General features: G+C 45.1%; 4 protein-coding genes across 5 annotated transcripts; 2 read left to right on the top strand and 2 right to left on the bottom strand.

The window, feature by feature from the left end:
• Positions 1-28917: 28917 nt before the first annotated feature.
• POLE (DNA polymerase epsilon, catalytic subunit) lies at positions 28918-156301 on the bottom strand. The gene is made up of 49 exons (XM_077297213.1): positions 156150-156301; positions 128367-128502; positions 128024-128104; positions 127574-127618; positions 127407-127499; positions 118319-118473; positions 117367-117508; positions 116887-116967; positions 116697-116804; positions 116248-116358; positions 109668-109753; positions 109467-109586; positions 108751-108883; positions 105484-105597; positions 105178-105390; positions 104859-104966; positions 104636-104764; positions 104443-104545; positions 93353-93499; positions 93134-93279; positions 84969-85117; positions 81877-81969; positions 73477-73621; positions 72945-73102; positions 72432-72627; positions 69116-69330; positions 68043-68145; positions 67814-67894; positions 64801-64923; positions 62404-62619; positions 62088-62300; positions 61868-62011; positions 52274-52414; positions 51893-52046; positions 51700-51806; positions 51433-51609; positions 51126-51349; positions 48789-49009; positions 48185-48386; positions 47856-48029; positions 47059-47184; positions 46850-46982; positions 46559-46763; positions 46341-46472; positions 45097-45290; positions 31839-32039; positions 31625-31750; positions 31453-31542; positions 28918-29152 (listed from the first exon to the last, which is right to left on the bottom strand). Exons 1-49 carry the CDS (start codon positions 156212-156214, stop codon positions 29039-29041), a joined length of 6873 nt encoding a protein of 2290 aa, XP_077153328.1. The 5' UTR covers positions 156215-156301; the 3' UTR covers positions 28918-29038.
• A 195-nt stretch (positions 156302-156496) lies between these two features.
• Positions 156497-170403, top strand: PXMP2 (peroxisomal membrane protein 2). Its single transcript, XM_077297224.1, has 5 exons — positions 156497-156821; positions 162803-162919; positions 165731-165893; positions 166101-166220; positions 167112-170403. Exons 1-5 carry the CDS (start codon positions 156703-156705, stop codon positions 167178-167180), a joined length of 588 nt encoding a protein of 195 aa, XP_077153339.1. The 5' UTR covers positions 156497-156702; the 3' UTR covers positions 167181-170403.
• Positions 170404-176747: 6344 nt separating this feature from the next.
• Positions 176748-208158, bottom strand: TWNK (twinkle mtDNA helicase). The gene is made up of 5 exons (XM_077297236.1): positions 206781-208158; positions 202027-202267; positions 199233-199340; positions 181402-181543; positions 176748-178858 (listed from the first exon to the last, which is right to left on the bottom strand). Exons 1-5 carry the CDS (start codon positions 208024-208026, stop codon positions 178616-178618), a joined length of 1980 nt encoding a protein of 659 aa, XP_077153351.1. The 5' UTR covers positions 208027-208158; the 3' UTR covers positions 176748-178615.
• Positions 208159-208160: 2 nt separating this feature from the next.
• Positions 208161-247389, top strand: PES1 (pescadillo ribosomal biogenesis factor 1). 2 transcript variants are annotated; one of them, XM_077297258.1, is made up of 16 exons: positions 208254-208403; positions 209362-209441; positions 210636-210789; positions 211141-211250; positions 212117-212288; positions 217110-217199; positions 221555-221671; positions 222526-222603; positions 222694-222783; positions 223554-223684; positions 230334-230459; positions 233205-233389; positions 241731-241878; positions 241918-241939; positions 242015-242182; positions 246790-247021. In XM_077297258.1, the coding sequence occupies exons 1-16, from the start codon at positions 208380-208382 to the stop codon at positions 246871-246873; spliced, it is 1779 nt and encodes a 592-aa protein (XP_077153373.1). In that variant the 5' UTR covers positions 208254-208379; the 3' UTR covers positions 246874-247021. The 2 variants fall into 2 exon arrangements, with proteins under 2 accessions (XP_077153365.1, XP_077153373.1); XM_077297250.1 differs by having other exon boundaries at positions 208161-208403; positions 241731-241939; positions 246790-247389.
• The last annotated feature ends 13330 nt before the right edge of the window (positions 247390-260719 follow it).

Raw genomic sequence — 260719 nt, 5'->3', positions numbered from 1 at the left:
CTAGGTCAATATGTTTTGTGTTTATTTATAAAAAGTATCAAAAATTTTAGTAAAATGTTAAAAAATTTGCACTTTTCTAAATTTGAATGATTATCTCTTTAATCCAGATGGTCACACCACAGCGAACCATTAATAAATAACATTTCCCACGTGTCGGCTTTATATCAGCACCATTTGTAAAATGTTATTTTGTTTTGTTAGCATTTTATGAGGTTTAAAAATGTAGCATCAATTTTTCATATTTTCAAGGAAATTTACACAATTTCTTTTTTTAAGGACTTATCCATGTTTGAAGTGACTTTAGGGGTCCTATATATTAGAAAAAAAACAGCACCCCTGACAAATTGAAAACTGCAGTCCGTTAGTTTGTTAAACATTCAGTTGCTTTACAGGAATTAATGCAGAGTGGCATGACAGAAATGAAAATGTCTATTTTTACCACCTAAATGCCTCTAACTTCTGAACAGATTACTACAGCAGTCAGACTGTAAGGGTACCGTCTCACATAACGATTTACCAACGATCACGACCAGCGATACGACCTGGCCGTGATCGTTGGTAAGTGGTTGTGTGGTCGCTGGGGAGCTGTCACACAGACCGCTCTCCAGCGACCAACGATGCCGAGGTTCGCTGGTAACCAGGGTAAACATCGGGTTACTAAGCGCAGGGCCGCGCTTAGTAACCCGATGTTTACCGTGGTTACCAGCGTAAAAGTTAAAAAAAAAAAAACGTACATACTCACCATCTGATGTCCGTCAGGTCCCTTGCCGTCCGCTTCCTGCTCTGACTGAGATCTGGCCGTACAGTGAGAGCAGAGCGCAGCAGTGACGTCACCGCTGTGCTGTGCTCTCACTTTCCGGCCGGCAGACAGTCAGAGCGGGAAGCAGACGGCGAGGGACCTGACGGACATCAGATGGTGAGTATGTACGGTTTTTTTTTTTTTACTTTTACGCTGGTAACCACGGTAAACATCGGGTTACTAAGCGCGGCCCTGCGCTTAGTAACCCGATGTTTACCCTGGTTACAAGCGAACACATCGCTGGATCGCTGTCACACACAACGATCCAGCGATGTCAGCGGGTGATCAAGCGACGAAAGAAAGTTCCATACGATCTGCTACGACGTACGATTCTCAGCAGGGTCCCTGATCGCTGCTGCGTGTCAGACACTGCGAGATCGTAACTATATCGCTAGAACGTCACGAATCGTACCGTCGTAGCGATAAAAATGCCACTGTGTGACGGTACCCTAAGGCTGCTATTTGGTCATGAACTGACATGGCAAACATCAGGACCACACAATCATGATCCGAGAGCACCAATTTGGATAAAGAGGAAGCCCTCACACTATGTTAACCATTTATAATGATGTAGTCACTACTGAAAGCAGCATCTAAGGGGTTAAACAGATTTGGATGGAGCAAACACTGACCATGGCTGATAGAGCAAGTTGTCAGCTATAGTGCACAACCGACAGATGCTGGATTGTCACCTGTATGGGGAGGCTATTCTCTTATATCTCAGGTCAGTTAAAAGACGTATTGGCGGTCATTAAGGGGTTAAGGATATCATCCATGCCATTACTGGAAGACGTCTCTACCAAATTGAATAAAGGGGTATTGAATAAAGGAAGAGTTTTCTACCATCTATACGATAGAGGAGAACTTAACGATTGCTGGGACTGGAACTCATTGATCTCCAGAATCACTGTAGACCCCTGGTCCTGGAGTATAAGTGTGTATATTATAGATCTTCACTCCATTAATTGTCTATGGAACTGTAGTAAGTAGGTGTGTTGTACTCTGCTTTCTCCAGCAGTCTCATAGTGAATGAATGTAGCCAAGGTCAAGCTTGTGCACCCCAGCTCCATCCAAGACAGGGCTCTGCAGATCTTGATTTTTGGAACTGGTGGAGATTCAAGAAGTCAGACACCTAGCAATTAAGTAAGTTACCCGTTGCTCTATGGATAGATTTCATAAGGAACGAGCAGTGCAAGAGAGAAAAAGTGACAGATAATCAGGGAAAGAGGCATTACTATATAAACAAAAAACTAGTCATAAATTATGTATAAACTGTATATATGGCTTATGCCAACTTGTCATTCTCCACAAGTGGATACATTCCCCATCAGAGGTCTCTCACCTAGCTAAATCAGACCTCCTTTACTTTGATGAGGTGCAACGCACTGAAACATGTCTGTAAATGGAGAGTCTGTTTTGTTTTTTTATTCATGTCATGTGGCAAGACTCGCTGAAAAGTCGATATTGGCTTTTGGGTGACAATAGAGTTCCAGCCCACTGAAGAGAATATTCAAATACAGTTGTGCTGAAAAGTTTACATACCCTGGCCGAATTTTTGCTTTTTTGGCCTTTTTTCAGAGAATATGAATGATAATACCAAAACTTTTTCTCCACTCATGGTTAGTGGTTGGGTGAAGCCATTTATTGTCAAACTACTGTGTTTTCTCTTTTTAAATTAAAATGACAACCCAAAACATCCAAATGACCCTGATCAAAAGTTCACATACCGCATTTCTTAATACCGTGTATTGCCTCCTCTAACATCAATGACAGCTTGAATTCTTTTGTGGTAGTTGTGGATGAGGTTCTTTACTCTTTCAGATGGTAAAGCTGCCCATTCTTGGCAGAAAGCCTCCAGTTCCTGTAAATTCCTGGGCTGTCTAGCATGAACTATGCGCTCGAGATCTCCCCAGAGTGGCTCAATGATGTTGAGGTCAGGAGACTGAGATGGCCACTCCAGAACCTTCACATTGTTCTGCCGTAGCCAATGACCGGTCGACTTGGTCTTCTGTTTTGGAACGTTGTCATGTTGGAACGTCCAAGTACGTCCCATGCGCAGCTTTCAGGCTGGTGAGTGCAAATTTGCCTCCAGTATTTGCGGATCCCCCAAAACATCAGCGATCCACCTCCATGCTTTACAGTTGAAATGGTGTTCCTTTCATCACATGCCTTGTTGAATGCATCGTTTATGGTTGTGGCCAAAAAGTTAAATTTTGGTCTGATCACTCCAAAATACCTTGTTCCAGAAGTTTTGAGGCTTGTCTCTGTGCTATTTTGCATAATGTAGGCAAGATACTTTGTGGCATTTGTGCAGTAATGGCTTTCTTCTGGTGACTCGACCACGCAGCCCATTTTTCTTCAAGTGCCTCCTTATTGTGCATCTTGAAACAATCACACCGCTAGTTTTCAGAGTCTTATTTCAGCTCATGTTATTTGTGTTTTTTTTTTTGCATCCTGAACAATTTTCCTTGTGGTTGTGGATGACATTTTTACTGGTCTGCCTGACCGTGGTTTTGTTTTTACACAGCACCTAATTTTCAATTTGTTAATCCCAGTTTGAACGCTGCTGACTGGCATTATCAATTCCTTGGATATATTTTTGTATCCCTTTCCTGTTTTATACAGTTCAACTACCTTTTCCCATAGATCCATTGACAACTCTTTTGCTTTCCCCATGACTCACAATCCAGAAACGTCAGTGGCTGGATGAAAGATGCTGTCTGGATCCCAGAAACTCACTCAGCTTTTATGCACACAGCCTAATTACCCTTGATTACAAGCAAACCGGTCACAGGTGAGGATGTTACCTTTAGTAGCCATTCAAATCCATTTGTGTCAACTTCTGTGCAGGCCAAAATCACAAGGATATTTAAACTTTTGATCAGTGTCATTTGGGTGTTTTGGGTTGTCACTATGATTTAAAAAGAGAAAACACAGTAGTTTGACAATAAATGGCTTCATCCAACCACTAATCATGAGTGGAGAAAAAGTTTTGGTGCTATCATTCATATTCTCTGAAAAAAGGCCAAGGAAGAAAAAATTCTGCTGAGGTATGTAAACTTTTGAGTACAACAGTAGCGTGACGTGGATAATGTACCACACAGATTTGAAGCAATTGAAAACTTGGTGTAATAATTATAGGGGATAATTCAGGAGACTCTTTGCGTGGAACAAGACAACAGGACACAGTTTTATAAGTGGTAAAGTTTATATTATCACACGGTGATTTAAACAGGTGCAGAGAGAAACTCAAGTCCACAACACTTGGTGCAAATAATAACTAATAAATAATAACAGCTTAGCAGTCAATAGGAAACTTCATAGGTAGATGCAAACAAACAGAAAGTCTATGAAGCACAATTATTCTTGAGGAAACTTGACACGAATAGATCCTTGACTTAGTCCAGACACAGATAGATATGCTATTAGGCAGTTAAAATCATATCTTAGCTCAACCAGGGAGGCCTGGTTAATAGTCTCAGGTTTTGCAGAGCAGAAACAGCTTACATGTCCAGCGAATGCAGATGGAAGTAACACGAGCAGCAGATGAAGGATTACTGAACACTGGTGTATGCAGCAGGAACTCAGAGCAGAGTGGCAGGATCTCCAACACAGGTTCACAGGAGCAGGTGCAGGTGCAAGGCCAGGGAGTAATCAGGAGCTGGATGCAAAGCAGAATAATCTAGCACAGACTGAAGGCTGGGGTGGAGTTTTATAGCAGGAAGACAAGTGCACATGAGACCAAAGACGCCATGTTGGAAAAGGGCAGTAATGCACAAAAGGTAAAAAAATGTTCAGAGTCCTGACATTACTCCCTCCTTAGAAGTGGCCTCAGGACGATCCTGGACCTGGTTTCTCAGGGAATCTCTGATGAAAACGAGAAATCTTCTGTTGGGCATTGATGTTTTCCACAGGTTCCCAAGAGTCTTCCTCAGGGGGATATCCCTGCCATCTTATCAGATATTGGAGCCGATTCCTGCGAATCCTGGAATCAATAATTTCCTCCACCACGAATTGTTCTTGCCCATCAATCACCACAGGCTGCGGAGGTGGCACAACACGTCCCTGGAAGGTATTAGAAGATACAGGCTTTAGTAAAGATACATGAAAAACTGGGTGTACCTTCATTGTCCTAGGTAGCTTCAGCCGGCAGGCCACAGAGCTCACAATACCGTTGATCTTGAAAGGGCCAATTAATTTCTGTCCAAGTTTTTGTGAAGGAACATTTAACTTCAGATTCTTAGTTGATAACCACACGGAATCTCCTACCTTGAACATGGGTGCAGGTTTACGGAATCTATCAGCCGATCATTTATAACGTTCTTGAGCCGTGGTTAGGGATTCCTTCAGAACTTCCAGATTTTGTCTCATCGCAGTCAGCCTTTCCTCCACTGCTGGAACCGGAGAATTAATTGGAGACCTAGGTAAAATACACAGATGATAACCCAGATTGGCAAAGAAAGGTGTAAATTTAGTGGAGGCGCTCTGAGAATTATTATATGAAAATTCGGCTAACGGCAACAACTCCAACCAATCATCCTGGAGATGGCTGACATAGCATATTAAATATTGTTCCAGCGTCTAGTTGGTACGCTCAGTCTGACCATTTGTCTGGGGATGGTAAGCAGAAGAGAGACAGACATTAATATAGAGTGCAGAGCAAAACCCCTTCCAGAATCTTGAAGTGAACTGCACTCCACGGTCAGAGATGACCTCATCCGGCACTTCATGCAACCGAAAGACATTCTGTATATCCAAGTTCACTGTATCTTTAGCAGAGGGGAGGCCGGTGCATGGAACAAAATGAGCAGCTTTAGTCAGGCGATCAACTACCACCATGATTGTATTCATGCCCCCCGATGTAGGCAGCTCCACAATAAAGTCCATTGATATAGATCCCCAAGGGCGGGATGGAGCAGGTAATGGTTGTAGAAGACCCGTAGGTGCCACATGAGGAGTCTTGTAACGGGCACATACCTCGCAAGAGAGAACATAGTCCTTGGTATCCTTCAGGCGAGTTGGCCACCAGAAGAATCGGCTCAGGAACTCTTGTGTCTTCTGTACCGCCCTGTGACCAGCCAACTTGGAGTCATGTACCAACTTGAGGATCTGCAGACGGATGACCTCCGGGACGTAGATACGTCAATCTCTGAACCACATGCCACCCTTAAAGACAAGATTAATATCCACAGGTGGGTTGGCCAGAAATACATAACCTTCATACGCCTCCCTGCACTCCTTCCACAAGTCCTGATCGTGGATAACTCCGATGAAATTGGCATCAGATAGAATGGTCTTGGACGGGGCTCCAGGTACGGAATCCGCAGCATGGATTCGGGATAAAGCATCAGCCTTCCCATTACGAGAACCTGGATGGTATGAGATAACAAAGTTAAATTGATTTAAGAATAAGTTCCAACGAGCCTGACGAGGAGAAAGACATCTAGCGGATCTAAGGAACTCTAGATTGCGATGGTCAGTTAGCACTATGATCTGTTGTGCAGCTCCTTGCAGATGATGCCTCCATTCTTTGAAAGCCGTAATAATAGCCAGCAATTCCTTGTCTCCCACGTCGTAATTCTTCTCTGCTGAGGTTAGTCTACGGGAAAAGAAAGCACAAGGATGTAGCAGACCCTTCTCTCCAGTTCTCTGGGAGAGAATAGCCCCCAAAGCATTATCAGAAGCGTCTACCTCCACAATGAAAGGATGTGTTGGATCTGGGTGTATCAACAGCGGTGCTGATGTGAAACAGATCTTCAGCCGATCAAAAGCTTCTTGAGCCTGTGATGACCACTTAAAGGGCTTTTCCTTCTTTGTCAAGGAATTAATGGGACGGACAATATCAGAAAAATTTAGAATGAAGCGACCTCCTTAACGTTCTTGGGTGCTGGCCAGTCAAGGATAGCCTGAATCTTACCAGATTCCATGTTCAGCCCCTGGGGAGAGATGATATAACCCAAGAACTGTATCTCAGAACGATAGAACTCACATTTCTCTGGCTTGATATACAGTTGGTTCTCTTTCAGACGTCTTAAAACAGTTTTGACATGTTCTTCATGTTCCTGTAGAGAGTCAGAAAAGATTAGTATATCGTCCAAATAGATCACCACAAACTGGTCCAACAAATCTCTGAAGATGTCATTAACATCTCATCCCCTGGACGAATACGCACCAAATTATAAGCCCCACGAAGATCCAGCTTAGAGAACACCTTAGCATTGCGGACTCTTTCCAGTAATTCGGGAATCAGAGGCAAAGGGTAACAGTTTCGTACGGTTACCTTATTGAGTTCCCGATAGTCAACACAGGGTCTCAGGGTCCCATCCTTCTTCTTTACAAAAAAAATGGGTGCCCCTGCTGGTGAGGAAGAAGGACGTATGAAGCCTTTGGCCAGATTTTCATCAATATACTCCTTTAAGGCTTGAAGCTCAGGTGCCGCCAAAGGGTATAGGTGACCAAAAGGAATATCTGCCCCAGGAAGCAACTCAATGGAAGTCATAATGCCTGTGTGGAGGAAGTTGATCTGCATTCTTCTTGTCACAGAGGTCAGAGAACTCTTTATATGCTGGAGGTAAAGAAGATACCTGTACATGTGGTTCCGTAGCCGTGGACTCAGGGACAGCTTCTGTTAACGCTGAGTTGCTCCTTGTTGGAAAGATAATCTCCTTTGTCTCCCAGTTGATAATTGGGTTCTGAGAACGCAACCAAGGAATGCCTAAAATCACAGGAAAATGAGGAGAAGAAATTAGCAAGAAAGAAAGTTGCTCCTGATGATTAGGCTCCAACAAAATTTCAAGGGGTACGGTCTCCTGATCCACAGGCCCAGAGATTAAAGGTGACCCATCCACTGTTTCCATGGTAATTGGAGAGGCTCTTTGCTGAATTTTAATACCATGTTCCTTGGCAAATGCGATATCCATGAAATTGCCACCTGCACCAGAGTCAATCATAGCTGACCTGGAAATCCACTTTCCTGAACACAGGATCTTAATAGGGAGAGAACAGTGAGTTCTTTTCCTTCAGCTCCTTGGGGGGTGAAGTCATAGAAAGTGAATGGAATACAGCGTTTAAAGGCAGGCTACATTCAGAGATGTCAGATTCATCATCACAGTTGTCATACTCCCCTATTGCTGCTAGCACCTTGTTAGGCCGTCTAGGACACTTAGGACAATTGATCAAGAAGTGGTCAGCCTGGCCGCAGTAGAAACATAGACTTTCACGAAGGCGATGCTCCCGGCGCTCATTGATCTCGCGTCTCTGAACGGAATCAATTTGCATGGGCACCTCCTCCACTTCCCGAGATGTTTTACCTGCAGGCTCTTTGGAAGGAAGGGAAAAGTTAGAAATACGGTTATATGCAGCAAATTTCTCCTGCCTACGCTCAGTAAGGCGAATGTCTATGCGCACACAATGCTGTATACATTTCTCTAGTTCTTGTGGTGACTCTGAGCGAACTAGTTAATCTTTTATAATACTAGACAGACCTCTTTTAAAAATAGGCAATTGTGCATAACTGTCCCAATTGGTATCTACCGCCAATCTCCTGAATTCAGTGGCATACTCAATAACAGAACGTTTAGCCTGGCATAAAGACAACAAAGCAGATTCAGCGGTTGCATGGCGATTAGGGTCATCAAACATTAATGCCATAGCAGCCAAGAAATCATCCAAGTCATTTAACCGTGGGTCACGAGACTCAATCATCGGATTCGCCCAGGCGTGCGCTCGTGAGGTCACTAGCATTATTACACACAATACTTTGGATCTATCAGTAGGAAAACGGACAGCATGCACATCAAAATATAGCATACATTGATTCACAAAGCCACGAAATTTGTCGCGATCACCATTAAATCTGAATGGGGGCAACTTAGGTGGGCTAGCTAGTGGCGGTTGCCCAGACGGTAAAGTCAGTTGGGCATCTATTTGCGTGCTTATGTCCTGAAAAGCCCATCCATACTGGGACTCTATGCCAGCAAGTTTGTTTTCCTGGGCTGCCATGCGATTGCTCAAGTCCTGCAAAGTTTGTCCAAACACTTGTTGATTGTGTTCAAAGCTTCCAAACTTCTTTTGCAGACCTTCCACATCTTTCTACAGTGATCTAATTATGGAAAACACCTGCTCTAATCTGCTCTCTGCAGTCATTGTTCCAGCAGTTTCCTTTTTTTTATGGCTAGATTATCCTGTAATAATTATAGGGGATAATTCAGGAGACTTTTTGCGTGGAACAAGACAACAGGACACAGTTTTATAAGTGGTAAAGTTTATATTATCACACGGTGATTCAAGCAGGTGCAGAGAGAAACTCAAGTCCACAACACTTGGTGCAAATAATAAACGCAGCTTAGCAGTCAATAGGAAACTTCAGAGGTAGATGCAAACAGAAAGTCTATGAAGCACAGTTACTCTTGAGGAAACTTGACACGAATAGATCCTTGACTTAGTCCAGACACAGATAGATATGCTATTAGGCAGTTAAAATCATATCTTAGCTCAACCAGGGAGGCCTGGTTAATAGTCTCAGGTTTTGCAGAGCAGAAACAGCTTACATGTCCAGCAAATGCAGATAGAAGTAACACGAGCAGCAGATGAAGGAGGATTACTGAACACTGGTGTATGCAGCAGGAACTCAGAGCAGAGTGGCAGGATCTCCAACACAGGTTCACAGGAGCAGGTGCAGGTGCAAGGCCAGGGAGTAATCAGGAGCTGGATGCAAAGCAGAATAATCTAGCACAGACTGAAGGCTGGGGTGGAGTTTTATAGCAGGAACACAAGTGCACATGAGACCAAAGACGCCATGTTGGAAAAGGGCAGTAATGCACAAAAGGTAAAAAATGTTCAGAGTCCTGACACTTGGGTTAGAAATAACCAGTGAAGTTTGATGTAGGGGTATGCACAAAATTTCACCACTACACATTGCAAAAGAGACATGAAAGACTATCTATGGGACCTGTACCTATCAGACAATTATGGCATTACTTGTTTATACGACAGACATTGGAATACCACTTGAAGGGTATGTTCGCATGTGGCATTTTTGCAGAGGTTTTGCTGTGTATTTAACACAGCGTATTTGATGTGTAAAATAAACATCTTACACTACTGGCATAATCAAACAATCAATAATGTTTCTGAAATCTCATGTCCACGCTTTTTTTTTTTTTTGCCAAGCATTTCAATTTTTTCAGACTTTTTCACCCATTCAAATGAATGGGTGAAACACACGTGAAGACGCAATAAAAACACCACATGTATAACCTAAAATAAAACCCGTAGGGTAAACATTCTTGAAGTGGATATGTCTTAAAGGGAACCGGTCACCCGAATTTGGCGGGACAGGTTTGCGGTCATATGGGCGGGGTTTTCGGGTGTTTGATTCACCCTTTCCTTACCCGCTGGCTGCATGCTGGCCGCAATATTTGATTTGATTGATGTTCATGCTGTGTCCTCCTGTAGTACACGCCTACGCAAGGCAATCTTGCCTTGCGCAGGCGTGTACTACGGAGGACACAGCATGAACTTCAATCCAATATTGCGGCCAGCATGCAGCCAGCGGGTAAGGAAAGGGTGAATCAAACACCCGAAAACCCCGCCCATATGACCGCAAACCTGTCCCGCCAAATTCAAGTGACAGGTTCCATTTAATAGGGTTTGTTTAACGGCAGATAACAGGGACATATCCATTGTCTTATTACCGGAAAGGGCTCAATAAAAATAAATATGTAGTGCATTTTGGACCTATTAGCTTTCAGACAATACAGTGTAGTCCTCATTATCAGTCCACTGAATGAGGGGCCCATATTTCTCACCGTGGCACGAGTGGTTGATTGGTTGCTTTACATCTGTATGTGCAGTCAGTTACTGCTGACAGGACACACTCTAATCATGATCACAAGACTATCCAAACGTCACAACATTTTTTGCGTAATTTGGTCTAACAAAAGTACAGAATGGACTTGAACTATGAAGGCCTTTAACTGATTTGTTCTCTTCATAAATGCAAAGTTATACAACATTCTTCTACCCATGGCAGCTATTCAAATTAACTGTGGCCTATGTAACATGAGTCTGGCAAATAGAGGTGCATGTTCGCTGTGTCATTGATATGCCTAAACAGGGTTTTCTGAAAAATTAGTACTGATGACCTATCCATATTTGAATAATTGGAGCCGATCTGCAGTACCCGGAAGTGGCCACTAAATGTGGCGGAGCGGTGGTGTTGAGCTCCATATACCTTTTACATCCAGCCTCAGCTGATCAGTGGGGGGAGCGGGAGGTAGATGTGCTTGGGTGTCGGACACCAACCAACTTGAAATTGATGACCTAGATGTAACAGATTCTGATCACATGCCCAATTAAAGGCTTTTCCTTCTTAGGGTATGTTCACACTGCCTCTTTTCACAGGATTTAACCCCTCCACCCCAAAGCCTGTTTTCACCTTCATGACCAGACCAAATTTTACAATTCTGACCATTATCACTTTATGTGGTAATAAGTCTGGAACGCTTCAACGGATCCTAATGATTCTGAGATTGTACTTTATGACAGTGGTAAAATTTCTTCGATATGACTTGCGTTTATTTGTGAAAAAAATAAGCGGAAATTTGGAAAATTTTTTTGCAATTTTCAAACTTAATTTTTATGGCCTTAAATCAGAGAGATATGTCACACAAAATAGTTAATACATAACATTTCCCACATGTCTACTTAACATCAGCACAATTTTTGAAAGTTTTTTTTTTTTTTTGTTAGGGACTTATAAGGGTTAAAAGTTGACCAGCGATTTCTCATTTTTCCAACAAAATTTCCAAAGTCATTTTTATTTTTTAGGGACCACATCACATTTGAAGTGACTTTGAGGACCCTATGACAGAAAATGCTCAAGTGAAACCATTCTAAAAACTGCACCCCCCTCAAGGTGCTCAAAACCAAAATTAAGTTTTTTAACCCTTCAGGCGCTTCACAGGAATTTTGGTAATGTGGAAAGAAAAAAATGAACATTTAACTTTGTGACAACATTTTACTTTAGACCCATTTTTTTTTATTTTTGCAAGGGTAACAGGAAAAAAATGGATGTCAAACTTTGCTGTGCAATTTCTCTTGAGCATGCAGGCACCCCATATGTCGGGGAAGACCACTGTTGGGGCACACAACAGGGCTCGGAAGGGAAGGAGCGCCATTTGACTTTTTGAATGTAAAAATTGCAGGATTAATTAGTAGACGCCATGTTGCATTTGGAGAGCCCCTGATGTGCCTAAACAGTGGAAACAGTTACACCATTTTGGAAACTAGACCCCTCAGGGAACTTATCTAGATGTGTGGTGAGAGCTTTGAACCCTAAAGTGCTTCACAGAAGTTTAGAACATTGAGCCGTGAAAATAAAAGAATTTCCCCACAAAAATAGGAATTAGTCCTACTGGTAATTATATTTCCAGGAGTCTGTCATGACCGCATGACAGGAGGTAGTCCTATTCATCCTCTAGGGACGGATGTGGGGGATTTTTTTATCTACCAAGGGTCATTTGGATATTTATACCATCCTTCGGGGGCCGTACAAACTCCACCCACAAAGTACATCCTGACTCTGGCACTGGTGTCAGTACGCAATCTTTCATTGCATGCCCTTCAATGTTCAGTAGTGAACACTGCATGTGTGTGCTAATAATAAATGAGCTGGTGGCAATCAAAATACAGCTCCCTGACCAAGAATGCGGTCCCTAAGAATCTCCCCGGGGGGCCTGATAAAAGGTTATCGAGGGACATAAATGGCCCGGGGGCCTGAGGCTCCCCACCCCTGCTCTAGGGACAGTTAACACACAAGAGGATAAAAAGCCTCCCCCCTTCCACCTCACCCTCAGTTTCTATACCAATCACACCAGGATGGATGCAACTCTATTTTATTGAATTTTCACATACAAATGTTAACCTCACATCAGCTTTTAGAAATAAGGGGAGGGAATGTAATGGTGCTGTCATGGTGGACTCCTGGAAATATAATTACAGGTAGGACTAATTCCTATTTTCCCCAGGACGTCCCTCATGACAGCACAGCAGGAGAAATACCAAAACAAAGGCATTTTAGGGTGGGACCACTGCCTGCAGGACCTTCTATCCGTAAGCCAACTGCTGACCTGACATTATGTCTAGCTTGTAGCATCTACAGAAAGTCATATTAGACCAAGTTGCGGCCCTGAAGATTTGTGCTATGGAAGCCCCTGCTCTTTCAGCCCAGAATATGGAAATTGATCTTGTGGAGTGAGCTTTAATGTTAAAGCGGGGGTTCTCTCTTTTCGGATTCGTATGCTTGAGATATGTTTGATATGATAAAGCTGACTATTTGGCTTTCTTGCCCTTATTTTTCCCTGGGTACTATATGAAGAAGTTCGAGTCCTGCCTCCAGGGAGCTGTGACCTCAACATAGTGCATCACTGCTCATCTTACGTCCAGTGTGTGGAATAGCCTTTTATTCTCGTTCTTCGGGAGCTGACAGAATGATGGAAGAACAGTCTCCAGGCTCAAATTTGTCTTTGATACTACCTTTGGCAGGGAAGAAAGGTCAAGCCTAAAGGTACCGTCACATTAAGCAACGCTGCAGCGATATAGACAACGGTACCGATCGCTACAGCGTCGCTGTTTCATCGTTGTGTGGTCGCTGGAGAGCTGTCACACAGACAGCTCTCCAGCGACCAACTATGCCGAAGTCCCCGGGTAACCAGGGTAAACATCGGGTTACTAAGCGCAGGGCCGCGCTTAGTAACCCGATGTTTACCCTGGTTACCAGTGTAAATGTAAAAAACACCAAACACTACATACTTACATTCCGGTGTCTGTCGTGTCCCCCGGCGTCCGCTTCCCTGCACTGTGTAAGCGCCGGCCGTAAAGCACAGCAGTAACGTCACCGCTGTGCTCTGCTTTATGGCCGGCCGGCGCTGACAGTGCAGGGAAGTGGACGCCGGGGGACGCGACACATCATTTTTTACATTTACAATGGTAACCAGGGTAAATATCGGGTTACTAAGCGCGGCCCTGCTGCTGTTACCAGTGAAGACATCGCTGGATCGGTGTCACACACACCGATCCAGCGATGTCAGCGGGTGATCCAGCGACGAAATAAGGTGCTGGCCTTCTAGCTCCGACCAACGATATCACAGCAGGATCCTGATCGCTGATGCGTGTCAAACACAATGATATCGCTATCTAGGACGCTGCAACGTCACGGATCGCTATCGTTATCAAGTTGTTCAGTGTGAAGGTACCTTTAATATTAAACAATATTAAACAATCCTCTAGAATCTGTAGATCGGGATCCCTTACTGACAGTGCCTGGATTTCCCCTAACAGTTTTGCAGAGGTGACTGCCAACAGAAATGCAATCTTCATGGAGAGAAAGTTAATATTAGATTCTTTCTGGCATTCAAAGGGAAATCGGCAAAGTGTCCCTAACACTAGGTTTAGGTCCCATGGAGGAACACAGTCTCTCTGATTGTGGGTCAGCTAGAGGGAAGTCAAAAATGGCACCAAGGGCAGAAATCTGTACTTTTAGCATGCTCAGTCCCTTCTTGAATTCTCTCTGGAGGAATCCCAGGATTTTGGGAATGTCTGGATGGGATGACTCTACATAAAAGCAGAAGTTCTTCCATATCTTGGAATAGATTCCCAAAGTCACTGGTTATCTACTTGCCTGCATAGTGGCTATTACCTTATCCAATTATCCCTTGGAGATTAGGATCTGCCTCTCAGGATCCAAGCTGTCAGGCATAAAAAGGGTAAATCTTGATGTCAGAGGGGACCCTGGGACAGCAGGTCGCATCTGTCAGGAAGGGGAACAGGATCCTCCTGGGCCATGTAGTGTAACACTGGAAACCAACTTCTCTCGGGCCAGAAGGGGGCCACCAATTTTACCGTGGCTTGAATTTCCTGGATCTTTCTCCGGACCCTTGGTATAAGGCAAAATGGGGGAAATGCGTACAGAAGATCAGCTTCCCAACTCTGAGATAGGACATCCACCCCTTCTGGGTTGTCTCTTGGATCTATGGAGCAGAACCTTGCCACCTTTGCATTCTTCCGGGTTGCAAACAGATCTATATGTAGATCTCCCCAGCTCAGGGTTAGTTGGTGGAACACTTCGAAATTCAGCTCCCATTTGGAAGACCACAGCTTTTCCCTGCTGAGAAAATTTGCTACTGTTTTTGGAGCCTTTCAAGAGAACTGTCGATATGGACAGAATGTTACTTTCTACCTACCGAAATATTTGTTCTGCTAAGGCCTGTAAGACGTTGTCGGAAAAAAAACCTCAAGAAATGTATCTAAATATATGGTGAGCATCTTTAACTCCCAGCTACTTCACAGAAGTTTTTAACGGAGTAGTGTAAAAAAAATAAATAAATAAATATATATATATATATATGTGTATATACATACATACATATACACATACATTATATATATATATATATATATATATATATATATATATATATATATACACATACATACATATACACACACACAGTACAGACCAAAAGTTTGGACACATCTCATTTAAAGATTTTTCATGACTATGAAAATTGTACATTCACACTGAAGGCATCAAAACTATGAATTAACACATGTGGAATGATATACTTAAGAAAAAAAGTGTGAAACAACTGAAATTATGTCTTATATTCTAGGTTCTTCAAAGTAGCCACCTTTTGCTTTGATGACTGCTTTGCACACTCTTGGTATTCTCTCGATGAGCTTCAAGAGGTAGTCACTGGGAATGGTTTTCACTTCACAGGTGTGCCCTGTCAGGTTTAACAAGTGGGATTTCTTGCCTTATAAATGGGGTTGGGACCATCAGTTGTGTTGTGCAGAAGTCTGGTGGATACACAGCTGATAGTCCTACTGAATAGACTGTTAGAATTTGTATTATGGCAAGAAAAAAGCAGCTAAGTAAAGAAAAACGAGTGGCCATCATTACTTTAAGAAACTAAGGTCAGTCAGTCTGAAAAATTGGGCAAACTTTGAAAAATTGGGCAAACTTTCCCAAGTGCAGTGGCAAAAACCATCAAGCGTTACAAAGAAACTGGCTCACATGAGGACCGCCCCAGGAAAGGAAGACCAAGAATCACCTCTGCTTCTGAGGATAAGTTTATCCGAGTCACCAGCCTCAGAAATCGCAGGTTAACAGCAGCTCAGATTAGAGACCAGGTCAATTCCACACAGAGTTCTAGCAGCAGACACATCTCTACAACTGTTAAGAGAAGACTTTGTGCAGCAGGCCTTCATGGTAAAATTGCTGCTAGGAAACCACTGCTAAGGACAGGCAACAAGCAGAAGAGACTTGTTTGGGCTAAAGAATGCAAGGAATGGACATTAGACAAGTGGAAATCTGTGCTTTGGTCTGATGAGTCCAAATTTGAGATCTTTGGTTCAAACCACCGTGTCTTTGTGTGACGCAGAATAGGTGAACGGATGGACTCTACATGCCTTGTTCCCACGTGAAGCATGGAGGAGGTGTGATGGTGCTTTGCTGGTGACACTGTTGGGGATTTATTCAAAATTGAAGGCATACTAAACCTGCATGGCTACCACAGCATCTTGCAGCGGCATGCTATTCCATCCGGTTTGCGTTTAGTTGGACCATCATTTATTTTTCTACAGCACAATGACCCCAAAACACACCTCCAGGCTGTGTAAGGGCTATTTGACCAAGAAGGAGAGTGATGGGGTGCTACACCAATGACCTGGCCTCCACAGTCACCAGACCAGAACCCAATCGAGAGCGAAGGCAAAAGGGCCAACAAGTGCTAAGCATCTCTGGGAACTCCTTAAAGATTGTTGGAAGACCATTCCCGGTGACTACCTCTTGAAGCTCATCAAGAGAATGCCAAGAGTGTGCAAAGCAGTCATCAAAGCAAAAGGTGGCTACTTTGAAAAACCTAGAATATAAGACATTTTCAGTAGTTTCACACTTTTTTGTTAAGTATATAATTCCACATGTGTTAATTCATAGTTTTGATGCCTTCAGTGTGAATGTACAATTTTCATTGTCATGAAAATACAGAAAAATCTTTAAATGAGGTGTGTCCAAACTTTTGGTCTGTACTGTATATATAATAAAAAAAATCCCGCAAAATGTTATTTTAGCTCCAATTTTTTAAATTTCAAAAAGATAGCAGGAGAAAATGGATCTCAACATTTGTTGTGCAATTTCTCCTGAGTACGCCGATACCCCATAGTTGGTCGACAGCTACTTTTGAGGCACAGTGCAAGCTCAGAAGGAACAAGCACCATATTGGAGTTCACAATTTGCTGGACTGATTTGAGGGTGCCATGTCACATTGGTAGAGCCCCTTAGATGCCAGAACAGCAGAACCCCCCATGAGACCCGATTTTGCAGTGATCATCTTGACAACCGATCGGTGACATAATTTTATACCAATGGGCAATGAAGAAAAAAACATTTTCACCACCAAAATTTTGTTTTAGCCCCATATTTTACATTTTTACACTTGGAAAGTAAAAGTGGCACCAAAATTTATCCCACTTCTGCTTAGCCATATGGCGAGATTCGGTACCTAGTGAGGATGTTACATGGTCTGTGATCCAAGGAGACGCTTTTTTTCATTTCTTTTGGTCATTTCCTGAGCGTATTTTGCCTCCAGCATGTTAACCTTCTCATTGATTTGTATTTTAAGCATGGAGAATCTTTTGACAGCCTGCAGCATTAAAATAAGCTCAAATGCCATACATAGGAACAGCAAGTAGTTGTTGAAAAGAAATGTATATGTTCATTCTTGTGTTTTTTTTCTTGTTTATTTTCTGGCGTTTTCAGCTCAAGAAACGGCAGAAAAAGATGGAGACTGAACATACCTTAAAAATTGATGACCCATCCCTATAGTTGTAGCATGTTCACAACAAAGGTCTAAAGAACCCTTTACTCAGAATAGCTGGTGGCTTTATGCTGTGAGAGAACCTAGTAAAAAGGATTTCCACACTAGGCGTAAAAATCCTCTTTTATTAGAAGTGAAGAGTGGCAATCAAAGTTTAGTACGGTAGCCATGTTTCTGTTTAACCCCTTCAGGACCCAGCCTATTTTGACCTTAATGACCTGGCCGTTTTTGCAATTCTGACCAGTGTCCCTTTATGAGGTAATAACTCAGGAACGCTTCAACGGATCCTAGCGGTTGAGAGATTGTTTTTTCGGGACATATTGGGCTTCATGTTAGTGGTCAATTTAGGTCGATAATTTCTGAGTTTATTTGTGAAAAAAACGGAAATTTGGCGAAAATGTTGCAATTTTCACATTTTGAATTCTTATTCTGTTAAACCAGAGATTTATGTGACACACAATATTTAACAAATAACATTTCCCACATGTCTACGTTACATCAGCACAATTTTGGAAACAAAATTAATTTTTTGCTAGGAAGTTATAAGGGTTAAAATTTGACCAGTGATTTCTAATTTTTACAACAAAATTTACAAAACCATTTTTTTAGGGACCACCTCACATTTGAAGTCAGTTTGAGGGTTCTATATGGCTGAAAATACCCAAAAGTGACACCATTCTAAAAACTGCACCCCTCAAGGTGCTCAAAACCACATTCAAGAAGTTTATTAACCCTTCAGGTGTTTCACAGCAGCAGAAGCAACATGGAAGGAAAAAATGAACATTTAACTTTTTAGTCACAAAAATGATCTTTTAGCAACAATTTTTTTATTTTCCCAAGGGTAAAAGGAGTAACTGGACCACGAACATTGTTGTCCAATTTGTCCTGAGTACGCTGATACCTCATATGTGGGGGTAAACCACTGTTTGGGCGCACGGCAGGGCTCGGAAGGGAAGGAGCGCCATTTGACTTTTTGAATGAAAAATTGGCTCCAATCTTTAGCGGACACCATGTCGCGTTTGGAGAGCCCCCGTGTGCTTAAACATTGGAGCTCCCCCACAAGTGACCCCATTTTGGAAACTAGACCCCCCAAGGAACTTATCTAGATGCATAGTGAGCACTTTAAACCCTCAGGTGCTTCACAAATTGATACGTAAAAATGAAAAAGTACTTTTTTTTTTTCACACAAAATTTCTTTTAGCCTCAATTTTTTCATTTTCACATGGGCAACAGGATAAAATGGATCCTAAAATTTGTTGGGCAATTTCTCCTGAGTACGCTGATACCTTATATGTGGGGGTAAACCACTGTTTGGGTGCACGGCAAGGCTCGGAAGGGAAGGCGCGCCATGTGACTTTTTGAATGGAAAATTAGCTCCAATCGTTAGCGGACACCATGTTGCGTTTGGAGAGCCCCTGTGTGCCTAAACATTGGAGCTCCCCTACAAGTGACCCCATTTTGGAAACTAGACCCCCCAAGGAACTTATCTAGATGCATAGTGAGCACTTTAAACCCCCAGGTGCTTCACAGAAGTTTATAACGCAGAGCCGTGAAAATAAAAAATAAATTTTTCTATCCTCAAAAATAGGGATTTTGTGTGTACTCACCGTAAAATCCTTTTCTCCGAGCCACTCATTGGGGGACACAGGACCATGGGTTATGCTGCTGTCTCTAGGAGGCTGACACTAAGCTGAGACAAAAAAAGGTTAGCTCCTCCCCTGCAGTATACACCCTCATACTGGCTTCCAGACACCCAGTTCAGTGCAAAAGCAGTAGGATAATAACAATAAAATATGAAGAAACATTAGAATATAACATGTCAAACAAACAGTCAAAGACCAAAAAATGTAACGAGCCGCAAGGCTACCAGGGTGGGTGCTGTGTCCCCCAATGAGTGGCTCGGAGAAAAGGATTTTACGGTGAGTACACACAAAAATCCCTATTTCTCCTTCGCCTCATTGGGGGACACAGGACCATGGGACGTCCCAAAGCAGTCCCTGGGAGGGAAACAATACAACCAAATAACTCCGTTCACCATCTGACTACAAATGCGCAACAGCCGCTTGCAGAATACGCCTGCCAAGGGCCGCGTCCGCAGAGGATTGGATGTGGACATTGTAATGCTTTGTGAAGGTATGCAGGCTGGACCACGTTGCGGCCTTGCAAACCTGCTCCGCTGTTGCCTGGTGCCGGATGGCCCAGGAAGCACCCATCGACCGAGAGGAGTGAGCTCTAATCCCCGCCGGGATAGGGCTGCCCCTGACCCGATAGGATTCCTGGATAGCAGATCGAATCCATCTGGCTATCGTGGATTTAGACGCAGCCAAACCCTTTCTGTGACCCTCAGGGAGCACGAAAAGGGCATCCGATTTTCTGAAATGAGCCGTTCTGGAGATGTACCTTCTGAGGGCCCGTACGACGTCTAGAGTATGGAGAGCCTTCTCGACCCTATGCTTGGGCTGCGGGCAAAAAGAAGGGAGGATGATGTCCTCGTTAAGATGAAACGACGAGACCACCTTCGGAAGAAAAGCCGGAGAAGGGCGTAAGACCACTTTGTCCTGATGAAAGGCTAGAAACGGTGCCCGGCAGGACAAGGCGGCGAGCTCTGAAACCCTTCTGATGGACGTCACCGCTACCAGGAAGGCAACCTTCCAAGAGAGGACAGAGAGCGAAACGTCTTGAAGGGGTTCGAACGGGGGTTCCTGAAGAACCCCCAGGACCAAGTTGAGATCCCAGGTTTCTATCGGCATCCTATAAGGGGGAACCACATGGGAGACTCCCTGGATGAAGGTCTTGACTTGGAGGTTGGCGGCGATCCTGCGCTGAAACAGCACGGATAACGCTGAGACCTGGCCTTTGAGGGAACTGAGTGCCAAACCGGAGTCAAGACCGGACTGAAGGAAATTCAAGATGCAAGGGATAGAGAAAACGAGCGGAGGAAGCCCTCGGAGCCTGCACCATGAGAAGGTTTTCCAGACGCGGTGGTAAATGGAGGCGGAAGACGCCTTACGAGCACTTAACATGGTGGGAATGACCTGCTGAGAGAAACCGGCACGAGTTAGAATCCAGGTTTCAACAGCCACGCCGTTAAACGTAGGGCCCCTGAGCTCTGATGGTAGATCGGTCCCTGGCGAAGTAGATCTGGGCGGTCTGGTAGCCGCAAGGGCACGTCGGCTACGAGCTGGACGAGTTCCGCGTACCACGCGCGACGAGGCCAGTCTGGAGCGACCAGGATGACCGGAACTCCCTCCGTCTTGATCTTTCGGATCACCTTCGGCAGTAAGGGAAGAGGAGGAAACACGTATGGGAGCTGAAACTGATGCCACGGGAATATCAGCGCGTCCACTCCGATGGCCTGGGGATCCCGAGAACGAGCAACAAAGTTGTGAACCTTGGCGTTCAATCTGGACGCCATCAGATCCACGTCCGGGGTCCCCCAGCGAAGACAGATCTGTCGAAAGACCTCTGGGTGGAGTTCCCACTCCCCCGAGGCAAGGCCCTGGCGGCTCAGGAAGTCCGCCGCCCAGTTCTCGACTCCCGGAATGTGCACTGCGGAGATGATGGAATGGTTGATTTCGGCCCAACGAAGGATGTGAGAGACTTCCTGCATCGCTGCCCTGCTGCGGGTACCCCCCTGGTGGTTGATGTAAGCCACCGCCGTGACGTTGTCCGATTGGACACGTATAGGGTGACCCGCAAGCAGGGTGTGAAAGTGACTCAGGGCAAGTCTGATAGCCCGAATCTCCAGGATGTTGATGGGGAGACTGGATTCCCGACCTATCCAACGGCCCTGGGCAGAGTGATGAAGAAACACCGCCCCCCAGCCGAGGAGGCTGGCGTCGGTAGTTACCACTAACCAGTGGATCGGGAGGAAGGACTTCCCCTGGAGAAGAGATGGACCCAGGGTCCACCATATGAGGGATTGTCTGACCCGCGGAGACAGCGGGCAAGGACGGTCGAGAGATGGGAGACTCCTGTCCCAGTTGTCCAGTAGAGCCTGTTGTAAGGGGCGGAGATGGAGTTGAGCGAAAGGAACCGCTTCGATTGCTGCAACCATCTTTCCCAGGATCTTCATGGCGAACCGAATGGTTCGCGGGCGAAGATGACGGAGCGTTCGGGCTCCCTGCTGAAGCGCTTGAGCCTTGGACCGAGGAAGCAAAACCAGCCCCCTTGAGGTGTCCAGGATCATTCCCAGAAAGGAGATCCGACGGGCAGGAACGGGAGAGGACTTGTCCAAGTTGATCAGCCAGCCCAGGCGCGAGAGAGAATCCAGGGTAATGTGGACGCTTGACTCGCAGGTTTGGAAAGACGGACCCTTTATGAGGAGATCGTCTAAGTAAGGTAACACGACGACTCCTCGCGAGTGAAGGATGGCCATGACAGCCGCCATGACCTTGGTGAATACCCTGGGCGCTGTGGCAAGACCGAAGGGTAAGGCCGTGAACTGGAAGTGGTCGTTCAGAATGGCAAAGCGGAGGAACCTTTGATGAGGCGGGAAAATAGGGATGTGAAGATAGGCATCCTTGATGTCTATCGAGGCCAAGAATTCCCCTCTTTCTAACGAAGAGATGACCGATCTGAGTGATTCCATCCTGAAGTGCCGGACTCTTACACACTTGTTCAGGAGTTTCAGATCCAAAATGGGGCGCACTGTTCTGTCCTTTTTCGGCACTACGAAGAGGTTTGAGTAGAAACCTTTGAACCTCTCGTGTTCCGGGACCGGAACAATGACCCCGCTCTGGCGGAGGGAGTGGATAGCGCAAAGAAGGGCGCGAGACTGAGCTCCCGAGCTGGGGAGACGAGAGGGGAAAAACCGGGTTGGAGGAGGAGAGGAGAACTCTATTTTGTAGCCCGACGATACCAGGTCCCTGACCCATCCGTCTTGAACGACGGAGAGCCAGGCCTGCTGAAAAAGGAGTAGACGTCCGCCTACTCTGGTGGTATCGACTGGCGCCGTTCCCGAGTCATTGAGACGGGAATCTGGGAGGTCTGGAACCTCTGGTTCTGGGTTGCCTAGGTTTTCCGCGCCAGGAAGGGATCGGCCTGAAGGAGGGGCGAACGTCTCTGTCTGTGCGAGCGGATCGGTCCGATCTGGGGCGACCGGTAGGATTGGACCAGGCTGGGCTGGTACGAAAGGACCGAAAGCGAAAATAAGGTTGACGCTGGAAAGCCGCCTTGGGCCTCTGTTGGGGAAGAAACTTGCTCTTTCCTCCCGTGGCGTCGGAAATAAGCTGGTCAAGCCTTTCGCCAAAAAGACGCCCGCTTTGAAAAGGGAGAGAGATCAGAGATTTTTTAGAGGAGGAGTCTGCGCGCCACTCTCTGAGCCAAAGAGTCCTTCTAATAGCGATGGCGTTAGCGGCCGCCGATGCTGCGCAATTCGCCGCATCAAGAGATGCGTACATCACATAATCACTAGCCATGGCTAACAGCTTAGCCAGGTCCGCCATCTCAGACGGGAGGTCCTGTTCGTGAATAGATTTCGCTAGAGCATCCGCCCAGGAAACCATTGCCTTAGTCACCCAAGCCGCGGCGAATGAGGGGGACAGGGAAGAGCCTGAGGCCTCATACACTGAGCGAGCTAGGGAGTCTAGCTGGCGTTCAGTGGGACTCTTAATTGAAGCGCCGTCCGGGACTGAGAGAAGTGTTTTAGAGGCCAGGCGCGAGACCGGAGGGTCTACTATAGGGGGATCCGTCCAGTCTTTCACGAGATCTGTTGAGAAGGGATACTTCGATACCAGATCCTTCTTACCCGAGAAACGTTTATCTGGACGCTCCCTGTGACGCTTGACTATATCAAGAAAAGCTGGGTGAGAGGCAAAAGTCTTGTGGGAACGCTTGGTTCTGGTAAAAGAAACCGCGTGTTCCGGAGCGGAATTAGGGTCATCATCCACCCTAAGCGCGTGATTGACTGCTACAATGAGGGAGTTAACCGTAGCTCTGAACTCCGGAGCCTCCGGGTCCAATGATACCTCGGACTCATGTTCAGAGTCTTGAACGCTGCGAGCCCCCAAAGAGGGTGAGCGAGAGGTGGAGCTGCCAGAGACTGAGTGGCGAGGTGAACGCCCAGGAGAGGTAGTACGGATCCGTTTTCTGGACGACCGTGCCTCTATAAGTGGAGAGCGGCCCCTGCTGGTAGACGATTCCCCTGCTACGTAGGGATCCCTTAGGACCTGTAACGGATTGCCCCGTTCCCCGGGAGGATTTTGAATGGATTTGATGGCGTTGGCTAAAAAATCCACGGACTGCGAAAGTGAAACAACCCACGGGGGGGGGGGGCTAGGTACACCGGAGTCGGTGGCGGTGGAGGGCTCCTGGGCACCTGGGGCATCGCAGGCAGAGCAGAGGGGAGAGCTTTGAGGGCGGGGAAGTGGAGCCTGGCAGGTGGTACACGCAGAAAAAAAGGTCGAATGCACCTTTGTGGATTTCTTAGTCTTAGACTGAGACATGGTGTAAACTAATGCCAGGGGCTAGCCTGATTCCCTGGGAGGGGAAGCGAGAGCGAGACTGCAGGAGAGAGCTGACGGTCTCCTTACCCTGGTCCTGTGTCCCAACGAGGAAGAGGGAGGCGGCAGGAGAACTAGGCGACAGCCGGCGTGCACAGAGCTGCACGTGGGAGACGCTGCAGCTGGGAGACCTGGTGCTGCGGCGTGCATATGAGATCCAAGATGGCCGCCGAGACCTGGGGGAAGATCTCGCACACAGCGAGAAGCGCCAGGACCGGTGGGCGGAGCCGCGCGATGACGCGAAAAGGGGGCGGAGCCGCGAAAAAGGGGGCGGAGCCTATCGGGAAGCGCCAGATTCCCGGTCGTCTAGGCCGAAGCCGGGGACTAAATTTGTACCATCGGCCTGGCGTGCTGCCGCTGAAGGCCGCGGTATCAAGAGGCCCAAGAATAAGGAGTGCCACTAGAACATGGGGAGCCCTCCGGACCAGTGACCACCCCCCCTACCCCCGAGACACTTACCGTGATGGAGCAGCGCACCGGGACTGAGGTAATTGGGGTGAAAGACAGGGACGGTGCAGGGGATGGGAAGCCTCCATCCACCAGCCCCAGAAACGGGGGGTGGAGAGGAACCGTCCACCCCTGAATCAGCCGCATGCAGTGGTGATGCAGGGAATATCGCACGGACGCCACGGGTACTAGTGCCTCTGTACAGCCGAGGGTGAAACCTGGTGGACAGGGCAGTCCGGCATAAAAAGGCCTGGCTGCAGAAGAGGGTACTGGAGGAAAACACCAGTGCTCGTCTGGACTAAGTGGGGAGAACGGTGCCCTTCTAGGGAAAAAACCGTCGCCCCAAAAAAGATCAGCTCAGGCAGTGGCTCCCACGTCGCAGGAGAGGATACGGTGAGGTGAAACTCCCGTGCTCGCCTGTTGTTGGTTCGGGGGAGATCGGACCATGAAAGAATCCGTCGCCCCCTTCGTCCGGAATAGATTAAAAAGAAAAAATCCATGAGAATAAAAATCAGTGTGCCTCCTACGGACACTAAGCTTGAACTGGGTGTCTGGAAGCCAGTATGAGGGTGTATACTGCAGGGGAGGAGCTAACCTTTTTTTGTCTCAGCTTAGTGTCAGCCTCCTAGAGACAGCAGCATAACCCATGGTCCTGTGTCCCCCAATGAGGCGAAGGAGAAATGAATTTTAGCCCGGAATTGTTTATTTTCCCAAGGGTAACAGGAGAAATTGGACCCCAAATGTTGTTGTCCAGTTTGTCCTGAGTACGATGATACCCCATATGTGGGGGTAAACCACTGTTTGGGCGCACGGCAGGGGTCGGGAGGGAAGGCACGCCACTTGCCTTTTTAAATGGAAAATTAGCTCCAATAGTTAGCGGACACCATGTCGCGTTTGTAGAGCCCCTGTGAGCCTAAACATTGGAGCTCCCCCACAAGTGACCCCATTTTGGAAACTAGACCTCCCAAGGAACTAATCTAGATGTGTGGTGAGCACTTTGAACCCCCAAGTGCTTCACAGAAGTTTATAACGCAGAGCCATGAAAATAAAAAATAATTTTTCTTTTCTCAAAAATGATTTTTTAGCCCACAATTTTTTATTTTCCCAAGGGTAACAGGAGAAATTGGACCACAAAAGTTGTTGTCCATTTTCTCCTGAGTACGCTGATATCCCATATGTGGGGGATAACCACTGTTTGGGCACACGTCGGGGTTCGGAAGGGAAGTAGTGACGTTTTGAAATGCAGACTTTGATGGAATGCTCTGCAGGCGTCACATTCCATTTGCAGATCCCCTGATGTGCCTAAACAGTAGAAACCCCCCACAAGTGACCCCATTTTGGAAACTAGACCCCCCAAGGAACTTATCTAGATGTGTAGTGAGCACTTAAAAACCCCAAGTGCTTCATAGAAGTTTACAACGCAGAGCCGTGAAAATAAAAAATAATTTTTAATTCCTCTAAAATTATGTTTTAGCAAGCAATTTTTTATTTTCGCAAGGGTAACAGGAGAAATTGGACCCCAGTAATTGTTGCCCAGTTTGTTCTGAGTACCCTGATACTCCATATGTGGGGGTAAACCACTGTTTGGGCGCACGTCGGGGCTCGGAAGGGAGGGAGCACCATTTGACTTTTTGAACGCAAGATTGGCTGGAATCAATGGTGGCGCCATGTTGCGTTTGGAGACCCCTGATGTGCCTAAACAGTGGAAACCCCTCAATTCTAACTTCAACACTAACCCCAACACACCCCAAAACCCTAATCCCAACTCTAGATATAACCCTAACCCCAACAAACCCCTAACCACAACCCTAACCCAACACACCCCTAACCCTAATCTCAACCCTAACCCTAATCCCAACCCTAACCACAACCCTAACCCCAACACACCCCTAACCCTAATCTTAACCCTATTTCCAACCCTAGCCCTAATTCCAACCCTAACCCTAAGGCTATGTGCCCACATTGCTGATTCGTGTGAGATTTTTCCGCACCATTTTTGAAAAATCCGCAGGTAAAAGGCACTGCGTTTTACCTGCGCATTTACCGCGGATTTCAAGTGTTTTTTGTGCGGATTTCACCTGCGGATTCCTATTGAGGAGCAGGTGTAAAACGGAATCCGCACAAAGAATTGACATGCTGCGGAAAATACAATGCAGTGTTTCCGTGCGGTATTTTCCGCACCATGGGAACAGCGGATTTGGTTTTCAATAGGTTTACACGGTACTGTAAACCTGATGGAAAACTGCTACGAATCTGCAGCGGCCAATCCGCTGCGGATCCACAGCCAAATCCGCACCATGTGTGCACATAGTCTAATCTAACCCTAGTGGTAGAAGAAAAAAAAAAATTATATATATATATATATATATATATATATATATATATATATATATATATATATATATACACACATACAATATATATATATATATATATATATATATATATATATATACACACACACACATACAATGTATATATATGTATATATTTTTTTGTCCTTACCTATGGGGGTGATAAAGGGTGGGTTCATTTACCATTTTTTTTATTTTGATCACTGTGATAAAACCTATCACACATCACATCGGAGCACGGGGGGGGGGGGGGTGTGGGGGGAGCGGATCGAAGCACGGGGGGAGCGGACCACAGTACGGGGCAGAAAGGAGGACTGGGGAGGCGATCGGTGGCGGGGCAGATTAGGTTTTCCAGCCATGGCCGATGATATTGCAGCATCGGCCATGGCTGGATTGTAATATTTCACCATTTTCATAGGTGAAATATTACAAATCGCTCTGATTGGCTGTTTCACTTTCAACAGCCAATCAGGGTGATCGTAGCCATGGGGGGGTGCCACCCCTGGGCTGAAGTACCACTCCCCCTGTCCCTGCAGATCGGGTGAAATTGGAGTTAACCCTTTCACCCGATCTGCAGGGACGCGATCATTCCATGACGCCACATAGGCGTCACAGGTCGGATTGGCACCGACTTTCATGACGCCTACGTGGCGTCAAAGGCCGGGAAGGGGTTAAGAGGTAGCCCGAAACTAACTGATTTAATATTAAATGTCTATTTAATGTAATAATCTAATTGCTTTTCTAATATACTTTAATTACAAAAATAATGCAGTTAGATTGAAGAGACAGGAAAAGGTAGGGAATTTCTTTTTTTCTTTACAATCTTCCTGTTTGATGAGGTTTTGTTTGAGAATCCCCAGTGCATACTGGGATAAGGGAACTGATGCTGTGGTCACTGCCGCAGCCTCTGTCAAAACCCTGAAACAAAGCTTCATCAGTGACATTTGTTTCAGGGGCTGGATTAGTCCTTGCTGTACCAAGCATAAGTTGGTTGTATGTTCCAATGTATGCTCAGTAGTGATGTGTTTTGAGGGTGGGGCTGGACTCTGCTTTTCCGTCTCAGTGTATTCCCTCCTTACAATGTGCACTGACAGTGCACTCTCATGCCGATTCGTTGATTCTCATCAGAGCCATAGAGGGAGAGAACTGTCACTGTGACTCTATTCGGGGCCCACCCATGCAGCCGGGACACGTCCCGGCAATCCAGCCAGTCACACGGGCTTTCCCCTGCTCTTCACCCACTGCTCTCAACCCAGTGTCTTACTTCCCAGATGCACAGGAACTCCGTGCGCTGAGAGGGTTTTTTCAGTGTGCCCTTTTTCCCCCTCACTTGCTGCCCCCTCCTCAGCAAACTCTAATTTCCCTGGGTTGAAGTGGAGGATAAAACAAGCGTCAAAACGGAAAATGGGCTTTGGGGAAGGGGTGAAAAAAAAATAAAAAAATTGTACAGTGACAAGATCCTACTGAGCTGACATCGTAATTAACATCAGATGCATGCTCAGTAGAGGAGGAACTAGCCCAGCCCACTGAAACGGTCGTCAATGATGATCCTTAGTTTCAGGATGCAGACCGATGCTGTGGTCAGTACCCTCTGGTGACGTCTTGTTTGAGTATACCAGCGTGAACTGGGGATTTTGAAACGAAAAGTCAAACAAAGTTGGTTAAAAAAATAAAGCAGTAATAATTCTAATTAATGAATATAGGCAATTACCTTACAAGGGCTTCATTTTTTTTAATACTTTTCTGATTCAGTACTAAAGTTTCTTAACTATTTGACAACTTTACAAACCCTGCAACCATTTGTCCCTTTCACAACACTCACTAGATCACACAAATTAGCTGTACATGGCCATGTATTTTACTAGGAGGATAAACCAGCTGGGACATTTCAGAGAGTCCAAATATCTGCCTCGTTAGTTTAGTGACAAGAAACAACATTATTTTCTTACATTTATTATAAAGTTACATTTTTATACAGAGCGACCAAGAAGTGAAGTCAGATGCTGACTAGCTCATATCTAAGAGTGGGGCCACACAAAGTCAAACATTTGTATTGAGTCACACATTCAGGTGAGAATTCTGTTGGACAAGCCAGTTGATTGTTTCCAAGAGATGAGACATCTGGTAATGTTGAGCGATATTCCGGAAGGCATCTATCTGATCCAAGAGAGCCTGCAAGTAAGAAACATACAGTAGTTAATGTGTATTTATGAGATTCTAAATTCAACCTTACTGACCAGCACCAGGCAGCTGCTGTCAAGGCAAATAAAATTTGGATACAGATAAGAACGACCAAGGTTATTAAGGGAATGGGTGAATGACAAAACCAAGGTAGGTTATCAAACTTGGGGATATTCAGTCTGGAAAAACAAAGGCTTACAGGCAGTCTCATTACAATATACAAACATATAGAGGGGACAGTACTGGGATCTTTCTAATGATCTTCTTACACCTTGGCCTGTAATAATGACAGAGGCATCCTCCACATCTAGAGGAAAGAAGATCTATTCATATTCATCACAGGCAATTCATAATTGTGCGAACAGTGAAACCATGGCTTTTTTTTTTTTTTTCATATTTATGAAATCCGGGCCGGGGTCACCTTAATACCCCCCAACCGGCCGCTCGCTCGCCTGCCTCAGAGTCCTTGCCCCCCTTGACATCATACAGATACAGTATGAGTCATAGATACTCACCTAGCTGCTCCAGCGATGCCTGGTCTGGTCTCAGCGACGGCAGCTCGTCCTGTGTGAGCGGTCAGGTGGTACCGCTCATTAAGGTCATGAATATGCGGCATATTCATGACCTTAATGAGCGGTACCACCTGACCGCTCACACAGGACGAGGGAGCTGCTTTGGGTGGACGTTCTGCGCGGTGTCGCCGGTGTGGATAAGCCGAAAGGTGAGTATGATGACATCCAGGCCAGGGAGGACGGGAGGGGGGGTTGGGGGGAGGAACCGTGGACGGTGACCCGCTCAGCCGAGCCATACAAGATAGGGGCGTCGGGGTCCAGGGAGCCGATGACCGATGAGCCATGCATGGAGGGGGCGGCTGGCCAGGGGGAGAGATGACGACGAACCATGCAAGATGGGAGCCGGCGATGAGCAATGCATAGGGGGGATGGATGGGAGATGAGCCAGAGCCACCCATGCATACAGGGAGGGAGGGGGACATGAGCCACGCATACAGGGGGGATGGGAGATGAGCCAGAGACAGCCATGCATACAGGGAGGGGGACATGAGCCAGGCACACGGGGGGGGGGGGGGGGATGGGAGATGAGCCAGAGCCAACCATGCATACAGGGTGGAGGGAGTGGAGCCACCCATGCATGCATACAGGGGGGGGGATGAGCCATTCATGATGGGAGCGGGGGGGGATGAGCCATTCATGATGGGAGCGGGGAGCCGATGAGCCATGCATACAGGATGGGAGGGGGGGGGGGCATTATACAGTATGCGCGGAGCATCATGTGTGGCCATTATACAGTATGGAGCATCATGTGTGGCCATTATACAGTATGGAGCATCATGTGTGGCCATTATACAGTATGGAGCATCATGTGTGGCCATTATACAGTATGGAGCATCATGTGTGGCCATTATACAGTATGGAGCATCATGTGTGGCCATTATACAGTATGGAGCATCATGTGTGGCCATTATACAGTATGGAGCATCATGTGTGGCCATTATACAGTATGGAGCATCATGTGTGGCCATTATACAGTATGGAGCATCATGTGTGGCCATTATACAGTATGGAGCATCATGTGTGGCCATTATACAGTATGGAGCATCATGTGTGGCCATTATACAGTATGGAGCATCATGTGTGGCCATTATACAGTATGGAGCATCATGTGTGGCCATTATACAGTATGGAGCATCATGTGTGGCCATTATACAGTATGGAGCATCATGTGTGGCCATTTTTTTTTTGTTATAATTATTGTATATGAAACCGTATGATCAGCAGTGCTAAATGACTGTGGTTGGGACGTGGATATGGGTGTGACTAGTTGTGAAATGGGTTTGGTCAGTGGCTTGGCCTAAAATTTGCTGCAAACTTTATACCTCTTTCCCTACTTCAAAAGTTGGGAGGTATGATACCACATTTGCCAGATCACAGCAAGTGCCACAAATCCCATAGAGAATGAATGAAGCCAAACGCAGTGTTGCCGTAAGTGATCTGTTACGCGGCAGATGCAGAAAAACTGTCGGATCTGCTGCAAAACTCGACTTTCACATCAGTGATTCTTGCCAAAGTCACTGCCGATAGTGTCATACTCACCAAAGTGGGAGGCAGCACTAAAAGTGCCTAGGGCAGGAGAAACTCTAAATACGGCCCTGAGCATGTGACTGATGAGGATTTTTGCCTTCCTCTGGAGCAACAGGTTATAGTTTAAACATTATGGTCTTCTTTCAAACTTTAAAACAATGAATACTTTTAATAGACATTAATAATAAGTACCTTCATTGAAATAGTAAGACTGAAGTCTCCTGCACAGTTGCAGTATACTGGCATGTTTGCTTCTTTTACTCCTTTACACTTCAAACACATCTGGAAACAAGATCATAAAAACCACACTAAATACAAGAACAACCAATACACAAGCCAAAACTAGAAGATCACACAAACTCACCAAATCTTGCAGCATAAAAGCCATCATCTTCTTCTGCAGAGCTTCCACTAGTGACATTTCTATGCTGTCCGTGTCATACTCCGCCTGACAGTTAGAACAAATCCACTGTGGCAGCACAGACCCATCCTGTAATGGTGATCAAAGGTGAGAAACATAAAACCCACCGATACAGCCGAAAAGCAGCTAAGACTACTGCAGACAACACCAGGCTAACCTGACTGAGAGAAGGATCCTTGCACAAGTCAAGGTCTCGGCAGAAATTACAGCTTCTGCAGATGATTTCAGGAAGTATGTAGGAGCGGCATGGATCCCGAAACTGTGCATCTTCTGAGAATTCCCCAACATCAATAAGGCGCAAGAGATCTCTTTTTAATTTGTTAACCTGGTTGGTTATGTTTGAATCCAGAGAAAGAACCTAAAGAACCAAAACAGCAAAATAATTCAGATAAACAACTCAATATAAGCCCTTTTCTCATTCAACCACGCTTATTATGTGGGCAGCACTGTTGCTTTGCTGCAATGGGGTCTTGTGTACAAATCCCACCAAGGACACCATCTGCAAGGAGTTTGTATCTTCTCCCAGTGTTTGTGCGAGTTTCCCCAGGTACTCCCGTTTCCTCTCACATTCCAAAGATATACTGATAGGGAATCTAGATTGTGAGCCCCAATAATGTCTGTAAAGCTGCAGAATATGTTGGCGTAATAGTAAAATAAATAATAATCCATGCCAAGTCAAGTATTCCATGCCAAGATGTTTAGGGAAATTACAACATCTTAGACTACAAGGCCTTGGTAATTTACGGTCCTAGTTTCCTCATACTCAAGCCACCCACCAATCCATTATCGCTTTGGGTGCTTTTCCCCACTCAATAACCACCTTCGTGTCTGGTAAATGTATTGTCCCTCTAAGGCTATACAGTACAGACCTACAGTTCGGACACCTTCTCATTTAAAGATTTTTCTGCATTTTCAAGACCATGAAAATTGTAAATTGTAAATTCACGCTGAAGGCATCAAAACTATGAATTAACACATGTGGAATTATATACTTAACAAAAAAGTCTGAAACAACTGAAATTATGTCTTATATTGTAGGTTCTTCAAAGTAGCCACCTTTTGCTTTGATGACTGCTTTGCACACTCTTGGTCTGTACTGTATGTCCTGGCAGTGCATATTCTATTCTAGTGTACATTCTGATGCGACAATCCACACCTTGCATAGCAAAGAGTGAAGTCTGCGGTGACATTGCCAGCATAAGTTGATTTCATATTCTGCAGTGCATGAATGATCTTTGGTGATGTGCTACACCAGCAATATGCTACATACAGGTCCTTCTCAAAAAATTAGCATATAGTGTTAAATTTCATTATTTACCATAATGTAATGATTACAATTAAACTTTCATATATTATAGATTCATTATCCACCAACTGAAATTTGTCAGGTCTTTTATTGTTTTAATACTGATGATTTTGGCCTACAACTCCTGATAACCCAAAAAACCTGTCTCAATAAATTAGCATATTTCAACCGTCCAATCAAATAAAAGTGTTTTTTAATAACAAACAAAAAAACCATCAAATAATAATGTTCAGTTATGCACTCAATACTTGGTCGGGAATCCTTTGGCAGAAATGACTGCTTCAATGCGGCGTGGCATGGAGGCAATCAGCCTGTGACACTGCTGAGATGTTATGGAGGCCCAGGATGCTTCAATAGTGGCCTTAAGCTCATCCAGAGTGTTGGGTCTTGCGTCTCTCAACTTTCTCTTCACAATATCCCACAGATTCTCTATGGGGTTCAGGTCAGGAGAGTTGGCAGGCCAATTGAGCACAGTAATACCATGGTCAGTAAACCATTTACCAGTGGTTTTGGCACTGTGAGCAGGTGCCAGGAAGCATGAAGTGCTCCAAAATCTCCTGATAGCTAGCTGCATTGACCCTGCCCTTGATGAAACACAGTGGACCAACACCAGCAGCTGACATGGCACCCCACACCATCACTGACTGGGTACTTGACACTGGACTTCAGGCATTTTGGCATTTCCTTCTCCCCAGTCTTCCTCCAGACTCTGGCACCTTGATTTCCGAATGACATGCAAAATTTGCTTTCATCAGAAAAAAGTACTTGGGACCACTTAGCAACAGTCCAGTGCTGCTTCTCTGTAGCCCAGGTCAGGCGCTTCTGCCGCTGTTTATGGTTCAAAAGTGGCTTTACCTGGGGAATGCGGCACCTGTAGCCCATTTCCTGCACACGCCTGTGCACGGTGGCTCTGGATGTTTCCACACCAGACTCAGTCCACTGCTTCCTCAGGTTCCCCAAGGTCTGGAATCGGTCCTTCTCCACAATCTTCCTCAGGGTCCGGTCACCTCTTCTTGTTGTACAGCGTTTTCTGCCACATTGTTTCCTTCCAACAGACTTACCATTGAGGTGCCTTGATACAGCACTCTGGGAACAGCCTATTTGTTGAGAAATTTCTTTCTGGGTCTTACCCTCTTGCTTGAGGGTGTCAATGATGGCCTTCTTGACATCTGTCAGGTCGCTAGTCTTACCCATGATGGGGGTTTTGAGTAATGAACCAGGCAGGGAGTTTTTAAAAGCCTCAGGTATCTTTTGCATGTGTTTAGAGTTAATTAGTTGATTCAGAAGATTAGGGTAATAGGTCGTTTAGAGAACCTTTTCTTGATATGCTAATTTATTGAGACAGGTTTTTTGGGTTATCAGGAGTTGTAGGCCAAAATCATCAGTATTAAAACAATAAAAGACCTGACAAATTTCAGTTGGTGGATAATGAATCTATAATATATGAAAGTTTAATTGTAATCATTACATTATGGTAAATAATGAAATTTAACACTATATGCTAATTTTTTGAGAAGGACCTGTATTAGCCTACCCCAAAACCTCTCAAGTGGATGTCTGGTTAAAAAAAAAAAAAATAATAATAATAATAATAATAATGATGATCAAAGTCAATGAATTCGAACTTTTGAACAGTATGGTTACAACTTTCTCTTCTGTGAAATGTGATGTGATCTGCGGCTGACATTTTGACATGAACTGCCCAATTTGGTAAACCCATTATGGGAAGATGATAAAAAAAAAAATCTACAGAACTTTGCATAATAAAGCTAAAATCGGAACGCACATTGCGGGTAGCGGGCTCTATCCACCAACATGTTGGCATTGGCAGCTTCTTTAGGTTACTTATATGCATCTATCATTCACCTTTTGTGCACTTTGAGCCTTTGTAATAGGAGCATTTGAGGTTTTGCTTTGAGTATTATTTATTTATTTTTTTTACAAAAGTATATAGCAGTTTTCCACTATCTGCACCTTAATGTGGTGCCAGCTGTGTGCACTTTTTGTCGCTATTTGTATTTATTGTGAAATATTGGATATCAACCCCTTTGAGACCTAGCCTGTTTTCACCTTAATGACAGGGCCAATTATTACAATTCTGACCACTGTCACTTCAGGAGGTAATAACTCTTGAACGCTTTAACGGACCTCGGTGATTCTGAGACTGTTTTCTCGTGACATATTGTACTTTATGATAGCGCTAACATTTCTTTGATATGACTTGAGTTTATGAAAAAAATGGAAACTTGGCAAAAATGTTGAAAATTTCACAATTTTCAAACTTTTTTTTATGCCCTTAAATCAGAGCGTCATATCGCACAAAATAGTTAATACAGTCACATGAAAAAGTTTGGGCACCCCTATTAATCTTAAGCTTAATGTTTTATAAAAATTGTTTTTTTTGCAACAGCTATTTCAGTTTCATATATCTAATAACTGTTGGACACAGTAATGTTTCTGCCTTGAAATGAGGTTTATTGTACTAACAGAAAATGTGCAATCTGCATTCAAACAAAATTTGACAGGTGCATAAGTATGGGCACCCTTATCATTTTCTTGTTTTAAATACTCCTACCTACTTTTTACTGACTTACTAAAGCACTTTTTTTGGTTTTGTAACCTCATTGAGCTTTGAACTTCATAGCTAGGTGTATGCAATCATGAGAAAAGCTACTTAAAGTGGCCACTTGCAAGTTGTTCTCCTGTTTGAATCTCCTCCGAAGAGTGGCATCATGGGCTCCCCAAAACAACTGTCAAATGATCTGAAAACAAAGATTATTTAACATAGTTGTTCAGGGGAAGGATACAAATCTGTCTCAGAGGTTTAACCTGTCAATTTCCACTGTGAGGAACATAGTAAGGAAATGGAAGAACACAGGTACAGTTCTTGTTAAGGCCAGAAGTGGCAGGCCAAGAAAAACATCAGAAAGGCAGAGAAGAAGAATGGTGAGATCAGTCAAGGACAATCCTCAGGCCACCTCCAGAGATCTGCAGCATCAACTTGCTGCAGATGGTGTCACTGTGCATCGGTCAACTATACAACACACTTTGCACAAGGAGAAGGTGTATGGGAGAGTGATGCGAAAGCCATTTCTGCAAGCACGCCACAAACAGTCGGCTGAGGTATGCAAAAGCACATTTGGTGAAGCCAATTTCTTTTTGGAAGAATGTCCTGTGGACTCATGAAACAAAGATTGAGTTGTTTGGTAATACAAAAAGGCGTTATGCATGGCAGCAAAAAAACACAGTGCGTTGTATAGTTGACCGATGCACAGTGACACCATCTGCAGCAAGTTGATGCTGCAGCTCTCTGGAGATGGTCTGAGGATTGTCCTTGACTGATCTCACCATTCTTCTTCTCTGCCTTTCTGATGTTTTTCTTGGCCTGCCACTTCTGGCCTTAACAAGAACTGTACCTGTGTTCTTCCATTTCCTTACTATGTTCCTCACAGTGGAAATTGACAGGCTAAATCTCTGAGACAGCTTTTTGTATCCTTCCCCTGAACAACTATGTTGAATAATCTTTGTTTTCAGATCATTTGACAGTTGTTTTGAGGAGCCCCTGATGCCACTCTTCAGAGGAGATTCAAACAGGAGAACAACTTGCAAGTGGCCACTTTAAGTAGCTTTTCTCATGATTGCATACACCTAGCTATGAAGTTCAAAGCTCAATGAGGTTACAAAACCAAAAAAAGAGCTTTAGTAAGTCAGTAAAAAGTAGGTAGGAGTATTTAAAACAAGAAAATGATAAGGGTGCCCATACTTATGCACCTGTCAAATTTTGTTTGAATGCAGATTGCACATTTTCTGTTAGTACAATAAACCTCATTTCAAGGCAGAAACATTACTGTGTCCAACAGTTATTAGATATATGAAACTGAAATAGCTGTTGCAAAAAAACAATTTTTATAAAACATTAAGCTTAAGATTAATAGGGGTGCCCAAACTTTTTCATATGACGAAATAAGATTTCCCACATGGCTACTTTACATCAGCACAATTTTGGAAACAATTTTTTTTTGTTAGGAAGTTATAAGGGTTAAAAGTTGACCAGCAATTTCTAATTTTCACAACAAATTTTGCAAAACCATTTTTTTTTTTTTTTTTTTTAGGGACCACCTCACACTTGTAGTGACTGAGGGGCCTATGTGACAGAAAATATAGCAAAGTGACACCATTCTAAAAACTGCACCCCTCAAAACCACATTCAAGAAGTTTATTAACCCTTCAGGTGCTTCACAGGAATCTTTGGAATGTTGAAGAAAAAATGAGATTTTTGTGTACTCACAGTAAAATCCTTTCTCCGAGCCAATCATTGGGGGACACAGGACCATGGGGTGTTATGCTGCTGTCACTAGGAGGACACCAAGTAAACACAGAAAGAATAGCTCCTCCACTGCAGTATATACCCTCCTGCTGGCTCTCAGTGAACCAGTTCAGTAACAAAGCAGTAGGAGCTTAATATTTAACAAGGATGAACTATGTCAAAAACCAAGTTAACTCAACAAAAACCAAAAGCCAATAGGCTAACAGGGTGGGTGCTGTGTCCCCCAATGATTGGCTCGGTGAAAAGGATTCTACGGTGAGTACACAAAAATCTCCTTTTCTCCTACGCCTCATTGGGGGACACAGGACCATGGGACGTCCTAAAGCAGTCCCTGGGTGGGAAACAACTGCAATTGCTACTTGCACCCACAAGTTACAGATGCAGCACAGCCACCTGCAGAATTCGTCTGCCAACGGTCACATCTACCGAGGCTTGGGAGTGAATGTAGTAATGTTTTGTAAAGGTATGCAGGCTGGACCAAGTCGCAGCCTTACAAACTTGTGCTGCCGAAGCTTGGTGCCGGATGGCCCAAGATGCACCCACTGACCGAGTGGAGTGAGCCTTAATCCCTGCTGGGAGAGGAAGACCTCTGACTCGGTAGGACTCTTGAATAGCCGAACGGATCCATTTGGCTATTGTCGCCTTGGAAGCGGAAACCCTTTCCTCCGTCCTTCCGGGAGCACGAATTGGGCATCTGACCTCCGGAAAGACGCTGTCCGCGAGCTGTATCTCCTACAAGCTCTCACTAAATCCAGTGTGTGAAGGGCCTTCTCGATGCGATGGACTGGTGCCGGACAGAGTGACGGTAAGACAATCTCTTCATTGAGATGAAAAGCGGATACAACTTTCGGTAGAAAAGAGGGGGATGTCCTCAAAACCTCCTTATCATGAGGAAAATTCAGGAACAGAACTTGAGAGGACAGAGCCGCCAGCTCGGAGACTCGTCTTATAGAGGTGACCGCAACTAGAAAAGCAACTTTCCATGAAAGAAGAGACAGGGAAACCTCCTGTAGAGATTCGAAAGGAGCCTGTTGCAAGACTGAGAGGACCAGATTAAGATCCCATGGATCCAACGGCATCCTATAGGGGGGCGCCCGATGGGAGACCCCCTGAATAAATGTCTTGACCTGTAATCTGTTGCCAATCCTGCGTTGGAAGAGAACAGACAGGGCTGAGATCTGCCCCTTGAGAGAACTAAGGGCGAGACCCATGTTCAAACCCGTTTGTAAGAACTCAAGAATGGAAGGGATGGAAAAATGTAGAGAATGTCCTCGGTCGCTACACCATGAAAAGAAAGTCTTCCAAGTGCTTTGATAGATACGCATAGATGTAGGCTTTCCAGCGCTGATCATGGTATCTATGACTTCTGGAGAGAAACCTGCCTGGGTTAGGACCCAGGACTCAACGGCCATGCCGTCAAACACAGGGCCTCAGAGTTATGGTGGTAAAAGGGGCCTTGAGATAGCAGATCTGCGCGAATCGGTAATCGCCAGGGAACGTCGCCAACTAGTTGAACTAGTTCCGCGTACCACGCCCGGCGCGGCCAATCTGGCGCAATCAGGATTACCGGTACCCTCTCTGCTCTGATTTTCTTGATGACTCTCGGCAGGAGAAGAAGCGGGGGAAATATGTACGGAAGCCGAAAATGCTGCCACGGGAGTACAAGAGCGTCTGCCCCGATGGCTGCCGGATCGTGGGACCGAGCCATGAAGTCGGGAACCTTGGAGTTCAGCCGTGAGGCCATCAGATCCACGTCCGGGGTGCCCCAACGACAGCAGATCTGGTGGAAGATCTCCAGATGGAGAGACCACTCCCCGGAGTCGAGGCATTGCCGACTGAGGAAGTCTGCCTCCCAATTGTCCACTCCGGGATATGAACCGCAGAGATCATTGAGCGGTTTTCCTCGGCCCATCGGAGGATGTGGCCTACCTCTGTCATGGTCACCCTGCTGTGGGCTCCCCCTTGGCGGTTGATGTATGCCACTGCAGTGGCGTTGTCGGACTGAATCCTGATTGGGCGACCTGCTAGGAAGGGATGGAACTGGAGAAGTGCCAGCCTGATCGCCTGGGTTTCCAAGATGTTGATTGGAAGGCATGATTCCTGGGGGGGACCAGCAGCTCTGAGCAGTGTGATGAAGGAACACCGCTCTCCAGCCTAGAAGACTGGCGTCTGTCGTCACAACCAGCCAGTGTACTGGAAGAAAAGACTTCCCTTGATTCAGGGAGGTTTTCAATGTCCACCACCTGAGAGACTGTGACTCGCTCAGGAAGGAGGAACCGATGGTCTAGGGAGAACGGGTTCCTGTTCCAAACAGCCAGGAGGGCATGCTGTAGAGGACAGAGGTGTATTTGGGCAAATGGAAGCGCCTCCACAGCTGCTACCATCCTGCCGAGGACTCTCATACTGAAGCGCAGAGAGAGAGCTAGGCTGAGAGTGCTTCTAAGCTTCTTGCTGTAAGACAGATCTTTTCCAGGGGAAGAAGAACCAACCCCCGGGATGAGTCGAGTATCATTCCTAGAAAGGAAATTCGCTGAGCCGGCACTGGGGAAGATTTTTTGAAGTTTATCTCCCAACCCAGGCGAGAATGGGTATCTATTGTGATGGTCACGGCTTCCTTGCAGGAGTGGAAAGAGGGGCCTTTGATGAGGATATCGTCTAAATACGGGAGCGCCACCACTCCTCGGGTGTGGAGTATGGCCACGGCAGCCACCATGACCTTGGTGAATACCCTGGGAGCGGTGGCAAGGCCGAAGGGCAGAGCAACGAATTGGAAGTGATCTTCCTGAACTGCGAAGCGAAGAAACCTTTGGTGAGAAGGTAAAATAGGAATGTGGAGGTATGCGTCCTGGATGTCTATAGACGCCAGGAACTCACCTTTTTCCATGGAGGCGATGACAGAACGAAGCGATTCCATCCGGAACCGTCCTACCCTGACGAACTTGTTCAGCAGTTTTAGGCCCAGTATGGGCCGTACTGTACTGTCCTTCCTTGGAACAATGAAGAGGTTTGAATAAAAACCTTGAAACCTTTCGCTTTGAGGGACTGGAATAATGACTGTCTTTTCTCAGAGAGCTTATAGCTTTGAAGAACTCTGATGCCTTTGCCCTGGGAGGAGAAGACAGGAAAAAACGGTTTGGAGGACGAGATAAGAGATCTATCTTGTATCCGGATGACTCTAGATCGCGGACCCACTCGTCGTGAACGACCGAGAGCCACGCAGCACTGAAGGAAAGCAGGTGGCCGCCTACTTTGAGGGTGTCCCCTGGATATCGCAGAGAGTCATTGTGTGGAAGGTCTGCCCGCTCTGGCGCCTCTGAATCCCGGCTGCCTTGGCCTGCCGCTCCATGAAGGGGAAGGCTTAAAAGAGGCCTGTGAACCTCTGTCTCCGCGTTGTGCCCGGCCGGAACCGGGAGATGTGGAAGTAGAGGACCAGTTTGAGTTGTAACGAAAAAAATCGGGACTGAGACTGTGGTTGCAGGTTCCGAACAGGCCGAGAGGGTCTCTGTTGGTGAAGAAATTTATTATTTATTTTCGCCAAAAAGGGGACCGCTCTGATATGGGAGAGAAGTCAATGACTTTTTGGAAGTAGAATCCGCACGCCAGTCCCTGAGCCATAAGAACTTCCGGATGGTGATGACATTTGCTGCTGCTTGAGAAGCGCAGTCAGCGGCATCCAGGGACACGGTCACTACAAAATCTCTCCAGCTCTGGCTATCTGAGTAGCGAGGTCTGCTATCTCGGGGGGAAGATTGGTATCCAGTACTGCTGAAGACAAGACCTCAGCCCAGTGGGTCATAGCCTTGGCCACCCACATAGCGGCAAAAGATGGAAAGAGTGCGGCCGCTGAGGCTTCAAAGGCTGAATGCGCCATATTGTCGATCTGACGATCGGTTGGATTATAAATAGAGGCGCCCTCGAAGGAGGATAAAACAGATTTCGTAGCCAGGCGCGATACCGGAGGATCTACTGGGGGAGATTGTGACCAATCTTTTCTTAGATCCTGGGCAAAGCGATATTTGGACTCCATGGGCTTCTGCCCTGTGAATCGTTTATCTGGACGGATCCTGTGAGATTCAACAATTTGCTTACTTAAACTCGGGATGAGTGGCGAACACTCTGAGCTCTTTTGGTCCTCTTAAAGGACACGGCATGATCCGTTTTAGATATGGGTTCCTCCTCAAGTCTCAAAGCCTTATTCACTGACTCAATTAGAGAGTCCAGAGTCTCCTGATCGTGATGAAATTCCTGATCTAGGGACGTATCAGAATCGTCCTCTGAAACAGGTTCTCTACTAGCCCCGATGGAAGGGGAGCGAGAAATGGAGCTCTCAGAACCCGAAAACCGTTGATGGTCTGGGGATATGGGATGAGTCCTTTTCCTGGAAGAGTGAGAACTCCTTGGCAAGGTACGAACCCTGGAGTACGAGGGGTTCTGACCATCGGAAGCGTCGTCCGTATTAGTGCCCTGGTTAGAGGAAGGGTCTCGGAACGAGTCTAATGCTTTTGCCAGGGATGCCATAGACCGGGAAAGGGAGGTAGCCCACTCAGTGGGACTAGGCACACTGGGTTCAGTATCAGCAACAGGTGGTTCCTGAGCAGTCACCGGTTCACAGGCTGTGCACAATGCAATATTGTGACCCCGGGGTAATGATACCTTACAAGAGGTACATGCAGCGAAAAATACAGTGTGGGTCTTCCCAGACTTTTTGTGAGGCTTTGGTTGAGACATAGTAAAGCCTGGAGGAAAGTGCTTACTAGCAGGGGAAGGGTTAAGCTATGTGTCTGCAGCTTACCCAAGTCCTGTGTCTTGAGTCCCCAGGGCAGGTCCGCAGTGTAGGCAGAGAAAAACGCTAGTCCTGAGGGCTGTGATAGGAAACGCTGGAGCAGTGCTGCAGCATCAGGGCTGTGGGTGTCCCAAGATGGCCGCTGAGACCAGGAAGTGGGAGCTCATCACAGGGAAGGAGAAGCGCCAGGAAAAGTGGGCGGGGCTAACTGCTGGTGGGCGTGGCAAAAACTCCGGCCTGTATTGAGGGGAAAATTTTTTTTTTTTTTTTTCCCCCCCCTTTCTTCTGCGGTTGCCTGCAGCGCTGCGACCGCTATTAGCGCCATCATTAGCTGCACTCCTTCGTGGGGTTGCCGCACTACGGACCATCCACGGACACAGGCTTAAGGTGCGGACCTCCCATACCCCCGGGACCAGGACCCCCCTAGCGCCTCGGCCCCCGCAGTGTACTCACGGTAGATGCGGTGGGCCGGTGCTCAATCCACCGTCGCCATAGTCAGGGAGGGGGTGGAGAGCTTCTGCCGCCATGCGTCATCCGCTATATCAGTGGTGATGCAGAGGGGGGCTGCACGGACGCCATATATATCATGTCCGGCTATGCACCTGGCTCCAGGATAGGTAGATGGAGGGCTATTCCATGTGGTTGCCTGCTATGGAGGGGGGACATCTGAACGCGAAGTAACCGTCACCCGTAATATGAGCTCAGGGCTGGCATCCAACGCTGCAGGAAAGGATACGGGAGGAACGCTCCACGTACTTGCCTGTTGATGGTTCGGGGGAGATCGGAACCTAGAAAGGAACCGTCGCCCCCATTCGCTCCGTTAAGGAAAAATAGAATAAAAAGTAAAAAGATAAAATAAAAACAGTGGGGTCTGAAAGCAGACCCAAGTACCTCCTACAGACACTAAGCAAGAACTGGTTCACTGAGAGCCAGCAGGAGGGTGTATACTGCAGGAGAGGAGCTATTCTTTCTATGTTTACTTAGTGTCCTCCTAGTGGCAGCAGCATAACACCCCATGGTCCTGTGTCCCCCAATGAGGAGTAGGAGAAAAAACAAACAAATCATTTACTTTTCTTTCACATAAATTTTCCGTTAGACCTATTTTTTTTTACTTTCACAAGGGTAACAGGAGAAAATGGACCATATATTTTATTTTGTTGTGCAATTTCTCCTGGGCATGCCAATACTCCATATGTGGGGGAAAACCACTGTTTGGGTGCACGGCAGGGCTCGGAATGGAAGGGCAGTCACTGACTTTTTGAATGTAAAATTTGCTGGAATAATTAGCAGTTGCCATGTCGCATTTGGAGAGCCCCTGATGTGCTTAAACAGTGGAAACCCCCACATCAAGTGTCCCCATTTTGGAATCTAGACCCCTTATGGAACTTATCTAGATGTGTACTAAGCACCTTGAACCCCTCAGGTGCTTCACAGAAGTTTATAACGTTAAGCCGTGAAAATAATTTAAAAAAATTAAAATTTTCCTGCAAAAATCTATTTTAGCTACAAATTTAGCAAATTGTCTCTTCAGAGAGGAAGATGACTAGAACTCTATTGCCACCTATTGGAAGTAGCAATCCTAACAGTCAATGTCAACCCTTTAATGAGCCTTGTCACATGACTTGGGATAAGAGCCAAACCAGAATCTCAATTTGCAGGCACTGTTTCGGGGTACTGCCCCTCATTGACTGTTAGGATTACCAATCTTGGGGCCGGGGGTCTCCATGGAGAACATCAGAACAACGCAACCACATCGCTCCCTGTGCGATGCTGCTCTATGCCGATGTCACTACTGACAGCGGCATCAGGGGGGTTAAATGCCCACGATCTGTGCTAGCACCGATTGTGGTCCTTGCTGCGGGGTGTCACCCGTCACAGCATACAGCAGGCAGCCAAGACCCCGGAGATTTTCAGACGCTGGGGGCACTATACACTTATTTCTCAGCACCGTTAAAAAGCTGAGGAATAAGGTCCCTGCCACTGTTAAAAGGCATATCGACAGTCATTAAGGGTTAAAGGGGTTTTCCATTACTGAACGCCACCATCTACACAGGAAAATATACTATATTTATATTGTTACAGAGTTGAGACTATCTCCTTAAGGTATGTTTCCACGTTCAGGAAACGCTGCGTGTTTGACGCTGCGTAGAGCCGCAGCGTCCAGATGTTACAGCATAGTGGAGGGGATTTTAGGAAACCCCGTCTCCACTATGCATGTTAACACGCATCCGGTGGCCCTGCGATTCCGGACATGCGGTGCGTCTTTTTAGAACGCAGCATGTCCGTTTACCTTGCGGCGACGCTGCACCACCGCAAGGTAAAACACAGGGCCCTATGTGTGGGGTTCGATGATGCCGCATGTGTGCAATGAACACATCCGGCATCATTGCGTCTACAGAAGGGGGCGGAGCTTTGGGCGGAGCGGGTTTGCCGCTCCATCCAAACCGCTAGCCATCCTGAACGTGGACACGTACCCTTACAGACATGGTCTGACCAAATCGCAAAGGCTGCAGCCGACTAGCGGCCACTAATTAGCTGCAGCACTCATGATGGAACAATGTCTTGAGAGTAAGTACACCATTATTACTTTTTTTTTCCATTGTGTTGCAGTGAACGAGAATGAAAATACATTTGCCATTAAGAAGTGTTCTTTTTTAGTTTTATTACAGGAGCATAAAAAAAGGCATTATATTTATGATCTAATACATAAACCCAAAGCCACAAGAGGAAGGCGAGTAACCGATCACAGAACGATGGCGACTAGTAAACCACTTCAACCTTTTATCTGCACTTTGTACAGTAAGCTTCCAGGACAAATAAACCTCTTAAGAACCCTGACACTTTAGGCCATGTTTATATTAACTCAGATACCGTACTTTCTATTTTAGCAGAAAATTACATATGTAATGTAGCTTTATTCCTAGTTAAGTATCTAACACATCAGTAGTAATAATAAAAAAAAAAAGCTAAAGAACAAAATACATATTAACCATGCTCACCTTACAAACGTATTTAATGAATTCCAGGGCTGGATTATTGAGAGGCAGATGGGATCCGGGTAAAATGGGGAACATTTCAGAGGGCTCGGTCACATGGCGTGTTCCAGTCACTTTTTTCTGGATCTTCTGTGTGATTGTGAAGAAGTTCTGTGTAAGCTCATTCGCTACATAATCTTGAGAAAATGTAATGAGTCCTAGAAGAAAAAACAGAGACCCAATTAAAAATCGGTCCTAAATTTTCAGTAGTAGCAGGTATCATTAATGATTCTACAAAACAGCAAATCTGATCAGCATTATCACATACCTGAACAAAGTACATGCGGTCATTACCTGGCCTGGCTACATAGTAATCATATGGTTGCCATCTATACTAACCACATATACATTATAACCATTAGGGCTCATACTCACTTGCACGAAACTCGGATGAGTCTCGCATGTTAATACCCGGCAGATTGGAGCGTGCGGCCGCATAGGAATACATGCAGCCGCACGCTCCGCTCATCTGTGCCAGGTGTAGTGCCTGGTATTGCCGTGTGAGACTCATCCAAGTTTTCGCGCAAGTGAGTATGAGCCCTTAACTTTATGTGCACACACTAAGTATTTGGTGCAAGAATTTCTGCATCTCTTGGCAGGAAAAATACAGATTTCACCCATACTAATGAGTGGCGAAAAATCTGCACCAAAAACGCTCATTTTTACTTGCGTTTTTGGTGCAGATTTTTCGCCACTCATTAGTATAGGTGAAATCTGCTGCAAAAAATGCTGAAAGTATAGACATGCTGCAGATCTAAATCTCCAACAAATCTGAAAGTCACAAATAAGCAACATGTGCATGAGACTTCAGGATTCTCATCCACTTTGCTGAAGTCAGGAAATCCTTCAGATTTTGTGACAAATCTGCACTGAAAAAATGTAGCAAAAACGCCATTCCAGCGGTATCGGCACTCAAGGTCCCGGGCTGTGATGTGTTGGAATGACACGTGGTGCCAGTCAACCAATCAACGCTAGCGTCACTGTTCCCCGCCTCCTGTCGAAATGAACATGAAGAGGAAGTCCAAGATCAGCTGCAGGCCGGACTTCAACTTCATATTCAGTTCGTACGAAGGCGGAGACAGTGATGCCAGTGCTGATTGACACGTGGTGCTTGGTGCCCTTTCAACCACATCACAGCTCGTTATGGAATTTACTCTCTGAAGTGCTTGTATATGTAAGGTATAACATATCCCAGATGTGTTCTTTACCAGGCATGGCCCCAGCTTCACCCACTGGCTCTTGCGATACTTGGCTGTTCTGCCGTCGCTTTACTGGAGTGCTGCCTGGAGCATTACGTCTCAACTCTTCGCGCATACTATGATAAACCGCCACAACATATGCTGTAGAAAAATAATAGTGTGATGCAAGTAAGTAATATCAAAACAAAGTATACATCATGTGAGAACCCCCAGAATTCATTACTAACCTGAGACAATCATTAGGAAATAGCTCTGACATGACGCTGCCTGGGGTAAATACTGAACTATATTCCAGTTGTTCTCCAAGCTTTCCTCCACCTGATCCTCTGGCTGTTCACTGTCTGAGTGTGCATCTGCATCATCTTCCTCATCATCATCTTCTTCTTCACTTTCATCCCCTTCATTTTCCTCAGATTTCTTCTTCTTACCACTCTGTCACAAAAGGAGCGATACGGATTCATAATGATGCACAACAGATCAAATCCGGAATATTTTATAATATTTCTAAGGGCACTAACCTCCCCATAGTGCACACTAGAAGGTAATTTTCCCTTGATCCCTCCATAGTTTGCAGGGTCCATCCACAGGAGAAACTCCCAACATCGAGAAAAGGAGATCGTAAGAGAGTGAAATAGTTCCTTGCTGTGAATACTGTAAAGAGACATCATTGAAATGACTTTACCAAAACGATGGACACATACATCCAAGACCTAAAGAAGGCACCTACCTCTGGGTAATGTATTCCACATAAGCAATGGCATCTTCCACTCGTCGCTTCTTAGTGCAGAGGATGATGCGATTAAAGTTAGCGTACACAACAGACGAGCCAAGCCTTTTAAATTCAGCTACCAATCTATTAGAGAACATATGGTATGATATAACAATTCATTTACTACCGCACATCATCACTTCAAAACCAGGGCAATCTAATATTTAAATGTGCTAAGAAATAAGATCATAGAATAGATTTACAACCAACACTAATTAAGCCATCTTTTACACTGATAAGGGATGTCATGAATTTTACATAAAACAATAGTCAATGGTTTTACACTAGATAAAAACAGCAGAGGGTAACCTTTTTCCATTACGAGCATTTTCATCTTTAAAAAGGGAAGCCCGGTCCAGGAATCTGATGACTTATCCTTAGGATAAGTCATCAATATATCAGTGGTGTTTGGATGCATGGAACCTACCACTGCACAGCCGATACCTGGAGTCAGGACACCTCCCCACCCGCGCTCCATACATGGTGTAGTGGCCGCACTGGAATACTGCAGCTCAGCGCCCACCAAAGGTGAATGTGATCTGATGTACAATACCGAGAACAGACCGTAGACAACGTACAGAGGTTTGGTGTCCTGGCTCTATACAATTAAATGTTAGCCACCACAAGTCCCCAGGTTCCAGCTCGACGGTGGAGTTGCCTTGTGTCAAAGTCCACAGATCTGATATTGTTTGTCTGATATTCTAAGTCAATGTTTTATCCCAAATGATCCCCATTCAAACCTAAATTTTACTCACTGTAGAAACAACTTTTTCATCATATTGTGGAGCGTTCGATGAAGGGCAGGGTCATAGAGAAGTGAAGATGGGCTCCTCAGCCACCGGTAGAAGTGCATGACTTGGTTATCTGCATATACATTGTGGTACTGAGTAATTTCCTTCACCCAGCCAACCACCATACTCTTCAAAATCCTAAGAAGGTTAAAATAAACAATTCTTCACAAATGACTACTGATCTATGCATCATTTACTGCCAGTTTTATCCAATGGTACTACTTCAACCGATTCTCTGATTTTGAGGGTTTTACATGGTTGTTATATTCATGTTATATGCATCAATGCCATACCTGTAAGTGTTGGAACAAAGAGCAGTCTCATCATAACTGGCCACAGCATTCGCCTGATTCCCAGTAACCATATCCTCAAGAGATGCTTGCTGCAACACATCAAAACTGATCCCAATGCTGCCAGCTCCTTCCAGATCATTGATGTGGTGCGATTGCAGGATACTGTTTACAGCCAGGCTCTGAATATCAAGCTCTACGCACACTAGGACAAAAAAAAAAAAAATAAGTCATCAAAATTGAGGTTTACAGAGACCAATATTTTCTACATGTCTTGTGCATCAAAATGAAGAGCCGCAAAATTTGACACAAGTTTCTTTGATATTTGAAGAGATATCATCCACATGCTGTTTAAAATCTCCCTCATGTCGTAAAGCACGTGTGCAGGCAGGTGAATAAAGCCAATCCCCAAATCTAGACAATTTATCAGCCAAGACTACATTGCAACAGGTGGTCTAATGATAAAGTAAACCTTGTTATAGTAAAAAAATAAATAAATAAATAAATAAAAAAATTGAAGGTTTTGTTTTTTTTTTTTTTTTGCTAGTGTCACACTTGGATGTACCAAAATTCACATAGATCTAATGCCGTATAAAAGTAATTTTACCAGTGTTATAACATCCAGCATTATTGATCTCCACAGAGGCCTTCTCATCAAACTCCATCACCAAGCGGTTATCATCAGCTTCTTTTCCTCCAAGATCAGGGCGGGAGCTTGGCGAAAGCCAAAGGAGGTGATTATGTCGTCGAAGATGTCTTGAAAAGAACAAGTCTGACCCAAATGTGGATACATCATCAGGTAGATTGCCAATAGGAAGGTGGTAATACCTAAGAAAAAAAAAAAAAAAAAAAAGATCTGAATGGCCAAACTAAGGCCAGAGTCACATAAGCGTATCACATCTGATGCCAGAGTATTGGATGCGAGATGCTAAGGACACTCGGCTCCTGCTCTCAGTGTCAGTGCTCGGGTCCTCACGCACGCCAGAATCGGAGCACCGCTGCGGAGGAGACAGAGGAAGTCATTGCTCCATCTCCCCTGCTGCCAGTGTCGCACTCGGGTAATATCTGAGTACACAGTGCAATGTTTCACACTCACCCATAGACTTATATGTGTGCATGTAATCAGAATCTTGCATGCAATCACAGCATGCTGTGGTTTTTTTTTTTTTGCTGCACGATCACAACCCGATTGGAGCAGGAAAAATAAAAGCCATTGAGAACAAAAGCATAGGGTTAAATTGGTACAAATGCAATCTGATTTTTAATTGCAATTAGGAGAGAGCCCTTAAAGGATTATTCCCATCTTCATAAATTGATATAGCCGGATTGTGCTTGTAAGTACTAGAAATTTTGCAATTTACTACTTATTAAAATTTTCAGATGTTCTTAACCCCTTAGTGACCACCAATATGTCTTTTTACGGACCTGCGATATAAGAGACTATGATCCCCCTATGGGTGATAATCCAGCAGCTGTCGGCTGTACACTACAACTTACAATTTGCTGCAACAGCCACGATCAGTGTTGGCACAGACTATAGCTGTTTAACCCCTTACATGCTGCTGTCAATAGTCACTACAGAATCTAAATGTTTAACAGAATGTGGAGGCTTCTTCTTTAACCCCATTGGCACTTTGAAATCATGATTGTGTGATCCTGATATTTTCCAGTTCATGGCCAAATAACGGTCTTAGAGTCTGCCGACTATAGCGGCCTGTTCAGACATTTGCAATATTTAGGGGGTAAAATTAAACTTTTTCATTCGTGTCAGGCCACTTTGTATTAATTCCTGAAAAGCATCTGAAGGGTTAAGGAACTAACTGAGAGCAATGTTTAAAATGGCCTAACTTTTGGGAGGTTTCCAAGTCTTTATAAAAATACGTTTTGCAAATTTCCTTAAAAAAAATGAAAAATTACGGCTACATTTTTTTTAAACCTAAAATGCTAACAAAATAAAAGAACATTTTACTAATGCTGCTGATGTAAAGCAGACATCAGGGAAATGTTATTTACTACTGTTTGTGTGTGGTATAACTTTCTGGATTAAAGGGATTATCACTCAAAGTTTAAAAACGCAATTTTTTTTTAAATTTATTACATTTCTGATATTTTTATAAATAAATGCAAAACATATCAGCCTAAATGTACTATTATAAAGTATAATATGTCATGAAAAACAAAATCTCAAAATCAATGGGATATGATGAAGCATTCCTGAATTCTTACTAGATAAAGGGACATAAAACTGTGAGGTTAAGAGATGAAGATTTGTTATTTCCGCTCATTGCCTTGGAGACCAACCACCACTGCTAGACAACAGAACATGCGTAGTGCTTGCAAGCGCTTTTCTGTTGAGCTCGTAAAAATATTTTTGAAGCAGGCAGCAGTGCGCCATTACTTCCTACCATTACCTTTAGCACCGTTCTTACAAGCTAGACAACAGCGGTGGTCGGTCTTCTAGGAAATGAGATGTAAGCAAGAGTGTTGATATCTCAAGAACAGACGCAAGTTTTAATAAGCAGTAAATTGTAGAAGTTTTCTTTTAGTAGCATTAGCAGAAAATATCTATGAAGAGGGTCTTAAATGCCTATGGTTTAGTCTTTCTGGGATTAAAAAGTGAAAGTTTACATTCTGATGCTAAAAAGATAGTGACAAGTCTGTGCATTATCAACAATAATGTTTAAGGGTGAAAAGGTCTAATAACCAACTCTTCCAGAAAAGATCGTGCAACCCTGAGGTGTCAAAACAAGGCCAAACAGACCATATTGCTATCTTGGGTGTGTAACACTGAAAACTGAATACTATATGCGGAAGACTAGCACAAAAAGAAGCCATGATGGTAGTTGCCAGTGCTATTTAGCTCCAATTCTGAAACCCACAGTGATGTGGCCTAGTTCACAGCGCAGTATTCGATATGTAGATGCAATCTGATAGAACACGTTACCTGGCCATCTCAAATGCCTGAGAAAGACAGCTGTCTAAATTAAGATATTGACGAATCATGCGCCGGGCTCCATGGCGCTGCCAGTCCAGGACATTATAACTGATGTCATCTGCGACATGCACAGGGACTACCGGGAATTCCTCTAGCACAGGCATCCCACTTGTCAACCTCTTCAGGGACCAGTTAGACTGCAATGCAATCAGAGTTGGACCACGTCGCTCGTCCTATGAAAACAATGATTGCACAGGCATTAGCCTCCATTAATTTTTACCCGCTCAGTCCGCTCTTATGAGGGTATGTACCTTACCTTGTAGCTCAGAAGCAGCCTCTGAATGGCCCGATATACTGTCTTTAATTCAGTCTCTGCTCGAACCTCAAAGACATGTTTTTCAGGGGGCAAAAGCTCAGGGTCAACCCTTTCCTGCATTGCTGTGTGTTCACTGTTATACATACTGCTAAGGTTTGGCATCTGGTTACTACGAACCTATATAGAGGGATCAAAATTAGGGGGTTTGACGCCTTAAGTCTTGGGGGCTAAAAACAACATTCTTGAAGGAAATAAAATCAAACCTACTGTGTCCAGCACAAATACCGCAGACTTTCTCTGTGATGGTATGAAAAGACCAAAAAGAGCCTTGTTCCCCTGAGAATTGTGGTACAAGTAAATGTGTCTGATACTGCCTGTGAAGGAAAAGGACAGACATTTGGATAGTCTATGATTGTTTTCTCAGTACGTAAGTTGCAGTCTGCAATTTCATTCTTGGTACCTGGCTCCAAGTAGCTGTACTGTGCTAGAGATTTCATATCCAAATAGTCCAATTCAAAAGTGTCAGCTTCTCTGCCCGACAAGTGGCGAACCATTTGTTTGTTCACCATGCAAACACAACCAAGCTGGATCACTGCCCGCAGCAAGAGAGGGACCTAAGCGATGGAGGGAAAAAAAAATCATTACTTCATGCCTCCATTCTTAAGCCACATTTTGCTCATCACAAAGGCAATCCTCACACTGGGCACATCTACAGGCCCTACCATAAATGCATGATAGGCGATGGTCCGAAAGGTGGGATTCACACTTCTCAGATACACTTACTCTACATGAGACAAACAGCCAAAAGTTGACCTTTTAAGGGCCATTTGTGGCCAAGTACCTGTGTTTCATACACTCCCTCGATGTCTGGAGCAGACAGATCAGCATTAATCTCATTGATGTGCTCCTGGTACATGTCTTCTGGTACAGAATATTCATACAAATTATACACTGGGTTAGAGCGAGGCAAGATCCTGTTCACCTGTAGAAATAAGAATACAAGTCTTCAATTTTATGACAGGCGAAGGCTTTGCCTTTCATCCAGTCACAGCATATACATTAAATAGAATATTTAAAAGGAATGTTTCATTTTTTTTTTTTTTTTTAAATCAAATGTGTTTTAAACGTATTTAACTTTTTTCATATCACAATTTGTGATATAAAAAAGGAGATTTTTTGTGTACTCACCGTAAAATCTCTTTCTCTTAGCCTCTAATTGGGGGACACAGGACCATAGGGGTTATGCTGCTGTCCACTAGGAGGCGACACTATGCATAATCTGAAAAAGATTAACTGTGGCTCCTCCTCTGCAGTATACACCCCTGGACGGCGTCAGCCTTCTCCAGTTTTGTGCAAAAGCAATAGGAGGAACGTAACATGAATAACATAATTATGCCTGTAAGAAGGCAACTATGTACGAGCTCAAGAAAACAATATGAGAACTCAACAGTTACAACGGCCCGGAAAGGGCAACAGGGTGGGAGCTGTGTCCCCCAATTAGAGGCGAAGAGAAAGAGATTTTGCGGTGAGTACACAAAAATCTCCTTTACTCTGTCGCCTCATTGGGGGACACAGGACCATGGGACGTCCTAAAGCAGTCCCTGGGTGGGAAGCAATGGACGAATATTGTGCAGACAGGCCCCTATACTTAGGGCACCACCGCCTGCAGAACACCACCGCCTGCAGAACACATCTACCCAGGCTCGCGTCCGCTGAGGACTGGGTATGAACCCTGTAGTGTTTAGTAAACGTGTGTAGGCTAGTCCAAGTGGCCGCCTTACACACTTGTTGTGCCGAAGCCTGGTGCCGAATGGCCCAGGAGGCCCCTACCGCCTGTGTAGAGTGTGCCGTAATACCGGCTGGAAGAGGAGAATTCTTAAGGCGGTAGGCCTCTTGTATGGTGGATTTGATCCACCTGGCAAGGGTAGCTTTGGAAGCTGGCAGACCCTTGTGGCCGCCTTCCGGAAGGAGGAAAAGAGAATCAGACCTCCGGAAGGACGCAGTCCTAGACACGTATATACGCAATGCCCTGACGAGGTCAAGCGTATGCAGAGCCTTGTCCACTCTATGAACCGGAACCGGACAAAGGGATGGTAGTGAAATTTCCTCATTGAGGTGGAAGTTGGACACAACCTTCGGAACGAAGGATGGGACCGTAAAAAGAACTACCTTGTCCTGGTGAAAAGCCAGGAAGGGCCGTCTGCAGGAGAGTGCTGTCAGTTCAGACACCCTGCGTAGAGAAGTGATTGCCACCAGGAAAATCACCTTCTGGGGGAGAAGGCGGAGCGGGACCTCCTTAAGGGGTTCGAAGGGTGGTTCCTGCAATGCTGTCAGGACCAGGTTGAGGTCCCATGTTTCTAGTGGTCTTCTGTAGGGGGGAACCAATCGGGAAACCCCCTGAAGAAAAGTCCTTACTTGCGGCTTGGTAGCAATGCGCCTTTGAAAAAGCACTGAGAGGGCTGACACCTGGCTCTTAAGCGAGCCCAATGACAGCCTGGCCTCCAGACCCGATTGGAGAAAACCAAGTACTTTGGGTAGGGAGTAAGGGAGTGGGGTCTGGCCACGAGATTCGCACCAGGTAAAGAAAGCTTTCCAGGTACGGTAATAAATCTTGGCAGAGGCTGGCTTCTGTGCCCTAATCATGGTTCCAATGACGTCCGGCGAGAGCCCTGCCTGGGTTAGTCCACGCCGTCAAATTGAGAGCCCCTGAGTTCTGGTGGTAGAACGGGCCTTGTGATAGAAGATCGTGGCGGTCGGGGAGACGCCAGGGGGCGTCTGCTGTAAATTGTACGATGTCGGCGTACCATGTACGTCTGGGCCAGTCCGGTGCAATTAGGATGGTTGGAACTCCCTCTTGTTTGATCTTCCTCACCAGTCTGGATATCAGGGGGAGAGGTGGAAAAATATACAGAAGCTGGAACTGGGTCCAGTCCTGAATCAGAGCGTCTGCTCCGAGCGACCGCGGATCGTGTGTTCTGGCCATGAAGTTGGAGACCTTGGCATTGAAGTGGGATGCCATTGAGTCCACATCCGGGGTCCCCCAGCGATGGCAGATCTGGCGAAAAATTTCGGGATGGAGAGACCACTCTCCCGAGTCTATTTCTTGTCGGCTGAGGAAGTCTGCTTCCTAGTTGTCCACACCTGGAATGTGGACCGCCGAGAGAACCGAGCCTGTGTCCTCCGCCAAGTGGAGGATATGTGACACTTCTCGCATCGCCTGGGTACTGCGGGTGCTCCCCTTAGTGATTGACATATGCCACAGCCATGGCATTGTCCGACTGTATTCTGATGTGAGAGGCTGCCAGTAAGTGATGAAAGGCTCTCAATGCCATGGAGGATGGCACGAATTTCCAGGATGTTGATGGGCATAGTCGCTTCCACTGGGGACCACTTGCCCTGTGCCCTGTGGTGTAGGTGCACTGCACCCCAACCCTTCAGGCTCGCATCGGTGGTCAGAACTTTCCAATGACTTGTGAGAAAGGATTTCCCCTTTGCTAGCGAGGATGGCTTGAGGCACCAGTGCAGGGACCTCTTGGTTGACGACGTTAGCCGGAACTCCCTGTCGAGAAAGGGTTCTTGTCCCAGGACTTGAGGATGGCTAGTTGGAGAGGCCTGAGGCGAAACTGGGCAAATGGGACGGCTTCTATTGCTGCCCCCATCCTGCCGAGGACTCTCATGGCAAACCGGAGAGATCGAGGGGGTTTGCGGAGGAGGGTGCGAACTCCTAGATGGAGAGCCAGTGCCTTGTGCCTGGGAAAGAGCACTAGACCCCTGGAGGTGTTGTATAGCATTCCCAGGAAGGGCAGAGACAGACTCAGGGTTGGTGATGACCTTTGTAGGTTGACTAACCAGCCCATGCGACTCCGTGTCGATTGTGATTGAGACGCTGAGCTCGCAGTCCTTGAAGGTAGGAGCCTTGATGGGTAGATCGTCCAGGTATGGAACGACTACTATGCCTCTGGAGTGCAGGACGTCCATGGTGGCTGCCATGACCTTGGTAAACACTCTGGGAGCCGTGGCGAGTCCGAACGGAAGAGCCACGAACTGGTAGTGGTCCTGGTCGATTGCGAACCTGAGAAAACTGACGAGTAGGTGCAATCGGTATATGCAGGTATGCGTCTTGTATTTCTATGAAGACGAGATATTCTACCTTCTCCATGGACGCAATGATGGACCGAAGGGGACTCCAGCAGGTGACGAACCCGTACATATTTGTTGAGTTGTTTTAGGTCCAGTATGGGCCGTACGCTAGCTCCTTTCTTGGGGACTACGAATAGATTATAATAATAATAATAATAATTATTTTATTTATATAGCGCCAACATATTCCGCAGCGCTTTACAACTTATAGAGGGGACTTAGACAGACAACAGACATTACAGCATAACAGAAATCACAGTTCAAAACAGATACCAGGAGGAATGAGGGCCCTGCTCGCAAGCTTACAAACTATGAGGAAAAGGGGAGACACGAGAGGTGGATGGTAACAATTGCTTTAGTTATTTGGACCAGCCATAGTGTAAGGCTCGGGTGTTCATGTAAAGCTGCATGAACCAGTTAACTGCCTAAGTATATAGCAGTACAGACACAGAGGCTATTAACTGCATAAAGTGTATGAGAACATGATGGAGGAACGTGATTATGTTGTTGTTTTTTATTAATAGGCCACACAGGGATAATTAGGTTAATGCGTTGAGGCGGTAGGCCAATCTGAACAAATGAGTTTTTAGTGCACGCTTAAAACTGTGGGGATTGGGGATTAATTGTATTAACCTAGGTAGTGCATTCCAAAGAATCGGCGCCGCACGTGTAAAGTCTTGGAGACGGGAGTGGGAGGTTCTGATTATTGAGGATGCTAACCTGAGGTCATTAGCAGAGCGGAGGGCACGGGTAGGTTGGTAGACTGAGACCAGAGAGGAGATGTAGGGTGGTGCTGAGCCATGGAGTGCTTTGTGGATGAGGGTAGTAGTTTTGTACTGGATTCTGGATTGGATGGGTAGCCAGTGTAATGACTGGCACAAGGTAGAGGCATCGGTGTAACGGTTGGCGAGGAATATGATCCTGGCAGCAGCATTCAGGACAGATTGGAGCGGGGAGAGTCTGGTAAAAGGTAGGCCAATTAGTAGAGAGTTACAATAGTCCAGACGAGAATGAATAAGTGAGACAGTAAGAGTTTTTGCAGAGTCGAAAGTAAGAAAAGGGCGAATTCTGGAAATGTTTTTGAGATGCAGATAAGAAGAGCGAGCCAGTGATCGGATGTGGGGGGTGAATGAAAGCTCGGAATCAAGGATGACTCCAAGGCAGCGGGCATGTTGCTTTGGAGTAATGGTGGAACCGCACACAGAGATGGCAGATTGGAGTAGAACCCTCGGAAGCGCCCGGCCGTGGGAACCGGTACTATGACTCCTGCTTGAAGAAGCGAGGGAACCGCTTGGTGGAAGGCATGAGCCTTGCGGTTTCGGGGGAACAGAGAGGAAGACTCGGTTCGGTGGGTTGGAGGTTGAACACTATCTTGTCTCCGGAAGACACTAGTTCCCTGACCCACCTGTCTTCTGTAGTAGGCATCCAGACTTGCTGGAAGAGCAAAGTCGGCCGCCTATGGGTGGGATGTCTTCCAGGGTCCGTGAGTCATGAGGAGGAAAAAATCTGAGGTTTACCTCCTTTGGGCTTTGACTGGCCTGCTTTTAACTGCCAGGTCTTGTCCGACCTTTGCGTCGACCATGAGTTGTCCCTGTGTGGGGAACGGTTACGATTTTGTGCTGGACGCGAGATGGACCAGCCCGAGGAATTCCAAAGTATCGGAATCGGTTTTGCTACACTTCTTGTAAGTGCGTATAGGTTTCAGTTGAGGGAGAGAGGTACTCTTCCCCCCCGGTGGCGTTGGATATCATTGTGTCCAACTTTTCACCGAAAAGGTCACCCACTGAGATACGGGAGGTGCGTGAGGGACTTCTTTGAGGCTGCGTCCGCTTTCCGTTCCGCAGCCAGAGGATACGCCGAATCGTGATGGCGTTTGATGCTATCCCCACTACGCCCCTTGCTGAATACAGAGCTGCATGAAGCATGTAATCTGCTACAACTGCTATTTGAACCGCTTGGTCCGACAGCTCAGGAGCAGATGCTTGGAGGCCAGCTTGTAAAATTTTTGGCCCAAGCCAGTATGGCCTTGGCAGCCAAAACTGAAGCGAACGCGGGAGCCAGGGAGGCCCCTGCCGCCTCGAAAATTGAACGAGCCATACGTTCTAACTGCCGGTCTGCTGCGTCCCTGAGGGTTGAGCTATCTGGCAGTGAAAGGAGAGTCAGTGCTGCTAGTCTAGAAACTGGGGGGTCCACTTCGGGTGGATCTATCCATTCCTTGGTGTCCTGTGGGAAAGGGTACCTTGCCTCCAGATATTTGCGATTAGCGATTTTTTTCTCAGACTGTGAAAGCTGCTCTATAAGGATCGCTTTAAACTCTGGGTGGTTAGAGAAAACCTTAGGCGGCTTCAGAGGTCCTTCAAAGGAAATCCTCTGGTGGCAGATTAGAAATGTTTAGCACCCGATGGATGGAAGAGATTATGTCCTCGACTAGCGCTTATTGCTAGGGGGGATTGGGATCAGGGACCCCTCCGTTTCCCTGTCTGAGTCAGAGTCACAGAAGTCCTCCAAATCCTGTGTATCACTGAGGCGTCCCCTGCTGGGTGAGCTGGGGAGGAGGCGTTCTCTGGTCGGGGACTGCGGAGATCTGAATTGTCTGCCCCTGGAAGGGGACGGTCTAGATGACTTGGAACTACGGTGTCTCTCCCTAGAAGGGGTTGACCGTGTGCTATGGGATGACGCAGATGGACTTGACCTATGGGTCCGCTTGCGTCCTGACCTAGACGTGGATGTGCCAGGTCATTCTGTTCCCGAGTCAAGCTCTCCCTTTGCTGGGTAGCGGTCATAGCCAAGGCATGACTCTGCAGAGCCTGAAGCAATGTGGAGGTTTGGATATCTGTAGACTGCGTCATAGATTGCGACCTCTGAGTGACCCATTCCGGCGTGGCATTAGACACCGAGGCATTGGCTTCTTGGGGCTCTGACGCAGCAGTCTGGATGAAGTCCTGGCAGCGCGTTACGTGCTGCCACTGGGGAGAGCGGTCCAGCAGGCAGTACAGAATGCATAATAGCAGTCCTGCCTGGTTCTCTTGGACCTTGAGCCCGGCATAGTGCACAGAGTGCAGAAGGGCTGCTATGCAAAGGACCTTACAGGGGTAGAGAAACCTATAGGGGAGCCTTATAGGTAATATGGATTCACAGCCGAGTAAAACAACCCAGCTTTGATCTTAACCCACCAGTATGCCCCTAGGTCCAGCGCCAAAGATCCACAGTCTTGTGCCCCCCGGAGACTGGCTGGCCTGGTCCTGCTGACCGGGAGATGCAGGGTTAATCCTTGCTGCAGAAGAAATGGCCGCCGAGGAGAAGAGGCAGGGGGAGAAGGGGGCAGAGAGCTGAGAAAAAGGCGGCAAAGCTGTGTAAAAACGCGCCCTGTCTCGATCCACCCCCTTTATGACACTGTAGAGTGTCATATTTGTCATCCGGGGGGCGGAGAGGAGGCGGCGGCTTCAGTTAGGCCGAAGCCGGGGCCTAAATTAGATGTCTGATGCCCAGAAAGGCTCCAGGCTGGCGCGGAAGTCCGGGGGGGGGTGTCGGAGCTGAACCGGACCCCCCCGGATTTAAAGGCATGATAGCGGTTGGGCTGTAAGCGGGAGGGGGGCCCTGTGAGGGGTCCCCCTGAGGCAGTATAGAGCTGGTGCTGCCGCAGAGACACGGGTGCAGGGAGCCCTGTGTCTGTATGTGCCATGCCTGCCTGCACTCCCCCCAGCCCCGACAGGAGCCCGCAGCTGGGCTGGGGTCCCTGGATGCAGGCGCAGTGTGCTGGCCCATTGCTGGGAGCTGTAGAATGCTGCCTGTACAGGCCCTACCTGAGGCTTCTCAACCTAATGCCCCCAGAGGGGTATTAGGGAGGGTGCTGTTGTTACCTTCAGGGGCCGTTATCCTCACCTGGACCTCAACCCAGAAACCAAAAGGAACTGGGGAAGGAGGGGGAGTCTCGACTTCGAACCAGCAGCCGAGGGACTGGGGAAGGAGCAACATGGGGAATAGCCATCTCTACTTCAACCGGGCACCCCGTAATAGAGGGCCGAGGAAGGAGCCATGCCGGGAGTCTCACAGGAGACCCACTTTTCTTCATCTGCAATCCGTCGGAAAAAAACGGAGTAAAAAATCTTAGGTGTGCCTCCTATGCGACACTAAGCAAAAACTGGAGAAGGCTGACGCCGTCCAGGGGTGTATACTGCAGAGGAGGAGCCACAGTTAATCTTTTTCAGATTATGCATAGTGTCGCCTCCTAGTGGACAGCAGCATAACACCCATGGTCCTGTGTCCCCCAATGAGGCGACAGAGTAAATAGAAGTCTTACACTGTCCACATGGACTTACATAGTTGGAAACACAGAAGCCACCATTCACAATAGGCAGTCAGTGCTGACTGTTCGCTCTACTTTCACACTGACCTTTGCTCAAGCTTAATACAAAAAGGTCATGTCAGAACCTGTTTACTGGGGCTAATGTACACATGTTGTTTCCTGAAACAGGTGGTATAACCTGGAATAGCCACAGTGGTCAGTGCAAAAATTGCAAGATTTCTACATTTTATAATATATATTTTTTTTCCTACTATTATTATTATTATTATTATTATTTATTGTTATAGCGCCATTTATTCCATGGCGCTTTACAAGTGAGGAGGGGTATACATAATAAAAACAAGTACAATAATCTTGAACAATACAAGTCATAACTGGTACAGGAGGAGTGAGGACCCTGCCCGCGAGGGCTCACAATCTACAAGGGATGGGCGAGAATACAGTAGGTGAGGATAGAGCTGATCGTGCAGCGGTTGGTTGATCGGTGGTTACTGCAGGTTGTAGGCTTGTCGGAAGAGGTGGGTCTTCAGATTCTTTTTGAAGGTTTCGATGGTGGGCACTATCACAATCTGTAACTATAAAACCTGATTTAACCCCTTCCTGACATATGATCTACTGATATGTCATATGACAGGTCCCGTTCTCTGATGCAGATTCAGTAACTGAGCCGGCATCTTCGCTGGCAGATGATTATTTAGCCATCATCTGCCTTTAAACCCTTTCTAACATACGACATACTGGTACTTCATATGCCAGGTTCCTGCCAGTTGGTCTCTGAAAAAGATCCAGCATCTTTGCAGGCAGTTATTGAGCCATCATCTGCCTCCGCCAGCTGCTCCTATTAAATACCAATGTAATTCTGTGACACCAGCATTTACAGTGCACGTCCTGGGGGTGAGATCTTCTAACCCCCCCACCCATCAGTGCTCCCAGTGCGAATGGGCTGTCATGGCAGCCAGGGGTCTGCTGAATACTCCTGTGCTTATCATGACTGTACTCCTGTAAAAGCCAGTCAGTGGCTGATGTTCATAGGAGGCTGATTTTTTCTATATACACCAATTTTGTAGAATCGTTGTATATAGTACAAGTGAACAGGTTCAAAGTACCCCAAAGGGGATAAATAAATACAATAAAAAGTAAAAAAAAAAAATTAAAATCACCCCCATTAAATATAAAGAAATAAAAAAAATAGGAAATACAAAAAGTCTGAAGTTTCAAAATATAAAATGAATCCAACTGGCAAATTGCATAAAGAGAACTAAAAATAATTAAAAAAAAAAAAAGCAGTACACTAACTGCATGTTATATGGACATCATTAGGCTTCCTTCCATGATCATGCACTTTTTAATTTGTTTTTATATAGATTTTTTAGGTGTACATAATTTGCCCATTTGAGGTCGATAGATGTAGATTATAAATATATATATATATATATATATATATATATATATATATATATATATATATATATAAATATATATATATATATATATTTTATTATATAGATAATTTTACTATCCAATGAAAATATATCATTCACACACACACACATATATATATATATATATACACATTTTTGATGTCTTTATACTATGCTGTTACGTGTATATATACACACTTATTAATTTTTGCTACGGTTTCTTGTGTATTACGTTAGTTTTTTAACTAGTTGTTTTTCCCACCTTTACCCAATTTTAACTTTGTTTCTTGTAATCAATAGAGTTACTTTAACCACTTTGGGCTAATAAATTAGTTTTTTTCTTTTTCTTTTAATCAACAAAACATTGCATCTACCCCAAAATGGTATGAAAAAAAAAAAAAAAAAAGTCAGTGCCCAAAAACCATGCTCTCATACAGCTCCATTTTACTAAATTTAAAACATCACGGCTCCCAGAAAATGGCTACGGAAGATGTTTTTTTGTTTTGTTTTTTTTTTTCCAAATTTCTGTATTTTTTTTTTTTCACCATGACGACAGGATAGCCCTCACCTTTTTGTACACCACTCCTTCCTCGGTTTTGGGCACTCTCTGGTTGACATAGAAAAGACGAGGAATGTTGAGCTTAATGCAATGCAAGTCGCTGCCAATTACTGCCCACAGGCGGAAGATGCCAGGCTGGCTGCTTTCCCCAATCTGTAAACATTAAAAGCACTTAATGAACCACTTATAAGTCTTATAGACTTTTTTTTTTTCAAAGATAAAGCCAAACCTGCACAATCTGCCAGGGCATGTCAAGGATGCTGCGAGCCGTTCGACGCAGGAAACTACCTAACCCAGCTGCTTGGGTTTCACGGACTACACCTCCTGCTCCAGGGGCTGCATCTCCATCATCTAATCTTCGCTTCTTCTGTCGTTCTTTGCGCTGACGTGCCTGTATCTCCCACTTTTTCTTATGATAACGCAACCAGAGAAGTCTCTCTTCCTACAAAGGAAAAATGCAAACACAATGAAGATATACAAGCAACAAGACTGGAACCTAACTGCAGCCACAGATCATAACTAGCATATTAGAAAGCCAAACTCACCCTTGTGGTGCCCAGAGGAGGTGGCGGACCCAAGACCTCTCTCCAAGACTGAGTAAGTGCTACATCTTGGGAGTCACCTTGGCTCTCCTCTGCTGTCAGTGCAACACGTTTTCTCTTTGTGCTTATGGGAATAGCGGGTTGCAGATGTTTCTTTACTCCAAAGTCCTCAATATCTGCAGTTTGGGATGGATCTGACTGCTGCAGTTGAGCAGTGACCTAGAAAATATAGAAAACATATTAAACTATTGCAATAATAAATGTTCTTGGGGTCTAACCAAGAGGTCTCAAACACAAGGCCTGGGAAGTAATATCTTATGCCTCCCAGACAGGGCTCGACACGGTCATCACTATAGTTTTTCCCCACAACCATTGGCTACGTGTAATTAGAATGAACTGGGGAGAGGGAGAGGGCATTTAATGGTCATGAATTTGGTAAGGGGTTGGAGAAATTACATGTAATTGTAAAGAATTGTGGGTGGTGGTAGAAAGGACATTTGTAATGAATTGGGGAAGAGGTGGGAGAAAAAAAAACATTAATTGTAATGAGTTGGGGGAATAGGATATAGGCACTGGGGCTAATTCATTTATATTTTGTAGGCTGGGAAAAAGTGGCTAATTATAGTTGATGGGGGGCACATCCCTGGCTTAGCAATTTATATTTTGTATGGTGGGATGTGCAGTGGTTACTGATATATTAATGGTGTGGTGCATAGATCTATTCAGGGTGCAGTGTGGGGAACTTTGTCTAGGTTTGTTAAATTTAGGCTGCTGAGGTATAGACAAAGTGGCTTGCATGCCAACAGGATTTTTTTTTTTTTTTTTTAAAGTGGCTTCAGACCTCAAAAAATGATCCTAAAGTTCATACCTTCATAGACTAAGGATAATATTAACAGTGCTCTTTTCCATCCTCACAGTAGCCATAATTCTGTGCCACTGGAGCTGCTCCTTGGTGCTCCCCCTCCCTTGTGGGGCGTTACGGCACACATCAGGGAAGGTGGCCTGCTCCTGACTGCTAGCAGCAGCCCGCCCCTTTATACCATCTGCTTCTATTCAGCCTGATATCAGGGGCATGGCGGCGGCATGGCCCATTCCCGGGGGGCTACATGAGACCATTGTAACGCACAAACAGTAAAGCTGTTACCCATTTAAATGGTTCACTGATGAAAGTTTTACACGTTTATCTTTAAGATTCTTCAATAGCACCTTGAGTGCAGCCATTTCTACCAGGACTGTATAAAGGTCCGAAAAATTCAAGGCGTCAGTCCACTACCAAAAATCAATGTCATTTTATATTTGTGGCCATATAGTAACAACCTTTATAGAAATCTATAGAAAGGGTCCAAGATGCCAGCTGCAAATCCGTGGCAAAGATTGCAATAGCGGCTCGATAGGTATGTACACAGACATGTCAGGAGATCGTGATGTCTGGGAATAACCAATCGGTTGAAACAAAAGGCGTCTCATCGTTCGTCTAAGTGCTGTACCCAAAAACTAGTCATAGCTTGGCTTTCCAATTATATTCACAGATTTTCCCGCACTAAGTATACAGGTCACTAAGTATATAGTATGACAAAAGCATCATAATTTCCCAAAATCCAACATTCAGACACAACATATCTGAATATGAGCTTAAAAGGTATTACTACACAGCACAATATAGATACTCTGAACTAGGGACTCCAGCAATTTAACAAAAATCTGCAGCATATCAAAAAGACTGTCTTCTTTGGAAAACTGCTAACCATTACCGTAATGTCACAGGTTTCATATTCACAAAACCTTTGTGATCCAATTTAATCTTGTTAATAGGTACTTTTCATTCTCCAGGATTTAAGCACTTACATGTTGGTTCTGCAGGAAATCTCTGATCCATGCTATTTTTTGTAAGGGAAATAAAAGGTTAATGCAAAGCGAATTTACAACCAGCTTGTTTCCTCCAAGCAGAAATTCATCAGATAAAGCCTGATGAATCGTAGAGTATTCTAGAAATATAGGCTTTCATACCACACAAAATGCAATTTTCATCAATTAGCAGAACACCAAAATAAGAAAAGCAACAGCGTAGCTAGTAAACAACTAATTATTAATGAACTATATCCGGCCACAGGGCTGAATGTTAGTCAAGCTTTTACCACTTAGAAGTATGGATTAGTTACACTTTCCAGTAAAATATAGGCTTCTTTCTGAACAGAAGACAGTTTTCTTATTTTATTTTTATGATTGCGAGCTCTAACCACAATGTTGATTCTGCTGCAAAAGCAAATCAAACAGCGCCATCATCTGGACATAAGAGAAATATTCCAATAGCGAGCAAAAATTATGAACAAAAAATATGTAAGAACAGCAGTTCTAGAACTTCCTAATATGCTCAGCCCTGATTTTAGACCAAATACTCACTTGCTTTTTCCCTGCACTAGTGAAGAGCTCATTAATCCTTTTTTGCTTGTAGACGTCATTCTTCTCGAGCAACTTCTTATGGAGCCATTCTGGGTGTCTTACCCGGGGTACTGGATTCTTCACCTAAACGTAAACGTGATATTGATAACCTTTTTAATACCTAAACATACATGTCAATATATTTATTTTATTTATTTATTAAAAAAAAAAAAAAAAATGTTTAATATATTTCAGCTGACATAGGAAACAAAAATGCGGTCTAGTAAGGAGACCTGAGTAGACTATGGTGGAAGCAACAAGAAGTATTAAAAGGGGCAGACCTTTATTGGTAGATAATCCACAACGCGTTTCAACGGCATTCTGCCGTCTTCTTCAGGTGGCAAGCCTGTTTCTTCCACCATGTTCTACTCAGTGCTCCTTAGTAGACCGCCTTTTTGTTTCCTATGACTGCTATTCTCCCTCCTTGAGGGTGTGCAGCAGGAGCTGCTCTCACAGGCACCTCACTAACAGTTCAGAACCTTCCGTCACGTGACCACAAGCACCTACTGTCACGTGACACCCAGCGTGCACCATAGTCCTTCCAGTCATCGCACAGACAAACACCGAAGCCCAGCCTGGCCACCACAGTGGATAACATTGCCACCACTCGCAGCTATCAGCCATTTACCCCTTGGACGCACTACCATCCATCACGCGCACACCGAGGTTATGCAGGGGTGCATAACCTCTTAAGGTTGGTGGCTACACAGCTTCACCAATAGTCTATTGCTCCACTGGTCCTGCTCATGCGCGTCCCTATCCTCTTTTCTCTTATATTTCAGCTGAAACATTGAGGTGCAGACACTCGCCGGGTCCGTGCACAACAAAACAAGCTGCTAGCCAATCAGAGGCCAGCAGCTGATGTTGGCGTGCAAGTCACTGGCTGCGTATGGCAGTGACATCATGTACTGCCAATCACTTGAAGTGAGATGGCTAAAGAGGACGACTCCGCGTGGCATAGGAGCGGAGGAAAGTGAGCAAAATTGTTCTTTTTGTTTTGTGTGTTAAAGAACATCAGCAGAACGGGGGACATATACAGTACAGACCAAAAGTTTGGACACACCTCATTTAAAGATTTTTCTGTATTTTCATGACTATGAAAATTGTACATTCACACTGAAGGCATCAAAACTATGAATTAACACATGTGGAATTATATACTTAACAAAAAAGTGTGAAACAACTGAAAATATGTCTTATATTCTAGTTTCTTCAAAGTAGCCACCTTTTGCTTTGATGACTGCTTTGCACACTCTTGGCTTTCTCTTGATGAGCTTCAAGAGGTAGTCACCGGGAATGGTTTTCACTTCACAGGTGTGCCCTGTCAGGTTTAATAAGTGGGATTTCTTGCCTTATAAATGGGGTTGGGACCATCAGTTGTATTGTGCAGAAGTCTGGTGGATACACAGCTGATAGTCCTACTGAATAGACTGTTAGAATTTGTATTATGGCAAGAAAAAAGCAGCTAAGTAAAGAAAAACGAGTGGCCATCATTACTTTAAGAAATGAAGGTCAGGCAGTCCAAAAAATTGGGAAAACTTTGAAAGTGTCCCCAAGTGCAGTGGCAAAAACCATCAAGCGCTACAAAGAAACTGGCTCACATGAGGACCGCCCCAGGAAAGGAAGACCAAGAGTCACCTCTGCTTCTGAGGATAAGTTTATCCGAGTCACCAGTCTCAGAAATCGCAGGTTAACAGCAACTCAGATTAGAGACCTGGTCAATGGCACACAGAGTTCTAGCAGCAGACACATCTCTACAACAACTATTAAGAGGAGACTTTGTGCAGCAGGCCTTCATGGTAAAATAGCTGCTAGGAAACCACTGCTAAGGACAGGCAACAAGCAGAAGAGACTTGTTTGGGCTAAAGAACACAAGGAATGGACATTAGACCAGTGGAAATCTGAGCTTTGGTCTGATGAGTCCAAATTTGAGATCTTTGATTCCAACCACCGTGTCTTTGTGCGATGCAGAAAAGGTGAACAGATGGACTCTACATGCCTGGTTCCCACTGTGAAGCATCGAGGAGGTGTGATAGTGTGGGGGTGCTTTGCTGGTGACACTGTTGGGGATTTATTCAAAATTGAAGGCATACTTGAACCAGCATGGCTACCACAGCATCTTGCAGCGGCTTGCTATTCCATCCGGTTTGCGCTTAGTTGGACCATCATTTATTTTTCAACAGGACAATTACCCCAAACACACCTCCAGGCTGTGTAAGAGCTATTTGACCAAGAAGGAGAGTGATAGGGTGCTACACCAGATGACCTGGCCTCCACAGTCACCAGACCTAAACCCAATCTAGATGGTTTAGGGTGAGCTGGACCGCAGAGTGAAGGCAAAAAGGCCAACAAGTGCTAAGCATCTCTGGGAACTCCTTCAAGATTGTTGGAAGACCATTCCCGGTGATTACCTCTTGAAGCTCATCAAGAGAATCCCAAGAGTGTGCAAAGCAGTAATCAAAGCAAAAGGTGGCTACTTTGAAGAACCTAGAATGTAAGACATGTTTTCAGTTGTTTCACACTTTTTTGTTAAGTATATAATTCCACATGTGTTAATTCATAGTTTTGATGCCTTCAGTGAATGCACAATTTTCATAGTTATGAAAATACAGAAAAATCTTTAAATGAGAAGGTGTGTCCAAACTTTTGTCTGTACTGTATATACCACGATGGAGGACATACATACATACATACATACATACATACATACATACATACATACATACATACCAGGACAAGGCCCAGGATGGGAGAGGGGGGGAAACATATACCTGGAAGGGGCTCAAGATGCTAAACATTAGTACAGAATGGAGGACATTACTACATAAATCAGGACGGGGATAAACACGCATGTGCTTATAGTATTTAGAACGCTACAAGGGTCTATACATCTGACCAACATGCAGAGGAGAGGGGTGCGGCAGGTCGAAAACTTGACACCGGACTCTAGTTACTCCACGGGCCATTTTCATACCTGTTGTAATGCTGCTGGAATTGTAATGATTTTTTGAATAGCACTACCCAGACGCTCTATGTAGTAGTCCCAATCTAGAATCTGGAAGGAGGAGAAAAAAAACAAAAAACAAAAACGAAAAAACAAACACCAGTAACTCACGAGGTCTAAACAAAACAAAAAAAAACATTAAAAACCAAAAACAGCAGCAGTACTAAATTTACAAAAAATAAAAAGAAATTTAACTAACCGAGCGTATATCTAAATCTTGTAGAGATGGGTTTTTCAGCCATTTGCGTAGATAATGTCGCTTCACTCCTAACTCTGCCTGAAATATTGCCAGAGGAATAGCTCTACAATGAAAACATGGAATCAGGACTAACACAAACTCAGATTCTACAAGGTCACAGTCTGCCATTAGAAACATTTCTACTAAAGATCGGAAGGAACGTACTGTATTTTTGTATTATAAGTCGCACTTTTTAGGAAGAAAAAAAAAATCTTGCTAAAGCGTGTGCGCCTTGTAATCCGGAGGCAGCTTTCTTTGATCTAGAATAATACAGACACAACTTTCTACCCAATCACTCAGAACTGCTCTCCCCTCCTGCCCGACACTGATCTGTATGATCAGTGCAGGGCAGGAAAGAAAGCTGAAAGGATCTGCATACCTGAAGGATCTTTTAGGTCACATTATGCCTGGAAGGAATTGCAAAATGTAGTAATGTGCACAGTGTGCCGGTGTCTATATACAACAGAGCTTCGTGTGTGTACATACAGCAGAACCGAGGGTGCATGTATTGCGCAGCTAGCAGTGTTCTGTATATGTGTGCTCTGCAGAGAGTGTACATCATGTAAAGCTATATGTGTGAAACACATGCTTCAGAGAAATGCTAATACACGAATTACCTCCATATTCTAACCTATTGCATTAAAATTTGTGGTATTGAACCCTCCACATCTCTACACCACGGGGGAAGTTTGATCCCATTTTTTGTTGTCTAACCAGGGTGCGTCTTCTCGTAAGGCGCATCATAGTTAAGAAAAAAAAAAAAACACTTTAAACTTGGCTATTTTACTGTAATACTGAATCGCGCACATGCAAAGAATTTTGGTTTGTGCCTTTTTGTGGTCAGAATGATCTCGGTGTGGAGTTATTTTTATGTTTTTACCAGTCTTTCAGAAGGACTTAAAAACACGCAAGAAAAAAAAAGAAAGAAAAATGCAAATTTAAAAAATTAAAAACACCAATCTAGCAGCTACAATTCTATTTATGGGATTGATCTCAATGTTTATTTTTAGTTATTTTCTGTCTTTTGCTTGCACCTTTCAGTAACAGGAGATCCCTCAGGCTTGCGAGATATGACGTATCGGCAACTAAGTCCAGCATCCTTAACCATCTGATCACCAAGAAATTCAGCAAGGCGTTTGGCAGTACTAATAGATGTAGATTTTTGCTCCCCATAATCTTCAAGTCGCCGAGACATGGAACGATTTTCAGAGATCAATTCAAACAGCTCAGAATCTGGCATATTGGCAGCCTAAACACACACACAAAAAAAAAATTGTAAAAATGTACAGAAAAAAGGACAATGTATGAAAAAATATTGCACATGATCTGCTTCCTACTCTAGCAGTTGGGTTTATCGGATAAATAATGTACGGTACATGCATCAACTCAGCAGCACATTTACTCTCTGATATTGGAATCGAGAAATTAATATGGCGCCAACAGATAAAAGTGAATCTCTGGTATCCTTTGTACGGCTGTCTAAAAATTCAGCGAGGTAGAAAGTGTATTAAAATATAGCTTTTAACAAGATTAAGGAATATCCCACTGAATAAGGGCATTCCTAAAGGCCAGTAGCTGAGGGTACAACAAAACTGTTCCTCTGACGCCGATAACGAGAATCAGGCTGCTGATTTACGGAGATGCTTCCTGGACAGGGGGTACCCAGACAGTTTTGAGGAGGGCATATAATGAGACTAAAGACAAACAGAGCTAAGCTTCTTGTACCTGTCCCCCCCTCAGGGAAGAGCAACCCTCTTGTTGTTACATCACCAATTTTGACAAAGACTCAAGTCTGTTAGATCTTACAAAAACATTGGCCAATTTTACAGATGGATGGGGATATCAGGGATCTGGTTGGACCGAATCCCAAGACCGCATTTCAAAAAAGTCTATAGGCGATAGGCTGGTTCACAGCAATTTAGTTTCTCCTACAAAAAGAAATGTGGTTTTCTTCTAACACCAAGGATTGTTTCAAATGCAGTGGTTTGTGTGGCTTGCCCAGTTATGGCAACAGGGAATTACTTCACAAGTAACACCACAGGCAAAAAAAGTCAGATTTGCTCCTTCATAAATTGTCACACAAGGGGGGGTTATATACAGAGCAGTTTGTCAGTGCCGCCTGGAATATATAGGGAAGACCAGAGAGCTCAGTAGGAGAATTGAAGAACATCAGAGACATTGCCCTGTAAAGAGACATCCCCTTGGCCAGACATGTGAACATCACCCACAACGGAGATACTTCCCTCTTGAGATTTATGGAAATTGATAAAACTAATGTTATAAAAGGGGAGGCAATTGGAATCAACTAGTTCTACAATGTGAGACTTGGTAGATATACCATCTCAGAACACAGGTACCTATGGGTCTCAAAGAGACCCTTACTTACAATTGTTTTCTCTAGGCAAGGGACTTCTAGGGTGTATTTAGGGAGATGCGTCGGTGAGTAGGGGTGCCATTCTCTTTCCCCCCTAGGGTGCCAACCTCAACTGTTAGGCAGGTGTATAGCCAAACGGTAATAAATAGGGCCTGAAAATGATAACATGTACCACTGTCGATTTCCTCCCTTAGAACAGTCCCCAAAATTATCCCGACTATAAATCCGTTGGTTGATCAATAGTATCTGCTCATTGGAATCAACTGGTTGTATGATGGAAGGCTAGGAAATATACCATCTTAGAACATAGGTACCTACAGATGTATTTATAATCATGCATAATGGTTTCTTCTAGAGTAGGGCTTTTCAGGGCACGTTTAGGAATAGCCGTCGCGGAATTGGGGCGCCATTCTAGTCTCACCCCTATGGTGCCAATCTCCACTGTTTAGGTAGGTTCACAGACCGAGGGCAAGAAATAGGGCTGGATAGTGACAACATGTATCAATTTGGGTCTCTCCTTTTTGAATAGTCCCCGATGTTTCCATCCATAAGAGGGTTTAGACTGATTTGCTTGTACTGTCCCTCTATTATCAATAACTGCTATTTGAATACGATTTCTAGGCGTGATGAATTGCATCTCCACCTTTATACATTACGATACCTTATAAGCACAGTGTGGAGATGTGCTCCCCCCCCCCCCATTTTCGACGCATCTACAAGTGTGTGGGTTACATGTCCATATGTGCATTCCAATTGGCGCATTACCGTTACACGGGGAGCCAGAAATGATGTCATTTGACAATGAGCTGGAAGTGACACATACGGGACCCCGAGTTAGAGTGCGCCAGAAAGGACATTCTTCAGCAACCGCGGCGGGTTATTTAATACCCACAGCCATCATGACACCGAACCAGACTTTCTTTCTCCACAAGAAAAAGCGGAATTGTTTTTTTCCTTCAGCCACAAAGGCTGATATATCAGACCCCTAGTGTTTGATTTTTATCTCTCCTGAAGTTTCACCAGATGAAAGGTGTCGGGAGTAACATGGGGCACTGAATTAGGCGATCCTATAGAACAGTTTTTGGTGGGATAATGTGTGGCTTTTCAATGATGCCCCCCCTTCCCATCGTTTTTAATAGGATCCAATTTTCAGATGTACTCAGCAGAGGGATCAGATCTTGACTCCAACTGTGTGAATATCACTACAAAGCATGGCGAGATCGTTCCTATTTATATATTGCGGCAGAGCGGTTCACTCAGCTGACAGAGGTAGGCACAGAAACGCTGTCTCTAAGTCCTTTCACGGGTTTATTATAGATATACGTAATAAACCACGATGAGGACAAAAACTCGTCCACTCAGGGCAAAACTGGAAAATAAAACAAAATAGCATAACAGTCCATTCATGTGTGGGAAGTCTGCCTGCTCAGAAGAAATCAGCATACAAAGGTTCAGCTTTCCTTCACAGGACAACGCACTGGAGCTCCACTCTCCAGGCCTTCTGAACACGGACTGCCTCTGGAAACCAGCTATTTAAGCCCCAGACCACACCCTGGGGTGGAGATAAGGTGGATAACCTCCCACACACTATCTTCGTCCACATAAAACCCAGCCCATTATGTAAATTAGTGGTTACCCCCTTAAAGCACTTCGTGTGCTGAAGGAAAATCTATGGGTTCTATATCACTAACGCCATTAAGCTTAGTGAAACATCATCTTCCCCACAAGCACTTTTATTGCTGGTTACCTATATGTCACTGCATGTCTATTTATTGTGGTTTGAGCCTGAGGGCTTCTTTTAATTCATTATTTATTAAAAGTTATATTTTAACACACTTTCTACCTTGCTGATCTATCCTACCGATTGATTGGTAGACTATATGGTCTAAAAGTTCAACTCAAGGGATTTAAACAGTTAAACTTTTTCTACATTCGTGATGCAACAGAACAATGCTACACAACTTTAGCGCACTCACCTTGCTGTAAAGCACATCCAGCCAGTAATCTGCCACCTTGGCGACAGAAGCATAGACCTCCTCCAATGTGCTCCCCTTCAAGAAAGCCTCAAACACAGAGGACTGGAATATCTTGATCAGCTGCAACTCCCCTCTTCTTTTGACTTCAAACCCTTTAAGCTCAGCAAGGGAGCCATCTTCATTAAATACAGCATACCTATGGCGGTAGAAAATTATAAGACGACACATACAAGACAAGCGCCCCCACGGATGCTAGTGTGCATGACAAAATTACCTAATTTATAGCCCTGCAGCGAACTTAAATCAGCGGTAAACTTCCACCAGATGTTTTTTTTATTTATGGAATAGTTTATTCTAGAAAATCAACTGCTTTGACAATTTACTTAAGTCATTTCTGCATAGATCATTTTGTTTAAATCCACCCTAAATGATCAAGTACTTTGGTTTGTAAACCCGTACCCTCAGAGTACAACTTTAAACAACGAAAATAGAGAGGTTAATACAAAATCAAACCTCTTTTTCAGCTTTTTTCCCTCTTCTTTAGATGCTGGAAGGATCATGGCAAGATATGGCCCATCCACTTCAAAGAAGATACTATTTTCAGAGCGGGTTTCATATGTTAGCGTTGTTGGATCAACAAGTTCCTGGTACTGATGGTTTGTGAAGCCTTCCTAAAGAATTGTAAAACAAGAAAACATTTATCTGGTTAATTTTTTTTATGAATTATATATTTCGGACTATAGAATGCACATTCTAAAAGATGCAATCCTCGGCCACATTCTAAAGTGTTCTCTTTAGAATAGCATACTAGGCAAGTTTGTTCTGAAGTAATTAGTAATAATTATTTTAGAAATGATAAGGCTTGGGGTGTATTTTTCCATTGCACCTTAATCACATTTCTTTAATGAGACACAATTATCATCCCATAAAGCACCCCGTTTAAAACTTTTTTTTTTTTTTTTACAGCCACCGAAGGCATACATATATGGCAGAATTGTGAAAACGTTCAACACAATATTGTTTTACAGTAACTTTAATCTCTTACCTTCACCAATATATTGAGCATGGCACCTGGATAGGATATGGTCACTTTTGGCTTTTTTGCATTTTTGGATTTGATTACAAAGTTCTCAGGGAAACTATTTGGGAGAACACACCATATTCCATCTGTGTCTAATTCCAGAGGTCTCCTATGAAAAGAAAAAAAAAAAAGTTATTCCATGCTTCTATACAAGTGACAAAATATATGCAACATATGTAAAGGCTGTATATCAGAAAAAGATACCATATTTGTTATCTGAATGAGGCTTGTAGAAACACTTTTTTAACTGAAAAATACCTCAGAATAAACAGAGTATTCATTAACAGGATATGCATCAGATTATGTTATCAATGTTAACATATTAATACAGGATACCATTACAAATATTACATCATATTTTGAATGGTATATTTTCGCTGTAGCATATTACAATATTTTAACGTCTAACTATATATCAGAGGTGAATCACACCACTTCTCCCAGATTCTATTGAATTTTTGGGGACATCCTCTATTCCTATATACTATATTCTCATACTGTATTACATGACAATATGTAGAGATTACACTATATTCCTGGCAAGGATCAGAGAGTCTCACAAATAAGAATTTACCATATTGTGCCCAGATCTCCTCATCCAAAATCCCCAACACACACACACACAGTTCTGGCACACAATCAATCGGTGCCCCAATTATTCTTGATAGGCTACAGTCACACCTTCAGTATTTGGTCAGTATCTCACGTCAGTATCTGTAATCCAAAACCAGGAGTGGGTGAAAAATGTAGAAGAGGTGTCATGTTTCTATTATACTTTTCCTCTGATTGTTCCACTCCTGATTTTGGCTTACAAATATGGATGTAAAATACTGTCCAAATACTGAGCATGTGCACATGGCTATAATGTAATAACTACTTCACTCCAATATCTCCTCATCACTGCATAGTTTCAGATAAGATGTAAAAAATACGCTCCCAATTCCCCACATCTATGACATCCATCAGAGGATAATCTACCAAACCTATATAGCTTGGACGAGGTTAGATACAACTGATGAAAAATATATAATTGTATTACTTTATTATTTTCAGCCAGTTATACCATTGTGTGGGATACAAAATAATCACTCCATTGTTCTTCAGTTAATGAGGGTATCAATTGTGGCCATTTGCCTTCCACAGAAAGATGAGTCAAGGCAAATTTTGGATTAAGCAGTAAATTATAGAGTGTGGAATTTACACCCGTAGGGCCTTGGGTAAGGAGTACACCTATTAGTGGGTATCTCGATATCCGCATGCTAGGATGTGGGAACTTGTGTGTAATAGCATGTCTAATTTGCAGATATCTATAAAAAAAAAAAACACTTGTGTGGAACATCATATTTTCTATGTATTTGGTCAAATGATTTCATTACTTCATTTTCAAACACCTTGTCCAGTATTGTTATTCCGTATTGCTTCCAAAACATAGGATATTGTATTACCTTAAGGTGTGGAAACTCGAGGTTGTCCCATAACTGAAATTCACTAAGTAGGTGAGACTCAAAATTCGTTAACTTCCCTTCCAGACCTGTATCGCAAGTTTATGCACCAATAGTGATCTCTGTGGTGGTTTATAGGATCCTTCCAATATTGCCTATATTGAAATCTCATTCAAAAATTGCAAAATATGTCACCACATCCCTCAACCAACTTTTTAAGTAACACTAATTTTGGGCCTTTATGAACCCCATATGAAGGACGCCATCATACATGCACTCTCTTAAATAATACCTTGGGGATCTTAATTGAGGAGTGTTCCAATATACAGAGACACTATGGGAGAATAATCATTTTAAGAAGATTAATTCTTCATGCTACAGAAAGAGGAAGATGGGACAAATTCTCAAACTTTTTTAATCATCTCAGTGAGCGAGTATACGTTACTTTTATTGATAATTATACCAAGATATTTAAGTTTGCTGACTACTTGTAAACCAAATGGCCAAGGGTCCAGGTATATCCTCAGTGAGTGGCATAACTGAGGATTTGTCCCAGTTTATTTTCAGACCTGATAGGTCCCCAAATTGATTAATTAAAGTGATTGCTCTTGGAAAGCATTGGTCCACTCTTGACAAAGAAAAGAATTAAGTGGTTGGCATATAATCCAGCTTTATCCAATCTGGATTTTTGCTGCGATTCCCTCTACCATAGGGTCTTGCCGGATTTTAAGAGTAATAGGCTCTATTGCAAGGGCAAAGAGCATCGGAGACAGGGGACACCCTTGTCTCATCCCCCTTTCCACATTAAAATATTCTGATAGTATTCCATTCACTAGAACATTAGCTCATGGCCTATAGTAAAGCAATTCAATCCAATCACAAAACTTTTCACTAAAACCAAATCTAAGGAGTACACGATGAGGGAAATTCCATTCCAAGGAGTCAAAGGCCTTTGCAGTATTCAAAGACGCAAATGTCCATGGCTTCCCCTGTTTTTGGGCTATTTGAATTAGAACCTGGATCCTCCATATATTCGATGATGTTGATCTCCCAGGAATAAAACCAGATTGATCCTCATGGATGATATTTAAAATGACTGTTTTTAATCTATTTGACAATTTTTTTGTGAGTATCTTAGAATCCGAATTTAGGAGGGACATAAGGCGATAGGAACTACATTCCTCAACTGGTTTGGCTGGCTTAGGGATCACCACAACAGTGGCATCACAAAGATTGAGGAAGGGAGTCCCCTGAGAGTGCTTCAAAAAAGGTTTCTAGTAGTGCAGGGCCCATTTAGTCAATATATCTTTTGTATAGCTCTACCAGCATGACATCTGGTCCTAGTGCCTTCCCATTAGAACGTGACATTATAGCATCATGTATTTCATCCAGACTAATGTCTTTAACCAAAAGTGATTGACGCGCATCAGAAAGTCTAGGAAACTGAATATGATTTAAGCATTCATCTATTTCATCTGATGCAAGATTCAGTTGGGAACTATGAAGATCACTGAAATAGTCCTCAAATTTTTGTGCTATCTGCTCCAACTTAAGCAAAGAGATTAGTGATGGGCGAGTAGCATTGTTGCTCGTGTCTCCCCGAGCATGCTTGGGTGATCTCCGAGTATTCTGGCGTGCTCGGACCTTTCGTTGTCGTCTCGGCTGCATGATTTGCGACTTGTAGACAGGCTGAATACATGTGGGAATTCCCTAACAAAGACATTCCATATTCAAGCTGTCTAGCAGTCGCAAATCATGCAGCTGAGGCGACGAAAACAATCTCTTGAGTACGCCAAAATACTTGGAGACCAACCAAGCAACAAGTATACTCGCTCATCACTAAAAGACACAATCTTGATTTAATGTTTCTATTGGACTATATACAGTTGTGCTCAAAAGTTTACATACTCCGGCAGAATTTTTGCTTTCTTGGCCTTTTTTCAGAGAATATGAATGATCACACCAAAACTTTTTCTCTGGATCGTTGTCATGTTGGAACATCCAAGTTCGCCCCATGCACAGCTTCCGGGCTAATGAGTGCAATTTGCGTCCAGTTTTTGCTCATAACGTGCTGCATTCATCTTTCCTTCAACTTTGACTGTTTCCTGTGCCTTTGTAGCTCACACATCCCCAAAACATCAGCGATCCACCTCCGTGCTTTAAAGTACGAATGGTGTTCCTTTCATCATAGGCCTTGTTGACCTTTCTCCAAATGTAATGTTTACGATTGTGGGCAAAAAGTTCAATTTTGGTCTCATGACTCCAAATTACCTTGTTCCAGAAGTTTTGAGGCTTGTCTCTGTGCCATTTTAACGTATTGTAGGCGAGATACTTTGCGGCATTTGGCAGTAATGGCTTTCTTCTGGCGACTCGACCATGCAGTCCATTTTTCTTCAAGTGCCTCCTTATTTGTGCATCTTGAAACAGCCATACCGCTAGTTTTCAGAGAGTCTAGTATTTCAGCTGATGTTATTTGTGGGATTTTCTTTGTATTCCTAACAATTTTCCTGGCAGTTGTGGACGTAATTTTTGTTGGTCTACATGACCGTAGATTTGTTTTTACAGAGCCCCTGATTTTCCATTTGTTAATCACAGTTTGAACGCTGCTGACTGGCATTATCAATTCCTTGAATATCTTTTTGTATCCCTTTCCTGTTTTACACAGTTCAACTACCTTTTCCTGTAGATCTGTTGACAATTATTTTGCTTTCCCCATGACTCACAATCCAGAAATGTCAGTGGCTGGATGAAAGATACAAGAGTCTGTCTGGATACCAGAAACTCAACTCAGCTTTTATGCACGCACACACACTGATTACAAGCAAACAGGTCACAGGTGAGGATGTTGCCTTTAGTAGCCATTCAAACCCATTTGTGTCAACTTTTGTGCATGCCATCAGGCCAAAATCACCAGAGTATGAACTTTTGATCAGGGTCATTTGGATGTTTTGGGTTGTCATTATGATTTAAAAAGAGAAAACACATCAGTTTAACAATAAATGGCTTCACCCAAACACTAACCATGAGTAGAGAAAAAGTTTTGGTGTTATTCATATTCTCTGAAAAAAGGCCATGAAAGCAAAAATTCCGCCGAAGTATGTAAATTTTTGAGCACAACTGTATGCCAAAAATGTACTGGCTTGATTAATTTAATGAAGTGATTAAACAGAGTAAGCATGGGTTTGTAACTAATAAGTCATGTCAGACTAACGTAATTTCCCTCTATGACAGAATCACTGACTGGGTGGATCAGGAAAACGCTGTAGATATAGTATATCTTGACTTCAGCAAAGCATTTGACAAAGTATCTCACACAATCCTTATTGAAAAAATGTAATAAAAGTATGGAATGGACAAGGCAACTGTTAGGTGGATTCATAACTGGCTTAGTGATAGGACTGAAAGAGTGGTCGTAAATGGCTGCACATCCAGTTGGAAGAATGTCTCAAGTGGGGTACCACAGGGCTCTGTCCTGGGCCCTGTATTGTTCAACATCTTTATCAATGATTTAGATGAAGGAATTGAGGGTAAACTGATTAAATTTGCTGATGACACAAAGCTAGAAGGGATAGCTAATACTAGAGAAGAGAGCGAGGATTCAAAAAGATAAACTGGAGCAGTGGGCAGCAACTAACAAAATGGAACAGGGAAAAATGCAAAGTACTACATCTGGGCAATAAAAATGAAAAAGCATATAGAGAATGGGAGGAATAGGGCTAAGCAACAGCACATGTGTAAAAGACTAGTGTATACTAATAGATCACAGACTAAACACGAGTCACAGTGTGATGTAGCAGTACAAAAAGCAAATGCAATTACGGGATGTATTAACAGAAGCATAGACTCTAGATCTCGTAAAGTCATTATTGCTCTCTACTCCTCTTTGGTCAGACCTCATCTGAAATACCGTGTCCAGTTTTGGGCACCACATTTAAAAAAAAAAAACACATCAACAAACTGGAGCAAGTTCAGAGAAAAGTGACCAGAATGGTGACTGGTCTGCAAACCATGTCCTATGAGGAACGTTTACAGTATTTGGGAATGTTCAGCTTGCAAAAAAGAAGACTGAGAGGAGACTTAATAGCTGTCTACAAATATCTCAAGGGCTGTCACATTGTAGAAGGATCATCTTTATTCTCATTTGCACAAGGAAAAACTAGAAGCAATGGGATGAAACTTAATGGGAGGAGACAGATTAGATATTAGAAAAACATTTTTGACAGTTAGGGTGATCAATGAGTGGAACAGGCTGCCACGAGAGGTGGTGAGTTCTCCTTCAATGGAAGTCTTCAAGCAGAGGCTGGGATGATTTAGCGAATTCTGCTTTGAGCAGTGGGTTGGACCAGATGACGCAGGAGGTCCCTTCCAACTCTACAATCCTAGGCTTCTATGACCTAGTTCGAAATAGGTCTGTTTGGAGAAAAAAAAAAAAGCTTTCGCTGTGCCTTTTTCTGTAAGTACCGTATATACTCGAGTATAAGTCGAGATTTTCAGCCCATTTTTTTAGGCTGAAAGTGCCCCTCTCAGCTTATACTTGAGTCATGGGTCCCAGGGGGTCGAGGGGGAGCGGCAGCTGTCCATCATACTCACATGCTCCTGGCGCGTCTCTGCACGTCCCTGCTTCTCCGGCACAAACAGCTCTTCCTGTGTTCAGCAGTCACGTGGTACCGCTCATTAAAGTAATGAATATGAATGCGACTCCACTCCCATAGGAGCATCTTATGGGGCCCATCATGAACTGTATGGAGCATTATATGGGGCTCCTGATTCAATATGGATATTCAAAAACACAACCAACCGATGTCTCAATTAATTTTACTTTTATTGGTATCTATTTTTATTTTTGAAATTTACCAATAGCTGCTGCATTTCACACCCTAGGCTTATACTCGAATCATTAAGTTTTCCCAGTTTTTTGTGGCAAAATTAGGGGTCTCGGCTTATACTTGAGTAAATACAGTAAGTCAAATATTCTCTTCCCTTCCCCAGCCACAAAAGTAAAGTATCATCTGAAGGATTTCATAACATTCAGATTCCAATATTTTACAGTCCTCAGCCAGCTTCCTTTCCGCACTAGCAGATTCCCTCTTAATATAGGAGATTGTAGACTTAACACAGACTCTCAAATAAGCTTTGAACATGTCCCAAACTATTAGTTTATCTGGAAAGTCTTTATGGTCCATTATAAAAACCTTCAACTGATCAGGTATTCTGTCATGTTCTCCTATGAGAGATAGACAAAATGGATGAAAGCGAAATCTTAGGTCTATTGGGACCTGCTAACTGTAGATGTATTTCCACTGGGGCATGATCGGATATTGGTCTTGGAAGGTACCGTATTCAATTCTACTCAAGTCAGCAAATACCGCATCATTTCCAAATACATGATCTATTCTGGATACACACTGAACACCTGGTGAGCAACAGGAGAATTCCCACTTAAATGGGTGCTGCTGTCTCCATAAATCAATCCAGCCCACCTCCAAAATAAATGTATGTGCAGTAGTATTACCGCTATTAATGGGTCTGTTTGAGGGAATCATCCTATCAAATTGTACATTAAGTATCATATTAAAAAACCCCATACATAGCATTTTGGCATCGGGGAATTGTGATACAAAAATTACTGACTGCTGAGGATATCCAATTTTGCTGGCGGGGAAATATAAACATTGAGAAATACGTATGGCATCATGTCTACGAATGTATATACAAAGAGTTATCTATCCTCTGGATCTTTTTTTAACAGTTTGAACCGCCCATCTCAGAGATTTGTGCACAGGAATAGCAACTCATCTAGAATAAGAGGCACGTATGGCATGCTTTTGCCATTGCAGCTATGGTTTATTTGTTGTAGCCATCGTATTTAATGTTAGAGGAGTTTCTTGAAGGCAGACTATTTGCGCTTGGGACCCGCGTATCAGACTAAATTCCATGTTCCTTTTCCTGGCACTCACCAATCCCCTGATGTTCCAGGAAAGAAATGTAAGTGTAGCCATATACATTCCTTGCAGCTTTATGATGTAGGATTCCATTTTCCTTTGGATTATATATATTGATCCACCTCAAACCCCCACTTGAATTTAGAATATGAGTGCAGTATTTAAAGCCCATTAATAACACAGTCAGATCAAAAACAAAAAACCTATCATGGCTATGAAAAAAACAATTGGGGAAACCTATAATCTTCCCAAAACATGGACAGAAAAGCTTTCACGAGCACCAACAACTTCTGTGCATATGAAGCAGTCACAGAAATCCCTCCACCAAATCTGCCACATATGAGCAGAGCCTACAAAGAGCATTCCCAGTGAGACAAGTACACAGTTCTGATAATGCACTGTACCCGATTTTGTGTATAAAATTAAGGGATTTGATATAATTTGAGCAGTAGCATGTTATTGGTGGGGGGATATGGGGTTTTTATTACTAAACAGATTTATTACTGATCCATACAATAGGTGATAAGGTATCATCACGGAGTGCCCAATCCACTGATCCAAAGAACTGAGGTGCACCACTACTCCATACACACAGGGGACTTTGGGAACCTCATTCTTGAGATTGGTGGGGGTCCCAGTGATCACACATTATCAGGTAAACCCCTTTAAGATGCTTCATCTGCTTGATTTTTGTGGATTTTTTGGCTTGTAAAAGCAAAAAAAAAAAAAAAAAAAAAAACCACAAACACGGCAATTTCATTGCTTTTTTTTTTTTTTTTTTTACCAACAGTGGCTCTTCTGTAGAGAATTCTATGAGGGAAAAAAAAAGACATGGTATACCTAGCCTATGCGGTGGTTTGAAATATTTTAAGGGCCTAAAACTGGCTTTAAGTGCGAAACAAAAGGACACAGAAACCATTTTAAGACTAACTGCGTAAAAAAAAAAAAAAAATTAAAAAACAATTTTCCCCATTGCTTACCCAATCTGTTCAACCAGCTCTCTTGCCTGAGTGATAATGTTGGCTCCTGTATAACAAACAATTCCAGCCATCTCCATAGAATACCATCGAGCCCTGATATACATAAAAATGTTAAAAAAACACAAGTAATCCAGAATACAAACAAGCAGCAAACAAAGAATAAACATACACTATTCTATTTCTCCAAGTGTAAAAAATTAAATTAACCTTTCCCATTATCTGCTGTTTCTCCCATAGAAATGTAGGGGCTATTTCAAAATGCTGTATAATATGGCTGCATTTTTAGGGTCCTTATTACCAAAATACCCTAAACCTACATTTTGTTTTTTATTATTATTTGTTTTATTAAAGTGAACTTTTACCATAGAACCCTGGGGCTCATGTAGGGTCTAGACCACATACATGTCAATTCAGGCCTGAGGGCCAAATCTGGCCTGCAAGGAGAGTATATTTGGCCCGCAACATTGTGCGGGTCCCCAGAGTATATTTGGCCAGGGACACCAAACAGGTCTCCAGCCCGCATCACACTTTCAACTATATCAGCTAGGTGCCGATACAGTTGAAAGGAAAGATGGAGGAAGGAGCGTCAGCTGATGCTACTTCTCGCCATCATTGCCCCTCTGCATTGCAACATGCTCACTGTACCGAGATGTGCAGAGGCTCTGAAGTCAACATGAAGAGACCGGAGCAGCGAGGGAATGAGTAGAGTTGAGTAGAGTATTTATTTATTTATTTTTTAATGTGAGGCAATTATACTGAATGGAGCACTATGCGAGGCCATTATACTGTATGGAACACTGTGCAAGGCCATTATACTGTATGGAACACTGTGCAAGGCCATTATACTGAACTAGCTATTGAACCCGTTCTACGCCCGGGTGGCGAGCATTTATATTGGTATATGGCCTCCATCCTGGTATGTGCTGCTCTCATCTTGCTCTCCCATCCTGTCATGTGCTGCTCCATCCTGCGCCCCCATCCTGTCATGTGCTGCTCCATCCTGCATCCCCATCCTGTCATGTGCTCCCATCCTGCGCCCCCATCCTGTCATATGCTGCTCCATCCTACACCCCCATCCTGTCATGTGTGTGCCCCCATCCTGTCATGTGCTGCTCCCATCCTGCGCCCCATCCTGTCATGTGCTGCTCCCATCGTGCGCAATCATTCTGTCATGTGCTGCTCGCATCCTGTGCCCCCATTCTGTCATGTGCTGCTCGCATCCTGTGCCCCCATTCTGTCATGTGCTGCTCCCATCCTGTGCCCCCATTCTGTTGTAATGTGCTGCACCCATTCTGCCTGTTCCTGTTTCCATTCTGCCATATGTTGCTCCCATCTTTCTCTCTCTGGCTCTACTGCCCGAGTGCGGCTGTGCTGAGTGCGGGCGGCTGTGCGTGGCGGTGGTGAGTGCGGGCTGCTGTGCGTGACGTTGGTGAGTGCGGGCGGCTGTGCGTGGCGGTGGTGAGCGCGGGCGGCTGTGCGTGGCGGTGGTGAGCGCGGGCGGCTGTGCGTACGGCTGTGGGTGGCTGTGGTGTGTGCATGGTGGTGCTGAGAGTGCGGGCGGCTGTGCTGGGGGCCTGAGCAGGCGGGGACACCGGCGCGCTGTGGGGGTCAGGTGCCGGAGTCGCCGCTAGCTCAGGCCCCCGGCACTTGCTATATTTACCTGTCCCCCGTTCCACCGCTCCGTCTTCCGGGTCCTCTGGCTGTGACTGTTCAGTCAGACGGCGGCGCGCATTAAGCGCGTCATCGCGCCCTCTGAACTGAACGTCACAGGCGTCCGCGCTTTCCGGTGCCATTTTCTTTAAGACACGTAGTGTGTCTTCAAGAAAATCGCGCTGGAAAGCGCCGATTCCGGGAGCAGGGGGACATTCATGGCCCGGAATCGCGTCGGTGGAACGGGACAGGTAAATATTGCATACTCCCCCTCCTGGCTCGTCCCTGCTTCTCCGTTGGAGATCGCGGTGTGCGTTCAGCGCTTACGCATACCGCGATCTCCTGGGAGCGTCACTCTGTGGGGTCCAGACTGCGCCGGCACTTGCGCAGTCTATAAAGGCTTCGGACAGAGTGACGCTCCCAGCGTTATATTATAGATTGAGCATTATGCGAGGCCATTATACTGAATGGAGCACTTTTTGTGGGGCCATTATACTGTATGGAAAGCAATTCATGGCTCCATTATACTGTATTGAGCACTATGAGAGCCCCATTATACTGCATGGAGCACTTTTTGTGGCCATTATGCTGTATGCAGGGCTATGTGAGGATTACAGTTGTGGAATCAAACTGTGATAAAGACCATCACTGGTCGAAACGTATGATGGCAGATTAAAGATTTTTTTCAAGCTTTTCCAGCCAGATTGGACGCAGTTTCTTTTTTTTTCAGTTTCATAAGGTGATTAAACCACATACTTTGCCAAAGGGGGGGGGGGACTAAGGGCAATCATACCGTGCATGTGGAAGATACTGTGGTGGAATTTTTAGGTGTGGGGCTATCATTCTGTGTTTGGGGGCACGTTTGCTGTATTATACTTTATTATCTGTCTTATTCAAGGTTTTTTATTCTGTGTTATTACATATATAAATTAGGCCATATGCTTTTTAATGCTCTTACATAACATACTATTCCAATATTTCATTCTAAGATCTATCAACTAAAATGTACTTTGTTCATGGGACATCCCTTTTAAAGTTTGTTTCCATATGAAAAAGCTTGTTATATTTGATAATGAAAAGTTTCCTCCACTGTAGACTTTTTTTTAATAAATATCAAGGTTGGACTGCGACTTTGTCCAAACTTTTAATTTTGGCCCTCTGTGTATTTGAGATTGACACCCCTGGTCTAGACGCTGCGACTTTAAAATGGACCCTGAAAGAAGGGGGCAGTATAATCATCCCAAAAAATGGTCAGTTTACAAAATTGTGGGTGCACATATTGGTTGTCTGGACAACACTACAGTTCATCCATGTTTTTCAGACAAGGTAAATTCTACGACATAAAATAGAACCGTATATTCGTGAATGATGTAAAGTAAAAATGGCTAACAGGCAAGAGAACCATGTAGAATTGCTCTTTCGGATGTGAATGGCGGACATACCCCTTGCGCATGACATATCCATAGAAGGAGTTCAGGATGCACTTATGAGCCAGCTGAAGGGATTCATACAAAATCTCCATGTTCTTACAGCGCTTTATTTCGGCAGCATCCCCACTCTCACATGCAGAAGACAATTTTTTCTTCCAAACCTAGGATGGGTTATAATAAATGAAAACAGAGATTGTTTTTTCTATTAATACCATACACATGAATAATCCAGTAACAAAACCAAGATAGAGTGTATTCTGGGGTTTCTCAAACCTTTTACATGTATTGTATATACTGCACTTCGCTAGAATTCATAGCATCAGCTCTCATTGATAGAATAAAGACATTTACGGTAGTTGAAATTTGCTGGGCAAATAGTCGAACATAAGTGAATTATAAACAATAGCAAATTCTTAATTCTTGTTTCGCATCTCTACTGCTGTGTTATCTACAAATGCATAGTATTTAAGCAATGGCTACATGGAATTGAGGGAATGCTGGACTTTCAAATATGTAGGCTGCCCAGGATATTGCATATTTTGCCACTTGATAATGTGAAATTGGAAGCAAAATATTTTTTTCCTTGGGCGCTTCATTAGGGATACAGGAAACCATGGGTGTATGCAGCTACCACCAGGAAAGCTGGCACTAAAAATCACAACCAAAATACACTGCTCTAAAAAAATAAATAAATAAAATAATAAAAGGGAACACATAACCTCTTCGTGACGGAGCCAATTTTGTACTTAATGACCAAGCAAATGTTTACAATTCTGACCACTGTCAATTTATGAGGTTATAACTCTGAAACACTTCAACACATCCCACTGATTCTGAGAATGTTTTTTGGTGACATATTATACTTCATGTTAGTGGTAAAATTTCTTCGATATAACTTGCGTTTATTTATGAAACAAGAAAAAAAAAAAAAAAAAAACAACGGAAATTTGGCAAAAATGTAGAAAATTTAGCAATTTTCAAACTTATTTTTGTGCCCTTAAAATCAGAGAGTCATATCGCACAAAATAGTTAATAAATAACATTTCCCGCATGTCTACTTTACATCAGCACAATTTTGGAAACAATTTTTTTTGTTAAGAAGTTAAAAGAGTTTAAAGTTGACCAGCGAGTTCTCATTTTTCCGACAAAATTTACATTACTTTTTTTTTTTTTTTTAGGGACCACCTCACATTTGAAAAACTGCACCCCTCAAGGTGCTCAAAACCACAATCAAGAAGTTTATTAACCCTTCAGTTGCTTCACGAGAACTAAAGCAATGTGGAAGGAAAAAATGAACATTTACCGTAACTCGTTTCACAAAAAAATTTACTTTGGAAGCAAACTTTATTTTCACAAGGGTATCCGGAGAAAATGGACCACAAAATTTATTGCGCAATTTCTCCCAAGTACGTTGATACCCCGAATCTGGGGGAAAGCCACCGTTTGGTTGCATGGCAGGGCACAGAAGAGAGGGAGCACCGCTTGACTTTTTGAACGCAAAATTGGCTGGAATCAATGGAGTGCACCATGTCGCATTTGATGACTCTCCTGATGTACCTAAATAGTGGCGACTGCCCAATTCTAACTCCAACCCCAACACACCCCTAACCCTAGCCCCAGCCCCAACCCTAGGGGGTTTGTATTACTATTTTTTTTTTTTTAATTTTGATCACTGTGATAGGGTCTATTACATTAATCAAAATTAACGAATAGGAGAAATCTATTGTTGCCGGCCGGCAGATGTCGGCGGGCGTACAGTGCATGAGTCTGCCATTTTCTTGTCAGAAGACACTGATGGCCAGGGGACATTAACGGGGGATGCAGGAGGTGCCAGAGGGGCTCGGGGGACCCCATTTCTCTCTTCTCTGATGTGCTAGATCATATCAGTGGAGAGAAAAATAGGAAATCTTTTTTTGTGGTCGACGTTATTTTGTGAATAACTGATCGCAACCCTGGGGACGACCCAAATCATGTTCTCTGGGGTCTCAGCTACCCCTGGTAGCTGAGACCGCAGAGAATTTCCGACGCTGGTGGGGCGCTATAACCTTATTTCGCCATTAAAAAAGCAGCACTGAGGAATAAATACCCTTAACTGCTTCATCGGCGGTCATTAAGGGGTTAAACACACTAACTCCAAGTCAATCACAATTCTATGAAATCAATCTGTCTAGTGATGAAGCAACAATGATTTTGAATCAATTTCTCCTGCTGTTGTGCAAATGGAATAGCGAGCAGGTAGAAATTATAGGCAATTAGCATGACAACCTCTATAAAGGAATGGTTCTACAGGTGATGACCACAGATAATTTCTCTGGTCTCCTCCTTTTTGTTGTTTTGGTCACTTTTGCATTTTGTCACTGCTCTCACCCCTAGAGGTACAGTAGTATGAGGTGGTGTCTACTGTACAAACCACAGGTAGTGCAGCTCATCCAGGATGGCACATCAATACGAACTTTGGCAAGATGGGTAGCTGTGACTAAACACAGTGTCCAGAGCATGGAGCAGATACCAGGAGACAAGACCGGGCACCAGGAGAAGTGGAAGGGGCCCTAGGAGAACAACAACCCAGCACTAGGACCGCTATCTCCTCCTTTGTGCAAGGAGGAACAGGAGGAGCAGTGCCAGTGCCCTGCAAAATCACCTCCAACAAGCCACTAACATCTATGTGTCTGCTCAAACTCTCAGAAAAACTATGAGGGTGGTATGAGGGCCCGACGTCCACAAGTGGGTGTTGTGCTTACAGCCCAACACAGTGCAGGGCGATTGGAAGATTTGACATTGGCGCACACTCTTCACAGATGAGAGCAGGTTCACACTGAGCACATGTCACAGTCTGGAGACGCCGTGGAGAAAGTTTTGCTGCCTGCAACATCCTCCAGCATAACCGGATGGTAGTGGGTCAGTAATGATGTGGGAAGATATTTCTTTGGAGGACCACACAGCCCTCCATATGCTAGCCAGAGGTATTCTGACTGCCATTAGGTTCCAGGATGAAATCCTTACACCCATTGTGATACCATATGCAAGTGCACTGGGCCCTGCGTTCCTTCTAATGCATGACAATGCTAGGCCTCATATGGTTAGTTTGTCGGCAGTTCCTGCATGATGAAAGAATTGATGCTATGGACTGGCCTGCCTGACCTGAATCCAACTGAGCACAACTGGGACAAAATGTCTAGTTCCATCCACCAACGCCACATTGCACCACAGACTGTCCAGGAGTTGGCTGATACTTTAAACCCGGTCTGGGAGGAGATCCCTTAAGAGAACATCCGCTGCCTGATCAGGACCATGCCCAAGCGTCGTAGGGAGGTCATACAGGCACAGAGGCCACACACTTCTGAGCATCCTTACCTTGTCTTGAGGCATTTCCACTGAAGTTTGATCAGCCTGTAATTTGATGTTCCACTTTCATTTTGAGTATCATTTAAAATCCAGACCTCCAAGGGATATTAATTTTGATTTACATTGATCATTTTTATGTTTTATGGTTCTCAATGCATTCCACTATGTAATGAAAAGATTGACAACTGGAATATTTTATTCAGTGATATCTAGGATGTGGTATTTTAGGGTTCCCTTTTTTTTTTAGGTAATGTACAAAGGCGACTCCTCCTTAGCAGGCTACACCAGCTTACTGGCACGAAGCTACTCAATTTAGCTTAGTGTCACATAGGAGGCAAACATGGGTCTGGAGTCCCAGACCAGTTTCTGCTGACAGGTTTTTTACTTTGTTTCTCTCCTTTCTGCTCTATATGGGTAAACAAAATGAATAGCCTTTCTGTGGTAAAGACCGAGAATACAGTCTGCCAAGGGTCACACCATATCCTCTCTCGTCAAGATGACAGGGCCTTTTTGTCCCTAGTTAGCATTCATGTACTGGTGCAGATGATTTTTATGATAGTCTCCTGCCTGACTCCCACATGCTACACCTACACAATCCTCAAACAACTGAAAGCCGCATCAATTTCACTCCTTTCATCAGTTCTTGTCTAATTGCCAAGAAAGTCATACCGCCCTTTAAGAAAAGAGATCATCCTTTTCTATCTGACTCCTTTCTGGCGTCTACAAAGCCATCCTGCCAAGTCCTCATGGAGCAGAAGCAACAACTTTCTTTCCCATAACGGGGCACCGAAACCTGGGAACCTTGTTTGAGTGGGCGACAGACTCCTCATTTTCCAGGTCGCGTAGCTTCCCATTCTCAATGACCGTTTGGTAAAAGGAAATTGTATCCTCCAGATACAAAATAGAATTCACTGCCCTTTCATGCAATCATTTTTTCTATTGCTATCCTCCACTTGCATTTTTTTTTCCAGGTCAAGTCTCCTGATGTCATATCAGGCATTATTGTTACTGACTTCTCAATAATGATTCTAGGGCTTTTATTCAAACCTTTTTGTAGTCCCCAAAAGGCATATTGGTTCGCCCATTCTGGATCTAAAATCTGGTTAATTTCTTTGCTCAGTAAACATCCAAGATGCCCATATCCACATACCCATTTTTGCAGCATACCAAAAATTTCTCTGCCGTCAATAAGTCCCACTTGAAATTCATGGCACTTCCTTTTGGGCTGACCACTGCCCAAAGGGTGTTTACAAAGGTCATGGCCGCAGTCCTAGCACTTTAACGTATAATAAGAGGAATAGAGGTCCTGTTCTACTTGAACAATATTTTTGCCAAGGACCCTTCTTTCTCAGAAACCCTCGAGAGTCTGTAGATCATGTTGGACACATTGTCTTGCGTCAATCAAAGTAATCTCTGACGCCGACTCAATGCCTCATTTTCCTCTGGATGCAGTTTGGCATCGTTCAAGCAAAAGTTTTTCTTCCAGAGGACAAAATGTAAGCTCTACAAACCAGCATGTAATCTCTGAGGAATCACTTTCAACTTCGCTTTGGCATGAGTGTTCTGGGCAAGTTTGTGGCTGCTACCAATGCGATCCCATTTGCTCAGTTGCATACCAGGTCTGTACAGCTTGCTCTCTTCTTCTCTCTCGTTGAGAAAAGACTGTCTTCTCACTAGATAGCCTTTCCTTGCATCAAGTAGTCCCTGATTTTGTGGCAGGACTTTCTCTCATTTGTCTCAGTCGTTCCTGCCAGTTGATTTACAGATTGTGACCCCAGATGCCAGAATGCTAAGTTGGATAGTGATCTTCCAGATGTTTGCAATGCAGGGTCGTTGGAAGTGCCAAGGAAGCCATAATTCCCATCAACTTAAGGTACCTTCACACGAAACGACTTTGTAACGATATCGCTAGCGATCCGTGACGTTGCAGCATCCTCGCTAGCGATATCGTTTAGTTTGACACGCAGCAGCGATCAGGATCCTGCTGTGATGTCGCTGAATAAAGTCCAGAACTTTATTTGGTCGTCCGATCGCCGTGTATCGTTGTGTTTGAAAGCAAAAGCAACGATACCAGCGATGTTTTACACTGGTAACCAGGGTAAACATCGGGTTACCAAGCGCAGGGCCGCGCTTAGTAACCCGATGTTTACCCTGGTTACCAGCGTAAAAGTAAAAAAAAACAAACAGTACATACTCACCTGCGCGTCCCCCAGCGTCTGCTTCCTGACACTGACTGAGTGCCGGCCCTAAAGTGAAAGTAAAAGCACAGCGGTGACGTCACCGCTGTGCTGTTAGGCCCGGAGCTCAGTCAGTGTCAGGAAGCAGACGCTGGGGGACGCGCAGGTGAGTATGTACGGTTTGTTTTTTTTACTTTTACGCTGGTAACCAGGGTAAACATCGGGTTACTAAGCGTGGCCCTGCGCTTAGCAACCCGATGTTTACCCTGGTTACCCGGGGACCTCGGCATCGTTGGTCGCTGGAGAGCGGTCTGTGTGACAGCTCCCCAGCGATCAAACAGCGACGCTGCAGCGATCGGCATCGTTGTCGCTATCGCTGCAGCGTCGCTTCGTGTGAAGGTACCTATACTGGAAAGCTGAGCAATTAGTCTGGCCCTTTTTAATTGGCAGGATTAACTGTTGGCTTTCCACTCAATTCAGTTTGACAACAGCACTGATGTGATAAATATCAATCATAAAAAAGGGACTATTCTAACAATTGAGGATGTCTTACAGATTCTCGACTTGGAAAAACAGAATTCTGGCAATTTTAACAGTGAACATACCGGGAGTAGACAATGTGCCTGTAGATTTTCCAAGTCCTAAGGGACTAACAGCAGGACAGTGGTCCCTGTAAATGGCTATTCAACCAGATCTGCATACAATGGGGCTCAATACATCAACTTGATGTCATCAAGATACAACCACAAAGTTCTTCATTTTTCATCCAAATCACCTGACTCTAGCGATTCCATGTTCCCAGTTTTAGCTCATCTGTTTCCTTCTCTACCTCTGCTACCAAAGTTACTCAAGTCAAGTCAGAAACAATTCCAGTCATCTTAGTGGCCCCACACTGGTCCAGAAGACAACAGCATGCGGAAATTGTAAACCCTCCTCATAGATGTCCTGTGGAGACTTCTGCCTCATCCAGACCTACTTTACCAGTCCCCCTCTCTTCCACCTGAATTCAGGGTCAGATAGTTTAATTGCATGGCTGTTGAAGCCACAGTTCTAGAGTCCACAGTCTTATATGATCAGGTAATGCAGACCATGATCAAGGCACGGAATTCCTCCTCATCTTGTATTTACCACTGTACCTGTAAAGCCTTCTTATTAATGCAAAATTCATGAAATTGGCCATATGCTTTTCCTCTACAGTCAGGCGTTGACTCTGGTTTGGCCCTCCATTCCCTAAAGGACCAGGTCTCGACCCGGTCTATTCTTTTAAAAAAAAAAAAAAATTAAAAAATTTAAAAAATCCTGCTTCAAAGACTCAAATCTGGATTTTTCTTTAGGGTATAGGGTATAGCCTACTCTGTTCTTCCTTGACAGCCTCCTTTGGTACTGTTACATAATTAGGCCAATAACCAGTTCATGCAGCATTACATGAACACCCGATTCTTAAACTATGGCTGGTCTTAACAACGAAAGCAATTGTTACATCCACTTTTTGTGTCTCCTTTTCCCTTATAAAATATAAGCTTGCGAGCAGGGCCCTAAACTTCTCTTGGTATCTGTTTTGATCTGTGTGTTCATTGTTATGCTCTAATGTCTATTGTCTATACAAGTCTCCTCTAAAATGTAAAGTGCTGTGGAATATTGGTTCTGTAGAAAATCATCATCATCATCATCTTAACCTGGTGCTCAAATTCTTACAGTGTTCTCCTTTTGAACAAATACAGAAAATGTCTATGGCTTTCCTTCCTGGAGGATGGCGTTCCGAATTGCAATCGCTTCCAGGATTCACACCTTCACCTTACTAGCTGAGGGATTTGCCTTATTCATTTGCCACCCTTGGGACTGCATTTGGAGTTCCCATGGTTCCCTTTGTTTCATTGGGGACACAGCACCCATCCTTTTAGCCTTTTGTTGCCTTGTTGGAGGTAATTAATGGTTTATTTTCTTTGTATTTTCTCTGTTTCTTCTACTGTTTTCTAGCTAAGGCCTCTTTCACACTTCCGTCGGTACAGGTCCGTCCCAATGAGTCGGGCTGACGTACCGACGGACGTTGTGAAAGTTTTGCACGACATGGGCAGCATATGCAGTTTTTCGACGCATCCGCTGCCCATTCTGTAGTCTGGGGAGGAGGGGGCGGAGTTTCAGCAGCGCATGCGCGGTCGAAAATGGTAGACGCAACGTACAAAAAAAGTTACATTGACCTTTTTTTTTTGTGATGACTGTCCGCCAAAACACGACGGATCCGTCGCATGACGGACGCGACGTGTGGCAATCAGTCGCAATCCGTTGCTAATACAAGTGTATGGGCAAAAAACGCATCCTGCGAGCAAATTTGCAGGATCCGTTTTTTGCCCAAAACGACGGATTGCGACGGATTGCAAAAAACGGAAGTGTGAAAGAGGCCTAACTGAATAGATTGGAGCTTGTAGGTGGGTGTAGTCTGCTGTGCAGCAACCAACTTTCTTTTGCTTGATTTAGCGTCAGCCTCCTGGTGGAAGTAGCATATACCAATGGTTTCCTGTGTCCCCTAATGAAAGCTATGTGAAAGCAATTTTATGGCAAGTTTCAAAAATCCTCATCTGCCATCAATGCTTCCAAAAAAAAACTTGACAAGGCACAAATTAATTGATTTCTCATTTGGATGCAAACAGATCATACCTTGTGCAGTCCTTTGAACTCATATCTGCGATCTCTGAACGCTCGTACAGTGTCTACATAGAAAGAATTCTCACGCTGGCAAATCGTAGTAACACGGTCTTCAAGTCTGGTGACATGGATTTTCTTGTAAGCTTTTCGGCAATAATCTAAGGAAAGGAATTTATTGATAGGGTCAAGCATGAAATATAGTGAGATAACCAGGTATGAATCTTTGCTCACCTGCCAGTCTTTTCTTTTCATATTTGGCCTGCTCCTCTCGCGTCAGTACATGAAATGCTCTTGGTGGCTGTCCAGGAAAAAGCGGGGGAAACTTCTCAGATTCTAGCTGTTGCTGTATACGATGATACTCACTACGGCTGGCAGGCACTGCATATAAGAAGGGAAATTTTTTTTTATCAATTATTTGGTTATAAGACAGAAGACAGTTGCTGCTGATACAAATCTATGTAAATTGGCGGAGGAGGGAGGAGCTCTGACTCTAGCTCCTCCCTCCCCGCTACATAGTATCTGGTCAGTAACAACTGTCATCTTTTATGTAAGGCAGGGCTCCTCTCTCCCATCAAGATAAGATTCTATCAGTAGCCTCTGCCACCTTCTATGTCAGCAATGTAATAATCTTTTCTCACTTGAATACAGATTTCACCAGTGAATTGAGAATTTTTTATAATGAATAACCAGTCAAGGTAGAGAAAGAAGCAGATGATTTCTCTGATATATGCTATCACAAATTCTTATTTTCAAGTGAATTAAAGAAAAATTAAAACAGACTGTTCTTTAAGTTTACTGTAATTAATACAAATATTAATATTTCTGTGAATGTCCTGCATACTTGCTGCCATTCATTTAATATCATCAGGTTATTCATAGTATTTGCTCAAGTGCCAAATACACGAGTTACACTAATCCAGGGGTGTAGACACTATATAGACATACCAGATTTATAACAGCACAGACTCATTTTCTAAGATTACATAAAAGATAGGCTTCAATCAAGTTATATTATTGGAAGCTGTATGGACTTTATAAATTAAATCTACAAGAAAGCGCTGACATCTCATGTGATGATAACCTGAAATCCAAGTCTCTAACGGCCAGTTTGAGTCAGTTACATCTACTGTCTGCAGACGCCAATAATTGCTTCTGTTACGCAAGGCAATAAAAAATCAAAACTCAGTCTTCATTAACAGAATATGTTCTTGGAGGTTACATAAAAATATAATTGAATAAAAGTTTTACATTTGGGAAAAGTGCAAAATTAATAGGTAATGCCTTAAAGTAAATCTTCAGCAAATTTTTCTTAACATAAAATGCTAACTGAGCAATACGAAGTGTAATTTGTTTCATCCCAGCTCAGTCGGCTCAATACATTGTGGTGCTTTTTCTTATGGACAGCTATGTTATGTGATCCACAGTAACACTATTAGGGCTTGTTTCCACTTGCGAGATATACGTCCGTGTCTCGCATGTGAAAACTAAGCTCTGGAGCCAGCACTTAGAAGCGGTGCGTGCAGCTCCATGTGTTGCTATGCAGCCGCACACTCTGCTCCGGAGTGCCGGCTCCAGAGCTTGGTTTTCACATGCGAGACTCGGCCGTATATCTCGCAAGTGGAAACAAGCCCTCAGTCTAAGGCCACGTTCACATGTTCAGTATTTTGCATCAGTATTTGTCAGACAATATCAGGAGTGGGTGATAAGTGCAGATGTGGTGCATGTGTTTCTAGTATACTTTTCCTCTCATTGTAAACCAAAATCAGGAGTGGAACAAATACTGATGTAAAATACTAACCAAATACTGAACGTGTAACGGTGGCCCAATGCATACTCTCTGGGGTAAACTACAGGTTGACATCACCCAAATTTCTACCTCCAGCTCACTCTCCTCCCTACTAAGCTTTGCTATCTTTGTTTCTCTGTATGTCCCAATGCAGTGCTGTGTAAAGAATCTAAATGAGTAGTGATGGGCGAGCACTAAAATGATCGGGTCGAGCAGATTGGAATACTCGGGTACTCGGCCAGAACAACGAGCCCAATGTAAGTCTATGGGAGACCCAAGTATTTTTCCGCTATCCCCCCAGGGGTCCTTTTAAGGTCTAAAAACGTCTGAAAATAATGGAAACACTGCTCAAAAGACACAGGCACCTCTCATGGGGATCGCCCCTGGAAGCATTCCTGACTCCTAGTTCCTTAATCATTTTTTTCCCGAGATTCATGCCATTTTTCCCGGTGCCACAAAAAAACACACGAAAACTAAACCAAAACGGGTTTTGCTTGGAAATATGTCAAGGTACATCCTTTGCAGGTTAAGGACTTGCCTGTAAGGCCAAATATTTAACCCCAGACCGAAAATTTCCTCTCCCATTTAGGCTTAGTTCAGACGCTGCGTTTTTGAAGCGTTTTTCAACTTTAACATTGCTTTCAACCACTACAAATGCATTCACTGGGAAATGTCATTGTAACATTTAACAACCCTAGCTGGCCATGTGGTGTGTGACACATAAGCAGACCCATCTTGTTTCATTTACTGTACGAAGGAGGGACTCGAAGCCACAGAGCCCATTTTTACTGGTGCATCAGGCGGCATTAATCTTCTTAAAGGGCCATTATTAAACAGTGGGTCTCCTAAGCTGTTGTAGCCTATGCTGTGAGTGGATGGGCTGCCAAGAATTACGATGCACCACAATACCAGTCATAAGATGTCCAGGGGGGACTCATGAAAAAGTGTTGCATTGAACTCAAGGCCTGCCCTGCTACCAATTCATATGCACCCCAATAAGCCTTTGAACCCACATACTGGATGGGCCCCTGAAAATCCACTTCACAATATGCATTTTGTGCTCCACACTCCTTTGTTTTATACATTGGCAGGAAGACGAGCCCTGCTGCATAGTCAGTCATATGCACCCCATTAGGCCTTGGAACCCACATACTGGATGTGCCAAGGAAAATTCACTCATATTTTTTAATGGTATGATGCGATGGTTCCCTCTTTGCACAATTATTTACAGGAGAATTTGACAATTTTATTTGACATGTTTTTAACACTAAAGGTTCAGATAAGGCTTTAAAAAAGGCTAATACTTACAATACAAGACAATTTTATTACAAACTACAAAATTCAAGGAATAGTATGATTGAATAGTGTGAGTGCGTACACTTTTGTATGTGTAAACACACACAGGTTAATAAGTACATATAAGGATTAAATAAATATAGTGATTACGTATATATGAAGATTAACTACATACAGTATACTTAGATCATCACCAAGAGGCTTTCAAACATCATCTGTCTGAGAAACAACACCAAGACAGAACCCCTGAGAGATTACCTACACTGCATGGGCATCCCCAATTATGCAGGTATCAGCACACTGTACATGTACAGGTACCCCAGTTTTGGCATCTGTCTTAGTCATGTTTCTCTGGTCTTATATAGTGATTTACACTATGTAGTAACTCTAGTTTCACCGAGACTTTCAAGTGGCCACTTTTCAAGGTTGGATGAAACTGAGATATCATGGAGTTAGACGTGGGGCCATAAACCCCTAGAAAATAAAAGCCACAAGGATTTAGATCAAACCACCACCGGCATAGTTTCAGTAAACCTTAATGTTTTACAATGACAAACAGCAAACATATAGAGGCTTAGAACTGTTTGTGAAGTGAATAAACAAACATTTAATCAAGCTTGTGTCACTATGACATTGTCTGTCACATCTCTAAATGTTTTAGAAGAAATGAAGCTATGTGATTATCTGAATGCATTCGGTATACAGTATTTCAATCTTGTTTACAAATCGCCATTTGTATATTCTCCATCTGTACATTTGAGGCAGACAAAGTTAATGTTCGAAAGAAGAGAAACTAATATAGTGGAAAAAGCTATATTTTTAATGAACTACTGAGGCAAAGTAACAGCATTGCTTTATCAAATTTATATGAAGTGTATTGTGTCCAATGTTAGCAACCAGGCAACACAGAGGAGCTTTTCAAGTGAGCTCTTTAAAGGTACACAAATGTTATGAAGTGTTTGCCAACTAGGATGTGGTTTCACCAATGGGGTGTACCTTTTGTAAAAATATACTAGTGCCATCACAGCCCCCCCTTGACCAAACTTCACCGGCCTATAACAGTACAAAGCACGTTCACTCTGGTGATCTAGTGGCAGTTATTCAAGAGACATTGCAGGAGACCGAGTTAAGAAGTAGGCCCAAAGAAATGTCATGCCCAATTCCCCAATGTGGTGTACTTTTTTGACTTAAAAATATAGTGCCATCACAGCCCCCGTGCCCAAAAATCACCGGCCTTTAACAGTAGTGAGCACGTGCACCCTGGTCATCTAGTGGTTCTGGATGATAAGGAGGAGGAGAACAACCAACAGACCAAATGTGGAAGCGTATACCCATGTGTGGTTGAGAAGAGGTGCATGAGAACACACCTCCCCAAAAGAGAGAATGTATTTGAGGTTATGTTTCCGTGTTTTCACTTGGTGGTGTACAGAAGTCTTTCCCAATCCAGGCCTTGTTCATTTTTATAAGAGTCAGCCTGTCAGCATTTTCAGTTGACAGGCGGATGCGCTTATCTGTTATAATTCCACCAGCGGCACTAAAACCCTCTCTGACAAAACGCTAGCAGCAGAGCAGGCCAGGACCTCCAAGGCGTAGAGAGCCAGTTCATGGCACGTGTCCAGCTTGGATACCCAATAATTAAAAGGCACAGAGGAATCACGGAGAACATTTGAATGATCTGCAAGGTACTCCCTCACCATCTTCCCAAACATTGCACTTCTTGTGACAGCACCCCTTGCCTCTGTACCGCCACGATGGGAGGGTCTGAGAAAACTGTCCCAGAACTTGGCCATTGTTCTCCTGCCTGAGCTGGATTGTACTTCTGTCTCTCTCGCTTGGAGTCCTTGGTTGTACAACAAACTCTGACGTCTGCTGCCAGTGTTCTCACATGGGAATTTTCTAAGTAATTCCGCTACAAGGGCCCTGTGATACTGCAACATTTTAGTACACCTCTCTGCCTTAGGCAGAAGAGATTGAAAGTTCTCCTTGTAGCATTGGTCTAGAGGTGTCACCAACCAGTAATGCAAATTGTCTCTTCAGAGAGGAAGAGGACTAGAACTCTAGTGCCACCTATTGGAAGTAGCAATCCTAACAGTCAATGTCTACCCTTTAATGAGCCTTGTCACATGACTTAGGATAATAGCCAAACCAGAATCTCAATTTGCAGACACTGTGTTTCGGGGTACTGCCCCTCGTCAGTGCAAAGTGGAGATCTGGTTTGGCTGATTGAGAGGCGCCTGACCGGGATCCAAGAAGTATCGTTTCTCCTTGCGGAGAGTGACATGATAAGCATGTCGAGGTGAGGAGACTTAAAGCCGCAACTCTCCGCAAGGAGAAACAATACTTCTTGGATCCCGGTCAGACGCCTCTCAATCAGCCAAACCAGATCTCCACTTTGCACTGACGAGGGGCAGTACCCCGAAACACAGTGTCTGCAAATTAAGATTCTGGTTTGGCTATTATCCTAAGTCATGTGACAAGGCTCGTTAAAGGGTCGACATTGACTGTTAGGATTGCTACTTCCAATAGGTGGCACTAGAGTTCTAGTCCTCTTCCTCTCTGAAGAGACAATTTGCATATTTCCCAGAGGAACAGTGCGGCTTTAAGTCTCCTCACCTCGACATGCTTATCATGTCACTGTCCGCAAGGAGAAACGATACTTCTTGGATACCAACCAGTAATGAGTGTCACGTGAAATGCAGCGCAACATAAAGTCAGCCATGCGTGCCAGACTGCTAACAGGCAAGACCTCCGTGTCCTCACCAACAGGATGACTGACCATGCTGTCCTCCTCTTCCTCATCCTCCCTGTCCTCAGGACATCCTGGCTGAACAGAAGCGAATACAGATGTGTTTGTAGTACCGTCTATAGCACATGAAAGTAGCTCCTGTTCCTCCTCCTCATTGCCTACCAATCCACGTTGAGAAGACATGAGGCTGGGCTAAGTGTAATCCCCCTGTATGTTTCCTTGCTCCATGTCCTCGTGCTCCGCCTGCAATGCATCCTCTTTGATTGTGAGCAGAGAGTATTTCAGAATTTTGAGAAGCGGGATGGTGATGCTAATTTTGGCATCATCGCCGCTCACCATCTTGGTGCAATCCTCAAAGTTTTGGAGGATGTTACATATGTCTGACATCCATGTCCACTCCTGAGGTCTTATGTGTGGGGTCTGACCTGAAATTTGACTCCCTTGTTGATGTTGATAGTCAGCAACGGCCCTCTTCTGCTCACAAATCCTTTCCAACATATGCAGCGTAGAGTTCCAGCGCATGGGGACACCACACAACAGTCAGTGAGCTGGAAGCTGAAAATGCTGCTGAAGCACGGCAAGGGCGGCTGAAGCTGTAGCTGACTTTCTAAAATGGGCAGACAGATAGCATACTTTCACTAGCAGATCCGGCAGCTCCGCGTAGCTTTTCAGAAAACGTTGAACCACGAGGTTAAGCACATGGGCCAAGCAAGGTACCTGTGTGAGCTCACCTTGCCTCAGAGCCGCCACCAAGTTACAGCCATTGTCACACACGACCATGCCTGGCTGTAGGTTCAGCGGTGTCATCCAAACATCTGACTGCTCTTTCAGCGCTGTCCACAACTCTTCTGCATTGTGCGGTTTGTCATCTATGCAGATTAGCTTCAGCACAGCCTGTTGCCGCTTGGCTGAGGCAGTGCTTTCAGCTTCTGACTGATGTGTTGATTTCAAAATGATGGAGGATGAGCTGTAGACTGTGGGCAACCCTGATTGACGTAGGGCCAGCAATCCTCGGCGTGGGGAGGATGTGTTCCATCCCAAGGTCCGACTGGGTCCCGGCTTCCACTATGTTAACCCAGTGTGCCGTCATTGAGATGTACCATCCCTGCCCACAAGCACTTGTCCACGTGTCCGTGGTTAGGTGGACCTTCCCGGTAACAGCATTGTTGAGGGCACGGGTAATGTTGTGGGACATATGCTGGTGTAATGCCGGTACGGCACACCGGGAGAAATAGTGGCGACTGGGGACCGAGTACCTTGGGACGGCCGCTGCCATCAGGTTGCGGAAAGCTTCCGTCTCAACAAGCCTAAAAGGCAGCATTTCTAGCGCAAGCAGAAGAGAAATATTAGAATTGAGGATTGTGGTCTGTGGGGCGTTGGCTGGGTATTTCCGCTTGCGTTCCAAAGACTGGGTTATAGACAACTGAACGCTGTGCTGGGACAAGGACGTGGATGGGCTTGCTGATGGTGCTGCTTGACTGTGGACCACAACAGGTGCAGGGCTAGAGGCATCTTCACATGCACGGTGTACTGGGGATTGGCTTCTACGCAAAACAGTGGAAGAAGCAGTGGTGTGACCAGCAGGCAGTGGTCCTGGAGCCTGGGGTTCGGCCCACAAAGTCGGGTGCTTTGCTTGCCTGATCATGCTGGTGGTGGTCAGGCTGGTTGTTTTGCTACCCCTGCTGATGCGGGCATGCCAGGTGCTGCAAATGGCCTGTTTGGCTACTTTTTAAAGACTCTGCCGATAACATCAGATTCGGGAAGATCTCACAGGTGTGGAATGGCAACTTCACTCATGTTGGTGTTACAGGGAACGGATGCACGCCTTCTGTCTGTGGCGACCACACTGCTTCTTCCTGCCTGTTGGTGGGATATGCCTCCTTCCCCATTTGTGCTGCTGTCCTCACTATGCATGTCCTCCTGCCAGGTTGGGTCAGTCACTATGTCATCCACCACCTCGTCTTTCACATCCGCACTCTGCTCCTCCTCCTGACTTTCTGGCAATTGTGTCTCATCATCGTCCACCTCGTGACACTTTTCCACCTTTCGTGTGACCGGGGCTGGTCAAAGCTTTGGGCAGCTCTACATGCGATCTCATCTTCCCCACTTCAAGTTGACCGGCAGAGATTTCTGAATCTTGAAATAGAAAACTGAACAGCTCTTCAGAGTGTCCAAGTGTGGGATCAGTTGTCTCAGGGCACTCGGAATGGTGGGAGAAAGGAGGATCAGGGTGAAGAATATCCTGGCCACACTCACAGCCACTCAGACTTGACCATGTGGAAGACAAGGTGGTGGTGGCTAAGTGACTGGAAGCATTATCCACTATCCAACCAACAAACGTTTCACACTGCTTTGGCTTCAATAGTGGTGTGCTGCGGTCCCCTAGAAACTGGGACAGGAAGGTCGAGCGAGAAGATGTGGGTCTTTGTTGTTGCCCACTTTCACCTTGCCCAAGGCCTCGTCCTCTGGATGCACCACCAGCATCACGTCCACTTCCCCGTCCCTTGTCTTAACCATTTTAAATTGACTACTGCACTACTTCAAATGCTCAGCACAAATGTCTTTATTAGTAGCGAAATAATATGCGATCAGTATGCGTGGAAATCTACGATTTTTCAAACCCAAACACCAGGCAGGCCTCAGCCTGACCTAACAGATTGTATTCAATTTTAATTTATTTTTTTTAAACTTAATTTATGCGAAATAGCGCTGTATAGAATCTAAGTATCACACAGTCAAAAAATAAGTACACCAGTCTTCAATGCCCAAACTTGGAGCACAGAGATATGACGGCTGTAACGGAAATACCACACTGGCAAATCTGTGTCCTTCCAATTTTGTTTTATGCTAAATAGCGCTGTATAGAATTTGAGTATAACAGCCAAAAAAATAAGTACACTGGCCTCCAATGACCAAACATGGAGCACGCAGATATATGAGGCCTTTTTCGGTGAATTTAAAACACACACACACAAAAAAAAAATAGGGCACAAGGGTAGCACACACAACTATGCTACGTATGACTGACAAACTATCACTATTCAACAGGCCTCAGTCTAAGGCCGGTTTCACACGTCAGTGGCTCCGGTACGTGTGGTGACAGTTTTCTCACGTACCGGAGACACTGACTCACGTAGACACATTAAAATCAATGTGTCTCTGCACATGTCAGCGTGTTTTCACGGACCGTGTGTCCGTTTGAAAAACACGGAGACATGTCAGTGTTCGTGGGAGCGCACGTATCACACGGACCCATTAAAGTCAATGGGTTCGTGTAAAACACGTACCGCACACGGATGCTGTCCGTATGCCGTCCGTGTGCCGTGCAGGAGACCGCGCTACAGTAAGCGCTGTCCCCCCAGCTTGTGGTGCTGAAGCCGCCATTCATTTCTTCTCTCCAGCAGCGTTCGCTGGTGAGAAGGAATGAAAATTCATTATTTTTTTATTTTTTGTGTGTTTAAAATAAAGATCCTTGTCACCACCCCCCTCCCACCCCGTGCGCCCGCCCGCTGGAAATAAAATACTCACCCGGCTCCCTCGATGCTTCCTCTCAGCGCCGCAGCTTGTCCTGTATGAGCGGTCACGTGGTGCCGCTCATTACAGTGATGAATATGCGGCTCCACCTCCCATAGGCGAACGCTGCTGGGAAGAAGGAATGAATTCCGGCTTCAGCACCAGATGCAGGGGACAGCGCTTATCTCTAGCGCTGTCTCCTGCACGGTCCGTGTGGTACCCAGTCGGCACACGGCTGCCGCACGTGTGCCACACTGATGTGCCACGTGAGCACACGGGTAACTCCGGTACCGATTTTTCCGGTACCGGAATTATCTGGACGTGTGGGACAGGCCTAACAGAACAGACTGTATTTTTTTTTTTGGGGGGGGGGAAATTTGTGGAAAAAAAAAAAAAAAATAGCTATTTAGACAGTAAATAAGCTGCAGCAGCAGGCAGTTATGGAGCTTTGGGAAGGATGCAATGGGACCAATGGACGCACATACAGTGCCTGCAGGCCCTGCACTGATGTGGGTATGCTGTGCCCTGCCTACCTAGCGCTGCAATATTGGGACCAACGAATTAGCCCTAAAAAGGACTGTTGGTTTCTCAGGAGTTGTGGATGCAAGAGTTGCAGACCTACACTAAACTCAAAAGCAGGAGGCAGGGAAGGCAGTTGCACCACATGGGATGCACAGACTTGCAAGAGAGTCAACGTACAGCCCCACGTTTCTGATTGATCCATCAATGTGATACTTAGATAGGATAGAGTAGAGTAAGCGCAGGAAGACCAGACTTATCATAAGTCCTATCAAAAGGGTGTGAAGTGTAGTCTGATTTAAGGGAACTTTATCAGATGGGCAGAATGAAACAAGATGCTGAAGACAACACAAATGGTAGATAAATTAGAACAGTAATACAGATGCACTGTACAGGCACAAAAGAAACATGCGGGAGTGTTTCTTTAAGTGCATAGAAAATAATAGCTCTTCCAACTATCAATGTATGAAACAATTGTATTACACATTTAATTATAGGTTGCACAACTACAAAAACAACAGAGAGCTCCCCACTAGAATTACAGTTTTTTTTTTTTTGCTTGCCCATCTTGTTTTCCTTATAAACATATTGATACAAAGTATTCATTTTCATAGCATGTAGTCTATTAACTGTTCTGTTCATAGAATTCAGAAATGCACAACTAGCAGCCTTCATGGGCTCGGACCATTGTTATTAATGCCTTAAATGCCACTGTCAATCACTGTGCTTTAAGTCCATTGTGAGAAAAGCACAATATAAGGCTATGTGCACACGTTGCGGATTGGGCTGCAGAATTTTCAGCACAAAATCCAAATCTCTTGGCAGAAAATGCAGGTACGGATTTGACGCATTTTTTATGCGGATTTTCTGCATTTTTTACCCCTGCGGGTTTCTATAATGGAAGGGTTCAGAAACGCTGCAGTTCCGCACAAAAGAAGTGACATGCTCCTTATTTTGATCCGCAGCGGTTTTCATGCGGATTTTTCCACACCATTAGCACAGCATTTATTTTCCTATTGATTTACATTGTACTGTAAATCACTTTGCGGAACTGCAGCGTTTCAGCGCGGAAAAAAACGCTGCGGATTCGCACTAAATCCGCATCGTGTGCACACAGCCTAAAGGTCTTTTGTTGTTAAAAAGCTTACAACCAAAAAACAAACAATGGCATATTTGCATTTCTTATTTTCAGCATTTTACTTAAAAATGGAAACAAGAATTCAAGTTAAGTTAACGACATGGTTACTTGAATGGCATTTCTCAAAACCACTACTCATCCTGAAAAGAACAAGCCCTCATATAGCTGAGTTGATACAAAAAAAATGGCTCTTGGACAAAGGGGAGGAAACAAATGAAAAACAGAAATCCAAAACTAGCTTCATCCTAAAAGGTGTTAATTATCAATATCTGGCTACTAATGAAGTTTGCATTACTGTTGTATAAAAATACTATAGTACTTACTGAACTCCCCCCTCCACTGCCAAGTCATCTTGCGTTGGCATGTGGCTCCGGGCTTGTTGAAGTCACAAGCTGCACAAGTCACTTCATCAACCATGGCAGAAGGCTAGAGAGACAAGAAAGAAGAAATGGGAAGTTTATAAGAAAAAAGGTTAATCTTTAAAATCACTTGGGAGTGCAGAGTCTTATTACTAACCTGTAAACGATTTGTGAGAATAATATTGGGATACATGGCACCCACATCCAGATGGTAAATGAGTGGGCACTCAATTCTATTTGGCACTTCTTTCAGAGAATTTAACTTCCTTTTAATCTCATCACAAACCTAAGAAGGACAAAGAGGTTAAAAGTAGCCAATCAAAATTAGATAAGTTAAAAATTAGTTGACTTTTTTTTTTTTTTAAATAGGAAATCTGTACCTCTTGAAAATTGGTGACTTCCTCCAATGGGACCTTCTCCTCCTCTTCTACAGCATGACGGAGTGTCATTTCTACACGTTGCAGAAGGAAGTCAAAGGCAGCGGGGTTCTGAAAGGTAGGACACAAATAAGTCCACCTCCTTCCTTTTATACCCATCATCCCAGCACAATGATCAGCTTGGCCCAGCTGATGAACAAGTTCCTCGCATGAGCTCACTAAATATTACCTTCCTAGTAGCATAAAGCATAACGGAATGCCATACAGGTAGGCTCCCTTATAACACCAGATGCATTCAAGCCCAATCTTTCAAGAAACTCACCATTTTGAAACGGCAAGGAATGTCACTACGGAAGACACCGGACTCCAAAGCTTCCACATGGCCACCCACATAGGTCTCAGAGTCCAGGACATGGCCGTCATTTGTCAGCTTATTGAACACTGTTTCCTGTTTGTTCGGGAAGACTATATTTGCATGATAGGCCTGGACCATCAGCAACGCCTCACACAGCGTTCCGGAGCCTTTCCTCAACACCTAAGTGCAAACATACCAACAAGGGGAACATGGAGTAAGGCAAGTAAAAATGTTAGCATTAAAGTGGCACAAAAAGCAATGTCGATATATTACCTCATCAGGCTCCATAGGGATAATGGTGCAGAGAGCGAAGATAAATGGATGTACATACTTCATGTACATGTAATAAGTTGCAACAGCATCAGATACTGAGTATGTGGCCAGCACCTATAAAGTAATCACAGCAGAAGACATCAAAGAATGGCGTTAAATAGCTAGGTTTTAGGACATTAAACCAAATCAGCTCATATCATCGTATTTAAATTCCCAGAGAAGCATTGTAAGGCCTAGAAGTCTCCTTATGCCGACGTAGCACTGTCTACAATGAGAAATTTGCACAAAGTTTGCACAAAGACATTTCATCCAGCAAAATCAGACCTCCTGCTTTGCACTGATGAAGGGCAACACCCCGAAACACTTGTCTGCACATAGATTGTATTGAAAGGCTTCTTATTGTAAGTCATGTGGCAAGGGTCATTAGAAGGTCAATATTAATTTTTAGGACTGCTACACCCAATAGGTGCACTAGAGTTAAAGCCCTCTTCCTCTCTGAAGCGGTGCTTGACATAAATCACCAAAACACTGCCTTAAATTACATTTTCGCAGAGCCAATATTCAGGTCTTACTGCATATAATCAAAATTTATTTCTAAACAGCTACATATTTGAAAACGTTCAATCAGAAGAATAAGACTATGTTCACACGCAGCTTTTACTGCATTTTCTCATACAAATTAAAAGCTTTTCACAGTGCAAAGAAAAGCTATGAGATTTACGAAATCTCATGCACACTCTTCCCCCTGACTGAATTTGAGAACTGCAGTGTTTTTTTAAAGCATCATTCCAGCATTTCTGTCTATTTCACCGCAGTTCAATCACCAGTGGTTCTCAGCCTGGACGGTTACATCTTGGCACTGTCCAGGTTGAAAACTGTTTATCCCCCAGACATGGATTACGGCGTGGGACAGAATGACAGACAGGTACGGTATATTGTGGAAACAGAAACACATGGGCTACTTGCACAGTCAACAAGTCTGTAGGAACATGTTCAAACACCACCAAGAAACTTGAAGACACAAAAGAGCACAGTAAAACCAAAAACACTCTGTTACAAAAAAATCACAGTAATCAGCAAGTGCTAGTACATCTTTTTACTAGCACTTGCTGATTACTGTGATTTTTTTTGTAATGGAGTGTTTTAGGTTTTACTGTGCTCTTTTGTGTCTTCAAGTTTCTTGGTGGTGTGTGAACATGTTCCTACAGACTTGTTCACTGTGCGGATAGCCCATGTGTTCCTGTTTCCATAATTGTTCTCTTGTGTCCACAAGATTAGGGAGTTATCCACCACTCCTTGTGGGCTATCTACACAAAAGCTGTTCCACTCAGCGTGTCCACATGGACATTTCCTCTCTGAACCCTGCTCATACAGGTAATATACAGATGATCAGGTTTTTAAATACATCAGATAGGGATTACATACATCAGTTAGGACTGCTTTATATGGGTATACCTTGACGTTTGGTGGAGCAGCTTAGTATACATTTTTTGCAAAAAACATATCAACCAAATGAACTGGTTTTTACATCTCTTTACTAGCACTTGCTGATTACTGTGATTTTTTTTTGTAACGGAGTGTTTTTGGTTTTACTGTGCTTTTTTGTGTCTTCAGGTACGGTATATTGTTTGTTTATACTTTTGGTTTATGACAGGAGTTCAAGGGTTTCACTGGAATTAGGCGTTAAAACAAAACACTGTTTTCCATTTTTATTTAATTTCTAAGGACTTTGTTCTGGCTGAGTCCTTATTTATCATAGAACTATAGGATTAGTAATGGATAGGTGCCTTATAGACGCCTCTCCATTAGTAATCCATAGGCATGATGTCACCGGACAATACAAAGGTGACATCAACCCCACAAATATGAACCCCACTTGCCACCGCTACAGGGCAAGTGGGAAGAGCCGGGTAAAGCGCCAGAATTGACTCATATAATAGATGTGCCTTTTCTGGGCAGCTGCAGGCTGCTGTTTTTAGACTGGGGGGGCCCCCCCAATATCAATGGCCCCTTACCAGCCTGAGAATACCAGCCCCCAGCTGTGAGCTTTAGCAAGAATGGGTGGTGCTCCACGCCATTTTTAAAAAAATTATTTAAATAATTATAATAAACAGCGTGGGGACCCCTCTATTTTTGATAACTAACCTTGCTGAAGCTGACGGTTGCAGCCCCCAGCTGTGAGTTTTGTCTGGCTGGTTATCAAAAATAGGGGGGAACTTAAGCAGGTTTTTTAATGACCGTATTTTTTTTTTTATAGGGCAGTTGTCCATCAGCTGACACCAGTGACCGGAGGAAACGTTTATACCTCCGATCACAGCTGAGCGCTCACGCTGTCTTTTGACATCGTGGGAACCGCAGCTCTCTGACCAGCGAGTAGGATTTCTCTGCCGATCAGAAGCGACGTTTGCCACACTGTCATGAACATGACAGCGCGACAAACACCCGGTGTGTTCAGGCAGCCGAACCCAAGCAGTACGGAACTTTACTGTTCGGGTTCGCCCAGCTCTACTGAGGACTGCAGTGAAGCGGCGCAGGCTGCTCTCTTTTTTTTTTCCATACCCATGGCGCCCTGGACTTGCTTCACTAAATACGACACCTGGCGTACAAGACGACCACCGACTTTTGAGAAGATTTTCAGGGGTTATGAAGTCATCTTATACGCCGGAAAATATGGCATATTTAATCTTTTACGTATATATTAATTTTTACATGGGGGGGGGGGGGGGGGGGGGGAAGATATCTTCTATACTGATGGCCATTACCACATGACCATTATAAGTATTTTTTTCCCACTCTGAAATGTACACCAGGATAAGGTTTCTGTTTCAGATATGGGCTGTCCTGTTCAGGAAATTCACCCCTTAGAGGGTTCAACAGTGGTCTGTTAGGGACCTTACTTTCCTTTTCAATCTTGAGTCTTTACTAAGCGGATACAGCTTGGACAAATTAATGTGGCACCCTTCTTTTAATGTTGCTACAAATAAATATATAAAACCACCAAGTCCAATTAAGTGCAACCAAATATTGCCATGTAAGCCATGGTTATTCTGAAAACTGTACTGTTGATCCTAATTTGGACCTTTGCAAACAACTATACAATGAACGGGCTGGCTGTCATGCCATATTCTCCCAACCCATTTTACAGACTATTACATTACAAGTGCTCACTTTTGGTTAACTTTTTAAATAGATTGGCTTCTCTTTTTTTTTTGTTATTGCTTATTGAAAAGCAAAATGGTCTTAATTTTATACCGGTACAAATTTTACCTGTGGTTCTTCTGTGGCCATACGACACATCTCCTCTGGATCCAGCTCTACTGGGTCATAGCCCAATTTAGCCTTTGCAGCTGCCTTTAGGTTATGGCTTCCAACAGGAAGGTAACTATCTCTCTTTACCCACCTACAATAGAGGAAAAATAATTCTTGACTCATACAGCTGATAAGATATGAGAACCTTCCTGTTAGGCAAGCAGTTTAACAGTCAGAGACAGCTAATTAAAAGGGGGTTAGATTGGATTTTCATTATATTTTTGTGTATGAAGCCAAGATCTAAAAGGAAGGTAGCTGCTATTCTACACGGGGACAATCTCTCTCGGCCCAGCTGAATCATTTTCACGTCTTGTCAACAGAGCAGCACAGTTTCTTCCAGTCAACTCTATCGTCTTTGCAGACAACATGCTTTTTGACAGCCTGCTCCCCGCAATAAGAAAGTGGAGAGCCAGCTGTCAATCAACATGACATGAGCCGAGAGGCCGCATCAACAGAGCAGAAAAGAATAACATTGGTCTGTCGGCGTGAAGTCAGCAGAAGTAGGGGAAACGCCTAAAGAAGTCCTTGACTACTCAGTATGGATCAGTGCTGGATAGAACAGGCAGGTAGTTTGAAACTATATGCCAGCTAATTCTTAGACCATACAAACAAAATGATAAAAGTCCAAGATAACCCCTTTAAAAATGTATTAGGACAACTTTAATAATATATACCTGAGACAATCCATATGTATACAGGAAGGAGACTTGTACTCCCCTTGACTGTCTTTTTGAAAGCCAATCTCTTGTAACATGCTCATCCCATGAACTGTGGCACGAGTTTCAACAAAAGGCCTGAAACAGATAACAAAAGATCAGCCTCTCTCCATACAACATCCACAGCAAGAATAAAATATAAATGCTAAAAATACTTACCAGTCAAAGAAGTCGCCATTGTATGTCACAATTATATTTGGTTTAGTTTCCTGAAGGTGCTCAAACCAACGCTGAATTAGATGTGCCTGAAAGAAGGAGGACATACTGGAGATACATTTGGTCTGTTAAAAACGGCTCTCTCACCTACATAACTGTTCTATATAGAAGGGTGGTTTCTGTAGGTAGAAAAAAAAAACCAAAGTGGCCAGTTTTGCCTCACGACAAACAGGTGTAGCCATTCTGTACATGTGAAAACATCCTAACCATATTCTCACATGCGGCTATATAATTAATGCCTTTTCAAAAATAAAAGAATTGAAAAGTGTGTGTATTTTGAGGCGTGCAGTGTTATCTCCAAGCAACAGACTGACAGACTGGCCTTTTTCCATCATGAAGCATTAGGAGGGAAAGTTTCATACACCCCCCCCCCCCCCCCCCAAGGTGCTAAAACTGCCCATAGGACCTTTTAGACCCTTATTGGGCAATACACTAACCCCTTAGTGATCCAATTTGGTACCTACGACCAATTTTTACCATTCCACTGTCACTTTATGAGGTTATAACTCTGGAACGCTTCAACGTATCCCACGGATTCTGAATTTGTTTTTTCGTGGCATATAGTACTTCATGCTAGTAGTAAAATTTCTTCAATATATCTTGCGAAAAATGTTGACAAATTTTGCAGTTTTCAAACTTAATTTTTGTACCCTCAAATCAGAGAGTGGTGTCACAAAATAGTTAATAAATAACATTTCCCACATGTCAACTTTACATCAGCACAATTTTGGAAACAATTTTTTTTTTTTTTTTTTTTTTTTGTATAAAGGGTTGGAAGTTGACCAGCAATTTCTCATTTTCCTTACAAAATTCACAAAACCATTTTTTTTTTCTTTGAAGTGAGTTTGGGGGGGGGTCAATATAACAGAAAACACCCAAAAGTGACACCATTCTAAAAACTGCACCCATCAAGGTACACAAAACCACATTCAAGAAGTTTATTAACCCTTCAGTTGCTTCACAAGAGTTAAAGCAATGTGGAAGGAAAAAAAAATGAACATTTTACTTTTTTCACAAAAAATTTACTTTTTTATTTTATTTTGACAAGGGTATCAGGAGAAAATGGACCACAACATTTGTTGTGCAATTTCTCCCGGGTACGCCGATACCCCATATTGTGGGTGAAAGCCACTGTTTGGGCGCATGGCAGGGCTCAGAAGGGATGGAGGAAGCACAGCTTGAATTTTTGAACGCAAAACTGGCTGGAATCAAATGTGGGCCATGTAGCCTTTGTAGACCCCCTGATGTACCTAAACAGAGGAACCCTCTCAATTCTAACTACAACCCCAGCACAACACACGCCCAACCCTAATGGAAATAAATATATTTTGTTATATTATTTTGCCTAACTAAGGGGGTGATAAAGGGGGGTTTTATTAACTATTTTTTTTATTTTGATATTTGTGATAGACCCTATCACAGTGATCAAAATGAACCAATATGAAAAATTTCCTATTGTTGCCGGCCAGCGGATCTCGGAAGGTGCACTGCGCATGCTCCCGCCATTTTCTTCCCATAAGAATACGCCGGCAACCTGGGGGACATCGGAGGTACCAAAGGGGGGGGGGGGAAATCGGGGGGACCCCATTTCTCTCTCCTTTGATGGGCGATCACATCAGAGGGGAGATAGATTAAATGGGAAATCTGTTTTTTTTTCTTTTTTTTGCGGTTGTCGTTATAACATTAATAACGGCGATCGCAACACTGGGGTCAGTAAAAACCGACCTGAATCATGGTCTCTGGGGTTTCGGCTACCCTCACAGGGGGATTTCCCCATGACCCGAAGCGTCGGAGTGGCAGCCAGAAGTGATGTAAGTTCCGGTGCATACAACAGCACACATGCACCACACGCGATCATCAGAACTAATTACACATGTGGTGGGGTTTATTTAAAGGGAGGGTGCCGTGATTTTAGTTTTTGTATTAATAATTATTGATTATACAATCAATTATTTTTAATACAAAAGTAAATGTACCTCTTTCATACTTTTTTATTTATTCACTTTTACTTTCACCACTGGAGGCCGCCATTTTCATTAGTGTGGGTGTAAGTGTCTGGGCACGACACTTGCACACCTCACTTACGGCAGCCATGTACATAGGAGCCAACGGTCGGGCTCCGACTCCATCTCCTGCCTCTCAGCTGTGACTTGGCCACGCCCACTGAGCTGCCACGTCACAGCTGTGAGAGGAGATCGCAGCCATTTTGTTTATTTCCCTCTGCCATCGCACACACAGCTCAGTGCGTGCGATGGCAGAAACTGCTGCTGGGAGAAGCTGCTGCCGAGGGTCCAGGGTAAGTATCTGCAGCGAGGAGCTGTGATTGCAGCCTGTACTTAGTATTACATTACAGGCTGCAATCACTACCGACCTGTTCAGAGCAGAGCAGGGAGATCGTCACACTGCTCTGCCCTGAACATGACTCAGCACTTCCTGGTAGAGGATGGAAGGTAAGTACAGCGTTTTTATTTTCTTATGTATCTACCACTGCTACCAGCCCCTATATACCACCTACCACTTGTACCAGCCCCTATATACCACCTACCACTGCTACCAGCCCCTATATACCACCTAGCACTGCCTGCCTGCCTCTGTATACCCCTGCCTGCCTCTGTATACCCCTGCCTGCCTCTGTATACCCCTGCCTGCCTCTGTATACCCCTGCCTGCCTCTGTATACCCCTGCCTGCCTGCCTCTGTATACCCCTGCCTGCCTCTGTATACCCCTGCCTGCCTGCCTCTGTATACCCCTGCCTGCCTGCCTCTGTATACCCCTGCCTGCCTGCCTCTGTATACCCCTGCCTGCCTGCCTCTGTATACCCCTGCCTGCCTGCCTCTGTATACCCCTGCCTGCCTGCCTCTGTATACCCCTGCCTGCCTGCCTCTGTATACCCCTGCCTGCCTGCCTCTGTATACCCCTGCCTGCCTGCCTCTGTATACCCCTGCCTGCCTCTGTATACCCCTGTCTGCCTCTGTATACCACTGCATGCCTGCCTCTGTATACCACTGCCTGCCTGACTCTGTATACCCCTGCCTGCCTCTGTATACCACTGCCTGCCTGACTCTGTATACCCCTGCCTGCCTCTGTATACCACTGTCTGCCTCTGTATACCACTGCCTGCCTGCCTCTGTATACCCCTGCCTGCCTCTGTATACCACTGCCTGCCTGCCTGCCTCTGTATACCCCTGCCTGCCTCTGTATACCCCTGCCTGCCTGCCTCTGTATACCCCTGCCTGCCTCTGTATACCACTGCCTGCCTCTGTATACCACTGCCTGCCTCTGTATACCACTGCCTGCCTCTGTATACCACTGCCTGCATGCCTCTGTATACCCCTGCCTGCCTCTGTATACCCCTGCCTGCCTCTGTATACCCCTGCCTGCCTCTGTATACCACTGCCTGCCTCTGTATACCACTGCCTGCCTCTGTATACCACTGCCTGCCTGCCTGCCTCTGTATACCCCTGCCTGCCTCTGTATACCCCTGCCTGCCTCTGTATACCACTGCCTGCCTCTGTATACCACTGCCTGCCTCTGTATACCACTGCTACCTGCCTCTATATACACCTACCACTGCTACCTCTGTCCTGTGTAGCTAATCTAGTCCTGGGTAGCTAATCCTGTCCCGTGTACTGTGTCCTCAGCAGTCAGTATCACACAGGACAGGATTAGATACACGGCTCAGCAGTCGGTATCACACAGGACAGGATTAGATACACGGCTCAGCAGCAAGTATCTAATCCTCTCCTATGCACTCCTCTCCCCCCTGCGTGTGTCTTTCCCCATTGTGGTTTATTATTTTTGTTGTGGGAGATGGGGGAGTCGAGGATTACGCGTTCGGTATGGTTTAAAAAAGATTAATAGAGGACTTTATTCTGGCCGAGTCTTTATTTACAATACAACTATAGGATTAGTAATGGATGGGTGCCTTATAGACGCCTCTCCATTACTAAGCCGTGGGCTTGATGTCACCGGACAATATGAAGGTGACTAACCCCACAAATATGAACCCCACTTGCTACCGCTACAGGGCAAGTGGAAATTGCCAGGCAAAGCGCCAGAAAAGTCGCATGTAAAAGGCGGCTGAGAGCTGATGTTTTTAGCCTGGGGGGGGGGGGGGGGGGGGGGGGACAGTATCCATGGCCCCTTCCTAGGCTATTAATGTAAGCCCGCAGCTGTCTGCATAATATTTGATGGTTATTAATTATAGGGGGCCCCACTTCTTTTTTTGGGGGGTGTCCCCCATTTTAATAGCCAGTAAAGGCTATAAGTATACAGTTGGGAGCGTGTGAGTGTGAGCACACCCTCCCACCCATAGACCAGTACACTGCTCTCCTGAAATACTGTGCTCCTGTCACCCTGCTCCTTCCACCATACGTCTCTCACCTCCCTAGAGCAGCACAATACCATATGGATCACGTATAATGCCGCTATATATATATTTATCACATATTACTCCCATAAAGACCACACATTATGCCGGGATATTATAATATATATATAATATCACACATTATGCCGCCAAGTATTGTGTGATCTATGTGACGGTATTATATGTGATCTATATGGCAATATTATGTTTGATCATTGTTGTGGAATGATGTAAAAACTAAATGACGGTGGTATATGAGAACTATATTGTGGGATTATGTGTGATCTATGTGGCAGTACTTGGTGAGAATTATATGACGATATTATGTGTGATCTATATGGTGGTATTATGTGAGAACTGTATGACAGTATTGTGTGATCTATTTGATAGTATTGTGTGTGATGTATATGGCGGTATTATGTGTGATCTATATGGCGGTATTATGTGAGATCTATATGGCGGTATTATGTGTTATCTGTATGGCAGTATTCTATTCAGAAAGTGGACCCATTCTATGGTGGTTCTGGTTGAGCACCTGCACGTGGGTCTGGGGTAATTGAGGGGGCATCATGACCTCCAGTTAGGTGCAGTCAGGGCTGGTGAGGCAGCTGAAGAGAGGGGTCTCATTTTTATCGTTACTATATGGCTACATTTCCTTCCCAGCGTCACCCCGTACTTCGCCTAACGTCTCACTTTCACACATTGCCAGGACAGGATGGAGAAGACAGGATCTGAGGAGGGGAATGGGGTCTTTGCATGCAATGTCTGGATCAGAACAGGTCATCAATCTGCAGAAATGTTTCCTGGATTTCTGTGGAGCAGACGGTCCATCCATGTGTATAAAAGACAGCGCTCTATGTAAATCCCTGGCTGCTCTGCGCACTGAACATGGTGCCCCCATAGACCAGCACACTGCTCTCCTGAAATACTCTGTGCTGCTGTCACCCTGCTCCCTCCATCACATATCTCCCAGAATCCTTGCTGCCTGCCATCCTCGGTGACTGTCTACTTGTCAGTATAAGGCTGCGGTCACACGTTCAGTATTTGGTCAGTATTTTACATCAGTATCTGTAAGCCAAAACCAGGAGTGGGTGATAAATGCAGAAGTGGTGCATATGTTTCTATTATACTTTTCATTCTAATTGTTCCACTCCTGGTTTTGGCTTACACATACTGAGGTAAAATACTGACCAAATACTAATAGTGTGACGGCAGCCTTACTTTGCAGTCACCAACAAAATGGCTGCTCACTGGGTTCCTGAATATCATCCTCTTATCCCTTAGCAAACACATAGAAGGGGAGGAGAAATCACACAGGTCAGCAGACTCCGCCCATAATTACTGCAGTGCAGTAATGTGAGCTAGTTGTACACTAGGTTTTTCTGAAATTTCAGCAGCTGCTCCCCCTAGTGTTTAAAAGTGGAAATTCCAAAACTTTTCAAATTATTTTTCATATTTTACTAAATTATAAACAAATGAAAATATTTTTTAAGAAAATTTAAACATTAATTCTTTACATTTTTACAATAGCTGTAAAAAAATTTTTTTTGATGGCACCTTCCCTTTAAGGTCTAGCCTGGACACACAATAGACTACAGCCCCCTGAAGAAGCCAACACGAAACGAGAATTCGGGTTAATAGCAGTGTATCACATGCAGGGTAACAATGTTCAAGAGTGCATTTGTATGTCTGTAGCAATGCTAGCTTTCAATTTTGGCTACCTGATCCTTAAACCACTGGGACCATAGATGGATCATCCATATAGCCTTTGTGTTACTGAATTTTGTCATTTAGATGTATATATGCACATGCACTTTATTTACATATGTGAACTACACACTTCCCATGCCCTAATACTATACGGTATATGTGATACATGTGTTTCTTATCTCACTCCCTGCTCTATTTTGCCTTTGCCTTGATACATGTTCATTTATAATATTAAATTTATAATTATATGTCTTGTTATATGCGCTCCATGTTTTTCGGTAGTTATTAGTTACAGTTATAGGCATATGGCAATTGGGGCCATTCATCTCAGTAACAGTAGTCCAAGCTCAAAAATTGTATAAACGCATATTTCCTACATATGTAAAACATATGAAGAGTTTCATAAACTGAATATAGACTATACACTGAGAAAACCGTATTTACCTCATCAGGCTCATTGAAAATACAAAAAGGACCCTCATACTCTGGTTTCGGGGTGAACTCAAAGTCTTCAATGTCTTCAGAGACAATCTCCCGGTTTGTGATTAGATAACCCTAAAATAAAGTAAAGTGTTAATGTATACATATACACAAAGAAATAGGGGCCTAAATAATAAAGTATTCAAGTCTCATAGTGATGGCATATTGCTAGGATATGCCATCACTTTAAGATTGGTGGGGTTCCAAACTTTGCTCGCCCAGTGATCGTAAAGATGAATGGAAAGCCTTGCTGATTTTTCCTGCTCATTCACTTGGAAGGAGCCAAAGCTTCAGCTCCCCAGCACAGTGAGGCCTACTAGATTACTGGCATACACTCCAATGAGTACACAACAGAAATAGAACGTTTAACTCTAGAGGCCAGGAATCAGAATCCAGCAGAGTGTTAGACTAACCTGTCCATCAATCATGTAGGAGATCATCATAATCTGGTCAGTTTCAGCATCGGGAAACTTCAGTGGCAGCTTTGTGGTTTCTATGTCAAAAGCTAAAACCACTGGATCCTAAAAAAGACATAAAAAAGGTTAATACATGATATAGTCAGAGAATATACAAGAACAATATTAATAAGCATTAAAGCATTACCGGCCTTTCCACAAGGTCATCACGTCTTATGATTTCTGGGGGTGCAGTGCTTCCTCGATATCTAATATTATACCAGTGAGCCTGATGACAGAGAAGTTGTTAGATGATGTTCTTAGGAGAACATGTCCAAGATGGAAATTATGGTTAGTAGTTGTAGTAGTGTAGAAAAACTCATCATATAAGTGACAATCTGCATATCCAGGTGGACAACACAATTCGCATTGTAAGTGCAGTGTACGGGCTAAAAATGATAATTGCTTCTGAATGGAAATGACTGCTTCATTTATGGAGACTGATACAACAGGTCACTACAGTATGCACAAGGCTAAAGGCTGCTAACTACAGGCTTCCATTGACTAAAAAGCCTGCAAAAGAATAAACCAAATATGGTTGAGTTGACGATAAAGCTGGTAGGAATCAGTTCACGTTTTTCTTTGAAAAATTGGATTAGAAATAGATTGGTGATAATGTTACACGTACCACATGTATTTTAAGATCAATAGAAAGCCGCACATGGTAGGGAACATCATATTCTCGCATATCAATTATGTTCTCCATCTGATCAGATATCTTCTTAGACGGACCTTCCTCTTCAGGAGCCAAGCTATTACCAGTCAAAGCACTGCAAAAATGCATCACCGTAGGTGAAATATACAGTAAGGAGACCAAATCTACATAGAATATCTGCATCATAAAACATTCCCACATAAATTGGGCATCTGTATCAGAGCTTCCTCAGACAAAACCAGTGACCTAAGCTGTATTAAATTAACCCCCATGTTATAATCTTACTGTGTTGCACCTATTTAATCACCGCCTGAGATTCAATATGAATGCCCCTTACAGCAGGGCTGTGGAGTCGGCGTAGGAGCCCATTTTGGTGGAGTCGGAGTCATGGAAAATGAGGAGTCCGAGTTGGAGGTTTGACTTACCGACTCCACAGCCCTGCCTTATAGGCCTTGTGCATACCCCCAAAAGTCCCAGCACTACAAGACAAATACAAAAGGGATCAGATTAATTCATATTAAAAGGGATCATCCAGCCAGAAAACGTAAGTCAAACTTCAACTACAACTTGCTCACATACGGTCTTTATCAAATGCCTTCAACATCACAAAAATATTAGGATGGCAAGGTACATGTCAATGTAAACAATGGAGGTGCACTTTTCTCCTCAAAATATCAAAATTCCCAGTGAACAGAATAATAAAGTTCTCTCCGGTGTCACAGCCACAGCAAAAATAGCATTGCTGGAATTCGAGACCAGTGTTGACAGCTGGACATTTAATAATGACAGTAGGGTCTACTGGATAACATTTCATTAGTACTACGAGAATTTAAAGAGAAAAAAAAGTTATATAGTAATTTTCAGACACAAAAACCTAAATCGACTGACATGCTAGATTGAGTGTAGGTATACGGTGCGCCAATACCTGGAAAGCATAGCAGTGTACGTATCGCTGGCGTGGTCGCGCTCCTTGTTCTTTCGCACGGCTGGAGAAATCTCTTTCCTAACTTTTATAAGATCGTCCACAGAGTGAAAACATAACTTGATATAACTTCTTTTCAGTCCTACAAGATGATTCGGCTGCAAAAATTAAAATGGAATGCAAAATGTAAACTCTAACAACCATTTAGTAATTATTTATTGGTAACTTTTTAGCAGATAAGGTTGCAAATATTGACTTGTTCAACCCCTACCCCCCACCACCACTTCAGCACCCTCCACTAAAGTGGTCTACGTCAGCAGGAGAAAATCACATCTCGTTCTGAGATGATGGTGGAGGTCGAGGACTTTCTGTAGCACGTCGGTGACTGGTATGGGAGGTCACCATTGACGTTCCATTCATCAGCTACTATGATGCAGCATTCGTATTAACACAAATCTCAGTATGTAAAGCCTTTTTTGGCTTAGTATGCAGTGTGCACTTACATACAGTAACCCATCTTAATAAACAGTGTTAAGTAATGGGAAAAGGATTGAACAGTCAGATGTTGTTAGGCCTTCTTACACAGGCAAATAAATTACATTGTTAAATTTCAGTGAATAATATATGTAGTTAAATCGGAGCTTGCTAATAACTGGAGGGGTGAGGGATTTTGTGTTTTTCCCACGGGGATGTGCTGCCGACAATTGCAGGAGAGGTAAAGTGCTGCCAAGCAATAATGATTTTCTCTTATGCAGCCTGAAGTTATTTGCTTGTTTGTTAGTGGATCGCTGGACATGTTTACGTGGGGACAAGATCTAGAACAACCATTCCAGCTCATCATCATCCAGTAGAAGAACTTTTAGAAACAAATGAGAGGCTTCCTTCACAGATAAGTTTGCCATGGTGTTGGTTGATCACAATTGTGCCCTAGTCAAGCAGAGCTGAAAAGCAGCCTCCTGAGGGAAATGAAGGCCATCTAAAGATCACCCATAGTATAGTATTAAAATGTGTTGTCCGATGCCAAATCATTTCCACATGAAAGGAGAGCAAAGAAGAGGACATTAAAGGGGGTGTGCCCACGAACATAGTACATTTTAATGAACAAGTCTTGGAATAATAATCATTTCCACAATTGGAAGTATTAAATAAATGTTCCTGTGCTGAGATAATCTTTTAACTGTGCCCGTGTACTGTGTAATGGCCGTGTCTGACCGTGCAGGGACATGGTCTGATCATACCCCAGCTCCTGAGCAGGTTTAGGAAAAGGGTATACAGACATTAGAGCAGGGGATCACAGCTAATTCTTTCTGTGAGGTAAAACATTTCCCTGTCTGTTTTTTAACCCCTTCATGACCCAGCCTATTTTGGCCTTAATGACCTTGCCGTTTTTTGCAATTCTGACCAGTGTCCCTTTATGAGGTAATAACTCAGGAACGCTTCAACGGATCCTAGCGATTCTGAGATTGTTTTTTCGTGACATATTGGGCTTCATGTTAGTGGTAAATTTAGGTCGATAATTTTTGAGTTTATTTGTGAAAAAAACGGAAATGTGGCAAAAAATTTGAAAATTTCGCAATTTTCACATTTTGAATTTTTATTCTGTTAAACCAGAGAGTTGTGAGACACAAAATAGTTAATAAATAACGTTTCCCACATGTCTACTTTACATCAGCACAATTTTGGAAACAATTTTTTTTTTTGCTAGGAAGTTATAAGGGTTAAAATTTGACCAGTGATTTCTCATTTTTACAACAAAATTTACAAAACCATTTTTTTTAGGGACCACCTCACATTTGAAGTCATTTTGAGGGTTCTATATGGCTGAAAATACCCAAAAGTGACACCATTCTAAAAACTGCACCCCTCAAGGTGCTCAAAACCACATTCAAGAAGTTTATTAACCCTTCAGGTGTTTCACAGCAGCAGAAGCAACATGGAAGTAAAAAATGAACATTTAACTTTTTAGTCACAAAAATGATCTTTTAGCAACAATTTTTTTATTTTCCCAAGGGTAAAAGGAGAAACTGGACCAGGGACGTTGTTGTCCAATTTGTCCTGAGTACGCTGATACCTCATATGTGGGGGTAAACCACTGTTTGGGCGCACGGCAGGGCTCGGAAGGGAAGGAGCGCCATTTGACTTTTTTAATGAAAAATTGGCTCCAATCTTTAGCGGACACCATGTCGCGTTTGGAGAGCCCCCGTGTGCCTAAACATTGGAGCTCCCCCACAAGTGACCACATTTTGGAAACTAGACCCCCCAAGGAACTTATCTAGAAGCATAGTGAGCACTTTAAACCCCCAGGTGCTTCACAAATTGATCCGTAAAAATGAAAAAGTACTTTTTTTTCACAAAAAAATTATTTTAGCCTCAATTTTTTCATTTTCACATGGGCAACAGGATAAAATGGATCCTAAATTTTGTTGGGCAATTTCTCCTGAGTACACCAATACCTCACATGTGGGGGTAAACCACTGTTTGGGCACATGGTAAGGCTCGGAAGGGAAGGAGCGCCATTTGACTTTTTGAATGGAAAATTATCTCCATCGTTAGCGGACACCATGTCGCGTTTGGAAAGCTCCTGTGTGCCTAAACATTGGAGCTCCTCCACAAGTGACCCCATTTTGGAAACTAGACCCCCCCAAGGAACTCATCCAGAGGCATAGTGAGCACTTTAAACCCCCAGGTGCTTCACAAATTGATCCGCAAAAATGAAAAAGTACTTTTTTTTCACACAAAATTTCTTTTAGCCTCAATTCTTTCATTTTCACATGGGCAACAGGATAAAATGGATCCTAAAATTTGTTGGGCAATTTCTCCTGAGTATGCCGATACCTCATATGTGGGGGTAAACCACTGTTTGGGTGCACGGCAAGGCTCGGAAGGGGAGGCGTGCCATTTGACTTTTTGAATGGAAAATTAGCTCCAATCGTTAGCGGACACCATGTCGCGTTTGGAGAGCCCCTGTGTGCCTAAACATTGGAGCTCCCCTACAAGTGACCCCATTTTGGAAACTAGACCCCCCAAGAAACTTATCTAGATGCATAGTGAGCACTTATAACCCCCAGGTGCTTCACAGAAGTTTATAACGCAGAGCCGTGAAAATAAAAAAATAATTTTTCTTTCCTCAAAAATGATTTTTAGCCCAGAATTTTTTATTTTCCCAAGGGTAATAGGAGAAATTGGACCCCAAATGTTTTTGTCCAGTTTGTTCTGAGTACGATGATACCCCATATGTGGGGGTAAACCACTGTTTGGGCGCACGGCAGGGCTCGGAAGGGAAGGCACGCCATTTGGCTTTTTGAATGGAAAATTAGCTCCAATCATTAGCGGACACCATGTCGCGTTTGGAGAGCCCCTGTGTGCCTAAACATTGGAGCTCCCGCACAAGTGACCCCATTTTGGAAACTAGACCTCCCAAGGAACTAATCTAGATGTGTGGTGAGCACTTTGAACCCCCAAGTGCTTCACAGAAGTTTATAACGCAGAGCCATGAAAATAAAAAATAATTTTTCTTTTCTCAAAAATGATTTTTTAGCCCACAATTTTTTATTTTCCCAAGGGTAACAGGAGAAATTGGACCCCAAAAGTTGTTGTCCAGTTTCTCCTGAGTACGCTGATACCCCATATGTGGGGGTAAACCACTGTTTTGGCACACATCGGGGTTCGGAAGGGAAGTAGTGACGTTTTGAAATGCAGACTTTGATGGAATGCTCTGCGGGCGTCAGGTTGCGTTTGCAGAGCCCCTGATGTGCCTAAACAGTAGGAACTCCCCACAATTGACTCCATTTTGGAAACTAGACCCCCAAGGGAACTTATCTAGATGTGTAGTGAGCACTTTGAACCCCCAAGTGCTTCACAGAAGTTTATAACGCAGAGCCGTGAAAATAAAAAATGTGTTTCCTTTCCTCAAAAATATTTTTTTAGCCCAGAATTTTTTTATTTTTGCAAGAGTAACAGGAGAAATTGGACCCCAAAAGTTGTTGTCCAGTTTCTCCTGAGTACGCTGATACCCCATATGTGGGGGTAAACCACTGTTTTGGCACACGTCGGGGTTCGGAAGGGAAGTAGTGACGTTTTGAAATGCAGACTTTGATGGAATGCTCTGCGGGCGTCAGGTTGCGTTTGCAGAGCCCCTGATATGCCTAAACAGTAGAAACCCCCCACAAGTGACCCCATTTTGGAAACTAGACCCCCCAAGGAACTTATCTAGATGTGTGGTGAGCACGTTCAACCCCCAAGTGCTTCACAGAAGTTTACAACGCAGAGCCGTGAAAATAAAAAATCATTTTTCTTTCCTCAAAAAAGATGTTTTAGCAAGCAATTTTTTATTTTCACAAGGGTAACAGGAGAATTTGGACCCCAATATTTGTTGCCCAGTTTGTTGTGAGTACGCTGATACCCCATATGTGGGGGTAAACCACTGTTTTGGCACACGTCGGGGTTCGGAAGGGAAGTAGTGACGTTTTGAAATGCAGACTTTGATGGAATGCTCTGCGGGCGTCAGGTTGCGTTTGCAGAGCCCCTGATATGCCTAAACAGTAGAAACCCCCCACAAGTGACCCCATTTTGGAAACTAGACCCCCCAAGGAACTTATCTAGATGTGTGGTGAGCACGTTCAACCCCCAAGTGCTTCACAGAAGTTTACAACGCAGAGCCGTGAAAATAAAAAATCATTTTTCTTTCCTCAAAAAAGATGTTTTAGCAAGCAATTTTTTATTTTCACAAGGGTAACAGGAGAATTTGGACCCCAATATTTGTTGCCCAGTTTGTTGTGAGTACGCTGATACCCCATATGTGGGGGTAAACCACTGTTTGGGCACACGTCAGGGCTCGGAAGGGAAGTAGTGACATTTGAAATGCAGACTTTGATGGAATGGTCTGCGGGCGTCACATTGCATTTGCAGAGCCCCTGATGTACCTAAACAGTAGAAACACCCCACAAGTGACCCCATTTTGGAAACTAGACCCCCGAAGGAACTTATCTAGATGTGTGGTGAGCACTTTCAACCCCCAAGTGCTTCACAGAAGTTTATAACGCAGAGCCGTGAAAATAAAAAATAATTGTTCTTTCCTCAAAAATTATGTTTTAGCAAGTAATTTTTTATTTTTGCAAGGGTAACAGGAGAAATTAGACCCCAGCAGTTGTTGCCCAGTTTGTCCTGAGTACGCTGGTACCCCAAATGTGGGGGTAAACCACTGTTTGGGCGCACGTCGGGGCTTGGAAGGGCGGGAGCACCATTTGACTTTTTGAACGCAAGATTGGCTGGAATCAATGGTGGCGCCATGTTGCGTTTGGAGACCCCTGATGTGCCTAAACAGTGGAAACCCCTCAATTCTAACTTCAACACTAACCCCAACACACCCCTAATCCTAATCCCAACTGTAGCCATAACCCTAATCACAACCTTAACCCCAACACACCCCTAACCACAACCCTAACCGCAACACACCCGTAACCCTAATTCCAACCCTAATCCTAACCCTAATCCCAACCGTAACCCTAATCCCAACCCTAACCACAACTGTAACCCCAACACACCCCTAACCCTATCCGTAACCCTAACCACAAGCCTAATCTTAACCCTATTTCAAACCCTAGCCCTAATTCCAACCCTAACTCTAATTCCAACCCTAACCCTAAGGCTATGTGCCCACGTTGCGGATTCGTGTGAGATTTTTCCTCATGATTTTTGAAAAATCTGCAGGTAAAAGGCACTGCGTTTTACCTGCGGATTTACAGCAGATTTCCAGTGTTTTTTTGTGCAGATTTCACCTGCGGATTCCTATTGAGGAACAGGTGTAAAACGCTGCGGAATCCGCACAAAGAATTGACATGCTGCGGAAAATACAACGCAGCGTTTCTGCACGGAATTTTCCGCACCATGGGCACAGCGGATTTGGTTTTCCTTAGGTGTACATGGTACTGTAAACCTGATGGAAAACTGCTTCGAATTCGCAGCGGCCAATCCGCTGCGGATCCGCTGCCAATCCGCTGCGGATCCGCGGCCAATCCGCTGCGGATCCGCTGCGGATCCGCGGCCGATCCGCTGCGGATCCGCTGCCAATCCGCTGCGGATCCGCTGCCAATCCGCTGCGGATCCGCGGCCAATCCGCTGCGGATCCGCTGCGGATCCGCGGCCGATCCGCTGCGGATCCGCTGCCAATCCGCTGCGGATCCGCTGCCAATCCGCTGCGGATCCGCTGCCAATCCGCTGCCGATCCGCTGCCGATCCGCTGCCGATCCGCTGCCGATCCGCTGCCGATCCGCTGCCGATCCGCGGCCGATCCGCTGCCGATCCGCGGCCGATCCGCTGCCGATCCGCGGCCGATCCGCGGCCGATCCGCGGCCGATCCGCTCTGTGTGCACATGCCATAACCCTACCCCTAACCCTAACCCTACCCGTAACCCTAACCCTACCCCTAGTTCTAACCCTAGTTCTAACCCTAACCCTAGTGGAAAAAGAAAAAAAAATATTTTCTTTATTTTATTATTGTCCCTACCTATGGGGGTGATAAAGGGGGGGGTTTATTTATTATTTTTTTATTTTGATCGCTGTGATAGAACCTACCACAGCGATCAAAATGTACCTCTAATGAATCTGCCGGCCGGCGGGCGCACTGAGCATGCGCCCGCCATTTTGGAAGATGGCGGCGCCCATGATGGAGGCGGACGGGGACCGGGAGCCTCGGTAAGTATAAGGGGGGGGAGATCGGGGCACGGGGGGGGCGTCGGAGCACGGGGGGGTGACATAGGAGCAGGGGGGGAGCGGGCAGGAGGACGGGGGAGCGGACAGCAGGACGGGGGAGCCGGCAGGCGGACGGAGGGGACCGGAGGACTAACGGAGGACTGGGGGGGCGATCGGTGGGGTGGGGGGGGTCACATTAGTGTTTCCAGCCATGGCCGATGATATTGCAGCATCGGCCATGGCTGGATTGTAATATTTCACCAGTTTTTTAGGTGAAATATTACAAATCGCTCTGATTGGCTGTTGAAAGTGAAACTGCCAATCAGAGCGATCGTAGCCACGGGGGGGTGAAGCCACCCCCCCTGGGCTGAAGTACCACTCCCCCTCTCCCTGCAGATCGGGTAAAATAGGAGTTAACCCCTTCACCCGATCTGCAGGGACGCGATCATTCCATGACGCCACATAGGCGTCATGGGTCGGATTGGCACGGGTTTTCATGACGCCTATGTGGCGTCATGGGTCGGGAAGGGGTTAAGCAATGTTTTACCTCAAAGAAAGAATCAGCTGTGCCCCGTGCTGTAATGTCTGTGTACTCTTTTGCTTCCTCCCCTTCCCAGGAGCTGTGGCATGATCAGACCATGTTCCTGCACGATCAGACACGGCCATTACACAGTACACAGCAGGGACACATTTATAAGATTATCTCAGCACAGGAGGATTTTTTTTTTTTAAACACATTCAATTGTGTTAATTATTATTAATACAAGATGAATTGATTAAACTAAACTTTAAAGTTAACTTTGATCGTGGGAAAACCCTTTAAGACCCCACATGCCTATACGGTCACCAGATATACACCAGTCCTATTCTGATGAACACTACATGTGCACAACAGCTGGCAATCATGCACTCATCTCAGCAGGGGTGTCCGGTTGTATCATCAACATCTCTAATGTAGAAGCGAGTGCCAGCAGATTACCAACTTTAGGCCACGTTCAGTATTTTACATCAGTATCTGTAAGCCAAAACTAGGAGTGGGTGATAAATGCAGAAGTGGTGCATATGTTTCTATTATACTTTCCTCTGATTGTTCCTCTCCTGGCTTTGGCTTACACATATGGATGTAAAATACTGACCAAATACTGAAAGTGTGAACGTGGCATTAAAGAGTCTGTGCACTAAATAACTGTTGAAACCAAGCGCACCCTTGGTGCAGTCTAGCAGTTCAGTCGTTTCAGGTAAGCTTGCATCAGTTCTGTATTTGCCTATATCTCCTCATCCTCTGTCATCTCCTATTTCCGTAATGGGAAATCTGGAGTCACTGATTATATAGATTTGACCAATAAACTAAGAGTAAAAGATCAATCAAGGAAGAGGGAGGGGAAAGAAAACAAAAAAACCCAGATGTGTTAACATATTACAGCATTTGTTATTTTCACATGCACTATATTTATGAAAAGAAAATTAGAAAGAAGGTTGTGTTAATTTAATAGAACCCATTTAAAGAGGGTGTCCACTACCTAAGGTCTATTCAAATCAATAGAAGGTGGAGGTGTAGTACCCGGTGGCGGCAGCGGCGTTTGCAGAGTGAGTACTTCTGTCTGGCTGCCACTGACACAGATAACAGCTGATGAGTAGGGGTACAGGGTGTCGGACCCCGACCAGACATTGAAGACCTATCCTAAGGATAAGTCATCAATGCTAAGTAGTAGACCACCTCTTTAACAATAGTACATGCTAAAATAGATCAAATTTGAAAAATCTCTGCTGTTACTTATCTCAATTAATAAAAAAACGAAATGGTCATATTTTATCCCAAATTTAACCATCTGTCATATATAGCATCACACTTAATTCACATATTCCCTAAGTAAACATGGAATAAACAGTGCCCAAGAAACCGTGCCAATGTCCGGATAAAACTAACAACACTAAGGGTAAGTTCACACAGGACATTTTTGATGCTTTTTTTCTGCAGCAAAACCTGATCATCTTGGCAGGAAAGAAGCTTCGTCAAAAACGCGGGTTTAGGTGCGTTTTTTGTTGCGTATTTGGTGTTTTTTTGGCATGTTGTTTTTCCCCTCTTTGTCCAGCCTAATGTCCTTGGATTTTCTACAGCAAAAATGCAGCAAATAATGATACCTGCGTTTTTTTTCAACACCCATTCAAGTCAATGGGTGAAAAAACGCAGCAAAAATGCTGAAAGTAGTGACATGCTCTATGTCCAAAAAATGCAGCAAAGCACAAAATACTGATCAAACAAAAAAACCAATGTGTATGCATGAGATTTCTGAACTTTCATAGAATTTGCTGGTATTGTAAAAAGCAGCTGAAAATTAGCATAAAAAAAACACAGCAAAAACGCCCTGTGTGAACTTACCCTAAGTGTTCTCATACTTACCAAATCCAGGTCTTCTTTAGGTAGAGTATCCAATTTTGCTATCTTTCCTTGGAACTTCTTGGAAAGAAAAGAGGAAACCTCTCTCTCACATCCCTGATAAAATAAGAAATTAAAGTCAGACGCACAACATGGCAAGAAAACAGTAACAGAGGGGAAACGAGAGTTACCTTTTTTGTGGCCACATAAAAATACGGCTTATACGGTAGTGCAACCTGCAAGAAAGCGAGATGGTTGGAGATGTTGGACACATCAATAGGGGAAGGGTTTACACATTGATAACATGTATTTACTTTATGCATGCACCAAACTCGCGTCACGAATAAACAGATCCTTAGACAAAGCAGAACGGCAGGTCTTATGGTAATGTGAACGTAAGGCAGATGTGATGTCGCTGATATATTCATGTGCAAGTTCACTTCATTTGTAATGCAAGTACAAAGAAGGATGATTTAAAAGACAAACAAACAAACAAAAAAAAAAAAAAAAAAAAAAAAAAACACTACAAGCGAGCTACACTCTGAAAAACAATACCTATCAGAATGAGATTGTCTGCTGATGTTACCATTTCGGAAAAGGTCAAGGTGCTTCCTTTTATGTAACGAGACTTTGATGTTTACCTTGAACCTGCTCCCATCTTCCTGAATGAAGTAATAATCTACAGCACTGACGAGGCGTTTGTCCTCATCAAGAACTTCAGTCTTTAAAAAAAAAAAAAGCATCAAGACGGAATATTGAATATCATATGGTATAAGTCATTTAAAGACATTTCATCAGAGCAAACAGTCAATCCCTCATCAGAGTCCACTATGTATTGAATGATGGGTATTCAGATTAAAAAAACCGTCAGCCACTGCTACAGATCGTATGTTCTGGATCTCAGAACGTGGTCCCCAAGTACGGGTTTCTCTTTGACGCCGCAGCTTCTCTACATGAAGTGGGGCTATAATAGGCCACACTTACCGGGTGCATGTTCAGCAGCCATCCTGTTTTCTCCCCAGGCTCCTTTATCCTTTCAAATCCATATTGAGCATCAATCTTATCGGTCCACTGGCTACGCTCCAGTCTCTTAGCGGCCGAACCTGATGAAGAATCATCTCTACAAAGAAAAATACATAAAGCATTTCAATGAGCGAGTAGTGTGACATGCCAAATAAACTTCTTCCCACATAATGCACCCAAACATAGGTTTCACGGTAGAGTTACTAAACTTACAGTACAAACATTGTAGGCGGTAAAAAGGTTTTCTAAAATAGAAGTGTTAATAGTTTATTTTTAGCAATTAGCTTGATGCAAAGTGATTGAACAAAAGAGAAATTAAATCAAATACTTAATGTCACCTCCCTTCAAAAAGAATCAGTTCTTGTAGGTACACTTGCAGAACGACAGGGATCTTGCAGGATTATAGTCAGGTAAATCAGTAACCAATTATACCAAAAAGGTGATAATGAACATTATTTTCATATTTAAGATGAAACAGTCAAAGGAAACAAACAGCTGTCTAGGAGACTTAAAACTGGATACCGAACAGTCAAACTGCTAAAAAGGTGAAGATTTCGAAAACAGTCATATCACAGTTCTTACATCATGTGAAACATGTGATTAAATGGCAACGCTACATTGATGATGTTGTATTTCTCTGGACAGGCACCCTGGAGGACTGTCAAGGCTTTATTGGGATTCTTAATGATAACCCATGGAACATCCGACTGACTTCGCAATATTCGCAGACGGAGATTGAGTTTTTGGACTTGAAACTTCGTATAAGTGCGAATAGGATTGTGACATCGCTGTATAGGAAACCCACGGCTTCAAATAGCCTACTACACTTTACTAGTTTCCACCCCTACCACCTGAAGAAAGGAATCCCAAAAGGCCAATTCTACAGGGTGAGGAGAAACTGTAGCCAGCAGGAGGACTTTCTGGAACACTCTCGGGAACTCACTTCGCGGTTCCGAGAAAGGGGCTACCCTCATAAGGTAATATCATGTGCCTTTGGGGCGGCCAGAGATAGTAATAGGGAGGGCCTTCTACAGCCCAGAACTAGAGCCCCTGAAAAACCACTTGGCATCATTACAGCCTATAACAACCAGTGGCATGATGTGAGACAGATTTTGTCCAAATATTGGGGTATCTTACGAAGTGAATCAAGACTTCATCCCCATATTGCTATCCAACCAAGCTTGATAGCGAGAAGGGCGAAGAACTTAAAAGATCGCCTTAGTCATAGTCATTTTCAGCGCCCCACTAGGAGATTAAATAGGGGAGTCATACTGAATGGGACTTTCCCTTGTGGGAAATGTAATATCTGCCCATTCACCCTGGGTGATGTATCTGTTTTGTCTTCTTTATCCCTACAGATTTCCACCAAGGCCTACTTTAATTGCAAATCTCGTAATCTAATATATGCCTTGATTTCTCCCTGCCACAAAATCTACGTCGGTCAAACCACGCAAGAACTAAGAAAACGCATCCAACAACACTTTTCAAACATTACTACGGCTGTAAAAGATAAAGCAAAGGGCAAGACCATCTCATCTGTGGCTTCACATTATTTGGCGGTGCATAACTCCCAGTGGAAAGACACTAAGATTATGGGACTGGAGGGAGTTCAACCCAACATTAGAGGTGGTGACATCACCTCGGAGCTTCTGAGACGGGAGTCCAGATGGATCTTCGAACTGAACTGTTTAACCCCCTGTGGTCTAAACGAAGATCTGTTATTTACTGGGTTCTATAAATAATGTCTTTCGGTATTGTCTATTTGGGCTCTATTGCATGTTTTATAACCATTGTTGCAAATACTCGTCTGGGGGGTTTCATTTAGAAGTGCCTTGGTACTGTTGTCACCTTCTCCTGTATGGACAGCATATCCCCCCTTCTTCACCCTTAGATTGGATTTCAGCCGTAGTTTCATTATGTCCAGGAACCGTTTATTGGGTGATTGCTTTACTGCAATATCTGATAAATTGTTATGGGTTAACCTCTTCAGCCTAGTCTTTATCTCTATGCAATTATGATGTTTACATATACTGGCACAAGTTAGTGCACTCTGATATGCGTCACTAAACATAAGAGTACTGAGTATCGGTGTTCCAATCTTTCAGATTGGTGTATTTTTCAAATCCGCTTGGCGTAGGCCACTCTATAGAATTGCTTGCCCTGGACAACTCGGGGCTCTATAAACTATATCATTCGCATTACTATATAGAAAAATTTTGGTGTATTTTTCTTTATTTTATGTTGATAAAGCTGTAGCTTTTTCTATCGTATTCGGATATCGTGTGTTATTCTGGTTATTTCATTATGTGGCCTTCCTTACTAGGCCACGTGATGTGTCTACACCAATTGGGTTCCAGCCTTAGTGTATATTGAATACCACACTTTAGAGTTGGTCTATGCATATCTTATTAGCTACGTGCTCACGGAGCTTTTTCAGTTTGAACATTAAAGTGTCCCTATTGCTGGACTCCTAAAACTATGTATCGGGGATTTTTCACCGCAGATATGGTTTGTGTTCTTCAATAACTAGTTGCGAGATTTTGCAGCCTGCTGAACTCTAGAAAAAGAGCCATGAAACATGGACAGTGGTTTTTTGCCCTTTAGATCGCGTATGTGATGGTGTCCATACATATCTTTTGGTCTATAAATGCCATAGGTTCGGTGGACTATTAAGCGCTACCATATGGTACTATCAGTATGGACACATATGCAGAGGTATAATGCTAATTTTGGATAATCGAGTATGCACTGCGCATGTGTTCTCTCTATTACACTGTTTGAAAAGAATTTTGGTCGTCAATATAGCGCACAAGCTTTCTTTACAAAATATCTGGCGTTTCTGGCCAAGTCACTTTATTCTGTCATAGCCTGTGATATTTGATTATTTGCAACATAGGACCACCATGCGTGCTCTATTTCTCTTAGATAGATTATTAATTTATCATCATCATCTGAGTTGTGCAGTATGTATGCTATTATGAAATAGGACTCTGTAATCTTAGTATCCATGGGCGAAGTCTCCGCAGTGTAGGAGACTTTTGAGCATGCGCCATAGGAACCCCTTGGTGCTCATTGCGCACGCGCTTACCACACAACATGTGGTTGTCTCAGTAACGGCGCGTCATCACAGTGACGCCCATGAGATGCCGGAGCATGCGCTCCTGACCGAAGGAGCGAGCTGTAATGGCCGCCGCCAGTGCCTCCATGCGGTGCGACGTACCAGCAACACAGCTGATTCAGGTACACTGATATTGTTCGTTATTTAAGTAGCAGATCTGGCGTTCACACAATAGCCCTGACGAAGCCACCGCTTCAGTGGCGACACGCGTTGGGCTGTTGTGTAGCCCGCACTTGGACTCTGCCTAGCGGCCTATCATATTGAAAAATTTTAGGTCACCTTTGATTGGTAACTATAAGGATATTAATCTATAAGTGGCTAGGCTCTCTATGGAACACTGGGCTTATGCTGTTCCCAGGACCCATACACTTTAATCTGATAAAAGGTATCTTTGGACGGTCTTTCCATACATTTTTTATTTGTTGGTTCTACTATGCAGCTTTATGGTCAGACCCAATTTATCTATCTACCCACACAGTGTATGGGGTTCATGCATGTAATACTTTATCTACCTTTTGCATAGATCTAATGGGCATGCGTATTGTGGTGCACGGCGGTATTATTACACATGGTTTGTGCTATCTGGCTGTCCATTTTACTCTCATATGGTCTGTGCAATTGTGTTGTCCATATTATAAGGATATGCTGTCTATATAGGGGCTGGTCACATTGATATAACTATCGTACATGTATATACCTTGAGAGTTCTGTGCGGGCTACTAGCCCTATTGTGGGCTTTCACATATGGCAAGTTTATGCCTTTTTAAATGTTTTTAAAAGTATATGTGGTTTGCTACTTGTATTGTTGTTTTTTGAATAAAGCTGTGTTTTTTGCAACATTTAATGTGGTGATCCCTGTGCTTATAGACCTGGTCTTTTTTCTTTTGTGTTTGTGCAGTATTGGTTTATTACAGGTCTGAGTGTGATCCCACAATCCGTGGTGCCCCCATATAGCTATTTGGATCATGTCAAAATTGAGCACAACAACAAAACACAAGGTAGTTATGCTGCATCGGCAAGGACTCTCCCAAGGCAAAGATTGCAAAACAGACTGCGATTTCAAAACATGTTTTTCAAGCTATTTTGAAGAATCAGCAAGAAGTGGGCAACGTTGAGAAATGTAGACGCAATGATGGACCAAGAAAACTTAAGGTACTGTCACACAGTGCAAGTTTGATCGCTACGACGGCACGATCCGTGACGTCGCAGGGTCGTATGATTATCGCTCCAGCGTCGTAGACTTCGGTCACACGTTGCAATCACGGCGCTGGAGCGATGCCGAAGTCCCCGGGTAACCAGGGTAAACATCGGGTTACTAAGCGCAGGGCCGGAAGGAAACAAGGAAGGAAACAAGGCCAATGACTCAAGTATGCATGAAAACATAAGAAATAGGATACCTAAAAGTGGCTGAAGTGTTCTGCACTAAAGAGCCAAGCTTTAAAGTATTTGTCTGTTAGAAAAAACAGTTTGTTTGCAAAGGGCTGGACAGTGGTTTAATAATGAGTGTCTGCAGGCAATAGTCAAGCATGGTGGAGGGCAGGGGCGGACTGGGCCAGGTGGCAGGAGTGCATATGCCCCCCGGGCCGGTGCCTGAGCAGCTGCACAGGGCCGCTGGAGGACCGGCAGCGATTTTAATACATAGCGCGCCGCATCCCTCCAGCCGGCCCTTTAAATCTAAGCCAGGTCCTGTGTGCGCGCGTTGCCAGCGCTGATAAGTGCCGCGGCGGCCCACGCTAGTGCGCGAGCACGGCCGCGGTCCTAGTTCCTGCGCGTGCTCGTCTGCTGCCCGTGTCAGCGCGGGCAAGCAGGAGACCACGCGCGCACATTTGAAAAGGCCGGCGCGCATAGGACGCCTCCACCTGACCTGACTGTGTCTGACGCTGGCCGGCCTGTACCAGCGTCAGAGAAGACTGCTCACCAATGCCTGGGATCCTCTTCACTGCCGACGCTGGAGAGGACCCAACACATCACAGCCCTTCATCCTCCCGACCTCCCCCCCCCCAATCTCAGGGACCTGGGTGAGTCCCAAGATGATTTTTTAATGTATATACAGCAGTTGCACCTATATAATGTGTATAGACTGCTATATATACGTTATATAGGTGATACTGCTGTATATAATCACTATACCACTAAAATGTATGTATAGCAGCCTATATCTTATATAGGTGACACTGCTACTGATGCATATATACCTTATATAGGTGACACTGCAGTGTGTGTGTATACATACTGTATATACAGTATACTGTACACACACATGTATGTATACACATATATGTACATGTATACACAGCAGTACCACCTATATAATGTATATACACATCAGTAGCAGTGTTACCTATATAAGATGTAGACTGCTATACATACATTATATAGGTAGTATAGTGATTATATACATCAGTATCACCTATATAATGTATATTTAGTAGTCTATACACATTATATAGGCAATACCGCTACTGATGTGTATATAGGTGATACTGCTGTGTATATATGTCGTTATATAGGCTATACTGGTGTGTGTGTGTGTGTATACACACACACACGTACATATATACACAACAGTATCACCTATATATAACATATATACACATCAGTAGCAGTATTGCCTATATAATGTATATAGACTGCTGTATACATGATATATAGGTGATACTATCATTATATACAGCAGTAGCAGTATCGCCTATATATCGTGTATCCAACATTTGCAGGATCACCTGTATAATGTATATACTACTGCATATACGTTGTATAGGTGATACTGCTGTGTATAGCAGCACTATCTATCTGTGTCTAATATATATATATATATATATATATATATATATATATATATATATATATATATATATATATAATTTTATTTTATCAGTTTCATCTATATAATGTGTGTACACCAGTCACAGTATCACATACAATATATAGGTGATACTACAACTATACACATCAGTCGCAGTGTCAACTATATATTGTATATACAGTAGCTTCAATGTGATATATATTCAGCAGTCGCGGTGTCTCCTATGTACATCAGCCTCTGTGTCTCCTACGTGATGTATGCATCATAACATAGTATAATTCTGTCCTAATTACCGTATATTGTAGAGATGTGTGTGTATATATTTTTTGAATATATATATATACAGTATATATATATATATATATATATATTACATAGAGAGAGAGAGAGTGTAGAGATGTTTGTATAGTATGGCGCTATGTATATATATATATACAATATATAGTTGACACTGCGACTGATGTGTATAGTTGTAGTATCACCTATATATTGTATGTGATACTGTGACTGGTGTACACACACTATATATACACTGCTGCCACATCTCTACACTATCTACTATATAATTGTCTAAGGGTCACTTCCGTCTGTCTGTCACGGATATTCATTGGTTGCGGCCTCTGTCTGTCATGGAATCCAAGTCGCTGATTGGTCTCGCCAGCTGCCTGTCATGGCTGCCGCGACCAATCAGCGACGGGCACAGTCCGATTAGTCCATCCCTACTCCCCTGCAGTCAATGCCCGGCGCCCGCTCCATATTCCCCGCAGTCACCGCACACAGGGTTAATGCCAGCGGTAACGGAGCGCGTTATGCCGCGGGTAACTCACTCCGCTACCGCCGCTATTAACCCTGTGTGACCAACTTTTTACTATTGATGCTGCCTATGCAGCGTCAATAGTAGAAAGATCTAATGTTAAAAATAATTTTTAAAAAATAAAAAATCATTATATACTCACCTTCTGCCGCCTTTCCCACTCCTCGCAACGCTCCGGTGACCGGTCCATGCAAGCGGCAGGTTCCGTTGGCAAGGATGGTCTGCGAGAAGGACCTGCCGTGATGTCACGGTCATGTGACCACGACGTCATCACGGGTCCTGAGTGCCTGCGCGAGAAAGACCTGCGATGATGTCACGGTCAAGTGACTGCGACGTCATCACACCCTGGGACCGGAAGCTGCCGCCTGCACGGCACACAGGCGACAGAACTACAAGGGACCCCTCGGAAGGTGAGTATATGTTTATTTTTTATTTTTTAACCTGTGACATACATGGCTGGGCAATATACTACGTAGCTGGGCAATATACTACATGGCTCTGTGGTGTATACTACGTCGCTGTGCAATATACTACGTGGCTCTGTGCTGAATACTACGTCACTGGGCAATATACTACGTCACTGGGCAATATACTACGTGGCTGGGCAATATGCTACGTGGCTGGGCAATATGCTACGTGGCTGGGCAATATGCTACGTGGCTGGGCAATATGCTACGTGGCTGGGCAATATGCTACGTGGCTGGGCAATATACTACGTGGCTCTGTGCTGTATACTACGTAACTGGGCAATATACTACGTGGCTGGGCAATATACTACGTGGCTCTGTGCTGTATACTACATCGCTGTGCAATATACTATGTGGCTCTGCTGTATACTACATCGCTGTGCAATATACTACGTGGCTCTGTGCTGTATACTACGTGGTTGGGCAATATACTACGTGGCTGGGCAATATACTACGTGGCTGGGCAATATACTACGTGGCTGGGCAATATACTACGCGGCTGGGCAATATACTACGCGGCTGGGCAATATACTACGCGGCTGGGCAATATACTACGCGGCTGGGCAATATACTACGCGGCTGGGCAATATACTACGTTGCTGGGCAATATACTACGTAGCTGGGCAATATACTACGTGACTGGCCAATATACTACGTGGCTGGGCAATATACTGCGTGGCTCTGTGCTGTATACTACATTGCTGTGCAATATACTACGTGGCTCTGTGCTGTATACTACATCGCTGTGCAATGTACTACGTGGCTCTGTGCTGTATACTACGTCACTGGGCAATATACTACGTCACTGGGCAATATACTACGTGGCTGGGCAATATACTATGTCACTGGGCAATATACTATGTCACTGGGCAATATACTACGTGGCTGGGCAATATACTACGTGGACATGCATATTCTAGAATACCCGATGCGTTAGAATCGGGTCACCATCTAATATAATATATACACCGCTCTATATTCCTTAACACGGTATATAATATGCCTCTGTGTATATAATAGATTGTAGTATACCGTATAAACTCATGTATAAGCCGAGTTTTTCAGCATATTTTTTTTTGTCCTGAAAACACCCCCCTCAGCTTATACACGAGTCATTGTCCCAGAAAAACGGAGGGGGAGCAGCGAGTCACAGAATATTCCAGTGCCGTGAATATTCATTTCTCTTATAGGGTTCACAGCCACAGCTGCTGGCTTCCAGCACACATCCTACTTACCTTCCCTGCGCTCCCTCGCTGCATCTTGTTCTGGCGCCAGCAGCTCTTCAGACCGAGCGATCATGTGTCTGCCTCTCATTAAGGTAATGAGTATTCACCCCTCTCCACTCCCATAGGCGTGGGTAAAGGCCGGAGACACACTGGTGCGAGATACGGCTGAGTCTCGCTGGTTAAAAGCAAGCTGTGGCACCTGCACTCCGGAGCAGAGCGTGCGGCTCCATGTATTGCTATGCAGCTGCACGCTCCGCTCCGGAGTGCAGGTGCCACAGCTTGCTTTTAACCAGCGAGATTCGGCCGTATCTCGCAGCAGTGTGTCTCCGGCCTAAATATTCATTATCTTAATGAGTGGGGGACACGTGATCACCCAGCCACAGCAGCTGCTGGCACCAAAACGAGATGCTGCGAGGGCATGCAGGGAAGGTAAGTAGGATGTGTTTTTTTTTTTTTTTATCGGAACCATGCATACATGAACAAGGACGGAGCCATGCATAAAAGGACGGGGATAAGGAGCCATGCATACAAGGACGAGGATAAGGAGCCATGCATACAAAAATGGGAATAAGAGGCCCATGCATACAAGGACGGGGATAAGGAGTCATGCATACAAGGATGGGGATAAGGAGCTAAGGAGCCCATGCAGACAAGGATGGGGATAAGGAGCCATGCATACAAAGACGGGGATGAGGAGCCATGCATACAAGGACGGGGATAAGGAGCCATGCATACAAGGACTGGGATAAGGAGCTCATGCAGACAAGGATGGGGATAAGGAGCCATGCATACAAAGACGGGGATGAGGAGCCATGCGGACGGGGACGGGGGAGCCATGCAGACAAGGATGGGGATGAGGAGCCATGCATACAAGGACTGGGATAAGGAGCAATGCATACAAGGACAGGGATGGGGGGACCATGCATACAAGGACAGGGATGAGGAGCTATGCATACAAGGACGGGGATAAGGAGCCATGCATACAGGGACAGGGGAGCCATGCATACAAGGACGGGGATGTGGGGACAATGCATACCTGGCTTATACTCGACTCAATAAGCTCTCCCAGTTTTTTTCTGGCAAAATTAGGTGCCTCGGCATATACTTGGGTCGACATATACTCAAGTATATACGGTATATTGTGGAGCTGTGTATACTTCTACTGTCCTGCATAAATGGTGTAATTCTCAGTATCTATTCTTATTATGTATGTGTGTGTATCTGTCTATCACTCTGATTAATTGTGAGAAAAGTAGCGTACTCCTTATTGGCCCATGTGGCAACGTTTCGGATCCGTAACTGCACATTTCTCTGATATGGAAGTGAAATGTTGCCACATGGACTAATATAGTGTATAAAAAAAATCGGTTCCATTTTCTTCCACAAAAGTGGTACGATTCTCTTCTCACTTGCTGTCCGTGTGCAGTCGTTTTTTTTTCCTCAGCAGATGTTGCAGTCTGATACACGGCGAGTCAGACCATTGAGAAGATGGAGAAATTAATTTCTCCGTCTCCTCCACACTTGTGCTGCGAGAGCATTGGAGCACGGACACTCGGATCATGCTCACAGCAGAGCAAGAGCCAAGTAGCATTGGCAGATCACTTCCAATGCCATATGCTAGTGTTATTCCACCCTAATGAGCACCTGTATTAAAGGGAACCTCAACCCCCCCCCCCCCAGCGTTTTTAACTAAAAAAGCCATCTTGTGCAGCTGTAATGCTGCATTCTGTGAAGGTGGCTCTTTTAGTTCTGGTCCCTTCCAACGCTGAAGTAATCGTTTTTAGAATTTGCCTGTCATACCTGTAGTTTGTCAGGGGGGCATGTCTTTTCCCCCCTGACACAAACGCCTCCCTCAGTACTCTGTGTGCCAGGCGCCACCTCCTCTTCCTTCATTAGCGTCTCCAGCGCCTGCGCTGTAAGGTTTTTTTCGGGCATGCGCAGCTTGCGCTGCCCTTCCAACTTACAACGCAGGCGCCGGGGGCACTAATGAAGGAGAGGAGGAGGCGCCTGGCTCCGGAGCAGATACTGCTGGGCGGCAGGAGGAGCGCTGGTCCCCTGTGAGGGAGATGGCACCTCTGCTGTGAGTCCTCTGCAGAGCGGTCACTGGGCGCTGTGCTCCTCAGTCCTCTGCCATCCTCTGGGCTCTCCTCGTCCTCAGGGTGTCTCCGGTGCCTGCCTGCGGTGTAAAGAGCACCATGTAAATGGACCTGTGTTCGATCATGCGCACTGCGGCGCCATTCACATGTGGCTCTTCAAATAACGCCTTTAAGAGAAGTGTTGAAGGGCAGGACAAAGTATAGCAAAATTCACTGATCAGGATGGGGAGTGTTATAGTATGTGGGCTGGTGGGGTTTGTGTGGCAGGGCTGTTTTTTTTTGTCCCAGTCCGGCCCTGTGCGTGAGATTATACATTGGGGCTGTGCGTGTCATTATACAGTGGGGCTGTGCGTGCGTGTGTGTCACTATACAGTGGGGCTGTGTGTGTGTCATTAATTATACAGTAGGGTTGTGCGTGTGTGTGTCATTATACAGTGAGGCTGTGCTTGTCATTATACAGTGGGGCTGTGCCTGTCATTATACAGTGGGGTTGTGTGTGTGACTGTCACTGTATACAGTAGGACTGTCTGTTTATATATATATATATATATATATATATATATATATATATATATACACATATATATATATATATACACTCACTGGCCACTTTATTAGGTACACCATGCTAGTAACGGGTTGGACCCCTTTTGCCTTCAGAACTGCCTCAATTCTTCGTGGCATAGATTCAACAAGGTGCTGGAAGCATTCCTCAGAGATTTTGGTCCATATTGACATGATGGCATCACACAGTTGCCGCAGATTTGTCGGCTGCACATCCCTGATGCGAATCTCCCGTTCCACCACATCCCAAAGATTTCATGTTGTTTACGCCAAATTCTGACCCTACCATCCGAATGTCGCAGCAGAAATCGAGACTCATCAGACCAAGCAACGTTTTTCCAATCTTCTACTGTCCAATTTCGATGAGCTTGTACAAATTGTAGCCTCAGTTTCCTGTTCTTAGCTGAAAGGAGTGGTACCCGGTGTGGTCTTCTGCTGCTGTAGCCCATCTGCCTCAAAGTTCGACGCACTGTGCGTTCAGAGATGCTCTTAGGCCTACCTTGGTTGTAACGGGTGGCGATTTGAGTCACTGTTGCCTTTCTATCAGCTCGAACCAGTCTGCCCATTCTCCTCTGACCTCTGGCATCAACAAGGCATTTCCGCCCACAGAACTGCCGCTCACTGGATTTTTTTTCTTTTTCGGACCATTCTCTGTAAACCCTAGAGATGGTTGTGCGTGAAAATCCCAGTAGATCAGCAGTTTCTGAAATACTCAGACCAGCCCTTCTGGCACCAACAACCATGCCACGTTCAAAGGCACTCAAATCACCTTTCTTCCCCATACTGATGCTCGGTTTGAACTGCAGGAGATTGTCTTGACCATGTCTACATGCCTAAATGCACTGAGTTGCCGCCATGTGATTGGCTGATTAGAAATTAAGTGTTAACAAGAAGTTGGACAGGTGTACCTAATAAAGTGGCCAGTGAGTGTATATATACATAATATATATTCATTCGCATGCTTGCAGTCACAAGACCACCTGCTCCCGGCACCAGAGAATCCTCACAGTGTGCACGATATGGGGATTCACACACAGTGACTTTAGACATGTAGCTTAAGATCCGACAACCCCTTTAAGGATGGGCCGCGACTCATGGGCCACTGCTGTGTGGTTGCCCCCCAGGCTAAAATTTGCCAGCCAGCCCCTGGTGGAGGGTACTTACAAGTTTGGTGATGCATTTCAGCAAATTGAGTAAGGGATTTGATCACGATTAATGGTGTACTGAGAAAAGCCCTAATCTCAACATCAATGAGCCTGTCTGGGATTCCTTGAAAAGACAAGGATTTGCACAAACGTTCATCCACAGAGGACATGTGGTTAATTCTCCAAGATGTCTGGAACTACCTCCTTGCCGAGTTCCTTCACAGACCGTGCAAGTGTTACTAGAACAATTAATGCTGTTTTCAAGGTAATGATCACACTAAATATGGATTAGATTTAGACTTCATTTTCATTCACTTTGCATTTTGTAATTGACAAAAAAACTATTAAAACACTTCTATTTTTTAAAGCATTCTTATTTTGCAGCAATTTTTCCACACTTTCCTAAAATTGTTGCACAGTAATATATGAAATATGTCACAAAAGGACAGAAATACAGTAAGGGATTGGATGAAATAACCAACCAAATAAATGAATTGCAGATTATATACCATAGTCCCAAAATCACCAGCGTGGGAATGTATTCTGTGATCGTCACTATGATGGAATTTAGGAGTTGGAAGGGAGGATAATTAGCAGACTTTTATAAGGAACTGTTCGTTCCCTTGGCATGGCTGTTTCAGTAAACACTAGGATCCAAGAATTATCGTTTCTCCTTGCAGAGATTGAAATGCTAAGCATGTCGAGATGAGGAGACTTAAAGCCGCAATGCTCCTCTGGGAAATATGCAAATTGTATTTTCAGAGAGGAAGAGGACTAGAACTCTAGTGCCACCTATTGGAAGTAGCAATCCTAACAGTCAATGTCGACCCTTTAACGAGCCTTGTCACATGACTTAGGATAAAAGCCAAACCAGAATCTCAATTTGCAGACACTGTTTCAGGTTACTGCCCCTCATCAGCGGAGATCTGGTTTGGCTGAGTGAGAGGCGTGTGACCGGGATCCAAGAAGTATAATTTCTCCTTGCGGAGAGTGACATGTTAAGCATGACGAGATGAGGAGACAAAGCTTAACATGTCACTCTCCACAAGGAGAAACGATCGACACTGACTATTAGGATTGCTACTTCCAATAGGTGGCACTAGAGTTCTATTCTGCTTCCTCTCCGAAGAGACAATTTTCAGTAAACACTAGACATTTCATCAATTTAAAAAAAACAAAAATAAAAAATTTCTCTAATATTGCTCCTGGAAATATTAAAGCAGCGACAACTCAATGATTGTGCTGACAACTGCACAATCAGATTGTCAGCACAGATTGGACAGTGCAAAAATGGTCATACACCCATATGACCCAATTTATCAATTTATTCATGCAATGCCATGAGGAAAAACAGTGAAATGGCACCCTGGATTGCTCTGCGAAAAAAATGGTCTGAATCTGCAAATATTTATGAACACAGAACAGAGAGCATTGCTCAGTACTGTATCTATAGCACAAGACACGGGTGCTTGACAACATTGTTAGCACCCTCGCGCAGGCTGGAGGGTGTGGAAGACCACCATCGCTTTCTTTTTTAGCATTCCAGCTTTACCATGTGATGTACATGGTCTTTAATATGAAGTAATTTTTGCTTTGCCATCCAACGTACAATACTGGTTTCATTCTGATGCCACCCTCAGTTGGCGCTGCAATAAGCAATGTATTCATATACTAAAATACATGTTATGAACGAAAAGTCAGTAGCTCTGTCCAACAAGGATGCTCATCATGTAGCCATACCGCCATACTACCACTTCCCAGGTCATCATGATCCCTATGGATACAGCAGGTACACTGTTGAATGAGAGTGCCATCTCTGAAAGCTGATCTTCAGATCCACCAAAAAATCAGAAGTGGCTATCCTCCCTCATGTGACCAAACTGGCACGGCCATATATTTTGTTCTTTCCTAGGACATGATAATGAAGTTAAGAACAGCAGATGATAACAGTAGTCAGCAGCAGAAAATCTAGGCTGACTATAGGTCACATCAGATCTGAATTAAAGAGACATTGTAGCCGCTGGAGGGTCCTACACCCTCAGTCAAGGACTGCATTTAATCCAGGATGAAGACTGACCCTAAAGAACTGTGTGCCTCTCTTGTGGACAGGAGTGGAGTAAAAGGACTCTGTTCCTGTCCTGCAGACTGATGGGAGGAGAACGGACTGAGCCCTCGATGAAAAGGGCTGCCCTTAAAATGTTAAGGACTGTGTTGTGTTGGCTTGAGGGCACTTGTTCAGAGAGGTACAAATAACCCAAAGGACTGGTGCCGGGATGAGAGAAAGATAAAAAGGGACTTGGAAAGTCATAGTTCTAGAGTCCTGATCAAGTAGGAACGGGTCTGTGTTGCTCTCAGAAAAAGAAAAATGGCTTTCAATGGGTCTAATAGACATTGCGTGCAGGAGAGTATGTTCGGGTCTCTAGGTATCGGATGGCAGAGGACAGCCATCGTTAAAGAAGGGAAAAATGTAGAGAGATGAACATACTGCCCATTTTCCACCTTGAAGAACAAGCATATTATTGTATTGTGCAATGTGAACTGGGATATAGTCTAACAGTGTTCGTGTTGTGTTCTGCTTGACAGTAGGGAGTTAGGCTAGGTTCAGATTGCGTTAGGGCAATCCGTTTAGCGCTAAGCGCTAGCGGATTGCGCTAACGCAATGTCTTTTTAGGGGTCGCATTAAACGTCCCCGCTAGCGCAGATCCCCGATCTGCCAGAGCGGGGAACGGACCTCGGGCGCGCCGCGGACGCTGCAAGCAGCGTCCGAGGCGCGCTACAAAAGAACGGCACATCGCTAGCGCGTGCCGAAAATGGCACGCGCTAGCAAGGCGCTTTAACATTGCTGGCAATGGGAGCGCTAACGGACGCGTTGCACGGCGTTAATTTCGCCGTGCAACGCTGTCCGTTAGCGCTCATACAAAAACGAAATTAGAACCTAGCCTTAGAGATGAAGTTTTGGATTAGCCCAAAGTGGAAGAGGCTAAGGTGAAGGGATAGACAGTTTACTGTCAGGAAGTTAGAAAGCTCTGCTTTTACTACACGCTGGGCTCTATGGTTTGACTAGTGGGCAGAGACACACGACGTAGGTGTTCTTGACGTGGGTGGAGACCGAGGCAATGGATAGCGTGATCCTGAGCAGAGAGCGAAGTGACCGAAAGATAGAGTGATCAGACAGAAATGGGTCCTGGGAGAGGACACCTAGCAGTACGGCTCCGAGTTTATAACTCAGAGAGGTAATGGACCAAGATGGAACAGAGTTTGGGAGTTGAAGATAGTGCCGAAGGCAGGCATTCCAAGGCATCATTAGCAGAGACGCTAAGTACCGGGCATATTGGCAACCTAGTTCTCTTGAGGGAAAAGAAGAAGAGGAACCACAGGTTGAGAATGGGACTCCTGCTTACAGGACAGTTGTACTGAGTTGGGTTGTGGTGAAGGAAAGTGGTGGAGATAGAGAATAAACAAGTACTAATGACAAAGGAACTGAGACTGAAAAATGCTCCGAATTGTGAAGGAAATGTTCATAAAGTTGTATAGCCGCTACCTAATATACGTAATTCCCACAAAGTTATCGATAAGTAAATAGTTTATTTTTGACTGCTGGTCTCCCTCATTGAAGTCTTCAACATCTGGTCCTGGTAAACCAAAGTCATTGGTAACATGCAGCCTGCAAGGGAGTAGCACCCCCACAGCAAAATGTCCACACACCCAGCCAGGACCCTTTCATGACTATGAAAATAGTACATTCACACTGAAGACATCAAGACTATGAATTAACACATGTGGAATTATATACTTAACAAAAATGTGTTAAACAATTGAAATTATGTCTTATATTCTAGGTTCTTCAAAGTAGCCACCTTTTGCTTTGATGACTGCTTTGCACACTCTTGGCATTTTTAAGTATATAATTCCACATGTGTTAATTCATAGTTTGGATGCCTTCAGTGTGAATTTACAATTTTCATAGTCATGAAAATACAGAAAAATCTTTAAATGAGAAGGTGTGTCCATACTTTTGGTCTGTATTGTACATCGCCCATGACTACCACCACGTGCCATGTTACACAGACATAAGCCGAAGTGTAGTCACTGTGCTATATGGCCTGGACAGCAAATATCCGAAAAATAAATGATCAGCCGAAGGGTCATTCCATGGTAGCTTACGTTACAAAGATGATGGTAACTTACCTTACAATAAGTTTAATCCAATGGATGGTAACATATTGTAACGTAAGTTACCATCAGCTTAGTAACGAAAGTTACTATACTGTGCGGTAACATAAGTTATCTATATTTCTTGTAATAAAAACTGTTGCTTTTAACTTGAGAGGTTAAAATACATTTTTTAAAGTTGCTGGGACTATGGTGTTTTAATACAATAAAAATAGTGATTCTTCCCTGTTTACCAGAACAGAAAATTTGGCTGACTCAAGAAGGATAATTGCCTTTCCTTCTTTGTAACGTAAGTTACCAATAACACTGTATTTTGTATTTAATTTTATTGTTGAAAAATCAAACTGTGCGTACAATATACATTCACTCCTTTTTGTGCCTGCCTTCAAAGAACAGTCTGTAGCCAGTTTTTGGCTTGTGAAGGTAACGGAAGTTAACATGGAATGACCCAGAAGTGGCACCAGCCTAGTATAAACACTGCCACTCTACAATAGGCCGCTGTGTATCATGATCATGGGCAGTGTAATACAGACCATTGACATCTTTCCCATAGGTCATGGAAAAAGTTATACCAGGCAGGCGCCCCCTCTACTAGAGGTCACTGTCTACCCTGATTATGGGCAGTGTTATACCAAGCAGGTGCCCCCTCTCCTACAGGTCACTGTGTACCCCAATAAAGGGCAGCGTTATACCAGGCAGGTGCCCCCTCTCCTACAGGTCACTGTGTACCCCAATAAAGGGCAGCGTTATACCAGGCAGGTGCCCCCTCTCCTACAGGTCACTGTGTACCCCAATAAAGGGCAGCGTTATACCAGGAAGGTACCCCCTCTCCTACAGGTCACTGTGTACCCCGATAATGGGCAGCGTTATACCAGGCAGGTGCCCCCTCTCCTATAGATCACTATGTACCCTGATAATGGGCAGCGTTATACCAGGCTGGTGCCCCCTCTCCTATAGATCACTATGTACCCTGATAATGGGCAGCGTTATACTAGGCTGGTGCCCCCTCTCCTATAGATCACTATGTACCCTGATAATGGGCAGCGTTATACCAGGCAGGTGCCCCCTCTCCTATAGATCACTGTGTACCCTGATCATGGGCAGCGTTATACCAGGCAGGTGCCCCCTCTCCTATAGATCACTATGTACCCTGATAATGGGCAGCGTTATACCAGGCTGGTGCCCCCTCTCCTATAGATCACTATGTACCCTGATAATGGGCAGCGTTATACCAGGCAGATGCCCCCTCTCCTATAGATCACTATGTACCCTGATCATGGGCAGCGTTATACCAGGCAGATGCCCCCTCTCCTATAGATCACTATGTACCCTGATAATGGGCAGCGTTATACCAGGCAGATGCCCCCTCTCCTATAGATCACTATGTACCCTGATAATGGGCAGCGTTATACCAGGCTGGTGCCCCCTCACCTATAGATCACTATGTACCCTGATAATGGGCAGCGTTATACCAGGCAGGTGCCCCCTCTCCTACAGGTCACTGTGTACCCCAATAAAGGGCAGCGTTATACCAGGCAGGTGCCCCCTCTCCTACAGGTCACTGTGTACCCCAATAAAGGGCAGCGTTATACCAGGAAGGTACCCCCTCTCCTACAGGTCACTGTGTACCCCGATAATGGGCAGCGTTATACCAGGCAGGTGCCCCCTCTCCTATAGATCACTATGTACCCTGATAATGGGCAGCGTTATACCAGGCTGGTGCCCCCTCTCCTATAGATCACTATGTACCCTGATAATGGGCAGCGTTATACTAGGCTGGTGCCCCCTCTCCTATAGATCACTATGTACCCTGATAATGGGCAGCGTTATACCAGGCAGGTGCCCCCTCTCCTATAGATCACTGTGTACCCTGATCATGGGCAGCGTTATACCAGGCAGGTGCCCCCTCTCCTATAGATCACTATGTACCCTGATAATGGGCAGCGTTATACCAGGCTGGTGCCCCCTCTCCTATAGATCACTATGTACCCTGATAATGGGCAGCGTTATACCAGGCAGATGCCCCCTCTCCTATAGATCACTATGTACCCTGATCATGGGCAGCGTTATACCAGGCAGATGCCCCCTCTCCTATAGATCACTATGTACCCTGATAATGGGCAGCGTTATACCAGGCAGATGCCCCCTCTCCTATAGATCACTATGTACCCCGATAATGGGCAGCGTTATACCAGGCAGGTGCCCCCTCTCCTATAGATCACTATGTACCCCGATAATGGGCAGCGTTATACCAGGCAGGTGCCCCCTCTCCTATAGATCACTGTGTACCCCGATAATGGGCAGCGTTATACCGGGCAGGTGCCCCCTCTCCTACAGGTCACTGTGTACCCCGATAATGGGCAGCGTTATACCAGGCGGGTGCCCCCTCTCTTACAGGTCACTGTGTACCCCGATAATGGGCAGCGTTATACCAGGCAGGTGCCCCCTCTCCTATAGATCACTATGTACCCTGATAATGGGCAGCGTTATACCAGGCAGGTGCCCCCTCTCCTATAGATCACTATGTACCCTGATAATGGGCAGCGTTATACCAGGCAGGTGCCCCCTCTCCTATAGATCACTATGTATTCTGATAATGGGCAGCGTTATACCCGGCAGGTGCCCCCTCTCCTATAGATCACTGTGTACCCCGATAATGGGCAGCGTTATACCAGGCAGGTGCCCCCTCTCCTACAGGTCACTGTGTACCCCAATAATGGGCAGCGTTATACCAGGCAGGTGCCTCCTCTCCTATAGATCACTATGTACCCTGACAATGGGCAGCGTTATACCAGGCAGATGCCCCCTCTCCTATAGATCACTATGTACCCCGATAATGGGCAGCGTTATACCAGGCAGGTGCCCCCTCTCCTATAGATCACTATGTACCCCGATAATGGGCAGCGTTATACCAGGCAGGTGCCCCTTCTCCTATAGATCACTATGTACCCCGATAATGGGCAGCGTTATACCAGGCAGGTGCCCCCTCTCCTACAGGTCACTGTGTACCCCGATAATGGGCAGCGTTATACCAGGCAGGTGCCCCCTCTCCTATAGATCACTATGTACCCTGATAATGGGCAGCGTTATACCAGGCTGGTGCCCCCTCTCCTATAGATCACTATGTACCCCGATAATGGGCAGCGTTATACCAGGCAGGTGCCCCCTCTCCTATAGATCACTATGTACCCTGACAATGGGCAGCGTTATACCAGGCAGATGCCCCTTCTCCTATAGATCACTATGTACCCCGATAATGGGCAGCGTTATACCAGGCAGGTGCCCCCTCTCCTACAGGTCACTGTGTACCCCGATAATGGGCAGCGTTATACCAGGCAGGTGCCCCCTCTCCTATAGATCACTATGTATTCTGATAATGGGCAGCGTTATACCAGGCAGGTGCCCCCTCTCCTATAGATCACTGTGTACCCCGATAATGGGCAGCGTTATACCAGGCAGGTGCCCCCTCTCCTACAGGTCACTGTGTACCCCGATAATGGGCAGCGTTATACCAGGCAGGTGCCCCCTCTCCTACAGGTCACTGTGTACCCCGATAATGGGCAGCGTTATACCAGGCAGGTGCCCCCTCTCCTACAGGTCACTGTGTACCCTGATAATGGGCAGCGTTATACCAGGCAGGTGCCCCCTCACCTATAGATCACTATGTACCCTGATAATGGGCAGCGTTATTCCAGGCAGGTGCCCCCTCTCCTATAGATCACTATGTACCCTGATAATGGGCAGCGTTATACCAGGCAAGTGCCCCCTCTCCTATAGATCACTATGTACCCTGATAATGGGCAGCGTTATACCAGGCAGGTGCCCCCTCTCCTACAGGTCACTGTGTACCCTGATAATGGGCAGCGTTATACCAGGCAGGTGCCCCCTCTCCTATACGTCACTGTGTACCCTGATCATGGGCAGCGTTATACCAGGCAGGTGCCCCCTCTCCTATAGATCACTATGTATTCTGATAATGGGCAGCGTTATACCAGGCAGGTGCCCCCTCTCCTATAGATCACTATGTACCCTGATAATGGGCAGCGTTATACCCGGCAGGTGCCCCCTCTCCTATAGATCACTGTGTACCCCGATAATGGGCAGCGTTATACCAGGCAGGTGCCCCCTCTCCTACAGGTCACTGTGTACCCCGATAATGGGCAGCGTTATACCAGGCAGGTGCCCCCTCTCCTACAGGTCACTGTGTACCCCGATAATGGGCAGCGTTATACCAGGCAGGTGCCCCCTCTCCTATAGATCACTATGTACCCTGATAATGGGCAGCGTTATACCCGGCAGGTGCCCCCTCTCCTATAGATCACTGTGTACCCCGATAATGGGCAGCGTTATACCAGGCAGGTGCCCCCTCTCCTACAGGTCACTGTGTACCCCGATAATGGGCAGCGTTATACCAGGCAGGTGCCCCCTCTCCTATAGATCACTATGTATTCTGATAATGGGCAGCGTTATACCAGGCAGGTGCCCCCTCTCCTACAGGTCACTGTGTACCCCGATAATGGGCAGCGTTATACCAGGCAGGTGCCCCCTCTCCTATAGATCACTATGTATTCTGATAATGGGCAGCGCTATACCAGGCAGGTGCCCCCTCACCTATAGATCACTATGTACCCTGATAATGGGCAGCGTTATACCAGGCAGGTGCCCCCTCTCTTACAGGTCACTGTGTACCCTGATAATGGGCAGCGTTATACCAGGCAGGTGCCCCCTCACCTATAGATCACTATGTACCATGATAATGGGCAGCGTTCTACCAGGCAGGTGCCCCCTCTCCTATAGGTCACTGTGTACCCTGATAATGGGCAGCGTTATACCAGGCAGGTGCCCCCTCTCCTATAGATCACTATGTACCCTGATAATGGGCAGCGTTATACCAGGCAGGTGCCCCCTCTCCTACAGGTCACTGTGTACCCTGATAATGGGCAGCGTTATACCAGGCAGGTGCCCCCTCACCTATAGATCACTATGTACCCTGATAATGGGCAGCGTTATTCCAGGCAGGTGCCCCCTCTCCTATAGATCACTATGTACCCTGATAATGGGCAGCGTTATACCAGGCTGGTGCCCCCTCTCCTATACGTCACTGTGTACCCTGATCATGGGCAGCGTTATACCAGGCAGGTGCCCCCTCTCCTATAGATCACTATGTATTCTGATAATGGGCAGCGTTATACCAGGCAGGTGCCCCCTCTCCTATAGATCACTGTGTACCCCGATAATGGGCAGCGTTATACCAGGCAGGTGCCCCCTCTCCTATAGATCACTATGTACCCTGATAATGGGCAGCGTTATACCCGGCAGGTGCCCCCTCTCCTATAGATCACTGTGTACCCCGATAATGGGCAGCGTTATACCAGGCAGGTGCCCCCTCTCCTACAGGTCACTGTGTACCCCGATAATGGGCAGCGTTATACCAGGCAGGTGCCCCCTCTCCTATAGATCACTATGTATTCTGATAATGGGCAGCGTTATACCAGGCTGGTGCCCCCTCTCCTATAGATCACTGTGTACCCCGATAATGGGCAGCGGTATACCAGGCAGGTGCCCCCTCTCCTACAGGTCACTGTGTACCCTGATAATGGGCAGCGTTATACCAGGCAGGTGCCCCCTCACCTATAGATCACTATGTACCCTGATAATGGGCAGCGTTGTACCAGGCAGGTGCCCCCTCTCCTATAGATCACTATGTACCCTGATAATGGGCAGCGTTATACCAGGCAGGTGCCCCCTCTCCTACAGGTCACTGTGTACCCTGTTAATGGGCAGCGTTATACCAGGCAGGTGCCCCCTCTCCTATAGATCACTATGTATTCTGATAATGGGCAGCGTTATACCAGGCAGGTGCCCCCTCTCCTATAGATCACTGTGTACCCCGATAATGGGCAGCGTTATACCAGGCAGGTGCCCCCTCTCCTACAGGTCACTGTGTACCCCGATAATGGGCAGCGTTATACCAGGCAGGTGCCCCCTCTCCTATAGATCACTATGTACCCTGATAATGGGCAGCGTTATACCCGGCAGGTGCCCCCTCTCCTATAGATCACTGTGTACCCCGATAATGGGCAGCGTTATACCAGGCAGGTGCCCCCTCTCCTACAGGTCACTGTGTACCCCGATAATGGGCAGCGTTATACCAGGCAGGTGCCCCCTCTCCTATAGATCACTATGTATTCTGATAATGGGCAGCGTTATACCAGGCAGGTGCCCCCTCTCCTATAGATCACTGTGTACCCCGATAATGGGCAGCGTTATACCAGGCAGGTGCCCCCTCTCCTACAGGTCACTGTGTACCCCGATAATGGGCAGCGTTATACCAGGCAGGTGCCCCCTCTCCTATAGATCACTATGTATTCTGATAATGGGCAGCGTTATACCAGGCAGGTGCCCCCTCTCCTATAGATCACTGTGTATCCTGATAATGGGCAGCGTTATACCAGGCAGGTGCCCCCTCACCTATAGATCACTATGTACCCTGATAATGGGCAGCGTTATACCCGGCAGGTGCCCCCTCTCCTATAGATCACGGTGTACCCCGATAATGGGCAGCGTTATACCAGGCAGGTGCCCCCTCTCCTACAGGTCACTGTGTATCCTGATAATGGGCAGCGTTATACCAGGCAGGTGCCCCCTCACCTATAGATCACTATGTACCCTGATAATGGGCAGCGTTATACCAGGCAGGTGCCCCCTCTCTTACAGGTCACTGTGTACCCTGATAATGGGCAGCGTTATACCAGGCAGGTGCCTCCTCACCTATAGATCACTATGTACCCTGATAATGGGCAGCGTTCTACCAGGCACGTGCCCCCTCTCCTATAGGTCACTGTGTACCCCGATAATGGGCAGCGTTATACCAGGCAGGTGCCCCCTCTCCTACAGGTCACTGTGTACCCCGATAATGGGCAGCGTTATACCAGGCAGGTGCCCCCTCTCCTACAGGTCACTGTGTACCCTGATAATGGGCAGCGTTATACCAGGCAGGTGCCCCCTCACCTATAGATCACTATGTACCCTGATAATGGGCAGCGTTCTACCAGGCAGGTGCCCCCTCACCTATAGATCACTATGTACCCTGATAATGGGCAGCGTTATACCAGGCAGGTGCCCCCTCTCCTACAGGTCACTGTGTACCCCGATAATGGGCAGCGTTATACCAGGCAGGTGCCCCCTCTCCTACAGGTCACTGTGTACCCTGATAATGGGCAGCGTTATACCAGGCAGGTGTCCCCTCACGTATAGATCACTATGTACCCTGATAATGGGCAGCGTTATACCAGGCAGGTGCCCCCTCACCTATAGATCACTATGTACCCTGATAATGGGCAGCGTTATACCAGGCAGGTGCCCCCTCTCCTACAGGTCACTGTGTACCCTGATAATGGGCAGCGTTATACCAGGCAGGTGCCCCCTCTTCTATACGTCACTGTGTACCCTGATCATGGGCAGCGTTATACCAGGCAGGTGCCCCCTCTCCTATAGATCACTATGTATTCTGATAATGGGCAGCGTTATACCAGGCAGGTGCCCCCTCTCCTATAGATCACTGTGTACCCTGATAATGGGCAGCGTTATACCAGGCAGGTGCCCCCTCTCCTATAGATCACTATGTATTCTGATAATGGGCAGCGCTATACCAGGCAGGTGCCCCCTCTCCTATAGATCACTGTGTACCCTGATAATGGGCAGCGTTATACCCGGCAGGTGCCCCCTCTCCTATAGATCACTGTGTACCCCGATAATGGGCAGCGTTATACCAGGCAGGTGCCCCCTCTCCTACAGGTCACTGTGTACCCCGATAATGGGCAGCGTTATACCAGGCAGGTGCCCCCTCTCCTACAGGTCACTGTGTACCCTGATAATGGGCAGCGTTATACCAGGCAGGTGCCCCCTCTCCTATAGATCACTATGTACCCTGATAATGGGCAGCGTTATACCAGGCAGGTTCCCCCTCTCCTACAGGTCACTGTGTACCCCGATAATGGGCAGCGTTATACCAGGCAGGTGCCCCCTCTCCTATAGATCACTATGTACCCTGATAATGGGCAGCGTTATACCAGGCAGGTGCCCCCCTCTCCTATAGATCACTATGTACCCTGATAATGGGCAGCGTTATACCAGGCTGGTGCCCCCTCTCCTATACGTCACTGTGTACCCTGATCATGGGCAGCGATATACCAGGCAGGTGCCCCCCTCTCCTATAGATCACTATGTACCCTGATAATGGGCAGCGTTATACCAGGCAGGTGCCCCCTCTCCTATAGATCACTATGTACCCTGATAATGGGCAGCGTTATACCAGGCAGGTGCCCCCCTCTCCTATAGATCACTATGTACCCTGATAATGGGCAGCGTTATACCAGGCAGGTGCCCCCTCTCCTATACGTCACTGTGTACCCTGATCATGGGCAGCAATATACCAGGCAGGTGCCCCCCTCTCCTATAGATCACTATGTACCCTGATAATGGGCAGCGTTATACCAGGCAGGTGCCCCCTCTCCTATAGATCACTATGTACCCTGATAATGGGCAGCGTTATACCAGGCAGGTGCCCCCTCTCCTATACGTCACTGTATACCCTGATCATGGGCAGCGATATACCAGGCAGGTGCCCCCCTCTCCTATAGATCACTATGTACCCTGATAATGGGCAGCGTTATACCAGGCAGGTGCCCCCTCTCCTATAGATCACTATGTACTCTGATAATGGGCAGCGATATACCAGGCAGGTGCCCCCTCTCCTACAGGTCACTGTGTACCCTGATAATGGGCAGCGTTATACCAGGCAGGTGCCCCCTCTCCTATAGATCACTATGTACTCTGATAATGGGCAGCGATATACCAGGCAGGTGCCCCCTCTCCTACAGGTCACTGTGTACCCCGATAATGGGCAGCGTTATACCAGGCAGGTGCCCCCTCTCCTATAGATCACTGTGTACCCCGATAATGGGCAGCGTTATACCAGGCAGGTGCCCCCTCACCTATAGGTCACTGTGTACCCTGATAATGGGCAGCGTTATACCAGGCAGGTGCCCCCTCTCCTATAGATCACTATGTACCCTGATCATGGGCAGCGTTATACCAGGCAGGTGCCCCCTCTCCTATAGATCACTGTGTACCCTGATAATGGGCAGCGTTACACCAGGCAGGTGCCCCCTCTCCTATAGATCACTATGTACCCCGATAATGGGCAGCGTTATACCAGGCAGGTGCCCCCTCACCTATAGATCACTGTGTACCCCGATAATGGGCAGCGTTATACCAGGCAGATGCCCCCTCTCCTATAGATCACTATGTACCCTGATAATGGGCAGCGTTATACCAGGCAGGTGCCCCCTCTCCTATAGATCACTATGTACCCTGATAATGGGCAGCGTTATACCAGGCAGGTGCCCCCTCTCCTATAGATCACTATGTACCCTGATAACGGGCAGCGTTATACCAGGCAGGTGCCCCCTCTCCTATAGATCACTATGTACCCCGATAATGGGCAGCGTTATACCAGGCAGGTGCCCCCTCTCCTATAGATCACTATGTACCCCGATAATGGGCAGCGTTATACCAGGCAGGTGCCCCCTCACCTATAGGTCACTGTGTACCCTGATAATGGGCAGCGTTATACCAGGCAGGTGCCCCCTCTCCTATAGATCACTATGTACCCTGATCATGGGCAGCGTTATACCCGGCAGGTGCCCCCTCACTTATAGGTCACTGTGTACCCCGATAATGGGCAGCGTTATACCAGGCAGGTGCCCCCTCTCCTATAGATCACTGTGTACCCCGATAATGGGCAGCGTTATACCAGGCAGGTGCCCCCTCACCTATAGGTCACTGTGTACCCCGATAATGGGCAGCGTTATACCAGGCAGGTGCCCCCTCTCCTATAGATCACTGTGTACCCCGATAATGGGCAGCGTTATACCAGGCAGGTGCCCCCTCACCTATAGGTCACTGTGTACCCTGATAATGGGCAGCGTTATACCAGGCAGGTGCCCCCTCTCCTATAGATCACTATGTACCCCGATAATGGGCAGCGTTATACCAGGCAGGTGCCCCCTCACCTATAGGTCACTGTGTACCCTGATAATGGGCAGCGTTATACCAGGCAGGTGCCCCCTCTCCTATAGATCACTATGTACCCTGATCATGGGCAGCGTTATACCAGGCAGGTGCCCCCTCTCCTATAGATCACTGTGTACCCTGATAATGGGCAGCGTTACACCAGGCAGGTGCCCCCTCTCCTATAGATCAGTATGTACCCTGATCATGGGCAGCGTTATACCCGGCAGGTGCCCCCTCACCTATAGGTCACGGTGTACCCTGATAATGGGCAGCGTTATACCAGGCAGGTGCCCCCTCTCCTATAGATCACTATGTACCCTGATCATGGGCAGCGTTATACCAGGCAGGTGCCCCCTCTCCTATAGATCACTGTGTACCCTGATAATGGGCAGCGTTACACCAGGCAGGTGCCCCCTCTCCTATAGATCAGTATGTACCCTGATCATGGGCAGCGTTATACCCGGCAGGTGCCCCCTCACCTATAGGTCACTGTGTACCCTGATAATGGGCAGCGTTATACCAGGCAGGTGCCCCCTCACCTATAGATCACTGTGTACCCCGATAATGGGCAGCGTTATACCAGGCAGATGCCCCCTCTCCTATAGATCACTATGTACCCTGATAATGGGCAGCGTTATACCAGGCAGGTGCCCCCTCTCCTATAGATCACTATGTACCCCGATAATGGGCAGCGTTATACCAGGCAGGTGCCCCCTCTCCTATAGATCACTATGTACCCCGGTAATGGGCAGCGTTATACCAGGCAGGTGCCCCCTCTCCTATAGATCACTATGTACCCCGATAATGGGCAGCGTTATACCAGGCAGGTGCCCCCTCACCTATAGATCACTATGTACCCCGATAATGGGCAGCGTTATACCAGGCAGGTGCCCCCTCTCCTATAGATCACTATGTACCCTGATAATGGGCAGCGTTATACCCGGCAGGTGCCCCCTCTCCTATAGATCACTATGTACCCTGATAATGGGCAGCGCTATACCAGGCAGGTGCCCCCTCTCCTATAGATCACTATGTACCCTGATAATGGGCAGCGTTATACCAGGCAGGTGCCCCCTCTCCTATAGATCACTATGTACCCTGATCATGGGCAGCGTTATACCAGGCAGGTGCCCCCTCCCCTACAGGTCACTGTGGGCAGCTTTCACATTGTACGTTATGTAGTCACTCACTACCAGATATTGAATTGTGTTTTCAGCCAGAGGAGACAACACTCCAGCCCCGTATTGCGCATACTCACTGCGGGCCCTCCCCGTCACCCCGCGATTCGCCGCTTCTAAGCTTCCCGCTGTTCTGCAGCACCATCCCGATACCGCACCGTATTTCCCGCGTTAAGCAACTCCCGCCAGCTGTAGGCTAAAGCTCCGCCTACTTCAGGGAAGGCTCTTAACTGTTCACAGCCAATCAGAGGAGAGCACTGTTTGCCTCCATGCAATGTCTGTCGCGTAGCTCTCTAGCAATCAGAACTCAGGTACCCAAGTAACAGCCAATCAGCACCCTGTTTTGTGATTTGTCACTCTGGAGTTTACAATGTGAAGGCCCCGCCCCTTATGACATCTCCTCCTCCTCACATGGTCACGTGGCCGTGACGTCGGCAGAGGTCCTTTCGCCCGCTTGGGTTTAGCCTCTAGCATTCCCTCATGTATCATTGCTGCTCCGTACTGGACGCTTCAGTTTCCGTCTGATGTCGCGCTCGGGAGCGTACATTGGTTGCCATAGTTACATAGGCGGAGTCAGGGCCCCCTCGTTCACGCCCACTACTGACAGCAGGAGCAGGTGGTAACAGTGCAGCTATGCCGCTAGCATCCAAGCCGATGGCTGAGCCCCGCAGCATGCCCCTGCCCTCCGGCCTCCTGCGGACATACCTGCAGCTGCTGCACAGCCACCCTGTGCTCACCAAGGCGCTCACCAGGTAAGGGATCCTGCCAGCACTGACGTGTGCGGACATGCTGGGAGCTGTAGTTCTACCAGTGCGGATCGCTTCTCCTAGTGACCCCAAAGGTGGAGGGATCTCGTCTGTAGACTTTGTAGATCAGACGCAAAATCTGATTGCAACAGAATTCTAGGTTTCTGCATAGGAAATGATAGTAACTGAGCCCTGACTGTGGCAGTGTGCCGTGAAGTTCCAGGCCTGTGAGTGCCCACACAGATCAGTGTGAGGAGCCGGGTGCCAGTCTGCTCCACATATCTATCAGGAGGCCTATGAGTGCCCACACAGATCAGTGTGAGGAGCCGGGTGTCAGTCTGCTCCACATATCTATCAGGAGGGCTATGAGTGCCCACACAGATCAGTGTGAGGAGCCAGGTGCCAGTCTGCTCTACATATCTATCAGGAGGGCTATGAGTGCCCACGCAGATCAGTGTGAGGAGCCAGGTGCCAGTCTGCTCTACTTATCTATCAGGAGGCCTGTGAGTGCACACACAGATCAGTGTGAGGAGCCGGGTGCCAGTCTGCTCTACTTATCTATCAGGAGGCCTATGAGTGCCCACACAGATCAGTGTGAGGAGCTGGGTGTCAGTCTGCTCCACATATCTATCAGGAGGCCTATGAGTGCCCACACAGATCAGTGTGAGGAGCCGGGTGCCAGTCTGCTCTACTTATCTATCAGTAGGCCTATGAGTGCCCACACAGATCAGTGTGAGGAGCCGGGTGTCAGTCTGCTCCACATATCTATCTGGAGGCCTATGAGTGCCCACACAGATCAGTGTGAGGAGCCGGGTGCCAGTCGGCTCGACTTATCTATCGGGAGGCCTATAAATGCCCACACAGATCAGTGTGAGGAGCCGGGTGCCAGTCTGCCCTACATATCTATCAGGAGGCCTATGAGTGCCCACACAGATCAGTGTGAGGAGCCGGGTGTCAGTCTGCTCCACTTATCTATCAGGAGGCCTATGAGTGCCCACACAGATCAGTGTGAGGAGCCGGGTGCCAGTCTGCTCCACATATCTATCAGGAGGCCTATGAGTGCCCACACAGATCAGTGTGAGGAGCCGGGTGCCAGTCTGCTCTACATATCTATCAGGAGGCCTATGAGTGCCCACACAGATCAGTGTGAGGAGCCGGGTGCCAGTCTGCTCTACATATCTATCAGGAGGCCTATGAGTGCCCACACAGATCAGTGTGAGGAGCCGGGTGCCAGTCTGCTCTACATATCTATCAGGAGGCCTATGAGTGCCCACACAGATCAGTGTAAGGAGCCAGGTGCCAGTCTGCTCCACATACCTATCTGGAGGCCTATGAGTGCCCACACAGATCAGTGTGAGGAGCCGGGTGCCAGTCTGCTCTACTTATCTATCAGGAGGCCTATGAGTGCCCACACAGATCAGTGTGAGGAGCCGGGTGCCAGTCTGCTCTACATATCTATCAGGAGGCCTATGAGTGCCCACACAGATCAGTGTGAGGAGCCGGGTGCCAGTCTGCTCTACATATCTATCAGGAGGCCTATGAGTGCCCACACAGATCAGTGTGAGGAGCCGGGTGCCAGTCTGCTCCACTTATCTATCAGGAGGCCTATGAGTGCCCACACAGATCAGTGTGAGGAGCCGGGTGCCAGTCTGCTCTACATATCTATCAGGAGGCCTATGAGTGCCCACACAGATCAGTGTGAGGAGCCGGGTGCCAGTCTGCTCTACATATCTATCAGGAGGCCTATGAGTGCCCACACAGATCAGTGTGAGGAGCCTGGTGCCAGTCTGCTCTACTTATCTATCAGGAGGCCTATGAGTGCCCACACAGATCAGTGTGAGGAGCCGGGTGCCAGTCTGCGCTACATATCTATCAGGAGGCCTATGAGTGCCCACACAGATCAGTGTGAGGAGCCTGGTGCCAGTCCGCTCCACATATCTATCAGGAGGACTATGAATACCCACACAGATCAGTGTGAGGAGCCTGGTGCCAGTCTGCCCACCATATCTATCAGGACTGGCAGATGCAGCCGCGCAATGGATTTTTCAATCTTACAAATGTTTGCAACATAGACCGTGTGGAGAGCGGGATCTGAGATGGGAATTCAGGTTTTCCATTCAGTCTCACGGCCCGGTGTATAAAATGCAGCACGGAAATCTGTCTTTACTACCACTTGTGACAGAATGACAGGTGGTCTCAGTGATACCAGTGTGGTCCTGTGACGTCTTCCACCCTAAATCCCCCACAATCAGCCATGAGTGGTGCTATAGAAAAGTGGAAGCGAGAGTGAGCGATCGCAGAGTTACAGCACAGGGCCGCCGAGTCCGGAGGTGCATAAGGCAGAAAAGTCCCTGCTGACCCCGTAACTGGAGTCCAGGCCTCCTCTGTTATTGACACCTGCACATACTCTGCACCAGGAGTTTTCTAGCCGAGCAGCTTCATTCCAGCCTTATATCACCAAGCACAAGGCTAAGTGTCGGATGGAGTAGTATAAAGCACAACAGTAGTGTGGAAATCTGATGGATGAGTCTGATTTTGGGGAATGTTGGGAGACGGTTACTTGTCTGACTGCATTGTGCCCATTGTAGAGTTTGGTAGAGGAGGGGTAATGCTATGGATTTGGTTTTCAGGGGTTGGTTTAGGCGCCGTACTTCCGGTGATGGGAAATCCTAATACTACAACAAGAGGTTTTGGACAATAGTCGCTTGTAATGTTGTGGACAACACATGAGAAAAATCCAGTATACTGTGCTATATGAAAGAAATAACTTTATTTAACATAGCTACAAAACCACATGAAGTTAATGTAGCAAAATCACAGAATCATAATTGTAAATCCAACACCAACAGGTATAATCATATAGGTCACTACTTGATTTAAATGGAAAAATACATCAACACCCATCTGATCTACTCTCCATATGTAAAGTGCACAGTACGGTCCTAACTCTTAGACCCAGGTAGTGTCCTAGAAGGATAGACACTCATACCAATACGGGATCAAGTAAAAACATGCTGTTCACAAGCACTTACATTAAGGGGTGATCTGCCGAGCGTGGTTTTCCCAAGCGCCCCAATGCGCGTTTCGTCCCTTCATCAGGAGGCGAACGAAGGGACGAAACGCGCGTTGGGGCGCTTGGGAGAACCACGCTCTGCAGATCACCCCTTCATGTAAGTGCTTGTGAACAGCATGTTTTTACTTGATCCCGTATTGGTATGAGTGTCTATCCTTGTAGGACACTACCTGGGTCTAAGGACCGTACTGTGCACTTTACATATGGAGAGTAGATCAGATGGGTGTTGATGTATTTTCCCATTTAAATCAAGTAGTGACCTATATGATTATACCTGATGGTGTTGGATTTACAATTATGATTCTGTGATTTTGCTACATTAACTTCATGTGGTTTTGTAGTTATGTTAAATAAAGTTATTTCTTTTATATAGCACAGTATACTGGATTTTTCTCATGTGTGGTTTCTAACTTAGTCAGTTATATGTGCTTTGACTTGTTGAGGGGATTTTTGTGATGTTGTAATGTTGTGGGCTCAGTTTGTGGAAGACCCTTCTCTGTTCCTTCATGACTGTCCCCCAGTGCACAGGACAAGGGCCATCCCGGCAGGGTGGGTGAGCTTAGTGTGCAAGAACATGTCTGGCCCTCAGACCCTTGGGATTTACTAGAATGGTGATGGAAGCCTGGCCCTCTCATCCAACATTGTGTCTAACACTGATAAATGATTTTATGGATTAATAGTCATAAATTCCCGCAGGCACACTGCAGAATCTTGTAGAAAGTCTTCGGAGAAGAGGAAGCCGTCCTAGCTCCACATAAATGCCTATGGCTTTGTAATGGGAGAGCATCAAAGCTCCTGTAGGTGTGATGAGGACCCCACACTTGTCCCTACACTATGTGATCACACGGTGACAATCTGTGTGCAGACTTTCTGTGAACGAGATTGCGGTAATGGACAGTGTATGTTGCCGCCGGATGTCACTTTGATTTTGGCACTGATTGTCCATCAGATTCCAGGCCGACAAGTCACCAGTTTGCTTGATGATCACCACTGATCCAGAAGGAAGCGTGCATGTAGTCACATACAGGTCCTTCTCAAAAAATTAGCATATAGTGTAAAATTTCATTATTTACCATAATGTAATGATTACAATTAAACTTTCATATATTATAGATTCATTATCCACCAACTGAAATTTGTCAGGTCTTTTATTGTTTTAATACTGATGATTTTGGCATACAACTCCTGATAACCCAAAAAACCTGTCTCAATAAATTAGCATATTTCACCCGTCCAATCAAATAAAAGTGTTTTTTAATAACAAACAAAAAAAACATCAAATAATAATGTTCAGTTATGCACTCAATGCTTGGTCGGGAATCCTTTGGCAGAAATGACTGCTTCAATGCGGCGTGGCATGGAGGCAATCAGCCTGTGACACTGCTGAGATGTTATGGAGGCCCAAGATGCTTCAATAGCGGCCTTAAGCTCATCCAGAGTGTTGGGTCTTGCGTCTCTCAACTTTCTCTTCACAATATCCCACAGATTCTCTATGGGGTTCAGGTCAGGAGAGTTGGCAGGCCAATTGAGCACAGTAATACCATGGTCAGTAAACCATTTACCAGTGGTTTTGGCACTGTGAGCAGGTGCCAGGTCGTGCTGAAAAATGAAATCTTCATCTCCATAAAGCATTTCAGCCGATGGAAGCATGAAGTGCTCCAAAATCTCCTGATAGCTAGCTGCATTGACCCTGCCCTTGATGAAACACAGTGGACCAACACCAGCAGCTTACATGGCACCCCACACCATCACTGACTGTGGGTACTTGACACTGGACTTCAGGCATTTTGGCATTTCCTTCTCCCCAGTCTTCCTCCAGACTCTGGCACCTTGATTTCCGAATGACATGCAAAATTTGCTTTCATCAGAAAAAAGTACTTGGGACCACTTAGCAACAGTCCAGTGCTGCTTCTCTGTAGCCCAGGTCAGGCGCTTCTGCCGCTGTTTATGGTTCAAAAGTGGCTTGACCTGGGGAAATGCTGAAATGCTTTATGGAGATGAAGATTTCATTTTTCAGCACGACCTGGCACCTGCTCACAGTGCCAAAACCACTGGTAAATGGTTTACTGACCATGGTATTACTGTGCTCAATTGGCCTGCCAACTCTCCTGACCTGAACCCCATAGAGAATCTGTGGGATATTGTGAAGAGAAAGTTGAGAGACGCAAGACCCAACACTCTGGATGAGCTTAAGGCCGCTATTGAAGCATCCTGGGCCTCCATAACATCTCAGCAGTGTCACAGGCTGATTGCCTCCATGCCACGCCGCATTGAAGCAGTCATTTCTGCCAAAGGATTCCCGACCAAGTATTGAGTGCATAACTGAACATTATTATTTGATGGTTTTTTTGTTTGTTATTAAAAAACACTTTTATTTGATTTGGACGGGTGAAATATGCTAATTTATTGAGACAGGTTTTTTGGGTTATCAGGAGTTATATGCCAAAATCATCAGTATTAAAACAATAAAAGACCTGACAAATTTCAGTTGGTGGATAATGAATCTATAATATATGAAAGTTTAATTGTAATCATTACATTATGGTAAATAATGAAATTTTACACTATATGCTAATTTTTTGAGAAGGACCTGTAGCTGATTAACTGCAGGACCATTGACCGCTGTGTGTACATGCAATCTATGGATATTTACACCTGGAGACGACTGCAGTGGATCATGATCCGAGTACGCGAGCCATCGGCTCTCATGAGAACAGTGATGTTCCATCCTTCTTATCCCTGCAGCAGCAGACGTAGTATTATAAGCTGATTGCTCATTATTTCTGCCCGTCAGACAAGCGAGCCACTTACTAGGGACTATATATGGGGCACATCAAGATGCATTTTATAAAGTGTGGATCATTGTAGAAATCCGCTTTCTGTACTGACGTTGTAATATCCTTTTTATTGACAGCGCAATTCTATCCGCATTGGGGAATCTTTTAGCGCAGAGCATAGAAAGGAGGCGCCAATGTAAAACGTCGCCGAAAAGCGTTGACCTGGTGGCACCACTTCGATTTGCTACATATGGGTAAGGTTGTCTGTTTGCATGGATCTGCTGGAACACGGGAGGTTTCTTCATGATAAAGGGACGAAAGGTCCGGCATTGGCTTTACCGATATAATATATACAATCCTCCGTAATCTGCTTACTGTACGTGTTTATGACCATGGGTTCTTAGCCCTCTGACATTGCTAGAAAACTAATAAACTGTGTTGAAATCTTTGGCCCTAGCACACTTTTCACTTTTTCATAAGCTTCTAGCCATGAAATAGTTAATATGTCACGTGTGCGCCCCCAGCTGACCTTTCGCTGGCTGCAGATTAGCTTGCTGCTATTTCTAGGTTGGAGGTTTCAGGCCAGCCATCATACCGCTGGTTAAAATGAAGCCAAAGAACAATGTGAACTTAGATGTTCCTGATTAGTGATTATTCTGGTTCCCAACTAGGTTTAAAATGGTTTCGACATCTCTGCTATATTATTCTATCTAATGCCAGCAGTGGCCACCTTGATGTTTTCTATGATTTCATTCAATATTTTCATATACAAAGCAGTTTTGTATTGTTCACCTGTCACCATGGCGATACGTACATGTACTGTACATAGGCAATGTATACACTGAAGCAAGGGTGGACAATTAATTTTCCCAGGCAGCTGCTTGAGAGAACATGACTGTTGTGGAGGGCCGAATATTAAGCTGAAATTCATTCCGCTCAATATTAACATACAATTAATGTTAATATAAAATAATTAATATCACTTGATATCAAGTAGAATTACTGTAAGTATGCTGACATTTCCCCTATATACACCGTAAGAGCCCCTCACATAGCCCCTCTATATACAATATGAGCCTACACAAAGCACCCAATAAACAGTATGAGCCCCCACACAGCCTCTTATATACAGCACGAGCCTCCACATGGCCTCCTATATACAACATGAGCCCCCACACAGCCTCTTATATACAGCATGAGCCTCCTATATACAGCATGATCCCCCACATAGCCTCTTATATGCAGCACGAGTCCCCACATAGCCTCTTATATGCAGCACGAGCCCCCACATAGCCTCTTATATGCAGCATGAGCCCCCACATAGCCTCTTATATGCAGCATGAGCCTCCTATATACAGCATGATCCCCCCACATAGCCTCTTATATGCAGCACGAGCCCCCACATAGCCTCTTATATGCAGCATGAGCCCCCACATAGCCTCTTATATACAGCATGAGCCTCCTATATACAGCATGATCCCCCACATAGCCTCTTATATGCAGCATGAGCCCCCACATAGCCTCTTATATGCAGCATGAGCCCCCACATAGCCTCTTATATGCAGCATGAGCCTCCTATATACAGCATGATCCCCCACATAGCCTCTTATATGCAGCATGAGCCCCCACATAGCCTCTTATATGCAGCATGAGCCTCCTATATACAGCATGATCCCCCACATAGCCTCTTATATGCAGCACGAGTCCCCACATAGCCTCTTATATGCAGCACGAGCCCCCACATAGCCTCTTATATGCAGCATGAGCCCCCACATAGCCTCTTATATGCAGCATGAGCCCCCACATAGCCTCTTATATGCAGCATGAGCCCCCACATAGCCTCTTATATGCAGCATGAGCCTCCTATATACAGCATGATCCCCCACATAGCCTCTTATATGCAGCATGAGCCCCCACATAGCCTCTTATATGCAGCATGAGCCTCCTATATACAGCATGATCCCCCACATAGCCTCTTATATGCAGCACGAGTCCCCACATAGCCTCTTATATGCAGCATGAGCCCCCACATAGCCTCTTATATGCAGCATGAGCCTCCTATATACAGCATGATCCCCCACATAGCCTCTTATATGCAGCATGAGCCCCCACATAGCCTCTTATATGCAGCATGAGCCCCCACATAGCCTCTTATATGCAGCATGAGCCCCCACATAGCCTCTTATATGCAGCACGAGCCCCCCACATAGCCTCTTATATGCAGCAGGAGCCCCCCACATAGCCTCTTATATGCAGCACGAGCCCCCCACATAGCCTCTTATATGCAGCTCGAGCCCCCCACATAGCCTCTTATATGCAGCACGAGCTTCCACATAGCCTCTTATATGCAGCACGAGCCCCCACATAGCCTCTTATATGCAGCACGAGCCCCCACATAGCCCCTTATATGCAGCACGAGCCCCCACATCCCCCCTTATATGCAGCACGAGCCCCCACATAGCCTCTTATATGCATCATCAGCCCCCATATAATCTCCCATATTCAGCATCAGCCCCTCCATAGCCCACTATATACAGTATGAGCCCCACATATCCTCGCATATACATTCAATGATCTCCTACACATGAAAAAGAAAACACGTACTCATCTTGCTCCTGTTCCCCCGACTCTCCGCAGTGCCCAGCTGATGCGATGAAATGACGTCATTGCGTCCGCTGTCTTACACACTGATTGGTGGAAGATGGAGTTGACAGCTCTGTTCACCACCAATGTATTCACCGCTGTCTGCATCCCTAGGATAGCGGTGACAGCAGGCAGCGGATGGATGGCGGGCATGGTGCGGTTTTGGGCAACTGTTTCAGCCAGATGTGGCAGTTTGCTCAGGTCTGCACTAAATTATAGGGACCAAAGATACATTATTTTGGGACAATAAAAAAACACATTTTTGCGAGACTATGTATGGCCTTGCACCCTGATGTTTTGTTATGGTACAGTAGGCTGCTGTTCATTACAAATTGCTTTGTTAAAAATATAATCCGCCATTTCTCAATATGTCAGCTGTTTCAGTTATACCGACCTGTACAATTACCGTTTCTTTCCTCCAGATTTTTCTTCACCGGGCCGCTGTCTCATTACTTCTATTTGTTTCTGGAGCAATGGGTGCCCTCCTCACTGCCGCTGGCTGGACTACGTCGCCTCCTTCTTGACCGGTTGATTATTGGTCCTGCTTTCCTACTTCTCTTCTTTATTGTGATGAATTTTCTTGAAGTAAGTGTTTCTTTGACAGTGTTATGAGAGCAGCAGGTGTCCTGCATCTGTCCTATTTTAATAAAGCACATAGGTGCACAATGCCTTCTTCTTGCGTATGTGATCCAACAGGTACCTACAGATGTGATCCCGGAGGTAGAAGTAGGATCATTTGGTCTATAGTATCATGTTGGGAAATAGGATTATATCTTTTATTTTCTTCATCAGGGCAAAGACCTGAAGACACTGAATCAGAAACTGAAGGATAGCTACTGGTCTGCTCTAAAGATGAACTGGAAAGTTTGGACGCCATTTCAGTATATCAATGTAAACTATGTTCCAGTGCAGGTAAGAACAGTGGCTCTTGGATCAGACTAGGAACCTGGGACTCTTGCTGTCATAATTATACATTTGCATCACAGAAGATGGAATTTGTGGAGCTCAAATCTCTTCTGGAAATCCATTCATAAAATGGAAAATGTCCAGTCTTCATACTACTAGGAGGCTAATTATAGCCCCAAGTACGTAATTAACTGCCCCCTCCTCTCTTGCCTGATTGACAGCTCTGGCTTTTCAAGAGCTACAGAAAGGCAGAGATAGAATAGATGGTGTACATGTAGGTGGGAGAGTGCAATAATCTATTTGGACACACCAAGGGTCCACTAAGCGTCCGTGCTTGGTTGGTGCAGTCATTATGTGCTGACGGATTCCCTTTAGGGCTCATGCACACGACCATATTTTTGGTCTGAGTGCCATGCGTTAAAAAGACAGATTGCACTCGGACCAATGTTATTCACTAGAATAGTGCAGATGAACGGCTGAATCTGTGTGTGAAGAAAATAGTAGCATGCACAATTTTTCTCCAAAAATCAGATGAGTCGCCTATTCAAGTCTATGGGTGCATGAAAAAAAATCGGGAGCCACACATTGCCATTCTGTAACATAGGAAATTTTAAATGGTTAATAGCTGCTGTAAAAAAACAGATTGTATATAGACAGCACATGGATGACAAGTGAGAAAAAAGCGTCCCACTTCTATGGATGCAACTTTATTTTTTTATATATATATACGGTCCTGTTCCCCTAGCTGTAGATAGAGAAACACTTGGGACAGGTGAACTTCAGTAGAAAAGAATCCACCCTTCAGACTCCGCACCCCCTAGGGCTCATTGTATTTGTGCATTATAAACAATTAGGAAATCTTGCCAAGATTTATATTTAACTTTCCTTTCTCTTCAGTTCCGAGTGTTATTTGCAAATCTAGTCGCCTTCTTCTGGTTTACATACTTGGCGTCCACAAGGAAATGACCGAGACAACCAGCTGTGGTGCCAGTGATGGGTCATTCCGAAAAAACTATAATGGCAACAGGAGCCAACTAATTTTTCGAAGCAATAATCGTCAAGACTGAACTTTTACTGTAGCATTTCTTTAGAAAAGAAATTGTATTTTATGTTAAAGGGTCGGTTGTAAAATATGTGCCAGGAGCAGTAATACAGAAGAAATGTAGAGAATGAATTGTTTTAGAAAGTTGTTGTCAAGCAAGAACGAGGCTGCATTATGTCACAAAATAGTTCAGATAGAAGTTAACAGGACTTAATGTTGTAAAGTGTAATTATACAGTTACATCTACTTATCAACGTCGTGCTAACAGCCCTTAGTGGATTCACCCAGGGGCCACTGTGCTAGTGTAAAGCTGGTCATGAACCTTAGGCTGGGTTCACAAATGTAGTTTCTTTTAGCTAAAGCCAAGAGTGGGTCCTAAAAGGGAGACAAATAATGAATGAGCGACTTCTATTTCATTCCTGGGCCCAGTGTACATACAAGGTTGCAAACCTCACTTTTTATTTTTTCTTGCCAAATAATCATGGACAGACAGTATTTTTTACGGACACATTGGAAAGTCATTGACTATAAGTGATCCATGTCTACAGCCCATAAATCTGATTTAAAATATCAGCTGCATTCACTATAAAATGATAACTACAGTCAAAATAATCTGCTTATAAACCTCACGGACCCCCTTTTTTTATGGACAGGGCAATAAAGTGCCCTATTTTTTTTTTACGTACTGTCCTGGAATTGCTGGACGGTTGGCAACCCTGTGTACATGTCTATGAGACGGTCATTGAAAAAAATAACAATTCAGCAATTACCTAATGCTTGCGGCCAGTTGGCTTCTAGATATACCTGGTAAAACGTATCTCCCATTGGAATATTTTTCTATAAATAAGTTTCATACAGGAGACTTTATTAGATCTGTTTTAAAGAGAACCCTTCACTATTTTCTTAACTGTCTACATCAACATAAAGGGACTGAAGTTTTGATTAAAACTTTCCTGTTTTTTCTCCACTATAGGCTTCTGAATTTTATTTTGACCAATATGCAAATCTCCTGTTTAACCAAGGGGGAGATACAGATTTTTCTCTGGGGGCATTGACCATTCATCTGTGATGCTACCCAATTATAAAACAGCAGCGTCATACAGGAGGGAGGGAATAAACACCGATGTCTCACTTGACCACGCTGAAAACTCCTCAGTCCTGTCCCTTACTGTCATCACAGTGCTGGGAAAGGAGGAGAGCTGCAGCTTGGCGCGCCGGAGCAGTAAAGAGCAGCATTTGTCACAGACAGTGATCGTAGAATAAGGAGAATGACGGTATGCCCCAATACCTGTAGTGAGACCAGAGCCTTGTGACAAGTCATTGCTCGCACGATGTTCTTCGCTGTGCCATTCCTCTTTTCCCAGCACTGTAATAATAAAGAGTTCTGAGCATGGTCAAATGAGACACAGTAGTACGTAGCAGGTCACGCTGAAAATACTTGTTTTGCTTTTTTTATCCTTTGTATGATGCTTCCTTCTTATGATTGGGCAGCATATTACAGGGGGAAAAAGTAAATGCCCCCAGAGAAGAATCTCTAACATGCCCTTTCCCTAAAGGCAGATTTGCACAAAGCGAATTATCACCACAACGGAGTGTCAGTAAAAAAAAAAAAAGACCCAAGCAGTTACAAAAAGAAAAGTAGTGAAAGGTATTCACTAATATGATCAGCTCCAAGCTAAAATGTGAGCTTTCCTGGTTTCCCTCTCGCCAGCAGATCAGTTGTAGACATAGATTCAATACAATATCTGATCCTTTCATCCTGAGGGAGTTAAGATGCTGCTACCTTTGTGATATAATGAGGAAGAATAGCTGTTGTCTACATCCAGTTATTGTACGTTTATGACCTACTTCAGGCTAAAGTACAGTGTTCCTCCAACTCCAGTCCTCAAGAGCCACCATCAGTGCTAGTTTTCAGGATTTCCATAGTATTGCCCATGTGATAATTCTATCTGTGCAATATACTAGGGAATTCCTGAAAACATGGTCTGTTGGTGAACACTTAACAGTATGTTCATGTTTCTGCAAGAATTTAAAATCAGGACTGTGGATTCAGTAAGCCAAGGTTCTGACTCCGACGCCGCTATATTTCCACACTACAGTTCCAGCTACTTCATAAATGGCCAAGAATTAGTATTACAAAATTTAGTTAAATAGTAACATCACTGTTTATTGCTTCAAGGGGTGTCCTAAGAACAAAGTATGGTACACTTTAATCACAAGATCTTGGAATAATAATAATTTCCACAATTGGATGTATTAAAAACAATGTTCCTGTGCGGAGATAATCTTATAAATGTGTCCCTGCTGTGTACTGTGTAATGGCCGTGTCTGACTGTGCAGGACCATGGCCTGATCATACCACAGCTCCTGGGCAGGGGAGGAAGCAAAAGAGTATACAGACATTGCAGCACGGGATCACAGCTGCTACTTTCTGTGAGGTAAAACATGTTTAAAAACAGGCAGTGAAATGTTTTACCTCACAGAAAGAATCAGCTGCGATCCTATGCTGTCTTGTCTGTATTCTCTTTTGCTCCCTCCCCTGCCCAGGAGCTGTGGTATGATCAGACCATGTTCCTGCACGTTGAGACACAGCCATTACCCAGTACACAGGGGCACATTTATAAGATTATCTCACCACAGGAATTATGAAACTTCTAATTATTCAAAGATCTCTTGATTAAAATGTACTTTAGTCATGGGACACCCCCTTTTAAATAAATATGGGGTTTAGAAAAAATAGTTGAGATTTCTAAATGTCTGTATTGCTGTGAAATTACTTGGGCTTAATTAACTATTAATAATAGATAAAATATAGATTTGTAAGATCAAATTGGCTTTTTATTAACTCTAACAAAAACTATGGTAACTTCTCGATTCCACAGCCCTGTTTAAAATGATGCATATATTGTCTGTGTAAGGCAGGCTGCCTTCCCATAACTCAGAAGTATAACTTTGACTGCTGGTTTAGAAAATCCTTCTTATTGGAGTGATACAAATGAAGGGTGCCAAAAGGTCGGGGGATTTAATAACATTTTTCTATATGGTGAGGCCTTTTTCCTGTACCACGTTGTTTTAACTATTAATGTGCACATCTCTGATTTATTGTTCTTTTTTTTTTTTTCAATAAACCAACAATACTATAAGGTGTTTTATAGATCATTGCTGTTTCTTTCTGCTTATTGATTGCATGGTTTTTGGCTTGGAATCCTGAACCTTATTTGCAAATCTGAACGACAGCTGCAAGACTTCCATCAGAACATTAGAAAAATGATGCATGTCCTGTGCGGAAACCAAAAAAAAAAAGAGGGCACCACCATGTAAACGGGATCCACCTTTGGCATAGAGACATGACGATGCAAAGGGATCACAATCACAGATGTTTATTGAAGCTAATACAAGCTATGCAATTAAAAACACTTAAAAAAAGCCAAATGACAAAATATATGAACCAACCAGCCCATAATGGAGCTGAACACTACCTAAGATAGTCACACAATATATGTTGTACGGTAGGTACTGAAAAATCTAAATAAGAGTGGGTCCAAAGGATGACCATTGCTTTCTATAATAGGGAAGTAAAAAACCTACATGTACAGCCAAAACACTGACCAGATTATGAATAAAGGCTAAAATTTATTGTAACCCGCGTGAATAAATTATAGAATCAAATGTAAACAATGACAAAGTGCATAAAGTACTGATCATATGCAAATATATATATATATATTTAGCATATACGGTAATATATATATGCCGTGGCATTTACCCAGAATACCCAAGCAAGACAAATTCACAAAAAACTAAATACCGTAGATATAAAGTGCATTCAGTGTTGATAATAATATACAAGGGTATAGAACATCCCAAAAATACTACAGAGAAATAATGAGCGCCAGTAGTACCTATCGGGCAAACATGAGCAGCATAATCCTGGACCCTCTAAAGGTCAATGGGGAAAGTGGGGGGTGAGAACGCTATTATTGTGAGGGTGGGGGATGAGTGCTATTATGGTGGGGGTGAGAATGTTATTGTAAGGTATGGCTTATCACTTTACAACAGAGGCGTTTAGACTTGGGGATCAAACCAGGTATGTACAAGGGTCCGATCAGTTTATTCAAACTCCTCATAAGGTATAGCAGTCTGCTCCAAAATATGTGATGACCTACAAGATTTGTAGACCAAATTGTTCTATTTTTGAAGTTGGCTAAGAGCTGGGGGGTTTTTGTTTTGTTTTTTTAAATCCATGTTGGACCAAGATATGTAAAAACTGTTGCACCTTTTTTTTAGCTGTCTTGCTGATTTGTACTTCTTAGAAGAAGAGACAGAAAGGAGAGTGAATGCAGAATTAGGCTACAAAAGGTTTGGTCATGGTCTCTAACCAGGAGAATGCAAAGCACTGCATGCGAGCTGTAGCCACAAAATGGCAGATGTTAAATTGTCACTGTCATTTCATCAGACTGCGTAAATCAAAAGTACCACTGAGTGAAAGAAACTTTGCAATAGATTTTAAGAGACAAATACTGCTAAAATCCTGTTATTCACATAACCAGGTTCCAGCAAATGACCTTGCTTCCTTCGCGTATGACAGGCTCTTTTTACACTAGTCCACACAGGGTTACTCTGGTAACTCAAATACATCGGACATCATACGCAGTGTTCCCCAACTCCAGTCCTCAAGAGCCACCAACAGGTCATGTTTTCAGGATTTCCTTAGTATTGCACAGGTGATAATTCCATCACCTGTGCAATACTAAGGAAATCCTGAAAACATGACCTGTTGGTGGCTCTTGAGGACCGGAGTTGGGGGAACACTGCCCTAGGGCATTTAAGGCTGACTTGTGCTGTAGTCAGCTACCTGAGTATTTGGGAAGCATAGTTTCCAGCTACCATATGTTTTACATGAGTTTGCCTCATTATCCACTTCACTGGGCTCCAGCCAGGTGTCTAATCTCCCAGCAAGCTCCATATTGCCTATCTATCTACTGTTCCCGTGTGTATCCACATACCTGGTTCTGCTGTGTTTGGTGCTTCCAGCTTCACTTGTCTGTCATACCCCCTGCCCTAGTTTTCGCTGATTTATGTGCTGTACAGCAAGTCACTCTCTATTGCAACATCTCCTCCGATCTCCGATGCTCACCCTGAACAACAGGTTAAATCCATCTCACCTGGAGAGCCTCCAACAAATCCTTTGGACTACCAGTTCACTGAGGGAGCAGATTATAGTGGTCTTAAAATCACCCAAGAATTGTGTTTCCAGCTACACTAAGTACTGCAGTATCAAGGCTCTCTCTACCCACCAGCTCAGAAACAACTGAAAATTAGATGTTGAAGCCATGTAATAACCAGAACTGGTGTTAATCTTCATCTGCACACTCATGACCGCTTATTTTGAAATCACAGGTATGATTTGAAACTAAAGTAAAAACTAAAAAACAGTGGACCGACACCAGCAGATGACATGGCTTCCCAAAATATCACCGATTGTGGAAACTTCACACTAGACCTTGGAAATCAAGATCCCAGAGTCTGGAGGAAGAGTGGAGAGGTACACAATCCAAGCTGCTTGAGGTTTAGTGTGAAGTTTCCACAATCAGTGATGGTTTGGGGAGCCATGTCATCTGCTGGTGTAGGTCCACTGTGTTTTATCAAGACCAAAGTCAGCTCAGATGTCTACCAGGAAATTTTAGAGCATTTCATGCTTCCCTCTGCCAACAAGCTTTTTGGAGATGGAAATTTCATTCTCCAGCAGGACTTGGCACCTGTCCACACTGCCAAAAGTACTAATACCTGGTTAAAAACAACAGTATCACTGTGCTTGATTGGCCAGCAAACTCGCCTGACCTTGACCCCATAGAGAATCTATGGTGTATTGTCAAGAGGAAGATGAGACACCAGACCCAACAATGCAGATGAGCTGAAGGCTGATATCAAAGCAACCTAGGCTTCCATAACACCTAAGCAGTGCCATAGACTGATCGCCTTCATGCCACGCCGTATTGATACAGCAATTGATGCAAAAGGAGCCCCGACCAAGTATTGAGTGCATTTACTGAACATACATTTCAGTAGGCCAATATCTAGGATTTTAAAATCATTTTTCAAGCTGGTGTTAAGTATTCTAATTTACTGAGATAATGAGATTATGTAAGCCATAATAATCAACATTAACAGAAATAAACACTTGAAATAGATCACTCTGTTGGTAATGACTCTATATAATATATGAGTTTCACTTTTTGTATTGAAGAACTGAAAAAGTAACTTTTCGATGATATTCTAATTTTGTGAGAAACACCTGCATTTGCAAAGGTGCCTATTGCTTATGATGTACTAGAGCAGTATAAAAAATCTTATGAAGGTAATCATACAATTAAAGAGAAATAAAGTGGTGCTTGTATATGTAGGTAAAACTAGCTGCAAAATAAAACAACCACAGTAGTCTAAAAGGTAAAACATATAAAATAAAAGTGTATAAAGGTTGAGGAGGACAAAAGTGTAAATGATTATGGGGTGGAATCCCACCTGCCAATAGTAAAACAGAACTGAGTATTAGATTAAAACAAAGTCCAGATGGAGTTTAAATGTTTTACGGGTAATTAGGGCTGTAGTGTTGGTTGCTGCACTAGGATCTATATTGGATGGTATAAATATTAACGTGACAATATCAATATGCACTATTGGGGTGGTAAGAGTACCGGCTTGAATTCACCATGCAGTTCATAACATAGCCCAAGAGTGTAGTAAGACTCTGAATTAATAGATCCGGTTGGTGACAAGCGCTCCATGCTACTGTTCCGGCAGTTCATGGGTAGTCACCGCAAACAGGACCTTTGTGATGCAGGTGGTCACTGCGAACAGGACCTTAGTGATTTCAATGGTCACATGATGTGCATGTGACAGAAGCTGGTAAGGAGTGCTGAAAAGACCACAAAACCTACCCGAAGGTCCTGTTCGCTGTGATTATCTACCCACAAACTGCCGGAAGAGCAGCACGGAGCGCTTGTCACCGGCCAGGACAGCGCTCCAACATAGTGCAAGTTTTCTCCTCAAGCAGTCCCCAGGTGACAGAAAATCCTCTAGGAAAGCAGAGACCTTGTCACTCCTGGATACAAATTCAATTCAAGTACTCTTACCACCCCAATAGTGCATGGTGATATTATCACGTTAATATTTATACCATCCAAGATAGATCCTAGTGCAGCAACCAACACTACAGCCCTAATTGCCCTTATTGTATTGAAAAACATTTCATCTCCATCTGGGCTTTGTTTTAATCGAAAAGTCAGTTCTGTTACACTATTGGCAGGTGGGATTCCTCCCCCTAATCATTCACACTTTTGTCCTCCTCCCCCCTTGTAAGTTGAACTACAGCAGAAATACACTTTTATTTTATACAGTGAAAAAGGTTTGGACTCCAGAAGAGTGAAGGTTTTTTTTCTACTTCTCACTGCTGGGAAATATTTCTGTTTTGTGGAAAAATATTGACAAAATCTGCAACATGTTAATGAGCCCTTAGGATACTAAGGGTATGTGCACACGTTCAGGATTTGTTGCAGAAATTTCCTGACAAAAACCGGACATTTCTGCCAGAAATCCGCATGCGTTTTTTTTTTCGCGGTTTTTATGCGTTTTTTGCGCGTTTTTTCCCAATGCATTAAATAGCGGGAAAACCGCCAAAAATCCGCAAAATTAATCAACATGCTGCTTTTTTTTTACCGCGATGCGTTTTTTTTTCGAGGAAAAAAACGCATCATGTGCACAAAAAATTGCAGAATGCATTCTAAATGATAGGATGCATATGTATGCGTTTTTTATCACGAAAAACCCTTAGGGTGTGCACATAGCCTAATAGTTAGACATAGGAATACAGATAGGACAAGGGGGGGATTCTGGCCCAAGTGCCATGGGCACTTTCAGGTTTTGTGGGGTTGGGTACATGTTCACTGAACTTTAAAGGTTTAAGTTTAACAAAACAGATCTAGTTAACCTTTGCATCCTAAGCTCTTTCTAGTTTATCAACTGTAAACAATCACATTGAGCCAAAAATGTACTATGCATACACTACGACATTCAGGATATATAGTGGAAGAGCAGGTAATAGTGCTGGTAAAAAAGGCGCTCTGAGGTCCATGAAGTTTGAAGAATATGTTCTTTATTCTCAATGCATTTCGAAATATATCTGATTTTTTTTTTATTTCTCACATTGCTAAGGGTGAAATCCACACTGAATATCCGCATCATAAATTGCAAATTGAATTTCACTTCAGATACGACGAGTTCAGGTTTCATAAATTCTCATCCAGTATGCTTGTACTGTCACCAGCTACGATTACTACCCCTTACACTTTAAAGTCCGATTTGTTAACTCACAAACACATACAACCAGTTCTCAGACTTGACAAGTCGCCCATTTCAGCCTCTTACGAATTCTGTCACATCTGATTTGGCCCTCACCAATAATACCTTTAGTCCTCGATTCATCATTGCCTTGGTTCCTGTTTTGTTCCTTTATTTTTTTTTTTATGTTATAAATCTGCTCTCCTATTTTTCTTGTTTCGTGTTTTCTTCTGATTCATCAATTGCGACTTTCCAAAAAGTTGCAAAATGAGGTGCAACTTTACTCCCCCTTGGTGCAGTTTTGAATATGCTAAAATTTTGGGTATTTTTTTGCGACTGTGCTGCAAAATTGCATCTTTTGGTGATAAGTCACAAAAACATCAGTTTAAAACAGAAAAAAAAAATAGCTTTTTTTTTTCTTTGTGCCCAAATTTATGAATTGCGTGCGCCATTTTGATTATTTTGGTGCCAAAACGGCAACTAATATTGAAAGACAAAAAAAGGGAATAAAAAACAAACTACCTACTAATAGGGTCCAAATTAATCAAAGCTTTCATAACAAAATTCTGGCATAAAAGGCCAGTAATATAATATTATCAAAATAAGACCAAGACCTGCAATCATGACAATCTTTTTAGTTTATCATGAGATCACAGTGGAACCCATGCCAGTGCCATTTTGAAGACATGACAATAAAGACCATTGGCCACCAGTACAATCACGACATTGGTTACTCCACCGTTCCTGTAACTCTAAAACGTTAATGTACAGAACAGCAGATATGTGCAGCCACCTCTCCATTCATTCTATGCCTGGATGCTTTGGTCGGAGAAATCCTGTCCTACACATACTGTAAGTGCGGGACCCACATCTCTTCTACATGTCTGACAGCATAAGTGTCAAAGTTGGGAATACGCATTTCATTTCTTAGCTGTTCTTAAAAAAATAAACATCACTATTTTTGATTATGAGGTCTCCTTGAGATACTAGCATTTACCAATGTGTGCCTAACATCCCTTTTGTAGCCATATCTCTGGAGCAGTCTGTATCAACAGGAAATTTATAGTATGCCATGTCCAACCAAATATTCATAGGTGTTCTGTGAACATCCATCAGGAAAAACCATGAAATCAGTGTTTGATTAAACAAAAAAATACAAGCACAAGACACATTATTTTAATATAAAATACACACAAAAGTGCTATTTCCTGGCAAAATTACACAACTGTAGGAATCCAAATCCGTACAAAAGCACCTTTATGCAAGTGATCTATAATGCAGTGTGCGGCAGACAGTTGCATTTGATCAATATTCTTTTATTTACAAATGGCACATTCAGATTTTGCATGAACGTATTTCACTCTTTCGACCTTCATCAGACAGCTGACGCCAAGCTTGCAGAACGTACAATTAGTCTGGAGAAGAACAGTGTATGGCAATACAGCTGCAAATGGTAGAGCGCTCAATTACTTACAATTACTTACCATACACTGTGCTTTTCCAAACTAATTCTACATTCTGCAAGTTTGGCGTTAGGTGTCGGATAAGGTCACAAGATTCGGACCATTTCAAAATAAAATACTGACCAAAATTTGGCTAAGTTTGCGGAGCACTGCATTATGTACAGGATTGGGAACCTACACCTCAGCTCTCGTCAACCGAAGTGCTGTGCTTTTATTGCCATGTAAATCGGTCACATACACACAATGGAGTCAGCATCCAAGCCTACCTTTCATTGGAACGTGTATAAATCAGTGGTAAATATACTGTACATACATGAAACCATGTAATGTATCATCAGTAGTGATGAGCGAGTATACTCATAGCTCGGGTGGTCTCCGAGTATTTGTTAGTGCTCGGAGATTTAGTTTTCGTTGCCGCAGCTGCATGATTTATAGCTACTAGCCAGCCTGAGTACATGTGAGGAATGCCTATTTGTTACGGAATCCCCACATGTATTCAGGCTGTCCAGCAGCGGTAAATCATGCAGCTGAGGCGAGGAAAACAATCTCCGAGCACTAACAAATACTCGGGAGACCACCCGAGCTACGAGTATACTCGCTCATCACTAATCATCAGCTTTCACTGACCTATAGTACTTCTTTCCCTGCCGCCATGTTCTCCATAAATGTCCTGAAACGTACTCCCTCCTCTAAGGCCTCATTCAGACGTCTCTTTCAGCTACTGGCTCAGTGTTTTTCACAGATAGAAAATGTACAGCTGTTCACAGTTTTTGCCAAACAATTGTCGGCAAAAAAAAATCATGTGGATAAGTCCATTTTCAATTTACAGGTAGAAAATGTAGAAATAACATTTTCAACTTATGTCTCAAATTAAAATTATCCCTACAAGGAAAGCTATGGGTGATTTAAAAAAAAAAAAAAAAAAGTCGCTGACAGCACACATTGCCATCCACTTAACATCTGTTAGCATTGCAATGAGTAGGAGAGAAGCGTTGTAATTTTTTTTTTCCACATGAGAAAATCACTGATGAAACGGATGTAAGAACTGATACACTGGCCAAACACTGATGAAAACCGGCCACTTTTTGCATATGAGAAAAATCACGTGTGAACGAGGCCGTAATCTGTAGTAGAGGAAATAATAGGGGTTTATATGACTGTACTGGTTGGACATGATGAATGCCGAGGGCAGTTACCATAAATTAAACTCATGGCCTCTTGTGAATCCACAGTCCACGGGGTGTTCAGCTAATGCTTTACCAGCTTCTAGCTTGTTTTGAACAGGGCATCCGACAGCTGGCAGGACTTTAACAAGTTTGCTGTCAAGATAGATTATCTATGACATGTATAATACTAACAATTATGCAAAGTTTGAACTGTAGCTTACTTATATAATATAAAATGAAGACTAATATAAAATAGTGTTTTATAGAAAAAAATATTGAAAAACATATGAAATGTTCGTCCATAACACCTCGGCTCCTGCTATGTACCACAAAGTCAAGCGAACTCAGTGCAAAATGAAGAGTCATTTCAGCAGCACACACAAGCATGTGTGTTTATTTCTTTTTTGCTGGGGTTGTTTCTGGTGGAGTGTCCGTCTCATTGTCTTTGTTAACTTTCTTCACTTTTGCCTTGCTTTTAGAGGAGGTAAAAGTCAGTGTCGATTTGTTAAATTCCAGTGCAAAAACTCCAACATCCCCATCAAAGCGGTTTTTAGACACCTGTAAATGTCTCTTCCCTTGGCCACTGACTAGCTTCCGGTCTTGCAGGATGAGAACATTATCTGCTTCTTGGCTGGCCTATAATTATAGAAAACAAAAGACCTGGATCATCTCAACATCTCACTTTATAAAAAAACTAAAAAAAAAAAAACCTTTAGCAAATCACCGTTTGGCAATATGAGCAAATTGTATTGAACTGTAAGTGCTATAGACATCATTCTAAGGAGAGAGTCATACTAGACTATGGCCATAGGATCTCATTTACCCCACAGCACGGCAGGACAATTAATCAGATTTGACTAGCAATTTTTACCCAAGAACTCCAGTTGCAAAAATTATTCCAACCTCCACCACTCCTCCCCCCACAGCATCAACTTTTAATCACTGGGCAGCAAGGTGGCTCAGTGGTTAGCACGGCAGCTTTGCAGCACTGGAGTCCTGGGTTCAAATCCCACCAAGGACAACATCTACAAGGAGTTTGTGTGGGTTTCCTCTGGGTACTCTGGTTTCTTTCCACATTTCAAAAACATACTGATAGGGAATTTAGATTGTGAGCTCCATCAGGGACAGTGCTAATAATGTGTGCAAACTGTAAAGCGCTGCGGAATATGTTTGCGCTATATAAAAATAAAAGATTATTATGATTATTAATAATAATAATATTATTATTATTAATCACTGCAGCTAAATGACAGACCAATGCAGGAAGAACCTTGTACCTCCTTCTCCACTTACTTGCCGGACCATCTTACTACTTGTCTCATTGTTTCCCCTTCACCTCATGGGGCTATGTCCAACTACTCAGTCTCTGAAGCTCCAATTGCTTGGACAAAATGAACTAGAGATTAGAGAGTGAGGGGGCTGGGACCTAGACTGACTGACTGAGGCTTCTAGAAACTGCAGACCTGAGCTCAGAACATGCTAGGGCGTGCACAGGACACAAGGTCTCCCCTTCCATCCACTCGAATATCAGCCACTATACGTGCTTACAAATCCAGTTATATGGATTAGAGAACATGTCACCCTACCATACATACATTCTACAGTCTAAAAACCCATAATATTTGGTATACTGAGAGCACTTGAGTCCTTCATTTCTTTATTTCAGAGTGAGCCACAATCTTCTAAATAAAGGAATTGCATGCACAGCTCGTGCAGTGTTCCCGGGGTTTCTAATTAGGTTCCTCACTCCCACTGTAGGAACAGAGAAACAGAAATCATGGAGTGACCGATCTGTTTCATAATGAATGCAAGTAACTGTGCATGCTGCAATATTTTTCAGATAACATTAAAGACACCACACTGGAATCCAGTAGGACACTATTATAATCAATAGGGTGTTCCTTTTATAGGAGATCCGTGTATGAATTCAGTTTCTCTGGTCCTAGAACAGGAGTGACAAACAACTGCGAAACACAGAAGCTGACTGGGTAAAGATGACTGTTTTGGGTCAGTGTGCTAGTGCTATTAACGAATGTTCCCACATTAGGTCCGTGTAATAAAAAAACATTTAGCATATCATTTTCTGATCCTTTTTTGGACAAAACATTGCCTGTGTTCTCTCAGGCAGCACCTATACATGTTCGCTATGCTGAGCAGCGCACACACCTGCAAGTTGATGTGACAACCGGATGTGAAGAGTTAAAGAATTGAAATGTGTGTGTTAACCCAGCTTTAAAGGTGATGATATAGAATGGTCCTTCGGGTACTGATAATTAGTATAAAGTAAGGAATAGCTGTCTGTGCAGATCTAATTAGCAATTGGCACATATTAACAGGGTGTATGTGCCAGTATACCTTGGGCTACGTTCACATTTCCATCTTTCTGCTACCATCGCAATACGTCGATTTTGGAAAATGCAGGATCCTGCAAAAAAATTTTGAAGGATCCTGCATTTTCCCATAGACTTGTATTAGCAACGTATGGACTCACGTTTTGTATGCCGTGCACTGGATTCTGCAGAATGTGACGGCCCGTCTTTTGCAAAAAACATTCAAGGGAACGTTTTTCTGTACGTTGTATCCTGTGTTTCCGACTGCGCATGCCCGGCAGGGAATCTCGCACTCACTCTTTTTCCTCCCCGGGACTTTAGACTGGACAGGGGACCCGTTGAAAAACTGCGTCCGCTGCTCACGATATACATTATTTCACAAACGTCCGTCGGTACGTCGCGCCGACACTTTGTGACGGCCGACTACCGACGGAAATGTGAAAGTAGCCTTAATTACAGCTGTACTGAGGGAAATGGTTGACTACAGCAGAGAGGCATTCCACTAAGAAACATGTACCCGGTGGTACACCAGCCCTTATGGAAAATGTGTAATTATGTGAGAATTAGTCAAATAAGTACCTACGGGGAAAGATTTCCCGTAGATCTTGCTGTGTGCCTTCTAGTTAGCTCTGCTTCATTCAGGCACAGCCGTGATTTGTAACTACACTTTAGCTTCTGTGCCTTAGGGAGGTGAGACACATTCTGTCCCAACAATGGTTCAGGCTGCCATTCTATTACTCATACTGAACACCTCTCTCCTTGTGGACAGCTGACAAATTATAGATGGAATAATGCAAAGTGTGAATTACAAGTGACAACTAGGAAGCCAGGAACTGATTATCAACCTACTTTTGCAGAGCCGAAAATAGAGGACGTTTGTAATTCTTTGTCATCATCTTCTTTTCGGGGATGAATGACCAAAGTCACATGGCAGCCATTTTCAGTGGCGAATTTCCTAAATGCACCAATAATGTGGTCCTGCACTGCAAATCTGAATAAGAAATAACATAAGTCCCACCTCTGCATTGCACAGGCACAAATATATGCAATATCTGAACTTTTAACATGAGTGGTCATTGCCACAGAAGAAAGCTTTGGGAGTAGCCCATTTCAGGATCAAAATAACAGCACCAAATAACAGATTACAGCAGAAAAATTATTTTTGTATTTCATATGAACAGGAATAGTAACTATATAAACTACTAGCTGTACTACCCGGCTTCGCCCGGGTTAATGACTGCTGTTAGCAAAATAGAATGTGTTAACAAAAATTTATTCTGCACACAAAAACCACAAAACAAATAGATAGAAATGTAATTATTAAAAGGCAAAAACTAAGCTAATAGAAGCATTTCACAACATATATTAGCTTTGTTATACTGAGAATGTCTTTGTTGCCTATATTAACCAATCAGAGCTCAGGTTAATTAACTGTAGCAAAATAGAAGCTGAGCTGTGATTGGTTGCTATTGGCAGCCTGATAAATCCCCAGCCAACAGGAATCCCTCCCCCCTGGCAGTATATATTAGCTCACACATACACATAATAGACAGGTCATGTGACTGACAGCTGCCGTATTTCCTATATGGTACATTTGTTGCTCTTGTAGTTTGTCTGCTTATTAATCAGATTTTTATTTTTGAAGGACAATACCAGACGTGTATGTTTTAGGGCGAGTTTCATGTGTCAAGTTGTGTGTGTTGAGTTTTGTGTGGTGACATGCGTGTAGCAACATTTTGTGTGTCGAGTTGCATGTGACAGGTTAGTGTAGCAAGTTGTGTGCAGCAAGATTTGTGCATGGCGAGTTTTGCGTGTGGCGAGTTTTATGTGTGGTGCGTTTTGAGTATGTGCAAGTTTTGTGTGAGGCAACTTTTGCATGTGGTGCAACTTTTGTACATGTGGCAATTTTTCTGTGTGTGCAAGTTTTGCATGAGGTGAGTTTTCCATGAGGTGAGTTTTGCACGTGTGGCGAGTTTTGCGTGAGCCTAGTTTTGCATATGGCGAGTTTTGCATGTAGCGAGTTTTGCGCGTTGCGAGTTTTGAGTGGTGACTTTTGTGTTTCGACTTTTATGTGGCGAGGTTGGTGTGTGTGCGGCGGCGACGTTTGTGTTTCTACTTTTATGTGGCGAGGTTGGTGTATGTGTGGTGAAATGTGCGCTGAGGGTGGTATATGTGTTCGAGCACGTGGTAGTGTGTGGCACATTTTGTGTGTGTGTTCATATCCCCGTGGTGGTGTGGTGATTATCCCATGTTGGGGCCCCACCTTAGCAACTGTACAGTATATACTCTTTGGCGCCATCGCTGTCATTCTTTAAGTCCCCCTTGTTCACATCTGGCAGCTGTTAATTTGCCTCCAACACTTTTCCTTTCATTTTTTCCCCATTATGTAGATAGGGGCAAAATTGTTTGGTGAATTGGAAAGCGCGGGGTTAAAATTTCACCTCACAACATAGCTTTGACGCGCTCAGGGTCCAGACGTGTGACTGTGCAAAATTTTGTGCCTGTAGCTGCGACGCCTCCAACACTTTTCCTTTCACTTTTTCCCCATTATGTAGATAGGGGCAAAATTGTTTGGTGAATTGGAAAGCGCGGGGTTAAAATTTCACCTCACAACATAGCCTATGACGCTCTCGGGGTCCAGACGTGTGACTGTGCAAAATTTTGTGGCTGTAGCTGCGACGGTTCAGATGCCAATCCCGGACATACATACATACATACATACATACATACATACATACATACATACATACATACATACACACACACATACACACATTCAGCTTTATATATTAGATTTGTTCATTCAATGTAATACAAATAACCATCATGTAGTTCTCCCCTTCCCAACCCAGAACATCCACCCCCCCCCCCCCCTTCACCCTCTCGCAGTGTGCATTACAATCAGGGCTGTGGAGTCAGTAAGCCAAATCTCAGACTCCTCAATTTCCCTGACTGACTCCACAGCACTGGTCATTACTGAGCATGTGCATAAAGTACAGCACAGATTCATCTCACCTAAACCTCAAACTCCACAGCACTGGTCACTACTGAGCATGTACATAAAGTGCAGCACAGGTTCATATCACCTAAACCTCTGGATCTACAGCACTGGTCACTACTGAGCATGAACATAACGTGCAGCACAGGTTCATCTCCCTTAAACCTCCAACTCCACAGCACTGGTCACTACTGAGCATGTACAGTGGGGCAAAAAAGTATTTAGTCAGTCAGCAATAGTGCAAGTTCCACCACTTAAAAAGATGAGAGGCGTCTGTAATTTACATCATAGGTAGACCTCAACTATGGGAGACAAACTGAGAAAAAAAAATCCAGAAAATCACATTGTCTGTTTTTTTATCATTTTATTTGCATATTATGGTGGAAAATAAGTATTTGGTCAGAAACAAAATTTTATCTCAATACTTTGTTATATATCCTTTGTTGGCGATGACAGAGGTCAAACGTTTTCTGTAAGTCTTCACAAGGTTGCCACACACTGTTGTTGGTATGTTGGCCCATTCCTCCATGCAGATCTCCTCTAGAGCAGTGATGTTTTTGGCTTTTCGCTTGGCAACACGGACTTTCAACTCCCTCCAAAGGTTTTCTATAGGGTTGAGATCTGGAGACTGGCTAGGCCACTCCAGGACCTTGAAATGCTTCTTACGAAGCCACTCCTTCGTTGCCCTGGCGGTGTGCTTTGGATCATTGTCATGTTGAAAGACCCAGCCACGTTTCATCTTCAATGCCCTTGCTGATGGAAGGAGGTTTGCACTCAAAATCTCACGATACATGGCCCCATTCATTCTTTCATGTACCCGGATCAGTCGTCCTGGCCCCTTTGCAGAGAAACAGCCCCAAAGCATGATGTTTCCACCACCATGCTTTACAGTAGGTATGGTGTTTGATGGATGCAACTCAGTATTCTTTTTCCTCCAAACACGACAAGTTGTGTTTCTACCAAACAGTTCCAGTTTGGTTTCATCAGACCATAGGACATTCTCCCAAAACTCCTCTGGATCATCCAAATGCTCTCTAGCAAACTTCAGACGGGCCCGGACATGTACTGGCTTAAGCAGTGGGACACGTCTGGCACTGCAGGATCTGAGTCCATGGTGGCGTAGTGTGTTACTTATGGTAGGCCTTGTTACATTGGTCCCAGCTCTCTGCAGTTCATTCACTAGGTCCCCCGTGTGGTTCTGGGATTTTTGCTCACCGTTCTTGTGATCATTCTGACCCCACGGGGTGGGATTTTGCGTGGAGCCCCAGATCGAGGGAGATTATCAGTGGTCTTGAATGTCTTCCACTTTCTAATTATTGCTCCCACTGTTGATTTCTTCACTCCAAGCTGGTTGGCTATTGCAGATTCAGTCTTCCCAGCCTGGTGCAGGGCTACAATTTTGTTTCTGGTGTCCTTTGACAGCTCTTTGGTCTTCACCATAGTGGAGTTTGGAGTCAGACTGTTTGAGGGTGTGCACAGGTGTCTTTTTATACTGATAACAAGTTTAAACAGGTGCCATTACTACAGGTAATGAGTGGAGGAAAGAGGAGACTCTTAAAGAAGAAGTTACAGGTCTGTGAGAGCCAGAAATCTTGATTGTTTGTTTCTGACCAAATACTTATTTTCCACCATAATATGCAAATAAAATGATAAAAAAACAGACAATGTGATTTTCTGGATTTTTTTTTCTCAGTTTGTCTCCCATAGTTGAGGTCTACCTATGATGTAAATTACAGACGCCTCTCATCTTTTTAAGTGGTGGAACTTGCACTATTGCTGACTGACTAAATACTTTTTTGCCCCACTGTACATAAAGTGCAGCACAGATTCATCTCACCTAAAAGCTGAAATCCTTAGACCAGGAACAGAACAGACATTTATAGGACATTTCATAACTTTACCAAATTCTTACGAAAATATTTGCAGCACATCCTGCACTGAACTACTGTACCCAATTTATTATTTTACGAGTCGGTCCATTTTATACCAATTCCACAAAAATGGGCACAGACTCCATAGCCCTGATTACAGTGATACCACACCCATACTCAAATAGGTGTTACTCTTACACAATTAGTCAAATACATTATCCTGCTACCCAGACCAGTGGTAATCATAATTTACAGGATCAATAAATTAAATAAGACATCTCTAGCCAGCTCCTCTGAAACCACATCTGCGCACCTAATCCAGTCTCCCCATACTTTACACAATTTAACAACCGCCCCCCTCTTGATATAAACCCTTTTTTCCATTAAGATAGAGTTAAGAGCTTGGACCACTTCTACACAGGAGGTCTGGTTGCCAGCCAGCGTGTGGCTACAGATTATCTTATCTGGTAGAGTATTTCAGCAATAGCTAACTGTACCTAGGGAGATCCTCCCGCCTCCCTCGTTAATCCTAACACACAGGTTTTCCCACTGAGTGTGGTTTGAATATTAACCCCTTTCCAACATTGGGTGTAATACTATGCCGAAGTCGGACACCCTCCCTTTTGATGTGGGCTCCGGTGGTGAGCCCAAGTCTTTTCGGGCACATGTCAGCTGTTTTGAACAGCTGACATGTGCCGCTAACAGCTGCGGGAGGAATCGTGATCCTCCTGTGGCTGTTAACCCTTTAAATGCCGTTGTCAAACTGACACGTGATTGCGGGTCACCGATGGGTTGACATGACTGTCATATGTACTTTTGCCCTGTCCTGTATTTGAATAATATGCCATTTGATGTATGTAACTGTTCTCTGGTTTCTATTAGCTGTATTTTATGTATTTTCTTGTGCTGGGAGTTCACCTGTAACAATATGTCTCCTTCCCCCAATACTTGCAGCCCTAAGCTATAATGTAATTAAGCTTTGTCAACACCACTAGTGAAGAATAGCCATTCTTCCTCACAGCAGGTGGCTAGTCAAATGTACATACTAGATAGACTAAGCGGAGCCGACCAGTCTAGAATCTTCTGGTGGACCCAACCATTGAATAGAAGGTGTGACCCCTACCCCCCTTCATGGGCGGATCCCAGGAGCTCAGACAATCCATTCTTATTTTTGAGATCAGATGTGAGTTGATCCTTAAATGAGAAAGAGTGGGGATTCTTAGCTGAGGCAAGACCCCACGTCCATCTGTGACTGCGGAAGCGAACGGGGCGAGACTTGAGCTGAGGACATATCTCGTCGTTCGTGAGATTGTTTTGGGATCCCTTGGACTCGTGTGGACTATTGCTTTGTTAGCTGGCACAAGGATTATCGGGAGGTGCCCCCTAATCTGTTCTGTTGGACTCGTGGAAGGACTATTGTTTCGTTTATCGGGTGCGGGATTACTGGAAAGCACCTCCAGATCTGTTTCTTTACTTGGACTTATTGTGGACTTCTGCCGTACACCCCATCACAATGACAACCAGGGGTCTCCTGCAGACCTCTATGGTTGTCACTGCTGGATTGCTATGAGCTCCCGGTGGTCGGCGCACATAGCAAATGAGAAATTCTGCTAGATACAGGCGATCTGATCATCGCCTGTATGTAGCAGGGCCGATCAAGTTATGGCGGCTCATAGTCTCCCATGGAAATAAATAATTCAAAATAAATATATAAAAAAAAAAAAATGGATCGCCCCCAAAGTAGGGCAATGGGGTACTCGGCACCGGGTCCTACAGTTCGGGGGATGTCACGTTGGCTGACCCGGTCCGTGGCCCTCAAGGGTGTCCAGTAAAAGAGTTTACATATGGGCAAGGTGCAGTAAAAAAGGAGGAGACAGGTTTGCAGTCTTTTACCTTGTTTACTGAAGACTTCAGATGGTATCCTCAGCCCGAAGCGCCAGATGACAGGGCAGGCAGAGTCCAGCCGGTCTGAAGGCAAATCCAGAGTCCCCTTACCCAGGTGGAAAAGCGTAGTTACTCACCGATAACGGTGTTTCTCAGAGCCCATGACAGCACTACCAGAGAGAGGGGATCCGCCCTTCAGGGACAGGAAACCTACCGGATAAAAGGGCGGTACCTCTCCCCTGCATCAGTTTTGTTTACAGAGCATCGGAGGTCCTCCAGGTTAGTCACAACAACAAAAAAATATACAACTTTATCATACTGCTTAACAAGTGAACACCGTGTCTATATGGAAAAAACACTTCACACAAAATAATGTGCTCACCGCACACGTGATGAGGGGGGGGGGGGAAATAAGCAGGTGCTGTCATGGGCTCTTAGAAATACCGTTATCGGTAAGTAACTATGCTTTTCTCAGTCCCCCATGACAGCACCACAGAGAGAATTGCAGAGATTATTGCTTAGGGAGGGACCACAGCCTGCAGAACCCTTCTTCCGAAGGTCAGGTCAGATGAAGAGGCTAGGTCTAAGCGGTAGTGTCTAAAAAAGGTTGAAGGTGATGACCAGGTGGCCGCCTTACAAATTTGATCTAATGGTACCTCTGACCTTTTGGCCCAGGAGGTCGCCATAGCCCTTGTAGAGTGGGCCTTCAGTCCCTGCGGAACGGCGTTCCCGGTGGATGAATACGCCAAGGCTATTGCGTCTGTTACCCATCGAGCAATAGTGCCCTCAGAAGCTTTGAGTCCTTTCCTGGGCCCCTGGAAGCAGATAAAAAGAGACCCTTCCTTCCTATGCTGCTGGGTGATTTTAAGGTATTGGACTAGACACCTTCTCACATCTAGTGTGTGGAATTTTTCTTCCTTCTTATTTCTAGGGTCTGGACCTGAAGGAAGGAAGGATTATTTCCTGAGATCTATGGAATGTGGACGCAACTTTTGGAAAATAGGCAGGGTCTGTTTTTAGTATAACCTTATCGTCCAGGATTTGTGTAAAGGGAGGGTTTGCAGATAGGGCTTGGAGGTCACTTATCCTACGGGCCGATGTCAGGGCTATTAGGAGGGCTGTTTTAAGTGAAAGAATCTTAAGGGGTAGCGATTCTATAGGCTCGAATGGGGATTCTGTTAGAGCTGACAATACTAAGTTCAAATCCCAGGATGGTAACCTTCGTAGTTATGGGTTTAGACCTTGCAGCTGCTCTGACAAACCGTACTACCCAAGGGTTGGCCGCTATGTTTTCACAGTATAATGCTCCTAGAGCTGCTATCTGTACCTTTAAGGTACTTACTGAAAGGCCTAGGTCTAACCCTTTTTGTAGAAACTCTAATATTTCAGCAACTGGAACCCCGTCCTGTAACCTTACCCCAGGAGAGGATAAAAAATGTTTCCAGGTTTTACCATTTATTTTTGTGGTCACAGGTTTTCTACTTTTCATTAGAGTAAATACTAGTTTGTCAGAAAACCCTCTTTCCCTCAATAGCGACCTCTCAAATTCCACGCTGTCAGATGGAGATTCTCTGACTGAGGGTGGAACACCGGTCCCTGAGACAGGAGGTCCGGAAGATCCGGAAGAACCCAGGGATCGGTGATCGATAGCATCCTCAGCCATGAGAACCAGGCTCTCTTGGGCCAGAAGGGGGCTATTAAGATGAGTCTGGATCTGTCCTGCCTGATCTTCCGTATGACTGCTGGAATGAGAATAGTGGGGGGGGAAATGCATACGCAAGTGTTTGTGTCCAGGGAATTGTGAACGCATCCACAGCCTGAGAGTTCCCCCTGGAATCTAGGGAGCAGAAAGTTTCCACTTTCCTGTTGTGGACATTGGCAAAGAGGTCTATCACAGGGATTCCCCATAGATCTGTAATTTTGTTGAAGATGCCCTGATTTAGAGACCACTCTCCCTGCTTTAATTGGGTACGACTCAGGAAGTCCGCTTTCTGGTTTTCTACCCCCTTTATGTGTAGGGCCGATAGGGAAAGGAAGTTGTTTTGTACCAAGCTGAAAATTTCGGAGGTGGTTTTCATTAATGTTTGGGATCTGGTTCCCCCTGGTGGTTTAAGTAAGCTACCACTACTCTGTTGTCCGAGAATACTTGGACATGATGTCCTTGTAGCTCGTCTAGGAAGTACAGTAACGCATGATTTATCGCCCTCAGTTCTTTTTGATTTGAGGAAGACCTGAGCTCCTGATTTGTCCATATCCCCTGAGCGACTCTGTTGTCCAGGTGAGCCCCCCACCCTGTGGGACGTGCGTCTGTGGTAACTATCTGAGACGCCTCTATCACCCAGTGAATCCCTTTTGATAAGTTGCTGGGATTTAACCACCAAGCTAGGGAATGAATAGTAGGCAAACAGAGTCATGCGACTCTCTAACCGCCCCCCTAATAGTTTCTGGTTTCTTAAAATGTCCCACTGGAGTGGTCTTGTGTGGAGCTGTGCCCACTGAACTGCTGGGAGACAAGCAGAGAGGGCCTCAGTAATGACATCACCTTTCTTAGGGTCATGGTAGGGTTTGCACGCGCTTCCGATACTAGGTGGATTATCTTTTGTTTTTTCTTGTCTGGAAGGTGACACACTTGAGAAGTTGAGTCCAAGGTGAGACCCAAAAATTCTTGAACCCTGGTTGGTTCCAGCTTTGACTTTTGGAGGTTCACCAGCCAGCCCAATTTTTTTAAAATGTCTATCACTCTGTCGCATTGCTGACGGCAGAGTTCGGCCGAGTTGCTCACAATCAGAAAGTCGTCTAGATACGGAATAATCAAGACGTCTTCCTCTCTCAGATGTGCGATCATCTCCGCTATCAGCTTGGTGAAAATGCGGGGTGCAATTGAGATGCCAAAGGGAAGCGCCCTGTATTGGTATTCCCTTATTTGTCCTTTTGTGACTACTGCCAGTCTGAGGAATTTCTGAGAGGTCTTGCGGATGGGGACGTGATAATATGCATCGCTGAGATCTAGAACTATCATAAAACAGTTTGGAAACAGATTTTTTTATTGTTGACTTTATTGACTCCATTTTGAATCTTTCCTTTTTTACATAAGTATTCAACTTCCGTAAGTTTATTATAGTCCGGTAGGTTCCGTCCGGTTTGGGAACCAGGAACAATGGAGAGTAAAATCCCTTCCCTCTCTCCAGAGGGGGGACTTCTTGGATGACAGCTTTGTCTATCAGTTTTAAGATTTCTAGTTCTAGGGCTTCCTGTTCTTGAGCAGACGACCTCAGCGGTGTTACCACATAGTTTCGTGGGGGTAGGGATAGAAATTGTATGCAAAGCCCTTCTCTTATTAATTTTAATATCCAAGGGCTGGTCGAAATTTTCTCCCAGGCCGGAAGGAATTGAGATAGTCTCCCTCCCCACCCTGGGGAAGATGTCACTTGGGGGGGGGGGGTTTCTATCCCGAGGGGAGTTACCAAAAAGGAACCCTCCGTCCTTTCTTCTCCTGTCATCCCATCGGTTTTGTTCCCTTGGCGGTCTCTTTCTAAAAAATTTTCTATTCCGAAAGGGCCGCTTATTATATGTTGGGGCCAGGATGGGAAACCCTTTCTTCTTATCACCTGCTTTTTGCAGGATATCGTCCAGAGTCTCTCCAAAAAGAAACTTGCCCTCACATGGGATTGAGCAAAGTTTTTGCTTAGTTTGTAAGTCCCCCGGCCAGCTCTTTAGCCATAAGGTTCTACGCGCTGCATTTGAAAGAGCTGCAGATTTAGACGCTAATTTAATTGAGTCGGCCGAAGAATCTGCCAAAAATGCCGCGGCTCCTCTAATCATAGGGATAGACTCTAAGATTTTATTCCTGGGGACCCCATCCCTACGCTGTTTCTCTAGGCTATCAATCCAGATCATTAACGAGCGTGACGTGCAGGCAGCCGCTATGGTTGGCCTTAAGCATCCTCCTGCTGACTCCCAGGCCCCTTTAAGAAAAGTATCTGCTCTTTTATCAAGAGGATCTTTCAGGGTTCCCATATCCTCGAATGGTAATGCGAACTTTTTCGAGGCTTTAGCTACCGCAACGTCAAGTTTGGGGGCTTTATCCCATGAGACAGAAGCCTCTTCTTCAAAAGGATATTTTCTTTTAATAGAGGGAACCGATGCATTTTTCCTTTCAGGTTTCTCCCACTCCTTTTTGATTAATGCTTGTATGTTCTCATTAAGGGGAAACACTTTACGCTTTTTTTGGGCTAGCCCTCCAAACATAATGTCCTGCACAGTTTTGTCAGGACGAGGGTCCAACACCCCCATTGTTGATCTTACTGCTTTAACAAGGCCTTCAACCTCATCTAGGGGGAAGCAATGACGACCTCCACTCTCATTATCCGAAGAAGAAAATGAGGAATCCTCGTATCTGAGTTTTTACTCTCGCAGCTGGAAGAGTTAGAATTCCCAAAGGGAATAGGTTGTTTCCTACTAGCTCTCCTTTCACCTTTAAAGGGCACCTGTCACCTCGTTTTTTCAGTATGAGATAAAAATACTGTTAAATAGGGCCTGAGCTGTGCATTACAACAGTGTATTTTGTGGACCCCGATTCCCCACCTATGCTGCCAAAATACGTTACCAAAGTAGCCGTTTTCGCCTGTCAATCAGGCTGGTCTGGTCAAAAGGGCGTGGTGTCTTCCCCCAGATCTTGCTTAGTTTTCCGTTGGTGGCGTAGTGGTTTGCGCATGCCCAAGGTCCCGAATCCACTGCACAGGGGAGTTAAAAGAGCGCGATGTGCACTATTTCATTGGTGATCGGTGGGGGCGGCCATCTTCCTTTGGCCGCGCATGCGCAGAAGCGGCGCTCTGCTGGCCGCGGCTTCAGGAAAATGGCCACTGGATACCGCGCGTGCGCAGATGGAGAACGCGGCGGCCATTTTCCTGAAGCCGAGATGCGAACTCTGCTTCAGGAAAATGGCCGCCGCGATCTCCATCTGCGCACGCGCGGCATCCCGCGGCCATTTTCCTGAAGCCACGGCCAGCAGAGCGCCGCTTCTGCGCACGCGCGGCCAAAGGAAGATGGCCGCCCCCACCGATCACCAATGAAATAGTGCACATCGCGCTCTTTTAACTCCCCTGTGCAGTGGATTCGGGACCTTGGGCATGCGCAAACCACTACGCCACCAACGGAAAACTAAGCAAGATCTGGGGGAAGACACCACGCCCTTTTGACCAGACCAGCCTGATTGACAGGCGAAAACAGCTACTTTGGTAACATATTTTGGCAGCATAGGTGGGGAATCGGGGTCCACAAAATACACTGTTGTAATGCACAGCTCAGGCCCTATTTAACAGTATTTTTATCTCATACTGAAAAAACGGGGTGACAGGTGCCCTTTAAGGGAATTAAACACAGTCTCGACCTCTGATTTAATTACAGATCGTAACTCGGAGGCGAAGTTTGGGGTCTCCTCACAGAGGACTCGTTCTATACAGGAGTCACATAGCTTCTTCTCCCAAGACTGTGGAAGGGCTTTCTCACATAAGGGGCAGGTTCTATGTTTCGTCTTCCCCGTTCTCTTCCTTGCCTAAGATAAATGGAGAAGGGGAACCCCAATTACAAAAAATGAGCTTTCACGAAGATCACTCACCAATCTGACGCAGCCACAGGTACCGGTTCTGGAGGAGGGGCAGGATCCTGAGGTGTATGATCGGTGACCAGCAGCTGGTTTACCACGCTGGAATTCTTACTATGCTGCGTGGAATGGCTACCAGACCGAGAACTCCGGTTGTCCGCATAAGTTCGCTTTTTCAGAGCATCCGACTTCTGTCGCTGACGATGGCGCTGCTGCTGCTGCTGCTGCGGCTGGAGCTGCTGATCGCTGTGCTCCATGGTACTACCCTGGGACGGCATGCAGCAAGGAGTTTCCATGTGCACCTTCTTTTAAATGTTGGCACTTATCCCCTCCCCCCGTGGCTGCGTTACTGAGGAAGCGTCTTTTTTTTTTTCTCCAGTCTTCTGCACTTACTGCGCGTGCGCACGCAGTCAGCGACCCGGAAATGAAGAACTCCGGTTCCGGGGCAGCGCCATCTTGGTGCAGTCAGTAACCGCACCGCCCCTGAACCAGAAGCTCCCCATTACTTCCGGTGCGGTGCCATCTTGGAGATCCAAGCATCCTGTGCGCGGCAAAGTGCTGGAGCCCCTGACTCCTATCTGGAGTGGCGGCTGCGCTTCCCCCCGCTCACGCTTCCAGACCCATCGGTCGTAGCCGTGGCGGCGTCGGATACCGGACCAGCCGTGGCAGGGGCCTCCCCGCTGCCAGAATCCGGACTGGCCGGCTCCGGATTCCTTCGTTCAGTTCGGTCTTCATTACAGGTACCGTCCAAGAAGGTTCCCCGTCAGGGACAGGAAACCAAACTGATGCAGGGGAGAGGTACCGCCCTTTTATCCTGTAGGTTTCCTGTCTCTGAAGGGCGGATCCTCTCTCTGGTAGTGCTGTCATGGGCGACTGAGAAATCCCTGCTGAGCTTCCCGGTAAGGTCCTCACAACTCATAGATGTTCTAGATGTTATTTCTTCCTCTCTGTCCCCCAGATGGTATGGATAGGACAAACCCGTATGACTGATGGCCTGAGGCTTTTTATAGGGACCCTAGAGACGCCCCGGTCCCCGCAAGTTGCCACTGTGTCTTCTTAGGTATTAAGGTCGGGCACCCAACTTGGAATTGACTGTCCTGCCGGTCTCTGGAGCAAGGCTTGGAGACAGTTACTCCCTCGGTGTTTCTGGCTACCGGCTTCTGCGCCTCAGAAAGGAGCAGCTTGTTCCTGGCTGATCTCCCTCTGATATTCCTCTCCTGTGCTCGGCTTTCCTGCACACTCTCTGCAGTATGTTCACCTTTTAGTGTCTTTTCCCAGGAGTTGCAGCACTTCAGGCCAGCAGAGCTCCTCTCCTTCTCTCTGCCTGACAGGAACTGAACCCTGAACCCCTTTTCCCTCCAGATCAGGTTGTAAATAGGGGAGTTCACCCTAAACAGGCTTAGAGCTCCCCCTTCTGGTCTGGAGTGTGAACATGTTGTATGTGTGTGATACCTGAATGTGGTTGTCTTTCATTGCCTTCAGACATGACATCACTTCTCCCCTGAAAGGATAATGACATCACTGCGAGGACCAGGACACTGGGGCGCCGCACAAACATACACCATCAATCCATCAATAAAAAAAGGATTAACCTGATCGCTAAGTGACATAGCGAGAAACAAAGTCAAAACGCCAGAAATACGTTTTTTTGGTCGGCGCGACATTGCATTAAAATGCAATAATGGGCGATCAAAAGATCGTATCTGCACCAAAATGGTATCATTAAAAACGTCAGCTCGACGTGCAAAAAATAAGCCCTCACCCAACCCAAGATCGTGAAAAATGGAGATGCTGCGGGTATCAGAAAATTGTATTTTTTTATTTTTTTTTTAAACAAAGTTTGGAATTTTTTTCACCACTTCGATAAAAAAGAACCTAGACATGTTTTGTGTCTATGAACTCGTAATGACCTGAAGAATCATAATGGCAGGTCAGTTTTAGCATTTAGTGAACATAATAAAAAAGCAAAAAAAAACAAACTGGAATTTTTTTCCCGTTTTCCAGTACACGATATGTTAAAATCAATGGTGCCAATCAAAAGTACAACTCGTCCAGCCAAAACACAAGCCCTCACATGGCCATACTGACCAAAAAAAAAAAAAAGTTATGGCTTTGGGAAGGGGAGAAAAAAACAAAACCGAAACCATGAAAATACATCCGGTCTTGAAGGGGTTAAACACTTCTGCTGTTAATATTTTAAGGTTAATTTTTTAAGATGCGTTTTTATCATTACACATTTTCTCTAGGGTAAAAAACCCCACAACATCTTACAGTTCCAGCAAAGGAGTTGGGGTTATAGAATATCAGTGGGCATGAGATTTTTTTTAATCAGGGTAAACTGACCTGCAGTGAATTTGAAATCCACAACATATCAGTTTCACTTGGGAGTACGCTGAAATTTACTTGCAGATTTTCCCCTTAAAATTACATTAGATGTGGAAAATCAGAAGGTAAGAAGCGCAGATGAATTTAAAGTGCGTTTCTGATTTGGAAACGTGTAATCCACACATGACTGTATTAATAAAGTTTTCTTAAAGCCAAATATATCAGTATAGAAAACAAAGCAGCTTTATTTAAAACATGACATACCAAAAAGAAAAAAACTCCAACATCAATAATGCGATTAACGGCATGTCAAAAAAACACAACTCAAAAACGCAATGAAAAAAAGAAACCTAATTTACCTAATAGGTGCAGAAATCTACAACATCTAAAACTCACCATAGCCTAAAACAAGGGGGAAAACCCTGCATAATAATGGGAGCAGTGTTAATGAAATAAGAGCAAAAACTGCTCACTTTTGACCTGGTAACAGGTCCTCTTTAACCCCTTCATGACCCAGCCTATTTTGGCCTTAATGACCTTGCCATTTTTTGCAATTCTGACCAGTGTCCCTTTATGATGTAATAACTCGGGAACGCTTCAACGGATCCTAGCGATTCTGAGATTGTTTTTTCGTGACATATTGGGCTTCATGTTAGTGGTAAATTTAGGTCGATAATTTCTGAGTTTATTTGTGAAAAAAACGGAAATTTGGCAAAAATTTTGAAAATTTCGCAATTTTCACATTTTGAATTTTTATTCTGTTAAACCAGAGAGTTATGTGACACAAAATAGTTAATAAATAACATTTCCCACATGTCTACTTTACATCAGCACAATTTTGGAAACAAATTTTTTTTTTGCAAGGAAGTTATAAGGGTTAAAATTTGACCAGTGATTTCTCATTTTTACAACAAAATTTACAAACCATTTTTTTTAGGGACCACCTCACATTTGAAGTCAGTTTCAGGGTTCTATATGGCTGAAAATACCCAAAAGTGACACCATTCTAAAAACTGCACCCCTCAAGGTGCTCAAAACCACATTCAAGAAGTTTATTAACCCTTCAGGTGTTTCACAGCAGCAGAAGCAACATGGAAGTAAAAAATGAACATTTAACTTTTTAGTCACAAAAATGATCTTTTAGCAAAATTTTTTTTATTTTCCCAAGGGTAAAAGGAGAAACTGGACCACGAACGTTGTTGTCCAATTTCTCCTGAGTACGCTGATACCTCATATGTGGGGGTAAACCACTGTTTGGGCGCACGGCAGGGATCGGAAGGGAAGGAGCGCCATTTGACTTTTTCAATGAAAAATTGGCTCCAATCTTTAGCGGACACCATGTCGCGTTTGGAGAGCCCCCGTGTGCCTAAACATTGGAGCTCCCCCACAAGTGACCCCATTTTGGAAACTAGACCCCCCAAGGAACTTATCTAGATGTGTGGTGAGCACGTTCAACCCCCAAGTGCTTCACAGAAGTTTACAACGCAGAGCCGTGAAAATAAAAAATCATTTTTCTTTCCTCAAAAAAGATGTTTTAGCAAGCAATTTTTTTATTTTCACAAGGGTAACAGGAGAAATTGGACCCCAATATGTGTTGCCCAGTTTGTTGTGAGTACGCTGATACCCCATATGTGGGGGTAAACCACTGTTTGGGCACACGTCAGGGCTCGGAAGGGAAGTAGTGACATTTGAAATGCAGACTTTGATGGAATGGTCTGCGGGCGTCACATTGCATTTGCAGAGCCCCTGATGTGCCTAAACAGTAGAAACACCCCACAAGTGACCCCATTTTGGAAACTAGACCCCCCAAGGAACTTATCTAGATGTGTGGTGAGCACTTTCAACCCCCAAGTGCTTCACAGAAGTTTATAACGCAGAGCCGTGAAAATAAAAAAATAATTGTTCTTTCTTCAAAAATTATGTTTTAGCAAGTAATTTTTTATTTTTGCAAGGGTAACAGGAGAAATTGGACCCCAACAGTTGTTGCCCAGTTTGTCCTGAGTATGCTGGTACCCCAAATGTGGGGGTAAACCACTGTTTGGGCGCACGTCGGGGCTTGGAAGGGAGGGAGCACCATTTGACTTTTTGAACGCAAGATTGGCTGGAATCAATGGTGGCGCCATGTTGCGTTTTGAGACCCCTGATGTGCTTAAACAGTAGAAACCCCTCAATTCTAACTTCAACACTAACCCCAACACACCCCTAATCCTAATCCCAACTGTAGCCATAACCCTAATCACAACCCTAACCCCAACACACCCCTAACCACAACCCTAACCCCAACACACCCGTAACCCTAATTCCAACCCTAACCCTAATCCTAACCCTAATCCCAACCCTAACCCTAATCCCAACCCTAACCCTAATCCCAACCCTAACCACAACTGTAACCCCAACACACCCCTAACCCTATCCGTAACCCTAACCACAAGCCTAATCTTAACCCTATTTCCAACCCTAGCCCTAATTGCAACCCTAACTCTAAGGCTATGTGCCCACGTTGCAGATTCGTGTGAGATTTTTCCGCACGATTTTTGAAAAATCTGCAGGTAAAAGGCACTGCGTTTTACCTGCGGATTTACAGCGGATTTCCAGTGTTTTTTTGTGCGGATTTCACCTGCGGATTCCTATTGAGGAACAGGTGTAAAACGCTGTGGAATCCGCACAAAGAATTGACATGCTGTGGAAAATACAACGCAGCGTTTCTGCACGGAATTTTCCGCACCATGGGCACAGCGGATTTGGTTTTCCATAGGTGTACATGGTACTGTAAACCTGATGGAAAACTGCTACGAATTCGCAGCGGCCAATCTGCTGCGGATCCGCAGCCAATCCGCTGCGGATCCGCGGCCAAATCCGCTGCGGATCCGCGGCCAAATCCGCACTGTGTGCACATGCCATAACCCTAACCCTACCCCTAACCCTACCACTAGTTCTAACCCTAGTTCTAACCCTAACCCTAGTGGAAAAAGAAAAAAAATATTTTCTTTATTTTATTATTGTCCCTACCTATGGGGGTGATAAAGGGGAGGTTTATTTATTATTTTTTTTATTTTGATCGCTGTGATAGAACCTACCACAGCGATCAAAATGTACTTGTAACGAATCTGCCGGCCGGCAGATTCAGCGGGCGCACTGAGCATGCGCCCGCCATTTTGGAAGATGGCGGCGCCCATGGAGAAGACGGACCGACACCGGGAGCCTCGGTAAGTATAAGGGGGGGGGAGATCGGGGCACGGGGGGGGGGGGGGGCGTCGGAGCACGGGGGGGGTGGCATAGGAGCAGGGGGGAGCGGACAGGAGGACGGGGGAGCGGAGCACAGGACGGACGGGACTACGGGACAGATCGGTGGCTTGGGGGGGGCGATCGGTGGGGTGGGGGGGGGCTCACATCAGCCATGGCCGATGATATTGCAGCATCGGCCACGGCTGGATTGTAATATTTCACCAGTTTTTTAGGTGAAATATTACAAATCGCTCTGATTGGCAGTTTCACTTTCAACAGCCAATCAGAGCGATCGTAGCCACGGGGGGGTGAAGCCACCCCCCCGGGCTGAAGTACCACTCCCCCTGTCCCTGCAGATCGGGTGAAATTGGAGTTAACCCTTTCACCCGATCTGCAGGGACGCGATCATTCCATGACGCCACATAGGCGTCATGGGTCGGATTGGCACGGGTTTTCATGACGCCTACGAGGCGTCATGGGTCGGGAAGGGGTTAAGAGTTGAACAAACTGACAAGAAGTTGCTCGGCAGACTCAGGAGAAAATACTCAAAATAGGAAATAGCCATATAGTCATTACTAAATAACTAGGTACTTAAACCTTTGGGAAAGCTGCGCAACTACTGTTGAGGAAGCTGTAAAAAGAAAATCAACCCAATATTGTGTGTTACCACTATACTAATTTTTAAGCGCGTTTTATCAGAATTATAATTGTGACATGTTCCAAAGACAGTTATTGTACTAAACTAATAATGCAACATGTGATAACTTGTCCTTACTTATCTGAAAAGAGATGCTCCTGGCCCATCATGAACTGCAGATTATCGATGATAACATGGTTAATGTCATACATGTACACCGCATGCTGCATGGTGGTAATCACAGACCTAAATGGGGTGGAAAAGAAATGTGAAAAATGAGACTTATCTATTGTGCTTTAAAGAGACTGTCCCTTAAGGTACCGTCACACGAAACGACATCGCTAGCGATCCGTGACGTTGCAGCGTCCTGGCTAGCGATATCGTTTCGTTTGACACGCAGCAGCGATCAGGATCCTGCTGTGATGTCGCTGGTCGCTGAATAAAGTCCAGAACTTTATTTGGTCGTCCGATCGCCGTGTATCGTTGTGTTTGAAAGCAAAAGCAACGATACCAGCGATGTTTTACACTGGTAACCAGGGTAAACATCGGGTTACCAAGCGCAGGGCCGCGCTTAGTAACCCGATGTTTACCCTGGTTACCAGCGTAAAAGTAAAAAAAACAAACAGTACATGCTCACCTGCGCGTCCCCCAGCATCTGCTTCCTGACACTTACTGAGCGCCGGCCCTAAAGTGAAAGCACAGCGGTGACGTCACCGCTGTGCTGTTAGGGCCGGAGCTCAGTCAGTGTCAGAAAGCAGACGCTGGGGGACGCGCAGGTGAGCATGTACTGTTTGGTTTTTTTACTTTTACGCTGGTAACCAGGGTAAACATCGGGTTACTAAGCGCGGCTCTGCGCTTAGCAACCCGATGTTTACCCTGGTTACCCGGGGACCTCAGCATCGTTGGTCGCTGGAGAGCAGTCTGTGTGACAGCTCTCCAGCGATCAAACAGTGACGCTGCAGCGATCGGCATCGTTGTCGCTATCGCTGCAGCGTCGCTTCGTGTGAAGGTACCTTAAGCGACGCTGCAGCGATACAGACAACGATGCCGATCGCTGCAGCGTCGCTGTTTGGTCGCTGGAGAGCTGTCACACAGACCGCTCTCCAGCGACCAACGATGCCGAGGTCCCCGGGTAACCAGGGTAAACATCGGGTTGCTAAGCGCAGGGCCGCGCTTAGTAACCCGATGTTTACCCTGGTTACCAGTGTAAAATGTAAAAAAACAAACACTACATACTCACCTTCACGTCCCTCGCCGTCCGCTTCCTGCACTGACTGAGTGCCGGCCCTAACAGCAGAGCGGTGACGTCACCGCTGTGCTGTACTTTCACTTTGCGGCCGGCCGGAGCTCACAGTCAGTGCAGGAAGCGGACGGCGAGGGACGTGTGACAGACATCAGAGGCTGAGTATGTACTGTTTTTTACATATTACACTGGTAACCAGGGTAAACATCGGGTTACTAAGCGCGGCCCTGCGCTTAGTAACCCGATATTTACCCTGGTTACCATTGTAAAACATCGCTGGTATCGTTGCTTTTGCTGTCAAACACAACGATACACGGCGATCTGACGACCAAATAAAGTTCTGAACTTTCAGCAACGACCAGCGATATCACAGCAGGATCCTGATCGCTGCTGCGTGTCAAACACAACGATATCGCTATCCAGGACGCTGCAACGTCACGGATCGCTAGCGATATCGTTTAGTGTGACGGTACCTTTAGACCATGAATGAGGATGGGAGGAGGAAGTGATATTAGCACTTCCAAAACTGAATAAATAAAGGCCATTCAGTGTTGTGTATACAGCAATCAAAAAGGCAGAGATAGTGATAAACCATCTCTGCCATCTCTTTGGGGAGTGTCTGAACGCTCGCTCCCAGCTCTTAGGGTACCGTTACACAAAACGATTTACCAACGATCACAACCAGCGATACGACCTGGCCGTGATCGTTGGTAAGTCGTTGTGTGGTCGCTGGAGAGCTGTCACACAGACAGCTCTCCAGCGACCAACGATGCCGAAGTCCCCGGGTAACCAGGGTAAACATCGGGTTACTAAGCGCAGGGCCGCGCTTAGTAACCCGATGTTTACCCTGGTTACCAGCGTAAACGTAAAATAAAAAAAACACATACTCACATTCCGGTGCCTGCGTCCGCTTCCCTGCACTCCTCCTGCATCCTGTGTAAGCGCCGGCCAAAGCAGAGCGGTGACGTCACCGCTGTGCTTTCACTTTACGGCCGGCGCTCACAGTCAGTGCAGGGAAGCAGACGGCCAGGGACCTGACGGACACCGGAATGTAAGTATGTACTGTTTGGTTTTTTTACATTTACGATGGTAACCAGGGTAAACATCGGGTTACTAAGCGCGGCCCTGCGCTTAGTAACCCGATGTTTACCCTGGTTACAAGCGAACGCATCGCTGGATCGGTGTCACACACACCGATGCAGCGATGACAGCGGGAGATCCAGCGACGAAAGAAAGTTCCAAACGATCTGCTACGACGTACGATTCTCAGCGGGGTCCCTGATCGCTGCTGCGTGTCAGACACAGCGATATCGTATGGATATCGCTGGAACGTCACGGATCGTACCGTCGTAGCGATCAAAGTGCCAATGTGAGACGGTACCCTTACTGTGCAGCTGCAATTATATTCTAAAATGTCCTTGCAGACTCACATGGTACCAGACAAGAGCTTTAAGTGAGCCTGTTTGGTGGGAGCGCTTCATGCATGTGTTGTCACTGTTCCACAGCCACGACACATGCAGCTGCGATGCCGGACACCTGATCAGTCGGTGCGCTCCCTCTGCAGCTTATTCACTAAGCGCCATAGCTTGCCGAATAAGCAGGGACCCGATCAAGTTAGCTCATCTCTATTAATAATGCCCTACTTGTACCCCTCTTATTTTTGTACATGTCAAGTTGCTGATAACTTACTTTATATTTTGCTCCCCGTGAAAAGTCATGAAGAAAAGAGGCAGCTCTTCGAATTGATCGGCCCACTCGTCATACTTGTCTAGCTGCTCCTCCAAGCGCAGCAGAGAGAACTGGGTCAGCATTACTCTTGCCAGGCGGACATTGTTCAGCTCAAAACTCCCCCATAAGGTGTTAACCCCTTGCATGCACAAGTCCAGAGCATATTCACTGATAAATGTCGTTTTTCCACTGCCAGTGGGGCCTAAAATAAAGCAGAAAAAAAAACTAAACTAAAAAAGAGTAATACACGGCTAGCAAATCCAAGTAGCTATATGGCCAAAGTGCCTAGAAAGCTGAACGGATGTGAATGGGAGTTCCCTGGGTAAATACAATGAATTTGCACATTTTAAAAAAATCATTCCTAAACTTTATAAGCACCAAGTGTTATACTAATATCAAATTAAAGGGGCTATCCAGTTTGTAATAAATAGATCCAAATAGGGCATACAATAAAAAGTTATATGATTTTTAACGACATGTTTTAAAGATATCACACAGTGTTACTTAAATGAACTACAAACTATTTTTGCAATTAGGCTTCCTTAAAACTTTTGCAGTTTGCCCTCTATAGCCTCTGTGTTGCACTGTCTATTCCTGGCTGCCAAAAAGTTAAAAAGTAGTCAATCAGCATAGAATGACTGTTCAAGCCAAGTATAAGCACCCAGTGCACCTTTGGCATAGCTGAAAAAGTTCAGTACACCTTCCCACCTAATTATTTTCCATCTATCTCCACTCTTCTCTGGCTCAATAAAACCAAAGCGGTCAATGAAAATATAAAAATATAGCGGGGTAGGGGACGTACAATTCATCAGTCGGCTCTGATAGTTAGCTAGTAACTATTACCTGTCTATTTCTGAGTTCCTATGTGGCGATTAATGACCTTAATATATCAAACTTAAGGTAAACTTTGTGGTCACACGTCAGCAGAGAGGAGCTCAGAAAAATATATTTAAATTTACAAACGAAGCGACTATTGGATTCTCTGTTAACTAACTAGACATCAAGCAGTATGTAGGGAAATAAAGAGCACGTAAAGCAAAACGGTGCAAAGGTGTTAAAACCAAATTGTAACATTTTTTTGCCAAAAATGCATGCATTTCAGCAAAATGATGTATGTTTTCCCCACTAATAGTATACATGAAAATAAGAAACTGTGTAACATATCTCATCAGAGATATCAGCTTCTTTCTCCTCTGAACGTACGCATTCTCAAACTTAACAAATCACTGGTAAAATCTGTATTTAGTGAATACAGATTTTCCCATTACTGGTTCAGGATATGACAATTGGTGCTCAAAGTTCTATGGAGAACGGTACCTTGCTTCAGGAGAACTTGCAGCAGAAAGTCTATATCTGTCTCTAGATCCTCCTTTTACCAAATGCCATCTCAACAATTGTAAAACCTATCATCTTTACAGAATACAGATTTCACACTTGAATTGAGAGTGACAGATCAGTCTGGGAGAAGAAAGAAGCAGATTTCTCTGATGAGATATATTACAAATAGTGTTGAGCATTCCGATACCGCAAGTATCGGGTATCGGCCGATACTTGCGGGTATCGGAATTCCGATACCGAGATCCGATACTTTTGTGGTATCGGGTATCGGTATCGAAACAACATTAATGTGTAAAAGAAAGAATTAAAATAAAAAATATTGCTATACTCACCTCTCCGACGCAGCCTGCACCTTACCGAGGGAACCGGCAGCGTTCTTTGCTTAAAATGCGCGCTTCTCCTTCCTTCCGTGACGTCACGGCTTCTGATTGGTCGCGTGCCGCCCATGTGGCCGCGACGCAACCAATCACAGCAAGCCGTGACGTAATTTTAGGTCCTTCAGTATTTTAAAATTACGTTCCGGCGTTGTGATTGGTCGCATCGCGGTCACATGGGCGACGCGACCAATCACAAGCCGTGACGTCACGGGAGGCAGGAGACGCGCGCATTTTAAAATGCGCGCGTGTCCAGCCTCCCGTGACGTCACGGCTTGTGATTGGTCGCGTCGCCCATGTGACCGCGACGCGACCAATCACAACGCCGGAACGTAATTTTAAAATCCTGAAGGACCTGAAATTACGTCACGGCTTGCTGTGATTGGTCGCGTCGCGGCCACATGGGCGGCGCGCGACCAATCACAAGCCGGGACTTCACGTAAGGAAGTTAAAGCGTGAATTTTAAGCAAACAACGCTGCCGGTTCCCTCGGTAAGGTGCAGGCTGCGTCGGAGAGGTGAGTATAGCAATATTTTTTATTTTAATTCTTTATTTTACACATTAATATGGTTCCCAGGGCCTGAAGGAGAGTTTCCTCTCCTTCAGACCCTGGGAACCATCAGGAATACCGTCCGATACATGAGTCCCATTGACTTGTATTGGTATCGGGTATCGGTATCGGATTAGTTCCGATACTTTGCCGGTATCGGCCGATACTTTCCGATACCGATACTTTCAAGTATCGGACGGTATCGCTCAACACTAATTACAAAGCTTCTTATTTTCATGTGTACTAATGATTTATGATATAAAAATTTAGAGGGAACCTGTCACGTAAAAAACTATCTACCGATATGAGGTTAATCTGCAGGTTAATAGTTCTGAACCTGCTCGGCGCCGGCACAGAGTGACTTGCTGCTGAGAGGAAATTAATATTATCCGTGCTGGTAGCATTCGGGTTTTAGTTACCGCTCTGTGTATAAAGAGTGACAGCTCTAACGGTGTCCCCATCACTGACTGACATCCGGTCCTAATGATGATCGAGCTGTCAGTCAGTGCCGGGGTGCGGTTACAGCTGCCGCTCTCTATAAACAGAGCAGTGACAACCTGTGCTGCCCCTGTGACTGAAACCTGAAAACTACGGGGAGGAATAAAGTTCATTTCTTCCAGCCAGTGGAACTCCAAGTGCCGATGCCGGGCAAATTCTGAACGCTATTAACCTGCAGATTAACCCCATATCTGCAGGTTATTAGCATTTTGTCATGTGACAGGCTCCCTTTAACCCCTCTCCGACATCGGGCATAATAGTACGCCAATGTCGGACTCCCTCCCTTTGATGCTCCAGCGCTGAGCCCACATCTTTTCCAGCTCGCATCAGCTGTTTTGCATTTTATTTGGAACTCAAGGTCCCAGAGTCTGGAGGAAGAGTGGAGAGGCACACAATCCAAGCTGCTTGAGGTCTAGTGTGAAGTTTCCACAATCAGTGATGGTTTGGGGAGCCATGCCATCTGCTGGTGTAGGTCCACTGTGTTTTATCAACACCAAAGTTACTGATGCAGTAACTGATGAAAAAGGAGCCACGACCAAGTATTGAGTGGCATTTACTGAACATACATTTCAGTAGTCCACATTTCGGATTTTTAAATTTTTCAAACTGGTGTTATAAAGTATTCTAATTTACTGAGATAATGATTCTTGGGTTTTCATTGTCTATAAGCCATAATCACCAACATTAATAGAAATAAACACTGGAAATAGATCACTCTGTAATGATTACCGTATTTTCTGGTGTATAAGACGACTGGGCGTATAAGACGACCCCCAACTTTTCCATATAAAATATGGAATTTGGGATATGCCCGCTGTATAAGACGGGGGTCATCTTATACGCCCAGTCATCTTATACGGCGTGTGGTTCCCAGGGTCTGAAGGAGATGAGACTCTCCTTCAGGCCCTGGGATCCATATTCATGTTAAAAATAAAGAATAAAAATAAAAAATATGTATATACTCACCCCTCCGAGAAGCCTGGCTGTCACCGCTGCAGGCGTCTGCCTCCGTTCCTAAGAATTGCAGAGCGTGAAGGACCTTCAATGACGCCGCAGTCCTGTGATTGGTCCGTGACCGCTCATGTGACCGGTCACCTGACCGTGACGTCATCGAAGGTCCTTCACGCTCTGCAATTCTTAGGAACGGAGGCAGACGCTTGCAGCGGTGACAGCCAGGCTTCTCGGAGGGGTGAGTATATCCATATTTTTTATTTTTATTCTTTATTTTTTACATGAATATGGATCCCAGGGCCTGAAGGAGAGTTTCCTCTCCTTCAGACCCTGGGAACATCCAGGATCGCTCCCTGCACACGCCGTACCTGGCGTATAAGACGACCCCCGACTTTTGGGACAATTTTTAGGGGTTAAAAAGTCGTCTTATACGCCGGAAAATACGGTATATATAATATACGAGTTTCACTTTTTCTATTGAAAAACCTGAAATAAATTAACTTTTTGATGACATTCTAGCACCTGTAGTAAAAAAAAAAAAACCTTTTTCAGTACACAATATGGTAAAACCAATGGTGTTGTTCAAAAGTACAACTCGTCCTGCAAAAAACAAGCCCTCACATGGCCATTTTGACCATAAAAACAAACAAACAAAAAAAAAAGGTTATGGCTCTGGGAAGAAGGGAATCAAAAAATGAAAATGCAAAACCAAAAATACCTCAGGTCGTTAAGGGGTTAAACAACAGTTACTCTTTATATAAAGAATTTTGCCTTTAGTGTTCCAAGAATATGCTCTACAGGGGCGCAATTAAACAGTCGTGAAGGCAGTAATGCAGTTGAAGGTACAGTATTATGAGATCATCATGTTCCTGCTTAAAATCAAAATCCCTTCTTTGAGGGGGGAGCCACTGCACTGCAAGGAGGACAGCCTGCTTAGGTATATGCGTTTGCTCTAGCACTACAACAATCATCCTTGCCTATTAAACACCTAAACTAGAGCTTTACCTGTAAATACCGTCAGTTCCCCATTCCGGTGGCCTTTAAGGAGCTTGTTCAGTTCCTGAAATCGTGTCCATTTCACCCCCGCAACCTGCTCTATATTCTCCAGCTGGCTAAACACATCACTCCTCAGCTGGCGGAATGAAATGATGGACTTGTGGCTGGCCGGAAGAGAAGCCTTGAGGAGTTTATTTAGGTTGAACCCAAGAGTTAACGCTTTCAGCGGGCTCGGCTGCTTATCCCCGGGCCGTATAAGAGAGCACCTCTTGATGCTTAGTTTCCGAGAGAACAATTTAGAGGCTTCCCAAGCACGCAGGTCATCACCAAGCCACAGGGTGATGCGCTTAAACTGCTCCAGATATGGCAAAAGAACAGGGGGCAAACAATTTATTCCACGTGGCAAAGATACGGTGGTTACCCCCGTGGCTTGGTGTACAGCTAGACTATCCAGTTCCTGGCTAGTGATCACCACCTCGGTGTCCTTCTTGCCCATTACTGTAATGCCAAATAGGTTATGGTAATGAGAAGGCCCGGGGTAAACCGTCTCCACGTAACTGACTACATCACCCTGACACATGGCGGACAATAACTTTAACCCTTTCATGGCGAGATCTCGTGGGTTGTACCACGGGAACACTAGACTTTTGGTAGGCTGGAAACACTTCACCCCGAACTTCTTCAGGGTAGTGTTGGTTATTTTCGAGATGTTAAACATGGCTTTAATCAGTTGTGCATCCTCGTCCTCCAGATCGTGGAGCCACACCGCCTTATTCCAGATCCGGCTGATCTCCATGCCGGTCAGCTGCCTCTCCCCATCCTCACGGTCGCTGTCCTCCATGTAGCTGGCCATGGTGTCAGGGCTGAGGAAGGAGCAGCCCTCCTTGAGGAGCAGGTGCATGCTGTCCTTGAAGTCCTCCCAGGTGCCCTCCAGCAGGGTGTCCTTGCACAGGAACCTCCCGGTAGTCTTGTCAATGAACAGCAGGTTGTCCTTGTTCGGGGAGAAGGGGCTGGGGACGTGCAGGCAGCTGTAGCCATCATGGAAGGAGATGTTGCCGTCTCGGAGATACTGGCGGATCTCGGTGACAGTCACGGGGGCCATGGAGCCATCAAGCATGGAGATGAGGTCCTTCTTGAAATGTCTGCGGGAAAACACAGCGGAGGCGACGCCATGCTTCAGCCGAGCTTGTGGAGGGAGCCTTAGCCTGTGCACGGCACCTCGCAGCACGGTGCTCAGCCACATGTCTGCCCGCATCAGGGCGCCCCCACATTATCCCAGACTCTGAGCAATGCCCGTGCGTGCACAGCACAGGACCAGCCGCATGGAGCTGCGCGGCGCCATCATGACAGCTTTCATATGAAAAACATTGGCGCCCTGACGTCACTTCCGGTGTAATGCCCCAGGCTGGGAGGTCAGCGGAAGTACGGGGGCCTATTACTGCTGTCTCCGCTACTGCCTGATAGTGTTTTGTGTTACCAGAGGTGACTTGGTAGATGCCTGCTTGAGGTTTCTACAGGCATTGCCGTGGTCACGTGGTGGGGGCCTTAGTACAGCGTGCGGGACACACACGTGTGGAGTTCCGGAGAGGACTGCGGCCATAAGTAGTGATGGGGGGACTGGAAAAGAAAAAGGTAGAGTCAGATACTGTGTGTGTGGGATATTGTATGTGTGCAGGCCGGGCTGGGCTGTGACCACCCTGTACTAGGGATATAGCTGGACACCGGTCTCTGTGCACACATGGCGGCGCCCAGCCACTTCTGTTCTAAATTGATGAGGAGAGACCAAGCTGATGTGTTGTTTGCACTGATGTCGTCAGCCTGGGGTCCCTGTGTATTGGTCACGTGCCGTGTAATGTGGGGGCTGCTGACATGCGGGGTGGTCACACATCTGGGTGATGAAGCGGTGAAGGACGTCATGATGACATAGATCTATGGGAGATGGCATCATATTCCGCAGCGCTTCACAGACGTCATCCCGGTCCCTATGGGGGCGCCCACCCTAAATCCCACATCTGTATGTGCCGGGAGTGTGGGACCCGAGTGCTGCGGAGTGAGATCCGCAGAGCCATTACGCCCCGAGCACTCCTCCTGTGTCTAAGGGAAGTGACATATTGTAAAATAAGCAAATCTCACACTGCTTTTCTTAGGACTCTGCAATATTTCTCCTAGAAATGTATCTTTAGGCTATGTGCCCATGTTGCGGATTTTTCCGCACAGTTTTTGAAAAATCTGCAGGTAAAATGCAGATTTACCACGTTTTTGTGCGGATTTTGCCTGCTTTTTTACACCTGTGGATTCCTATTGAGGAGCAGGTGTAAAACGCTGTGGAATCCACACAAAGAATTGACATGCTGCGGAATAAACAACACTATGTTTCCGCATGGTATTTTCCACATCATGGGCACTCCGGATTTGGTTTTCCATAGGTTTACAGGGTACTGTAAACCGCATGGAAAACTGCTGCGAATGCACAACGTGTGCACATACCCTTAAGTGACATGGGGTCAGGCGTTACCATTCTCCTTGTCAGATGTCCCTGCACAATGACTCTTTAGTCCTGGTTTCCAGTATCATTTTTTGTCTCTTTCAGTATGAGAGTGGGTCAGCCACTAACTACATCACAAGAAATAAGGCTCGAAAGAAGCTGCAGCTGAGCCTGCCAGATTTCAGGTAAAATGCTCTCTTGTTATCGTTGGTTATAAAGGATTGATTGGACTGCGCTCACTTGTGAGGGAGGCCGGAGACATTACATCTGTATGGTTCTTGCATGCACCAGCAGCAGTTATCACCAACTGTCCTGTTCCAATGAATAGGACAGGTGCACAATACCTGATGCTTCAAGCAGATATGACGTCACCGGCCCCCTCCTGGTGCAGCAGTGTGAAGAGCAAAATTAATCCTTTTTGTGAAAGTGTCTCACACTGTGAGATTTCTACACTAGGGAGGTTATTTACCACATAGAAACAGACTAGATTTATCATATAGAAACTGGAAGAGGCAAAGAGTGGCACAGATGCCCTCACCAAGATTACATGTTACTTATACTAAGTTAAGAAAAAATAAAATCATAATTATTTATGGTTGTTTTAAAATCCCCTCCACACTGTCGGTTCACGTTCCGGTGCAGCGATGGTGGTTTGTGTCAGTGGTTTAAACATCATCATAAACTGACATGCCTATAGATTTTCCTTTGGCCGTCACATCCTGTACATCACTCACCAATCTTGCACAAGGAACCTGTAGATTCGGGACAGTGGCAGCTCAGCAGCAATATTTAAGTCCTGTTACCACTCCCATAGAATGTAAGTCCGCAAGGACAGGGTCCTCTCCCCTCTGTACCAGTGTGTCACTGTAAACCTGTTTACTGTAAATGATATCTATAACTCTGTATGTAACCCCTTTCTCATGTACAGCACCATGGAATTAATGGTGCTATATAAATAAATAATAATAATAATAATAAAATAAAAGATCAGATTGGAAGGGGGAGAATTTAGTGAGAATAAAAGAATGGCTGTTTTTCTAGTGTTTTTCCATTATGTTAGACCCTTCCACAAATAGAAATACCAGTCTAATTTCCTTATCACACACATAGGCATTTGAAGTTGTGTGTGGCAGGAAATGGTAGTTCCTCAAGTAAGCAAACTAAAGAACAGAAAACTAAAAAATATAAAAATTTCTGCCACCTTTAAGTAGCGCTACACTCTATGTAGCCTATCATTTGTGTGACAAATGCGAGTAAGCATCCAATCCCAGTGTGTGGTTTGTAGTGTGGGAACACTTTCACAGCACAATTTTTTATATTGCGGCAAAAAAACATGACATCTATAAACCAGTAAGATATGCTCATTCTTCTTCATTTAGACGTCTCTGCATCTTAAAAGGAATCTATCCTCATGAACCCAGACACAAGAAGAAAGTGAACAAGGGGTCTACAGCGCCCCGGACCTTCTATCTGTTGAAGGATATTAAGTTTCTACTGCATGAACCTATTGTGAGGAAGTTCAGAGAGTACAAGGTACGTTTTCTAATATGCTGGCCAGTTTATTATAAATTGTAGACATGTGCTGGAAACAGTCTTAGAAATTACTTAGAAGTATATTGTCATTAGCAGATAGGCACCATGACTTAATTCAGAAAGCGCCAGTCTCTTGTGATTGGATGCAGCAGTGATAAATGCTGTCAACATGACATTACCGCTGCAGCCAAAGCTCGGGACAGGAGCAGCAGCAGAGAACCAGTTCTGGACCTGGGGAGGGTGAGGGCTATCTGATTTTGTTATTTTACATAACTGCAGTCCTTGGGGAGTACTTCATAAAAAAATTAGCAAACTCCTTTTAAAATGTTAAATTGCTCCTTTTACTTTCAGGTATTTGTGCGTCGGCTGCGTAAAGCCTATGGGAAAAAGGAATGGGATTCAGTAGACCGAATTAGAGATAACAAACCTACATACAAGCTTGACCACATCATCAAGGAGAGGTATGATCATTTCCAGATTGTACTGCCTGATATATTTAAGAAAGTTTTCCAGCAAATGGCATTCATTATCTCTCCTGCAAGGGAGGTGATGGCTGGGAGCTTATGATCATTAGGATGGAGTCCTTAGTCTCCTTTCTTCATCAGTGTGTTGGAGGTTTATTGGAGCGGATTGGCATTCCAAAGAATGATATAAAATCTGCGGCATTTGTCAATTTTCACTTTAAAGCTTATGTACATACTGCAAAAATATTATACATAGTTCTGGCACAGCAGTTTTTCCAGATGAGTTTTAAAAGGAACCTGTCATCACATCTATTTTCCCTGAACCCTGGGCAGCATAGATCGGGCACTGGCTGCGTGATTGCTGCCAAATATGTAAACGTAGTTTGAAAAGCCAGCTGGGACATTTGTGTTTCTTCTGACTGGTGGCCGGTCATCATCTGGCTTCTCGCATCCCCTTCCAGAGGACTGACTGGTCTCTTTCTGTGTAAGGTAGGTACATGGGGAGAGATCGGGCAGTCCATAGGATCAGGCAGGGAAAAACCGAGACACATTTCCTCGCTGGCTTTTCAAACTTTTTTGACTTTTGTATGCAAATGTGTGTTAACTATCTGCTTATTTATCTTCATTTGGTGTGAAGGGGGAATTGGAATCCTTTTACTAGTTTTGCAGTTATGGTCTCAATTGTCCTTGTTTTCAAATTAAAATGTAATGATTTTAGCTTTTGAGAGAATACTGTGCTGTATCCTTTTATTATCCCACAATATGTTTGCTTTTATTGTGTGTAAGCCTCCTTCAGCCCACATTACAGCTGTTGAGTCCAATGCTATATGGAACTGAGCACAATGTTTTTACTATATTTGCAGATACCCAACCTTTATTGATGCTCTCCGTGACCTGGATGATGCTCTTTCCATGAGCTTTCTTTTTTCTACCTTTCGGCGTACTGGAAAGTGTCATGTTCAGACCATTCAACTTTGCCGTCGCCTTAGTGTAGAATTCCTTAATTACGTAGTTGCTTGTCGTTCTCTACGCAAGGTGAGCCAATTGTCAACACTTTTCAACAGCTGGAGTTGTTGGATTTGCTATATGTATATATATGACTAATAGGTCTCAGTAAAAACCCCATTAGTTTTGCGCTAAGTGGCACTGAGGTATCTCATGGCATCTGTTGCCCCCTTTCCCCATGTATTCCCTACAGAATTGCTGGTTGCTGCAAAATGAGTCCAAATCTTCAGCTATCCTCCACCATGCTTGATAGTTGGTATGTCTGTCTATTCGGTATGCTGTGTTTTGTTTTCAGCATGTGTGGTGCAGTTTGGTCTTGTCTGTCAAAAGGACATTGTTCCATAAGTTGTGCTTTTTTGTTAAGATGTAACTTTGCAAACTTTATCCGTGCTGTCATGTTCTTTTTAGCAAGAGGCTTTTTCCTGGCCGCCCTTCCAACCAAGCTGTTGACTGAGTTTATTTCTCGTTGTGTCCTTGTGGATTTTAACATTTAAAGGGAACCTGACAGCTGAGGCAGGCGGCATTTATCAGACACTGGCTGTATGATTTCAGCCAGGTATGTTTGATTCTGAAACACTGGGGCATTTCAAAGAAAAACATATTTTAAAAGACACCCACTGTCAATAACGGACATGTTTTTAACTATACATGTAAACAGGGAGAGACCTGGCACTCCAGGGAAGTGGGCAGGGCAAAGCAGTTGAGGACCAGCTTTTCTGATCAGTCACAGTGTGGCTTGGTCCTCCTGCCCCCTACACCGATTTTTTTCTTTTTATGCGCAAGTTTTGCTTAAGGGAAGTGAGTGTACATTGACCAAATGGCAGCCGCTGATTGGCTGCAGGGCTCACATAGCATAACGATAACATGCATTTCCTGGGGGCGTGACCTGTTGGTGGGTCTTGGGGACTGGAGATGAGAAACACTGCTTTAGAGCTTCCAGGGCCAGCTATCCCCATCTGTGGCATACACAGAGGAGAGCTAACGACAAGCTTTGGAAGCTGATAGTCCATTGATGTACAAGGCCAGGTGACCAGAGGGTCATAACCTGGCTTCACCGAACATCTTCATGGAGCCAGGTGACCGGTAGGTCCCATTCCTGGCTTTCCCAAACGTATCCATGGGTTGAGTGCTGGTCACTGGAGCAGATCTGTATTCTTTCTGCTGGGGCCATTGTCCCCTAAGCTGGCATCCTATAGAATGTCAAATCTGTGTCCCTCGTGATGGAGCCATGATGCACTGGCTACTATTCTGTAGAGTGCTCCTGGGTGTGGTTTTGTAAAGTCTTCAATTCTTTGGATCTCTTGTTACATAGGCATAGCCCCTTTTTATATTTCACAACTGTTTCCTTCAAGCTATCATCCAGAGGTCAAGAGGAAGGGGTTATCTCTCGCTACTCCCCTGCTTCTCCCCTCTGCAAATCCCTCCACTGGCTCCCAATTCCCCAACGAATCCATTTCAAACTACTAACACTGATCTACAAAGCCATCCACAACCTGTCCCCTCCCTATATCTCTGAACTAATCTCCCAATATCTTCCCTCACGCAATCTTCGATCCTCCCAAGACCACCTACTCTCCTCCGCACTTATTTGTTCCTCACACAACCGCCTCCAAGATTTCTCCCGAATATCCCCCATCCTCTGGAATTCCACGCCTCAACACATCCGATTATCCACCACCCTCGGATCCTTCAGACGGAACCTGAAAACCCATCTCTTCAGAAAAGCCTACAGCCTGCAATAACCATTCTGCCGCCTCACCAAGCGCCCGTGCTGCCGCCTCACCAAGCGCCCGTGCTGCCGCCTCACCAAGCGCCCGTGCTGCCGCCTCACCACCACCAGAGCTGTCGCATCCCCGACCTTCTGTCTCTTCCCCAGTATCCTGTAGAATGTAAGTCCGCAAGGACAGGGTCCTCTCCCCTCTGTACCAGTCTGTCATCATAAATTTGTGTACTGTAAATGATATAACCCTGTATGTAACCCCTTTCTCATGTACAGCACCATGGAATTAATGGTGCTATAAAAATAATAATAATAATTCCAGGAGACCTGTCACCAACATCATTGAAATGACGGTATAGGAGATGAATATATGTTTGCATTTTACAGGAAGAATTACTTTTTTTTAAAAATGTGTTGTCCAGTTAATGGATAACCCCTTTGAATACCCCTTTTCATGTTATGGTATCATATTGTACCAAAGTGTTCTTGTTACACACTGCTAAGATCATTGTCTTATAAAAGTCACTTGTTTTGAGAGCTTGCTGGATTAGGATTTTTTTTTAATATCTAGAGTAGATATCTGGTACATGTTTCTCCTCTAGCACATATTTCCAGATATATATATATATATATATATATATATATATATATATATATATATATATATATATATATATATATATATATATATATATATATATATATATATATATATACATATATATATATACATATATACATATATACACTCACCGGCCACTTTATTAGGTACACCATGCTAGTAACGGGTTGGACCCCCTTTTGCCTTCAGAACTGCCTCAATTCTTCGTGGCATAGATTCAACAAGGTGCTGGAAGCATTCCTCAGAGATTTTGGTCCATATTGACATGATGGCATCACACAGTTGCCGCAGATTTGTCGGCTGCACATCCCAAAGATGCTCCATACAAGGCAGGATGGATCCATGCTTTCATGTTGTTTGCGCCAAATTCTGACCCTACCATCCGAATGTCGCAGCAGAAATCGAGACTCATCAGACCAAGCAACGTTTTTCCAATCTTCTACTGTCCAATTTCGATGAGCTTGTACAAATTGTAGCCTCAGTTACCTGTTCTTAGCTGAAAGGAGTGGTACCCGGTGTGGTCTTCTGCTGCTGTAGCCCATCTGCCTCAAAGTTCGACGCACTGTGCGCTCAGAGATGCTCTTAGGCCTACCTTGGTTGTAATGGGTGGCGATTTGAGTCACTGTTGCCTTTCTATCAGCTCGAACCAGTCTGCCCATTCTCCTCTGGCATCAACAAGGCATTTCCGCCCACAGAACTGCCGCTCACTGAATTTTTTTTCTTTTTCGGACCATTCTCTGTAAACCCTAGAGATGGTTGTGCGTGAAAATCCCAGTAGATCAGCAGTTTCTGAAATACTCAGACCAGCCCTTCTGGCACCAACAACCATGCCACGTTCAAAGGCACTCAAATCACCTTTCTTCCCCATACTGATGCTCGGTTTGAACTGCAGGAGATTGTCTTGACCATGTCTACATGCCTAAATGCACTGAGTTGCCGCCATGTGATTGGCTGATTAGAAATTAAGTGTTAACAAGAAGTTGGACAGGTGTACCTAATAAAGTGGCCGGTGAGTGTGTATATATGTATGTATATACATATATATATATATATATATATATATATATATATATATATATATATATATATATATATATATATATATATATATATATATATATATACACATATATATATATATACACACACAGCGCCCGTACTTTTAGCACAGGCAGACGTGGTCCACAGCTCCTTGCCCTTCCTTCTATGTCTGTTACTGTCCTTTGCTTATTTTCTTTTTTGCTTCTCCTTATTATTTTTTTTGCTCTGTTATATTTCTTGCACCTAGTTATAGCATATGGGGATCCAGAGCTCGAGGTTACAGAATCTTGACAGACCTTGCAATAACCTGCTGTTATACTTTACACGATGCATCGGCACATTGCGACTGATACATGCATGAATTCTTCCATTTCTGCCCAAGTTAAAAACTTAAAGCTGCTTAGTTAATGTTTTGAGGTTTTGGTTTTTTTTTTACAAAAAGTGCAAAGGTCATATGTCATCAAACCACGTCAAAGTGTACCTAAGTATGGATGGATCCGATCAGTAATGTCTTCTTGATTTGCCAAGTTTCATCTGAACTAGGGAAGTCCTAGGGAACCAGGCAGAGCTAACGTATGTACCTTTTTAGGTACAGGTATAGCAGAGCTCTGCTTGTCCTCAGCCATGACTCCTTTTTGTAAAATCATTTAACTATTTGTTTTCATAAAATTGTAGATAAACGTGCTACGCGAACATCGCCTCCGCTCTGCCATCTCCTCGATGGAGAAGGCGGAGTTCCTAGCATCCATCGACATCCGGGATGCTTACCTTACCCTGGGTGTTTTCCAACCTGTATACGAATAACTAGCATACGCTTCCAACCATTTAGTAGCCTAAACATGACTACATCTCGAATGACTAGTCGTTGTACCCAATGTCCACTGTTCTGCAGCCTTCGTCTCTGAGATCGCTGCCTCGTTTCATATTTATGCTGGCCACTACAGAGGCATGGGGAGCGTTGTGGAATGTTTGAGCCATGCCTTCACATTATTTTGAGATTGACCACTGCCGATAATGACAGTGCTGTGCCCATCATGAGGGAGAGCGCTTTGCGCGCACACTAGGTATAGTGACTACATTAGAAATTTGTTGTTTATTTTGGGAGGTAAAAAGTTACCCTAAGGCCCATTTACCATTATCTGTGTTCGTAACAATTATTTTACTTCAAGGGACTCTGACAGCACCAAACTACTGTTCAAACAAAGCACTCATACTCCCTTGGTATTGCCAATCATGTCAGTGTATTTATCGCTACCCTCATCTTCCTTGATGGCCAACTCTGGGTTTACAGGAGGACTGAGATAGATGTAAAACAAGTGGGTGAGAAGTTGCACTGAACTGCTCGGCCATGCCACGGGAGCACCGTGCTTGGTTTGAACAATCATTTTGTTCTGATTGATTTCCTTTAATAGTTTACATTGCTTGTATTTCTCTTTAACATTAAATTCCCTGCCTGCATTTTCCTTAGGTTTTCCTGTCCATTAAAGGAATCTATTACCAGGCCGAGATCCTAGGACAGACAGTGACGTGGATTACACCATATGCTTTCTCGCATGATGTAAGTACAGAATGTATTTTTTGCGCCATGTACTCTATTTTTGTAAGTGGGTTTTCTACACTGAATTTGCCACCACTACATTACTTCTCTCTTACAGTCTCATTCCTTTATATAAAGTTTCTGAAGAACACATTGGCAGAAAAAAAAATTCTATGATCAGGAGCATGCAATATGTTAATTCGTATCTAGTCATTTGGGCAGGCTGACCCCTGTGGACATCCCTGTTTAGTAAAAGAGCTTTTCCTTAATTCTACAGTCGCACTATCATCCAAATTGTCTGATTTGCATTAGATCGTTGGTCAGTTAATTGCCTGTTTACACAGGCAGACCAAACGTCCAAAGCGCACCGAGCAATCTATAAGGCTAGGTTCACATCGTGTTAGGTGCCATCCGTTTAACGGATCCGTTACTAAGCGGCACTAACTGAATGTAACGCATCCGTTAACGCACCTATTGCCATCCGTTATCGTAGCGCATCCTAACACATGGTAAAATCTGCATGCGTTAGCGATGGTCTATTACTTTGTGACGCACCCTCGAGCGTGGTCTACCGCGTTTTCGGGTACATTGGTTCTAACGCACAGCGAACGGACGCGTTCGCTGTGCATAGACCCCTGTTACTAACGCATGCCTATGCAATGCTACCATGCGTTAGCGCAATCGTAGAAAAAAGTGAATTTGGGCATCAGCGTTAGCGTATCCGTTTAATGGATACTTTAAACTAATGGCACTAGCGCGATGTGAACCTAGCCTAATGGTTCATTCAGTGCCATGGTTCTTAGTTTATACGGGGCGATACACTGCAGAGAATTTTTTTTTTTTTTTTGTGCAGCATAAAAGATGATTTCACCCGATGAACAAGTGTTTTCCTCATTCATTGGATGATCAGCAGCCTGTGTACACGGCGAGATTAAGTAATGAGCATTCCTGGGAACACTCACTCAGGATAATCATGCAATATGAATCAATGTTGACACATTAAATTAAAGTGTACACATCTGATAACTTATTAAAATTTCTGTCATTTAATTTATTTAAATACTTAATACATTTATGGTATATATTTTCCTGGAACCAAGCCCCAAATCTTCTGCTTCCCTCACATGGCAGTGGAATTAAATGGTATAATCGTGGCTGTCTGCAGTCACGACTAGAAAGAGCTTACCATAGTTGGGGATAACTTCCATTGAGCTCAATAAAAGCAATTCAGTAATCAGTAAGCGCTTATTCTCCTCCTAGTGGCTACAGTATGAAGACATCATTTTATATTTAAGGGGAACCTGTCACCCCCCCACCCCACCCCAGGCGTTTGTAACTAGAGCTAACTTGTGCAGCACTAATGCTGCATTCTGATAGGTGGCTCTTTCATTTGGGGTCGCTGACCCTCATACCTGTAGTCTGTCCGGGGGGGTCATGTCTTTTCCCCCCGGACACAAACGCCTCCCAGCCATCCCTCAGCCCCTCCGTGCGCTGGGCGCCGCCTCCTCTGCAGTCATTAACGTCCCCGGCGCCTGCGCTGTAAGTTTTTGTTTTGTTTTGTTTTTTTTTGTTTGTTTTTTCTTCTGGCATGCACAGTTTGCGCTGCCCTTCGACTCAAATCACATGATAGGAACTTACAGCGCAGGCCCCGGGGACGTTAATGAAGGCAGAGGAGGCGGCTCCCGGAGGAAATGAGTGATGGCTGGGAGGCGTTTGTGTCCGGGGGGAAAGACATGCCCCCCGGACAGATTACCGGTATGGCGGGCAAATTATAAAAACGAATATTCCAGCGTTGGAAGGGACCCCAAATATAAGAGCCACCTTGACAGAATGCAGCATTAGTGCTGCATAAGGTGACTCTTTTAGTTAAAACCGCCAGGGGGGGGTAATTTAATTTTTGTAACACATGCAAGGCAAATGTCTAAGAAAACCACATCTTTATTAATATTTCTAAAATGAAATACACAGACATTGAGTATAGACCACAAAAGAATACACAAAAAAAAGATGGGGAAATTGCCTTGACAAGAATGTACACCCTGCAATAACAGTGTCTACCACAAGATGGCGGTGTATACACAAGTGCAAAAACAAACATGGAAAGAGCGCTAATTGCCTGGGATAGATTGTGAATGCCATGTTGCATTTGAAGAGCCTCTGAAATATGAAAGCAGCAGATCTCTCAAACCACCTCCCCCATTTCCCACGAGAAGTGACCCCAATTTTTGGGAAACAAGACCTCCCCCCCCCCTAAGGAATTCATCTAGGGGTGTAGTGAGTATTTTGAACCCATAGGTGCCTCACATTATTTTTTAACATTGAGACTTCGAAATATGACATCTTAGTGGTAAAGATATAATTTTTGTATTTGATGCAAATTTGTCGGATACACAAGGGTTAATAGGTGAAGCAAGACAATATATTGCAATTTCTCCCGAACGCGGTGCTGCCCCATATGTTGTCAAAAATTACTATTAGGCTACACGTCAGGGCTGAGATGTAAGGAGCGTTATTTGGCTTTTGGAGCACAGATTTTGCTAGAATAGTTTGCAGGCAACATTTGCTGAGCACCGAAGCAGAAAAACCTCAAGTGCCCCAATTTTTTCTGGAGAATTGCATATCTGCCCGTCTAGTACCCATATATTGTAGCGCTCCATACATTGTGCCCAGCTTGTGTTTCTGGTAATACACAACCATAAATTAAGTGCCTTCTCTCCATTACAAAAATGCCAAACATGAGGCCGCTTACAGTGGTTTAGGCACACTGGGGCTCAGAAGGAGGGGAGCATTTGGATTTGCGAGCCCAAAATTCACTGGATTTTACTTGAGGGGGTGTTAACCATGTCGCTTTTCCAGAGTCTTTGTTCTACCAGTAATGTGGGAACCCCCTATAGTTCCCGTGACACATGACGGCGCTGAGTGGGGGCTGGATTTGTGGCAAATAAATTAGGGTTTTTAATGGTAACATTTTGGGGCACATGATATTTTTTCGATCGCTTTCACAATAAGGCTGGGATCACATTCTTGTGTTCTATGCTGAGCACACTTATGTCTGGGTTTCCGTGTAAATCCCACAAAAATGAGATTCAGCCAAAACCCCTGACAGAACCACCCACCAGGAGGCAGATGGAGACACTTTGTGCTCCGTTTGGTGTCTACTGAGGGGTGAATGGATGAAACAGTGAATGTTCTCACAATGACTGTACATAGTTTTACACAGTGATAGTGTTTTGATTGTTAATTTTTCTTTGAAACGTCTTTACTGATCTTCTTCCTGAGGTGTGTACACTGAGTAGATTGTGGGCTCGATAGAAAGTTATGAGCTTTTACACCGGAGCTTAGTGCTCTTGTCTGCTGGGCAGAAAGCTACAGAGAAGATTCTTGAGTGATCGTTGGGGGTCTCTACACAGGCCCACCACTGTGTAAGACATGCAAGCTAGGGTAAAAACGGATTCCCTTTATAGTGGTATTCCCACCCTTAATAATTTATGACAGCAGAATGTGACATAAATGTTTGATAGATGCAGGTCCAACCTTCAGAACCCGCACCTCCCTCTCGAAAAATGCCATTCAACCTGGTGTAGTTACTGGTGGTCCTTTGTTCTTGAGGTAGAAATATCCTTTTGGATTTGCCATATCTGTCTTTTGGTGAGAATATCCCATCTTAAACCAGGGTAATACAATTCATTGGTTGTGCATTTATGACCTAATGTAATAATGTTGATAGATTTTACAGCATACCCCCAGAGAACTAAGGGGAAGTGTTACTTAGTGATGAGCGAGTGTACTCGTTGCTCGGGTTTTCCCGAGCACGCTCAGGTGGTCTCCGAGTATTTGTAACTGCTCGGAGATTTATTTTTTGTTGCTGCAGCTGCATGATTTACAGCTGCTAGCCAGCCTGAGTACATGTGGGGGTTGCCTGGTTGCTAGGGAATTCCCACATGTATTCAGGCTGGCTAGTAGCTGTAAATCATGCAGCTGCGTCAACTAAAACTAAATCTCCGAGCAGTTACAAATACTCGGAAACCACCCGAGCAACGAGTACACTCACTCATCACTAGTGTTATTAAGAAAAACATGTTGCCCATTGCAATCAATCACAGCATAGCTTTCATTTTGTAATCTGCGCTGTGAAAGCTGCACTCTGCTTCATTGACGAGTTTCTGACAAATGAATGTAGGAGCATTAATTTGTGTGAACAATGGTTGATCACTTAGATGTTGCGTCTCTCATCACACTCACCCCTAGACAGTCCATGTGTAATTCACTATTAGTCCCTCGAATGTGCCATCACTAGAACTTGAAAAGATGATGCTATTCTATTTGTCACTGAGCGCAATATTGTATGACTAAACCACCGATCGTGTCTTCTGCAGCACCCTACAGACGTGGACTACCGTGTTATGGCCACTTTCACCGAGTTTTACACAACTCTTCTAGGATTTGTGAACTTTCGCCTATACCAAACTCTTAATCTACAGTATCCACCTAAGGTAATAAATGTAAAAATTCCTAATTGATAATCAAATATTACCTCCACACGCTTCTGTGGGAGATAGGAATAGGGAACATATGGAGATGTAGCTTGCTTCACTGATTGAGTTTCATCATCAACTGCAGTTGTAGGCTAACCATTACAAGGACTGGGGCCATCGCCTTAATCCTTGGTGCTTCCTGAGGTATTTAGGGGTCCAGGCCACTCAATCCTGATCAATCTTTTGTTTGCCAGAATCTATAAAGGTGAACAGGGGTCATAGTACCGGCTCCAGACTCTGGCATTGACCTGTGGAATTTGCAGTTGAGATAAGGGAGAAGAGAGGGGTTTAGGGTATGTGCACACGTCAGGATTTCTTGCAGAAATTTTCCAGACAAAAACCGGACATTTCTGCCAGAAAACCGCATGCGTTTTTGATGCGTTTTTTGTGCGTTTTTTTCCAAATGCATAGAATTGCGGGGAAAAACGTGGAAAATCCGCAAAATTAATGAACATGCTGCTTTTTTTTTTACCGCAATGCGTTTTTTTCGCGGAAAAAAACGCACCATGTGCACAAAACATGCAGAATGCATTCTAAATGATAGGATGCATAATGTATGCGTTTTTAATGAGTTTTTATAGCGTTTTTATCGCAAAAAAAACTCGAAAAAACCTGAATGTGTGCACAAAGCCTTATTCTCTTAAGACAAATATAGATGAAAGTGTGAGCAACTGTATTGAGTGTCGGCAGCTCTTTCTATTCTTATTGTCTGTGAATGTTCCTTTTTTGTCTTTTTTAAATTTTTACCTTTTTTGTATGTTACTGCCATTCATGATAAAGCTAATACATTTGTGGTCCTCTTCACCCATCAGCTGGATTCTCGTTCAGAGGTAGAACTGAAGTTGGACGATGAAGAGAAATATGCTCTCGAGTCTGAGACATACATGGAGGTATATTATTATGCCTCTTCCTTTTTATCTGGTGCTGCACTTTCAGCTAAGTGTCCTTGCCGTACATTTACCCCCTTTTCTGTCCTGCAGAAATTGGCAGCTCTCAGTGCCAGCCTGTCCCGCGTGGTTCCATCTGAGCCTGAAGAGGAAGCGGAGATTGATGAGTTCCCTGCAGATGGAGTGAGTGACCCTTTATGGTTATCGTATGAAAACATAAGAGGTTTTAGACTGATTTCCAATAGTGATGGCAGAAAAAGAAGATATTATATTTCTATGCACTTTGGTAAAACAGATTGAAATAAAGATCTTAACTAAACAAAGCGTAGAATTTAATGAGTTTGCACCAGAGGCAGCACGGTGGCTCAGTGGATAGCAGCCTTACAGCACTGGGGTCCTGGGTTCAAATCCCACCAAGGACAACATCTGCAAGGAGTTTGTATGTTCTCCCTGTGTTTGCGTGGGTTTCCTCCCTCACTCCAAAGACCTACATATGGGAAATGTAGATGGCACTATATAAGTGAGTAAAATAAATTGGCACAATAAGAATTCAATGGACAGGGGAGAACCCTTCATAGTAGCCGTTCCTTGTTGGGAGAAATAAAACAATCTCTCTAATGCTATTAACTGTCTCTAGCCTATAACTCTCTACTAGTGATGAGCGAGCGCGCTTGGATAAGGTGTTGAAATAAGCCGCAAGACATGCAGCCGCTGGGACTCAAAAATAGTATTAGAGCACGCCGAAGAGGCTCTACTGGCCCTCAAGCATGCTCGGATAACACTTTATCCGAGCACGCTCGCTCATTACTACTCTCTACCCCTGAATGATCTTCTAATTGGATTTATGACCCACTCTAGTTCAGTAGTGTGGTGCATTTTATGTGTGTTGGTCTAATTCCTAATAGACAGCATTATGAGGTGTATATTCTCATCCCCTTTTCTGATTTGTGCAGGAGACCTCAAGCCTTCAAGATGAGCAAAAAAAGCAGCAGCAGGCAGAGGAAAAACAAAAGTCTTTATTCGTAGGCCTTAAGTTTTTCTTAAACAGGGAAGTGCCAAGGGAAGCTCTTGCATTTGTCATCCGGTGAGTTTGACTAAGAAGTTCAACAGAATTAATTGTGTATATAAACTCTGTATTACATGTTTTTGAGGGGTTGAATTTATATATCTTTTTTAATATGCTAACTGGATTTGGACAATGTATTCTTAAGTCAATATGCAGTATATGAAGCCATAACACTTTGTGGTGGCAGTTCTTTCATAGTTTCATTATTTATTTTTATTTTTTTATATGGATGAAGGTTGACATAAGTCCAATGAGTTCAACTTATACCCTAACATGTTGTTTGGTACTGCAGCGCTGCTCCTAAGTATGAAGGAGTTGAGCTGCAGTACTAGGACTCGAGAAGGGCCACTACTTGGCATATAGAGCTGTGCTTTGCTGGCTTCATGCGCTTGATATTTCTCCTTCGCCTCATTGGGGGACACAGGACCATGGGTTATGCTGCTGTCTCTAGGAGGCTGACACTAAGCTGAGACAAAAAAAGGTTAGCTCCTCCCCTGCAGTATACACCCTCATACTGGCTTCCAGACACCCAGTTCAAGCTTAGTGTCCGTAGGAGGCACACTGATTTTTATTCTCATGGATTTTTTCTTTTTAATCTATTCCGGACGAAGGGGGCGACGGATTCTTTCATGGTCCGATCTCCCCCGAACCAACAACAGGCGAGCACGGGAGTTTCACCTCACCGTATCCTCTCCTGCGACGTGGGAGCCACTGCCTGAGCTGATCTTTTTTGGGGCGACGGTTTTTTCCCTAGAAGGGCACCGTTCTCCCCACTTAGTCCAGACGAGCACTGGTGTTTTCCTCCAGTACCCTCTTCTGCAGCCAGGCCTTTTTATGCCGGACTGCCCTGTCCACCAGGTTTCACCCTCGGCTGTACAGAGGCACTAGTACCCGTGGCGTCCGTGCGATATTCCCTGCATCACCACTGCATGCGGCTGATTCAGGGGTGGACGGTTCCTCTCCACCCCCCGTTTCTGGGGCTGGTGGATGGAGGCTTCCCATCCCCTGCACCGTCCCTGTCTTCCACCCCAATTACCTCAGTCCCGGTGCGCTGCTCCATCACGGTAAGTGTCTCGGGGGTAGGGGGGGTGGTCACTGGTCCGGCGGTCCGGAGGGCTCCCCATGTTCTAGTGGCACTCCTTATTCTTGGGCCTCTTGATACCGCGGCCTTCAGCGGCAGCGCGCCAGGCCGATGGTACAAATTTAGTCCCCGGCTTCGGCCTAGACGACCGGGAATCTGGCGCCTCCCGATAGGCTCCGCCCCCTTTTTCGCGTCATCGCGCGGCTCCGCCCACCTCTAGTGGCGCTTCTCCCTAGGCTCCGCCCCCTTATCGCGCAGCTCCGCCCCCTTTTCGCGTCATCACGTGGCTCCGCCCACCGGTCCTGGCGCTTCTCGCTGTGTGCGAGATCTTCCCCCAGGTCTCGGCAGCCATCTTGGATCTCATATGCACGCCGCAGCACCAGGTCTCCCAGCTGCAGCGTCTCCCACGTGCAGCTCTGTGCACGCCGGCTGTCGCCTAGTTCTCCTGCCGCCTCCCTCTTCCTCGTTGGGACACAGGACCAGGGTAAGGAGACCGTCAGCTCTCTCCTGCAGTCTCGCTCTCGCTTCCCCTCCCAGGGAATCAGGCTAGCCCCTGGCATTAGTTTACACCATGTCTCAGTCTAAGACTAAGAAATCCACAAAGGTGCATTCGACCTTTTTTTCTGCGTGTACCACCTGCCAGGCTCCACTTCCCCGCCCTCAAAGCTCTCCCCTCTGCTCTGCCTGCGATGCCCCAGGTGCCCAGGAGCCCTCCACCGCCACCGACTCCGGTGTACCTAGCCCCCCCCCCCCGTGGGTTGTTTCACTTTCGCAGTCCGTGGATTTTTTAGCCAACGCCATCAAATCCATTCAAAATCCTCCCGGGGAACGGGGCAATCCGTTACAGGTCCTAAGGGATCCCTACGTAGCAGGGGAATCGTCTACCAGCAGGGGCCGCTCTCCACTTATAGAGGCACGGTCGTCCAGAAAACGGATCCGTACTACCTCTCCTGGGCGTTCACCTCGCCACTCAGTCTCTGGCAGCTCCACCTCTCGCTCACCCTCTTTGGGGGCTCGCAGCGTTCAAGACTCTGAACATGAGTCCGAGGTATCATTGGACCCGGAGGCTCCGGAGTTCAGAGCTACGGTTAACTCCCTCATTGTAGCAGTCAATCACGCGCTTAGGGTGGATGATGACCCTAATTCCGCTCCGGAACACGCGGTTTCTTTTACCAGAACCAAGCGTTCCCACAAGACTTTTGCCTCTCACCCAGCTTTTCTTGATATAGTCAAGCGTCACAGGGAGCGTCCAGATAAACGTTTCTCGGGTAAGAAGGATCTGGTATCGAAGTATCCCTTCTCAACAGATCTCGTGAAAGACTGGACTGATCCCCCTATAGTAGACCCTCCGGTCTCGCGCCTGGCCTCTAAAACACTTCTCTCAGTCCCGGACGGCGCTTCAATTAAGAGTCCCACTGAACGCCAGCTAGACTCCCTAGCTCGCTCAGTGTATGAGGCCTCAGGCTCTTCCCTGTCCCCCTCATTCGCCGCGGCTTGGGTGACTAAGGCAATGGTTTCCTGGGCGGATGCTCTAGCGAAATCTATTCACGAACAGGACCTCCCGTCTGAGATGGCGGACCTGGCTAAGCAGTTAGCCATGGCTAGTGATTATGTGATGTACGCATCTCTTGATGCGGCGAATTGCGCAGCATCGGCGGCCGCTAACGCCATCGCTATTAGAAGGACTCTTTGGCTCAGAGAGTGGCGCGCAGACTCCTCCTCTAAAAAATCTCTGATCTCTCTCCCTTTTCAAAGCGGGCGTCTTTTTGGCGAAAGGCTTGACCAGCTTATTTCCGACGCCACGGGAGGAAAGAGCAAGTTTCTTCCCCAACAGAGGCCCAAGGCGGCTTTCCAGCGTCAACCTTATTTTCGCTTTCGGTCCTTTCGTACCAGCCCAGCCTGGTCCAATCCTACCGGTCGCCCCAGATCGGACCGATCCGCTCGCACAGACAGAGACGTTCGCCCCTCCTTCAGGCCGATCCCTTCCTGGCGCGGTAAACCTAGGCAGCCCAGAACCAGAGGTTCCAGACCTCCCAGATTCCCGTCTCAATGACTCGGGAACGGCGCCAGTCGATACCACCAGAGTAGGCGGACGTCTACTCCTTTTTCAGCAGGCCTGGCTCTCCGTCGTTCAAGACGGATGGGTCAGGGACCTGGTATCGTCGGGCTACAAAATAGAGTTCTCCTCTCCTCCTCCAACCCGGTTTTTCCCCTCTCGTCTCCCCAGCTCGGGAGCTCAGTCTCGCGCCCTTCTTTGCGCTATCCACTCCCTCCGCCAGAGCGGGGTCATTGTTCCGGTCCCGGAACACGAGAGGTTCAAAGGTTTCTACTCAAACCTCTTCATAGTGCCAAAAAAGGACAGAACAGTGCGCCCCATTTTGGATCTGAAACTCCTGAACAAGTGTGTAAGAGTCCGGCACTTCAGGATGGAATCACTCAGATCGGTCATCTCTTCGTTGGAAAGAGGGGAATTCTTAGCCTCGATAGACATCAAGGATGCCTATCTTCACATCCCTATTTTCCCGCCTCATCAAAGGTTCCTCCGCTTTGCCATTCTGAACGACCACTTCCAGTTCACGGCCTTACCCTTCGGTCTTGCCACAGCGCCCAGGGTATTCACCAAGGTCATGGCGGCTGTCATGGCCATCCTTCACTCGCGAGGAGTCGTCGTGTTACCTTACTTAGACGATCTCCTCATAAAGGGTCCGTCTTTCCAAACCTGCGAGTCAAGCGTCCACATTACCCTGGATTCTCTCTCGCGCCTGGGCTGGCTGATCAACTTGGACAAGTCCTCTCCCGTTCCTGCCCGTCGGATCTCCTTTCTGGGAATGATCCTGGACACCTCAAGGGGGCTGGTTTTGCTTCCTCGGTCCAAGGCTCAAGCGCTTCAGCAGGGAGCCCGAACGCTCCGTCATCTTCGCCCGCGAACCATTCGGTTCGCCATGAAGATCCTGGGAAAGATGGTTGCAGCAATCGAAGCGGTTCCTTTCGCTCAACTCCATCTCCGCCCCTTACAACAGGCTCTACTGGACAACTGGGACAGGAGTCTCCCATCTCTCGACCGTCCTTGCCCGCTGTCTCCGCGGGTCAGACAATCCCTCATATGGTGGACCCTGGGTCCATCTCTTCTCCAGGGGAAGTCCTTCCTCCCGATCCACTGGTTAGTGGTAACTACCGACGCCAGCCTCCTCGGCTGGGGGGCGGTGTTTCTTCATCACTCTGCCCAGGGCCGTTGGATAGGTCGGGAATCCAGTCTCCCCATCAACATCCTGGAGATTCGGGCTATCAGACTTGCCCTGAGTCACTTTCACACCCTGCTTGCGGGTCACCCTATACGTGTCCAATCGGACAACGTCACGGCGGTGGCTTACATCAACCACCAGGGGGGTACCCGCAGCAGGGCAGCGATGCAGGAAGTCTCTCACATCCTTCGTTGGGCCGAAATCAACCATTCCATCATCTCCGCAGTGCACATTCCGGGAGTCGAGAACTGGGCGGCGGACTTCCTGAGCCGCCAGGGCCTTGCCTCGGGGGAGTGGGAACTCCACCCAGAGGTCTTTCGACAGATCTGTCTTCGCTGGGGGACCCCGGACGTGGATCTGATGGCGTCCAGATTGAACGCCAAGGTTCACAACTTTGTTGCTCGTTCTCGGGATCCCCAGGCCATCGGAGTGGACGCGCTGATATTCCCGTGGCATCAGTTTCAGCTCCCATACGTGTTTCCTCCTCTTCCCTTACTGCCGAAGGTGATCCGAAAGATCAAGACGGAGGGAGTTCCGGTCATCCTGGTCGCTCCAGACTGGCCTCGTCGCGCGTGGTACGCGGAACTCGTCCAGCTCGTAGCCGACGTGCCCTTGCGGCTACCAGACCGCCCAGATCTACTTCGCCAGGGACCGATCTACCATCAGAGCTCAGGGGCCCTACGTTTAACGGCGTGGCTGTTGAAACCTGGATTCTAACTCGTGCCGGTTTCTCTCAGCAGGTCATTCCCACCATGTTAAGTGCTCGTAAGGCGTCTTCCGCCTCCATTTACCACCGCGTCTGGAAAACCTTCTCATGGTGCAGGCTCCGAGGGCTTCCTCCGCTCGTTTTCTCTATCCCTTGCATCTTGAATTTCCTTCAGTCCGGTCTTGACTCCGGTTTGGCACTCAGTTCCCTCAAAGGCCAGGTCTCAGCGTTATCCGTGCTGTTTCAGCGCAGGATCGCCGCCAACCTCCAAGTCAAGACCTTCATCCAGGGAGTCTCCCATGTGGTTCCCCCTTATAGGATGCCGATAGAAACCTGGGATCTCAACTTGGTCCTGGGGGTTCTTCAGGAACCCCCGTTCGAACCCCTTCAAGACGTTTCGCTCTCTGTCCTCTCTTGGAAGGTTGCCTTCCTGGTAGCGGTGACGTCCATCAGAAGGGTTTCAGAGATCGCCGCCTTGTCCTGCCGGGCACCGTTTCTAGCCTTTCATCAGGACAAAGTGGTCTTACGCCCTTCTCCGGCTTTTCTTCCGAAGGTGGTCTCGTCGTTTCATCTTAACGAGGACATCATCCTCCCTTCTTTTTGCCCGCAGCCCAAGCATAGGGTCGAGAAGGCTCTCCATACTCTAGACGTCGTACGGGCCCTCAGAAGGTACATCTCCAGAACGGCTCATTTCAGAAAATCGGATGCCCTTTTCGTGCTCCCTGAGGGTCACAGAAAGGGTTTGGCTGCGTCTAAATCCACGATAGCCAGATGGATTCGATCTGCTATCCAGGAATCCTATCGGGTCAGGGGCAGCCCTATCCCGGCGGGGATTAGAGCTCACTCCACTCGGTCGATGGGTGCTTCCTGGGCCATCCGGCACCAGGCAACAGCGGAGCAGGTTTGCAAGGCCGCAACGTGGTCCAGCCTGCATACCTTCACAAAGCATTACAATGTCCACATCCAATCCTCTGCGGACGCGGCCCTTGGCAGGCGTATTCTGCAAGCGGCTGTTGCGCATTTGTAGTCAGATGGTGCACGGAGTTATTTGGTTGTATTGTTTCCCTCCCAGGGACTGCTTTGGGACGTCCCATGGTCCTGTGTCCCCCAATGAGGCGAAGGAGAAATAGGGATTTTTGTGTGTACTCACCGTAAAATCCTTTTCTCCGAGCCACTCATTGGGGGACACAGCACCCACCCTGGTAGCCTTGCGGCTCGTTACATTTTTTGGTCTTTGACTGTTTGTTTGACATGTTATATTCTAATGTTTCTTCATATTTTATTGTTATTATCCTACTGCTTTTGCACTGAACTGGGTGTCTGGAAGCCAGTATGAGGGTGTATACTGCAGGGGAGGAGCTAACCTTTTTTTGTCTCAGCTTAGTGTCAGCCTCCTAGAGACAGCAGCATAACCCATGGTCCTGTGTCCCCCAATGAGTGGCTCGGAGAAAAGGATTTTACGGTGAGTACACACAAAAATCCCTATTTTCAGCAGCTGCAGCACCAGGTATCGACTGATCGTGGAGTTGCCAGTTATTGGACCCCCCACTGATCTGTGAGATAGGTCATCAATATCTCAGTCATTGACAACCGCTGTAATAGTATTATTACTAATTACTAATGCTTTTATTTGTCTAGATGTTTTGGAGGACAAGTATCATGGGACAGCTCAGTCTGTATTGGTTCAACATATGACAGCTCAGACCCATCCATTACCCATCACATTGTAGACAGACCAAATGTAGAACCGCAGATCATCAACAGGTAATTCTAAAAATCCAAGACTTTTGTTTTTCATTTGGAGTCATATGAGGGCATTCTTTTTATAGGACGACTTGTAGAGTATAAATGTATTGTGACATAAATAATGTTAATGCTATTTTTGAGTCACGATGACTGTCCATACCAAATTTATATTTTTGTTTTACAACTTCTTACAAATTGATTTCTATTTTTGTATTTGTTACTGTAATATACACGTACCATATCTTTACCAATGCCTATATTTAGCAGAATTCACTTTTATCAAATAGGAATAAAAATTGATTAAAGTTATGTACCCCAAATAGCACCAATAAAAATTTCAGCTCATCCTACACAAAAAAAGCCCCATACTTAGCTCTATCACCCATCAATGGCAAAGTTTTAGTTTTCCATGTTCTTGTTGTTTACAGGCTATATGCACACAGAGGCTTTCTTCTGAGGTTTTGGAGCAAAAGCTTAGCAGTAACTCAGTTTTTATGGAGTTTTGCATTTTTGAGGAGGATTTCGAGAGTTTCTGCTCAGTGTTCACATAGCCCAAAATGCAGGATTGTGCAACGTCAATCTAATAAAGTATAAGTTCCCAAAGCCAAATGGACCCCCTTTCTGAGCACTGCAGTGTGCCCAACCCAAACCACCATTGGTGTTTACATGTATGGCATTACTGCAGAGAGGAGAACCGACTTGAAGGAGTTCTTCAGGATCTAATCATTGATGACCTATTGACCTGCCAATCAGCTGAAAATTGCTCCAGCAGCAACCAGAACTAAAGGGTATCTGTCCGTAGGATCAACCCTCCTAAGTCATCTATATAGGAATATAAAAATATAGATCAGAGCAATAGTAGTATTATGGTATACAAAGTCTGGCAACGTAGGAATAAACTCAGTATGCCAGTACGACAGAAAAACTCCCATACATATGCAGAATTCGAAGAATTGGAGTCATAAGAACTGTCTTCAAAGTAAATACAAAAACTCATTTATTAAATACCAATATCATATGAAATAGTATTGATAATACAAGAGTAAAAAATAGGCACAAATAAAGTTCAAATGAGTATCTAAAGCAGGAAGGACTCAGGTAAAGAAAGTCCAGAAGACCACACTGACGAAAGAAAAATGAAGTCCGACCAGAGGAATCAAGTTCTTTAGGCACTTAGACCATAAAATATAATGTGTATACACCTTTAAGAACATCTAGTCAGTTTGGCTAGCCAAAGATTGATCCTCACCCACGGTAGTCAGTGTGTCAACGGACTGCCAGCCCCTACACGCGTTTCGCATAGGCTTCTTTAGGGGGCTGTAGCAGAGGGTGTTACTGCAGATTTTTATATGCCAGCTTAACCTAATACCAATTGCGGGACTAACCAGGTGGCACACTGTGACTACCGTGGGTGAGGATCAATCTTTGGCTACTCAAACTGACTAGATGTTCTTAAAGGTGTATACACATTGCATTTTATTGTCTATTTGCCTAAAGAACTTGATTTCTCTGGTCGGACTTCATTTTTGTTTCATCATTGTGGTCTTCTGCACTTTCTTTACTTGTGTCCTTCCTACACTTTCATATGATATTGGTATTTAATAAATGAGTTTTTTATTTACTTTGAAGACAGTTCTTATGACTCCAATTCTTTCAAATTTTGTATCTATATAGGAATGTAGGTCAACATCAAATGAAACTGCAACATCAAAAACACACCAAAGGTCATCGTGGGAACATAGCCTAACATCCTAACAAAATAAAAGGGTGTTTCAAAAATGATGCGGATGTAAGGTAGACATATGAGAAATGTTTACTATTTTTGTCTTGAATGATGACCTATAAGGACATAAATTCAAAGATTAAAAATTACAATATTTTCCACATTTTTCAAAATCTGATACTTTCATAGATACATGCAAATTTTAGCAATCTAAAGTTACCTGTATCATAAAGTATGAAGTTACAAAAAAACAGTTTCAGAATCACATTCCAAAGTTATATCATGGAAATTTACATGTCATTTTTTTGGGGAAAAAAGAGGCTTTTTTAGGAAGGTCAAATCAGGCTTCGCCGGTGAGGGAGTAGATATTAATGGATCACTAAGATCGACAAATATCACAGCATTCTTCCATAATGTTTCTACCACTGACAGATGTATAGAGGTACCATAGGGCCCCATTATAAAAGAAAAAAATGTATACTGCACAGTGTACTATTTTTTATTTATTTTTTCCTCCTGCACAGTTAAATAAAGGATATGCCAATGCATACCAGACATATGGAGGCCAAAAGAACACTCTTTTGGCCTCCAGTTGGTGAATGGGGATCTACAGAAACACTAGGGTATACACTGGAAGCCTTTTCTGGCATGTATCTTCAGCTAAAGGCACAAGCTGACTGCACTCAACCTAAAAATGTTTGACTTGTAACTTTTTGCAGTAACAGACTTTCCAGTACCCCTGCTTCTTACCTGTAAAAAAAAATAGTAATGGTGGCCTAGGAAAATAAGCCTGTGGTTAGGTGCAGTATTATATTCACAATAGACTAGCACTATAGTATGTGCCTTCAATGAAGCTGAAACACCTATGCTATGGTGCAGGGTAGATCGAACGAGTTCTTGGCTTGTGTGCTTGCCAGATGGGAACACATTCTAGTTACCGTAATTTCTTTCATAAGCTTTTATTTTTAACTTTTGGAAGTTGTGACTGTTTTACGTGAAACACAGGACAAGTAAAATGTTGTTTATTTTTTGATCTACAGATATTACATACAGCCACAATGGGTGTTTGATAGTGTCAACGCCCATTTGCTCCTTCCTGTGGAAGATTACTTTCCAGGCGTGCTGCTGCCTCCACATCTTTCACCATTTGTTGAGGAGAAGGAAGGAGACTATGTTCCTCCAGAGAAACAGCGACTGCTAGCCCTGCAGAGAGGAGAGAGAATTGGTAATCTACTAGTTCTGTAGAACGTGTTAACTTTCTAATTAATAGATATCTTTTTGGTCAGAGCAGAGATCTGACACATTGAGGAGTTTCCTTAGTGCCACAATGAATGTCATATTTGTCCTCCCTTTCAAATAGCTGCCATTAAATACCATATTTTCCCCTACATTGGGCTGCTGCAGAAATGTACCGCTGCTCCACCTTTCCCCTGGTGGTATAAGCGATCATGGTGGGGTATTGTTCTGCTGGGACTTCTGGTGATCGGGTGATTGCCAGAAATGTATTCTTTTAGCAAGAGCAGTTGTCTGAATGAGAGAACTACTTTAGCCTTTGGTGCCTGAAGAGCAACATCGGGTAATTTGAAAATATTTGTGTGAGGCTAGAGTTGTTACACATTACTTCTGCCTGTACGTGAAGCCTTTTTGGAAAACAAAATTCAATTTATTCAATATTTTTTTCATTTTGAAATCCCTAAATTGTTAAAGTGGCTCAACATTGAAATTTTTCTTGAAGGAGATATTCTAACCTCAAAAGTTATTGTGTTCACTTATCACTTGGGGTCCCACCACTGCATAGCCCTGCCTAAATAGAGCGGAGATCATGCACCCTTCCATTGTCTATCGGACTTTCTGCATATAGCCAAGCTCTGCGGAGGTGCACACATTTGACCTATGTTACATCCAGACTAGGTTTTGCAGAGCCCTGTTCTTGGGATTGTTTGGGGGTCCCAGAGGTCTGACCTTCATTGATCGGTGAATTTATACCATATCTAAAGGATTGGGGATTACTTTTAATTTTATGAAAATTTATGTAAATGTTTCCTTGAATTGAAATTCATAGACCTTGGATAGCTCTGTGATTGAATAGTTGAAGGCATACACATTTATAACAGGACACTCAACAGTCCTTTCATGGCTAATGTTACTGGAAATAATGAATTGCTCTACTGGGCAATAATATGTCAGATATCTAGAAGCAGCTTGTTTCACGCTCTCCTAATAGTCATGCACATGGATCTGTTTATTGGGGGGATAGCTGTTGGTCAAAGTCTTGTTAGATCGACAACTATCTTATATATATGAATAGCTTAAAGGGAATCTGTCACCCCCGGGATTTATATGACCTATTATGGGCATACAGTTTATAGAAATGTTACACTAGTCCTACCTGTATGCCTCATATTAATGGTCTTGTTGCTGAGAATTGTTATGTTCTTTCTTTATGTTAATGATTTGTTATGCTCTTGGGCGTGCATTGCCTGGAAGAAATCCCTGCCTCCTGTCTTAATTGTAATACTTACCCCCTCCCATCAGCATCAGTTAAGGCCCCGGAATCCTGCGTCTGCACTCCCTCAGAAATACATACCTGATCCTCTCTTCTGTGGGCACTGCATGTACGGATCTTCTGCGCATTCGCCGGCTAGTTACTGTGATCTCCTGTGTGCGCTTATAGTATGCTCTTCCCACTTCCTCTCTACACAGTCATTGCTAGGAACCATGTGTTGGTGATGATTATGCAGGTAGGAAGTGGGGCGAGCACCTTATCTGCACGCACACCTGACGTCACTGGAGTGGAAGTCGCCTGCGCAGAAGATCCCTGAATGCAGTGCCCACAGAAGGGAGGATGAGGTATGTATTTCTGAGGGAGTGCAGGGCGCAGGTGCAGGATTCCGGGGCTGTAACCGATGCTGATGGGAAGGGGGTAAGTATTATAATGGAAGCAGGTATTTCTTCCAGGTATCGCACGCTACAGAGCCTGGAAGAAATCCTTAACATAAAGAAAAAAATATAACATTTCTCAGCAACAATACCATTAATATGAGGCATACAGGTATCACTAGTGTAACATTTGTTTCTCCTTCGCCTCATTGGGGGACACAGGACCATGGGTTATGCTGCTGTCTCTAGGAGGCTGACACTAAGCTGAGACAAAAAAAGGTTAGCTCCTCCCCTGCAGTATACACCCTCATACTGGCTTCCAGACACCCAGTTCAAGCTTAGTGTCCGTAGGAGGCACACTGATTTTTATTCTCATGGATTTTTTCTTTTTAATCTATTCCGGACGAAGGGGGCGACGGATTCTTTCATGGTCCGATCTCCCCCGAACCAACAACAGGCGAGCACGGGAGTTTCACCTCACCGTATCCTCTCCTGCGACGTGGGAGCCACTGCCTGAGCTGATCTTTTTTGGGGCGACGGTTTTTTCCCTAGAAGGGCACCGTTCTCCCCACTTAGTCCAGACGAGCACTGGTGTTTTCCTCCAGTACCCTCTTCTGCAGCCAGGCCTTTTTATGCCGGACTGCCCTGTCCACCAGGTTTCACCCTCGGCTGTACAGAGGCACTAGTACCCGTGGCGTCCGTGCGATATTCCCTGCATCACCACTGCATGCGGCTGATTCAGGGGTGGACGGTTCCTCTCCACCCCCCGTTTCTGGGGCTGGTGGATGGAGGCTTCCCATCCCCTGCACCGTCCCTGTCTTTCACCCCAATTACCTCAGTCCCGGTGCGCTGCTCCATCACGGTAAGTGTCTCGGGGGTAGGGGGGGTGGTCACTGGTCCGGCGGTCCGGAGGGCTCCCCATGTTCTAGTGGCACTCCTTATTCTTGGGCCTCTTGATACCGCGGCCTTCAGCGGCAGCGCGCCAGGCCGATGGTACAAATTTAGTCCCCGGCTTCGGCCTAGACGACCGGGAATCTGGCGCTTCCCGATAGGCTCCGCCCCCTTTTTTCGTGTCATTGCGCGGCTCCGCCCACCTCTAGTGGCGCTTCTCCCTAGGCTCCGCCCCCTTTTCGCTAGGCTCCGCCCCCTTTTCGCGCCATCGCACGGCTCCGCCCCCTTTTCGCGTCATCACGTGGCTCCGCCCACCGGTCCTGGCGCTTCTCGCTGTGTGCGAGATCTTCCCCCAGGTCTCGGCGGCCATCTTGGATCTCATATGCACGCCGCAGCACCAGGTCTCCCAGCTGCAGCGTCTCCCACGTGCAGCTCTGTGCACGCCGGCTATCGCCTAGTTCTCCTGCCGCCTCCCTCTTCCTCGTTGGGACACAGGACCAGGGTAAGGAGACCGTCAGCTCTCTCCTGCAGTCTCGCTCTCGCTTCCCCTCCCAGGGAATCAGGCTAGCCCCTGGCATTAGTTTACACCATGTCTCAGTCTAAGACTAAGAAATCCACAAAGGTGCATTCGACCTTTTTTTCTGCGTGTACCACCTGCCAGGCTCCACTTCCCCGCCCTCAAAGCTCTCCCCTCTGCTCTGCCTGCGATGCCCCAGGTGCCCAGGAGCCCTCCACCGCCACCGACTCCGGTGTACCTAGCCCCCCCCCGTGGGTTGTTTCACTTTCGCAGTCCGTGGATTTTTTTAGCCAACGCCATCAAATCCATTCAAAATCCTCCCGGGGAACGGGGCAATCCGTTACAGGTCCTAAGGGATCCCTACGTAGCAGGGGAATCGTCTACCAGCAGGGGCCGCTCTCCACTTAGAGGCACGGTCGTCCAGAAAACGGATCCGTACTACCTCTCCTGGGCGTTCACCTCGCCACTCAGTCTCTGGCAGCTCCACCTCTCGCTCACCCTCTTTGGGGGCTCGCAGCGTTCAAGACTCTGAACATGAGTCCGAGGTATCATTGGACCCGGAGGCTCCGGAGTTCAGAGCTACGGTTAACTCCCTCATTGTAGCAGTCAATCACGCGCTTAGGGTGGATGATGACCCTAATTCCGCTCCGGAACACGCGGTTTCTTTTACCAGAACCAAGCGTTCCCACAAGACTTTTGCCTCTCACCCAGCTTTTCTTGATATAGTCAAGCGTCACAGGGAGCGTCCAGATAAACGTTTCTCGGGTAAGAAGGATCTGGTATCGAAGTATCCCTTCTCAACAGATCTCGTGAAAGACTGGATGGATCCCCCTATAGTAGACCCTCCGGTCTCGCGCCTGGCCTCTAAAACACTTCTCTCAGTCCCGGACGGCGCTTCAATTAAGAGTCCCACTGAACGCCAGCTAGACTCCCTAGCTCGCTCAGTGTATGAGGCCTCAGGCTCTTCCCTGTCCCCCTCATTCGCCGCGGCTTGGGTGACTAAGGCAATGGTTTCCTGGGCGGATGCTCTAGCGAAATCTATTCACGAACAGGACCTCCCGTCTGAGATGGCGGACCTGGCTAAGCAGTTAGCCATGGCTAGTGATTATGTGATGTACGCATCTCTTGATGCGGCGAATTGCGCAGCATCGGCGGCCGCTAACGCCATCGCTATTAGAAGGACTCTTTGGCTCAGAGAGTGGCGCGCAGACTCCTCCTCTAAAAAATCTCTGATCTCTCTCCCTTTTCAAAGCGGGCGTCTTTTTGGCGAAAGGCTTGACCAGCTTATTTCCGACGCCACGGGAGGAAAGAGCAAGTTTCTTCCCCAACAGAGGCCCAAGGCGGCTTTCCAGCGTCAACCTTATTTTCGCTTTCGGTCCTTTCGTACCAGCCCAGCCTGGTCCAATCCTACCGGTCGCCCCAGATCGGACCGATCCGCTCGCACAGACAGAGACGTTCGCCCCTCCTTCAGGCCGATCCCTTCCTGGCGCGGAAAACCTAGGCAGCCCAGAACCAGAGGTTCCAGACCTCCCAGATTCCCGTCTCAATGACTCGGGAACGGCGCCAGTCGATACCACCAGAGTAGGCGGACGTCTACTCCTTTTTCAGCAGGCCTGGCTCTCCGTCGTTCAAGACGGATGGGTCAGGGACCTGGTATCGTCGGGCTACAAAATAGAGTTCTCCTCTCCTCCTCCAACCCGGTTTTTCCCCTCTCGTCTCCCCAGCTCGGGAGCTCAGTCTCGCGCCCTTCTTTGCGCTATCCACTCCCTCCGCCAGAGCGGGGTCATTGTTCCGGTCCCGGAACACGAGAGGTTCAAAGGTTTCTACTCAAACCTCTTCGTAGTGCCAAAAAAGGACAGAACAGTGCGCCCCATTTTGGATCTGAAACTCCTGAACAAGTGTGTAAGAGTCCGGCACTTCAGGATGGAATCACTCAGATCGGTCATCTCTTCGTTGGAAAGAGGGGAATTCTTGGCCTCGATAGACATCAAGGATGCCTATCTTCACATCCCTATTTTCCCGCCTCATCAAAGGTTCCTCCGCTTTGCCATTCTGAACGACCACTTCCAGTTCACGGCCTTACCCTTCGGTCTTGCCACAGCGCCCAGGGTATTCACCAAGGTCATGGCGGCTGTCATGGCCATCCTTCACTCGCGAGGAGTCGTCGTGTTACCTTACTTAGACGATCTCCTCATAAAGGGTCCGTCTTTCCAAACCTGCGAGTCAAGCGTCCACATTACCCTGGATTCTCTCTCGCGCCTGGGCTGGCTGATCAACTTGGACAAGTCCTCTCCCGTTCCTGCCCGTCGGATCTCCTTTCTGGGAATGATCCTGGACACCTCAAGGGGGCTGGTTTTGCTTCCTCGGTCCAAGGCTCAAGCGCTTCAGCAGGGAGCCCGAACGCTCCGTCATCTTCGCCCGCGAACCATTCGGTTCGCCATGAAGATCCTGGGAAAGATGGTTGCAGCAATCGAAGCGGTTCCTTTCGCTCAACTCCATCTCCGCCCCTTACAACAGGCTCTACTGGACAACTGGGACAGGAGTCTCCCATCTCTCGACCGTCCTTGCCCGCTGTCTCCGCGGGTCAGACAATCCCTCATATGGTGGACCCTGGGTCCATCTCTTCTCCAGGAGAAGTCCTTCCTCCCGATCCACTGGTTAGTGGTAACTACCGACGCCAGCCTCCTCGGCTGGGGGGCGGTGTTTCTTCATCACTCTGCCCAGGGCCGTTGGATAGGTCGGGAATCCAGTCTCCCCATCAACATCCTGGAGATTCGGGCTATCAGACTTGCCCTGAGTCACTTTCACACCCTGCTTGCGGGTCACCCTATACGTGTCCAATCGGACAACGTCACGGCGGTGGCTTACATCAACCACCAGGGGGGTACCCGCAGCAGGGCAGCGATGCAGGAAGTCTCTCACATCCTTCGTTGGGCCGAAATCAACCATTCCATCATCTCCGCAGTGCACATTCCGGGAGTCGAGAACTGGGCGGCGGACTTCCTGAGCCGCCAGGGCCTTGCCTCGGGGGAGTGGGAACTCCACCCAGAGGTCTTTCGACAGATCTGTCTTCGCTGGGGGACCCCGGACGTGGATCTGATGGCGTCCAGATTGAACGCCAAGGTTCACAACTTTGTTGCTCGTTCTCGGGATCCCCAGGCCATCGGAGTGGACGCGCTGATATTCCCGTGGCATCAGTTTCAGCTCCCATACGTGTTTCCTCCTCTTCCCTTACTGCCGAAGGTGATCCGAAAGATCAAGACGGAGGGAGTTCCGGTCATCCTGGTCGCTCCAGACTGGCCTCGTCGCGCGTGGTACGCGGAACTCGTCCAGCTCGTAGCCGACGTGCCCTTGCGGCTACCAGACCGCCCAGATCTACTTCGCCAGGGACCGATCTACCATCAGAGCTCAGGGGCCCTACGTTTAACGGCGTGGCTGTTGAAACCTGGATTCTAACTCGTGCCGGTTTCTCTCAGCAGGTCATTCCCACCATGTTAAGTGCTCGTAAGGCGTCTTCCGCCTCCATTTACCACCGCGTCTGGAAAACCTTCTTCTCATGGTGCAGGCTCCGAGGGCTTCCTCCACTCGTTTTCTCTATCCCTTGCATCTTGAATTTCCTTCAGTCCGGTCTTGACTCCGGTTTGGCACTCAGTTCCCTCAAAGGCCAGGTCTCAGCGTTATCCGTGCTGTTTCAGCGCAGGATCGCCGCCAACCTCCAAGTCAAGACCTTCATCCAGGGAGTCTCCCATGTGGTTCCCCCTTATAGGATGCCGATAGAAACCTGGGATCTCAACTTGGTCCTGGGGGTTCTTCAGGAACCCCCGTTCGAACCCCTTCAAGACGTTTCGCTCTCTGTCCTCTCTTGGAAGGTTGCCTTCCTGGTAGCGGTGACGTCCATCAGAAGGGTTTCAGAGCTCGCCGCCTTGTCCTGCCGGGCACCGTTTCTAGCCTTTCATCAGGACAAAGTGGTCTTACGCCCTTCTCCGGCTTTTCTTCCGAAGGTGGTCTCGTCGTTTCATCTTAACGAGGACATCATCCTCCCTTCTTTTTGCCCGCAGCCCAAGCATAGGGTCGAGAAGGCTCTCCATACTCTAGACGTCGTACGGGCCCTCAGAAGGTACATCTCCAGAACGGCTCATTTCAGAAAATCGGATGCCCTTTTCGTGCTCCCTGAGGGTCACAGAAAGGGTTTGGCTGCGTCTAAATCCACGATAGCCAGATGGATTTGATCTGCTATCCAGGAATCCTATCGGGTCAGGGGCAGCCCTATCCCGGCGGGGATTAGAGCTCACTCCACTCGGTCGATGGGTGCTTCCTGGGCCATCCGGCACCAGGCAACAGCGGAGCAGGTTTGCAAGGCCGCAACGTGGTCCAGCCTGCATACCTTCACAAAGCATTACAATGTCCACATCCAATCCTCTGCGGACGCGGCCCTTGGCAGGCGTATTCTGCAAGCGGCTGTTGCGCATTTGTAGTCAGATGGTGCACGGAGTTATTTGGTTGTATTGTTTCCCTCCCAGGGACTGCTTTGGGACGTCCCATGGTCCTGTGTCCCCCAATGAGGCGAAGGAGAAATAGGGATTTTTGTGTGTACTCACCGTAAAATCCTTTTCTCCGAGCCACTCATTGGGGGACACAGCACCCACCCTGGTAGCCTTGCGGCTCGTTACATTTTTTGGTCTTTGACTGTTTGTTTGACATGTTATATTCTAATGTTTCTTCATATTTTATTGTTATTATCCTACTGCTTTTGCACTGAACTGGGTGTCTGGAAGCCAGTATGAGGGTGTATACTGCAGGGGAGGAGCTAACCTTTTTTTGTCTCAGCTTAGTGTCAGCCTCCTAGAGACAGCAGCATAACCCATGGTCCTGTGTCCCCCAATGAGTGGCTCGGAGAAAAGGATTTTACGGTGAGTACACACAAAATTCCCTATATTACCTGTATGCCCATATTAATAGGTCATATATGTCCCAGGGATGACAGATTCCCTTTAAAGTAGTACATGCACATCACATAGCTGTTACACTGTTACATTACTGTTGTAACCCTACTGTAATCTGACATCTGGCTGTTTGTGGAGCGAGGAGGCGGCCTTTCTCATTACTTTTGTAAGCTTGCTCACTCAGCTGTTTACTGGTGGATAGTTAGAGTAACAGCAATTTTTAGTGTGCATAACCAGATTAATACACAAGCAGTATTATTGACACTGACTCCAGTTAATTGCAAGATTTAAAGCGATCTTGAAAATGTTCCTATTTTTTTTCCCCCCACTTACAGATGATCATGAAGAGGAGGAAGATGAAGAGGAGGATGATGATGAGGATAATGATGACGATGTAGAGGAACAGGAGGAAGTAGATAGGAGTAAGAATCTTAAAGTGGAGAAGCAAAAACCATCTGGACAAAAGAATCTTAAAGTGGAGAAGCAAAAACCATCTGGACAAAAGAATCTTAAAGTGGAGAATCAAAAACCATCTGGACAAAAGGTATGTTTTACTTGTAAATGTTTATTAATATGATTTCATTTCCTTATGCATTAACTTTACTTTTCCATCATGCAGAAGCTGAAAGTAAAAGTTACTGCTGGCACTGTCAGATTAGAGGACAAAGCACGAACCGCCGAGCGAGAAAAAGATGAGGAGAAACGCTTGGCTATCATGATGATGAAGAAGAAAGAGAAATATCTCTACAACAAGATAATGTTTGGCAAGAAGCGGAAAGTCAGAGAGGTGAGAATGTTTTTAGATAAATCAAGCAGAAACAACTGTTACTATGACTGAATAAGTAGTTCATGTAACTTAGAAATTCCAGATATGTAAATGTCTTGATGATAAATCCTTTTTTGCAGTTTCACAGCAGACCTTTTAGAGTTGGATAATCATGGGTTCTGCATAGACTACCGTACTTGTTCAAACCTGCCATCAAAAATATACCTTGTGTGGATTTCCCAACATATACCTTGAGACTGAAGGCCCCAAAATATTTCACTGTGCTTCATTTTTAATAAAATATACACTGCACAGTATACAGTAACTACTTTTTGTTGAAGACACTTACCTATAACATAGAAAAAAATGTATGGTGACTTCAGGTGATGCTGTATGGTGAAACTTCTCTTCATCTTCGGTTTTTTTTTTAGCAGAGGCCTGATCGTTTTCATACTAAATTGACTGCTGCTTGGAACTTTTCATCATTCCCTTCACTTTTACTAAAGCCCTAGTTTCAGCTGATGTAAAACAGCCCCAAAGCATAATGCTGTCCTTTTGGTGATGTGCATGTCCTTTTGGTGATGTGCATGTCCATGTGTTGGCTTTGCACCAAACATACCCTTTGGAATTTTGTCTAAAAAGCCTCAACCTTGGACTCGTCAGACCAGAACATGTTTTCCCATATACATTGGGCAAACTTGATGTAGATTTTGATAAAATAGTCCTACTTGGATGTTTTTTGTTTGTAAGAAAATACTCTCATCTATCTACCCTAACTCACAAGCCAGACATATGAAGAATAAAGGAGATTGTTGTCACATGCAGCACACAACCAGTACTTATATAAAATCAAAAAGGTGGCGCAGAGTCTAAGTGCTAATATGGATTTCCTGCAGCGCTACCAAACAAACCTCCACTAACGGTTTGTAGAAAGTCCAGATAAACGTAATAGTATACCACGTGTATACAGGTACGCTGAAAAAAATAGCACAGTGAAAAAACAGGCTTGACCTTTAGTTAATAGCAGAATCTTCCTACCTCCATGGATGAGTGAAGGTCCGTAGTGTTTCTGCTTTCGTTCCAGAGTCCAGCAGATATCGTAGTAAGAACAGGTGGCTGCCCCGGCCGGCAGCAAGCCACCACTAACCAACGCGTTTCGGAGACTCCTGTCTCCTTCCTCAGGGTACCCTGAGGAAGGAGACAGGAGTCTCCGAAACGCGTTGGTTTCTGATCCCATCCGCACTCCGTACCTCATCCTCCAAGAATTGCGGTCACGTGACTTGGTGTGTCACACAGGTCCTGCATGTCTGCACGCCGCTTGCATTTACCGCTGAAACATCTCGCGGCTCCAAACCCTGCCGGACCCCGCTCTTCATAGGAGGTTAGTTAGTGGTGGCTTGCTGCCGGCCGGGGCAGCCACCTGTTCTTACTACGATATCTGCTGGACTCTGGAACGAAAGCAGAAACACTACGGACCTTCACTCATCCATGGAGGTAGGAAGATTCTGCTATTAACTAAAGGTCAAGCCTGTTTTTTCACTGTGCTATTTTTTTGCGCGTACCTGTATACACGTGGTATACTATTACGTTTATTAACACAACCAGTACTTGCCAGAAATTCCTGCAGCTCCTTTACTCCTGCTGTAGGCTTCTTGCCACCCTTCCAGACCAATTTTCTTCTAGTCTTTTCATCAATTTTTGCAAGTCATTCAGTTCTTGGTAAGGCTGGGTTCACACTGCGTCTGTGGCGTCCGTTAGACGGACTACGTTACACCGCGGTGTAACGTATCCTGTTAACGCCGCCATTAAGTTCTATGTCGGGCGCATCACTAGCGCACGCCGACAATGGGCGTGCGCTAGCCATGTGCCGTCATTGAGTGACGGACCCTGGGACGCGAGCTGCAGCGTTTCCGGGTCCGTCACTGCTAGCGCAGATAGAGCAGCTGCTAGCTCTATCTGCGCTAGCAATGTGACAAGTCGACACTTGCGTTAACAGCAGCCCGGTAACGTATGTGTTGAACGGGCTGCTGTTAACGCAGTGTGAACCTAGCCTAATGTCGCTGTTGTGCCAAAATTGAGCAACTTCTTCACAGTCTTCACAGTATTCCAAGGTATATTGAACAGCTTGGAATTTTTTTTTTGTAACCTGACTGATAACTTTCAACAATGAGATCTCTTTGCTGTATTGTAAGCTATTTATGCAGAATTACTTCAAATGATGGCAGCTGTGTACTGACTACTGTTTAGCCGCTTGACAACCTTAAACTTATCCATATATCCAGGTCGCCTCATACTTAACGACCTTGGACGTATGGATACATCCAGGCGATTTTGCACACACAGAGTCTGTGTGCACACAATCACCGCCGGGTGTCAGCACTGCTCCCATCATTTTAACCCTCTAAATTGCATCATTTAGGTAGCAGACAGAGGAAAGAAAGCCCCTCTGCCCTTGGATCGACTTCACCACAAAGTCATTGAGGGGGGACCCGATCGTTGCAGTGGTGTCGCCTTGAAATCCCATCCACTATGCTGTAACAGCTGCCCACTGCGGGTTTGACGCTGCCTAAGTAGGCAGCGTCAAATCTGCAGAGACTCCGGATTGTGGGCACATACTTTGACGGGATATAAGCATTGCTATGCCTTATAACTGCAATCAAACCGCAGAAAGTGAAAGTCCCATAGTGGGATTAAGTAATAAATTTAAAAAAAAAAAAAAGTTGTAAAAATATATATTTTTTTTAAATCACAATATAGTAGTAAAGAAAAAAATATATTGTACCGATAAATAAATATTATGAAAAAAATAAACACTAAAAGTACACATATTTGGTATCGCCCCGTCCGGAACAACCCAATCTATAAAACTTTCGCACTAGTTAACCCCGACATGGAAAAAATAATTCCTAAATTGTTGGTTTTTGTTTATTCTGCCTTCCAAAAATCTGAATAGCTATCAAAAAATGTCATGAGCCCGAAATTGGTGCCAATAAAAATATCAACTCATCCCTCAAAAAACCACCCCTAACATGACTTTGTCAACAGAAATATGGAAAAATGATAGCTCTCAAAATATGGCTATGCAAAACCTAGTTTTCGGAAGAAAAAAAGCATCTTTTAGTGTGTTACAGCACAGACCGGAAGAATAGTCATTTAATCGATTATATCACATTAGGAACAGCATAAAGAATAAATAAAACCAATTATGCACATGCTGTTGATTTAGTTTTTCCTCCCAGAGATCGCAGTAAGGCTCGGCTCACGTTTATCCTTCACTCTACTCTGGGCGCTTACACCGTGGTTTCCATGTAAGTCTCTGAAATACGTAATTCAGACGGAACCCCCGATGGAAGATTCCCTATAATGAGGCAGATGGAGGCACTGTGGCTGCCTTCTGACCTGTGATCCACCAGTGTCTGTCTTTTTAATAGAAGTGCGTAAAATTGCCGCCTGACACAGTTTTATACACCCCTGGGGGAAAAAAAGGGACACAGCTGAACAGAGGCCAGACAGTCCAGAGTAACTGCTGCCTCATTATAGTGAATGGATCCATCTGGGGTTTCATCTAAATTGCGTCACTCAGAGATTTAAAGGGAAACCCCGATGTGTAGAGCGCCAGATAAATGTGATCCCGAATGTTATGTAAAATGTTCTCAATAAAAGCTTCAACTGAATCCACAAAAAAATCCCACTCAGGTCTGTCATCCGCTAATGGAAATATAGGGGGCTTCCATCTTACTGTGGGAAATGTTATTTATTAACTATTTTGTGTGATAAAACTTTGACTTAAGGGAAGAAAAATTACGTTTGTAAATTGCAAAACAAATTTTTACATTTTGACCAAATTTCTAGGGTTTTTTCCCAAATAAATGTAAGTCACGTGGAAGAAATTGTACCAGTATCGTCAAGTACAATGTGTCACAGAAAAAAAAACATCTCCGAATCAGTGGAATCCATTGACGAGTTTGAGTTATTACGTCATAAATTGACAATGGTCAGAATTATAAAATTTGGCTTGGTCATTAAGGTGCAAACCGCCTTGGAGGGTATAGGGTTTACCATGAATTTAAATGTGATTGGCTATTTCTGAACACAACCACATCCCCAATTACAACAGGATGTTCATTCTTGTGCAACCACATTATTTTAGTTTTGCTATTTTTTTTTTCCTACTCAAAATGACTTGTTTGTCCTTCAATGGATTTGTATAGATTAAAGGTGACATTAAATTATCTGAAATTATTTTTCTTGGTATGATTTTTTTTTTTTTTTTACATGACAACCTGGCATTTCTTTAGCCACTGTAAATGGAAATAGCCTAAGTAATCAGAGCCTTGTGTTCGTATTCCCATGTCCATTTTTGTCATACATGTGATATTTTTTTTCTAAAGGACAGGAAATGGGTACACTATCTTTTCACATGTTCATTTGTCTTTTTTTTTTTTTTTTTCACTCTAATGGTCCACAAAAACCTAGAGATATTTATTAGAAGGGGCAAGAAAGCCCATACATATGCAATCTATGTTGCATGTGTGTGCTGTTTGTTTGAATCACAGTTGTGTGAGTAATTTTGATAAAAAGTAAGTTAAATTAAAAAAATTCTGATGACTTTTTTTTCTATTTCCTAGGCTAACAAGCTAGCAGTGAAAAGGAAAGCCCATGATGAAGCCAGCAAATCTGAGCGAAAGGGGAAGAAGGCAAAAAAGCAATGATTTCTCTATAATTATTTAATCCCGAACAATGTATCCTGATTGAGACTTTAATGTCAAGAGCGATTCAGACAGTTTTCTGAAATGAATTCTTTCCAAACCATGAACTCTGCTGTACCCATACAAAAACAGATGATCATGGTTTTCTTTCCCCTGGGCAGCAAGTGGTAGTGTCATTAGTGCCTATACTAAATGCTTTTACAGTTTACAGCATACTGTATTGCAGAATCCAGATTAAACCCCCTGGGAATAACTGTATACTGTGTAAATAAAGATTGATTGGAGAGTTTTCACTTCTTGTAATAATATGCTTGTGTACAGTGACACATTTAGGTTTATGGTTTCTATCTATATCCCTTAGTAAAACATAGTCCATTATTATGTTTACCCATGTGTAAAATGACACACACCATCTGTGAAAAATGAAACGTTTTCATATTTGTACAAATGTGGGAAAGTTTTAGTTTCCAACAACTTGTTCCTGTTTAATAAAGTGTTCATACATTTTATTGATTGTAACATAGTGTTAAAGTATTCTGTTTTATTAGCGGACCCGTTTTCAAAATGCTCTGGTGTACCACTCTAAGGCCATGTTCACACAGTGCGTTTTTTACCGCGGAACCGCAGCGGTTTTGCCGCTGCGGTTCCGCAGCTTTTTTCCATGCAGGGTACAGTACAATGTACAATGTACCCTATGGAAAACAGGAACCACTGTGCACACGATCCTGAATTTCCAAAAAAAAAGCCGCGCTGAATAGCTGCGGGAAAAAAGGAGCATGTCACTTCTTTGTGCGAAACTGCAGCGGTTCTGCACCCATAGACCTCCATTGTGAGGTCAAACCCGCAGTAAAACCCGCAGATCAAAAATATATCTGCGGGTTTTATTGCGGTTTGTGGTGCAGAACCGCTGCAGCAGGAAGTGCGGGGAAGCGGCCGGAAGTGCGTGGGCGGAAGTGCTTGGGCGGAGAGACATGGAGGCGTACCGTCGCATGGGGATCGTGTCGGCCGTTTGATTGATTTGGTATGTATGTGTGTGTGTGTGTGTGTATGCGTGTGTCCCCATGCGACGCTAGTGCCTCCATTGTGCTAAGTTACCGTATGGGACTACTACTCCCATCCGGTATTAGGATGGGAGAGTTGTCCCTGTGTCCGGCGACTTAGCACAGTTGTAAAGTTACACAAAACACCTACACACAATACACATACATGACACACAGTACAGTACATACAACACATAACACAGAGTATATACTCACTAACAGCACACTTGTAGGCGAAGCCCTCGATCCTCCAGGGAAAAATCCCAAAATAAAAAACCAAATCCATACTCCCTGTCCGCAGAATCCATAAAACGAGTGTCCCACGCCGATCGGCTGCTCTCCGGCGATACACTGCCAGGAGCGAAGCTCCTAGCAGTGTATCGCGTACTGTTCCGGAGTTCAATGGCTCCGGCGTCTCGGTTAACAGCAGTACAGCTGCGTTGAACTTTCCCACGCAGCACTGCCGCTAAGCGAGAGTGCCGGGGTCAATGACCGCCGGCAAACTCGCTCGCGCATGCGCAATGACACACCGACAGGAACTATGGCTCCTGTCAGTGTGTTATAAGTTATATATATGTGTGATACGTGGCACTGAAATACGTGATACGTGGCACTTAAATATGTGGCACTTAAATACGTGATACGTGGCACTGAAATACGTGATACGTGGCACTGAAATACGTGGCACTTAAATACGTGATACGTGGCACTTAAATACGTGATACGTGGCACTTAAATACGTGGCACTGAAATACGTGGCACTTTAATACGTGGCACTTAAATACGTGATACGTGGCACTTTAATACGTGGCACTTAAATACGTGATATGTGGCACTTTAATACGTGGCACTTAAATACGTGATACGTGGCACTGAAATACGTGGCAGTTAAATACGTGGCAGTTAAATACGTGGCACTTAAATACGTGATACGTGGCACTTTAATACGTGGCAGTTAAATACGTGGCACTTAAATACGTGATACGTGGCACTTAAATACGTGGCACTGAAATACGTGGCAGTTAAATACGTGGCACTTAAATACGTGGCACTTTAATACGTGATACGTGGCACTTAAATACGTGGCACTGAAATACATGGCACTTAAATACGTGATACGTGGCACTTAAATACGTGGCACTGAAATACGTGATACGTGGCACTTAAATACGTGGCACTGAAATACGTGGCACTTAAATACGTGATACGTGGCACTTTAATACGTGGCACTTAAATACGTGATACGTGGCCCTTAAATACGTGATACGTGGCACTTAAATACGTGGCACTTAAATACGTGATACGTGGCACTTAAATACGTGGCACTTAAATACGTGGCACTGAAATACGTGGCAGTTAAATACATGGCACTTTAATACGTGGCACTTTAATACGTGGCACTGAAATACGTGGCACTTAAATACGTGATACGTGGCACTTAAATACGTGGCACTGAAATACGTGGCAGTTAAATACGTGGCACTTTAATACGTGATACGTGGCCCTTAAATACGTGATACGTGGCACTTAAATACGTGGCACTTAAATACGTGATACGTGGCCCTTAAATACGTGATACGTGGCACTTAAATACGTGGCACTGAAATACGTGATACGTGGCACTTAAATACGTGGCACTTAGGCTATGTTCACATTTGCGTTGTGCGCCGCAGCGTCGGCGCCGCAACACACAACGCAAACAAAAACGCAGCAAAACGCATGCACAACGCTGCGTTTTGCGCCGCATGCGTCCTTTTTTTGATTGATTTTGGACGCAGCAAAAATGCAACTTGCTGCGTCCTCTGCGCCCGGATGCGTGCGCTGCAGTGACGCATGCGGCGCAAAACGCAAGTGCGACGCATGTCCATGCGCCCCCATGTTAAATATAGGGGCGCATGACGCATGCGGCGACGCTGCGGCGCAGACCGCAAATGTGAACGTAGACTTATAGAGCTGGATCCGCGGGCTGTGATCTGGCCTACGCTCAGCACTCTGCGGAGCGCTGTCATTCAAAACACGTCCACTCATTTTGGTGTTTAGTCCCAAAATGGAGGATGGAAGAAGAAAAGGGTTGGACAAGGAAATGACATCATTTCTTTTTTTTTTTCCCCCACTGCAGTTAAAGCTTTATTTGTGTCAAACACAATCTGCAGAGAAAACTGCATAAAAAAACGCATCAAAAACGCACCTGCGTTTTCTGCCAAGAGCTGCGGTTCTAGTCCTCAAAAAAAAGGATTGAAATCAGGAACATGTGAACATACCCTAAACTGATTGACATGGTAGAGGGGTTGTGTACGATTTGATGCAGAAATTACTTACGTGTCTTGGTGAGTCGTGTTAGGATTTTATGCTTGATAAAATAGCTTAATATTTTAAAGGAATTTTTTCAAGGATTAGAAAAAAGGAACAGCTCATCTGTCCATGTCCAATTATTGCCATTTCTCTATTGCTTCATTGGGGGACACAAAAACTATTGGGTGTATGCTGCTGCCACTAGGAGGCTGACACTATGCACAAAACAAGTTTAGCTCCTCCTCTGCTGAGTACACCCCACTGACTGGCATGGTAAGCAACCAAAAATCCTGTTGACTCACTATTCAAGTTGAACTCTAATCTGTACCTCCAGGTATGGCCCAAAGAAAATAATAACCTCCAGTAAGAACAGGACAGTGCAGTCACTTTTTTTCTCCTTCGCCTCATTGGGGGACACAGGACCATGGGTGTTATGCTGCTGCCACTAGGAGGACACTAAGCAAATACATAAAAAAGTTAACTCCTCCTCCGCAGTATACACCCTCTGCTGGCTCTCTCGTGAACCAGTTTTTTGCTTAGTGTCTTAGGAGGCACTAGGGTCTGATCTCAGACCCCGACTTTCTTATTTTATTTATTACTATTTTATTTTCTTCTACGAATTCAACGGGCGACGGGGCCTTTCAAGGTCCTGATCTTCCAAAATCATCAACAGGCGGGAACGCGGAGTGTCGCCTCCCCGTTCCCCCTCCTGCAACGCCAGCCTGAGCTCTCATCGGGGCAACTGATTCCTTAAATGGGTCCGCTCTCCCCACACCAACAACGGACGGGAACATGGGGTGTCGCCCCCACGTACCCCCTTCCAGAGCCAGGACTTCAGCCCCCAATGAGGTGAAGGAAAACTTCCTCGTGGCCCCATTGCACCACCACTGAAAGGGTATGGGTGTCAGAAATCATGCCCTCTCCACCTCCCTATCAAAGGGATGGTGGATTGAGGACGGATGGCGCGATCGGTATTCACCGTCTGTGGCCCAGCAGTCCTGCCTCGGATCACAGTGAGTACGGCCTTTCAGCGGGAGGACTCCTTACCTCCCTCCCCTGGGGCCCCCAGGTGATTCGGCATCGGCCGTTATCTTAAGCTTGTGTGTGTGACGGCTGCACTTCCCGCCCAGCGGACCATTCCACAGCAGCTCCTGCAGCGCTCTTACTGCCGCTGCCAGTTGCCGTCATACCGCGGCCGCCTCCATCACTGCGGCCTCTGATCTTCCTCTCTGCTGTGGCCTTTTCCACTGGCCGCCTACATCGCTGCGGCCGCTGCCTCTGCGCTAGTCTCCTCTGCTGTGGCTGTTAACCACGGCCGTTTACACCGACCGCGGCCTCTAATTTAGTCCCTGGCTTCTTGCCGGGCTAGGCCAAACGACGCCCACTATCCCGGCTGGCTCTGCCCACCTCGGCTACTCCGGGCCTGTGTAGAGTGGGCGGGGACTCATCCTGCTCATCGTACTTCACGAGAAGCGCCAAATCTTTGTTTCCGGCATCCTAGACAAGAAGCTTGTGAGTAACGCCATTACCACTTCTGGATCTGCGCACAGGCAAATAGCTGGGGGCACGCAGGACCTGGGTAAGATAGCCGCACACACACACCGCTGCAGGGCACGCTGCTAACCTCTCCGCTGCAGGCATTCACCTCTGCTGAAGGCATTCAACATCCCTGCAAGCTTTCATCAGCCTTTTTGCAGTATGTCTCAATCAAAGGCTAATAAAAATGCGGATAAGATGCACACGGTGATCTACGCCTCATGCCATGTTTCCCTACCACTGAAGGATCCTAAACCTCTGCACGGATTGTGAGACTTCAGACTTTGAGGAGACCCCCGCTATGGCTGAACACAGCGGAGCCAGCCCCCCTGAGTGGGCTTCCTCTTTGACACAGTCCATTGCTTCTCTCACAAAGGCCCTAGAATCCTTTCGGGATTCCTCCTCAAGCCAGGGCATCTCTTTACCCCCTGTAGAGGGGTCCATAGCTGCGCACGTTTCATTGTCAGACCAGGGCCAGACGGCTTACCAGGGTACACATTCCTCTAGAAAACGTACCCGCGACGCTTCCCCACGAACACCGATGCCTCTTCATCCGCTAGCGCTGGGTCCCGTTCCCCTTCTCCAGGGGCTTACAGTGAACACGACTCAGAATATGAGTCTGATGTGGCCCCCGACCCGGACTCCCCTGAATTCCAGGAGTCTATTGATTCCCTCATCGAGGCGGTCAATCAGACTCTAAAGATAGACGATGTGCCCGGTACTAGTCAGGACCGCCCAGTGTCCTTTAAGCGTACAAAGCGGCCTCACAGGTTTTTCACCATCCACCCTGATTTTACTGACATCATTACAAGGCATAGAAGCCGTCCAGATTAGCATTTCTCGGGCCTAAAACCGCTGGAAGCTCGGTATCCCTTTTCATCTGATTCAAGAAAGGACTGGACGGAGTCCCCTGCAGTAGATCCACCTATATCGAGACTCGCTTCAAAAACCCTCTTATCTCTGGCGAATGGGTCCTCCAATAAGAATCCCACTAATCGTCAGATTGACAACCTAGTCAGGTCGGTCTTCGAGGCCGCCGAAGCAATTTTATTCCTATCATTTGCCACCACTTGGGTAGCTAGAACTATGGTGTCCTGGGCCGAGGCCATAGTGAAATCCAGTAGAGACAATAGCTTACCGCCCGACGTACTCAATCTCGCCTATCAGATTGCCCGGGCAGGGGATTATGTTATTCATGCCTCTAGATGCGGCTTATTGTGCCACACTTGTAGCCGCAAACGCTGTCTCTATCAGGAGGGCATTGTGGCTCCGAGAACGGCAGAGAGATTCCACTTCATAGAAATCCTTGACTTCACTGCCGTACCAGCACGGGAGCCTGTTCGGAGATAAACTCGATCAGATTATCTCGGACGCTACCGGCGGAAAAAGCAAATTCCTCCCTCAGCGCAGGCCCATTTGCCCCTTTCGAACCCAATCTCAGGTTCGCTTCCGACCCTTTCGTGGTACCACAGGCTGGTCTTCCTCAACCGCTCCCACTAGCTCTTCTCGCCCCCCACGCAGAGGCAGGGGGTTGCAACTTTCCTTCAGACCTGCTACTTCCTGGAGAAACAGATCTCCCCGATCCAGGCCCAAAAGTGCCCCTTCCCGAAAATTCTCTTCTCAATGACTTCTGGCCGTGTCCAGTGGACACAGGCAGGGTTGGCGGCAGTCTTCTTTTGTTTTGCCAAGTATGGTTATCGGTTGTTCACGACCAGTGGGTCAGAGATCTCGTGTCTTCCGGATACAGGATCGACTTCATCCCCCCTCCGACGCGCTTCTTCCAGTCTCGTCCTCCTCCAGGGTCCAAAGCGCGCGCAGGTCCTGTTTACCAAGCCTTACAAGCCCTCCGCAACAGCGCAGTTATCGTTCCGATTCCTCCCACAGAAAGGTTCAAGGGCTTCTACTCGAACCTATTCGTGGTCCCCAAGAAAGATGGAACCATGCGTCCCATTTTGGACCTGAAGTTGTTGAACAAATTCCTCTCAGTGCGCCACTTCAGGATGGAATCCTTATGCTCTGTTGTTGCTTCTTTGGAAAAAGGAGAATACCTAGTGTCAATCGACATCAAAGACGCATATCTTTACATCCCAATTTTCCAAATTCATCAAAGATTCCTACGCTTTGTGGTTGAGACGATCACTTTCAATTCACCACTCTGCCCTTCGGGCTCGCCACCGCTCCCAGGGTGTTCATAAAAGTCATGGCAGCCGTCATGTCTATCCAACACTCCCGGGGCGTGGTGATTCTTCCTTATCTGGACGATCTTCTCGTCAAAGGTCCGTCTTATTGGGCTTGCGAAGAGAGCGTCAATGTCACCATCGACACTCTGTCTCGTCTAGGTTGGCTGGTGAACTTGGAGAAATCGTCCCTAGTTCCATCCCAGCAAGTCCCTTTTTGGGGATGATTTTAGACACTTCCCTAGGATTGGTAGTTCTCCCTCCGGAAAAGATTTCCTCTCTAATTCGGGGAGCCCAATTGCTATCTCTTGGCCACTCTCACTCCCTGCGGTTCGCCATGCAGGTTCTCGGGAAAATGGTGGCATCTATCGAGGCAGTGCCGTTTTCCCAATTTCACTTCCGTCCCCTGCATCAGGCTTTTATCTCAGCATGGGACAAGAATCCGGCCTCCCTGGGTCGCCACTTTCACCTGGCACCCAGAATCAGGCAATCTCTCAGGTGGTGGACTACAACACCGACCTTGGATCAGGGAAGGTCTTTCCTCCAGGTTCACTGGCTGGTAGTGACCACCGACGCCAGTCTCCTCGGATGGGGAGCAATCTTTCGTCACCACATGGCTCAGGGACGTTGGTCCGCTCAGGAAGCCAACCTTCCGATCAAAATCCTCGAGATCCGAGCGATAACGATGGCTCTTCATCGCTTCCATCACCTCTTGGCGGGACGTCCCGTCCGGATCCAATCAGACAACGCCACGGCTGTGGTGTACATCAATCGCCAGGGAGGCACGCGCAGCAGAAGAGCAATGACCGAGGTTTCATGCATTCTACAATGGGCCGAGGAAAATCAATTGCTCATCTTGGCAGTTCACATTCCGGGGATAGAGAATTGTGCGGCCGACTTTCTCAGCTGCCAGGGTATCACCTCAGGAGAGTGTTCTCTTCTCCCGGAGGTTCTCGGGATTTGCCAGCATTTCAGCACTGCAGACGTGGATCTCATGGCCTCCAGGCTGAATGCCAAGATTCTGGCATTTGTAGCACGATCCCGCGATCCGTTAGCCATCAGCTCGGATGCCCTAGTACTTCCATGGAGCCAATTTAGTCTCCCTTACATCTTTCCGCTTCTTCCGTTGATCCCAAGGGTCCTCCGAAAAATCAAAGCAGAAGGCGTTCCGGTGATCCTTGTCGCTCCGGAGTGGCCTCGCCGAGCTTGGTACGCGGAGCTAATGCATCTCGTCGCCGACGTTCCCTGGAGGTTACCGGATCCTCCGGACCTTCTCTCCCAGGGACCCATTTGCCACCAGAACTCGAGAGTTCTGAGTTTAACAGCCTGGCCATTGAATCCTGGATTTTAGCCCAAGCCGGGTTCTCCCGTCAAGTCGCATCTACCACGATCAATGCTAGGAAGCCTGTTTCCATGCGTATTTACCATCGTGTTTGGAGAATTTTTTTCTCATGGTGTAAAGGTAAGGGTCTTTCCCTGTTGGTGTTTTCCATCCCCTCCATTCTGGAGTTTCTCCAAGCGGGTCTGGATTCAGGCCTCGCGCTGGCCTGTCTCAAGGGCCAGATCTCAGCCCTCTCCGTCCTTTTCCAGCGTCGGATAGCTTCCAAGACTCAGGTTAAGACCATGCAAGGAGTTTCGCATCTTGTCCCTCTGTACAAGTTGCCTTTAGAACCTTGGGACCTTAACTTGGTCCTCAGTGCCTTACAAGAGACTCCCTTCGATCCATTGCAGGATGTTTCCCTCTCCTTTCATAGAAAGTTGCCTTTCTGGTGGCAATAACATCCACCAGACGGGTTTCGGAACTGGCAGCCTTGTCGTGCAAACCTCTGTTTTTGATTTTCCACCAGGACCAGGTGGTGCTCAGGACGTCCCCATCCTTCTTACCTAAAGTCGTCTTGTCTTTTCATCTGAATGAAGACATTGTCCTGCCCTCATTCTGTCCGGCTCCAGTCCATCGTACTGAGAAAGCCCTTCACACTCTGGATTTGGTGAGGGCTCTCAGAAAGTACGTTTCCAGAACAGCGTCTTTTCTCAAAGCTGATGCCCTTTTTGTGCTTCCGGATGGTCACAGAAAGGGTTTACCTGCCTCGAAGGCCATGATAGCCAGATGGCTTCGTTCAGCGATTCCAGAAGCTTACTGTGTCAAAGGCCAGCCTATCCCCGTGGGGATTAAGGCACACTCCACTCGGTCAGTCGGGGCCTCCTTGGCCATTCGGCACCAGGCATCCGCACAGCAAGTGTGTAAGGCTGCGACTTGGTCCAGTCTTCACACATTCGCTAAACATTACAACATTCATGTTCAAGCCTCCTCAGATGCAACCATCGGCAGACAGATTCTGCAATCATCAGTTTCGCATCTGTAGGCCTCATGTAATCTCTTAATTCTTTCAGCATTGGGTGCGTGAGGTTTCACCTGTTGTGATGTTTTCCCACCCAGGGACTGCTTTAGGACGCCCCATTGTCCTGTGTCCCCAATGAGGCAAAGGAGAAACACGGATTTTTGTGTACTCACCGTAAAATCCTTTTCTCCTAGCCAATCATTGGGGGACACAGCACCCACTCTGTGAGCCTGTTGGCATTTAGTCTTTGTTGGTTTTGGCATATTGCAATTCTGTTTGTGAGCTCCTACTGCTTTGGCACCAAACTGGTTCACAAGAGAGCCAGCAGAGGGTGTATACTGCGGAGGAGGAGTTAACTTTTTTATGTATTTGCTTAGTGTCCTCCTAGTGGCAGCAGCATAACACCCATGGTCCTGTGTCCCTCAATGATTGGCTCGGAGAAAAGGATTTTATGGTGAGTACACAAAAATCCCTGTTTTATAATTTTTAATATTTTCTTCATCTTTTGGCTGACGATCGTGCAGCAAGGAATGTCAGCTGCACAAATTTCTGCATATACAAATTACATCCTATGCTGATGATGCAGGCTGAGATCCAGAGCCAGGATGTCAATTGCATTAAGTTCTGTATATACAGTGGGGCAAAAAAGTATTTAGTCAGCAATAGTGCAAGTTCCACCACTTAAAAAGATGAGAGGCGTCTGTAATTTACATCATAGGTAGACCTCAACTATGGGAGACAAACTGAGAAAAAAAAATCCAGAAAATCACATTGTCTGTTTTTTTATCATTTTATTTGCATATTATGGTGGAAAATAAGTATTTGGTCAGAAACAAACAATCAAGATTTCTGGCTCTCACAGACCTGTAACTTCTTCTTTAAGAGTCTCCTCTTTCCTCCACTCATTACCTGTAGTAATGGCACCTGTTTAAACTTGTTATCAGTATAAAAAGACACCTGTGCACACCCTCAAACAGTCTGACTCCAAACTCCACTATGGTGAAGACCAAAGAGCTGTCAAAGGACTCCAGAAACAAAATTGTAGCCCTGCACCAGGCTGGGAAGACAGAATCTGCAATAGCCAACCAGCTTGGAGTGAAGAAATCAACAGTGGGAGCAATAATTAGAAAATGGAAGACATACAAGACCACTGATAATCTCCCTCGATCTGGGGCTCCACGCAAAATCCCACCCCGTGGGGTCAGAATGATCACAAGAACGGTGAGCAAAAATGAACTGCAGAGAGCTGGGACCAATGTAACAAGGCCTACCATAAGTAACACACTACGCCACCATGGACTCAGATCCTGCAGTGCCAGACGTGTCCCACTGCTTAAGCCAGTACATGTCCGGGCCCGTCTGAAGTTTGCTAGAGAGCATTTGGATGATCCAGAGGAGTTTTGGGAGAATGTCCTATGGTCTGATGAAACCAAACTGGAACTGTTTGGTAGAAACACAACTTGTCGTGTTTGGAGGAAAAAGAATACTGAGTTGCATCCATCAAACACCATACCTACTGTAAAGCATGGTGGTGGAAACATCATGCTTTGGGGCTGTTTCTCTGCAAAGGGGCCAGGACGACTGATCCGGGTACATGAAAGAATGAATGGGGCCATGTATCGTGAGATTTTGAGTGCAAACCTCCTTCCATCAGCAAGGGCATTGAAGATGAAATGTGGCTGGGTCTTTCGACATGACAATGATCCAAAGCACACCGCCAGGGCAACGAAGAAGTGGCTTCGTAAGAAGCATTTCAAGGTCCTGGAGTGGCCTAGCCAGTCTCCAGATCTCAACCCTATAGAAAACCTTTGGAGGGAGTTGAAAGTCCATGTTGCCAAGCGAAAAGCCAAAAACATCACTGCTCTAGAGGAGATCTGCATGGAGGAATGGGCCAACATACCAACAACAGTGTGTGGCAACCTTGTGAAGACTTACAGAAAACGTTTGACCTCTGTCATTGCCAACAAAGGATATATTACAAAGTATTGAGATGAAATTTTGTTTCTGACCAAATACTTATTTTCCACCATAATATGCAAATTAAATGATAAAAAAAACAGACAATGTGATTTTCTGGATTTTTTTTTCTCAGTTTGTCTCCCATAGTTGAGGTCTACCTATGATGTAAATTACAGACGCCTCTCATCTTTTAAAGTGGTGGAACTTGCACTATTGCTGACTGACTAAATATTTTTTTTGCCCCACTGTAAATAACAAAAGTCTGTCACTTCCAAACTGAAAATAGGTGTATATAGGTGCAAACTAAGCGTAGCCATCGCCATATAACCAACAAAGTAGCACTATAGCAGGAAAACATATATAAGACATTTTGAATTGCATTACTGCTCTAGAAAATAGGAAAAAACGAGAATACTTTGTGCATAAATCTATACCTAGAAGACGCGATAAGGCGATTCTCTTTGCTGGGAACCTATCCTTATGTGAATCTTCTCCTGGCTACTCTTAGTTTGCACCTGTACACACCTGTTTTCTGTTTGGTAAGTGATTGACAATCTTTTGTTATTTGTTAAACACAGACTACCCAAAATGATCCACAGATTTGAATAAATATAAAGAATATACTCAATAAAAATATGACCGTGGTCAGGGTATGCTGTAGAGTATAGCCAGTGGAAACCACTGTAAAAAGAGTGAAAACCAAACCACCAAGGATAGGAAACCACCAGAGAATAAATGAACTTGGGAATAAGTTAGAAAATATGCCTTTATTTATAAGGTTGGCAACAATTACATAAGATAAAATTTAATTATTATATATTAAAATAACAGTTAAAAGCACATATAGCTTTTATTCACGCGGTCCAGGAAAATATATCCTCTTAATTGCACAACCCCCGGTCTAATAATTCCTTCTTAGACTATGCATATCATACAGTGCAAAGGGTTAAAAAAGTGGTATTACACCCAACAAGTAAATAAACTATGTGCAAAAATGCAGTTTAAAATAATAACACTGTGCAAAAAAATGCAAAAAATAGTGCTTAAAAATACTGTGCAAATAGTGCAAAAGAGTGCAATTTAGCAAGGGATTAAAGCAGCCCAATAATATAAGGTGCACACATGTGCCTGTCTGTGATCAGACCAAACAATACATAGCCATTTGTAAATAGTAGATAGCACAGCAATATGTGGACGAAAATAGATTTTGTATATACCTGGGGGGTAAGAAAGACCTGGACCAGCGTGCGCCCGACGCGCGTTTCGGATTGATGTCCTTCGTCAGGGGTGATCAGTTAATTTTCAGAAGGGGTTTTTATATTGTGGAGTGTAATGAACGCTGCGGCCCGAGTTAATGCGGCGCATGCGCAGACTGGAGGTCCGAGAGTTCCGGTCCCCGCGTCACATGACCGGCCGCACAGGAACGGAGTACCCGGCGTAGCCCAGGCAACATGGACGCGGGGCGCCGCAGCCCACAGACACAGGCTGGGCATGCGCACAACCAGGGGCGCAGCGTGTAATAGAACGTAAGTATAGAACCTGAAAAATTATAGCAGATATGGGCTGCTTCAATTCCATAAGGACAAATAAAAATAAATCCATGAGGGGAATATATAAGAATGAATAATTTATCCAGGGTGCCCATACAATAATTAAGTGGATATATATTCTACCAAACTCATAAGTATAACAAATATGGGCCATTATACCTCTGTAAATATAATATAACCAGAAAATCCATAAGGGGAATATATAAGACCAATTAATTAATTAGTTTACCCCAAGTACCCATACAATAATTAGGTGAATATATATTCTCTACCAAGCTGAATCAAAAAATAAAATTATAAAATATAACAGCCGTTCCTATGTATATTATATCTGCACATATGGAATATCATAACCAACTATATATGGGCCAGATGTGGAAAACTATTATTGAACAATTAAAAATAGTAAATGATATGTCCGTCATGAATAATTACATAAATATAGGTATAATATATGCGATTAATATGGACAAAAATTATGAATTAATAATAAATACAATTCATTTCTACCTTCTCAGTGTCCGTCGCTTGAGAAAGCTTGAAATATACAACAGACTTCACAGTTCAATCATCCACTACGGCCGTCAACGTCCACAATCCACAGTCCCACATGGTAAGTATGAACTGAAACTGTATTTAAAAGAATAAAAGGTTAAAATACAATAAAATAATTAAAACTATGGTATTAAGTTCACGGTTTACAAAAAAGGTATAAAACTCAAGTTCTCATTCAATCCTTTAGGTGACACGGTATCAAGTGTCCATATCCATTTCGTCTCTTTTCTCGCCAGGGCCATACTTATTTCCCCACCTCTCTCATTACTCTTAATCATATCTATACCTGTCACTTTTAACAATGATGCATCGCAATTATGGTGCAGTTTGAAATGTTTAGGGATTGTTTTTAATAAGGATATCTCTTCCACCTCTTTAGCAGCAATAATTCCACGTACATG

Source organism: Ranitomeya variabilis, chromosome 1, assembly GCF_051348905.1.
Source record: "Ranitomeya variabilis isolate aRanVar5 chromosome 1, aRanVar5.hap1, whole genome shotgun sequence".
Classification (NCBI taxonomy): domain Eukaryota; kingdom Metazoa; phylum Chordata; class Amphibia; order Anura; family Dendrobatidae; genus Ranitomeya; species Ranitomeya variabilis.
This window is presented reverse-complemented; position numbering and strand designations above follow the sequence as displayed.

Coding starts and splice junctions, on each gene's coding strand:
- POLE (XM_077297213.1), bottom strand. CDS start 156,214: ATGGTGCTGCAGAACAGCGGGAAGCTTAGAAGCGGCGAATCGCGGGGT. Junction 72,628..72,944: donor GGAAAAAAGCTGAAAAAGAG/GTTTGATTTTGT, acceptor CTACCGCCATAG/GTATGCTGTATTTAATGAAG. Junction 47,185..47,855: donor ATGAAAAAGTTGTTTCTACA/GTGAGTAAAATT, acceptor GTTCTCTAATAG/ATTGGTAGCTGAATTTAAAA.
- TWNK (XM_077297236.1), bottom strand. CDS start 208,026: ATGCGGGCAGACATGTGGCTGAGCACCGTGCTGCGAGGTGCCGTGCAC. Junction 199,341..202,026: donor CACGGGGAGCAAAATATAAA/GTAAGTTATCAG, acceptor CACCCCATTTAG/GTCTGTGATTACCACCATGC. Junction 178,859..181,401: donor CTATTTTCGGCTCTGCAAAA/GTAGGTTGATAA, acceptor CTATAATTATAG/GCCAGCCAAGAAGCAGATAA.
- PES1 (XM_077297250.1), top strand. CDS start 208,380: ATGGGGGGACTGGAAAAGAAAAAG. Junction 217,200..221,554: donor CATATGCTTTCTCGCATGAT/GTAAGTACAGAA, acceptor TGTCTTCTGCAG/CACCCTACAGACGTGGACTA. Junction 233,390..241,730: donor GCAGAGAGGAGAGAGAATTG/GTAATCTACTAG, acceptor CCCCACTTACAG/ATGATCATGAAGAGGAGGAA.
- PXMP2 (XM_077297224.1), top strand. CDS start 156,703: ATGCCGCTAGCATCCAAGCCGATGGCTGAGCCCCGCAGCATGCCCCTG. Junction 162,920..165,730: donor CTTCGATTTGCTACATATGG/GTAAGGTTGTCT, acceptor TCTTTCCTCCAG/ATTTTTCTTCACCGGGCCGC. Junction 166,221..167,111: donor TAAACTATGTTCCAGTGCAG/GTAAGAACAGTG, acceptor CTTTCTCTTCAG/TTCCGAGTGTTATTTGCAAA.